Source organism: Cuculus canorus, chromosome 1 (genome assembly GCF_017976375.1).
Source record: "Cuculus canorus isolate bCucCan1 chromosome 1, bCucCan1.pri, whole genome shotgun sequence".
In the NCBI taxonomy this organism is placed as follows: domain Eukaryota; kingdom Metazoa; phylum Chordata; class Aves; order Cuculiformes; family Cuculidae; genus Cuculus; species Cuculus canorus.
The window spans coordinates 114,242,302-114,530,659 of NC_071401.1; the positions used below are offsets into that span (position 1 = coordinate 114,242,302).

The 288,358-nt window shown below is 38.3% G+C and overlaps 1 protein-coding gene across 7 annotated transcripts; it reads right to left on the reverse strand.

Annotated features, from left to right (window-relative positions):
• Positions 1-2,185: 2,185 nt before the first annotated feature.
• On the reverse strand, positions 2,186-139,727 carry NECTIN3 (nectin cell adhesion molecule 3). 7 transcript variants are annotated; one of them, XR_008448867.1, is made up of 11 exons: positions 139,318-139,726; positions 111,933-112,271; positions 105,346-105,642; positions 103,422-103,539; positions 100,477-100,628; positions 87,162-87,300; positions 85,763-85,844; positions 7,558-7,636; positions 6,055-6,155; positions 5,710-5,908; positions 2,186-3,010 (listed from the first exon to the last, which is right to left on the reverse strand). XR_008448867.1 is itself a non-coding variant. In XM_054060653.1 (11 exons), exons 1-11 carry the CDS (start codon positions 139,490-139,492, stop codon positions 73,385-73,387), a joined length of 1,725 nt encoding a protein of 574 aa, XP_053916628.1. In that variant the 5' UTR covers positions 139,493-139,726; the 3' UTR covers positions 73,018-73,384. The 7 variants fall into 7 exon arrangements, 4 of the variants coding, with proteins under 4 accessions (XP_053916657.1, XP_053916662.1, XP_053916628.1 ...); XR_008448864.1 differs by having other exon boundaries at positions 2,187-3,010; positions 6,092-6,155; positions 139,318-139,727; XR_008448865.1 differs by lacking the exon at positions 2,186-3,010 and adding an exon at positions 3,053-3,512 and having other exon boundaries at positions 6,092-6,155; positions 139,318-139,727.
• Positions 139,728-288,358: the final 148,631 nt, after the last annotated feature.

Genomic DNA, 288,358 nt, shown 5'->3' on the forward strand with positions numbered 1-288,358 from the left:
GCATCTTGTACTGAGGTAAGCAGTCAGTTTGGAAAGACTGCATGATGAGATTCATCAAATAAATTAATAGCACTAAGGGGAGGTGAAATCTGTAAAAGTAAGTAAATAAAAAAATCTGCATAGCAATTACATATATATCTCAGATTTTGAGTTTATTTCTTGCCTTGACATTGATATAGGTAACTAAAGACAAATGCCCTCACCTTGGTCTGATATACTGTGGAGACAAAGAATTTAAATTTGCATCAGAATATCAGTAAGGACAGGGTAAGCATGGATTTCTGGATAGGGCTGAAGATTTGAAAAACTCTAGGGGGCTGCCACTTTCTACCAGGAAATTTGAGTCTAGCATTGATGCACCTGCAAGCAGTGCACTGGAAAAATAGTTCTAGTCCTAATAAAATAAGTAATTCAATTAAATGTTGTCAGTTCCCCACTTTCTTCTAAGGCTAGAACTCAAGTGCTGTGTAATGTGATTTACGTTATAGAGACCTCAGTGGTGAAGCAGACCAATAGGGACAGTTTGGATCCATGAAAAAAAAAACTTTGCATTTTTAAGCATTTATTTTTTAGAAGAACTTATTATTAAGCATTATAATGGAGGAGTTTTCCTCCATGATCAACCACATGAAGTGAGAATAGAAGAGTCCTTCTCATTGTGCTTGTTTTGCATGACACATCCATTTTAAGTCATAGGGCAGGAGTGTAAAGAACTCAGAGTGCTTCTAATGAAGCTACAATCAATTAACTATGAGGCAGCAAAACCCTGGATTATTATCAATTCTGGCTTTAATCTACAGACTGTAAAATGGAAGGATATGCTTTTACAAAGATGAGGCTCATTACAGCAGAAAAATAAGCAAGAAGATCAGCAGCATCTCGTGTGTACATGCAAAAGCTGCAAACTCTCTAAGGCCTACATGGGTTAGATTTTAGAGCATACTTCATTTCAATGTTGTATTAAGACCAGTAATTTATTTCATCCAGGTCAACAAGCCCTTCTGCCTTTGCCTGAAGGGCAGGGGTCGTGTAGAAGGCTTCTTTTTGCAGGCAGAGAAAAGACACTGCACAGATGGGGGATTTAAATACATCAGAGATTGATTCCTAAGACCTCCATCTTTGTTTTTTCTGCAATCAAAATTCGTCACACACCTCTGAGCTGATATTCTATTTAAAATCTTGAGATTGCAAATACCCAAAGCTCTTTTCCTACAAGTCTTCATATGAATTTGTCCTGTTTCCAAACATCATCACGTTTTAGCAAAGTATCGTTGCTTAAGCAAGTTTTTTTGACATATTTTTGTGAGGGGTTGTATCAGCCACAAGGACAGGTTTATAAGAAGTGTGATTTTAATTTTCTCAGTCCCAGCATGCTTGAAGAAGGAAAAAAAACCAGAAAAAGCTCTGTGAGTGATCAGCCCCACCACTCTTCATACGGGTTCTTGTAAGGAAACTGGACAATAAAACAGTTTCAGAGACACACTGCCCATACAATACATCTTGACATTGGTGTGGAGAGAGGAAAGGAGATCGACATGATCCAAAAAAAAAAGACAGAGATACTCAGCCATTTCAGAAATGGGGATGTAAATTTCAGCTTTCGGAAAGAAAAAAAGAGAAGAGAAACAAACTAATGCATGGAGGTCTGATAATTAGGGAAAGTATACAACTCTGTTGGCAGTTGAGGAACTATGGCACCTCCAATAAAAATATGGAGTGAATGTATCCAAAGATTAGAAAATAATCTTGCTCTGTTAGTACATTTTAGACAAATTTAGCCCTCATACCTCAGTGTCATCAGGCCTTGAACTGATCTTAACAGACCAGCTCAAAAATAAATGTCTGTTTTCCACTCAGGACAATATTTGAAGGAAGAAACTCAAGAGAGGAAAAAAATATAAAAAAAAAAAGAAAAGAAACTAAAAAAAATTTCAAGATCTTAAATTCCTTGAGTCAGGCCAGAATTCATAACTTGTGCATAGAATCCCTATATACATGTAAAGTAAAGAACCTACCATGGTCATTTTTCTGCCCTTATTTTCAGGCTGACACAGGTCAGATATGTCACCTATTATCATCCATAACTGGGATACGTCCCCAGAACATTGCTCGAGGACCAGCTGGGACATTTTGTTTCTTGACATCTCCATGACTCCACTTACAAACACCCTCCCTTAAAAAGACAAAAAAACCTTTTCAGGTATAATTTTTATTTTCCTCTTTATCACATATATTTATTTAGGTCACTAGGTAGCAGATGTTGCAGGCAGGTAAAATACACTATTTAGCTTTACAGTGTCACATTTATCCAAGCTGAATTATTTCATTGCTATGATCTTCACGGGGCAAAGAGGATTCAATAACAGAAAGATGTAGTTGCTTATAGGATTATAACGATGATTAGTGTAGGCTAATTCAAAAGCCAAAGAGTACACTGTACTCCCAATACTTTAAAACCATCTCCAAAGATGCTTGCTAGCTTTGTGTAAAAATATCTTCTGTGTATGCACTTTGGACAGCAGCAGAAGTAAAAGTCTTACATCTTTCTGTGCTAGGGTTAAGCAATACTGGGTTCAAGAATATTGTTTGTTTTCTAAAAGAAAGTTATTATATCACTTCTTTAGTTCAACTTTCCCAGTGGAAGTGATGGAGACTACCTACACCACAAACAGACCCTTACAACTTAACTCAAACCATAGCTGTTTAAACATCTTTTTTTTAAAACAAAGACAGCACCATCTGATCTATTTATAAGCCTTTTTTTGCATCATGTATTGCAACTTGATGCCAGTTTGAGGATGGCCAGAAAGGCATTGGGTCCCAAAGGGACAGAAAACAAGCGAATGCATGTTAATCCTCCACATTTCTTAAGGATTCAAATCTAACAGGAAGCACAAACTCCAGACACTCTTGAGCACCCATGGCTCTGCTGTGACTCTGTGGCTTTGAACAGTGTTTTGCTGCGTGCGGAGATGAGCATGGAGATGAACCATCATCCATTCCATAATCCCTGCAACAGAACAACAGTGTGGAAAGTGAGACTAACCAAGACACTGAGAAAGGAGCAACTTTCAAATAGCCTTGTTATGCCCAGCAAGCCACAGTGGCCTCTTGCAAGCGTCTGCACAGTCAAAGAGAAGAAAAGTTTACTCACAACTTCTATCAAGAGAATAGAAGGGTGTTTTGTGTTTGGCTTGGTTTTTCTAGTTCAAGACACCTTACACATCTTGCATGATAAAGGTGGCTATTGGAGGATAAATTTAATGAGAAGAAAACGATGTCATTTTAACCAAGCCCATTGCCAACAACAGCAGCATAATGTGAAATGAGGATGATGCTAAGTTTAAGCCCTCAATACACAATTTACAGCTCATCAGTAGTCTGTTGGCAGTCTACAAGTGGACTTGCTTGTGCTGAGATTTGGTAACAGAAGTGAAAAAACAATAGCTTTAAAATAGTTACCTCTGTTTGAGAGAGCTGCTGTCAAAAGCTGTTTCTGACAAAAGGTATTTCTGTCAAAACAGAGACTACACAGTTACATAGGCATTTGGACAAGGTTTTATTATTATTTCTTTTTGATAAAGCTTTATTTCATGTTTGTGTTCTTGGAACTGAAATCTTTCCAGTTTTCTTAGAAAAATAAAATTAATTGTTCTTAAACAAATGAGAGCTTTAAACTTGAAAAAGCAAGCTGTAGTATTGGGAAGTCTCCAGTGGGCTCCCCCAGCTCCCGTTTTCCTGAATTTCATAGTATCCTGCCAGATAGGTGTGTGGCATGAATACATAAAGTTGGTCTTATCCACTGCGCATAGAGAATAACAGCACACACAGCCAGCACAGCAGTGCAGATCTGTCACTGTATTCATAGCAGGAAAAGAGAAAAGCAAGACACTGAATAAAGGTATCAGCTGAGCCACTTCCACAATACGGACCTCCCAGTATGTTACCATTTTTATCTCTAGAATAGAAACAAAATCAGAATACAAAACCACAAAGTTCAACCCATTCATATTTTTGAAGCTTTTTTCAGTTACCAGAAGAAAGGCTCTACATGAAAACAAATTTCGCTTTCATTAGATACATTACTGGCAGGAAAAGGGTTCTGCAGGGTGCCAGTCTTCCACCAGCTTCAGGCAATCTTTGAGAATAAACTTGCAGCCACTCGCCTGCCCCATCCCCTTGGCCCTTGCTGGAGAGGCAAGGCTAGCATCCAAAAATCACATCACTAGTTCCTCTTCCCCTCTCCATGCCCTGCATTAATGCCCACCTCTTGCCACCAGCCTGCTCTGAAGGATCGCTGCTGGGACTGCTGCTGACACAGAAAAGCAGGAAACAGATTCAAATCTCAAAGAAAGTACATCAGGAGGGAAAAAGGACTTTACTCAACCACAGCTCACATGAGGAGGGCCTGAAGAGCTAAAGAAAACCAATTGCACCTGAATGCTGCCATCTATTTGGTGGCTACACAGGGACGTGAATTTCCACCCTGTGTCAAAATGCTCTTGGGCTGTCATCAGTCTACTGGCAGCAGGAACCTGCACATGCGTTGTGCTCCATGTGGTTGAAGGTTCTCCCACTCCACCAAAAGAAAGTCCCTGTTTCTCTGGTCTTAGAGCCATGGCCTGCCTCCCTGGCTCCAAGAGCTTTCCTGGTTCTGCTGTATGTAATTCAGAGTTTCTTCACTGTTTCGTACCATGGATGATATTTAAAAGAGCAAGCCGTCCTCTTCTTTTGTCAGCTTATGGTGTATTTCATCTCCCACTATCTCATAAAGTGACAGTTTGATTATAACGTAATTACTTTTTTTAGGGAACCTAGCGCATAATTTATTTCCAGATGGGTTTATGTTCCTTACATTTAAGCTCATTATGAACAAGAAGGCTTCACAGGAAAAATACAAAGTAAGCTGCTATTTTTTTTTTTCTTTAAAAGGTGAGCATTTTGAAAGGCCTATATAGTGAGGGAAAAGACAGTAATATCACACGGTAGAAAAGATGAAATTCAAACATGAGAGCTTGAGAACCCTTTTAGGCATTTACATAGTAATTGAAAAAATAAATGTTTAATTTTCATTGCTTGGAATTCGGTAAAAGCTAACAGGCTGAATAGGTTCGATATCTAAGAATCAAAAGCCTGAGAAGCAGGGATGGGAGAGCGACCACAGATGACCATGGTAGGGAGAGCATTAGTTCACAAATTGGTGAAATTAAAGTCTTTTTTATTCAGTCAAGTCTCCAAACCTCCCATGGCTGGGTACTTGCCAAGAAGCTTGTTTGCAAGTCAAGTATTATTTGTTGATGCTAAGAAGCACAAGCTGATACATTTTGCCAAAACATGTGACAAGAAAATCCATGTAAATCAACAGTGCTTTGCAGCAGAAATTGTGGTTCCTTTCTGAAAACTGTCTTAGTAAAATGGCACCCTGGGGTTTCCTGCTCATTGCATTCCAGTGACTTCCAAATCAAACACGATCAGCTCAGAAGCAAACAATAATGATTTTTTTTAACTGCTGCTTCTATGAAAATCGAAATATAATCGTGCAATAGAGATGTGTTTTCTGGCTCTTGCATTAAAAGTGTAGAGCCTACAAGTATTTAGTGAATAATCCTATTTATGACTCACAATTCAGTTTCTTTTCTGTCACCCAGTTTGCAGTTCATTGGCATTTAAAGGGAAGAAAAAAAATCGAGAAGAAAACATGTAACTTACCTTAAAACTGAAATCAGATCCCCACTGGGGTCCATTTATTTGGCAGTGCTTTTTAATCTGCTTGAGCATTTGCTGATGCAACTCTTCTGTCGAAACTGGAGGTGCAGGGCTGTGTACTATGTCGACTACATGTGTTTGCTTTCTCTGAAGTCAGAAATTACTTAAATAAGAGGGAAACATTTTACAGTATGGCTTGTGCCTAAAACAGAAGTGAGAGATATCATGAGTATATGCATTGCTCATTGCCATTTTGCCACTCATGACACTGCAGTTGTGGCTGAGTAACGGTGACATTTGAAATCTGTGCCTTGTACAACATATCAGCATCACCAGCCAGCCTACAACCTGGGATCAAAGGACCCCCTGCGGAAAACTCCCATACTTTGCTCCTTGCAGCACGTCAGGACTCTTCATCTTTGACACAAGGTTGCTTCCATACATATTTCCTGAAAATAAACACAATTTTGGCTTAGAAAGATAAACTTAACATTCCTATTTTCAAACAGTTCTGAGCTCATTTTCCCATATTTCCTGGTTTTATGCTGATAAGCAATCTAATCTGCTCTAATGAGAGTATTGTTCGTTTTCCGCACAATATCTGTCCAGCAGCTCTCCTGGGACACTTTAAACTAGCATGTAAGATTTTGATAGTCGAGGCACGTATTCTACCTTATTCTAGTGCCTTACTGCAGACCTCAGTACACCAACTTAATTGTTCATTTGTCTGGGCCTGTCAATTCCTCCATTTCCACACTCCCACCTCAGTATGAGCCTTCCGTTAGGTGGTGGGAAAACTCAGAGATTATCAAAAACCACAACATTATTTATTTACTCTGCCAAACAGGAACTATTGATTGATTAAGCTTGTTCAGTAGCAAAGCTACAACATAATTTTAGCAAGAAATAGCTTAGTTTTATGTAAGAATTGGACACTAGAAATTCAGATAAATTATTTGAAATATCATTGCTTTGCTGTTACCTTTTCAAGTGAAAAAATTAATGCTATAGCAACAAAACCTAGACGTCAAGAGAAGAGAAACAAGGAAACCATGTGAGAGAAAAATCGGAGATAAAGATAAAATCACCTTTTATTAAAGCTTAACAGTCCCTGGGGGTATCATGAAGGCATCTGAATGGATGAAGTATTTCTACTAATTGCAATGAACCAAGCAAATATGGTCAGCTCCAGGTTTGCTGCAAAGTATCTTTTAAAAAACCACAAATCTGTTTTAAAATTCTTATTTTGACTGAAATCAAGTTGTTGTCTCAATTAAGTGATTAGGATCTGCCTACCACAAAAGCTTGTTGTATGAGATTTTCAACAATTAAAAACATAAACCCAAATAGATTTTTTTTTTTTTTAACAGCAAGAAACCTATTCCCTTCCTCCGCAATCAACTCAGATGAGCAGTTTTTTTGTAGATGAGCTACAGAGCATCGGAAAACCAACTATCATCTTTAAAGGCAAATCCACGGGAGGAGGTCAGACAGTTCAAAAACTCATTATTCTTGGTCACGCTGAAATTCCCCTCAAAGGTCTAGTATCCTTGCACAGATCTCCAGACTACACTTGACTTTTGTTTCTCCTTTGCCACGCATTTTGGCAATTAATAGATTCTAAGGCATTGGACTACTTTGCGCTGTTCTGATAGAGGTCACTGAACAACCCAGGGACACACAGGTCTGCAGAAGTATGTGGCTGTAGAGGTCTCTAATCCTCAGAACAATAATTTTGCAGAGTGAAGTCCTAGATGGGACCAGAGAAGGCAGTAATTAAGTTGGGACCCTCCTCCTTATCCAGCAACACAAAGAAGTTCTTGACTTTTACTTGCCTGACTCCTCACCTACCTTCCATAAGATGAGTCATAGCTGAAGGTGTCTTCTTCTCAAAGTACTTAATCTCTTCTTTGTTTAGTCTTGTTCTGGTCTGAAAAAGAACTGAATTAATAATTATAAATCATAGCAAAAAGGTCAATTAAAAGCAATACCTATGAAAATTCCTATTTCAAAACCACAAAGGATGCATCTTGAATTAAGGCCACAGCACCAGTCCTGAAGATTCAAAGTTGCCTTCGGCTTCTTCCTATCAGTGTAATATGACACTCTTGTTCATAAGTGGCACAGGACTAGTTAATTTTGCAGTCACATTTTCCTCAAAGGAGGAAGTGGCCTAAAGTTCAAAGCTTTATCTGATGGAGAAGCCATCAATCTGGTGACAGCTTTACAAAACTAAATGCTGCAGTTTCTATTAAAAACCAATTCCATCAAAGGCGAAAAAAAGAAATTATGTCACGAGTCTTATTATATGACTCCATTAAGAAGATTTTTTAATCAATACCTGGTATGAAGTCCACATAATTCAATTTAAGAAAATTTTAACTAGATTATATCTTGGCGAGAAGATCTTATAGGTCACTTTAAACTCAGTTTTTATCTGTCCAAATAATGAACTATAGAAGGTTAAGAGATTAGCACTTCGGAGTATATTTTAGTGCAATTAAATCTTTCCTGAGAGAAGATTATTGTACTGAATTGTCAGAATCTTGTCTGGATTATCATATAAACAAGAAAAAAACCCCAAGATTTAATATCTGCCAGTTTTCTCTGCCAAGATAAAATAAGGCACAGACAAGGTGCTAAAGAAATGTAGGCAATCACTTCCATTAATGAAAAGGCTTACCTCAAAATGGCTGAAAAATGCTCGAACAAAATAGTAACCAATTGCCCACTGCACAACTATAAAGTAAATATGATATAAATCTGTAGGATGCTATTTAACATATAATAAATATCTTCTTTTCCACAGGTAATTCTTGACTCTTCATTCTTTTCGGTCATAATTGATTACTACTTTCCTTCAGATTTCATTCTTTCCTGCTTACGTCAACACTATGACTCAACTTCTACTCTGTGTGTCTGATTTCAGCTTTTGGGTAGAGTAATACACGCAAACACCAGCATTTCTATTTCTTCTGGCTTGCACTTCCATGCACAGGAAGCAAGTAGGGGAAGAGAACTAAGAGGCAGCCTGACCCACTACTCTGCCACAGGGGAGGTCTTTATTATATCCATATCGCTTTTGACAGACTTCCATCTCACATACTCTTTGGTAACCACCAGCAGCTGAAATGCCACCAGGTCCCCCGGGGATCTGTTCCTGAGCTTCATCAACTTTTAGCTCTGAGAAGTTTTTTCTCAGTTCTAAAAAAGAGAAACCTATTATGTTTTGTCCACTCCTTCAAGTCTTTGGAGAACTGAGCATCTTCTCCCCACTGCAGTCCTTTACCTATAGACAGGCTATGATGTCCCCAATTTCAGTAACCTCTGCTGAACCATTCCCTTATTCCAGCCCTTCCCAATGCTCTCCAGTCCCTGATCACCTCACGCATACAGAAAAAGCTCACTTGCAAAGTGCTGCCCCACCCATACCTCGTCCACAGAGGTGGCCCAGGGACACATGCAGAAGCCAGGCTGTTGGCTCCAGGAGGCACTTTAGGTGAGGAGAAGCCGCTATTGCAGGGCCACCAACACCTAGTCCTGGTGGGAGATACGATATCTGGCTTTGTGCTCCATGTGAGCTCCGCAGCGCTGCGGCTCACGGCTCCAGCTCCAGAAGAGACTGCTGTCCATCAATGCTGCAAAATGTCATGAGTCGGTAGTCTTACCCACCAGTGATGACCAAAGGCTGACGGACACACCAGCTGCTAGGGAAGAGCCTTGTGGGACTCTTTGTGACTGAAAACTGAGATCCAACAACATTTTACAGAGACAAAATACTGCCCATAAACTGCCTGGCTTCATCTGGCATTTGAGAAAGGCAAGCTGCTCCAGAGATGGAATGCTGAATAAGGAAATGTCTACAGGAGCGGCAGATGGATGGCTGTATGACTGCAGGGACCTTGAAAGAAAACCCTCACAATAACATTATGAAGAAGACGTAGTGGCATAATCCCTCTGTGTGATGGAAACCACTACAGCCTGCATTTACTGAGAATGCTGGGTCAGGTTGAAATAAGGCTCTTTTGCTAGTGCCAACATATGAAGTTCTGCCTATGTGTCATCTTTGGCCATTGATTCATCACTGTTTCTGGAGAGTCCATTTTCCTACTGAATTATATAGTTCCATGTGACCATTTTCTATACGATGAATGAGTAATATTTTTATCCAGAAAAGGGTAATTAAAAATAACATGAGACCAAGCAGACAGAGATAAGTGAATATTACAGCCTCTGACCAAGCCAGGTGCTTGAAGATATCACTGAAAAGGTCTTCAAGTAGAAAAAAAAAATTACCACCTTGACAGATTATTAAACGTTTAAAGCTTCTGGCAATGAGAGCTGCTAATAAAGAAACAGTGTAAACCAGAAGAAAACAGCAGCAACAGTAATTATGCAGCAGAATGATTAAAAAGCATGCAGACATAATGACTGTAAGCTGTTTTATGATAGGAAGTCAGAGATTCAGCATTCTAAAAAAATCAATTAGGGAGCAAGGCAGATGAAAAAAAAATATTTAAACTGAATTCCTACAACCGAGTGATACATCAGTCATGAGTAATTGTAGGAATCACTGTAGCTTACCGTGTTTTGATAATATTGGCTACTCCCCCAGAGACTGAAGAACTGTTCAGTTTCTCAGCATCCAAAGGGACTGCGGAGTAATCCATGAGAAAAGGTTGTGCCTGACAAACTGTGCTGCTTGTCTGGAGGAATATCCAGCATGACCAAAATTAAGAATCTTGCTTCAGAGACCTTTTCTTACTTTCATAGCAACAGAGCTAATTTCAGTTCACTTGCACCTATCAGGTTCCTTTAACTTGTAACCACTTCTAGATACTTTATTTTGTTTCCTCTTCCTGCTCTTCCTTTGCCTTTTTCCTTTCCCAGCTAAGCTGTATGCAGCTATCAGTTTCCCACAATGATGCTAGCCAAGAAAAGGTCATTTCTGGACGTCTTCCACATCACTCCTCCTTTGTAGAAGTTAGGAAGTTAAAGGGAAGAATAGGGGGAAGAGGTGTGGGAAAATCTGAGGCAATTCCCAGCCCCCCCTCTCACAAATACCCACTCCTTACAATGGGACATGCACACTTGAACATTCTGTTTCACATGCTTTCTCATGTTCATGCCTGGGCAGGATCACACCCCTCATCACCTCCTCTCTCCTTAGCTACTGAACTTTGGCAGCTTCTTTATGGGTGGTTCCCTCTGGGGGGGCTCTCACATACCCCTGAGAGGTCCCAGAGGTAAAAAGCTGTCTCTTCCCAAGCTACTTCTTTCTGCTCTTAAAAAGTCATACTCACTGTTAGATAAGGGCTGAATTTCAGGTCATGCACCTCTGGATTTAGCACGGAGCAGTCACTGGGTGACACATGCCCAGGCTCCCCCTGCCCTTGTCTTTGCCAGCCCGCACCCTTCCAGTTCCCTTGCACCGCAGCAGCCCTGCACCCCCATATCGGCACTGGCATTCATGGTCACCTGCTGCTCTGAAAAGCTGGTATCAGAAAAAACGTTGTCTTCACTGCACTCTTGTCTGATTCTAGACCTACTGGCTGGAAAGCCATGGGAAAGAGAGACAAGAACTGGTATTGGCAACAGCCTATATTTAGGTCAGGTTTAGTGTGAGAGTCAAAAAAAAGTTGTATTGAAAATTTTCTGCACGAGATTACACAATCCTGTGTTATTCCAAAGGTAATAATATGTTAATATGGTTCCTTATTTGTCTCTTCCTTGCTCATTCTGGTGAGATTATTTACATATCAAGGCCTTTCTGAATCTTTTGTGTTTACTTTTGTACCTCTTTCCTCTACTCTCCCATTTGCAAAAATTTTTTTGAAACACAGAAAACAAAGACGTTGATGCTAACAGATATATAACTTGCAAATCTCAGAGGAAAGAAATACAGCAGCTCCCATCCCACAAATATCACTATGGTTATATGAAAGAGAACTTTTACAAGGGCTCTTTTCAGCCTGGTGGTGTTGGAGACTTCAACTGATGCACCTTGTTTGCTACCTCCAGCTTCAAAGTCCATGTGTACCAGGATGAGGTCTTTGCCCTTCCACCTTATTCAGAAGATGATGAAATGCTCTGAGAGCAGATTGGATTGGACTAGGCACAGCAGATACAAGGACATGAATGATAAAGAGCAAGAATTTGCATCAGGATATAAGAAAAAACTTTCTGTGTGTTGAGATACACTTGCTGCTTTTCTATATAAATGCTTTTTTATGTTTAATACAATACATTAAAAGATTCTTTTTTATATATCATGATGGTGTACCTCTGCTTTCTGTAGAGTAAGTGTTATACCCTCAACTATCAAATATTTTAAAAGTCAGTTTTCAGGAGAAGGTGGAAGATAAAGAATCTGCAGTAAGCACTTAGCTGTGCCAAAGTTGTTTTGTTTCTCAGCATTCCCCTGGAAAAATAAGCATTGATCATTATCACTATATAATCCCTCCTAATTTGCTTATTGTTAAAACTTCAGAGTGGGATGTAATTAATTGATAAGGATTTACATGTGTTATATATTTATACTTAGACTTGACAACCACTTGACATTAATTATTTGTGTTATTGACATCTTCGTACTATTGAAAGCTCTCTGCAGAAGAGCTTGGGAATGTGCCAGAGGCAGAGAGGAGCCATTGCCAAAAGCAAGTAGGGAAATGTTGCCGTTACACCTGTGCAGCCTGAGAAAGCAAGTATTGCAATACATCAGACTCAGGGTGCTTTAGATACTGCTGTTGTTTTCATCAGTGAGGCTCAAAAGGGAAGAAAGACAGCCCTGGTTGTTTTAAATCCTTGCTTTAACATATTTCTGCACAGTGTGATCCTACCTAGCTTTGCGATGTGACTATGGCACGAAAGATAGAGACTTCCATCCATCACACACACGTGTGCGAAAAAGCAGTTTAGCCCACCTCAGCTGGGCGCTCATGGGCAGGTGTGTTGAAAGTTAAACAAGTCCCTGAGGTTTTCAGTAGAGACACACACACAGAATTAGCAAGTAATAAGCAGAATATTAAACTTCATAGACAGCACCAGAGAGATGAGGCTCAAATTGTAGAGGCACTGAATGAAGACCTGGAAAACAGAGAAATCCAAGCACTACGACCACAGGCAGTAGGCAGAGCAGCATGGCCGCAGTGACAAAAATAGGGCTTATACCAGTCTGAGGGCAGGCATGGGGGATCCACAGAGCACCCAAGTGGTGCTGCCTGGACAACAGCAGCTAGGAGGAGAGCATCTCCAGCATAACCCAGTGGTCAGTGTAAGGCCCACAGCTGTCTAAGAGGGCATCCTGCCTGGGATGGCACTGGGAGGAAATCCAATGATGAGGATTATAAGGAGGAATTTCTTCACCATCAAAGTGGAGAGGCACTGGCACAGTTTGTGCAGGGAATATGTGGCTGCCCCATCCCTGGAGGTATTCAAGATCAGGTTGGATGGGGCCTTGGGCAGTCTGATCTAGTGGAAGGCGTCTCTGCCCATCACAGGAGGGTTGGAACGAGATGATCTTTAAGGTCTCTTCCAACCCAAATTATTCTATGATTCTATGAAGCTTCCTTAAGCTGATTGTTAGCTGGATTAAACAGCAAGCAAAGAACTACCAGGAGACTTTGTGAGCAGGAGTGAGCTTGAAAAGAAGTTAAAAGGTACAAAAATCTATGATTGTGGAGAGAAACATTGGAGTGAGGGAGTGGTAGCAGAACAGCAGCCAAAACTCAGAAATCCAGGAAGTCATAGGCATTTGTTAATGTTTTGTTAATGTCTAGTGTTGTGGTTTACATTGTTAATGTCAATCCTGAACATGTATTTCACTGATTATTCTTTAATTCCTTTTCATTTTTTAAAAAGGTAAATCAAGTTTCTTTGATTCTGATTTGATTTAACCACATAAATTATATAACTTTTTTCCTAAGAGAGTAGACAGAATAAATGACACATATTACATAGTGAGGAATGAAGGTGTCAGAGAAACTAATTGCTCAAAGGAAATACTACTTGCTCACCTACAAATATTGAAGTTGGGGAGAGCACTCACCCAATGCTCACATTCTGCTGAGTTGCTAAGCTGAAGGAAGGTAGGAAGACCAAAGTTTTTTCCCTTTTTCTAGCCCAGGCAATAGGCTAAAGAGAGGAATTAAATAAGAGAGGATTAAAACATTTCCACTCAGAGAAAGTTCTCTCCTTATATACGGAAGCAATAATAAGGAATTTATCTTTTTTTTCTACACTTGCTTCATATTGTGTAGGACTTTTTAGGGAGGTGGAAACAATACTAACATGTCTGCTTCCCAGACAACAGCACATCCTCAGAGTTCACCAGCCAACACTGCACGTACCACTGCTCTCGAGGTCAAAGGAAGACAAACCCATATTTGCGGTACTGATGGCTTCTTCTGTGAGTTTACATCAGAAACCAGGAAGCAAATGCAGCTCAAATACCTATTTAAAGATAAAGTAACTTATTAATTGTCACCAGAACAGATTTAAAACACTGAAGTTTTAACAGCTGTCCTTAATCATTTATCAATTACTGCCCAAGATACAGCAGCAAAACCTTTTTCTCTTTCCTACCAGACGACTCTAGCATTGTTAGGGTTTTTCCTTATCAATTGGATCACAGCTCCCTCCTCCTCCTCTCATTTTGCTTTAAATGCATGATACAGCTCCCAAGGTCTGCTGTTATCCTATATACCCCAAAGCTGACCTCAAAATCTCCCTCTAAGATTGAAACCCACATTTGTCTCTGGTGGCCTCGCTCAATTTTGCAGCGTGCTTCAATTGCCAGAGCAGCCAACTGGGGCAGTAAGTCAGAGCAAGACGTTGTTCCCATAGTAACCATTTCCTCTACCCACTCATTAGATTAACACATTTCAGATCAAAGGTAGACATGAAAATATGTAAGAAGTCATAGTCTAAGGCATTACTTAAATATAGACTAAACCTACCACCCTGTCTCTAAAAAGCACTGCTTAATACCCGAGTATACATCTATAGCTGCAATGTGCATTACAGTGGCCTGTCTGGAAGTTATCAAAAGCATCTTGGATAGCTCATTTCATTGCTAGGTCACAGACAAGTGTTTAAGTATTGAAACAAATATGAACTCCCCACTATCAGATCAGAGCTGCAACAAAGCAGAGATGTTCATCATCTCTGATCAGCGCATTCAGTGCACTCAACATTCAGGTAACATTTGCAGCTTCACTGCAGAGAAGATTTGATTCACAGTCCCAGTAGCACCAAACCTGTTACCAGTTTCATCTTCCTCAGATTCAGTTTTGTTACATTTTTGGTACTCCAGAGTGTGTTAACTTAATGGAAGTTCAGTTCCAAAGAACAAATTCATGTGTCAAGACCATGTGTCCAGTCAATACAAACAGCCTTTGGGCTGTTCCAGCTCCATCATCATATAGGAACTGTGCCATGCACAGGAAAGCAAAAGAGAAGCACTGAAAATTGCATGGATTCTTTGACACTGAAGTTTTCCAATAACAACTTCTGGTAAAATATGCAGGATACAGGGGCATGGGACAAGAAACCTTTCCCAGCTTTTGTCACGCTTCCCCTGAAGCTTTAGATAAGTGTTTCATTTTTCTCAAATGCAACTCCCCAGATGGAAAATGAGTCATTTATTTTTATTGCCTTTCTCACTGTTCATCTCTCCAAATTGATTTTGTGGTTCTCAGAGGGCCTTAGCAAATATATATATGCGTATATTTATACATACACAATACCTTTGATGTATACTGCTTGTGAAAACTGCAGATGGTATAATGGGTCTTGAAGATGCCTCTAAATGCTACTGTAACAGTGAGCTTGCTAAAATTTCTACTCCCAACCATTTGCCAGGACCCGATGAAGCCTATTTACACCTAGCAACATAATTCAGAAGCTGACTCTTGCTGGCATTTTCATGTCAGTGTCCCCTGTCCCTTTGCATCTGAGAAACAGGATTTTCCTGATGACAGCCTGCAATTTCACCAGTCTGTTAGAATCATCAGGAATTGAACCTCAGTCTTTTCATTTTTTTTCTCTACACCTCTCCTTGTCAGAAATCTTATTTGTCAGCCACATGGCCTCGGTGCATGAGCTTGCCCAACCAACATCTCACCTATCATTTCCTCAGTACAGCTCCTCACAAAAGTGCAATTTGTAGGTGGTGAAAAATAATTCTTACCTCAGAAAATTGCCTTAGAGTTCTAGCAAAAATTCATACAAAACGTGTGAGGTATATTAAAATCTTAGAAAAGAGGATGCTGTTCATAGTTTCCGATGGTAAAGACAGCGTAACCCTTTGTCTAGTGATGTGGGGGGAAACATTATGTATGTCCCAATAAGTTCTCCCACATTAGATATAGTAACACTCTCTTCTAGTAGTTTCACAGTATTGAGTCATTTTAATTCTTCCCTTTTTTTAGTTTTCTTTTGTCTCATTGGCTCTCTGACTGCCCTCCCCTTATCTGTTTTGCTCCTGCAAAAACGATATCACTTGGTTCTTTCAAAATAACTCACGTTGACTCTACAGTGCCGGATGGCACATGACTGGGTCTTTGCTTTTGTACTGGAGACTCTCTGCTGTTTTCTGTCACCTGGGGAGACAGAAATTTGGTCCTAGTTTCCAAGTAAACTGCAGATGAAAGAGACTTTGCCTGCTTTGTTGTGCTATAACCTTAGGCAAGAGCTTTAAAATATATATGATTCTGGTCATTAGAAAAACTGTAGATTTTTTTTCCTGTCATTTGTGTTCTCTATACTTCGTGCTTCATTAGAAACATGAGAGGAATACAGGTACTCTAACATGATGGAAATGCCAGCCAGCAGCCAGCACATTTTCAGTATTAAAATGCACACTGAAAAATGGTAACTGAATGTAAAGAACAAACAGTTTTTCTCTTAGCTTCTATTATTTTCTGCATTTGAAAGATAGTAGTCAGAACAAAATCACAGACTTTTAAATTGATGAAAGGATGCTGAATGGTAAAGTTGGCCATGCATTTTGTAAACTACTACTACTGTAGTAGCTGTAGCCCACTGTGGTTCTTCACAAGAAAATGCATGTCAGCCACATCACTACCCAGGGAATAATCATTCTCCAGGATTCATCTCCTTGCTTCTTTTTATTGGCAGAGGATAACTGGTTAAGCTGCCCCGTTTCTACTGGGAAAAGTTAAATTGCCTGCTCTCCAAAGGCAGGCAGACCCTAGTCTGCATGGCCACACTGGGAGCGAAGGCACATTTCCAGCTCTGAAGTTAGTACTATTCACTCGGGAAACAGTTGCTGACCTTCTTAGGGCACAGCAGAGGCGGGGCACACCTTTCATCATCTGATACCACGGTAACATTGACCGGTTTTCCTTTCTCTCAACTTCAAGATGTTGCTGTCCTCATTTTAAGCATCCAAAGGCAAGAGAAGAAAGACATTTTATTCCCTAGAAGAGAAGTCCTTAAGCATGCATGCTTGTGTGAACTGCTTCAATTCCCTCTTTTCACAAAAGAAGACATCCAGCAATTAAGGAGGCACTCAGTGCTTTGGGAATAATTTTGCATTTCTCTCTTTTTTGGCATTTCAGAAGCTGCTGCTTAGTTAAATTCCCACAAAAAGCAGGCAAACGTCCTTTCAAGTGTACCTCTGGACCAGAATGGGCATCACTCGTGCCTGTGAATAAGTGGTGCTTTCTACTTTGCAGGTAGAAAGTAATCTACTATGCAGACTTTCAAGGTTAACTGAGCTCTTCCGGGACCCCAAGATTTTACCACAGGAAGGTTAAAATCCTCAGCTACATGGCATGTTACAGGCTCAGGAGGAGAATAACCTTCCCCAGTGTTTCCGGAGTGACCATTTTTCAACCCTTGTGATGTTTGCAGGGCAACCTGGCACATCAACCCCATAACTACGTCATTGCAAATACAGAGAAAACTCCGGTCACCTCCTCCTTTTAAATCTCTCTTGCCCTTTGCCACCCGTGTCTCCTGCAGCATGACCACCTTTCTATCCTGTGAGCCAAGTGATTTGACAGCTGGCAGGAGTGGTATTCCAGGTGGGAGTGGTGCTGCATTGAGCAGGCTGCACTGCTTAGTGATGGTACATGCACCTGTGTTTGCAAAAATCTTACTTCAGCATCTAACTTATATCACTGCTTTACACTTAATAGAGTTTTACCTGGAAGTGCTCTCAGTTCTGTCACAAGTTACCCATTTGTATCCTACATTTAACTACATATAGTTCCTAAGCAATAACCAGCACACGGGGAGGTGGGGGGATGCAATTTTCTTTTTCTTAAGTAGACATTACCCTGGCTGGTTCCAATAGTTAAACCTTTCTCTGATTAAAATGTCATGCTCTCTTACATGATGTTCGTGTTCACCCTCTGGGATCCATCTACGAAGCCAATCAATACACTGTGCAGAGCACAGATTACAAGAGGTGCCACCCAGCTACCTTTGTGCACACAGTTACACTCTCTCTCAGTGGCAGCTTTCCCAGCAGCACTGCAGATGGCAGATGCATCACAATGGAGAGCAAAAGCAGTTTATTGGCAGAGATGAGCACTGTCACGCAGATTGCAGACAGTTGCCCTAACACATCCTGACGAGGAAGTTCTGATTGGGCTTGACATCTACATGATATACAACTCTCCAACTTGCATAAAGGTCCTAAGGGAGGCCATTGGAGACCTGTTCCCCAGGAGAGACACGGGTTAACATGCCAGGAGTTAGCCAGCACCGCTGCTCCCTTGTTAATATAAACAGCAGCAACTTGCCTTAAAAAGGAACCCACAAAGTGACCTTCACTGCCTGGCAGTCAGCAGTCTTAAATCCAGTAACTAGCACAACACAATAGCTTACAAGTGTCAGAACTTTTTTTTTTTTTTAGAAGAGCTGGAATATAATAGCTGCCTCCCTCGCAATATCTGAATTCCTCCCCCACAATATCTGAATTCAGTCTGTGACTTCAGCTACTAAGTGTTTTCTCGCTAAACCTTCTGCAGCAATTGCTCCAGCTATTTAATGCCCAAGGGTTGTGTCAACTGCACAGCCAGGGCCCCGGAGACACGTACGTGGTATGAAGTAACACCACACAATAGGGCGCACAGCAGCGCCCCTTAAATGTATGTGTCTGCTACCTAGATAAATATATTCACTTCCCTGATGTTGCCAAGTGCTACTTAGTCAAACAGCTCAGCAAAACAGCACTCTCCTAAGAGACCAGACAAGTTCAACACCAGGGAGCTAACCAGATCAAGTAGAAAGATGATGATTACTTCAGTGAGGCAAGGACTGCAACAGAGCAGGTGGCACTTGTAAGAGTAAATGCCTGGCTGATATGGCCTGCCTGCGTGTTGAGCTGCTCACCAAACATCTTCACAAAAGGGTGAAGCAGTCCTGGAAGAATACATTCGCAGTGAACTTTCAGAGAGTGATTCTCTTCTTTGAGAGAGGAAGTGCTTGAATTTTAGTTACTTGCTTATTAAGAGCATTTTAATCAGGAGTGACTGATTGCAGGCGGTTTCAGGTGACTGCAGGACCTAGAGTTGTTCTGAACCTTGGCATTGCTTCCTCTTCTCATCTGACAGCCATCATTTCCTCCTTAAAGATTGCTTCTAACCTGACAGCTGTTTTTCATCTTTGGCTCCTAGCACTCATGATGTAAGGAAACATATTTACAGGCTATGACATTTCTTCTCCAAACAACCAACAGCTGACCCATTCCTGCTCCTCCACAATTTTTCTTGATGAGACTGGGCTTCTCAGAGTGACAGAGCTCAGTTTTATCAGCTGATATCAGCCTGTTCTTCAAGCAATAGATTAAGATTTGTTTAAGCTGTAAATTAACAGTGCACAATGTGTGACAGTGCCAGATACTGTCATATTGTAATAATTCCCCAAACTGCTCACCCATCTTGGAGACTGTTTCCAAGTTGGCTGATGACAGATGTCACATTACAGACCTTGACGGCTGCAGTGGGCTGCAAAGCTCTGCTCTGGCCACATCTCCTCAGAGGAGCCTGGCCCCAGTCCACCACAGAAAAACACAGCATCCTCACCCCATGACCCAGCTGACAGAACAGCTTCCTGTAGTGAGAGACTTTAATCATGCTTCTCAAGTTTAGCTTAAAAGCTCATAACACACGAAGGCACATTTTGTAATCCACTTAGCACCATAAAAAAACTGGATTTTGATACAGACAACACGTACGAATGGCATAAGCCATCAGCTGGACAGCATTTTTATTCCAAATCACTCAACACACAGCACCCTAAAAAAAGTTTCTGGCTTAGTTCTAAATCCTTATACAGAAAAGTGATTTAAGCTAAGTATCTGATTGGGTTTTTGTTTAGTTTAACTTTGGTTTTTGAATGAATGGAGGGAAAAGCGGATACACAGGCAAGTGTAAAAAGAGCATAAGGAAACTCTCTGCTTCCCTTTACTACCATTCATGAGGTTCTGGAACACAAGGTAAAATCTTACGCTGAAGAGTAATATAACAAACCAAGATCTGCTGTACAATATAAGCTGGTTTTGCTCTTTTGCTTCTTCTCAAGTGATAGTCACTTAATAAAGAAAATGCCTGGGAGTGATTTGAATAAGTGCACTGAACATACAATTATGTTTCATTTTAGTTCCAGTCCTATCACATCCATGCCATTGTTCTCAAGGCTTCTCATCACAATGGGACCAAGCATCTTCAGGTATGTGCTAATATGTTATCACTGACTCCTTGCTAAATAAATCACGTGTATGAAGACTGCTTTTGATTCAGTTTCCATATTAACTGTTGTTCATCTTCAGAAAAGGAAATGCCATTACCTAAAACATTTCAAGGTAAAGTTCAGATTGAAAAAATACAAATTATTTTGATGTTCACTTGGCCAAGTCCGTGGCACATTTTTAAATAAAAGGCAGGGGACCTCTCAATCTTCACAATTTTCTTGTTTATCAATCAAAAGAAAGTATAAATATGTGATCCAAGAAGCACTTATTCAGCCTGAACCCTGTAGATTGCTGTAATTAAGCTTTTGTAAACTGTTGTGAAGAAAAAACATGGGGAATTTTGGAATGCCTACTTTGAAAGAAGGAGCTCCCTGTAGTCTTCTTACATGTTTTAAAAACCCATTTTCAATTGAGTACATTTAAATAGGATTTCACTCAGCTGAAAAAGTACATTTATATTGGCTATTGAAGACTTACTTAGACTGGTTTCATGACTCTTCCAGACCAGTATACATTTGCAAGCTGTAGCAGTCAAGGTTTCAAAACCACAAACACAAACATCACACATCCCCCTGCCCCCTAACAAAGGAGAAACAGGAACAAAAACCCTGACTGCTTTTGTCCTTTTGGAAATGGAGAAAAGCTCAGTTATGTTCCACACCGGGAGCTGCCTCTTGACTGCCTTGCTGGCTAAACTCTTTAAAGAGCCTGAGGTACTCACTGGGGAAAGGGCTGCTATATAATATGAAACATAAAACGCCCTGATCCAACACAAACTGCCTTTTCGGGGCCGACATGCCACACTCAAGAAGCTCAGCTGCCAGCTACCACTGCTTGAGTGTGGTGCTAAGCTTGTACTTTTCACCTGCGCCTGGAGTTGCCTTCTGCTAGGCAGTACCAGGAGATGCTGCAATCTCAGGCTCATGCTGAAAGGTTACGGAATTGTCATTGCTCCAAATCAACTCTTGCCCCACCTGCTTCCCTAGCATCTGTTCCCGTAGCAGTTCCTGACTCCCCCCAGTGAAGGAAATGGATCTGCTGCATGCTGTCAGTGCTGATGGGATGGGAAAAGAAGAAAAACTGGCATTGTACAAAACACGTAAGTATTGTGTAGGCCCTGTTGAACAAATCTGTTCTGCACAGGGTACAAATCACTGGCAACGATGAAATGTTTGCCTGCCTCCAAGATCCCTGTGGAAGTTCCAAACATGATTCTCATTTCTCCAATTCCTGAACAGGGTAGCGTTAACACATGACTAAGTTAATACATGACTAAGTTAAGAGGAACAGTTGTCTGCTCTCACTTGAGAATAGAATTATATACGACTTACTAGAGATCTTGAGATATTTTGATAAGGTCTAATACCCTAACTACCTTAACAGAGTCCATAAATGTATTTGTTAGGAAAAAGAGTGGAAATGTAGGGATGTATATGAACAGCAATAAAAGGCAGGGTGAGAAATGTAGGAAGAAGCAACTAATTCATTAGGATTGGAAATGAAGGAAAGAGGGAAGAATTTGAAACATAAAATTAAGCAACTCAATTGTAGTAAGGAACCAGATCATGTTTTTTCAAAGGTTAGTGAACTTACATGTTCAGACATGATTTAATAATATCAAGATTGCACAATGAGAATGACAAGAAAGCACAGAACAAAACCAAACTACCACACTTCCATTTTGCTCACCAGAGAAACATAATATCCTGACACTCACTAGGAAACTCTGATGAATGGACTCCTGCCATTGTCCTGGTAAAGCCAGAGGAACAACTGAGATAGTCAGAGAAGTAGGCGGCAGCAGATAGATTTGAAACCTCTGAACAAATCCCTCTTTCTTACAAGTCTGATGAAGATCAGGACCTGTAATTCCCCATATTGTAATTAAATAATTTAGTCTTCCCTTTCAGTCCTGAACCAGGAGTCCAGGCACAACATTTAATTAATGTCTCAATTATCATTTAAATGTTTGCTCATCAAGTTCAATAAAGATCAAGTGGCTGAATTTTGAAACAAGTGGCTCTGCTTTCAATGGTCTCCCAAGGGGTGACTCATTTGAAGGTTAGCAATTCAAGCAGAAGATTCTAAAAGAGTAGTTAATAAGGTGAAATACTTTTGGCTGCAGGTTCTACCCTTGTAAGCAAGTACCAAATTCATTTGATCTTAATGGACTAGGATATACTTCATGCACCACAGCAACAGACTGGTCCTAAGCTGCTGTTGCCCGCTTCAGAGAGGTCATATCCCTCTAAACAATATTTTCTATCAAGCAAGTCACAGTTGTACTGTAGAAAATCAGCAGGCTGTTTACTAAAATAACCTAACTACAGCAGCTGCTGAAAGGAGGCAGTAGAAAAGTGTGCAGTTGCGACTTCAAATAAATGTTCTATTGGCTAAAATTCTGCTTTTCAAAACAAACAGACTTTGATTTGCCTGATCAATCAGCCGTCTGTAATCATCCTATCTCATGAAACATTTTTTTTCTTTATGTTGGAAGGGAAGGAGAGAAGAGAACAAAGAAAATAATCTTCGAACTTATCACATCTTTTTAAACAAAGCTGCATCATCTCTGATTCTATCTCTTGTCCACCTAGAAAGTCTCCCGATTACAGAAAATGTAAGAATTTCCCTTCAGGTTAGGCATTTGCAGGGACTTTGGAGATGAAGAGAGCAGACTTCTGATCTTAGATGTCACAAGCAAATTACATAAGGAATTCTTCCCACTAAGCAGACACATTATGTGTAAACCAAGCACATGTTGGAAAAATAATGCCAAAATATTCCAGAAAGTTGTGCAGAAGTGAAATCTGTAACTGTTACCGATCCTTTTTATCCTCCAAGAGACACCTATGCTATAATGACACTTGATGAGAAGACATAGGTAAGCTTTCCAAGAACTTTTTTCCAAGCAAGAAGAGGAAGAGGACCAAAATAATAACTCAATCCATAAGACTGAATTGTTGGAGTTCAGAGGCAAAGACAGGATGTGGTACAGGACCAACAATGGCAGAAAGCAGAGTAGATCAGCCATGCCCATCTATCCCAGTGCAGGATTCATACCACATTGCAAAAGAAATCAATAACCCCAAAGATCACTGTCAGGACATCCTAGCCCTTCCGAGCCCTAGTCTCTCAGTCTGATGCACAGTCCCTGAGCTGCACTTCATTCTGTATGCAGCTGCAGAACTGAAGGCAAGGGGTGCCCTGCCATTTGAAGCCACTATTTTTCTCCACAGCACCCCACATCCAGCCACAGCTAATTCATAGTGTTTCAGAGAAAGATCTGCACTGGGGAATTAGCTCGTGAAGATAAGCATTTGAAACCCTGAGCCTAAGTGATCTGACCCTTACCTTAATAAAGTGATCCAATAGCTAAAAACAATACATAAAATCCTGCTGCTCCACTTGCAGCCATGAAGTGAAGGGACCTTCGGCCACTGGATTTTGTTGCACTCTGCTTCCAAAAATGGCACTGAACAACTTGTCAAGTCTCATTTGGAGGCATGTTATGCCACCCTAAATTACCTAGGACTCTGTTGGGCTTTCCTATACAACCAAAACGCTGAAGCGCATGCTGGGTAGCTGGGTGAAAAGTCTTCATGATTGTTTTAGAAGGCACTGCCGTCTTCCTTGGTGCTTCTCTTTCTTCATATAAATTCTGATGGCCTCTAGTTGCCACAGACATTCCTTGAGAGCTCCAGCTAGGACAGAACTTTCCAAGCTCCGTCTATCTTCCAGCCAACAGATTTCTAAGGCAGTTAAGCTTTTAAGCAAACCCTTGCTTTCAGTTCTCACATGTACATATCACCTAGCTTCTGCCTAATCAAGAGACACATCACTAGAGTACAGGTATACAAGTAGACAATCTTGATTAATGCCTCAGTAACCTTATCTTTAACGTTTGCTACCTGGTCCATTTTATATGAGTTATGTATTGACTCACATTTCAAATAAATACTGAAAATGTCAGAAACATTCCGAAACAGTGAATCAGGAAAATGTCCATTATTAAGAAATGTCCCCACTTTGACAAGTATGTTGAGATATGCCAGTAAATAGGTCAGTTCTGAGTTTATCTGTTATCTGGTAACATATGACCTAAGTAGGTTATTTTTGTTTTGAAGGCTTTTTTTGAAGACAAAACCGAGATGTTAAATGGCATTTGTGGCCAAATGTCTTGGAGAAACCCAGACAAACTATATCAGTTCAATTTCTTTTGTTCATCAGACATGCAATCCTACAAAGAAACAAAATTAATTTCACCAAGACCATCAATGCATGCACATTTACTATGACAGCTTTAGTTCAGGCTTTTGTAGACAGAGTTCTAAATTAGCTGTTTAATTAAATTGTTCAGCTTCTGAGTGAGCCAATCTACAGTTTCCACTCACCATTTTAAACTTGTTAACCATCACAAGCTTTACCTGTTGCAAGAGGCGATTTGTTTAGCTCTCTGCAACCAATATTAAATTATTGCAAACTTCTGTCATAATCTTTTTCCTCAGAGTTTTGCCAATTAGAAAAGAGGCTTAAAAATCAGCAATGAAACTCAAGACTAACGTGGCTAAGGATTACACTGTCCTCTAATGAAATTGAACTGAAATAGCTTGGCACCAACTGTACCAGTGATATGAAATAGGGTTACAAAAATAATTGATTTCTCAGCTTTGTTACTAACTTAAGGGAAAAGGCTGTTAGTCCTTAAAAAAAAAAAAAAAAAAAAAGGAAGACAAGAAGACAAACGATTTAGTTTTGTTTGCACTGAAATAAAATGTTCTGTTTCCACGCTGATGATTTTAATCCATAGAATGCATTTAAAATGCCATGACCTTTATTTACTAAAGAAAGGAAACGGAAATAACTGATGTCTGATGCCCTTTCTCTCCTCTTCAGCTGGGTTTCAGAGGACTCGGTGGGAAAACCCTTTTTTAGCATGCTGAAAAGGATATGACTTGAAACATAGGGAACCATAGCTAGGACTGTCACTCAAACCCTGCAGATGATTACAGCATCTTGATTCATCAGCATTGCTTCCTTCTCCCTCAAGGCTCTGAGCTGGGAGGGGACCATTTTGCTACCTTGGTGCATTGTTCCATTGTCTGCTCAAATTATTAGGACATAGAAATATAAAACCATAGAATCATTAAGTTGGAAGGGATCCACTGGTTCATTGAGTCCAACCATTCCTAACACTCCCTAAGCCGTACCCCTCAGCACATCGTCCACCCGTCCCTTAAACACCTCCAGGGAAGGTGACTCAACCACCCCCCTGGGCAGCCTCTGCCAGTGCCCAATGACCCTTTCCATGAAAAATTTTTTCCTGATGTCCAGCCTGAACCTCCCCTGGTGGAGCTTGAGGCCATTCCCCCTTGTCCTGTCCCCTGTCACTTGGGAGAAGAGGCCAGCTCCCTCCTCTCCACAACCTCCTTTCAGGTAGCTGTAGAGAGCAATAAGGTCTCCCCTCAGCCTCCTCTTCTCAAAGCCAAACAACCCCAGCTCTCTCAGCCGCTCCTCATAAGACTTGTTCTCCAGCCCCCTCACCAGCTTCGTTGCTCTTCTCTGGACACGCTCCAGAGCCTCAACATCCTTCTTGTGGTGAGGGGCCCAGAACTGAACACAGGATTCGAGGTGCAGTCTCACCAGTGACGAGTACAGAGGGAGAATAACCTCCCTGGACCTGCTGGTCACACCGTTTCTGATACAAGCCAAGATGCCATCGGCCTTCTCAGCCACCTGGGCACACTGCTGGCTCATGTTCAGTCGGCTGTCAACCAACACCCCCAGGTCCTTCTCCTCCAGGCAGCTTTCTAGCCAGACTTCTCCTAGTCTGTAGCATTGCATAGGGCTGTTGTGCCCCAAGTGCAGGACCTGGCATTTGGCCTTGTTGAACCTCATGCCATTGGTCTCAGCCCAGCGGTTCAGCCTGTTCAGATCCCTTTGCAGAGCCTCCCTACCCTCCAGCAGATCGACACTTCCTCCCAGCTTGGTGTCATCTGCAAACTTGCTGAGGGTGCACTCAATGCCTTCATCCAGGTCATTGATAAAGACATTGAACAGGGCTGGACCCAGTACTGAGCCCTGAGGAACCCCACTTGTGACTGGCCTCCAGCTGGAGTTAACTCCATTGACCACCACTCTCTGGGCCCGGCCATCCAACCAGTTTTCAACCCAGGAGAGTGTGCGCCTGTCCAGGCCAGAGGCTGACAGTTTCTGAAGCAGAATGCTGTGAGAAACTGTGTCAAAGGCTTTACTGAAGTCCAAGAAGACTACATCCACAGCCTTTCCCCCATCCAGTAGTCGAGTCACTTTGTCATAGAAGGTGATCAGGTTAGTTTGGCAAGACCTGCCTTTCATAAACCTGTGTTGACTGGGCCTGATCACCCGGTTCTCTTGCATGTGCTTCATGATAGCACTCAAGATCACCTGTTCCATGACTTTCCCCGGCACTGAGGTCAGACTGACAGGCCTGTAGTTCCCTGGATCCTCCCTAAAGCCCTTCTTGTATACAGTCACAACATTAGCCAGCTTCCAGTCCAGTGGAACTTCCCCTGTCAGCCAGGACCGCTGGAAAATGATGGAAAAGGGTTTGGAAAGGACATCCGCCAGCTCCCTCAATACTCTTGGGTGGATCCCATCTGGCCTCATAGACTTGTGGGTGTCTAGCTGGGCAAGCAAGTCTCTCCCACCTCCTCTTGGATCATGGGAGCCTCATTCTGTTCCTCTAACTCCTGGGTTTGTACACAGGGGGAACAACTTCCCTTACTATTAAAGACTGAGGCAAAGAAGGCATTAATTACCTCAGCCTTATCTTCATTCCTTGTCACTGTTGTTCCTTCTGCATCCAACCGGGGCTGAATACTCTCCCTAGTCCTCCTTTTCTTGTTAATGTATTTGTTGAAAGATTTTTTTATCTTTCACAGACTTAGCCAGTTTGATTTCTAGTTGGGCCTTAGCCCTCCTGATTTTTTCCCTGCACAATCTCAGTTCCTCTCTGTAGTCCACCCAATACACCTGTCCCTTCTTCCAAAGCTCATAGACATTCCTCTTCTTTTTGATATCTCTCAAGATCTCCCTACTCAACCAAGTTTGTTTTTTTCCCCACCGTCTCCTTTTCCAGAACATGAGGATGGCTTGCTCCTGAGGTGCTAGGATTTCATTTTTGAAGAGCACTCAGAACTCGTGGCCTCCCTTGCCCTTAAGGACTGTCTCCCATGGGACTTTGCCAACCAGCCTTCTGAACAGTCCAAAGTCTGCCCTCTGGAAGTTTAATGTGACTGTTTCGCTAATCTCCTTCTTCATCTCACCTAGAACGGAAAACCCTATCATCTCATGATCTCAGGTGTCCTCCAACCATCACAGCCCCCACAAGGCCTTCTCTGTTCACAAACAGCAGGTCCAGGAGGGCACCCTCCCTCGTCGGCTCACTCACCAGTTGTGTGAGGAAGTTGTCTTCCACATACTCCAGGAACCTCCTAGACTGCTTCCTTTCTGCTGTATTGTACTTCCAGCAGATATCAGGAAGATTGAAGTCTCCCATGAGGACAAGAGGTAGCGATCTAGAGACTATCCCCAGCTGTTTATAGAAGAGCTCATCAGCTTCTTCTTCTTGAGTGAGTGGTCTGTAGCAGACTCCCACCACAATATCTGCCTTCTAGTGGGCTCCTCTGATTTTAACCCACAGGCACTCAGTCCCTTCCCCACTGTAATTGAGCTCAAGGGTATCAAAGCACTCTCTAACATAGAGGGCTACATCACCTCCTCTCCTACCCTTCCTGTCCTGCCTGAAGAGTTTATACCCCCTGCCATGGCCGCACTCCAGTTATACAAGTTGTCCCACCACATTTCCGTGATGGCAACGACATCGTAGTCACCTTGCCCTCCAATAGCTTCCAAAGCTGTTGCAACATTCAGTTAGGGATCAACAACCTCCGACCTGGGTGAAGGACTGTGAGATGTATCTCCAGCTCAGACAATTGTTACCAGCTGGTGTAGGTGTATAAGGGGGTGGGGAGAGGAAGTTTTTCCAAGGTGAAAAGCAGCACATCAAGGATTTCAACAAATTCTCACAGAGCAGCCTGGATCACTAACTCTTTTTTTTCTGTTGTTGTTGTTGTTTGTCCAGTGATTTAACAGTCACAGATCCATGAGTCAGTTCTCAAACATTTCAGGTCAGGGTTATCATTGAATCATAGCCACTGTGAAATTCCTTTCTTCACTATTCATGTAGCATTTTCCTTTCCTGTTTGTATTGTTGCCCGAGTGTTGCAAGCAAGCTTTACAATACAAGAACCATTTAACTTTCCCACCCCTCAGTGCACAGAAGTAATTGTGCCACTCTCACTCCCATGCTTAGTGCATTAACGTAGAGCTCATTCAAGTCTGACAGCTTCCCCTTTTTAGATAGGCAGTACTGCAGAGGTGGTGGAAATGTTCAGTGCTGTAGGTAGGAGGCAAGGAATATATATAGTACAAGCTAACCCATGCTAGACAAATAACCTGGCATCACAATTCTTAACATTGTCTTAGTTGGCATTTGAAAACAAAAGAACGTAATTGTGGGAAGAAATAGGGATGAAACATTCTTCCCATCTTCTTCATCCTGCCTTGTACCCCTCAGCCTATCCCTTGAAAAATGCCCTTACCTGAGGACAAGTGTCACAAAAACACCTCCAGAAGCTAAAATCAATCTGCAGTCTGTGGCAGAGCAGAAACAGGGTGCTGTGTTTGGCTGCAGTTTGGCTTTTGTGCCTTATCAAAAGGTCTACGTGAAGGTTTCTCTCATGGCTTCTGTTTTGCATCTGGGTAATTAAGCCCGCTATCCTCAGATAAATGTATAGATAAACTATCCAACACCTCTTTAGCAAGAGAACAAGCTTATCTCTGCTGTATTTTCTCGAAGGGCAAGTAAGAGAGTTTCAGCAGTATCTACAAGCTATTTCTATCTCATCTCAGCATCAACTATAAGGCATTTTTATCAGTACAGTTCAGGGTTCAATCATTTGAAACATTTTTTTTCTTAGGAAGAAAAATGAGAACCAGTGCAACATCTACATCTGCAACTCTGTAATTCAGCTGTATGAATATATGTGTTTGGGAGCTGAATCCAGCATCAGGGAGACTTAACTCCTATGAAGACCTTTAGCACAAGGTATTCATGTTTGTGATAACAGACACTAAGCTCCCAAAGGTAAAGGCAAGGTGCAGATATGCCAACCTGTCTGATCTTTCGAAACTGCTTCTGAACAGAGGACAGACAGCCACAAAAATCTCATTCTAAATCAAGAAGAAAATAATTTTCTTCATTATACATTGACATATATTAGGTGGCCATAATAGTCTCTGGCTTAATGGATCCTCCCTGCCATTATTGTTCTCTACTACTGAAATTACTTGTGTTCTCTATCTTTTACATGTGCACATATTACCAATGAATAGCTCTGACATCAGACATTTCTTTCAGTAGACCTCAACAGATTTGATTAAATTAGATCGGTTTCAATACTCTAATTATACATATAAGGAAACAGAGGCAGAAGGAAGGGATTGCCTTGAGATCTCTCAGCAAATCAGCAGCAAACTTGGAAGAGGTCTCCAAGTCACTCAGCTTTACCTCAGCACTAACTGGGAGGTCAACTGCCTCAGCCCCAGGGCTGGATGGAGACATCTCTGCCCACCCCGAATCATCTGCTGACAGATATCACTCCATGGCCACAGTGGAATCTTTTCTTAGGCTCCCATTAACTTCATCTAACAGCAACACACCACAGCTGAAAAAGCCAAATATTAGACTTTAGAAGCAATATGTTTAAAGTGTAGAGAGAACAGATGTCCATCTGTTACAGTTCTAATATAAAAATCAAGCCCATTGCTTCTGTTGCCAGGTGTTTGGATTGTGAGTTCAGTTTTGCCACAAATGGAGCACGTAAGGAAAGCACAGATGGGGAAATATGAGTTAAATCACAGAAAAAGTTTGCTTGTTTATTTTGTTTTTCTTTGCTGCATAAAGAAATAGCTTTTCTAAAAAATACAAATCTAGATCCAAGGTGACTGATGAGTATTTTTTTTTTCAATTCAGAGTGGTGGATCAAATTTGTAGTTAGAATTGTAAACAATGCAAAGTCAAGGCAGCAACCTTCCAGGTTTCTGCAAGGATTTGTTTTTCAGATTAGTATGTACTTTTCCATTAAATATGAAGTAATTCCTAGAATAAGGCTTGAACCTGTTCTCACATTTCTAGAAATATTAAGCATATTGCAGGGTTACTCTGACAAAATCTAAAAATCTAAATAAGAAAATATTTTTACCAGAAGAAGACAACTCTTTCCCAAAAGCTCTTGAGAGGAAAACTAGGATTTTTCCAGGTACTTTTTGAAAACTGGATTTATTTTTTTCCCATGAGAATAAATTCCCTGCAATGTTCAACCTTCAAAAGTTGCATTGTTAGAAGTATTCTCAAAATATATATAGTCACATATAAAAAATTTAAAGGTGCACCCGAAAGTATTAGTGAGAATGCAAATCTCCCATAGCCTAAAAAAAAAAAAAATGGATGGTCATATGAAACGGTCAATCCATAAGAAACATAGAGGGAGAAACACTAAAGAAAAAAGAAAAAAACATGAGCCAAGAAGCACCACAGTAGTAAAGAAGAAGCTTTATTGAGTTTAACTGAGAATGCTATTTCCTACATGCTACCAACTCATTTGTAGCCCTCAGGCCTTCAGATTCTGCTGCTTGTACATGGAAAGAGTAAGTTTTACAGTTTCAGATACCCTGTGGCCTTTACCTCACAGGGTAAGAAATTTCAGCAAAACAAAGAAAATTTATAGTTGCAAGACTACAGATTCATAGAACAACTGGAACCAGCATGCCCAGCAAACAAATAAAACATTAGTAGTGAAAAAAAAAGTCTGTTTTTAAAACAAGTAGGACTTCATAAAAAACATTGAAGATTAGCCTCAGCAGTTGCTTCAGAACACGTAAGAATTTTTCCAAGATTTGTCACGAAGAGGTCATAAGTGCAAACTGAAATACAGGAAATTACATTTGAACAGAAGAAATAAAGTTGATTTACCATGAGGGTGGTCAAACACTGAAGCATATTCCCCAGAGAAACAGTGGAGTGTCCATCCTTGGAGTCCCTGCCATGCACAACCTGCTGTAGCTGACCCTGCTTGAGCAGAGGAGTGGACTAAGGGGTCTCCAGCAGACCCTTCCAAGCTCAAGCTTTCTCTGTGTGATTTTGTGTAAAGGGCAAAATAATATCCCTGTGGCAGCACTGTTGCAGGCTTCCTGCTTTAGTCCGGGGACTCTGGTCCAAACAATGAAAATCTACAGCTTTCAAAACTCATTTGAACTGCAGCGACTCCCTCCTTATCCCTTGAAAAAGTAGCAAAAAAAAAGTAAGCTTCTTCCCTCAGATTGTTTAGTAAGGTCCTAGACTGACAGTGTGACTCCGCATTTCTTAATTTCTTCTCAGAGAGGGATCAAAGATTTGTAGCACTAGCCCTTCCAAAGTCTGGAGTAATAAGCTGTCAAGTCATCAACAGGATAATTTACTTCGCTAATCACTAAAACATCTTTATCTACTCTGTGACATTGCTCAGGAGCCGATTTACTATCACAAAACATGACTGTGTTAAAGACTTTTCACATCACTCCTTAAAAACTTAGCTGGGGCTAAAACAGATGATGGGACTCAAGCAGTAGTTACTGTCTTTTTTTTCTGCTGGTTTGGGCTAGTTTTGGATCACTGACCAACTTGTCATATTTTCCTTTCATAAGAACTAAAAAAAAAAATAGAGTGAAAAGAATTAACTCTAAAGGTGAAGATAGATCCTGTAAACTATGCTTATCTGAATGTCAAAGATCAGCCACTAACAGCACATTTTATATATAGATTTCCTTTAAAAACTGTCCTCTCTCTGAACACGTCCCTGGTAAGCTAGCAAAATCCACTGATAAGAATAACTGTCTCAATAGGGAAAAAAAAAGAATGAAAAGAAACCAAAAGTGTACCTTACGATTAAATATCAAAGCCTGAAAAGATATGCCAAGTATCTTTTGTCAGATGTCCAGGAGGGAAAATTTTTGTTCCTTTAAAATCTTGCTTCTTTATCTGAACAATGGTTTGATGATTGTGATTTCAAAATATGTATTAATGCTCTATTGCAAGTTTATTTCTAAATGTATGAATCACCAAAAGAACAGTAGCTCAGGAAGTTTTAAGGATAGGAACTGAAGCAACAGAGGCAATGACAGCCCATTGTGTACTTGTGAATAGGAGCAGCAGAAATCAAAGCCTTTGCTTTCTGCTTCGTGACTTGATTGACTTGGCAATTACACGGGCCATTGCTTTGATCCGCTGAAAAATTTCTTCCATAGCATAAAGTCTTATTCTTTAAGGAGTTACATTCCTGATCAGATTTTTGTTTCAATAAGTACTTCTTTTCATCAAGGGATGCTTGACATGCAGTAGAGTGGGGCAGAAGTAAAGAAAAAGAAATTATATAGAAGCAAATTACACATGTACAAGAGCAAACTGGTAGTATTTGTTCAGGCAGAAGAAAATCATACTAAACTCTTACTATGTTCCAGAACATCAAGAAGCAATGCATTACTGTGTTTTATCAAGGCCTGATATAATTTTTGAATCAAAACTATTGACTTCCCATCATTCACAAACTCAACAGCCGAATAAAGGCATTAGTGCCTAGTATGGATTGAAAAGCAAGTGACTTTTCTTCTAATTTTCTCTGTACATAGTCCAGTCTCCCTGTTCCCTTGGATCTCTATAGCTCCTTTTAAGCTACAACCTATTCACAGATCTTGGAGGTCACATGTTCAAATGAGTGTGCTGCAAGTAAAAAAAAAAGATATGCAGAGGCTTCAACAGCCCAGGTATTGAGAAGAAATGTAAAAATACATTTTTATTCCACTCATCAGTAAGAAAAAAACATTTCTAAGATTCTCCAATGAGAATTTGCTACAAAAATACTCCAAAAATCTGCAACTGTCTATAAAGAAACACATATTTGTTAATCAAATCTACTCCTTCACAGCCAAAATGAGCGACAAATGAAACAATGGCAGCACCAGGAATAGATAACTTTCATCTTCCTTGTGGCCTAAGTTGAAGCAAGTAGACATCAATACTTTCAAATAGTACCTACAATCCCTATATACTGCTGTTGCATGCTTTGATGGGTTAGGAAAGGAAGAGTTGAGTTTTCCCTCACTGAGTGAGTAAAGAAGGTTTTAATTTCTATGGATGATATGCAAACTCTTGTTTTAAAGAATAGAATAGAATTTAAATTCTATTCTGAGTGGCTGAGGGAACTGAGGTTGTTTAGAGAAAAGGGGGCTGAAGGGAGACCTTATCACTATCTACAAATATTGAAAGGAGGTTGTAGAGAGGTGGTTGTTGGTGTCTTCTCCCAAGTGAAAGAATCATACAGTCACCAGGTTGGAAAAGACCTCTTGGATTATGGAGCCCAATCATTCCTATCCGCCACTAAACCACGTCCCTGAGCACCTCATCTACCTGTCTTTTAGATACCTCCAGGGATGGTGACTCAACCAGCTCCCTGGGCAGCATCTGCCAGTGCCCAATGACCCTTTCCATGAAAATTTTTTTCCTGATATCCAGTCTGAACCTACCCTGGCACAGCTTGAGGCCATTCCCCCTTGCCCTATCACTTGTTACTTGGGACAGAGGCCAGCTCCCTCCTCTCTACAACTCCCTTTCAGGTTGTTGTAGTGAACATTAGTCTCCCCTCAGCCTCCTCTTCTCCAGGCTAAACAAACCCAGCTCTCTCAGCTGCTCCTCATAAGACTTATTCTCCAGCTCCTTCACTAGCTTTGTTGCTCTTCTCTAGACACACTCCAGAGCCTCAACATCCTTCCTGTGGTGAGGGGCCCAGAACTGAACACAGGATTCGAGGTGCAGTCTCACTGGTGCCAAGTACAGGGGCAGAATAACCTCCCTGGACCTGCTGGCCACACCGTTTCTGATACAAGCCAAGATGCCATTGGCCTTCTTGGCCACCTGAGCACACTGCTGGCTCATGTTCAGTTGGCTGTCAACCAACACCCCCAGGTCCTTCTCCTCCAGGCAGATTTAGATGATAAGACGAGGGGGAATGGTTTCAAGTAGCACCAGGGGAGGTTCAGACTGGACACTAAGAAAAATTTCTTCACTGAAAGGGTTGTCAGGCACTGGCACAGGCTGCCTAGGGGGGTGGTTGGGTCCCCATCCCTGGAGGTATTTTAAATGACAGGTAGATTAAGTGCTAAGGGTTATGATTTAGTAGTGGACAGGTGTGGTTGGGCTTGATGGTCTCAAAGGTGTTTTCCAACCTAGCGATTCTATGATTCTCTGTTTTAACGAAGAGACGGGAGTTACTTGGAGCACCGACTCACCGTCTGGCACCGGAGTGGTTGTGTCCAGACCCACCGGCGGCTCTCTTGGCATGGTCACCCGGGAGGGGCCGCAGCAGGCGCTGTCCGAGGTGCTGCCACTAGGGTTATGCTCACCCTGCAATGCCAGTCTGCCAGGACTGCACTCTTCCACCTCTCACACAACACATAGCAATGGTATCGTAACAACCAGTGAATGGGTTCTTGATAGGATGAGGTGGAATGGCTCAGAGGGGGGAAGGTTTAGATTAGACATTAGGAAGAAATTCTTCATGATGAGAGTGGTGGGACACTGGAACATGTTGCCCAGGGAAGCTGTGGCTGCCCCATCCTTGAAAGTGTTCAAGGCCAGGTTGGATGGGGCCTTGGGCAGCCTGATCTAGTGGGATGTCCCTGGCCATGGCAGGGGGGATGGAACTGCATGATCTTTAAGGTCCCTTCCAACCCAAACCATTTTACGACTCTATGAAATCGGTGTGTGTAAATGGACCCTTATGCCCCTGTTCTCTGTATTCACTCTGCTTTGCTAACCATCACACAAGATAAGCAAGTAGGGCAGGAGGGGAAAACAATCTTGATCCTTCTTTTAAACAAAACTATGTAAGTGTCCCGAGCCAGAAACAGCATCTGCTGACTCAAAGGCCATAACAGTCAAACCATGCCCAAGAGGGCTGAAGACTGGCAGAGAAACAAGTACGAGTTAGGAAATCCTGAGAGCTCAATGGCCCGGTGACTTGCTGACCTTACATCCCCAGTCTCTATTGCTCAGTTACATTCACATCCAGCTGCGGCGTAGGCAGCCATGCTGCAGCAGCAGTTGTCTGGCACGGTAGCATCTGTCTTTGGCACACACGCTCTCCCTGTACTTTTCTCTTCATAACCACATCCTGGAGTTGGCTTCTCAAAATCATTTGCAATTTAGGCAGCATCAAGGGAAAAGCCGAGGAAGAGCTAGCCTCAGAAAAAAAGGAAGACAACATACTAGGCAGTTGTGGGTCACATTTACTGCTAAAATTCTCACCCTCTTTTAAGTCTTTCTAGCACAAGGTAGGGTTGATCTTGTCAAGTCCCAGAGGCATTGACAAGCATTATTTTCTGTGATCTGCCTTTCCTCCTTACACTGGCTCCCCTCCTCCTTCCAGCCCCCTGCACTTTTCAGGTCCAGGGACAAATTTTTGGCTTAGCCAGGCCCCCAGGTCTGCCCCACGCAGTGCCATGTGGATGCCAGTGGCTTCCCCAGTGCCCTGCTGCCCTGACCAGGCTCCCTGGGCATTGCCCTGGGGCTGTTAAAGGACTTCATGACTGCCTCCAGCTCAGGGCCTCAGTCGCACTGGGGCAGTTCTGCTCCTGCTGCACCCTCAGAGCACGGGCACTGCCACTGTCTGTGCCTTCCACCGGGCCACTGCATCAGGAGCAGACTATCAGTGGAAAGGGAGACAGCTGCTGTCAGACTTACTGCTTCAGGAAGCCCATTTCGTTGTCTGAAGCATCACGCCTTAAAGGAGATAACTTAATCACCTAGCTGGATTGGCCAGCCTACCCATAGAAAAGTATTTTTTGCTCTGCTGTCACATGAACCACACTCGATATCACTTTCAGCACACGGTTTTGTTCTGCTTCCAAAACATTCTCAACTGTCTGTCATTTCACACTCTTCTGCCCTTATCTTCCTCATCCTCCCTATTATTTCTTTTGCACCTGATACTGTGTTTTCTTCCTCTATAAAGAACTACAGTTAAATTGCATAAGCCTTCTGCATAAATCCCAACCGCAAACACTCCAAGAGGCCTGTCATGGTCTCTTGTTTCTGCTATTCCTCTTCCTTATCACCTTCCCATCCACCCCCAATCTGACGTTCTCTAGATTTCCAAGTCTTCAGACAAGAGTAATCCTTACTATCATTTTCACCCTGATGTAATGCCAAAGGACAACTATCTTGCTGGGCTATTAATGGCAATAATTACAATAACAAGAAGAATTATTTTGCAACTAAATTTATCTAAAGTAATAGCAAGCACAAGTGATGAATGTCTAAGAGCTGTCAAATCTCTACAATTACTATCCTACTCAAAGCTAAAGGAAAAGCCTTCAAAGCAGCACAGAATTCTAGATTTCTTTTTTTTGGTTATTATTATTTTTCATTGCAGAATTGGAGAGAGGAAATATTACACAAGAGTGACTGACCCCAAGACTTCTGTGTGTATTCAGTACTCAAATCTGAAACTTCAAAAAAACTTCTGGCAGATTTACTGACTATATTAGAAAATAGACAGTTTTCATTGGTCAATTTCTGGGAAAAATCAAAGCAATAAAACCACACAGCTCTGCTGCAATCAAATATACTTTATTTTTCCCATCTTCTGTTCCCTTCACCACGTTTAAAGCAATAACAAAAGGCTTTCAGCCAAGGCTTCAGCATGCATGCCCAACCATGAAAGACAAATATTTCTTTCATCAGCAATATATTGATGAGAATACAAAACCACTATAGTCGTCTTGCTAAGATGAACTTAAACCACTGTTTTCATCACAACTGCATACAACCTCTAGATTGGTAAGGAAGTGGCATCAAAAGAAGAAGCAGACAGGACCCTCAATCTTACGACAAGTAGCTAATCCCCAATGACAAAACATTTGTTCAAAACCACATATTTTCTCCTTTCATGGAGGTCTGACTTAATAAAAATGTGTTTCAGAGTTTAGTCTTTGCTGAAAGTGCAGCAAGACAAGTAAACTGAGTTAACAAGAATGCTTCATGGGCAAGGTTATCTCTACTCGTCAGTCTTTACTCCCTTGTTTCACAGTTAAGACTGTGGAGCTGCACCAGATGGGATGGAAATATCCCCCCTGGGATTAGAGACATTTGTTCATCAGATGTTTGTGCCAGCACAGAGGAAACTGTGCCAAAGGAAGACACCATGAGCATTTGATTCTAGCTGGAGTCTTTATCTCAAGTACAGGCTGCATTTTTTTTTAGTTTCCTCTAAGTGCTATTTCGGCAGCACTGTAAGGGCTCGCAAATTAGGCAAATACCTCCTGTTAAAGGTTGTCTTAACTTTCATCCCTATCTCTCTGACCTGGAATCTCAAACAGTGAAAGAGCATATAAGAGGAGGAGCTGGGAGCCCAGCTTTTAAGTGTCATCCTTGTTGATCTTTCTGTGTAGAAGATAGTATTATAGAATATCTCAGGTTGGAAGGGACCCAGTAAGGATCACTGAGTCCAACTACATTTGATATCTCCATTTAATAGATTCAAATCAAACAACATATGCAGTGGTATACAAAGAATTAAAGCACATAGTAAAATAAACTACCTAAATGATTTTCAGTTTCCAGGGAACTCCTCTGGCTAGAGTTGGGAAATCCACATGCCAGGAAGAAACCAAACAAGTGTATTTAAGTAAGAGCAGTTCTAAACGTATAGCTTTTATAATTAAGGTGTTATAAGGGAAATCCAAATCCTTAGGGATATCAGAAATACTTAAAACTCCAGCAATGCTTGTCTGTGGATCAACTCTCAGTAAAAGATTTTCCTGTCAGCCAGGTTTAAAGGCTTGGACCCCAGACAAATTGATTGCTTATAAAAAGAATACCAGTTACATCGGAACTTTTTACTGTATGCTGAGTTTTGACAAGCTAGAGAATGTTGTCTCCCACAGAGCCAAACCACGTGTCAGCACAAAGCCCATATGGCCGAGTTGCATTTTTTGTCTTTCTCACACGCTACAAGCAAAACCTCCTTTCTCTCATCTCTCTCAACAGATAATTTATGAGCTCAAATTTGCAAAGATACTTAAGCTATAATCCATCACTAAACAGAAAGAAACCCTGCAAAACCTGCCATCTCCAGCTTTTGCAGAAGTTCCTTCCACTCATAAACAGCAAATTGATACCTGGACTATAAAGACATCTTTCAGGTCATGTCTTTTTAAGGAAAATGTGGCTTTCTGCAAAAAATAATTATGCTTCACCTCATGCTTCCCATCGGGTTATTATTCAGGCTGTAGATTTGTTAGCATGATTTCCTACAGGCTTTTATAGCCTGCTAAAACTCCCAGCCTCCAGTGTGGCCTTCACCTATTAGATCTGCATAATACTATTACTAACAGAACATGGAAGGGTAATTTACTGACAAATTACTGTGGTCGAACACACGCAATTTACTAACAATGTTGTAAGAGAAAAATACATTATATGGAACACTGAAACATCATATCAAATTTTAAGAAGGCATCGAAGGTAGCAAGGCAGAGTGAATAACACCTATTAATCATAGCTATTCCAGACAAACTCCTTCCTGGCTTGTTTTTGAACTGTCATTAACATAGACTCCAAAGCTGTGCCACTGCATGTCACTTTCACTGAGGCTTCACTGTCTTTATCACTAACAAGCTTTAATCAAATCCATTCCGAATGTCCTTTGTTGCAGTATGTTTCCACTTATGCACCAAGGACACAAACAAAAAAAAAATTATATATTCCTTTATATAGCAATATCCTTTTACATATTTGAAGATTACTACTACCTTCTCTCTCAGTCAGTCCTTTGAAGTGTTTGTGGGTGACCACAAGTTTTCCAGACCTTGTGCTCTCATTTTCGTCTTGAAGGGTCCCTCCAATTGATCCTTATCTTCTGTAAGCAGATAGATGAGCTAGCATAAAAGACCTTTACGGATAATAATTCTGGTTATATTACTGAGTATTGCACTTTTGTTGTAATTAGTACTAGAGAAGACACAATGGAACTGTATAACCTGAAATAGATCTCTCACTGCAAAGGGATAGATTAAAAAGCTCTTATCCTCACACTTTAAAAGGATTCTCAGTATTTCAATAAGCCGATTCATTATGCTATCTCTTTGTGTTGGAGAGAGATGACTTCCAACAGTGAAGACTGCCCAGATTTTGTTCCCACTGTCTGTCATACTGTTGGGATGGAGTTTTAAGATGTACATCTGATTTTTTTAATACTGTGTTCAGCAACTATTTTGAAAGGAAATCCATGTCTTCAAGCATATCCCTGATTTAACACATTCCCAGAGGCCTCCAAGCATCACAACCCTTGTTTATTTGGCATCTTTATCTTCAGAAAATGAGGTGGGAAAGAGGAGTAGCCGCAGAGCTGCTAAGGAAGTCAGATTTGCTTACAGCAACACAACAGTATTAGCAGGAGATGCAGCAATTGAACTGCAGATAGCCAAACTACCCACGTATCACAGACCAGAAGGAATGAATCATGAAAAAAAACAAAACCAAAGAGCAGAACAGATACCTCACGTGAGGCATCATAGCTCACATGATCCAACTTCTCAGAAAAAAGACCAGGAGCTTTAAAAATACCAAAAGCGCTTCTATGGGAACAACGAAAGCAATTCTGTTAATCTATTCCCACCTACCCCTTAGTTACAGCCTCCTCTGTCCTCTTGCAGAATCTGCTACCCAACTCAAATAGATGACACAGCTTTCACAGTGATTACACTGGCACAGTATGCCAGTTTCCCTCTGTCCCCTCACTGATGTGCCCAGTAACTGTCATCTGCTAGAATTTAAAGCCAAGGGTCATCCCCATAGTGGAATGCACTTCATTTCATGTCTTCCAAAACATCATTAGAACATAATCAGCCGTCATTTCTAAATAAATCGATGATATCTCTAAGGCTGAAGACTTAATGCTATACTTCATGCCTAACTACCCTGCTTCTCTCCAAGAAACTGCCTGCAGAAGGAATAGATATCTATGTTAAGCCAGCCTCCAAATAGTACTGAGTTAATGTATTTCTGTTAAATTTTCCTTTATATATTTCATAAGTGTTTCTCCACCATGTTAAAACCTTTCCCCTTGCTCAAATTCAATAGACAAATTACCATGACTCAAAACTTTAAGATATAAACCCTAAAATCATTATGAATATGTACTTTATGACTTTTCATTTTGCAGAAGAGTGATGTTTTTTCGTTTCTTGTTTTTTATGTTTGTTTCAATCATTCATCTCATCTGGGTGTAGAAGAATTGTTCAATGTCTACCTATAAATTCTAAAACATCTATGAATAATTCATGCAGTGGAGGAGGCCAAATTACCACCTACCTTTAACTGTGGATGCTGAGGGATTAATAATCATTTATAAACTCCCTTTTCTCTTAAACTGCATTCCTGTGGCACCAAATAATGCACTTGATCAGCCTGGCTGTCAACTTTGGAAAGTGAAACAGATGCATCACTAGCAGGGAAAAGTTCTTTTCTAGATTAAAGAAAATTCATGAGAAGGCCACTTTGTAGATCATCTTACCCCAGACTTTGAGGTTGGCATCTCATTTCATAGGTGAAGAGCAGCACACACACACTTTAGTTCACATTTTCAACCTGAGAGTTTCTCTCTAAATTAGGGGAAAAAACAAACAAAGGAAAAAAATGCAACCCTCTATGTCATGGAGCTCAGCGTACGATAAACTGAAATCTATGTTTTCTGTTTTGTTACCAGTCAGCGAAGCAGGTCTGTCTGCCCCCGTTCCACACACACTAAACAAAGATTTTTTGTTGTGCAGCACAAGAAGGTACCAGCTCCTGCTACTAGATCAGATATACTACTTCATGCTTCAGGTAAATACCTGCTTTGTAGGCAAAGAGGAAAGTTTTATATCCTAAGAGCCTTTCTGTTCCAAAAACAGAACCTGAAGTGTTGTCTCCATTGAGTCTGTGGAGTTCAGGTCATTCCAGCATGCAAGGGTGCTGGATGCTGCATGACGCAGAGCTATGTCACGGCACAAGGGAATTTGCTAGGTTTTTGTACTAATCACTATTATTACAGTAGAGCGTATACCATATTTTATTCAAAATGCAAATGTTATAGTTGATTCAAGGTTGCTCCCTATTGCAGACTCAGCATACAGAAGCACGCTGGCATCCCTCATTCTGAGGGAAGCAATGCTCCTAGGGTCTCCTTGTCCTGCCCCAAGCTCAGGGGCTGCTGCTGCAGTCAGGAGGGGCTCTTGGCCCTGCTCCCACCAGCTTGCCAAAGAGACAGGCCCAGTACTTGGAGTACTTCAGTACTTGGAGCTGCTACACTAGTACCTCTTCCCACATCTCATCCTCCCCCTATGCTAAAGGCTCCTGGGTCAAGATCATACTGTCGGAAAGGCCCCAGGACACTGCTCTGCAGCATCTCCCACCTCAGCCCGACACTCAAGCCGCTGCCCACCATAGGACAGCTGAGCAGTGCTCTCCAAGAGGCACAGGTTGCTTGTCCAAGAGTAGCAGTTGGGTACTTTACACCTTGCCTGGCGCATTGCTCAAGAAGTGACTGCTGACATTCCAAGCACAAGTCTCCAGGGCCAGCACCAAGGTAAGGGCTGAAGCAATGCTCATGATGCACATTTGCTTCCTCCACACTGGCATGCTGTGGAAGAGCCATGGGAGTTTTCTGTACTATTTCCAGCCTCATTTCTCTTCTTGCTTAGCAGCTAGGTCACAGCTTGTTGTTATGCCTCTAGTGTTGCTAACCTTTACTGAGAGCTTGAAGCTGTGAACACAACTGCACTGCTGTGTGGTTTCCATCACCAGTAACATAGAAAATATTTTCTTGGAGGTGAACATTGAAAAAGAAGTCTTGACCATATAAAATAATTTAGCATTTCCCCCCCACCTTCCCCCCCCAAATCTCTTTCAAAAGAAATGGAAATTATTACACACACAAAAAAGTTTTCTTCCTCCATGTTAACATGAGGAAGAAGAAAACCCCCTTAATTTTAGCTAAAAACTTTAACTAAAAAAAATACCAAGATCTTTAGAGAGACAACATGAAATATATTTGGTTTAACTACAAGCAGCAAGAAAGTGTTTAAGCATTTATGCAACTTACAATTCCAAATTTACCTTTTTCACTTACCAGCAAATACATTCTTATCAGTCTTCAATTGTTTACTTTGGCCCTGTTTGTTTGTTTGTTTATTTAAAATGCATACCCTATAGACAAAACACTCCCCAAATTCAAGAACAGATACTGAGAACATAAGAAACAATTCATTTCTAAACATCTGCAAGGTAATCAAGCAACCCTTTGCTCCCTGAGGCCTTAAGTAACAACCTTCAGTTTCCATTAAGTGCCTCAGTAAAAGCTAGTGAAGATTTAAAGCAAAAACTAGCTTTTCTGAGAAGCTTAAGGCATTATATTACGTCCAAGTAACACAACAGGCTTTGATTGCTGCTTAGCAGTCATCACAATACGTAGCTATAAATTGACATAATTGTTTACACTGAATTTCAGGTGCCAGCATCAGGTAAAGAAGGATGTGTATGACTTAAATTGCCCTAAAGTACCGCAGCTACTGCAAGCTGTTTACAACAATGCTTTCATGAGAAAGAATCATGGGCTGGAGATCGAGTACTGGTCAAGGTCAGAAAATATGGATTGTGCTGGATTGAGTCTCTTTGCATCTTCTTACTGTCTTATTACAGTGTTGTACCTAAACCTGTCAGATGATTTTCATAAAATTTGTAGCTGGCTCTTGGTGCCAACTTCATAGCAATTTCCCAACTCCACCAAATTGCTCAAATTACCTGGCTGGAAAAAAACTTACCAAGAATATACTGGGAACATTAAAGAATCAGACCTTTAGTGCTTCCCCTCCTTGAGAATGGTATGACACAAATCAGCTGTGAACTAAACTAACAGCAGAAATTGGCACAAATTATTCAAGGTATCTCAACTGAACATTTTTTTCTCCTCCTCATATCCCTGCTCTACCTAACACAGGAAAATATTTCAGTCAGCTGTTATTTTTTTTGGCTTCTTTCATACATCACCAGGAACACCTCCCACTGGGTTTCTCAGGAGACTGCTAAAATAACATAAGTAATACGGTGCAAGTATTCGATCATTAGTCATTAGGATAAGGATCATTCTGATTTTGTCTACTTCGCTCTGTGATTTATTTCAGTTTATCAGCACAGTCCTTTGTTTGTTCTCTGTGAACACACTCATCATTCTTCAATTATTGTAGTACCTACATGACAAGTTACTACAATCAAAGCCTTATTATGGGCAAAAGGGGAAACGCTTCATTTGGGAAGCCAAGAATTTATTGTTAAACTAATTAAAATCTTAACAGCCTAAGTGAAATACAATAAACTGTTATTACAGTGCAGTTACAATGATACTAACCTTCGTAGTCCAAATTATCTAAACAATACAATGCACACTTCAGTAATACAGTCAAAGGTTACTATGGAAAAGCATCCCCTGGTGTTAAGCTCTCCCTTACCCTGCCTCTCAGGCTCTCAAGTATGACGGTAACTCACCCTTAAGAATCAGTTTGGGTGGGGGAAGGACAGGGGTTGCAGCAACTAACTAGTATCCCCAATCCTTTGCTAGAAGAACATGTTCATAGCGGGGTTTCTTCCTCTGCTTTGCTGAGGAGTATGCTCCCTCCGAGACACATATTTCAAGCACAAGTCTCACAACTGCACACATAAATCTTTCTTCACTCCCGTGCAACTTCAGATTTGCTGTAGGTAAGAATCTGTCTCTCAGATACCTGTTTTTTTTTCTCTTTGTTACTGCTTTGTTTTGTTCAGCTCTGCGGTTCTTTAACTGAGCATGGTTGAGTTGTTGATAGTCCTATTATCGTTTGCTCCTTCCATTATCATACCATGCTTCTACTCCTCTACACCTGATCCTGTGACTTCTTTGTGGCCTCTACTGCCTCACTACACCTACAGTACTTCACACTATGGCCCTAAATGTTTCATTCTAACAATCACTTTTTACAACTGCCTATATAAAATTATGGTAATTCTACATGCTTGTACAAAATGAAGCAAGAGCAAAACAAATCAGGCAATAGCTTCCTCATCATGAAAAACCAATAAACTGGTATTACAACTAAACAAACAAAAAGCTCTAGGCTGGCTAAGACAGAATCAGGCAAAGCCTAATAAGAATCAGGCAAAGTCTAATAAGAGTCAATCCCTGAGCCTTACAAAGGGATTAAGCTTACAAAGTAAGCAGGTTACAGGGCTATAATGACCAAGAGATCTCCAGTCTTCGCAAAGCATCAAAACGCAAGTTTCAGTGTCCTCAAGCTTTGTGCACAGTTGCAGCCACTGAAAAGTACTGTGCAGTTCTCTATGTTGCTTCCAGTCCTATAAGGCAAATTATATCTCTTCACAGGCAAATCAAATGTTTGGAAGGTAATTAAAAGATAATTTAGGACAAAACCCCCAGCCACCTCACATACAGCTATAAATGGATGTGAATGTGCCATGTTCCTTAATGAATGACCTTTGCTTCAAAGAATCTTTGTGTTTGGTTTTATTTCTACAAACATAGATCAGATTGAAAGTGATGGAGATTGTGAGTTTAGCAGCTGGAAATGGGGAAATTGTGCAACTTCTCAAAAGTAGTTGTTCTAGAAACACCAAGTACAAATCAGTCAGTTGTATGCTATTCTTGACTGTGCACCTATTACACTTGTTAGTTAGCCAATTACGCATTCTTTTTTCCTGCTGATGGCTGGATTCAAGATCTTAAAAGTTTATCTATGCATTTATCATTTGTGCTCATTATGACAAGGTTCATCTACATAAGTCTTGTCACCTTGTTGCATTCCCACTTGACACAATTTGCAGCCAAATAATCAAAATTGTCATAGATTCTGCTTAAATACAACATGAAAAACTGTCTGCAGCTTTAGCAGAGAATAAAACAAGCCTACACTTCTTCTTGAGCAGCCTATCAATGTCCACCTTCAAGTATGAGTAGGAGGTGAAGCTGTTGGTCCATTTTCCTCTCCTGAATACAGTAAGTCTGCAACGCACTTGCAGATTTTTCTCTCTTTTGACTAGACTAACTGGCTTTCACAGAGATTGAATATAGCGGATCTTAATCTACTAGGCTGTGAAAAGGTCAGTCAGGTCCTGACAGTATAAATGAGATTAAATAGGCTTTATTTCCACGAATAATGTAGTTCAGAGAAGCAGATGTTAACCACCTTCTGGCAGAGAAAGAAGCCACATTGAAAACATTGCTACATATTGAAAAGTCTGCACAGTGGAATATTTGTTGCAATCCAGAAAAGTCCAGTTTGTGAAAGGAAGCCATAGCCTACAGCTATCTTTTGAGACCTCCAAGGAAAGAAGAAAGCCATTGAAGAACACAGCCTTCTGTGTCTAGCAGTGTCAATGGGCAACAGGCACAAATCAGAGCACAGGAAGTTCCACCTCAACAAGAGGAAAAGTCTCTTTACTGTGAGGGTGACAGAGCACTGGAACAGGCTGCCCAGGGAGGCTGTGGAGTCTCCTTCTCTGAAGAAATTCAAAACCCATCTGGATGTGTTCCTTTACAACCTCCTGTAGGTGAACCTGCTTTGGTAGAGGGGTTGACTAGATGATCTCCAGAAGTCCCTTCCAACTCCTACCATTCTGTTATTCTGTCTATAGTGCAGTGCTATATCCTCATTATGCTGAGCATCACCCAGAGTGCAGCTTGTAGGAAACTGAACATTGTAAGGAGATCCTCTACTGTTATATATATTCACAAAACCAGAACAGTTTTGAGCTCTGTTTTGATTCAAACCTATTCAGCTTAATCCAAATTCTACTTGAATGAAGTTGCCCTCATTCAGGCCTCCACATCAGACACAAGCCAACTCTGTTTTCACAGAACTGTTGAGGTGGGAAGGAGACACTGCAGATTATCTAGTCCAACTCCTGCTCAAGCAGGGACAGCAACAGCAGGTTACAAAGGATTGCATCTAGTCAGGCTTTTAATATCTCCAAGAATGGTGACTTCACAACCTCTCTGGGCCACCTCAGGCAGTATTCAGTCATCAACACAGTAGAAGAGTGTTTTCTTAAGGAGTTGGATGGAATTTTCTTTGTTTCAGTTCGGGCCCATTGCTTCTTGTTCTGCCAGAAGGCACCACCAAGAAGAGTTTGGCTCTGTTGTCTCTACTCTGCTCATCATATATTTACATGCATCGATGAGTTAAAGCTTTTGTTGTATGAAAAATGCTCTGGACCCTTAGTCATCTCTGTGGCCTTTTTCTGGACTCTCTCCAATACGTTCATGTCTTCCTTCCAATGGAAAGCCCAGCACTGGACACAGTCCAGATGCAGCCTTGTCAGTGCTGAGTAGAAGGGAAGGATCACCTTCCTCAGCCTTCTGGCAACACTCCTCTTAATGCAACCCAGAATGCCATTGTCTGCTTTTGCCATGATGGTGCATTGTTGGCTCATGGTCTTCTTGCCGTCCACCAGGACTTCCAGGTCCTTGCCTGCAAAGCCGCTTTCCAACATGCTCAGTGGTTTCAGCCTATGAACGCACAGTAGCACAGGAAAGTGAATCCTCATTTCTGTGGACTTGTAGTCATCAACTATGTACAGAAGATGTGCAAATGTCATATTGGGCCAATGGCATAAGATAGCTGGATTACCAAGTGTACTACAATTGACATTCACTGATTGTCCTTGAGATGTTTACTATAATTTACTTTCCTCCAAAGAATTCAGGGAGTAGTTGGAAAGCTCTTCAACACAACTAGTTGGCTAAGCCTGCCTTATAGCTGACATACTATTCCCATAGTCTTCCGTACAAACCACTGTTTTCAGTGAGTCTGAGAACACCTGGTGGTCTGCATGCCTGGTTTACATGCAATAGTGTAATCTCTTGATCCAGAAGCCAAAAAAAAAAAGAAGCATGTCTTGAAATTTCCAACAGCAACAGAAACCACCTTGAACCTCAACCTGGGAATCCCCAGGGGCCCATATTTCAGCCAATATCTCCCCTGGCTGGTATGGCCCTATGCCTACACTATGACTTTTTCCCATGTTTCAGGCTCAGATGCAGCACCAGGCTGACAATGTTCACTGCTGAAAAGCAGTGATTACTCACATTTGAACATGCACTTCCATTCCTTCTTCAACAGTAAGAGCCTGTAAGTACCTGCCATATTAATTATTTTTTCATTTTTATACAAGTGTTTGCTGATTCATAGAGGTGGAGGAGGAAAGTAATGGGGGAAACAAACACATGTTGCAGTACTAAAGAAGAGATCTTAGTGTAAACAGCCCAGCTGGAAAAAGCAAACAGCAGAAACCTTATGAGACAGTTTGATCTTTAGTTTCCAGTTAGATTGTGTAGACACTCCCTTCCCCACCCAGACAATATTCACCCTCCAGGACTGCAATCAAGCTGCAATCCACTACGTGCCATGAGGTCCTGAGTCCATGCCGCATGACCCACATGCCTGAAACCCAACAACAGTCCTAGCTTTTTTTCAGTTTATCTGAGAGAATAATCCATGCTTTCTCCTCATACTGGTTGTGCTGAGCCAGAGACAAGCAAGGCAGAGCATTTTAGAGTGGCTCCCTGCTGTTGAGTTAACATTTCCAACGTGGGCTCAGGCAGATGCAGCTATAAAAGTACTGTAATTCCAATTCATTGGCCCCTAGTGGAAATGAAGCAATGAATAAGACAGCTGCTTAACAGTGATCCAAGAAAGAAAATTATGATTAACATTTGTTTTATTGCCTTAACATCTTCCTTTCTTTCTTTATACAAGGTGATATGTGCACTGAATGTAACATTTAAATAAAGTGGTTCAGCACTAATTTTTCTTCCTTCTATCTAAGAAACGACATATAACTTATATCAAACCAATAGGCTTCTGATCTACTAAGGCATGGGGCTATCCCAAGAGCATGTTTTCTCTGCCTTCAGTGGAGCTCTGATGTTGAAATTCTCGCACTTCCCTCCAACCATAAGTCCTTTGAACCTTTAGCTTCGTGTGACATCCAGAGTAATTGAGTAATTCCTCCATGGTCTAAGACAATCCGGTAAAAGTTGTCATCATTCCTCATCTCTCTCATACAACAGAGTGGCTTGTATAACATGCTATGAAATAGCTACAATAAACCATTGATTCACCTAGGATGTAATCAGTGGCTTTAGCAAGGAAACCTCCCATTGCTTTAGTGCCTAGGGGTCTGCTTCATTTGCTGTATTAAAAAATTGCTACATTTTATTGTAAACATCAGTCATCATCTATACTGGGGCCACGCGTTCTTTAGAGAATCTGCTCTGTCTTTCAGAAGTGACAGGCTCTGAGCACCGGAGCCAGCTAATTGTACTCCATTATATCTTCCAGAGCATCCACAGACAAGTCACTGAGTCAAGCTCCTATGTAGCAGTCAGTGCACAGAGATAAATTCTTTCTGGAAATGGGCTCACACTTCAGGCTTCTGATTCATCTGGAATCCTGCCCAAATTATTCAGCTGCTATAGCCGAGGAAAGAAATGCATGGCAATACCACTCTGTAGCAGGGAAAACGGAGGCTCAAGTTCAGGTAAGTCTCATTTTCTAGATGAAGCTTATAACGACTAAGCTCTTTTTTCTAGAGCTGTAAGAATCATTGTTCTTTCAAACTTAATTCGGCATATTTTCTTCAAGAGGAGCGCCTTCTTTAAGCCCTTTCTGAGAAGAGTGCACAAACCCTGGGCCCATGCTAGATAGATAACCTGAGCTAGCACATGCTCACAGAAAATTTTTTCCATGAAACCAAGAAGCTACTGTTTGGTAACATTTTTACTTGTTGAGACAGTTTCAGATATTTCAAACTTTTTTCAGACTTTTCAAATGAATATTATTATATTTTGCAGAGTCCTAAATATTTTCTCTCCTGCACTTCTCATTCACTTTGTAAAGCTCTAAATTCACATGGAATCTAACTTGTGTTACTTTATTGTCCTTTACAAAACTGTTAGACACAGGCAACCCCTTCTAGAATATGAAATGGAAGAAATTACATGGCTCTGTGCCTTGTGAAATTCACTACAGCTGCAGGGCACACAGCTTATACCTGGTGCTTCTCCCCCTCCCACGTTTAACACACAACTATCAGCAGAGTAGCTTGCACAAGGAATAAAGGAGGGGAAATTGAAAGCTGAAGGCATGACTTGAGAACAGCGCTGTAAACCACATGATATCTTTTGTTGACAAGGATCTAAAGGGGACCCCTAAAGCATCAGAACAATGAGATTGGAAAACTTGTTGAAGGTGCCAACTCGGGTGAGTCCAATAAAAATACCTTATTTCAGCAGCTGTGATTTTTTAAATTATTATTTTTAAAAAGCAGGGTACAATAAGCCTCAAAAAACATACGCACACTTTCATGGTCGGTGAATGATCAACAAATCGAAGTAGATCTTCTCTTGAAAAGAAACAGGAATTCCTGAAAATGACATTACTCTTCAGTATTCATATACCACCGAGAATGTTGTCCGTATTGCAGTGATGCTCAGGGTTGACAGACAGTAACAACCCAAAGGAATTACGCAATTCACTTCAAGGGCCATTCAGTCACTCCAGGTTTCAAGAAAATGTTTCCATATGAAGTCCTTGGGTTTTTTGTAAAACATAAAAACACTGACACCAAGTCATCATCTAGATCAACACAACCTCCTCAACTAAAAATAACAGTAGATAAAGCAAAGTGAATAGATATAGCACTTTTACATAGTCTACGTATTGCATACGATTCCCCTAATGTTTAGTCAGGTTGACAAATAGTCTTTTTGTTAGAGGAAGCTGTGCATTTCCGTGTCCGAGCCTCTTGCACCCACAAATACACCACTAATACCAGTTACAGTCATTCCAGGCCCCACCCTCCCCTCTATATCTACCAAGTGGCCTAGAACTTCAGGTCCTCCTCTTCTCTTAACCAATTTACATTTGGATTTAGTTTCTTTCAGGCTTCTTGCTTGAATTTTTGCAGCTGGCACTTCTTTTTCTCCTTTATAGCTAGAGGCTTTCAGGTGGTACACAAATAACCAGAAAAGGGGAAGATGTCAACCGATTTTTAAGAATCCAATCTCACCTTCCACAGCAAAAATAAAACTTCACGTGCAATAAGCACCCTGGTGGTAGTATGCATTGTACAGGTAAAAAGCACGCTTCACTAAGAAGTTTCCAAGTTATATGTCAGATCAGTCACTGCAAGTGGTAACAACAGTTTTTTACTTACATTTTCATACTGAAAGTAATTTTTATTATATTCCTAAATGTATTCCAACAGCTGTGCTAGCAATGCCCTTGGTAATAGGCTTCAGATTTTCCATTTTTTTTACATTTAGATTTGTTGTTCAAACCTCTTGATCTGGCTATTGGCATGACTCATCCATTGTCGGCAGCATATTATTATAGCTAATCAGCATTTTACAAGTAGAGACAATGGATTCTGACTAAAAGTAGCTGACTAGAATCCTTTTTGAGCCAGTCAGCAGTAGCCATTAGAGAAAAAGCTTTGCCATTTCTAATTTTGTGTTATTGATCCAAAAATGCTAGAGACAAAACACTGCTGGAAAACTTACTGGAGATTATGTCAATACAAGCTGAGTATTAATACAATCACTTTAAGAAACGAAACACAATGATTCATCCCTTTTAATACATACCTAGACTTCAGAATTACCTGTTATGATTTCTGCATAATTATTTACACTAACTGAGAAGATCACCTTTCTCCCAAAAATTAATTTGAAGGTTTATGAGGAAAATTCATTCCAGCCTGAGCAACAATTCTGAGTAGTTTGTTTAAGCATCCATTTGACTTTGCAACCAGAGCCAATACCGCGTATGAGGTCTGAGACCTGCGTTTTTGGCAAGCTCATCTACATTGCAATTTGTTACTGATAAATCTTCACAACAGACGTGACTCAAATCGATCTCTGGACTTTGCTGCCTCTGGTGTGTCTGCCCAAGTCTTCTGTGAGAAGACTGGAGTGATGCCCTACAGCAGCAGAAGCAGTGGCATTTAGGGAGAAGCAACAGCCTCCAGCTTTGGGCATGCTCTGAACTTGGGATAGCCAGGAGTCCTGCCTTCTTTTAGAGGCAATGCTCTGCTCATCGGCAGCTGAGTGGCATATTGCCTCTGAAAGGCAATGTTCCAGCTTCCAGTGTTGTTTGTAGGCAAGCTTCACATCATAACCATTTGCCTTGCCAAATTTCCGCTGGCACACCAAAAAGGTTGCTGACTCCAGGTATAAGATGGTTTTACATCAATATAATTTTTCTTCATTTCCATTTCTACCAGGGAATAATTTTTAGCTCAATGAAAAGAAAAATATATCACCCTACTGTCTTTCCAGAATAAGATTATTCAAATGGGAATGAAAACAGTATCTTTACCAAGAAATCTTTGTTCGCAAGCCCAGCGTACCAAGCAGAATCTTCAGAGTGCCAGTGAAGTTTAATTGATGGCATCACCTTTCCCAACAGGGCAGGAGACTTTCAAAAAAAGCTGTAGGGAATCTGAAATAACTCATCTTTCAACAGTTCACATTTGACAGTGTTGATTATTAATGCCCTCCTTTTGACTCCTACTCACGTCGCAGAAATTGCTGTTCACCAGCTCACATGGTATTAACTTCATCTACAAGTGTCCCTGGCACCCTCCAACACCATGACACCACTGGGATATCTACAGCCTCCACATCAAGGCGGGTTGTCAGTCTGCAGATCACCCTTCCTAGACCACTGCCCTGAGCCCACATGAGTTCTGAATGCCTGCAATGACCAGTCACGCTCAAGTGACAGCACAGAAGTAACAGAAACATGGAGCCTGTTGTGGGTTTGTTTGTTTTTTTTTTACTCTGCCCTTCAAACTGTCATTCATGTTCTTTTTTCACTCCAGTCTTTGATGATACTATAGAACTTAGCAGCAGGGAAACAAAAAAAGGTACAGCTCAATCCAGGACTTACCTCACTGCAAAACATGGGAGTACAGAGTATGCCACACTGCTTCTTAGATCATCAGGACATCTTCTTAAGGGTCAGACACTGCAAGGTCACTCTTGTAAGAGGCTGATCATCTTCTTAGGACTGTAATCTAGGATATAATTACACACTATGGAAAATACGTCCGTCCTTCCCACATGCTGATTTAGAGAAATGAACAGAATGGACATGGTTGACGTGCAGGGAAAATACATCACATTAGTCTTGACAAATGGCAAATTCTGGAACAGGCCTTTGGGCTGTTTAGATAGTGTTTAAATGAACAGAGAAAAGTACAGCCAGAATGTCAGCAAAGGGACCTTTATCAAGTCATAAAGCAGAAAACTAGAAAGCAGGTTCAGGCTATAGTCCAAAAATTGCTGGGACAACCTCAGAGTAGTACAGCACTGGACAGCAGGGTTGAGGACAGTAGCATCAATTTTATCCTGAAAGGCTTTTTTGTTACTCATCTACCATAAGTGTCAGACATATCCCACCACCATAATCACTTCACAAAAATACTGATGCACACGGATTTACCAGTGCCTCAGCCTTTTGCAGGATCCAACACTTGTGCAGTTGCTATTTCCATTCTGAGTCCAAGTCCATCATATTTCCGCACCATACTTTCCTCTTGCTTTACCTATCGGTTCCAAATCTAAGAGGCCAAAGGGGGTCGGAGGGAGAAAGACCACCTCTTCTAAAACACCCTCTTTCCAAGGAAAAGCATGCTGCTTTTCTGAGCAGTTGCTTGGACTTCCCTGATGAGCACAAGACAGCACAGGATTTCAGATTAGCAAGTTAAGTGCTGGAAGTGAATAAATAATTCAATAGGAGACATGGTAAGTGTGCTGTTCAACTAAGATTTATTTTATTATGAAAGAAAAAGGCTCACTGGAGATTAAAGGAAAACTTTCTGGAGGACAGCTATGCTAGCAGCCAATGATTTGTGCAAGGATTGCATTGGTTACCTTGCGTTTCAGTACTGTTGACAAAAAGTAGCTCTTTACATGCAGGGCTGCATGTTCACCTTTCTAAAATACTGCACCATTGCCACAAGTACCACCCATGGGGTCCCTTGTGTTCTGTACAACTGCAATCACATACTGGGTTCCCCTGAGTTTGGAGGAGATCATTCTGCTAAGCTTTGGAAGAGATAATAGCTGTTACAGATCCAAGACTAAACAAATCAAGTTAATATATTTGTTTCCTTGGTAGGGAAAGAGATTTTAAATCAAAATAACACAGGTAGCAGACTTATGTTCAAACACAACATCTATGCAGTAGAATACATCATCTGGTGTCACTACTATCCTCTAAAGAGCTTTTCTGTAATTTCGAGCAAACTATTCACGGGGAATAAATCTCAGTCACCAACACGTACTTAACTTTTCTGTCACTGCCCTCATGTGAAGAAATGAACCCAAATATCTGAAAGGGTTCAGAAGTGCCCACAGAAATTTCCTCTTTCTCCCCATTTCATTGTATTGCTTCCACCTGTGTGTGCATTGTGTACATTCTGAGTGCACTTAGTACAAGGCCTTGCATTTTCTGGCCAGGTTCTCCTCTGGGGTACAGCAACACAAATTCAAACAAATTATTATATTGATGAAGTTTGTTCATTTTGAGAGGCGGATCCACTTTTAGCCCTCCAAAGGTCTACCAAAGGATAGACTACTTTCAAATTCTAGCAGAGAGAAATACATTTTGAAAAGCTTCACTAGATTAACCAATTAGATTAACTTTCTTACTCAAACCCATACCCTGTTCCTCTCTCAGTAATTACTGGTCTCCCTAGAAGAAAGATATGAGGTCTAGACAAACCAATGAGGGATAATTTGTGGATGGTCTTTGTCAGGTAGCAGCAACAAAGTTTCTGCATCTATCCTACTAAAAAGACTTTACTAAGTATATCAATTAATTTTCAAGTGATGACAAGGTTTTAAGTTTCAATAGAGATTTCAGACTGAATATGTCTAAACCAGCCAAACAGGAAGCAACTGCCAAGGACGTGGTCTGGCTCCCCTGCTACACCCATTCCTACCTAAATAGTCCCACTGTTTCCCATTGACTGGATTGAAGCAGTCATGGTAGTTGCAGCGCAAACCTTTGATCCCCTCAAAAAACATAACACTTCCACCCTCCAAACTACCTACGGTTAGATTGGAATTGACTCATCTCTCAGTTTCCTGACGGCAAGATAAGATGAAGAGCTGGATTTGACGAACAGTGGAAGCAAGCAGCTGGGAGACTGGTACAGTCTCTTTCGAAAACCAGCCATTATGCAGTCAAGTTAAACTTATGGTTTCATATTGTGCTGTCACCAAACAGAGAGGAAGGGAAAGAGGTTTACAGCCTGTTGTGGCAAGGGATTGAGGTCCGGTAGTGGGATTGGCAGGGTTATAACCTGATTAAGGTTGCTTGTTTTTTTGCTCGGACAGGGAAAGTGGTAGGAAAGCGTTAGAGCAGGAGGGTGAAATAATCTACAATGAGCTGGTTAGTTACAGGGATAGATAAACCTGTTAGCTTTAACTTTGGTCTAAGCTGTTTATGTGAAGTAAAAACATTGGAGAATAAAGTTAAGTTCTGAGAATTCCCATGGAGTTGATCACAATTGCACTTGATGTAAGAAATTCCATATTAGAAAAAAGAGCATCTTTTAAAATGAAAACTTCTGTACTTCTGTATCTCACAATCAAATGAGATGAGGGTGTCTTATCATAAATACGCAGAGTTTAGAAACAGGATAGATGCAAAAAACATCTTTACCTTAATATCTTTGATTCCACCTGTTCCTGTGAAGAATTGCTTTCTGCTAATACAAACTAGCCCAGGACTCTTTCCAGGTTTTCCTGCCTCCTTGTGCAAATCCAATCTGTGCAGAGAATAAACGTTGAAGAGCAATATATGATGCAAAATCAGATCTAAAGAGCACTAGAGGGCTTCCAATCCCTGTGGAAGATTTCTGTGACCCTGCTAGCTGTCTGGACTGCTTCGAGACATGGTGTGACACAGAACAAGAAAGGGAAGGTCTCCAGAAGGTCTCTCTAGTGTGCAGTGAGGTGGTGATGAACTTGCTTTAATCTCAGGAAGTTGCAGTTGTACAAACCTCTCAGTCTTGTCAGGCCAGACAACATCAGTGACTGAAGCCCACTCCCTTGGTTACTGTATTACCATGTGGCACTGTATGACTTCCGTGTTCAGCATTTCTACTGCTATTCTCTACGTAGAGCTCACCAACTAGGTTTGAATCCAACAGAGGTATTCTCGCAGTGCAAAGGCTGTATTAGCCTCTTGGTACACGTTTTCCAACACCACCTTAGTTGGAACTCAGATTTATTTGTTTCATGGTCAATAGAAACACTCGACCCTACCAATTCACTGCTTAGCACAGGTGCAACTTTAGTTTCATCCTTTCCTTCTAATTATTAATTTTCATTTCTATGCTAATTTGGCTTTTTTCTTTTCTTTAACCACAAGCAGCAGCCTCTTACAGATTTCCTATTCTGTTTACTCATCTGCATTCAAATGTTGTCTGTGACCAAAATACCCACAAAGTGTTTCAATGACTCCAACAGTTTTTCACTCATTTCCAAGCATCAGTCTTCCCCGTGTTGTACAAGGAACGGATACTCTGATACCTAAGCTTATTACTACAGAAGACAAGGGACAGGAATCCCATGCAAATAATTCCCATTGGCAGTGTTCCTTTTGGCACTGCTACAAGTGGACAAAAAAAGCAGACAACTACGAGAAAGAGTAATCTGCTGTTTGTTTTTTTTTTTTTTTCAATCTCAAAGCAATTTATTAGAAGTAAGATGAAATAGGAAGGTCTACTGCTCTGCATATGCCAGCTCTCCTCACGTGACCCCTTAGTTCTACTTCACTACAAATCACAGAATCACAGAATCACCAGGTTGGAAAGGACCCATTGGATCATCGAGTCCAACCATTCCTAACACTCCCTAAACCATGTCCTTAAGCACTTCATCCACCCTTTCCTTAAACACCTCCAGGGAAGGCGACTCGACCACCTCCCTGGGCAGCCTGTTCCAGTACCCAATGACTCTTACTGTGAACAATTTTTTTCTGATATCCAACCTGAACCTCCCCTGGTGGAGCTTCAGGCCATTCCCCCTTGTCCTGTCCTCAGTCACTTGGGAGAAGAGCCCAGCTCCCTCCTCTCCACAACCTCCTTTCAGGTAGTTGTAGAGAGTAATAAGGTCTCCCCTCAGCCTCCTCTTCTCCAGGCTAAACAACCCCAGCTCTCTCAGCCGCTCCTCATAAGACTTGTTCTCCAGCCCCTTCACCAGCTTCGTTGCTCTTCTCTGGACACGCTCCAGAGCCTCAACATCCTTCTTGTGGTGAGGGGTCCAGAACTGAACAATCCGCTAGTTTTTCAAGAACTGGTATGACAGAGTCTTGACAAAGCAGCACTTGCCTTACTAGTTCAAACTGCTGGTTAATCCAGCCCAGTAACTTCACTGCAACAACAATCAAGTCTTCTGTGTTGCAGAAGGCACAGTGTGTTTGCAATCTAAAGTGAGTCAGTCTGTGTGCACTCAGTCCTGGGCTCACAATTGCAGCCTAACAATGTCAACACATAGCAGACTTGCCCTTTCTGTTGAATATACTTCCTCCAAACCAATCGTCTAATCAAGTTACCTTCTGCAGATGTTCATCAAGCCGACATCCCATACCAAGGTCTGCCCACAGCATGCTTTGCTGTATGCTTATAGCAAATACCACCCCAGAGCAGCCAGCTTCCCTTCCAGCCCCCTCCTAGCACACAGCCCCTTTATTAGCGCACTGCTTTTCTTCTTACAGCTTCCAGAAAGCTGAGACAGGTCAGCACTGTTTGTAATGGTACACGTAGCTGAAGATCAGACATATCTCATTAGGTATCTACAAATCCACCTTTGGAATTGAAAATGAAGCTCGCACTCTTAAGTAGCAAATGCATCTGGTTAAATACTCAGTTTACCCTAGGCTTGTAAGAGCTTTACAAGTGTCCCGCTCAACATGATGTGGCATTGTGAAGGCTCACAGGTCTTCTGATTAGTTGAAATTTTATTATGCAGTAATTGGTCTAGATGCTTGTTTTCCAGATTCTTCCACGCTGCCAATTCAGGCTCCACTGTAACTACAGATTGACATCTCTTACTGAGGTGCAGTAATAAAAACGCAGGGGATATAACCAGGCCTGGTCAAGCACAACATGTGCCACTTTAGATTTATATCCGGAAAGGAGATATCCTTCCATACTTCTAAAGAAGCCCAGGTCTTCCCTTCAAAGGCATTTTGAACATCAGGTAAAGAAATGCTCTCTGCTCTTTTCTGCACTGACTGAATAAGCTTACAAGTTCTGAGCTGCACAGAGTACATGCAAAGGGTGTCCCAGCTGCCTTCTGACATATTAGCCCATATGCTGTTTGTGGCATCTCCCCTTTTGCTCTTCCTTCTGTCATTGTAGACTAAGGCAGGCTGTTTCTCATGCCTAACTGCTTTCCTTAACAATGAAAGATTCCTTTTCAAATTGCAAGTAAATTGACCTTTTACTTCTTTCTCCCGCCCTCTGAGATTTTTGATGTGCCTTTGATATGAGACTGATTACTCCCTTCATGCTAGCAAAATTTAAAATCCTTAGAACTCACGCTTCACATCCAGTTCCCAAACAAATAGAATTTCTTTATGCATTTTGTGAACTATCTATTTTTCAGCACTACTAGTAAAGTAACACTTCTATTTAAATGTGTTACACCGTGGTCCATAATAACATTCTTCAGCAAGCAGCTTAGGACAGGAAGACAGGACTAGAGATTTTCCTAGGCAAAACCAAATAGGTTAAAACAAGAATAAGAAAGCAAGAGAACAGTAACGTAGAAATCCTATGGTAATCAGCAAGTTCCTTTCATCAGCGTATCATGCTTAGACCAATAATAAAATAGCAAACAACAAACCCAAGTTTTTACTCATCTTCGGTTGTCAAGTGTGAGTATGTTTCTAGGTATGACAGGACCTTTTATCCTTTCCTAAGAAAGTAGAAATTGGATATGTGTGTTCACTCAAAAGTATCTGAGCACCCACATCCTTGGTTATGCATCCACCACTTCCTAAACCTTCACGTGTCATAGTTGATCAGCCAGCACTGCATTCAGCTGAATGAAACACTGCTTCCCTGAAAATGGCTATTAGATTTTAATGGTAACTGTTTTATATCCCAGGGGTATTAACACTACTACAGTCGGATTTCTACGATTAATTAGTTCATCGTTTGCCCTTGATGATTATGTGGGACTTCTCCATGGCAACACTGATTAGTGGAGTTTAGTTTCAGAAAGAGAAGAAACCTACAGACCCCCACATTTCAGCATAGCTGGCAACGCCAGCAGCAAGAGCGCTCAGGCTGCAAATACTATGAGACAGTAGCTGTTTGTTTAACTTCTGCTGTGCTTCAATGACTGGAAGTTTTTGCATTGCCCAGTGCTTAGCTGGCTCTCTGCTGTGGGGCTTACAGCTGACTAGTCATGTGTTGACTCATTATTTCAGATGTAATAGAAAACCACCCAAAAGAAATGGTGTGGGCTTTATAAAATTCCAGGTTCCACCCTCATATAAATGGAGCTGGGCTACCGAGGAGGTGCCATTTATTTCTTGCCATGTTACAGCAGGGCTCATTTCATATTTTCACCATTGCCTGGCTCAATCACACCTCTGGCACCTTTGGAGTAATAATAAGAAATAACACCTAGGCTTTGGACTGATTTCTATGTTGGAGGATCCTAAGGCAGTCTGTACATTCGGTGAAGCACATTCAGGACATCTAATAACTTGCCCAGCAGTGAAATACTGACGCTTTGGAGTTGCAGAGCAATACAGTCTTTGCAGCAGACATCAAAGCAAAATCAGACAGCATTACCATAACTATATCTGGGCTGGAAAGAGTTATTAGCGTTGAAAAACTTGTGAATTGCCAGTATTCATTTTTCAATGAGTCAGGAACCTATCACTCTTTTGTAAGGACACAAAAAATCTCAGGAGAATTAGTAACAAAAATGAGAATATTTACTGTGGAATCAAAAAAAGGCAATCCCAAACCCTTTAATTTCAAGCAACTTTAGCTTGCATTGTATGGGGGTGTTTCAACATGGGGATTAGTAATGACTACTCAGTCTGTTCTAGTTTGGGTCTCAACATACCCTACTGAATTTTTTCTGCTTTTAAAAATTAACTAGATTAGGGATAGAAACCTTGCTTTCTGCCCACGAGATAGTTTCATGAGGGCGATTCTCTTTACAGTCTAGTAAAAGCCTCTTTATTTTTATAAAACAACATCTCTCCAGAGGAAAGCTTCCTATTTCATACTGGTCCTTAGCCTTGTGGCTCCTCGCTCGCCCTGGCAGGAACCCTACAGACCCTTGCAGGGCAGGTTAACTCCTGGCTCTTCACTGATGCACTTCTGCTTCACAAAATGCTAGGAGGGGGAGCTCATTTAGTCGCTCCATGCACTGTTAACAGTGGAGCTGTCTAAACAAATTACAGTAAAACAGTAGGGTTTCAGCTTCTGCTGCATGCTGTTTAAGTAAAGTCTTGTCCAAAGATGTCATTGCTGTTACAACTGCCAGCTTTCCATCCCTGTTGTTGGTGAACATAAAGTATGTTTCAGATGCAAAAATCATCAGTCTTTAAAAGAAACACAACTCATTAACTAACCCCTAGAGAGCAGGTCCCTTGTGTAGGCCACAGAAGAATGCTGAGTGGGAGCAAAGAGGCAATTGTAGTTCCAGCAATGCCTGACTTCAAGGTGCTCTCTTCAACTAACAGATTACCAGCCAATGACATCAGCAGCACTCAAAGAGTTTATGGTACTAATTGGTAGGATTTCAAGTGCACTAGAGGTCTACTCTGCAGGACTTCCTGATCATTCTGATGGAATTAATTTCATCCTAATGCCTCACTGTTCATATTATGTACCCTCCTCCTACAAAAAATAGCATTTCTAATAATTAAAGACATATTAATTACTCTGCCAGCCACTGGGAACACTTACAATGCCACCACATGTGGCAAAGGAACCACATGCAGCTAAGGAACCCCATGCTGTTTCCCATGTTTTTGAATAGAAAAAAAAAACCCGCTTTCTTCTACAATTTAGTAAATAAATAACTAAAACATGGATGTTATATGTGAGGTTTGATGGAGTATTTCATATGACATTTGAAAGCCTAAGTAGCAAGCGTTCACAACAAAGCCAGACAGAGAAAGGCTCAGAAACTATTTGTCTCTTATGTGGTTACATCCAACAGTTAGGTAGTGCCAACAGGGAGCTCAATTTTTTTAATCCAGCCCAGTTAAGGGCAAGGGAGGAATATAGCTGGTGTGTACAGATGCCCTAAGAGACAATAACCATGACACCAGAAAGGAAAAACTGAAGACAATTCATCTCAAGAGTAAACAGTATGGATTTACCACTAAGCTGGGAATCAGGAGGTCCCTAGCCAGCAGAGCTATTAGGTGTTTAACAAACAGCAGCTTTACATAAGAAGCAATGCCAGTCTGTGAAACTGAATGTAAGAGCAACTAGATGTGACAGAGAGAATCTGACTCTCAGAGCCTGGCATACACTATTATCCTTACATCTAAGTTCTTAAGCACTCCATCTGTCCTAGGAGATTTCACTGGCACATTTTTCACATACCCACCTCCCTCAGCCACCCAACACCTTAAGAGTTCAAGCATTTGTCAAAACAGAGAAATGGTTCACCTTCCAGGCTTTCAATCTACTGGCTGTCTAAAACAAAGATGAAAACATTTCGGCTCTATGGGAAGCATACATACATTTTTCACAGAAAAAGTATCTAGTATGAAAAAAACCTCAAAGTTGCAACAAGCAAGACTTGAGAGGTACCTAGTATAAGATCTGTTAAACCAAAAGCAACATACAGCCTATGTTATCTATGATTCCGTTTATAGCTTGGGTAATTCAGCAGACATGCTTTAATTTGCTGCCATGAATTCAGACAACGTTTTCCCCCCAAGTTCATAAATGGTATGTGAGTTTCCAACAGAAGTCTGCTTGGATATTAGGATGTTTACCTAGAAATATAAAACTAATCCTCATCACTCTTTCACTGCTCATCACATCATTTACAAGCTGGTCTGCACTGTTAGTTTTAGGCAGCCTTAGTAAAGTCTGGGGACAGCCAACTTCCACTGCTAGCAGTACAAATGGGGTGGAAGCGTCTACTTCAGACTGAGCCACTAATGCTTTAGAACTTTATCTTTCCTTGCTGGTCAAGATAGCAGGAGATGAAATCCTCTGTTTTCAGAACCTGTAGAGCAGAGCAACAGCTGAGAAAAGAATGAAATGCAGTTTAAAATTATGTAGTTCTGAAGTGTATCATGGCTCCCTCTTGACAATTATTTCTGAAATCATATAATTTACTGTTACCCAACCCCCCCATGCTGCCACCTGGGGTTATTTTCAGGGAGTAGGTTATATGGGTGTGTGTGTGGATAGCACATTGCTGTGTTTGTTTTTTTTTTCCTAAGTAGACTTGGCACATACAAAGACGTACATCAGTCTTTATTCTGACAAACAGCAAGCAATGTCACATTCCACTCATAACCCTTGACTCTCAACATGACTTCCTTTTCCAATAAACCTTGAATCCGGGTGCGTCAGTGACTGTGAGAGCAAAATTCACTGATGTCTGAAACTAAACCAGACTACATTCAAGTTCTGCCAACAGGGAAGGATGCTTGCAGGATAGCAGAGAGAGTCCACTGTGTCAGGCTGCTTTGCCTTTCAAATACCTCCCCCTTCCAGATGTGAACACAAATATTTTCAAGCAAATCGCACTACAGCAGTGTGAAAGATCATTTGATTGTACGAGGTGTTTTATATGCCTACCAAGTTAAGGACAGCTTCCTGAAAAATAGGAAAAGTCACATAAGTCTTAGTTACAAATTAATTACCCAAATAAAGCCTGTGATGAAGGCAAAAGACCAGTTAGATTCATAAATCAATCACCTTTACTAGACATCATCCTGTTATGAACATACACATTACAACGAGCCATGCTATGTGATGATTCACTAAAATGATTGTCATTACACCAAAATTTATGAAGAAACTGGAATAATAAAATATGACAGCATCATTGCTCCTTTTTCTACCTACAAATAGCTAGTTGTCTGCATTATTGTCTTTTAATAAAAGGTTTTAGCTGGAGCTGATCTCTGGAGACGTGTAAGTAATATTAGAGGTACTATTAAGAGAATGAGCTCATCTTAAGGTGCACCTACCACAACTGTCCAGTTTGCAGATAATCTTTGATTCATCACCAGGGCAGCAAAGAGTGAACCATGCCCCTACAGTATAACAACAAATAAACCACAAACCCACAGTGTGACCAAAACTTCGAAGCAAATTTTCACCTTATAAGAGACTCAACATCAAAGTTTAGTGATCATTACCCATCGTAACTGTACGTACAGTTGTTCCTGGTTCAGCTAATGTTTATAAGAAGCTGGGATGGGATGCAGCCAGGGTAGTGACCCAAATTGGCCAACGGGATGTTTGATACCATGACATCATGCTCACTATATAAGAGGGGTAGTTAGCAGGGGAGGAGTAGGGTCGGCAGCACACGTAGCACCTGGTTTTTGGTTGTGATGTGGTTCATGGCACAGGATTCTGCATCAGGAGCACACATGGCACCCGTTTCCCAGGTGGTCTGTGGTTTGCACTGTGTATAATTCAGTTTGCATGTCTTTTTATTGTTAATGTACTTACCGTTCTTTCCTACTCATTTGCTGTCTCGTGAAACTGTTTTCCTCTCAGCCCAAGAGTTTTACATCCTTTACATCCTTCCGACTTCCATCCCACTGAGAGGGGGGAAGGAATGAGTGGGCAGCCTCATGTTTTGTTTTCAGCTTGGGCTAAATGACAGCAGTCCTTTTTGGCACTCAACATAGGGCAGAAAAGGTTGGGATGACAGATCTAACCAGAACATGTTAAAACAAATTTGGTTTAAGCATTCATTACATTAGTTAAACGGCCTCTGGTCACAATGTTGTTTTGTTTGTTCATGTGGTTGTGATTCCTTGTATGCAGTATATAATCCTTGCAACGCTGTTTATCACCTCTAAGAAATGCATCAAGATTATCACGTTGCTACCTTTTGTAATATCAACTTACGATACGATAACATCACTAGCAACAAAGTTAGGCTGCTATTTGTATGTGGCATTGTTGTCATCACTGTATCTCAGGTACTATCTCTCAGAATTTGATAATAATAATCTCACACAATCTATGGGGAAGACACTGTGGGATGTTTTTCCCCACTCTATTTCTTCCTCAGGCTGGTTACAACAGCTTTTGAGAATTTTGAACATTCTTGCAATGCTCAGGCCAGGATGGCTCTTCCTGCTACACCTCTTGAGTGTGCCTCTGGTTTTGTTCAGGGTTACAAAAATTTTTTTAAGAATATCACCCAGAAATCTACCCCAAGGCTGGATACTATGGGTGGCGTGGCACGTGGGAGAAGTGACTTTGGGTACAGCTGGGGGATAGGATGCACTACTTGGGATTCCAGATCAGAAGCACATGGCACATTTGTTTTCTGAGTGGTAAGCAGTTTGTGCTGTGTATCATTCAGTTAGTATACCCTTTCACTGTTACTGTAGTTGTTTTTCTTCCCTCTTGCTGTCCTGTAAACTGTTTTTATTCCAACCCAAGCGTTTTACCTCCTGTTTCCAATTCTCCACCCCATCTTACCGGGCAGGGTGTGGGTAAAGGTGTGTGTGAGAGCAAATGGCCACATGGTTCTTTGTTGCCAGAAGGGGCTAAACCATAGCAACAGTACACATCTATAAAATCAAGTATATATCAGGATTCAATTCCTCAGTTGGAGAAGCTTAATTTGATCCATATGTTAAAAAACCAGAGGATCTAAAAAAGAAGAGAGCAAGTGTTGGCCTCCGCATGAAAGTATCTGAGGGCCCCGGTGAATAACAACTTGGACATGAGACAGCAGCATACCCTTGCAGCAATGAAGGCCAACTGCCGACTGGGCCATATGAGTAAGAGCATAGTCAGCAGGTGAAGGGAAATGATAACTTTCCTCTCTTTCCATTTGCAAAGCCCCATGCGGAATACTCTGTCTAGCCTTGGGTCTTCCAGTGCAAGACAGTGGTTGCCAAGTCTCTTGCAGTAACTAGAGCTGACAAAATATTCCAGACTACCAAAATGAAAAAAGCAAACAGTCAAAACTGAAGCAGTACAACTTCCTCCCGCCCCCCCCGCCCAAACCTCCCCATGAGTCTATCAGTTCAGTCTCCAGAACCTATTCTGGCACCTAATGCAATTCTGAGAAAAGCATCCTGTCAGTTTTTCCTATGTACACCAATATGATCTTCATTATTTTTGAAGGAATTCCTGAAATATTCAGGGCATTTTTAGTCAGTTGGGACAGCAGGCAACTGCAAAAGAAGTAGCTCTTTAATTGCATTCACACCCCACATGATTAGTTCCAAAAGCACTGGAGTAGATTCAGGACTGACAGATAGCCCATCTCTGTGTTCAGCAGAGACTTGTGGGATGAACAATATGCATTCATTACAGCACATGCCAGTGACATACTAACCAAAATCACCTGCTATCCTACAGCTTCATACAGAGAAACTTACAGGGCTGCCTCACAACTACTATACCTGTCACAGACAACAATACACAGATGAGCATGTCTCAATGCACAAGGAGTCATTAACAATACTATTTTCAGCTGCTGAATGTGTAACATCCTGATGAAAAAGGGTTGTCTCCTTCCCTTAATTCACCCTTGCAGATGCATTCACAAAAATAAAATGGAGAGAAGCAGCATTATCAACAGATGTACAACTAAAAGACCTGTTCTCTGGCTAGGTTATTACTTTCATTTATCAGCCAAAAATCCACTGACACAAACATAGGGATATTTCTGACTTATTAGGAAATGTCAGAGCTCAACACATTTCTCAAACACAGTTATTGAAGTCAATAACACGAGTGAGGGAGGATAGTAAGGAAAAGTACAAACTTGAAGCAGTACAGAAATAAAACTAAAGCTTGTATCCCTTACAGGACTTTTTTTCCCCTGTGATATGATATGCAGAAATTGGACAAGACCCCAAGATGGAATGATGCTTCACAGTAAGTTCACCATGCACCTTCAGACTTCAAAGGCTAAAAGGAAGCCTAAGTTCTCTTGAAGAAGTTCAAGATCAGCTCAAATTAGAATTTCAGCTGTGTTTGTTTTTTCCAAAGGTTTACAATTTGGGAAATAAAGGAGTTTCAGTTTGGTCTAAACAACTTCACAGTACATGCAGCGTACTCTCAAGTAGGAAAAAGCTGGGAAAAACTATGTTCGAAGAGACAAAATTCGCCTGAAAGGGTGTAGTAGCATTGCATCATGATGGTCATATTTCGTATACCTATATATCTTACAACTGACCACACAAATGAAAACTATGCAGTAGTTATACCAGGCAATTACAGACCTAATGATGGTAGTAGTATTGGCCACATACCTGGTGTTAACTGTCAGCTGTCTTTTATACCTACCTGTACATGCCTGCTGGGAAAGATAACATAACTTTATTCTGATATTCGTAGTTCTAACTGGAGATAAATAAACCATATTATGCAGTTATAGCAATTAGCCCCGTATGTTCACTCAACATATTTTGCGAACAAAAAGCATTTCAATAACATCAAAGTGATTCAAGAGGAAAATACACAAAAATCTACTTTCGATACTTTGACTAAATAAAAGACTTCAGTTTTGGGACTATGTATGGTAAATCCAAACAGCAAACAAGCTCACCTGTACTAATGCATCAACTACTCAGAGTTACATACATTGTAACTCATGTCGAATTCCATGTTTTACCCCTTCACCAGCTGACTTCAAATGATGGTTTTCTGGAATTCCAGCTTTACAGAAAAGCTAGCTTTGCTGGCCCATGAGTCCATAAAAAAGATCTGGAACTTTTCAATCTTCCATATTTACAAAACAAGTGTGTTCTTATGCTGGTATTAGAGTCCATCATGCTTAAAAAAAAAAATCTGAGAGGAATATTATCCTGTTACTTTATTTATGGAAACATTCAGTATTGAAGACAGTTATTTTTAATTTTCAGTGGATTCGGGAACATCTCTAAGAGAGCCAGATTGTATTTTAATTATTTCCTGATATTAATCATGTTGAGATGCAAGCACTTTAAAATAGAGCTAAAGCTATATTGAGAGAGTTAGTGCTATTCCGAAGTGCCTTAGTCCTCAGCCACTATTTGTTTTAGCCTCACTTGTTCAGTGCAAGGGGAAGGGGCACAGGGACGGTCAGAGAAAAGTCCAGAATTAAATTCAGTACCAACTACAATTGCTGATGTCAAAGGAATCTGAATTTTATAAGTCGTTCTGCTAAAGTTACTAGGCTGCCTAGCAGAGAAACAGACAGTTCAGTGAGAGAGATGAAAATCAAAAGTGCAGTGAGCATCTTCAGCATCCATTCATCTCCATCTGTGTCACCACTCCCAAAAAAGGCTTTGTCTTCAGACACAAAAGGCTGATGACTTTTTCAAACAAAAGCTCAGCAAAAGATCGTTTATATTCTTGCAAGGGGAAGACTTTTATCTGAAACCTGAAGCTTCCACCACAAGAGAAGCCAATGTCACTACTTGCTATGATTATTCAGTCCTAATTTGTGTTCTACCTTAAGCTGCCACTTTGTGTTCTGAGATATTGATAGCAGTTTCTTTCACTCCCTTCAGTCATTTTAAAGAGAACTGATTTTCTTACTTAATTCAAAATTGAGTTACTTCCCAACTCAGTAACGCAACTACTTACTGTATAATGAACACTTTCAGATACAAGTATCTGCTAGGCATTTTATTTCACACAGAAATCCGTGGGGTCAATTACACCTGCTGTGCAAATCATGTACTCAAGCCTGATCAGTGACACTAGAAATTCAATTATCTTCAGTTTCTAGACAAATCTTTTGATGGACTAGGGGAGTTACACAGCTATTTAATCTGCATTCAGATCCAATCTCGAACAGATGGTGAAACTTGGATGTGATTTCATAGTAACACATTTGAAAGTGACAATTCTCAATCTCTCACTTTGCCTCAAAACTGTGGCTTTGGTATAGCCTACTATACCCTACAACATTCAGCTAAGTACCATCAACATCAAAACTAACTGGATTCCTCCTGCTATTAGGAGACATCGGAAACAGATGAGCTTTCTTGACAATTATCACCTTTGGTTTATTTAAAATGGTTTCAGAAAACTAAAAAGTTAGTCACTGCTTTGGCAGAGAATACTGTTTTTTTTTCATGTTGATTAGTAACACTACTTGATTATGCTAGAGGCATAGAGCTTGTTTCTACTCTCAGCAGGTCAAGATATTTTGTCATGAAATCCCACTACTGAGCATAATACCTCACTAGCTACTCTGCCTTTAGAAAGCGGTAGTCTAAATGATACTGCCTTCTTACATAAACAGAGAATTTGTTCTTGTTTCCTCCAAGCTATTATTGTCCAGTCAATGTTTGCCTTTTTTTTTCCCCCCAGCTTATTATGTGATCTATCACCTTAAAGTAAGGTGATTTAGCCATTTGCAAAGCTCTATCTTTTTCATTCAGCTATAAGGACAGCTTATATTATTGACAAGTTTCACATTTCCCACTTTGAAAATTTCTCACGTATAATACACAAATATCACATCCCTCATGGCATTACCGAACATGAAAGAGGAGAAAAAAAAATATGCACCACCGAATCTCAACCATTTCCACAGTGTTAGAAATCAATTAACACTGTCCTAAGAAGCCAAAGCAGAAGGGTAAGAGACAAAAATTGTATAAGGCAAAACCTACTCTCCATTTAAAAAATGCATTAGATATTCTCTCCTTAATAATAGGTGATACGAGAAGAGGGAATGGCCTTGAGCTGCACTAGGGGAAGTTTAGATTGGACATTAGGAAAAACTGCTTCACAGAAAGGGTTATCAAGCACTGGAACAGGCAGCCCAGGGAGGTTGTTGAGTCACCATCCCTGGAGATGTTTAAAAGGTGGGTAGATGAAGTGCTTGGGGATATGTTAGTAGTGGACAGGTAGGGTTGGAGTTCATGATCTCAAAGGTCTTTTCCAACCTAATGATTCTACGAATAAAGCCCTAATTAGGTATATTACTGGAAAATACTCGGCCACAAATATAAAACAGAAAGGAGAGGCCATTACCTCACCCTGGAGGGGAAAATAAAAAAAAAGAGATAGATGACGACTGGCAAGGAAGAACACTATAGATGAAGAAAAAGCAAAGGTGCAGGGAAGGGATGAAGTCAGACAAGCTGTACAAATAAAAGAAAGTGGGGGGGGTTAAGTTGTCTGAGACCTTTTCAGTCTAAATTACCTAATCTACAAATGATGCCATCCAGTTGTCCTGGTTCCAGCAGATATAGAATTAGTTTTCTTCCTAGTAGCTGGCATAGTGCTATGTTTCAGATTTAATATGAAAATAATGTTGATAGCACACCAATGTTTTTAGTTGTCACTAAGCACCAAGTCAAGGACTTTTCCGCTTCCCACGCTCTAACGGCCAGTAGGTGCTCAAGTAGCTAGGAGGGAGCACAGTCAGAACAGCTGAGCCAAGCTGACCAAAGGGATATTCCATACCATATGACATCATGCTCAGTATATAAACTGGAGGAAAGAAAGCTGGCTGAAGAGGTGGAGTGGGGCGATAGCTGCTCAAGGACAGGCTGGACGTCAGTCACTGGTGATGAGCAATTGTATTGTGTAAATTTTGTTCTGTATATTCTATTATTATTCTCTCCCTTTTTCTGTCCTATTAAACTGTTTTTATCTCAACTCACAAGGTTTTACTTTTTTTTTTTCACTGACCTTCCCTTCCTACTGTGGGTGACGGGGTTTGTGTGGGAGGGGAGTGAGTAGCTGTGTGGTACTTAGTTGGCTAGGGTTAACCACAACATAAGTTAATCTGTATTTTAAAGCTACCTGGATGAACACAAAGGCATTTTATTTGCTCACAGGAAGTTTTTCCTTCTTCTCAATTCATGTCAAATTAGTAAAGAATTTTATCAGCTTTAGAATTAAACTCAAACAGCTTCAATTTTTATGCATAATAAGAGCAGTCACATCAATACATGAAGTCTGGTCTTTGAAGAGCCAACCTAGCCAAAGAGAAGACAAGAAATCCAATTGTTCCGTTTTCATCTAACATACTTGACAAGGAATTTAGCTTCTGTCAGAAATACCATCGAAAAGTAATTACTCCAAAATTACTACAGTAGTTCAGAAAAGTTCTGTAGATATGTGGACTCTTTCTTACGAATACAATATAGTGTGGTGACAGGCCAGAGCATACGTAACCTTTTAACAGGTGTTCGCGTTTCCCCTGACCAGCCAGTAGGCCACCGGTACGGCTGAAGCACTTTTTATTGGTACGCTGCTGCACTGCACATAATCTAATACAGTATTAAGCCATAAATCAGCAAAAAAACCTTCAGTTTCTGACGTTTATGAGCTGAATGGTGTAAACACACAAATACCCTTCCAAAATATTTTGCTGTCAATGAAGGAGCTGTTCAAGCAGAAAAAAATCTCAAGTCATACAGAGAACTATAAGAAACTTCTTAATACAACAGACAAGATGAAGTGTCAGGAAGATTGAAACTGCAAATACACCATCCCTAGAGACGGGATCTAATGCAGCAAGACCACTAGGAGCAAGATTTCAGAGATCCAAGACAGTAATAAACAAATAAAATAGAACATCAGAAAAGAACAACTGAAAAGGACAGTTGAATAGCATCTCTTTTAACACTTTGCTTACAACCCATAAGTGATACAGCCAGATTATTATTGTTTTTATATAGATGCAAAAATGAATTTACTTCTGAGCATTTAGACATAGCACCAGATTGAAAAGTGGCAGGCAAGGATTTAGGAAAATTATATGTAAAATGTTGTTACATTAAGAGCATTAAGAGTATCTGATACACTGCCACAAGCACCATGAAAACTTGGAGCAAAAGGAAAGTCGTGTTAGAACAGGAACCAATTTGAATGTGGATCAACAGCAAATATTTAAACTTCTTCCTCTAGCAATCAGCATTAAAAAAGTTATTTCCTGTAAATCATTGTTAAGACTATAATTTATCCCAGTTGGGAAAGTACATTTCAAGTTGGAATATAATAAACCTATGGTTAAACTCCTTCAAATTAAAATGACCTTTTAATATATTTAACATACTCTATGCATTCTGTGGGTAGCCCTGCACAGTAAATTCTAATTCATCCAAGCCAGTCAGCAAGCTGGAGTCTAATTTGTCTCCAACCCAGTCTCAAAAGAGTGAGCTTAATTGCAATCGTACAGTCTTGATTATTAGCCACACAGAATGTAGAAGAATCGCAGCTTGCGTAGGCTCTTAATTATTTTTTTCTACTGGCAATTGAAGGATCTACATTTAGACACCACATAAAATGAACTTAAGTAATATCACAAAACAAGACTAGGAAGAGCTGCACTGAAGGGTTGTCAGTGCAGATCAAAATGCCTAGCACATCTCTTCTTAGGTTCCACGTTGTCTGATAACTATTAGTAAGATTCACAATCTATTTTTTGTGCATTTACATTCAGTATCATTCAGCTAAAGGTATTAGGCTAACAATCAAGAACAATGATATACTTTTCAATAAATACAGAAACATGAAATCTTTACTTCCTGTCAGAAAGGAACACTGACGTTTATCAGAATTTCACTCCAATATTTTGGCACATATGCGCCTTTAAGTTTTTGATTAAAGATCAAATCATAGGTCTCTACTTTTCAAAGCAGACAGTGATACTGGAAGCAGCATAGTGAACAGCATACACTAAAAGTTGCCTAAACTAGAAAAGCTGAAGTTCTTCAACAAAGCACTCTGCAATTAGATCCTTTCTTACCAAAGTCACCCCTACCTAGTAATTTTTGGAATAAATAAAGATTTATTAAGTGTTATCCTGCTGAGAGTCAATCACTCTTCAGTTTTTGCTTTTTTACCAGTAGCCATCACCTTAGTAGTTTCCCATAGCTTTTACATAACCTTTCAGCATTTCATTAGAACAGCTATCTTTAACCATGTTCACAAAAGCTCGCCAGGTCATACATGTCTTCCCATACCAAGGAAGTGGTTCTGTTTCCCCAGTATTCTAAGGATCTACACCACTAATTGCATAAACCCAGGTAATATAGCTTTGAAACACCATTAAAAATGCAGGCTAGCTTGATTAATCTCAAACAATGTTTTGATTACATTGGTAATATGTATTATAATGTTTAAGCCAGCAATGAAGCACTAGCTTTGCTACTGGCATGAAACATTTCCAAAAGCCAAATTTCGTTTTCCAACACTCTAGACAAGTATCACAACTGGATTAAAAAACTCTAGGCCATCTCTTACCAGGCAAGTGAGCATTTAGTAACTAAGGTCATTATGGTTTGGGTTTTTTTTGCCTGGAACTTTGGCTGTCCCAGTAATCTCTGAAGTGACCTAAGCTGTCAAAACAATTTCACCTGCTCCATTACTACCTGCTACTACAGCACTCACACGCAAAGCCTTCAAATAACACAGTGGTTCAGACTGAAAGATTAACTTTAGGTCTGTGGCATCAAAGAAGTTAATATATTATTTAAGCACTTATCCATACAACATTGCAACATTCTGCATTCAGATTCGTATCACTCAGAGAACGAAATAGCAGTAACAGTGCCAGAAAGCAGCTGAAATTAAGAACTTTGAAGATGAAAACCTTCCCTCCACTCTCCATGAATTATTACACTTTATTCGACTTTCCTTGAGCTGGATACCCAATACGTCAGATAATTTCATGACCTAACAGTAGTACTTCAATAACCTCTTAACTGTTTCCCTTTTAGTTACTACATTTTATAGTTTACTTTTGTATTACATCCACAAACATTTTGGATGTAATAAAAACATCCATATTTTCTATAGATTAAGCTGTAGAATTTAAACATACTTGAGTAGAGGGCAATTTATATTTATCAAAGTTAGAGACACGAATTACTACTCTTCTCCTCCACTCCGGCCTGAATAAATGTTGAAAGGACATCTCATTCTAGCATCCAACACCACTCATCTTGGTTCAAAAAAATTTCATTCAAACTCCTGCTGTTAGGAAAAAAACACATGCCCTGCACATACAGCCAGAGAGGAGGAAACATGTCATCAATAAAGTGGACGCATTTTCCACTGCTTGTGCAATAATAAATCTAAAGAACATATAAAGTTTCTACTTTGATTGTTTTTATTCAAATCAATATACACATACAAACATTTCAAGATGTACAAAAATAAAAAGCCATTTTCTACATCTTAAAAAAGCAAACTTACTTCTATACCTGCACTCATTTCTGTGGGAAATCCTAATCAGCAGACGTTTTCCTGTTCTCTTTAGAGGACTCTGTGCCAAAACCCTTCCCCCAAAGTCCAGCCATGCTTATATTACAAGTAACATGTAAAAAACCTAACACTGTAAATGTCCCTGAACAGATTACAAAAAAATCCATTTCTCACAGTTAATAACCACGATAACATAGTTCCCTAATGATTCCAGGGCAAACTAAGTGCTGATGGATCGCTCGCAATTCAAGCTTTCCATAGTTGGACTACATTTTTCTTTAAGCTATTTTTACAAATTCAAAAAAAGCAATTATAGCTTCGTTGATTGCATTCTTCCTTCCTCCCTCCTTCCCCCAAAGCTTCAATTCTTCAAACAAAAACATATCTGCAAATAAGAAGTAGAAGAGGTTTGAACCCCAAATAATTGTTTTTATATCATCTGCCAACATACCAGGAACTGAAATTATCACCTGCTCAATATCATCTTGTCCTAATTAATGTAGTGGAAGCACTAATTCAAAATAACACTGTTTTGAACCACTCTATAATGTATAACCAAATAATTTTTTGTATGAAATTTTGCTCGGTGATATCAATCAAATTATCCTAAGCACTCTGTCATTCTCCTTGCTTTAACATTTGGCCAAGACATTTTCTTTTCATGTTCTACCAGCAAACGTTTTTTGGACCTGCAGTAATGTAATGATACGTAAGGCAACACTTGTGGAAAGAGGTAGCTGCTTAAGCTGATATTATCAGAAAACATTTTTGGGGCATACGAGTCCTTTTTTAGGTCTCAAATACAGCAAGAAGCTTTAAAATTGAAAGCAGCATTGCTCAGTTTACATGAATGTGCTCAGTCCCTAAAAGAAATGCAAACAGAGTAGTTCAAAGAAGCTCCTGAGAAATAGGCTCTCTCCAACCTTTCTCTTTGCCATTCCTTCAGTTGTCAACTTCATCCACATCGTATAATAAAGTTGCTCAGCAAAAGAACAGTTAATGTCTGCTTGTACAGTGTCCAGAACCCAAGCACCTAGGCCACAGTCTTCTAGCTGCTACCTGTAACAAACTAGAAATATTTACCTAGCCCTATTATAGATAGGGATCTCATTTACTCTGATAGAGATGAGAGTAGGTGTTATAATAGCAACCTACCTGCAGTAGCTGTAACTATACTAGCTTTCAATTCCAGTGCTTCTACAGGTACGACTCTTCTCTGTCTAAAAAATCCACATATCTGCAAAGAAAAACACTAATACTGCAGAAGTAACGTTTAATTCTGCATGATTAGTTTAGTATGACAAAGCCATTCCTCTCAATATTTTGTTTTAAGGTCATCTGACTGAAAAAACACTATTCTGTACTTACGTGTAGAGAACACAAGTTATATTCCTCCAGCAAATTTTAGTCAGTGTTTTATTTCCTGCTGTCTTAAAACATTTTAAGATTGTCCTGTGAGCTCATTTCACCACTGATACATTATATACATTTTTTTTTTTTACTTGCTAGACATTTTTTTAATCCAGGAAAAACACTTACTCTTCTAAAAAGATCCAGAGTATGCATTTCAACCACTACCCCACACATCAAACTTCATGTGGAATATTGTGAGCGCTGGTAAAAATCAGGACATTTTCCAGTTAAGATCAGAGGACAATAGTAATTAAGACTAAAGGACAGCTCTGTAAAATACTATTTGAAGTCTACTGAGGCTTTCCTTTTCTTGCTAAAGCTTAAGGAAACACCATAGGCAGTTTTACTGGAAGCTCGGAAGAAACCAAAGAACTTCAAATTTATTTATTACTAAGCAAGACAAACGATATAATACTTAACATGGGAACCATACTTGGAAAAGTAGCTAAATAGCAATCTGTAGGAAAGATGCCGCTACACAGACACTTCCAGGAAGTTTTGTCTCTTTAGTCATCTACTTTCTGCAGCTAAGTTCCATATAGACCTACTGTGAAACAGTCAGCTGGTAGCCAGAACAAATATAAACCAAAAAGTTTCTGATGTAAGGAAATTGCTTCACTTGTTACAAGGTGGGAAGACACACAACAGATTTTATAAAAACAGCAAGTTTGAGAGGTAGCCTAGTTGCTCATTTGACTGGGAGAGGTAGAGCTAGTTGAAAAATCAATAGCCAAGGCCAGTCAAAATGATAATTATCCCAAATCTTCTAAGATGCAAAATAACTTCTCTCAGCCCAGGACTGCTTATGTTACCAGGGATTCGGCTGTCTTGCTCATATTTGCTCACTTTTACATAGTTAAGTCTACTGTAAAATATCCATTCAGGAAGAGAATACTCCCAGAAATAACCAGGGAAATAGCTTAATTACATTTTGGCATGTGTCAACCAATTCATCTTTTTTATATATCTCACTTCTGTGAAGGTTAATAAAGTTAAAATGGCTCTCCTCTCTTGGCAGGTTGATATAACTACAAAACCAAATACATACCAAAAGCTAGAATTAAGTTAAGCCTTATATGCCATGGGGTTTACCTATATAAAATTCTCCATGCAATTACCTCCCACAGGAAAAAAAGACTCAATATTTTAGAGATGAGAGCCAACAAGACATATTGGTCATACAGTCAACAGATATTAAAATGCTCATATCTTAAAAGTTAAAGGCATCTGGGTACAGAATCATACATAATGTTCCCTTGGATTGATGTAGACTGTTCCAGGTCCTGAGTTTTGTGGGTATCTGCTGCTCCAATTTTTGTAGTATGTTCGCTGATAAACAGGATACATATGCTGAAGACCATCTTGCTCCTGTGGCTCTTCAGCTTCACAAGAAAGATGCCTTCCATTCACAGCTTGCTAAACACACACAAGAAATAATCAGTTCCGTAGTACCTGTACAGAACCTGCAATTCCTATTCCTGTTAAAGCTTAAAGCAAACTAAAACGTGAATCATTTCCATAGTCCTGTGAATCAAGAAACACAAACTTAAAAAAATCCAATCACTAACAGACATGACAGAAGTATTAGTAACTACTCAAATTCAAACTTTAGTTTCAAAGAAGTTAGATCTTAAGGCTCAAGGAATCTAGAAGGCAAATCATCTACTATGAAAACGTCTGTCAGCACTCCTGTGCTTCTGTTCAACTAAAACTTCAAAGCTCTAGTGTTTATGTATGCATGTTAGTCAGCAAAACTAAGAAATATAGGATATTAAAATGATACTGACACTTTCTACTCCATGGATACCAAAGCCACAGATCCAGCAGTTATTGACTAGGATGGGTAAAATCTTTTCTCCCTCATGAAAAATATCCTTATCTTATTTTAAAGAACAAGATGAAATCAAAGATTCATTCAATCAGCAATTCAAGAAGTCTCATTATTTACCATGTGCGGTAGGATTCCAACATCTTTCTCTCTGTACTGGCTTTGTAAAGCGAAATGTTCTTTCTGAAAGAATAAACGTTACAGTGGAAACAAGTCAAAATTCAACACTGCAAAACAGGTTTGGCTTATACTAAAACACTAGCTATCATGAAACACTGCCTTGTGAAGTGTTTTAACTGACTGCCATTTAGAATACTTCTTATGAGCTAATCTTTGGCAGGAAAAAGATGCTATTGTCAACTTATGAAGTGTTATTTACACAATCAATTTTGACTTCTTTAATCTAAGCATATGCATGCTTATGATCAAAAAGCTTTATTTTAACATTACATGGATTCTAGATAAGCCACTGGTTAAAACGGAAGTAAAATCCAAAATCAGTTATGAGGTATAAAGTCTTCACAAGCATCTTATGAATAAATCAGATTTTGTACAGAAACATTTAACTGATAAAGAATGTACTTGTGCACTACTGAGAGTGGGAGTACGTTTGTTTCTTAATTTGATATAATTAAGCAAAGTACTTCTGACTGAAAAATGAAAAGCTTCTAATGACATTACACAAAACAAATACAAGAAAATCCTTCTAAGTGCGGTTAAACTGATTTTATTTTTCCCTTATGAATTAGAGCAGCATAGATATACTTACAACTTCCCTCCAAATTTTTTTGCTAACTGATTTTCCAACTGACAGTCCACACTGGCTAGATGTTTCATCACTAACTTATTCTGAGAGGCCTAAAACCTGTTCCTCCAAGTATATGTCTCCAAAACACTATTTCAGAAGTCTAGCAGGACCTGACAAATGAGCATAAGGAACTAATTAGCATCCTATGTACAGGACAGAACAAGAGCTAAGAACAAAGTCCTCCCAAACATGCATCACATGAACACTATACTTCAATGTCAACTCAAGGTCTGCTCTTACTGTTCAGCATGGCTGGCTATTAAAAACAGCCATGTACAGCAATAAGTTCTTCTGCAAATCAAATAGGAGTCCACTGCTTGATTCATTAAGCCAATCAGTCCTTTGGAACATTTGCTATGCTTCAATAGGAATAATACTCAACTTACCATCCAGCTGGGTCCTACTACCCAACTCCCTCTCCTGCTTACAAAAGCAGCCTTAGAAAATTACTTCATTCTGCAGTTATTTACTCTTTGTTGGTTCCTAAAGAAAAACCCCACTACCAAGACCAATAGTTTTACGGTCTGCTTAACACTAAGCTTCAAAACTCATTACTGCCACATAGCCATTACAGTACAAAAAAAAGTCTTAAAGATGACAGTGATCTAGTGTGTTGGAGAGGTGTTTCTATCCCATAACTCTTCAGTAAAGTCTCAAAGAGACTCCATAATAAAACCAGAGTCTCAGGGAGCAAATGGTCATTGCCCTACCTATACATCTTAAATTTTGTAAGAAAACTGTTCCCATATGTACTAGAGTTCTGTGATGGCTTTATGAGCTAGTGCATTGAGCTTGAACACGCATAGCAAACACCGACACCCCCAACCGCATGACCACGACTATGCTTTGACCTGGCAGAAGTGCTTGTTTTAGCTCTCCATTTGAAAAGGCAAATGTAATAAAATTACAAGTACATAAAAGATGTACACAATACGGATGCCAATCCTGTCCATTAGAATATATACACGTTAAAGAATGAAGACAAAACTTCTAGATAGAAAATAGTATCATAGAAATCTTCTCTTTCTTGTAACTATATAACTTCTGGAACAGATGGCCATTATTAGTACTCCTAATATTGAGAACATAGGTGTGGCTTATTTAGTATAAGCCTTATATATTAATGGCAACCAAATCCATAATCAACCCACAAATGCTTCATAAAATTCTTCAGCATAAAAGACTTCAGCTTTGCTGGTTAAGAAATAATACCAGACGGCAACCTCGTTCATTCCACACACTTAAGAAAAGTGAGCTATGTGCAGCTTATCTATACTTAATGTGTAGTTAGCATGCATGAACAGAGGAAGTAACATTTATTGACAAATGTTGTTACAAAGCCAGCACTATTGCCATGTAAATAAGCATACTTACTGTGCTTTTGAAAGCTAGAAAAATACAGCAAAAAAATGAACTTCTACCAGAGTTTACAGATGTTTGGTTGAAGTAGAATCATCCATGCTTACACCTTGCCTAACGCCATTTGGAAATACTACTCAAAAGTAGATTTATATTCTTAAAAATGGTCCTTTATTTGGTAGGAAGAGCATCACGTCCTCAAATATTTCTTTCAGAATGGCAAATTGTTTCCTTTGGTCATTACTCATATACCAATCATGATAAACAATGTCCTGCATACCTCTGATATTTTCAGTGTTTAAGAGTACATTCGGTCCAATCTCAGAAGGCACCAGTGGTGCTAAATTCAGCCGCTGCTTGACAACAGGCATAGATGTTTATCTGAGCAATACACCATGCTGATTCAATGGGAGGAAAGAAGCATCTAGATTTTGCTAAGGTCTCTCCCTAGCAGGATCCTCAAACTTTTGCTGCTTGACTCATGATTCACTAGCAGCATTTCTCAATTAAAAACTTGTTTCCCTCTCAACTTAAAGCTTACCCTATAAATAACAAGAACTCCAAAAAATTCCCCTCCCTCAGTCATCTTTCTAAAGGAAGAATGAATCCTCTACTAAACTCCGGGATTGGTTTGGAGAAGATAGCAAGACTTCTGGAAAGCAAGTAATTCCTGTCTATGTTATGTAAAGAAGATAACTAAAAGGAGTTTTCTTCATAATAACATACAACTAAATATATCTGGGTTGGGTACAGGGAGCCTTCAATGAGTAGTTATCAGATCTACTTGGAAAACAGAAAACTCTGCAGCTTAATACTGCTTGTTTTAACTATAGTCTTGTCATTAGCCAACTTCACAGCTTTACCTTTGCTTTGCCATTAGCAACCTCAAGGTGACCAAGCAGACAACAAACCACCATAACATCCCAGCAGCTGGAGAGGACAGCCTCAGAGTATAGCCTCAAGGAACAAACCTGTACCTTGAGATTATATAGTCACTAGTCTAAGAGATATCAAAGTGCCAACTTGAAAGGTGAAACGTGGATGAGCAGAATACAGTCTTAACAGCTGTTAAGATCATATGACAAAATGGAAAACAGAGTGGATGAACATATGGTGCCTATAATTGTCTCAAAAAAAGACAGGGCAATTGCACTGCATTAAGAGCAACAGCATGAAACAAAATCATTGATGGACGCTAGCAAAGAACATCACATTTCAAAAAGTTCATTTCTGTAACAGGGCTCATATCAGAACAGAACACAAACAAGCTATGTCACTACTCAATTCAAAAAGCTCATTATGTTCAACACCTGACTGCATACATGAAGCTTCCAAATACTTCCAAGTAATTAATAGTTACAGCACTGATCTTATATACACATCTTAAACATGCAAAATGTGTTAGAATTTGGACTAAGCAAAAGGGCCCAGCCCTGGAACTGCCTCTCTGATTTTTCTCTGAATAGCCAATCAAAGCACACAACAAGCCCAGAGCACTGTATTCCTCAAGAGGACAATACAAGAACCATCCAAACAGACCAAACAGCTAAACTAAAATTCCATCAGCTCATTTACAAAGCCATTAAAACAAAACTTATAACTTTGTGTATGCTGATAAACACAATAAAGAAATATTTTCCTTGCCCTTTTCCTGGGCTCTATCTACTGATTACACAGCATATGTTAAAAAGCAGACTTGCACACGTTATTTACAAGAGCAAGGAACTCAGTTATTTGTTAGGCACCTATGGTTTTAAACCATGTGAAGTGGTGGAGAGTATCTAAATATTGCACATTTTTTTTTTTTTGCCTTTTAACTTTAGTTTAAAAAAAGAAAAAAATATACTGCTATGAAGTATGTGTTAAGAAATCAACTATCTGCCCGATTTCACCAGTCTGCTCTTATCCCTTCATATTTCAAGTGGCTTTGAGAGCTACAGAACCATACTGGTGATACATGACATTCCATTTCAGAAGTATTAGTTGAAGTTTTGAACAAATTTTTGACTTCCAACAGCAATTCTTACTTAAGCATTAGTTTACTTTAAAAAAACTTACCAACACCACAATTTTTAAATTAGAGCTATAAAATATATTGACCACAGCTTGAGTTACTTAACACAGTAGATTCAAAACCTCCTTCTTTTCAAAAATTTATTTTGTTATCATTACGATGGAATAAATGTTACTGAAGTGAGCTAGTTTCAAAAGATGCAGTTAATCACCAACTACTTCAGTCAAAGAACAGCCATTTTAAATCATATCAAGCAATGCTACCTGAGAAATACAATTTAGGATGCAGCTTACACTACAGTGTCATCACTCCTAATCAAGGTCTTCCCTTTGCACCGCACTTGGCTAATAACATAGGGGCAAAATAGGCTAAAGCAACAGCTTTTGTACAACTCCGTATTTGTTTTGTAATTCCTGCTTTTCACAACAGCCTCAGAGTGGTAGCAACACAAAAAGTTGCTGGTCTCACAGTAAAAACACCCCCATCACCCAGCAAGTACTCAAGGCAGGAAACATTTGCAGTGGTCATACATCTGTTCTTACCTTCAGTGATGCTCCTCCTTTCCCTTAACTTTTGACTTTTCTATTTGTATTATTTAGTGCACGCTCTGAAGCAATTTCGAGTTATTTAATAATTTTTAACATGGTCTGCAAATGTGTTGTGAAGCAAGCTAAAAAAAGATCTTTTCTGCTTTCTCCACTCCTCCAACGTTTTTTCCACCATCTTCACAGGCCTATTCTTCCAACTTTGCTTTGTCATATTTTCTGTCTTGTAATGCCATTTACAAGTGTTCCCCTCGACTCTCACCCTTAAAGTCATATTGCTTTGGCTTCTTAAGTCCTAGAACACAAACCGCAGACCATCTTTGTGAACGTGCAATTTACCACATTGCTCTTTCATACCTGAGCTAAGAGCATGAATCCACCATACAACATGGCAACATGCACATGGGGAACAAGAACCCCAATATCACCGCCAAAGGCTGGTGTTCTGTGGGCAAAATATTCCAGTGGGTCATTTATTCAATTAAAACCAGAGACAAAGGAAATCATCTCATATAGCATGAAAACACTACACCTTTTCTAGAGAAAGGAGTTGAACCTTTTACTACCACGTGCCAAGTGACAGAACCAAAATCATCAGGTTCTATCAAAGAAAACTGGTGCTAAGCTACAGCGTTTCTATGCAGGACACAGCAGATCTAGGGGTTAGTACTTTGATACTTACAATAGCTTGCATTGTCTTACCTTTACATTTTGCAGAGTTTCACAAAAGCATCAAGTTTTACTCTAAATATGTTCCTTCTCAAACAGTCCTTTAAAATCTGGTTAATGTGTTTTTCTTCCCCAGTTGTAAGATCTTTTATCAATATAGATGAGTTTACCACTCTACATTTTGCGCTTCCTTCCATTCAATCTTGTCTTGTCAATCTTTGCCTAAACACTTCCTTAATCTGAGGCAAGTTATAACAATAATGCTTTCTTTTTCACCATGGAAGAAATGTTCCCATCTGTATGGGAACCATTAGGAAAAGAACAAGAATGCAAGAGAGCCATAACCTATAAATGAATCAATATTGTGCTAGGTTTAACAGTACTGTGGATGATCTTTCCAAATTTGATCCAGAAATATCATCATTCAGTAAATGGTGTAATATGTTTTTAACTGTGCTAATACAATTTCACTGTCTTCTTTCCTGTGTCAAATTCAAATACCAATATTACCATTCGAGCTTTAACATTTGACAAGGTTGTTTAGTTAAATATGTGAAGTATTCTTAAAAACTGCAAGTCTTAAGTCAGTATTCTCGCAGTTAGAATTACCTACTAAGCCGTATTTTCCTTCTCTGCTTTTATTCCTCCTGCTACAGAAAAGCCCTATTAATTTCTGAAGAACTCTGAACATTCATGCATTGAATTATACAAAACATTGTTCTCCGCTTTCCTTCAGAAGAATCTGTCAAGCTAGATGTAACTTCAAATTTTTCATGATGTCAAAGACTGTCCATCTTGGTGTTTCTAGGCAAGTGAAGTAGTTTTGCTTCTTAAAGATACGTTTTGAAATATAGTGAAAATAGTGACTCCAAGGATTGCCCCAATTAGTGCCCCCTCTCCCACCCTTTTCATAAATATTATGGAACAGAGTAATGGTTCCATTGCACAACTTCCTCTTGATCCACCTCAAAACTCAGATGCCAAGCAGAGATCCCTCTCTCCCCAAGGACATCACTTTCAGGTTGCTCACTGCTCTGACACTACATGCAAAAAACAGTCTCAAGTAACAATAGCATTTCCATGACAAACGATTATTAAAGAAATTACCCAGAGAGAAGCATTAGCTTTGTTGCTGAAAAAGCTGATAAACCCACAGTCTTTACAGTAAATAAAGCTGTTTACACTGTCATTTATTCTCCGTTCCACTTCCTATTCCTATGTTTTGGACTTCTCCCTACTCTTTTAAAGCCATAAGTGAACTGCTTCAATTCTTTAGTGATTCACACACAAATTGGTATCTGCAAACAGCAGTACAGAAAAATTATTATAAATACTCAATTACATAGCACTTTTACATATATGTAACTTATTATTAAACATGAGCATGTAAATGCTAATAAATACTTAAAATATAATTAAAGCTTCCAAGTCTGAAGGAGTAACTATGAAAGACATAGGCTATCCAGTATTATCAAATGGCTACAACATCCTCCATTGTAAATACCAACAACCATCTAACTCAGATATGCGTAAAGTCTAGTTAAACATTGACTACTGGGACACAAACACAAGATTTTCAGCTTGTTCAGTTGTATCTGGAAGACTGCAAGACCCCAAAAAGGCTACTGTGCATGATTTGAACTATAACTGTACAAACAATTGAAAAACCTGCATGTAACATAAGTTAGCAGAATCAGAGTATAGGGAAATCAATTTACCTTCACTCCTCAGTTACTGTGAGTATGCAGAACATACCTTTAGGATCATTCTCCTTTAACTTTACTTTGCACCTTCACGCAGTCTTATCACTTCCACTCCGATGGAATTTGATCACCTATCACTGCTTAAAATTCAGTCACACTTCACCTGCAGCTCTTTCCAGTGAAACCAGAAGCTCATGTCTGAACTATCTAGCATGCTTCTCACAACTAGACAATGCAGTTCAAAAGCTTTTGGAATATAAATTAAATTGCTAGTACAGACTTTCAGTCAAACAGGATAAGACAGCGATAAACTGCTAACTTGCTTCTTTTACCTCTTTACAGCTATTCAAGTGTTGACTTATTACACCAAAACAATGCAACCAACCATGTCTTGGCTACAGTTAGTATTTTGACACTTATTTCTATCAGATAAAGCAGAAGCTTTTGCCTCAGGCATAACCGAGTACACATTGATTATAGGTAGTATCAGCTAAAGGAAAACAGCCTCCAGCTTCAATTCTTTTCAGTTTAGGAGTTCCACAAAAAAGAACAGGTATACTGAGTGTTACGCCAACATCCATCATTTTTACATAGGGCACAGTTAACATCTAGCCTGAAAAAGAACTATATTTCTCTCCTCTGTTTCCCAGAGTAACTTAAACTGCATTTATCCAGCTTGAGGGAAATGAGTATTTGATTTCATCTTCTTAAGGTCTATATTTACAAAACATTTCAATAAAACATTTTGTTATGTTTGAAGCCTACAGTCAACTTCAGCTTTTCTTAGTTATGAAATAGTCACTCTCAGAAGCCACAGCAAGCAAAACCAGAAAGAAATCAAAGACAGCAGAGTTCAGAGGAAACCAGTAAGTTATACACTTTATGTATACTTTATTTATCCTATGAAAGGATAAATAATTGCATTTCCTTTTCTTGTCATTTTGCCATCTAGCAGCACAGACGCATAAATAACAACAGTCCAGATCTTCTGATTCTCTAAGAGTCTTTTACCATAACACATCAAGCATAGGAATGTATTAGCAGAAGCATGATTCATCAATATTGCACTTGTTGAGTATTGTAATGACAAAGCGTTACCACACTGTTAGCCCAGAAAAGCATTGTTTCTTTTGTGTCATCGAAGGTGTTATACCACCTTCAAGATCAGAAGAGAAAAACATATCAAACACTAAAGTTGGCAAAAAGTGCAGTATCTTCATACTGTTATAATCATCAAGTTTCTCACTTCATTCAGCAACAATACTAGCGTAGTATATTAGCAAATATTACTCAGAGTAATACTTTTAATATGCAATATTATTTCCATGTATTGCTCCCATGATAAAAAGGAAAGCTTTTATCAGAAGCATATTTGGAGAGCTTCAGTAACCAGCAATCACATGAAGAAAACCTAGAAGCGTAGTTTCAAAGTTACTTCATCAGAATTGTCTTTGAAGATGAGTGAATATTTTTTCCTAGGGCATCCCTCTATCAGAAAAAAAAAAAAAAAAAAGGATTTTATAGGTCCTTAGAACTGCGAAAGTACACCAGAGTACAGGAAAAACAGTATTTGTTACAAACGATTGCCTAAGTTACCCAACTTATAATTCAGCACATCAGAGATCAGAATCTCAGTATTTATACAAAGTACTGAAGATGCAACAACAACAACAAAAAAGCCTTAAGAACAATTACCATCTAACTCTCACTAATACTGACAGGTACCCTTCAGTGTAAGCCAAAATCTAAAGATGAGGCTGAATGACTTAGTATATATACAAAAACCATCACGCTTTAGGGGCTACAGTCAGGATCTATAATGTTCATGAACAGGCTGGTTTATTACATGAAGTGTAATCACAGCCGTTAACCGAAGCTGTCTCCTATAAGCAGGTCGCCTCTGTGCTGCCTCGTACAAAAGCGGCTTTCTGAACTCACCTGGAGTTTCATGAGCAGCCCAATCTAGTGCAAAGCCATGCTGTAGCCAAGAACGGCAGTTAAGATTGTTTTATAAAGCTATGTATATACTTCTAATCACCATGGAATTTTAACTATCCTTTTATATTTCAAGAGCACTAGAGTCTGTCAAACACTGCTAGAGAAGTAAGAAGGATCTACCTACCAGTTTCCTGATCTTTAAGGATGACTTAACACCAAGGACAAACATTTCAGATACTACAAACATAGGAAAAAGTCTCGGTTGTGAATCAACAACTGAAAAACTCCATATATTATCATGAAAGCAAACTCAGACCAAATTAACATAAGCAAGGAAAGTTAGCACTTTTCCTACCTTAATTAATATATAAACACTTACATGAAGCATAGCTTCTTTCTGTGGTACAGACAATGCTCTCTCGTCACATGAGGCTGGTTTGTGAGTGGGTGGAAGATCAATCCTGTAGTAAAGAGAAATGAAATAAAACATGCCACATTCGTGAAGTCCAATTGAACGGTCAGTTAGATATTATTTATTTTTACTGTCAAGTCATTCAACGCTCAAACTTGGACACTCGCTTTTACATTACAATATTCCATGTATGCATCAGCAAACTCACTGCTGGCAAGAATTCAGCCACAGACTTTTTGTAGAAAAGCAATGCCTATCCTATAAGGTGTTAGTAGACAAAACTTGCTCCTCACTCCATACACCACCTCCATCTACATAGGATTGGGGGCTACTAGTACTCATTAACATTTCTAGGTAATGAACAACAGCTTGAATAACATTTACTACCACAGCCTGCCTGTGAAAAAGCCTTACAATCTATTATTAAATGCAAGATTTCTCTACTGTAACTTTCTCAGTGAAAGCAAATGCGTATAAGGGAATTAAAATATTTAAGACTATTCATATGACTACACTTCAGCTACAGAATTTGAGAAAAAAAACCAAGAAAACAGTATTTCTAATCATGTTAGAAATTATTCAGTTGTAAGAAAACACTTGACTCATACTGCTAGCTCAAGACATTCAAACGCTGAAACTTATTTTATGCTAAAAGTTCTAGGTTCCCATTCTACTCCTCATTAAGTTTATGCAGACATGACAGACATTTTCATCTCTCATTCAGTTTAAGAGTAAACTGTACATGGCATATGTGAAAAAGACTTATATTTACAGATATTCAAAGCCATCATCACTTCTTATGTGTTCCAAACAGGGTCTAGATATCATCCACCTCAACTGACAAAATCTTTTCAGGCGCTTGTTTGCTTGTTTTTGTTTGACCATATTGGATGCTTAAAAAAGTAAATAGCATATCTTTGCCAGAGACTTGAAGAAACAGTCAACATACCAGAAAGCACTTCAAGTCAGTCACTGCTAAGCTCACATCTTGGGGTAAATCTTAGGGGACTTTCACTTCTACAGAGCATGGTCAATTTGCTCACGTCAGACCTACAGTTATGATGAACTAGTCGTCTGTGGCATCAGTTAAGATGGACCTCCCCACCTACGAGGTCAAGTGATGACCAGTTTTCTTTCAAAAAAAACTTTTGAAGAGACATAATTATACTACTTGTGAAGTCGTTCTTGGCTTCCTCGTTTCTTTTGCAGAAATGCAAGTGATTTTACATTTGTCTACTCTGAAAATACAGCTCTGAAATTATGATAGCTGAACAGCTGCTAAGGAAACTCAGACATTTGAATTCTTGTATAGAATAAATGCTTTCTGCACATTGCTTTCAATTAAAAAAATCCAATACATACTCACACTTTGTCAAGATAGGATGGCCTTTTTTTCCTCGGGGTCAGCAGCACTGTCACAAAGATGGTAATGATAAAAAGAGCAAGGACTGCTCCAATTACAGCCCCTGCTACAGCAACAGATGATGTCTGCTTAAATGGCATATCTGCAATTGATAGTATAGATTACAAGTTTAAGCAGCTCACATCCTTTCAATACTCAGACAAGCTATGTCAGCATTGCTCTGAGGAATGTTTTTCCTTCCATGACCAAACTGAAAGCCTTGTCCTGCACTAGCACTCTTGCAGTCCTGACTCTGGTCATCCAATTAAAAAACTGTCTGAATTAAGAAAGCTCATGAATGATTCATAATTTCAAAAATTTCATTCACTACTTTTAATAAATACTAGCTGCAGGCTTTTATTTTCTATTTCAACACAAGATGAAGTTACAGAACATGCTTTGCACTTAGATGAGCAAACGAAGTATTAATTCAAAGAAGTAGACAACTGTGGCTTTAAAGGAAATCTTCCTCTAAAGCCACTGAAGTCTGCAGAATGGAAGAAAGGAAACTTAAAAGCAGGGGAAAAAAGATATACTACTAGAAGGAACAAAAAAACTCACTAATACTCTGTTTACACTCATCAAAAAAAACCCTAAGACCATCTATTATTTCTAGGATTTCATGCTTCAGCTACATGGAACAGCCATTTTTATAAACGTAGTTTTTAACAAGAGGGGAGAAAAGCTGTTCTTTTTTTTTTTAAAAAAAAGCAAAACACAATTTTCTTTTGACTTCAGCATCGCCAAATCTGACATTTAACAACTCTTACTGAATTAATACGCTTGTCAGTCTTTTAAAATCAGCAATTTCACAATGCTAGGATTTCCAAAAGTTTTATATCTCAAAGCTGTGAAACCTGTTAGCATACTTTAATTCAACATCAATCTAATATCAATCAGCAAAAAAGGCTTATAAGTCATGCAACTGGAGTAATTCATATTAGCTTCATTAAAAGTTTTAGCTGTAAACACTGGTAGAATACAGAAATAATGCTCTGACTTACACTGATACACACACAAACATGTTCTATTTTATCTCTTACCAAGGAAATTTTAGGAGCCTCTCCAGCAACATATTCTAGGTCAAAAGGCTAAAATAACTATCAAATCTGTTTTATCAATTACTTACAATTCTGATGCTCTTCTGCCTGTATGCTGAAAAGCTGGACAAAGACATTTATTTCTCAGTCTCATTTTGGTACTGCCCCAAACACCTTATTTCCAACCTAATAAGGGGATCTCTGTCCTTTCACAGCATATCAAAGACCTAGCAGCAATACCTCCCTGGGATCACTCATGTAGGTACATCTGAGGTAGACCGAGCAAAACTGAAATAAGCAATTTTTATGACTTCCTTAATTCATAAAGTCATGGATTAACAACTTGCAACAAGCTAATTCACTTCAGGAGATCAGTGTAACATACTACACCTTCAGTGATTATTGTTCCGTTTCACAAAACATCTGTCTTGCCATAAGCTCCATTTATCTGTCAGTACCAGTCTATATACCAAAGAACCATAATTCTCATTTTTTCGTGAAGATTGGACACGTGAATCAGTGAAAGTCTCATTTAACCACTGCATATTAATCCGCTTGTTTATGCTGCACACCCTATTTCAGTGAAAAAGTTGCAGGTAAATAAAATATACCATTAGGTCCAGAATTTATGAAGATGCTTTGGCCCTGTGATTACAATTTCATCATAAGAATTTGACTGTTTCATACTGTAGTACCTTTACAGTGCCCTGTTTTTCTGGTAAATTCTGCCATAATATTGAAACATCATGAAGTACTGTGCTTTCATTGAAAGTTTAGCCCCCGAACCCCATTCTGGGTAAGATGACAAGAGCCACACATTTACCTCTGAACACCAAGTGGGGGAAGAAAAAAGAATATCCTGGCAATTGCAGTAACATACAGGAACCGAAGCACAATTACCACAGGATTCACTTAATTTGCTTTTTTGATTGCTTGGCAAAAGCAGCCGCACCAAAATTCTATCAATCTAATCCGAGTAATGATCAGAAGCCCAGACTACCATACCAAGTTGAAGAAGCAAGAGAGCATCTAAGGTATAAGCTGCCAGCTACACAGAATTCGAACCACCAGTTGGTCAGAAATAGATGGGAATTGATTCACTCCAAGAAATACGGATGAAGCAGAGCTCTCGCAATTGAAAAAAAAAATCACTTTTTTTTAAATGAAAATTGTAGACAATGTATCAGCTGTGCTTAAGTTGACAGTGTTTGGAAAGAAACTGTTCATATTTATCACTCTCAAGTTATAAAGTGGAGACCTGTTTCATAAGCTTAGTGTCTCCAAGAGGAAATGTTAAGAAGACCATCTTAAACAGCTTAAATACTTCAGTTCCTTCTACTTAGCCTCTGTTTTTATCATGCTTTTTCATCTTCAGTTTTAAGAATATAACTGTCAAGCATTTTTGAACACTACCTATGTTCCAGAATGTAACAAAAATTTTATTCACACAACAGCCATTTGTACTTACAATCAATTCTTTTTACAGCAGACATATTGTACAAAAACATTGCAACACGCATAAACCCTATCCCTATTATCAACTTCAACTCCAAAACATTTCAACTTCTTAACTTCATAGGAATTAAATATATATATATATATCTTTTTAAAAAAAACCAAACAAAAAAATCCACAGAGACAAAAGCAAGATATCCCATGTGGAAAACAGGCTTATGGTTGTTTATTTCCAAGTAACACCATCTTTTAAAGATGATATATCAAGTATTTATTTGAAGAGAGGTATGATCTCTTTATTCCAGAAATAATTTGGATCAGAACCTTCTACTAGAAATTTAACTCCTTCCCTTGTATTTGCACTCTAACTAGAGACGCACTATCATTTGCTATTGTTTGAGACTTTGGTTAAAAAACATTTTTCAATACTCCATTAATCCAAACATGAACTTAAGTTTTTTAGGGATGCTTTTCCATTTGAATTTCAAATAAAACTGTTGTCTTAATCTTTTTAAAAAGACATGCAGTCATATGCAATCACAGTGTATTGTCTACAACGCTCAATACAACTATTCGTGAAGCTCTAAATGCTGTAAGCTACCAAAGATCATGAAGATAGAAAAGAACTTCCAGAATGAATGCTCAAGAACCAGCTGTAATTATACAGCCTATTTAATTTTAAAGGTAGCACATTTTTCCCTTTTCAGGTTTCAAATACCAATAGCCTTATCAGCTTCATTTTCAAGCTAAATACTTAAAAATGGCACTTCAAATGACCTACTACTCTAATTATGAATTTATCATTGTTCTACAACTCAAAGTTATTTCATTCCTCCCTACGTAGTCAGGAGAATCAGTTTGGTGAACGTGCCCAAAACAAAGTAGAACTTCAGATGTCCAACAAGATGTCCTACATATAATGCATACAATGTCATTTTAAAGAACAAGAACATATTGCAAAATCAGTACATGTTATTTGCAGGGAAAATAAATCCACTGCAGTGCAGAGACTGCACAATTCAGCCTTTCCATAGATTCTGTAGTTGCACTAATCAGAGAGTGTTTTCTCGATGTGAAATAGCAATGAAAGCGTCCACTTTAATAATCTGAAATTCTAGTTACCCTCTTCAAAGCAAGCATTGTAACTGATTCAGAAGCAACGTAAAACCGCTGTTTTAACTTCTGCTCATAAGAATTCTAGCAAATGCTTTGATATCTTAGTATGCTTAGTGTTTATAGGTACCTGGGAAAAAAAGCAAATTTATGTCAGTCTCCAGCTCTAATTCTCCAGCTTTCAAATTCTACGGCAAGATTCCCCAAAAGCCTCAGAAACAGGTCTGTAAAATTGTACCCTGTGTACCTGCAAGGAGTCTTGTATTCCTTAATGAGTTTTGACATCCTGCTAATCACAGGCCTAACAAATTATCTTACTGTATATATACACCCACTAGCATAAGCTTTAGAAATCAGCGACTATAAAAAATAACTTTTCATCTTATTCAAAGACAAGCCTCTGACCTGTTTAGTTACTCCTCAAAGTTTTGTTCATAAGTTAGTTTCAGTGCAATGACTTCTTTTAAGTACATAGTTACAAGAAGGCTCATTCAAATGCTAAGAGGTATTCATTTTTGTGCAGAAAAAAAGTAAAAATAAAGCTTTGATTCTGCTGTAACTAATTTTAAATGGTAAAGTGGTTGCTATACAGAAGCATTAAGTTTACCATCAATGGAATAATTCACTTTAATCTGTGAATTATATGTCCTGAAAGATTATATATGATCACTGCCTTAGGTAAACTTATTTTTAAATTAGAGCCAAGATAGCCACTTTTTATTGTTAAACACTTTTGAATGGCAACTTTAATTTCGCCTTTTTTACCTCCAACACAGACCAATAAGCACTCTGCATTAAACCTCAAATCTAAAACAGTAGTACAGCATTGGGGAAAAAAGCAGCTCAAATATATTTTCCCCAGATTCAATATTTCTGTTTGTCAAGTCACAATATAAAAACCTTCAAAAAAAATCAGTTTCAAAAAGTTTATTCCTCCTCTTAAGTATAAACAATCTGAAAGTGATCAGCCAATGAAATGAACTGTAGATACACATTTAGTTTTCAGTGGTTACTACACATACCACTCCCTCCGAGATATTACTGAACCATCTATGTGAGAAACAAAGTCTTCTTCATTGTCATCATAACATTCACCACCCATATACTTCATTCCCAATGTTCCACTTTCATAGTAATCCATTGGTCTTTCATAACGTTCCTGGTACCTGTTAATATTGTCTATATTGTTCCACTCTGCTTTTTCAGGGTCTTCTAAATAATCTTTAGATATTAGGATGTCCATTGGATGCTTTATTTCTTTTTTTAGACTGTCAGGATAAGAATCCACATCATCTGACTGAAGAACATCTATTTGAGATTCTTTTTGCATATCTGATGGTGGAATGTAGTTCTTAGCAAAGTAGTCACCACGGAACGTCCGTCTTCTCCTATAGCAAATAATTCCAACAAGAACACTGACAAGTATGAGGAGGAGAGCCCCACCCACCGCACTACCGATGATGGTACCCCAAGTGTCTTGCTGCATTGCTGGCAATGTTGATGTTGCGAAATCTATTACTCTAGGTTCTGTTGCTAAACCTGTGATGCCATCAGTCGAAGGATGCCAGGGAACCGTGGGCAGTCGAGTGGTAGTAGTAGGAGGATCTAATGGAAAGAGCAAAGAAGTAGACAAGACACAGAAAAGGCACAGAATGTCAATGCAAGCTAAATCAGTTAAGGGTTTATAAGAAAGCAAAGTTGATGGGTATGTTCTACAAGAAGAGTTTTTCATTCTCAAGCTCATGGCACCACAATAAGTCTTGCACTTTCCACAGGCTTTGAACTAGCTTCATTACATTCAGGTTTGAGCTATGCAGCAGCAGGATATGACACGTGGGGAGAAAATAAAAATCATTTTTACATAGACATCTTGCCCTCCTTAAAGTAAGGAGATGCAACTTTTCTGCTCAGATGTTCATTGTTCATATCTCATTATTTACCTCCCTCATGGAACAACACTGTCTATGAGGAAAAACCCAATATGTCTTCCATCTTCCCAGACAGCAGTTAGGAATACTGGATCAAATTAATTAATTTGATTATGCCACAGAGTTAATTATTACACATTAAATTCCCACTTCAGAAATGGTTCACAGCACTGAGTATAAGAATGAAAAACTGAATTGTGTGCTCAGTCAGCAGCACATGAACTATCGATTTTTCAACTATTCTCTCCAAAAACATTTATTGCATTAATACAATTTAGCTTCACCTTGAGATTAGTGAAAGAAGCATAGTTAAAAACGGCATGTATTAATTTCAAAGTAACACTTACGTTGAACAAGAAGCTTTCAGAATTTTAAAGTAAAAAAAACAGGAACAGTCGAAGTAAAAATGATTTCTATGCATTCCTCCTAAAAGCAATTTGATCCTTCATGCACAAAAAAATTTCCATATTCATTCCTCAATACAAAATATCAACTGATTGCATGTCAGGTTATGCAAGCAACAAGAGATTGACAGATACCAAGCTTCTCCAGCACTCAGCTTTCTCCTTTGTTCTTTACGTCTACTGGAGATATGTGCATCTGTATTGAAGACAAGGTCACAAGTGATGGGCTGATGACGCTGAGAAGGCCTCCTGAGATTCTCTCAGTCAACTGCAATGCTACATGTAACTCCAGTTTCTATTTGAGGTGTACTGAAGAAAATTTTGCCTTGCCCAATGCAAGGTTATTTTAAAATCAGTAAAGCAAAAAACCTAAACATGTTAATGCAGCTTGAATCTTTTAGAGAGAATATTACATAGACAGCTAAGTATCTCATTATGTCATGTTATTTAGCTAAATGCCCATAAGCATGATTCATGAAACTACTAACGTATTACAGAGGTGCACTGCAAAAGGTAAAATAGATAGAACTGGAGATTCATCAAGCTTCCAGTTATTTGACAAATCCTAACTTGAAAGACTCATAAATACGATTTTTTATCTTACTGCTCAGCGATAGCCATACAATTCTCTTTACTCCAGATAGAATTGCCACATTTGTCATGATCACTACAAACCATAATTGACATTGCACCTCACTGCTGAATGCAACATTTAAAGCTTGGCATAAGTAAAATTTTTAACAGATTTTTCAAAGTACATAATTATATTACTTGATGATGTATAAGTGGTGATTTGTTAGGGAGCTATATATAAATGAAATTAATGACAGAAGACAGGAAACCAAACAAGGAAGATGCACTACCAAAATGAAAAAGAGGAATTCAGAGTATGATTTTAGTAAAAACTGATTTAAAGTGAGTTTTAATTATTTAACAAAGAAGTAGAGATTAAGGAATCCAAGTTTACCAGGGTTCCCATGTCCCACAAATCCATAGGTAGAGAAGCTAAACCTCTCTCCCTTGAAGATTTGCTTTAGATACGAGATTTGTTAGTGTTTCAGAAAACACCAGCAATATAATAAACGTTGGGTCTTTTTTAAACTGGCTCTGTAATTGTTCATTTCCCTCTGATATTGACATCTTGTGTCTCATCCTCCACATCCACAATACAAAATACACATTCACAAGTATGTAGTACTTGCATCCTTGCAAGTTTAACACTCTATTGTCAATGTATTAAAGGACCAATATTTTACAGAGAGCTTTTCCTTCAAAACTTGTGTCATCCAACAGTTTCCAGGCAGTCCAGCTCCATTAATATGTTAATTGGTGCTTGTAGATAATCTTAAATTCATCACAAACGTAGTATCAACTCAGTGTTCGTTTATATGTATTCCTAGAATATGTAACCATGAATGCTTCTATTGTCAGTTTTTGTCAGCACCTTTTATTTTTGAACTACGACAAAATTAAATTTGTCCCTCCTTGCTTATAAGGCAAGTGACAGTAACACATGAAGTAAATCTGTGACATCACCCAGAGCGTTCTGAATGTAATACTAGATTCAGTTTTTTCAGTTCCAGCACCAAGCAAGTTTCCCAAACAGAAAATAGCATTAAGACCAGGAATGCCAGAGTTCCTTAAATCTACTCCAAAACATTTTGCTTGCAAATCACATCTCAAGTGCTACCTTCAAATTAAGACAATGTCTCGTTTGTTGGTATGAAAGTCTGCATTCTTTTATATCAACAAGCTGTTCAATTTTAACATTTCACTTCACCACTGACACTTGTTGCTTTGAGTTCTCAATGCCTTCCACAAAACGCTACATGTGTCATTTTAAGATAATTGTTCCAAATTGCACTTTATTCAACAGCATCCACTTCCTACTGATTTTCTTTAATGTTTTACTTATAACCTAACGTTGAACAGCTCTCATCTCTTTCACTGATGTAGGTCAGTGTTGCACAAACTACAATGTATCAAGTACCCATGCTGGCCAGGGAACTCAAAGTGGCAGAAATGCTGAAAAATATTTAAGTTAAATGCAACTCGATTTCCATTTCAGTCTCTTATTAAGTTCTGTGCCCTGTTCAAATCCTTATTACATACATTCTGCAGTAATTATGAGGACAAGTGAAAACACACGATGTGTCCCATGTCCCCAAACACTATCTTTCCTCTCATTTCCCCTGCAGAATACGTCCGAGGCCAGGACCCATCTTTGCTTTGCAGAAATTACAAAAAACTCTCTTTGCAGTTCTCATTTTACAGAGTGTAAAGTGTCTGCCCATATATGTATTAGATATACATTCATGCAGAGACATCTGCCTCTGCTTCTTCACCTGCTCTCATCATTGAATTTCATTAAGATGTTAAGTAACTAAAAGTGAAGTAATTGATAGCTGCGCAGCTGGGCATTACAGTAACAGCCCCCTTTCTTTCAGCTGCTGAAAAGTTTATGCTGCCAATACCTCATATCATCAGTGAAAGTCTTTCCAAGATAAAAGATTTTACGAATGTCTGATGTTAAATTACTTCTTGGTTAACCATTGTTTCTCCAGGCACTCCCACTCTAAGTTAAGTACTGGGTTAAGGACACTGCAGAACCCTCTCCCCATAAAGTATCTTGTGTACACTGAAGTTCAACATTTTTCTTAGAATTATCTTCAGTTTTTGTTTCCCCCCAATTTTGGCACCATGATAGATATAACGATTGAGATCGTCCTGATGCTACTACTATTTCTTTCATTAAAGTCAATCATCCATTTTCAAAGCTTAGCATACTTTTGCCATTTCTGACTGGAATTTCGCCATTCCACATATTAAGTGGAACATTTTGGCATTTCTTTGGGACACAAGAGAGTAACTGTTAGCATTACCATAACCTTAAACTTGCAAGGAATATTCACTAACAACGTTGAAAGTTCAAAGCTTGTTATATAAGGCAGCATACAAGTTAGGATATCCTGGAACCTGCTTTTCTATACAGCAGAAAAAAAAACCCAACTGATAACTTTTCTACTATAAACTTCAGAAAATACAAGAGTGCCTGTATTCACAGTGCTCTCCCAAAAGACAGGTCGATGTATCAAAAAAAACCAAAACCAATCATCAGTCTATGCTATGTTAGCAATAACGATATCCACTCTTCAACAAGGTGACTATGCTTACAAGTCACATCTTCCTAGAACTGCTAGGATTGCTAACTGACAAAGGCTGGCCTTTACTTCTAACAAAAAGTAGTCTCTTCCAAAGGCAGTCATTTGAACAGATTACAATGGAAGTATATTGCTGTCTTAATGACAGTCTCACAGGTCACCCCTCTTGCAAATGGAGTAAAAAAAAAAGGTGGAGCCTCAGTAAACAGTATGAACGTGAAGGAATACTGAATCAAGTAAATAAAGTTCAATTCCTTGTGTAAAAAAACAAGTAAATCTGTATTACAAGATGGAGTGCTTTACGTATCAAGCTGACAGCTTGTTTTGCAAAACCTGTTGTTGTACAACTAAGTCAGGAACTTCAACAACACGATCATCTCTGAACACTATGAGAACAAGATTTGCGTTAGATGGACAACTACACAAACCACATCTAACTTTACATCACTGAAGAACTAACAAATAGTGAAAATACCAGTGCCTTAAAAGCAATATTAAAGTATTCAGCTTCAAACCTGTTTTAGTATTTCCCTATCCATATAAGATGTATCATGTCTTCTACCTAAAAGCTAGTGAACCTAGCACTTAATCCCCGTCAACTACTTCTCTTATATTTCTCTATTCCACTTCAAAAGTATTCACATGAACGTTATGAACACTGCAGAATTTATTAAAAATACAGCTTTATTTTTTTAACAGTGCATATTAGAACCAAGAGCATTTTTTCATCAGCTTACATTCTAATCCTGCAACACATTTAAATTTACATTTTTTTTTCCAGTACTTAAAAAACCTTAAAACTACCAGCATTATGACTGTTCAGAAACACTAACTTCACAAATCCTCTTTGGCAGCTTCATAATTGAAATCTGAACAACTATGTGATCATACAGCTTTGTTTATAAGCCTCCAAGTTTCACCTTGTTTTTGCCAAGTTCTGTACAGTGTAAAATAGTTAAGATAGAAAAATAAACCAATTAAATGATCGGTCTATGCTACTCCATGTTCACCATTCTTAGATATTATCCACTCTGTTAAGTCAAACATTAAGGTTGTAAGCAGTTTCACTTCAAGTTTACTGCTGCAGCCTTGTTTTCTGTACTCCTGACATGAATACCTATGCTCCTTCTGTGGAGTAAGCTGGAGGAATATTATGCGAGATGAACATTTTTGCTATTTCACAGACACTTACATACCCTGCATCATTTCAAGGGCACTTCATTTATTTAAACAGTCAGTCACACTGAAGTTATTCTTAGAGGTACAATAAAAGTGCTCAATGTCAGTTTCTGAAAACAATACAAGTGTTATACTTCATGATTGCCTCATCTCTCATTTTAATTAAATTTCCTATATACCAAAAGTCAATACACAGTGCTTTTAATCAGTTTGCAATAATCTTCTCTAATGTATCTAAAGCAGAGTGCTGGATACTTGTCTTGGCATTAAAGTGATGTGTACGACTTGCTTGAGCATTACTTGTTGTGACACAGCATTGGATTTATTCTAAGTCTGCTAAAAATCACCTGCATTTGCTTAGATGATGGTCATACTACAGATAAGATTAACATGAAGTTTCTTATAAATTCATTTTATATTAGCTACAGCACTTGTTTTTAATGGTGCACACAACATGTGGAGCCGTCGTTCTGTATGATCTCTGGCTAGCCGAGGTTCAGTCTTGGCACTCCCTAAAAAATAGCTAAGTTTTGCTAGTTGCAATAGAGTTACTGCAGCAAAACAAAGTTGCTGAGCAAAGCTGAATATTAGCACACGTTAGTATCCATCAGTCCACACCAAAAACCAATTACATACATATAGATTCACAGAACCGAAAACCTGAAAACTGGTGGACTTGGAAAAAAAACCTTTTCCTCACCTCACAGTTAGCCCTGTTCTCAGCCCTATTCTACACTAAAAAAACAGCAATACAGTTAAAAGTATATTTGCATGCTACATTCCAGAAGACTGTTTCATCCTATTTAATGATAATATTCTATTTTTTTACTTGACACTTCTTACAATGTGACAGACTAAATGTTTTCAGACTGTTAGACAGTCAGGACTTCTCCATGAAGGAAGCATTAGGACCAAGCATCCAAAAGTAACTTCTCAGACATGACTTCCATGATAATTCACTGCATTAAGTTTATCAATAGCTAAAACTTTATGTAATTTAAGTTGTTTACAAATAATTCCACCATCTCAAACTATTTATAAGTTTCCAGTTCACTAGCCCATTACCCAGTCAGTTAGGACTTCTAGTTTTCCACCATTGCCTATGCAGTTATGGCCAGTGCAGTTATGTCAGTCTGACTGAAGCAACGTCCTTTGTTCCAAAGATGCAGACAACTATTAAATGTGATTTGTGACGGATGTTACTTCAAACATCCTGATCCTCAGTTTTAGTCTTAAGTTTTCATTTTCATCTCAGTCCTAAAGCGTTCATATTTAGTTTTAAGACCTTATTTATAAGTCACCTATGTTTGTATCCTGTAACTGGGCAACACACACTCTGACATTTAATTCACATCGTGGAATTACTAATATCAAGAACTTACTTGAAGTTCTGAAGACCAGCAATGCCATACAACAAAATGAAGTATTAATTTTCATGTCTGTACTGTCTTCCTTTAAAACTAATGTTATCACTTGCTGATCAAGCTAAGTATTAGCTAATGTAGCTAATTATGGGAATTAAGAGAACTTTTCCCACACTTGTATTCAAATCTGTCCTAAGTCATGCGCTCTGTCAGAAAGAAAGTGTCAAAGTAAAACATTAACTACATGTTTAAGAGACACAAGGATGCTTTGACAACAATGGTTCTAAAAAGGCAAATAAGTTTGCCATATTATACTGAGCAGATCAACAAGAGTTCTGCATGAGATATTTAACTATATGATTACAGGTTATCTGTATCCTGAGAAAAGGAGATAAGTAGTAACAGGAGTACAACACACATGTTCAGAACGTAACTAACTTCCTTAGAGCAGAACATCTTTGACTTTTCTAAAGGCAGTTGTTTCCTGCCCCCAACATCTTTTTTTTTCAATTTATGACAGACAAAGCACTGTTTATTGCAAACCCTATGAAGTATGGACTCGCGTAACTTCATGTAACCTCATGTTCAACAAGGCCAAGTGCAAAGTCTCGCACCCGAGTCAGGGCAATCCCAAGCACAAATACAGGTTGAGTGGAGAATGGACAGAGAGCAGCCCTGAGAAAGAGTTGGAAGTACTGGTGGATGAGAAACTCAACATGAGCTGGTAATATGTACTTGCAGCCCAGTTAACCAACCGTACCCTTGGCTGCATCAAATAAAATGCTACCAGCAAGTCAAGGGAGGTGATTATCTCCCTCTACCCTGTTCTCACGAGACCTCACCTGGAGTACTACATTCAGTTCTGGAGTTCTCAGCACAGGAAGGACATGGATCTGTTGGAGTGAGTCTAGCAGAGGGCCACAAAAATAAGAGGGCTGGAAAACCTCCCATACAAGGACAGGCTGAGAGAGTTGGTCTTGTCTAGCCCAGAGAAGAGATGCCTTCAGGAAGACCTTATAGCAGCCTTCCAGTACTTAAAGGAGACCTACAGAAAAGCTGGGGAGGAACTCTTTATCCAGGAGTATAGTGATAGGATGAGGGGTTTTAAGCTGAAAGAGAGGAGACTTAGATGAGACAGTAGGAAGAAATTTTTTCCTGCGAGGGTGGCGATACACAGATGGTCCAGGGAAGTCGTGGATGCCCCAGCCCTGGAGCTGTTCAAAGCCAGGTTGGATGAGGCTTTGAGCAACCTGATCTGGTGGAAGGTGTCCCTGCCCACGGCAGGGGAGCTGGAACTGGAAGATCTTTAAGGTCCTTCCCAACCCAAACCATTCTTTGATTCTCTATGTCTTGCCAAACACTGGAAAAAAGAGTTCATCTACCAAAAGAGGGAAATAACCTCAGAAGCACTCTGGGAACTACATCATCCTTAAGAATTTCCACGGCATGTCGCTGTTATTAAAGAGTCAGTTTAATCTCAAGTTTTACTGTAGCTCTCAAATACAAACTTTCGAGAGCTTTCCACACAATTAAAAGGCATAAATATTTTGTTGCAACTGGCTCTTTGTAATTTCAAATACTGACAAAAAAAAAATCCACACTAATATACTGCCTTTGCTGAGAAATAAGACTTACCCAAGATGTAGATAGTCTTCTGATCACTTCTCTGACCAAGCGAATTAGTCACCTTACAGATGTAAGTCCCAGTGTAGTTGTAAGTCAATGGACTACTGAACTGCAGAGTATTGTTAATAGATAGCAATCCTTCAGGCCATTGTCCATCCAACCTACAACAAAACAACTCATTATATTTTAATTGTGAAACTTTATGAATGAAGTCTAAATACAACTAGTTTATATTTACAATAACAAGAGTTAACATTTCACTGTGCTCTGGCAGAGTGGGCTTTCACTGGATATTCTCTGTCCACCTGAACATTTAGTATTTAATTTCTGTGCCAGGTCCTTTAGATGCCAAATCTGCTGGCACTAGCAAGCTGTCTACCAATGAAGTTACAACTATAACATTAATTCAAAAATCACTTGCAGGAACAATCTAAAACAACCTCTACAAACTAGCAGTCAAACTAAACTGCACTTACACTGTTGTCAGGATTATCTGCCTGTTCTCTTGCATCCAATTGAGATAGTTTCTGAGTAAGAGCTCAAACAGAATTTGCCCCCCTCAGCCTGCCTTTTCTCATACCTCATCACTTTTCCATCTAAATTACAGCACTGAAATTGAATTCAGCACTTGGCAACACATTTGGGGAAACAACTAGTTAAAAAATTAGTTTCCAACCAACTGGCTTTTAAAAACATCTTGCACTTCCCTGTAGCATTCTGCATTCACGTGATTACAGTTAACTGTGTCAGCACAACAGAGAGGAAAGGGCAGAGGCACTAGAACTACTTTAAAAAAGCTGATGACTACCCATTAAACACCTGTGTAACCTCAATCCACTGCATCCCATTTCGCTTTTATTGAAGTATCCAGTAACAGCTAAGCAGGACTAAACAATATTCAAACAGGTCTCAGTATTCCGGTAGCATAAAGCATGTATGATTAGCATGGAAAAAAAAAAAACCCGAACCTGACATTTTAAAACAGGTACTCAGTTCACAGTAAACACTGTCTCCAACAAATTTATATTCCAGACAACACTCCCATCACTTTGCTGGCAATGATTATTGCCTAGAATTCCTTCAGTCATATAAAGCTTGTAAGTGGTTAAGCATATACTTCATAACATGTAGTACCAGCAGTATTTAAAAAAAAAAATTTAAAGTAGTCACATGGTTTGAAAGCTCTATTTAATAAAATTCTCATGCATGCAATATTTAATATCATTGACCATGAAAATATTACTAACCTAGCAAATACCATGTCATCGTAGGGATGAAGAATTTTTGGTGTGATAGTTATAGAAACTATTATATTTTGAAACTATTACATTTTGAAACCAGTAAGATACTACAAGTATCAATACAGCACGTTTCTACTTCCTTAAAGACTCAAGCTATCCTTTTGCACAGTCTTCCTCCCTCACCTTGAAGTTCCTCATTCAGTACTACAGCTTCTTGGATGGGTTGTTTTGTTGCTCAAATAAAAAAGGTGCGTTAGCTTTATTCCATAAAATTAAACTTGTCCTGTTAAATTTGGTTCAGTTTTAACCTCAAGAAATTCAGAAGCGATCTCTGAACCTTGAAATGCCTTAATGTTTTAATATGTGTATTTATTCCGGAAACTGAAACATAGGTTGTATTGATTGGTTCTTACATACATCTCAAATTCAAACCGAAAAACTGAGAACCTGATTCATCTGAATAAACAAGCACTACTGCTGTTGAGAGTCTGACATACTTTTTTAAACACAGGAATTTGTGTGTGGAAATATATCATCACACAGAATTTGATCTAAGCCTGGAATGAGGATGGCAGGATACTGTAGCACATAAGGAAAGAATACATTTTACTAAATCTACTTAAGTGTAGCTGTGCCATTCTAACTAGAGTTAGCTGCAACACTGACCTAAGATTTCAAGGCTGCTTTTGTAGGATTGAGTCAGTTACAGTAACACTTTGTTTCCCTCTGAAATTGCCATCAAGCAAAATTAAACTTATCAACACAACATTTTCAAACCAATTATGGCTATGGTTCCTATATAGTAAATGATACCTACCTTTGAGAAGGTAGGGAAATGGATTACAGCTTCACAACAGTAAATATTTCTGTGATTTTAGAAACAGAAGCACTGCAACACAGCCACATAGAAATTTATTCTCCTTTGGAAAGTTATTTCATTTGTTTCTACAAGCAACAAATCAATTTTAAATAGCTGGGTTTTATTTATTTGTTCTTTTACTGGTTTTTTGTCTTTTCTTTTTGGTTTTTTTTTAATTCACAGGACAGATTTTGAACTATGCTTTTGTTGTCTTCTGTGTCCTCTCTGGAGTATACCCATGGCTCCAAAGGCAAAGCAGTAAATTTGACTATGGCCCACCCAATCCATAAATTTATGAAATATGGCTGTTGTGCAATTTTTTTTTTTATCTTACTAAAGGCAAGCTCAAGACCTAGTTTCCACCACTATGCAAAACACCACATTTGTCTGTCTTGGCAACTACTTGAACACTTTTGAAAAACATGACAAATTCTGTAATTCAGTAAGCAATCATTTCAATTGTAATTTCCAGATTTTAAAATTCAAATAGAGAAAAGTCTGTTCAAGTGTTTAAGACCTACTTCAAGAAATAATACCAAACTACTGAAATAATAGTTGGATCCCTAATAGATTTATTGGGCTTTGCTTTATATACTGCAACATAAACAGTTTTGCCTACTTTATTATGTAACTACAAAGTTATCCCAAGAGTAATGACAAACTATTCAGGCTCGTAAATTCACAAAATAACTGCTTATCTATATTCATACATACAAACATCTTGTATCCTGTAAAAGGCAGGATAATACCATTACAACCCAATACAAGTGATATGCTCCTTATTATCAAGAAAGGTAAACTAAGAGATTATACCACTTCAATCATGTGTCAAGCCCCTTTTTATTAATTTTTACCTGGTCCACATAAATTCCATAGGTAAGGGATTTGCATCAGCATTACATCTGAGCTGAACGTTCTCTCTTCCGATGAACCAGTTTCCGTCATAGCCAGTTACTGAAACTTCTGGGGCATCTGACAAAAAAAAATTAACTTAACAACATTCTCTATAAATAAGAACTGTGTGTAATAGTTGGCTCAGTGGAGCAGGATTTTTTTTGTTTATTGTTTTTATTTATTTCAGTTTTTAATTAAAAACAACAAAACACAAGGCGAAGACCAATACCATACCAAGCTACACGATAATATGCAGCAGTGGGTTAGATCAAGAACAGCAAGTTACTTTTAACTGCGCAGCTGTCTCACTGTGTGCTTTAGGCAAACATACAGCACTTTGGGGAAGTAAAAGGACTTCAGAAGAAAAGAATGAGTTCAATGTTTTTTTGGAAGTGAGGAACAGTAATTTAGAGCTACTTCTCATTAACAAGATACAGTGAAGGATCAGAAGCAGCTGTCTGAGGAGCCAAGTAACCAGGAAATCATCAAAAAGTTCAGATGACAGCTAAAAAGTTTGTTATCCACTGGCACATGATGTAGATATCTATTGTCATGGCTTTAAAAAAATCAAGGACATCGCTTCAGATAAGCCAGAGACACCTTAGCTGAAACATTCAGAACCTAGAGAACAGAAGAACAACTATGATTTGGTCTAAGCTCCTACAGCAGAGATGGAGGAGTAGCTGCAAAAGCTAAAAGCATAAGGGAAGACTGAAGGAAGACTAGACAACATGAAGTCTCTGCTTCTCACTTGCTGCTGTGTTGCTTCCTATATAGTTATTTTACAAGTTCTGAAACACGCCTTAGCACTACATTCAGAAAAAAATAAGTTTAAAAACAACTTGTTCTTTCATTTCACTTCATTCTCTTATTCACTCCTTGAGACAATGGGAACAAATAAACTTTACTATCATTCTTGTACCAAAGGCATTTTACTCTAGATAACTGCTTGTATCAAAGGCACTTAGTTGGAATCACCACCCAAGTAAGTGATCCTTTAGCTAATGGAACAACAGCAAAACCAGAAGAAATTCTAGTCAAACCAAAACAGCAAAGTTAACTTTTTCCAGCCACTACATTTCTTCTAATTGAATTGACAGATTTCCATAATTTAAGAGCTTTAAAGCAGCACACAGCTGAAACAGGAAACTAAAGGAGCAACTTGAAAATAACTTGTTTTGGTCACTTATGCATTGTCTAGTCAAAAAAAAAAATCCATCACAAGCCTAAAGCTAATTTGACTTAACTTGTTTTAGCTAAGCAGCATTGTAAACCATTTCGCTTCATATTCATGTGTTTTAAAGCCATAAATAAGCAAGCCCAATACAGGCTTGAATTTGATTAGCAATCTGAAGTTGAATAACAAATGTTAGGTATGTATATATCATGTTCTTATTACCTTAAGCAAATTAGAGTGGAAAAAGCTTAGTAAGTAATTTGAAAACAAACTTACTGACCACCTACTTTCAACTTGCAATCTCAAACATGAATCTTCATTACAATTCTTTAATGCTTCTGAAATTGTAAGGTACTAAACAGTTTATGCATGAACAGAGTTGGTTATTGTGTCTGTAATCTTTCCAATATTTAATATAAAAATGAATAATATTTACCTGTGAGGCAACAGCCAACTGAGATGGTAGAAACAATGGTTTTTTAAGCTTTGTGACTAGATTTTATTTCATTCTGTTTTCAAACACTGAGAACTTGGGTTCCTGCTCCTGCCTGACCTGCCTCTTATTGCAGGCTTTTCTATATAGTTTCAGCTTCCCTTTTTTTCCTAAAGCAGTAGGTGCTCGCTTCCTTCCTATGGAAAGTATACACCAATAATGAGGGTAGTTTTAAGATATATACCTAGTATCAACTACCTTACAGAATACTCACACTGTATGTCCAGCACATGAGTGTATCTTATCTCCTTTTCCAAAGCAGGATGTCTCACAATACAAGTTATACGTCTTCCTCTTGCAAATCGTGTAGGGACAATCATATACTGACTTACAACTGTCACCGTTTCATTTGGAAACAAAGTAGAGCTGGATTCCATTTCACCAAGACCTCCTTCCCAGTCAATCTCCGCAGCAGGTTTTCCAGTGGCTGCTGTACAAGTGGCTGCTATAGTCCTATTTGCACCATCTATTAGAGGGTTTGGTCCTTTCATTAAGCTCACAACAGGTTCAACTATGGAGGCAAAAAAAAGAGGTATATTTAAACAAGACAGTCTCCACATCTTCAAAACAGCTGCCATATAAAAGTTACACAAGAATCAATTCATTTGCAGAAGCTCATACTAATCAGATATCCTAGAAATGGGATCACTCACTTATCAGAGACAATAGCTGTAACAAAGCTCTGTCTGCCTGATACTGTTTATCTCTGTCAACTTATTAATGTTGCTCGTTCACAATATTTATTACCCTGACAGGTAATTCCAACATGGTTTGTTTCAAAACACCAACTACAGTGCTCCAGTTGCAATGTCTGGCAACAGGCAATTTAAGATACTGGGTTGAAACTATACCGTGATAAAAAAAAAGCTTAGGTTCTGCAGCACTTTCAAGCATTGTACTAAAAAGTATTAATCCACACTGTCACTTTGTGTCATTTCAAAACTACTTAATTCAGTGTTTTAACACTCAACATAAGGAGTTTAAGTTTCTGTTCATCAGTACAACAACAGAAATTTATTTCATGCTGAAAAAGCCTCTGAAAAAGTATATTTATTATGCATGCACATACATTAGATATGAAAATCTAATACGTACAAATATACATAATACACACTTCGTATATAAAAATTTTTATATCCTTTTGATATACAAATAAATCAAACTCAATACTATGTCCACAACTCAAGAAACTTGCAATTATAAGGATAAGACCTTCATGTAAACCCACTGCTTGCCCCAAAATTTTAGAGGCTTACAGAACACACTCTCTTCTAAAAGAAAGTCAAGTTCTGGATGTACAACTGTACTCTTGATAGCCATAGACTGAAAAGCTTTTAGGGAAATTTCCTTTTTATTCAAGAGATCTGTTTCAGCCCTGTACAAGCCATCCACTAGCTGTAGCCTAAGTCAGAAATACCACCTGATGCTCCAGATAGAAATCAAGGGTTTGCTCTCTAGGATAGCACATTTCCATCTTCAAGACTACAAGATACATGTTTCTTAGTAGCATACTAGCCTATTACATAATGCTTGTCTTTTGACCTAATGAGGCTACCAAAAGTCCTCTGAAGTCATCACTACATACCATAACACTTCAGAATCTACCTCAGTAAGCCAGACCTCAACTAATTACAAAGCAGAGACAACGCTTACAACTTATGTGCCTTTTAGTATCCTGTAGGGAGAAGTTCAGTTCACAGATTTTCTTTCCGAGAACTTGAAGCTGACCCACATTATCTTGAAACAAAATACAGGAGGGTTCAATATACCTGGAAAGATGCTTCTCCATCTACCTATACTTTGATGAGATAACTAGCTAACAAATATTTTCAGCCTGAATGAATTCAGTATAAGAATCAGCTTTTGATTGTCTTCTGCTCATTCTAACACTGCTCAGGTCTAAAGAGGGTCATTTATTATTTGCTCGGTTACACCAAAAGGAAAAGCAGCTACTAAATGGATAACCTTATATAAATATGTGGTTTCTGGTCTATGCTTAGAAGTGCTTAAAGAAGGTATATTCACCAAAACAAAAGATGTTTGTTTGGGCAGACACGAGGAGCAGATCGTTTTCTACTTTGTTTCCTTAAATACCTACCCTCCCTGATATGTTAGTGACCCTACTGTAAACATATCAACAGCAGGGTTTTTCTGCCAAGCCTCACATTCACTCTTCTAGATCTTGAAGCATCTCTTAACAGAGCTTCTTTTAAAATTTGACTCCCTGCTCTCCAGCACCAGCAGCAAAGTAAAGCTTTCTGCAATAATGTTTGAACTGATGTACATATGAAGCAGTCTATAATCTGAAAAAAAAATGCCTTTAAAACCTAGTATGAGAACTTGACATCATATAGTTTTATTTGACCCACAATTTGGTTTCCCTCATTTAAAAACATTACCACCTTATTCTCCTAAATCACTAGCAGTAACCTTTTCAATAGCTTCTATAGTATTACTGAAACTCAGAAGTAAACGTCCAAGTTAATCATTAGTGTCTTACAAGATAAAGACATTCTATTTTGCTGCATGTTCCCCCACTAGATCTTCATCACACAAAACCCAAATCAGCAGCTCCTCATTAACCTCATTAGCTTTTCACATCAGAACTCACAGACCCCCAAAAAAACTTCCAGAAATAGGTTTCCTGTATTTTATTTCTTTGAATTTAAAGAAAAAAAGCATACTACCAGTATGCTACTTCACTTACTGTGCTTTTAGAAAAAAATGTCTTCAAGTATTAAGTGATAGCAGCCATAAAGCAGGATATACACTAATTTAAAAAGCCTAGTTTCTCCTAAGATTATAATTAATTAACAGCCTAGATACACTGACTAGGAAGAGCTGATTGAAAGGTCAGCACAAACAGATTATCGCATTAATATATCTTAGGAGTAGAATAGTGATACAAAGTCAATGCAATATTATGGCATGAATTATATTTGAGGCATGAGATGTGGTGGCTTAAGTATAGAAGTTGGGAATGCAGCTGTTTAGGAAGTCTAAACTAATGTGCACAGTTGTGCTAACCATTTTACTGATTAATGACCACTAATTTAACCTTAATTTAGGCTTCATCTTACATTAACATGGATACATCAGAGATCTTTTGTTACTCACATCCTAACACTTCTTTACAGAAAAATCACCTAATAAAGCATCCAGAAAAAAATCCTATTGCATTGACTTTCCAGGTCTCAAAGTTTCTTCTTGGTTTTAAGTACTTCACAGGCCTTTTTTTCAACTGCTTCCATTAGTTTTAAAACTAGTTTTCTCCTGCCACTGTGCACAGGAGGTCTGGATGAAACTGACATGATTACAAAACAAACAGTATTATTTCCACTTATTAAATTCATTGATTCCTTGGCAACAGCATGACACTGGGAATTTCCACCCCCTTCATCACAATTGACCTTTACTTGAATAACTTCTCTCCAAAACAGTATCTCTACTTTTTGTTTTCTCTCCCCTCAAAACCAGCAGCCTCGTATTTCTGTGTAACTTATCCTGCACATTAATTAATCCTTTATTATTGATTTTATTTTTTTTTTAAGACCAGTGAGTTCACTAATTTATCTGCTTAATGCCTTCTCTCAGGCCAGAATATTGGGTGGTGCAAGAAAAATGTGCACTCTTGAAACACCACGACTTTATTTGATCTGTCTGATGGTATGTACTTTCCATAATGTCTGACACGCATCTTTCTTCAATTCTTTATTGTAAGAATTTCTACACTAGTGTATCTGGGACCTATTCACAGTGACCAACTTCTGTCTGCCTTTACCATTCTGATCTGTGCAGCTTGTTCTTCACTTGCAGCATTGGTAAGAATGAAGCCTGAAGAAGAACAAGATCTACTTTATCAGTATCTATGCTGAGAAATCCAGCTTAGCAAAACAGAAGTCAAACCGAACCAGTCAAAATAGTCACATACAGCATTCAAGATAGTAACATTAAGTTATGTTAGCTCTGCAAGCTACCCTGCCACACCATCTCTTCTGCCTTCAAACTCCATTTTGGCCAGTTTAGTCAGCATCTTGAGAAACAAAACAGCTTGACATGCAATTCTTACATTTCTTTTGCTGTCACTTAACAATGCAAGTTTAAAGAACCAAAGTTTTAGCCAAGATCAATACAACTTTGACCCCAAAAGAACTTTCCTATTCTCACTGTCTTAATCTCTTCTTTTACAGTGCATTTCCTTAAAACAATACAAAGCACTAAACAAAGCAAACTGGGAGTGAGCTAAGTCAAACATCCTAAATCTGTTAAACTTACATAGCATAAGACAGAGGTTCTAAGAAAACAAAGCGATCAATGGACTGTGGCAAAAATAGAGGACATTTTATAGTTATCTTTCTTATTATGTAATTATCTTTTATTCCATTTGTCTTCAGTACCACTGCCTTACAGCATTCAAACATTTACTACATAGTATCATAGTATAGTTAGGGTTGGAAGGGACCTTAAAGATCATTTAGTTTCAACCCCCCTGCCATGAGCAGGGACACCTCCCACTAGATCAGGCTGCCCAAGGCCCCATCTAACCTGGCCTTGAACACCTTCCAGGGATGGGGCAGCCACAGCTTCCCTGGGCAACCTGTGCCAGTGCCTCACCACTCATGGTGAAGAAATTCTTCCTAATGTCTAGTCTAAATCTTCCCCTCTTCAGTTTATATCTGTTCCCCCTGGTTCTATCCCCACAAGCCTTTACGAATAGCCCCTCTACAGCTTTCCTGTAGGCCTCCTTCAGGTACTGGAAGGTTGCTATAAGATCTCCTCTGAGCCATGATGTACATGATTTAGTGAAGTATGTCTACTACACATAGGAACAAACCTAAATCTTTCTTCAATAGGAACTGATGGGGACTAGGAAAAAGACAATACTGCTTAACTGGAAACAGTTTCAGTCCCAGAGCATGAACTTTACTCCCTTCACTTCAGGGAGAGTTTTTAGAACTATAGGAGAATACAGTGAGAATAAAGCTCATCTTAAGTTACATCACATTTTAAGTTTGGATTGGAGGTATTCCATTCCTTAAGACTCTGAAGCTCAAAAGTTATTCAGTTACATGCATATTCTGAAAACCATTACTTCTCCAGTATTTTCATTGTGTAAGTCTAGATGTTAGAGTACCCAAGTTTTCAGAAGGACAAAAAAATGCTTTGCTGAAGCCACAGAACAATGCAGGGTTGGCTACCCAGCTGTACATGTAAGCCAAGCCTCTGCTAACTAGGACAAAAAGCCATCATTGCAAGTAGTTGGGTTTCGCAATGCAGAGGTTGATACCAAGTCACTGAGGTCTACAACCATCAGCAACCATCTACATAATGATGAAAAAAAACTCATCAGGACCACCGTATAACTGACAAATAGTTGTTGATCTATTCCAATCACAATTTTTGATAATACATATCTTACCAAGCAAGTTGTGGTCCTACTTTTTCAAATGTAGAATAACAAACACATAGACCATACATTTGCTTTTGAAGTTCCTCCTCATGCTCTCCATAAACACATAAATTTGACAGGCAAAATGGACAAAACTCCATATCTGGTCTGAAAAAGATATCTTGGAAATAGGGACTGACTAGAAGAGATAAGGGAAAGCAATAAAAATGTCCCACTCTATCTTGGTGAAGCACAACAGCTGAAACCTAAAACAAAAAAAACCCCAAACTCTAAACAAAAACAGATTTCTACAACAGCACCTTGTAGTACAGAGAAAGAGTGGAAAATGGCCATATACATGCTTTGTATATCATGTACAACTTCAAGCCACTTGTTTCAAATTGGATTAAGCCACTTGTTTTGATCCATTTATTTTGCTCCACCTTGTGGTGAAAAACAGTTTACATCCAGTGGTGCAGGCATCTGATTAATCCCACATTATACTACTACTGTGGAAATCCAAGGTCAAAGACCAAGATCCTAAAAAGGACATTTGTTTACAAAAGCAGACTCATCAAGGCTCATCTCAGCTGCAGAAGATATTACTTGACTACTTGCAGGGGATAAAGGTAACTCACTATTTTAAGAAGGCATAATGCTGTAAGGAGAAGATAAGTCAATACTTTTTCCAATTTTCAAGACAATAATTTTAACTCATACTGCCCTACCACTTCAAGTCTACCTGTGCTTCAGTACTAGTCCTTTATAACAGCAATACTGAACACTCAACAAGATAGACAAAAATAGTTTGTGGAAAACTGAGTTTATAGAGTTTTATATAAGCTTCACAGTATAATTATCTACAATCACCTAAGGGTTTAAATTGCCTTTCTTCCCACAACTCCCCGTACAGCCTAGGCAGTTTTGTTTTCAACTTGTGAACAGTGCACAGAACAGTTCACATCACCAGCCCCAAGCAGCTACATTAACTTACCATACTAACAACAAATTTATGAGGGAATTTAGGCAAGGTGGCAGCTAAAGCTATGTTTGGCAGCTTCTCAGTGTGCATATACACTCATACACAGAGAGGTGCCTAGTATCACCATTGCCAGGTCTAAAGTCCTAAAACGCTGTCCAAATATTTAGATTAGCCCAGTATCTAAATCAGATCTGCTTATTTGTTTTTGATACCTGGACAATCAAAGAGCAAGTTCTAAAGAAGCAAGAACCACAATGAGTCTCCTCAACGACATTAGCAAGACCACCAATATTAAACACTGGCAAACAATTTTTGGTATCATCCTTGGGTTAAAAGGTAAAATATAACATACTAATGAAGTCTGCAGAATTTCACTAACAAGTCTGACATGTTATAAATTCAGTCTCCTTTCAGAAAGAACTTGACTTACCTAGTACTGTTACAGTTGTTGATGACTGTGTATTTCCAAGTGGGAATGTAACTGCCTTGCAAATATATTCTCCTGCATCAGAAAAGCTTACATTTTTTAAGATGATTGTTGCATCAGTAAGTGAGTAGTTTTTAAATGACACTCTTTCTTGGTATTCTCCTTGAACGGATATTCCATATTCAGGATGATGAACAGCAATAGTCTTCGAATTTTTACCATGTACCTTCTCCCAAGAAACTTGTGTAATTGTTTCATTTACATCAATTATGCATTTCAGTGCAACCTTCTTCCCCCAAACTGCTGTCACATGTGGATCAACAACTGGTCCAGCTAAGGCACCTAAAAACAAAGCAATGATTAGCTGGTACACAAGAAGGTTGTGCCTCTAAGTCTTTGCATTAAGCCCTCTTCAGTAATTAGCTTGCCTTTTTCAAAGAGAATTCCTATTGTCTTCTGAATAACCATGTTCTGGCCTGCTCATAGAAGTGCAGAAACATTACAAATGCATGTTTTAACCAGAAACAAAGCTAGCTGCTGATCAATGATTTTTCACAGAATACTAATACACAACTTTCTATAAAATGACCTGGTAATTATACAACTGGTGTATCAATCTTCTGGGAACTTAAATATGAGTTGTGTATATTCAGATTTACTGGAAAAAAACCAACCAATAATCAGATATGGTATTTCAGCAGTCCAATTACTGATCCAGATCATCAGGTAAAAAAAGCAAGCCGAATTACTGCACTTATTTGTATTTTCAAATGATAAGACTTCTTATAAAGATAACTTAAGGAGAAAGGCATAAGTGAAACTTCTATCACTTACTATGCCAGCAACTACTCCGAAAGCAAAGCAACAATTAAAAAAAAAAAAAAACAAAACGCCGTAATACCCCAGAAAAACCTCCACACCTCAGAAACTACTGCATATTAACAGCGTCAGTCAATCTAAGAATTTAATTTCAGCTTTAGTATCCTTGTTTCCAATACAGATGTGTACCATCATACATATGCAATCTTTCTGCCATGCTGTAGTGTGGTGCCTCCACATTAGACTTTCCCTCTGCATTAATAAAGTAAATATGCAAGAGTAGGTATAGTCAGTGTCTGCTTAAGATGTATTTCCATTTAACATCTAAAACAGTTTTCACCACAGCAACTGCATTCTGAGCCCAGTATTTTACACCACCTCTTCAAGAAATGAAATCCATCAAGACAAAGCAGTTCATTAAACCACAAGTTCACAATTTCTTTTGCCTGCTCCAGGAACTTCAATTATTGATTCACTTGGAGTATACAGGATGAAAAAGAATCAAAGTCTTAGTCCACACTACTTCTCTCTACTGCCATTCCATCAGAGCCATTTCAATCACTCTGATTCTCTTCACTTATCAGATGAGTACTCAAGCTGTTAGTAAGAAAGTTCACCCATGGATCAAGATTCATGACTAAATTTTAGGAGGGCCATTTTCACAAATAAGTCATTCAAGTGGTGGCATTAACTGCCCTTTCAATCAACAAGGTTCAACAAAAGAAAAAACGTGTTCAGGAAAAAATTCTCAATATGCCTTTATGTACAAGTCCATAGGTGAAAGCTTTCCACTTCCCATCAATTGATTTCTCAGTATTCAAACCATAACTAAGTCAATGAAGTCATCTAAACAAGTGTTTTAAAGATTCAGCTATGATTTCTTCAGTATAAAACTAGTGACTAGTGCCAATATGTACAAAAACAAAGTTGCATAAATTAAGCTAAGCCAGAACTTTACACCTATACTGTTGATATGCCAGTCACTAAGAAGGGCTGGTAAGGCAGAATAATAGCCAGAAAACTCAAAAACCTGAATAACTGAGTTTCATGTAGAGAATATGTTCCATAATTAATTCATGACTAATGAAAGAACATCTTGTCTAGTCTTCTCATGCCTCAGACCAATACGTATTGTTGAGACGGACATTGAAAAGAATGTAACTATTCGAAGACTAACCAAAATGTCAGGAATTCTGCCCAGACTTTGTCTCTAACTTGCCATTGCTACATTCAAGCATATGGTAGTGTTCCCTAAAAAAACATTAAACCATTGCTTTCTACTTTACATCCAAATAAAGTTAATTTCTGCAATATATTACTTCAGAATGTAATACAGAGTATACCTACCCGTTTTGTAATATCACTTAAGAAAACCACATTTTTGTTCAGAAATGAGGAATTTGCAGTATTTCAATCCACTGAATCTAAACCTGTACTGAGTCTTAACTTAATGATCAGCTGTATGTAACTCCAAATAAAATTGGTACAGAAAAGCCCTCTAAGTCAACTTACACAAAAGCTGTTCAGACTCCCAGTACTATAAACTGATTTGGAAAGTCATCCTACAGAACCTGGTTTATTTCCTGGGGTTTTTTAGGGTGTTTTTTTTGCTTTTTTTGACAATTTTACTTCCAATAATCAGAGCCTTTAGCTACCTGAAGATGACCAGAGTACATTTAGGAAGTCAGTATTCAGTTAACAGCTCTCTCTTTTTTGAATATCTGAAAATAAAACATTTTTTCCCCACAAAGAATACTTCTGATTATTTCTGCCAAGAGAAAAAAAACGCCCTCTCACATGACTTGCACTATCTTCACAAGTCAAACTTGTTGTCACTTTCAAGACTTAAAAGATTGAACTGATGAGGCCTCATTTGTATACAGACACCTACTTACAGCTACAGAACACTAATCAGTTCCATCTGATGGTTCATACACCTTCTTGAGTAAAGGAAGTAGAGCTAATAGATCATTACACTGAATTTTACATGCTTATAGAATCATAAAATGGTTTAGCACATGTTCAGACACCAAAAAAAATCAATTCATATATGCCTACTCTTTAATTGAACTTACATATAGTCTATATAGGAGTAGACATACTCCAAAGTGTTCCAAGTTTTGAAAATAGTTTAAAGCTCAAGTGAAAACCATCACATCTTTAATTTGCATTAACATGCCTGTTATAAATCTTCAGCCAGTTATTACTTAACTTATTTTGATTGATTAGCAATCAAGCTAACAGTCAAAACTAGCAAGTTAATTACTATGCCTATATTAAGGGCTCTCCAAGATTCACAACTCTAAGATAGGTATTTCCTTTGACACAGATACTTCCACTCAAGAGTTGGAATTTTGTTTAAAGACTGTATACTACTTGAACAATGAGTAACAGCTGTGCCTCTACGTCAAAATAAAGCTTTAGAAGCCTACAATGCACAAGATTCGGAAGAACGAATTCATCCTCTTAAGTGATCCAAGGTAGTAGCGTATAGGACATATTTAGTGTTTTAATAAAACCTAGCTCCTCTCCTCTTGCAATCTAATAATGAAATCTGATCTTCTTTCTTTGCATTTTCAAAATAACAGAGACCTTGCTTATCACCATTCTCAACACCCCTTAAGGAAACAACTGGTATTCACTTACTAATGAAGACCTTATTTTGTAACTTCAAAGCACAAACAGCATCATGTAGTTATCCCACAATTTTTTTTAGATTTGACATAGCTTTTGTGGATCTTTTTTCCCTTGTCATTTTGTTCTCTTGGCAGACAGAAAGATAGCTTATGTCTTCCCTCTTATTTCCTCAATCACGTGTGCTCTGACAGGTCATATATGCCAGCACGACTGCCAAACATGGAATGAGATTCTCACATAAACCGCTTAATTGAAGACACTGTCAGATAACTTTTACTGGCAGATTACAATAATTAATTGACTATCATATTGTGATATGGCACCCAATCTCATTCATTTCAAAGCTTTGTACCTAATCGTATCATTTGGTCTATATAAACATTTTAGAAGTACTTGTCTGTACCAGTCAGACAGACTTCCTCCTTGAATGAAACAGTTCATACTACTGATCAGATCGCAGTTACCTCGTTTTGATCATCAAGAGATTACGAGTGCAGTTTCATATGCAGCCTGGTATTGCCACACCCAGTACCTCTCGATGCTTCAATTTTAGCTAAGTCCTTATACACTGATTTTTCTGATCACACAATGGTTCAATCCATGCCAGTAATACTCCACATCCAAGACTATCAGAAAGCTACCTTGTTCTAAAGCTAAAAAGTTAAGCAAGTAGATACTCCTTCTAGTTGATCTACAGGAAACACCTATTTGTCATTCTAATTCCTAACATGCTAATAAGACTCTTAATCTATTGCATAAATAACACTTAGTGGCATGCAGACACTGACAGTTCACACCTCAGCTTCTCAAACTGCAACAGTTCCTCTCCATCTCCAATTTTAACAACTAAGAGGACTTTTTAAAAGTAGTCATGTAGTATTCATGGCTCCACACTTACTACTACCATTAAATTGCCCTAACTTAAAGTCTTAAGATAAAATTAATAGATTGTACAGTTTTGAAATCTCATTTTAGAGTGCAAGAAGACAAGGCAGAAGCTTCTTGTTCTAGTAATTTTGGCAAAACACCTTCCAGAGGAACCCAGGTTCAGCCCTTTGGGGTCTAACACCTCCCTGCTTGCTCCCCAAAATGAACTGCAGGATCTCTTCATTTTCCCCACCCATCAGATCAGATTTCAAGGCCCAGTACTGCAAATCTCAGTCCAAATTGTAAAAGCTACCATTTTATTTCAGATAAACACTACTTTCATCATCTTTTTCAAATGAAGGTTTTATCAAGTTTAAATTGTGTACACTAGCTCTTCAGTTTCAGATCATTTCAAGAACCTTATTCAAAACAGCAAGGGACTTACTATTCTCCCTTGACTCGTCAAAAAGCAGTTTGAAGAGTAAACAAACTTCATTTCTAGCATTAAAACTCACAGAACTAGCAACTAGCACATATTAACCACAATAACAGAAGTCGCTCACTAGCAATTCTTAATCAAGCTTCTCACTAACTTAAAGATAGAGGAAATAGAGGGTCTTGAAAATACAATGCACTTCTTAATACAAGTACTCACACTACAATATAAGTAGCCTTCACACCTTCACCTTTGTTTTTTGTTGTAATAAACAACAGATTTAGAGATTTTCTATACGGAACAGCTATTTACAAGCCTCATTACAGAAGCAATCTATTTTGTTACCTGCTACAGAACCACCACCTGCTTAACAGGAGGACAGAGACCACACAGACACTTTCTAGTCACTTATTTTGCACAAGCTGTCAAATGTTTCTACAGGACAATAAAACCAAACTGAAAAGCAGTGCAAAACCTGAAGACTTTTCCTGAAATCAGCAAGTTAATCTGATCATGGGTGTATCTGGCCATAGCACACAAATGCAAGGAACTAAGAAGATTCTAAGTGAGAGCAGAGGAGAACAAGAACATCCCATTTTGGTGACAACAAATTGCTTTGGCAGCAGAACTTCCCACAAACTACTCTAAAGATTAGGCTAAGCATTACTGTTAGGTCAGCTGAATTTTAGCCAACATTGGAAAGCTTAGGCTCATTCTTCCAGTCCTCCCTCTCCTGAACCAGGATTCATCAAGTGCCTAAAAGAGACAAACCTACAAAAACTCACTTGTTTTCTTCCTGATATAGTCTTCTGAATTGGCTCATTTGCTGCCCAGTACCACGAGCAGCAATCTACCAGAAGCAACAAGAGCAAAGCTGCACAGCTTAGTGTCATTTAAAGATTAGTTTAGCTAAAGCATCCAATCATTTAAGGACACTGCATAAAACAAGCCTGAAACCTCAACTTGAGGCCTTATAAAAATGTATGCTTAAATTACTGCAAAGAAGTGACTGTGTGTCTTTTAAGTACCAGAGCATGATCAAATTACTGTGTCAAAAAAAAAGATCAGAAGCAAGGAATAGAAGAGATTCAAGATTAAGCAGTACAAAATGCTTCAACATTAGCTTCCAATTAGAATTGTTAAGCAAGTACTTGGGACAACACTACAGTTACATCAAAGAGATAGTGTTTTCTCACCTGAAGATCTGCTTTATCAAAATCCTCACTTAAAGTGGAGTGCTAGTTTGTCAATGAAGCTTTTGAGGGAAGTGGGCTGGGAGCAGAAACAGGGCATGACATTGGCTTTTATAACCATTGCATTTACTAGACTCAGCTCAAGTTTCTTTTTTTTTTTTTTTTTTTTTTTTACACAGCACTTGCTTTTTTCTTCAAGAAAAAAAAAAAAAGCAAACCAGAGGTATAGAATTGCCTTCTCGAAAGAGCAATTCTTTAAACTTTGTTCAGTGGTTGTCTCAACAGTGAAACAGCCATACAAAAGCCTACCAGAAGGTAAAACACGTTGGTTAAGTGAGGCATAGCAATTGATAGGCTAAAGTAGACTACTGAAATCCTCTTTGCCTTTCTCTTCATTTGCTGGCTATCTCAGCCTGCTTTTTCATTTTGCTAATGCTCATGGGACTCAATCTTTTAGGTCACCCTTACCTGATAACAAAAGTAAACTAGGAACATTATGACAACAAATGTTTTATAAACGACATATTCCTAGATATCTCCCATTGCACTGACATACCACCACTGCAGCTCAAGCACACACCCTCGGAAAACTATTACCTTCTGAATGCTAGCTTTCTATACCTACAAATGCACCAAAACTAGGTTCCAGTCTTAACTTCATTAACAAACAGGCAGCTCTCCTTCAGGTGAGCCTGTAAGCTTATAAAAGAAACTATATTAGGGGGAGCATGATTTCTAGCTGAGAATTGTAAATAAAAAAAAAGTTGCACCGAAGTAAAATTTTCAATCAACCTAGAAACTGAAGACACTGGCCACAAGAACTGGTTGAGTTTTAGAATGGATGAAAAGCTCAGTCTCTTAATTTCAGTACTATCTCCATTAAAAGTTAACTGTTGCTGAAGCAGAGGTTTTAATCAAAACATCAAGCTCAAGGCAGGCAAGATCTTACTTAAGTTTTATCATAGGACGTTCTGTAGAGTTCTAAAGTACTTTGAACCTCCACCTGCTGTTCACAGGAGTAGAGCTGACAACATGCCATACATTCGTACCAAGAGGCTTACGTTACTCAATTCCATTCCCCACAGCTGACGGAAGGGACAGTCAATTATCATCCTTTAGTTGTTATATAGACATACCAAGAATACTGATATTCATGGTGAGGGCTACAGCTACCATTGACAAGACAGCATCAGGAGAGCCTAGACAGAGGAGATTCATACTGGTTGTTGTAAGGCCAGATAACACATTACCAGACAAAATACCTAATACAAATAAGTATAGATGAAGTACACAAACCTGTGTGACAATAAACGCTTATCAGCAAGATTGATGTCTTCATCAAAAATAAAAGCAAGGAAACAGATTACAAGGAGGTAATTTACTCTAGTGCAACACAAAAAAAAAAAGGAGTTAACTCAAATTTATGAGTACAGTCATGAGTTAGAACTTTAAAAAAGCTCTGCATCTCTGCACTTGAAGCTAGCTGTGGTTGTGACTCACTATTCTTACTTCATAACACCATTTTGTTCACATGTTAACTGGTGATTCTGTTGTAAAACTACCTCCACATGTGGCAGAGACAGTGCCCCTGCACAGTCTCCTTCTCTACCATGATGCACAGACCTTTAGTATCAAGCAGCAGGAAACTAAATACAACCTAAACCACTAGAAGAAAGTTCAAAAAAGCTCAAGATTCAAACTGACTTGTGACACTTTGAAATCCAACGTTATAAAATTTTAAATTTAACTACACAAAAATGTTTATGAAGTCCCATGAACTTCAAAATTTCAACTGAAATTTCAACTTACATCATATTAGCATCGGTGTTTTACATGCTCTTATGTTACAATCTTCTATGTGTGTGAACACATAGCAAATTAAGGCAGTTGTGTTTATCCTGATACTGAGTATTCAGATGTTTATGAGACATGTTGAATTAATAAGTGAGGCAAGCTATGAGGCAGCTGGAAGTTCTTCCGCAATGAACATTCCAAACTCTGTTTAACCAGGCAAACATCCCAATCCCACCCTCTTTAAAAGGAAACAAACAAGAAGGCTAGTTGCTCTTTTTCCAACAAAGGGGTCAGACTCAAAAGCAGGACTGGAGGAGAATATCTTATCACTAGTCCCACTCTCTCAAAAAACAGTAGTAAGAGTAAACAAGTAGTTCAAAAGTTACCCAGAGAAATATACACCACTTCCTCTACCTAAACAACACAAAATGCTTCACATTCCCATTTAAATAAATTTTCATCCCGAAGTCCCAGAGCAGGAGGTGTAAGTACACAAAAAGAAAAAGCAAAAGGGGTCCAAAGAAAGCAGTTATTCATGTAACTCAAACCTTTAAATGGAAAGTGTATTAAAAAGCCCAGATGATCTTAAAAATCTTTTGAAACACAGAAGATGAGCCAATAGTTCTGAAAAATCAACCTGGATAAAAAGGCTGAAGTCTTATGTGGCATCCAGTTTAAACACATAACCAAAACACATAACAGAAATAGCGGGAGGTCAAAAGGGGCATTGCACTTACACTCTGTCTTGGAGGGGTTGCCAACTAACTGCATTAGATAGAGAAAGGCAAGTAAATTATACATCACAAATCTTCCCCAGTCTGCCTAAAAAAAGCTTCAAGTTCTAATGGGTCCAAATTACAACAGTAGTCAGAGGAACTAGTATAAAGGAACAGACAAAATGTTAAATAACTGGTTACAGAGCAACAATTGTTTTGAAAATTACAGCAAGCCTAAGTATATGGTGATCACATTTCAAGAATTCACAAGTGCCACTCTAGAATATGCTACTATAGAAATACACTGCTCTACCGAACATTCGTGAGGGGCTGTCTACAGTTGTTCAGCTTGAGCATCATACTTCAGCAGGTATTAGCCACCTAGAGAGTTGGAGAGCAAACAAGTGTGCTCATGGCCTAGAAAGCAGGACCTACAAGCAAAGACTGGAAGGACTTCATGGTTCTCAAAGAGGGCAACCCAATGACAGTCCTAAAGTACACAAACTGCAAAAAGAGAACACCTACACTGCTGCATATGTCTGTGGAGGTAAGGAAAGAGATAAACTGAAGAAACAAAACCGCCCCACTACAGAACCAAGCAACAAAACTCACTGAAACTAAGAAAACCTTTAACACTACTCTAATTAACACCTTGGCCAAAATGATAAGCCTCCACAACCTTTAGAAAAGTCTGATGCTTAGTCATACAAAAAACCCTCCAAACACATGAACTAACCTAAGCTAATACTGCACTAGGGTAGAGACATGATCTGTCATTCAAGGATTTTGCCAGTCTAATTACTATGATATTTTTAACAAACATTTTTAGAGAAGTAATAATTTTGCCTTCTTTCAAATTCTTGTTAGCCAATATGATATACACACTGATGGAGTCAGTTACAAACTCTTCTTTTAGGAACTTATTTGCAACAATCTATTTCATACACTTACACCTCCTGCTCTTTCATGAGGAATTGCTTTACCTAGACCTCATTACCCTTGGGAAGATTTCAGCCTACACAGATTTTAGAAGTACTCTCATTCTTGGTCCTCTTACTAGCAACCTGCTGAATTACACTTTCTCCATCTGTCTTTCAAGACTATCCTCACTTGCTTTACAAATCAAGGAACTAAAACAGTTATATACATGAAGAAATTAACAAAACGAGAAAGAAGAAATTAACTCAGAAAACAACTAGGATAGCAAGCTCTTTTAATTTTTAATGTCAGTGGCACTTCAAAAAAATAATTATGAACCCAAAAGTTGTGTTCAAGAGCACTAGCGCTTTCAGCTAGCACATATTCACTTAAGACAGAGAACTTTCATCTACTTTTTTCATCCTCAGGCTTTAACTTGAATGTTATATTTAAGCTGCTCAATTAGGTAGCTGTTATCTCACGTTTTCCCATTTGCTTCTATGTGCATTCTTTCCAGAAACTCTTCAGTAAAGGTTTTCCTCTTCATCAGAGGGACAGCCAGCAAACAGCAGATTATCAGTCTTCTCTATTATCTATTTCTTGTATCCACAAGACGATATTTAACTTTTGTCATCCATTTTCTAAAAGCTTTTAACTCTTCAAAGTTCTATATGCTAATCCAAACAAAATCTCTATTGGCAACAGTTTGCCCTCAACTGAGTCATGATGACATACCCAAACCACTCCTTAGAGACTTCAGTTTTCTCATTCTCAGCCAGAAGTAAGACTTGGTGAAACAACAGCCAGCCTTCAGTTTTGAGCAAAGTAATTCATTCCAAGTATGTTCATTAATAATTTATGTTATAACCTGATAACACAGACATAATGATAGACATAAGTTTAGTGTTGCTTGATTAAAATTTGTTTTAAAAGCTCTATTTCTCCATTTACTTGCAGGGCTGTGAATTTGAGGTGACGAAAGAAATTCCACTCAGGAGATATACAGCAACACAATCACTTAGCTCTAGTCAGCTAATGCTTCCCCTTTTCCACCTTCCATAAATCAAGTACACAAAACTTAATTTGGCTTTAAGTCAGCCACAGCACTACTACCAAGTGCCTTCCATGGTACAAAGAGACAGTTACACACATTGCACAAAATCTACCACTTCCTGGACATCAATTAATTCTTAAAATTTCCCAGTTTCAGTATTCTCTTCAGAGCCAAGTCTACGAGTTCCGGAAGTGTACTCTGTGATAGTTAATCTCTATACACAGCGATGCCGCTCATGATTTCAAAGGTCCCACCATACTCCTCCCTCTCTTCTTCCAAGAAACTCCCTCTACCTAATTGAGGAGTTTTATCTGACTTCAGTAAACCCTCTTTCATACCTTTGATCCTTGCTGCCCTCTTCTCAATCTACTTCTACCTTAAGGCATTTCTTAGTTTTTTGGTTTTTTTTGTTTGCTTTTAAAATCAAGGGACCAAAACTGAACAGAGTATTTAAGGAACACACAAGCAAACTATTTACATGTTAGCACAGTATGTTCTGTTTTGCTCTCTTACCCTAATGCTTGATTTGCCCACCATACCATTTTAAAGATGCTAACACAGGAAATAATTAATGGAACTAATCATCACATACCCAAGGACTTGCTTCCACGTATGTAGTCAGTCAGCTCAGAGGCGATCATGCATATATATAGTTTAGTCATCCTCTCCACAAAGGGGGCCTCACATGTCTCACTGAACATTTATTTCCACTTCAGCTTGTTTCGTTATTTTTGTCCTTGCTGTTTGCCGTCTTACATTATAAGGTAGAAAACCAGTATTCTGCTCCACAACAATAGATACAGACACTGCAATATTCATTACAAGGGTGATTGCAATGTGTATCTTGCTAGATTAACAAGAAAGCTCATGTCTATCCCAAAGTATAAGTTATAAACAGCAAGACATTCTTCACTTAATCATTCTGACTTAATCTGTCAGGCATTCAGAATGCTTAGGTCCCAGAAATCACATTTATGAGTATCAGCTCATAAACCAAATGCATCCACAGAAAGCCTGTGATGTGTCCAAAGTGTTCAACAAGCCACCTCCACACAGGTATAAACTATATTTATCAATTCCAACCAAGACACCTACCTATTACCACAAACAAAAGTGAACTCCTAGTTACAGCTTTCTTCATAATGCATTTCTCATTGGCAAAGGCAAACATGCTCCAATATTGATTTAGACAACAATGATTTCAGGTAGGCAAGACACCTCTAAAGGCCACCTAGGCCTGCTCAAAGTAGGTCCAGCTATATCATACTGCATGGAGCTTCATCCAATCAAGTTCTGAATACTGCCACAGAATGAGATTGGTTCCTCAAAAACTTTGGAGATCTTCTCCAGTGTCTGATCTACCTCACAGAGGAGTATTTTTTCCTTTAAGTTGACTTTGAATTTCCCACACTCTGGCCTGTTCCTATTCCCTTTGTGCCGAACCTCCCAAGGAAGTGTCCCTCTACCTACTTGCCAGGCTCCCATCAGGTAGTGATAAAGGCTCCTTCCCCTCAGCCTTCTCTCATCCAGGTTGATCTTGCAGCCTTTTCTCTCACACCCTGCGCTGCAGTCCTCAGGCATCACAGTGGACCACCACTGGGCTCACTCTAGTAATTCAATGTCTTTCTGGCACTGTGGAGCTCCAAACTGGACAGTGTTCCAATGCTAAACAGACGTCAAGGATCCCTTTCCTCAACTTGCTGTGATGCTTAACACATCCCAGGATGATGTCACCTTTTTTTTGCTGCAATGGCAAACTGCTTGGTACAGGCTCAATCTGTTGTACACCAGAACCCCGTATCTGTGCCTGCCAAACTGCTTTCCAGCCCACTGGACCACAATCCTCACTACTCCATAGGATTACTCCAGTCCATATGCGCAACTTGATGCTTGCCACTGTTGAACTCCACGATGTTCCAGCCAGCCTGTTTCTCCAGCATGCCGAGTTCTCTCCAAGGAGCACACCTGCTTCCCAGTTTATCAACTGTACCCATTTGGTATAATGCACAAGGTTACTGAGTGCGCTCTATTCTGCCTTCAAAGACAAGAAACTATATTTGCCTCAGTATCAATCGACAATTAGCCATCAGCTGGCCTCTGTAAAACTGAATCCCACTCTTCAAGCTATTCCCAAATACCTACTTTTGCCCTTCAGGTGCCTGGAGAAACTGCAGAGGATGATTTGCTCTATTATCTAAGGACTGAGGCGAACTTGACCAGGCTGTTTCCTGGATCCTCCTTTCTTGAAGATGGGCTTGATATCTGTCTTCTTCCACTCATCAGGAACCTCCTCCCGTCATGATGGCTTTTCAAAGGTGGCAGAACATGGCATCAGCCAACACTGTATTATCAGAAGCATCATTTTTGGTCCATGGTCTTGAATATGTCCAATGGCTTAAGTACTCTCAACTGCATCTTTCTCTTCTGCAGGTTATGCTACATTGCAGATTCTGCTAGTAGACTCAAGGATCTAGGAACCACAGAGCAGACCTTACCAGCAAAAGTCAAAGCAAACACAGGATACTGTATGCCTCATCTTCTTTCGTACCCTTCTTCACTAGGTCCCCTTCCCACTGAGCAATGGACACATAATTTCTTTAGTAGTTCTTTTGCTGACATTGTGGCACATCAGCAGCCTTCCCTGCCATACTTAACCTCCTTTACCTGTTCCAGCTGCAAAGCTTGAGCTTTCCCAGTTCTTCATCCACACTCTCAGATACTCTCTCCATGTTCCTCCTGCTTCAATCTTCCACGAGCTTCCTATCTATATTTAATGCTTCATGACCAATTCCCCATTCTTCCATGCTGACCTTCCACCAGAACCGTTCTACTTTCCACACATTGCAGGGGACATGTACTGCAGTTTAAGAGGTTTCTCTTCAAGATCATTCAGTTTTCCTCAGCTCATTTGCCCACCAGAACAGTTCCCCCATGAAAACATTACTAGCATATCCCTGAATAACATGACATTTTTCTTCCATGGTCTGAGATTGATTGTATTATTCAGTCGTGACCACTTCTCTCAGTATTTCGAACTCCAATCTCAGCTACTTCATCCAACAGTGCCGTTGATTGTTACATCTTCAACCAGTTTTACCTTGTTAATGCATAAGAGATCAACTAGAGAATCCCTAGTCAGCCCATGACCACCTGCATCAACAAATTGTCTTGAACATACCCCAGATATCTCTCTTGAATGTTCTTTCAGCTGATGCTAGGGCAGCTGAAATCTGCTACAAACACCACAGCCTGCAAACTTGAGGCTTCTTCCAGGAGCCTAAAGGCTTCACCTACTTTTTTTTCCTCATCAGGCAGGCAGTAGCTGAAGCTTAATGGTGTCACTTGTTTTGGTTTGTCCCCTTAACACTACCCATAAGCTTTTAACAGGCTTATCACCTGCGCAGTGGAGAGCACTACCTTTCTCACTTTCCCAGTCTGCCTACCCTGAAAGCCATGAATCCAGTAAACTCCACTACTCCAGTCATACAGGCTATTGCACCACACTGCCAGACTCCCGTTGAGGTGATAAGCCTGTAGTTGTGCACAGTTCTCATTTGTGCTGCCTTTACAATGGGAGGGGAAAAAAGCCTCTCGCACCATGTCCCGCTTGGACATTTCTTTATTGTTCCTCACATCATCTCTTCAGGAAAGAGAACAATACGACAGCATCCCAACATATCTAGTTTAAAGTCCTCCTCGCAAGTTAACGCTAGATTGGAAAAGAAACTCATCTTTGCCAGACAGACCCCGACTCTGGCTCAGAAGTTCCTGTTCCTCAAAAGACAGTTCAGTGGTCAGAGAAGTCAAAGGCCTACCTTCAACAGCAACCAAATGCATTCACTCCTATGCCAGTCTTTCTCCCGCACTGGGACAGGCACCCAAGTTGTGAGCTTGCATTCATGTCCTTCACCTTTGCCCTCAAGAGTTCTTTAGTCACTCTTCATAACGTTCACAGTTACCCTTGGCAGAATCATTAGTGACCATATGGATATATGCAGAACATAGCAGTCAAACAAAAGGAAAATACTTACGTCTCTCTATAACATACTGGATCCTCTGGCACTGAAAGGTGGAAAAATTTCAAGACATCATATCAGGTCAGTAGACAGGGTGGCCTCAAACCCTCACTAGAAACTCTCTGATAACCATCACTCTCCCCTTCTTTCCATCAATACTAGTCTCCTGTTTTGTGTGAAGAACCTATGATGCACAGAACTGGATTCAAATATATAATGAATGACCAAGCAATATTGATGCCCTCCATCTGATAAACAAAAGTGCTAAACCTACAATTTCAGTTACTCCTCCAGCAGTACAAATACCAGCTAGAAACCAATAAGCTAATAAGATTTCTTAAATAGAAAAAGTACTGCCATAGTTGACACCTTTCTTAAAGACAGTCAACGTACCGCTATGCTGATAGGCCCAGTAGACACTGCTGAATGTGTGACATACGGAATTAGCAAAACAAAACTGGTCGTGCATGTTACCAAAAGCAATAGCTGACTGAAGCATCTTCATAAGCAAGTATTTCTGCCAGTAGCTCAATTGGAATATTACATAAAGGTCCAGAAATAAAAAAAAAAATGGGTCTCAGTTTCAAGTAGCACATTTCAGTGCCTAACAAAGTTATAACCCTACAATGCAACTAAGGAAATCCTACAAATATCTTCAATTCAAGAACATTGTGTTAAAGTAGTTCGGCTGGGCTGTTAACTGCTGACGTCTTAGTGACCATAAAATAATACCTGCTCCTTCAGGCATTTCCTCGTATTTACACCAGCCAGCAGAAGCAAGCTGCCTGCAATGGTCAGCCAGGACCCACATATTTAACTATAAAATTGCATGGGACACTTGTTGGAATGACAGTCAACTCAGCTGGCTATAAGAAGCAATAAAGCTACAAATCAAGAATTAGCATATCTCTATGTCTATATTTATAGGCACGTGCAGTACTACAGCAGCACTTAATGATCTTGTTATACAGTAACTTATTTTTTCTACACCTATGCGTGGAATGTTGCGCCACACTTCTCAGAATCTACTTCTCCTTACATTAATAACAATAGGTTAAGTTTGCCTTAATCTATCAACTCCAAGAAAGAATTAACCATCTGGATTTCATAATTACTTAACAAAGAGTGATCATGTTTACATTAAGTTTCCCAGAACTAAGCCATATTTTACTTACTCAATAGTAGGGGTAGGAGAGAAAAGGATTTCTGACCTGTTCAGTCAATAATGGCCAGTGAAATCAGAGTGAGGAGTATACAGACTGCTCTTCTTTGTCTTAGGCAAGTAAGTTCATTCAGTATAAACACAAGACAGTTTAACAAATGAATAAAAAAAACCAAACAACCTTTAACAGATACTAGCAGAAGTGCTGGATTGTATGGACAAGCTGAAATGATTGCCATTTAAAGGTCTGTCATACTTAAAAGCAGTGTCCATGAAATTCTTATTAAAGAATAAAGTTTTAGGCACAAGTAACATCTCCTGACTTAGTGCAACTTAAAAAAACGCAAACAAACCGCATAGGGCATTTCAGCCATTTTTTGAGGGGAGGACAACCAACGTAAATAATCTGTTATATTAACATGTTAAACTGTCTTAAATAGGATACCACTTCTACACAGGAAGATGAAAGCAAAAACTTAAGTCAACCAAAAATGGACATTGCTCCAACTTTAAATGGAAAAAAGGTACATGGGACATGCAGAGACTCGTTGGTTGCTGTGTTTGGTGTTATAAGTGCACACAGTCCTTACAGAAAGCTCAAAGATAGGATAGCAAAAAACTCTACACAAGTGAAAAACCTGAATTTCTTAAAATAAGCAACCTGCATTGCGATTTTGGGGATTTGTTTTCGAGGGTTTATTTTTTGTGAAACTAAAGTCAAGAAAAGTCCTGAAATTCTGTTAAGCATACAGCAACAGCTGTAAGCATTCATCACTCCCTGCCCCCACAACTGTTAACTCCTACACTGAAATTAGAAAAGCATTAGTAACTGGTTAGGAACAGACAAATGTGATGTCCTAGACAAAAGAACAAGGCCTTCACTGCCTAGGAAGGCCCCAACTCCTTTAAACAGGCCACTATTCCACTTCTTATATGTTGTGTCTCCTCACGCCACCTACTCTAGGAAGTAATGAGGTCTGTGTGAGGAGAAGGGAGGTTGTACTCTGCACTACATGAAGTAGCAAAGTCTCATAAGTTGAGGAAGGCAATTAAACATTAACTTCACATTTTCAATTACTTGTAAAATTTGAATGTTATCTGCCAGTATTTAACAAGTGCAGTCATATTATAAAAAATAAACTGAATACATTCTGTCAGGAGCAGCAAATCATAATAAAATACAATGCCTAAATCTCAGCTGTCCATGACAAGATCTGATGAGTGACCCGTTACAGTATGGATGCCTGCTGTCCCCTGCAATGCTGACACTGCTGGCTTTTTTTTTAGCTCTTAAGTCCACCCTCTACTGCAAGCTATTCCAGGAAGTTAACCCTTTTTGTCCAGGAACTGCGTCAGGGCAGTAAGTCTAGATAACCGATAGCCAAGCACATTAATACTGTATAATAGCCACACTATCTACCACCAAACTATATTTTCAGTATTTGCTGAGCTGCCACTCAGCTCTATGCTCTAAGTGATGGGGTTTACTTGCTATTTATTGAAGTAAAGAAAGACTTGCCTGCATATCTTCTGTTAAGGGATTCTCTAAAAGTTATTTACCGCAGGAGATCAAATTTTCAAGTAAGCTCTTAGCAGTCAGATTCCTCTATAGGAAAATCATTTCAGACTTTCCTTGGGTATTTCAATCTTAATATAAAAAGACTTCCAACCACTTCTACTTTTCTACGAGGGATAGCTACTATAGTATACTAGTTCCTGCCTACCTACACATAAAAAACAGTTCAGTTAGACTGAAAGGGACTTATGGAGGTTATCCAATCTGATCCCCAACTGAAAGCAAGGCCAACTTTGAAGTTGGATTGGGTTGCTCAGGGTCATACCACAGTCAGATTCTGAACAGTTTCAAGGACAGAGATTCTACAGCCTGTTTCAGCGCTTCATTCTCTGTGTGTAAAAATGTATTGCTAACACATTATTAAACTTCCCCTTGCTGTAAGACATGCTTCTCTTTCCTCTTATACTTTCCCTGCAGTTATCTAAGGAGAGACTGTCTTAATTTTCTCTCTCATCTCCCACTAAACAGGTACAGCCAGCAAATAGGATCCTCTGCTTTAGACTTTCTTTTCTGAAAGCTGAACCAATTTACTTCTCCGCCCCTCTTCCACACATTTTGTGCTGCTGACTTCATATCTTAGTGGCCTTCCACAGACAGCTTAGCATCTGCCTTGTATTTGAGAGCTCAAAACTGGGCACAGTACTTGAGGTGCAGTCTCACAAGGTCCCAGTAGTAGAGAATAATTGCCTCCTTCAACTCACTGAATACGTCCAGTATGCTCTTCACCTTTTACACCACAAAAGCACATACTGCCCACAAGGACACAATGTTCTTTCCTGTGAAGCTACTTTTTACCAGTTAGCACCACATCTATTCTACGTATGGCATTCAAAAAGATCTGGCATTTGCTTTTATTGATGTCATGAGGATTCTGCCAGCTATTTCTCAAGTCTCAGATGCCTCATTTGACTAGCCCTGGTCTTCAGCATAACAATTGCCCTTCACGAACTAGTAGCATCCACAAACTTGCTACAAGTGCATTACTGAATTGGAAGAGGGGTTGAAATGCAGATAAAATGCCTCCACACTGTTCCCTAAGGTATGCCACCAGCAATAATCCTCCAGGTGGACTTTGCACAGTGGAGCAGAACCTTCCAAGTCTAGCAGTACACACAATTTCTCCACCCACTTAATAATCCACTTACCTAAACCCTATCTCACCAATTTGGGTACAAAGACATTTTAGGAAACCTCATTAAAAGCCTCTCAAGTTTAATAACACTCCCTGTTCCTCCTTTGTCCATTGTCTTGCCCTGTGAACTCACAGAAATCAGTTCAGGACCTCTTTTCAGAGTAGTCTGAAACCGAGGAGATACCACAACTCTGTTTCCTCGCTTACTTGAGTTTTCACCTTATTTGCAGCCACATAAGTGTATCACATCTGAGCCATGCCTCTAGAGGCTTTGAAAAGGCAGCTACAGAGTAACTCTAAAAAAACTACATCAACAAGGGAACTTTCACTAACAGTTCCATTGAGTCCCCTAGTCCTCACCTCTTGCTGTAAGGCAGAAGACTCTCTGCAGAGCCTTTACAAGATCTTGCATGAAGCTCAGACAAGACATATCACATTATGATTTGCTAGAAAGTAACATTAATCATTAAATGTTCATGTGAAAATACCTATGCATCAACTGTGACAATTAACCTTGTTAGAGTCAAAAGCCTTACCACCTTACAGCCACCGACCTTAGCAGTTGTCTTACTCAAAGACTCATAGAATGGTTCAGGTTAGAAGGGACCTTAAAGACAGTCCAGTTCCAGCCTCCTGCCATATAAGCTACATGCAGAAACTCGAACTACCTCTGATACAATAAATTGCTGAAATGCAGCTAAGAACAACTTAGTTCAGGAGAAGTCATAATTCTTTCTATATGGAATATCCTAGATAAATGGGTATATATTGCACTTGCTAGTTAACCCTGGTAGACTACTTTATGTTACCTCAGCTACAAGACATTGAAACTTACAACAGGATGCATTTACATCTCTGAAGTGATTACCTGTATGATTATAACCACCAAGTTCTCATGGTTCATTTCTCTGGATCAATAGTGCCTCTTTAAATGTTAAAGTACCTTAATGAAGTCATAACCACATTACTTCTGCTTCAAGGAAGTTTACCTTTTGAAGTCAAAAGTGCATCAAAGTGCTGAAAGCACATAAGTAGCATCACTGGTAAAGAGCCAAGCAGTTGATTTTTATTATGTAAACACTAACAATCTTTACGCATACGTCAAAAAGTGGAATTAAGCTTCACAGCTTTTCACCTTTGCTTATCTGACCTCAAATAACCTTTTGCAGAGCTGACTAAGTATATTTTCATTGTGGCATGGACAATGGACGATGTAGGAGAAATTAAAGAAGGAAATTGAGGGAAAAAATTACTCCAAGTCAATAAAGTCAAAAGTTTTGCCCTCTCAATCTGTTATTATGAAGTTTCTTGCATTTGATCTAATTTAACTTACGCTTGACTAAACCGACTACTGTTCTACCAGATTATGTACACAGCAAAGAAATTAAGTAAAGCTAGTTATCCAATTTGAACATAACCTTAATTTTTTCCACATTCTCTCTCCAGCATCCGTTCATCCAAAAGGCTGTTCTTAAGTGAGCCTGCCCCAGCAACAATTAGTTTTCAGCTTAGCCATATGCAGCATAGGTGGTATTGCAAGTAAAAAGGATGTAATGTAAGTGGCTGAAGAATGCCAACACAAAATAAAATTAAAAAAAAACTTTGAGAGAAAATTACAAACTAGCATTTCAAACTCGAGGGCTAGCGAAAACAACAGATCCAAAAGCTAACACAGCCTGTTCCTTCCACTTATCTGTACGCACATCAGCTATGGAGACTTGTTTGACTAGCCTTTACTCACTTTTCAGCAGGTATATTTTTTTGAGCAGAAGACTGCCATTTCAGTGATTTAAAATTCTCCACGTGCCACAGCATTACTGTGATAGGACTAGCACCTTCTAAGTATTTAAAACAGTCACTTAAGGAAAACATTCTGTTCTGCTCAAACTAATCCCAGTAAGATACAAAGGACAAGTTTAAAAATACCATGTTATACCAGCCTTGACTAACAGAAAAGGAGAAAGCAATGTCCTATAAAGGTATCTTAAATGCCAGATAATGAAAATCTGGTGGAGAAGTGGGTAGCAGGAGAAATCATCAACAAGAGCCATCTACTGCTGCAGGTAATCCCAGTGCATGAGTCAATTCAAGACAAGCTACACTTGACTAGCCTTGATGCTGAGAATGTGAAAAGACCCTACTATAAGGTTATTAAAAAATTAAAATTGCTTTTACTCCTGTGAACTTGTAAAGCAATTGAAAAGAAACAAAAATATTCTACAGAAGAATGCAGAAGTGATTTAAGAGGATAGTCTAGAAGCTGGTTACTTTTCAGTACCTGAACTAATAGCGACATTCTTGATTACATACAGATGTTAAACTTTACCTGCTCAGTTCCCGACACTTGGGAAAACACAAAAGGACAGAGACTTAAGTTTCAAGACGTAAAGGTTTTTGTTCTTACTGCTTGCTTTATTCTATTGGTAACTCATGGACACGAAGACTAATTTTTGAGTTCGCATTTGAAACAGTCCCAAGTTGAAATCACTCTTTTCTAGGCAATACATTGCCTTCTAGCCAGCAATAGTGTCAATGACCCCTCAACTTCTAACAAGAAAGCTTGATCAACTATCTCATGCTTAATCCAATAATTATCATCATTTCCATCCTATCAAAAATACATTACTACATTTCAAATAGTTATAGTCTCTGAGGCATTTAATACACCTATCTTTCAAATAGGTACTTTAAAAAAAATCTTGTTTCAGAAAGACTAACCCTACCAAGAAAACCCATACAAAACCCCACACAGATCCATAGAACAATGTAGGTTAGAAGGCACCTTTAAAGATCATACACCTCTCCTCTCCAAACAACACATGGCTTGACAAAATGATAGCAGTTAAATAACTGCACCTATGGCTAATTTTCACATAACTAAGAAAATCTATCCATTCAGTTTATTAACAGGTCCCCAAGATAATTCCTCACAGGAACTTCTACACTATTTACATACCAGTCAATATAGTGGTCACCAGAATAACAAAAAAAAAAAATGCTCAAATAATCTGGATTCAATGCAACACACTCTGGAGTTGGAAACCAGCAATCCAAGTACAAACAAACAGTGCTAGAACAATGTCATCACACAGCTCATCTATAAGAGGCAATGTACCAGGACTCCAGAGTGATACACGCAATCTCAGTGCTCTCACTTCTTTGCAGACTTAAGTAATTCATACTCCTACATTCTCATAAAGATCTTTGTTTGGACAAAACTGCATTCAACCACAGGACAGCAGGGCAAGCAACAATCTGGTGTAACACAGGATAGAAAGCAATCCTCTTCAAGTTTATTGCTCTTCAACAGGTAACTGAATCAATATTAAAAAAAGGATGACATTTACTAACAGCTCCACAGGTAGCTGTCACTTAGCAAGATTACCTCCTACCAGTTTATATATCAGGTTTTCTATTTCTATTACCCTACTGCCATCCACTATTGGTTTGGGGTTTTTTTTTCCTCTAAAAACTGAGATTTACTCTTTCAATTCTAGACCTTCTAACTCAATTTTTCTTTTGAGATCCACAAGTGCTACTCACTACACTTATACACACATACACCTCCGCTTACTGAAATAACTTGCCCCCAATTCATCCTCCCCTTACCCAGCAGATTAATTTACAATTGTGATTTTGCATACCTCAAAAGCTCTACCACCATCACCTGAAGGGTAATCGGCTGGTACAGATGCTCTGTAAAGGCAACACATCTTTGCTTTCCCTGCTACTGAACAGCCTTAGGTTTCCCAATATCATCCTGACAGCAATACTACATAAAGCAGGCAGCAAAGAAAACAACATAGATCTGACCATATTTCTAAACAGGATATTTAATTCTGTAATCTTAGAAGAAATAAATCCTCCTAGAGGCTTCTTTTGTTCAATATCAAGCTATCTTCATATTCCATTGAATAAGATTAAGTAATTTAAGGCAGCAAGAGAAACAAATTGTTTAAATCAAAAGACCATTAAACCTTTAGGTAGCATAAGTGGCTAAACCTTCACAATTCTTTTATAATACTCAAAGCACTCAGATCTTAACAACTTAAATAACGTTACAGTTCGCTCCCACATATATAGGAATTCTTGTACACCAGAAGCCAAAATGTTAGTTGGCATCCTCGCTTTTCATTCATACTAACATTTATGATTACTTTAACCTGCTTTCAGCCTGTCCAAGTAAATTGTATAACTACTTCTTTCAGAGCAGCTCCAATTTGTACTATTTCCATGCAACACTACAGATAAACCTTATAAAATTTAAACAGCAGTCAAGAATTACAGGTCTATAAAATTTATTTTATTAAAGTGCTAACAACTACATTTTTTCTTGTGTTTATTTCACATGAGCACCTCAGTATAACACTGATCTTGAATATGACAGACCTACCACAATGAAACAGAGCTAAGAACTGTTATGAAACAGCACACTGCACATTACATTTGAGTTATGCTGAAATATGGGCTTAAATTTGTGACCCGATTTTTTTTTCTAAATATAAAACAATTCAAGTTTAACTTCCCCTCTATATGAAGCTACTCTGTTATTACTTCTACCAGCACAGCTGCTGTTCCTTCACACAGCAGTTTCACACACTGCCTGACCTACTACATAGTTTACCAACATTTCATTCTCTCCAACTTTTCAAATATCTTCTACAGTATTGCTATTCCTTCTCTTACTATTGGCTTACCTCACGTCTCTTTTAGAAGTGCATTTCTCTCCATACCATTTTCAAAAAATAAAAACGTTTCTATACTATTATCATTGCCTTTTACATATGAGGAAAAATACATTCTGTTGTCTTTTTGAACACACTACTACACTTTCCCATTTCCAGGGTAGTAAAGTTGGTTGCTTGACTTCATACTTTCGTCATGACTTAACCTGAAAATCCAAAACTGTTTCTAGTAAAATTGATTGTTCTAGTCAACAGTTACTTGGAAATTTCCCTCTTGTTTTATTTGCAACTCCATTTTTGTACATAGTAAACTGCATACTTGTATTTATTCAAATCTTTACAACACAACCCTTCCAGCTTCACTACAGACTTGAATTCTGTACTCCAGGCTGCTTCAAGAAAACAACAATGGGAATTTAAAAACATGTGCCTCACAAACACTACTTTTTCTAGCCTTACTGTACAGCTTAACAAAACCAACAACTCAAATTGAACAAAAAAAAAAAAGTATCTCCTTAACAAAGTCCCTGAAAAAACACATCTTGCACATTTTTCCTTTCTATCCACCTTACTTTCCAATTTTGCTTATTTTTAATTCATTCTTACAACCCAAAACACTTTGCAAAAAAACTTATCACTGGGTGCAAACTAACGTTGTGCTCAAATTACAGGAATTCATTATTTAGTAGAATATAAGTCCTCATACCCAGCACAACTGAAAAATATTTGCCACAACTTATATACTAAGTTAATTTATAGATTGAAGGTTTTGATGATGTTTCTTTCAGTTCTAGTTCAAAGCTACACTAAATTCTAACATGTAAATTTAGTACATACTTCATTACATCACACAGTTGAACTGACAAGTAGGAGAATCACTTATACATGTAAGCTGAATTCGATAGTCTCGTTTTCCTAAAAGAAGCACTATTTATTAAAGCAGGTTTATTTTTACTCAAAAAACCCAAAAAATTTTGGTTTTTTTTTAATTCTTCCTTTCACTAGCATTATCAAGACTGACTGACCAGTAGGAAGAACAGCAACCAGAAGCAGTCGTCAGTTTCAGGTTCTATCAATATCTAATCACGTTCAAAATGTATTTACAAGCACTCTTAAAAGCTACTCTCAACTGTGACAGTTACAGAGAAAAGGAAAACAAATGTAGGAAATTTTGGGGGGGGCAAAAAAAATGTAATCTAAAAGATACTGATGAAAAAACACCTCTCCCTACTTCTTACCTCACAATCCAAAAAGCCACTCGTATTTCCCCTTCTATCTATAGATATGCTTCAAAACTTTGTGTTTGAAAAAAGAACTTTATTTCAACACAACACTCCCACTTTTGGCAGACCTTCTTAAGTATTATCACTCAAGTTCACATATGACAAAAGGAATCTGGGAAGACTGACATAAAACCTGCACTCATCAAGACTAAAATAGTAAGCCATTTCATGACAGGATGTGGAGACTCTCTTAACTTCATTGTTACTATTATCTTCACATTTACATGTAAAAATAGTTTGGCAAGGTTATGTCAAGTCTGAACTTCACCTTTTTTAATTGCAAACAGGGGAAATCACCCTAAACAAAGGAAGGGGCAAAAACCTGTTTGTGCAAGAAGTTTGCCAGCCCTATGAAAGTTAAGTCTCCAAGACTTAAGGTTTTGAAACACAGCACCTTCTTAATATCAAAGAAGTAATTTTTCCACAAATAAAGCCAAATACTGAATAAGTGTTATCAACGAAAAGCTCCAAGGTTTTATGCATGGAAAATTAAACTGTTGGATGTATTTTTAAGAGAAAGACGAACAGGTCTTTAGCACTTTTTAAAACATTCAGCCCAGCAGATCTGTCAATTTACTTAATCCTGTAAACAGAACATACCCTAAGAAACTCAGAAAAATTTCTGCATAAGTGATTTCAACTTTTACACCACTTTGATAACATATAGTTCACCGTCTTTAAAGAAGCATCCCAGTAATCTCTGGCTAAGGAGAGGGTCACCTAGTCCCACAAAACTCTTACACTGGAACAAGTACTGTAGTTACTATTCAACTTGACAAGGACCAAATACATCCTCTCAACAAAATTTCTGTGAGCACATAAGCTCTCAGTAAAGTGAAATAGTAACAGGTTCATCATCTGAACAAGCGATGATGGGGAACTACTCTTCCTCCTTCGAAGTAAATCTAAGATAAATGAAGACCCATTCTTCTTTCTCACAGCTGCCTTTCTTTATGGACAAACAGAACATTTAGCAGGGTTCTCCTTCAGCAAATGCATGTGTTTAACCTTAAATTAGTAATAATCATCTTTTCTGAAAGCTACCTTATTGCCAGAGGGGGGAGACTATTACATGCAAGAGCACATTCTTACAGCAGCACTGCCTCAACTCCCTCCCTGAAAAAGCATTTCTCAGATACTATCCAAGTGCTTTATGATGGCACAGCTTCCAAGTTCCTTGGTATTTTTACCACATGAACCCCTAGAGACTACATCCTCTAACTTGTTCCTCCTTCTTTCAAGAAGGAAAGGACATGGTTTAGCCCATAATAAAATATTCTTGCCAACTACTCATTACTGCATTGGGAATAGAACAGTAGGATGACAGCTTTTGATGCGCTCTTGCCTAGGTTCACTTCCCCCCCCCATCTTCCACTGCTGTAAAAACGACACTAAACGCATTACACTGTGTACAATTAAAACATCAAAAAAAAAAAAATCCTGCGCTGTTTTAGTTTCCAAATGCTTCGTGTCTCGTTTGTTTTCCACAGGAAAAAACGAAGGGGGGGGTTGGAGGTGCTGGTATTTCCCTAGGAGCGGTCACGCGAAGCCCCACAGGGGCCCCGCACCGCAATGCTGCTCAGAATGAGAAGGGGGATGAGAGTACACGAATCTACTCCCGCATGAAGAGGCAAGCGAGCCAAACTCATAACCCTACAGCAACCAGCCCTGATTTCACTGTAACTGAGAAGAAACAACGATGCAAGCCATCAGCACCAGAAGCTAAGCCCGTACTCTTCCTCCCCCCGGAGAGCATCAAGACCCACCCTTCTGTCCTTCCCAATGGCTACGGGCGGGAAGCGGCCGTGGATTTCCGCAAACAACCGAAAGCCTGTTGTTCAGGAATTGCAGCGGATAACTCGCTTCCCGCCACGCCGGGAACCGCAACCCCGCTACGGGCGGACAAAGTTACCCCGCCGAAGCGGCAGGGGCAGGGCGGGGAGCGGCGGGGCGCGTGTAGCGGTCTCTGCAACCGGCCCCGGGGTGGGGGGAGGGTGTGCTTGTCCCGGTGGGGGCGGCCACCAAGGGGGGACAATGCGCGTGTCCCGGCGGCTGCGGATGGGGGGTGGGGGGGAGGAAGCACGACATGCGTGTCCCGGTGTTAGCGGCCGCGAAGGGAAATGGGGGGGGGGGGGGAGACGGCGTGTCCCAGTGGCGGCGGCTGCGGGTGGAGGCGGGGAAGAATGAGCGTGTGCCGGTGGAGGCGGCTGCGTGGGGTGCGGGGGGGCGACGACACGCGTGTCCCGGTGGAGGCGACTGCGAGAGGGAATGAGTGAGGGGGACACACACGACCCGGGTGTTCCGGTGGAAGCGACCCTGAACGGGAATGGGGACGAGATACAGATGTCCCGGTGGAGACAGCGGCATAGGACAATGAAGGAATTGGGGGGGGGGGGAACGGACGGACACGACACACGGAGACGCATGTCCCAGTGGAGACGGCCACGACACGGAGAATCAGGAGGAAGACACGCGCGTCCCGGTAGAAGCGACTGCGAGGGGGAATGGCGGGGGAACGCACTTGTATCCCGGTGGAGGCGGCTGCAGGGGAAAACGGAGGGAACGACGACAGGAGACACGCATGTCCCAGTGGAGACGGCCGCGATGGAGAATAGGGGTGGGGGGGTGGGACACGCGCGTCCCCGTGTCCTGGTGGAGGCGGCCACCAACGGGGAATGAAGGGGTACAGGACTGGACATGCATGTCCCAGTGGAGGCGGCCGCGAGGGGGAATAGGGGAGGGAAGACACGACACGCGTGTCCCGGTGGAGGCAGCGGCACGGGGAAATGGGGGGAGGGGGAGAAGATGGGGACGCGTGTCCCGGCGGCGGCGCTGCTAACCCGGGGTGGGTTACGTGTCCCTTGGAGCAAGCCCCCCCCCCCCCCAGCGCAGTGCACGCTCCGGTCCCCCCCGCCCCTCTCCCTTCGCTCCCAGAACCGCAGCCGCGTCTCGCTCGGCCGCCCCCCCGCCTCCACTACACACAAAAGTTTCCCCCAACTCGGTCGAGTCCCCCCTGCGCTCGGGGTTCCCTCCTCCTTCTCCACCCGCCAACAGAGAGAAAAATAAAATAAAGTAACAATAATAAAAGAGTTGGACTTACTGCAGCAGAAGCGGGAGAAAACCAGCCCCAGCAGCCCCAGCCCCGGGGACACCGCCGGGCGGACCCGCCGCCGCCGCTGCAGGGAGGCACCACCGCCACCGCCTCCCGCTGCGGAAAGTTCCCGGCGGGCGGGAAGAGGCGGCGAAGGGAGGGATTCGTCGGCAGCCCCGGCCATGGTGCGGCTCCTCCGGCCGTTAACCGGTCCCCGCGCACGGCCGGACCCGCCGCCTCCTCCCCGCGCCGGGCGCGTGTGTCACTGAGCAGGGAGGCGCCGCGCGACGCTCCCCGCCCTCCGCGGAGCGGGCCGCACCACCCCGCCGCGGGGAGTGGGGGGGGGGAAGAAAGGGAGCGCACGCCTTCACTACGCCCCTCGCCTTCTTTTCTTTCTACCCGCCCCGGGACGAGTCGCGTCGTCGGCCCCCCTTTCGCCGCCTCTCTCCTTTCTGTGGGCGCGCCCACGCCTTCGGGGAGGAGGGGGGTGTCCCCTTGGCAACGCGGGAGGTGCGGAGAGCTGGTGGGAGGGGGTGGCACGTTGTCCTCCCCCGGGGGGAGGGGGGCTGTTGGTACGTCCCGCCCCGCCCTGAGCGTGGTCGGGGGCGCCGAGCATAGCTGGGGGCGTCCCGGTGCCTCCTGCTTTACGCGGCTTCCTCCGCCTCTCCCGGCCACGGGCACCGCTGGAGGGGCGGCCAGAGCCGCTGCCGAGCTCCTCCATCCCCCGCGGGATGGGCCGGTTCCTGTTCCGGCGGCTCCCGGGCCGGGCTGAGCTGAGCTGTGGCCCCTGTGGATTTGCCGGCAGCAAACTTTGCCGCCGCGACGCCCTCGCGAGAGGCACCCGAACTGCCCGCGGCCAGCACGGGGGCGAAAAGCCTCGGACTCTGGGTAAAGCCCGCGAGAGGTGTCTGCATCCGACAGCGAAGGGGTCTTGAACCACCTGGGAGCAGAGAGGTCCCTGCCCAGACCCCGCAGACCCTCAGCAGTCCGCGCAGAGGGTCGGGGGTGGCAGGGAGGGGTTCTGTCATACCCGCAGGGATTCCTGACCATGGCACAGCACGTCTGTGCCGTGGGTGAGGCTGTCGATGCCCCAACCAAAGGCAGAGCCCGATGCTGTGAGCGAGGTGGCCCCTCTCGAGGTGAAGAGGTGATTGGTGCCTTTGCCCAAGGTCTCGAGAGTCCAGTGAAGGGCTGGCTCACAATTAGAGACGGCTGTAATCAGGTCACCAAATTAAAGGTGACTTTTCCAAGAAATATGGTTTCTTTAGTGTCTCAGTACTGATCCGAACGTGAGTGTTGTAGGCACAATGTCAATGAATGTATCCCTGAATCAGGTTTTAAATAGCAAAACACCAGAGCTTGAAAGAATTGGGTTGACAGTCTTGCTTCTTTACAATCTAGGTGTGCTTTTTCATATCAGATGCGCTATCCTTACAAAACTCGAAGGAAAATATTGAATAGCTCTGTATGCTATACCTGCTGCTGAAAAGGTCTGCTGGGATCAAGTTCTAGATAAGTCCCCTATTTTCTGCAATACAGTGTAACATTTGATTGTTTCCTTCAATAGTAGGGCATAAGCAGTGATTTCTCTCAAAGCTACGCATGGTTAAGTTTATCAGATGCTCACAATAGTATGTTCATCCACTCTACAGCTACACTGAGTGTTTGCCAATTAACTGGCCTCATTAATTTGTAACTGCGAAACAGAACAGAATTCAGGCAAAGAGTTACTAGAGGCAAACTGCTAACTGTGGTGGACATTCAACATTCATCAGCGGTCTGGTATGCAAACCAACATAATGGGAAGACTCTTTAAAGTTTTGTGAAATCAATTTAATACCGTAAATCTAATCCTCAGCTAGGAAAAAACTCTTCTCATGTGCGTTTGCTCTGGGATTGTTATTTGGGATTGCCTAGGTGGTATGCATCAGCTTGACCGAAAGTGCGTAAACAAATTTGGCCAACAGTTTGTTTAAAAGAAAAAAAGAGTAGTTAGTGGGGTGGGTTTCACAAAGTCTGATCCTTTGCTCTGTTGTTAGACTCTTTGCTGTTTTGATTCTGTGGAAACCAATGCAGTCCACCATGCCAATAAACCTGGGTGTATAATACTGAATTAATCATTAGAGCCCAATTTTTATTTATGCTAAGAGCCTTTTCTTAAATGGGAAAATTGATGAGCATAATTGTAGCAGAATAATTTATGCTGATATGGCTTTGCTGATGTAACATTCCAGGTAGAAGTTTTAGCTGGCTGTAATTATTCCATTTCCCTGTATAGACAAATCTTCTATAGATAAATCCCCTTTTGTACTTAACAGTCGAAGCAAATTACATCTCATAATTACATTTACAGCAAGTTTAAGGCACTCTTAGGATGGACAAGAAACATAATGGGGCCATAGTGTAATTGAGAATGCAACCCTTAAAATCCTATTTGTGACAACTATAATCACATTGTCATCTGCTGTAATATTTTCATTTCTTCTCATTCCAAAACAACAAATGGCATTAAGTCAGTTTGAAATAAAATGTTTTGAAGGTCTAGCACCAAACCATGTACATTGAATCATGCATGCTAAGGAAGCAAATTACAGTTTGTCATATTTAAGCAGAACTGTGCCCAGTCTGTAGGTAACAGTGCCAGATACAGCACTGTTGTAATCAAGCATCCTGGGGAGTTTGTGATACAAAAGGAAATTTGACTTCATGCTATCAAGGCTAAATTTGTCTCCCCGATGCTTAGAACACTCCTGAAGGCATGGTGCTCCAAACAATTAATCTTGCATAATATTGAATAAATGCGTATAAGACACACTGTCTCAGTTCTTGTAAATCCGTTGTTACTGGCATAATTTTTTCCACAAAAAGATGGTTTTCTATAGTTGGCAGCAATCCTATTCAAAATCATCTTTGAGCTGTAGAAATAGAAAAGACTGTACTTTATTTCCAGTCCATATTTCCCCCTCTCTTTGGTCATCGTCCACCCACCCACTCCCCCTCCCCCCACCCCCAAAAAAAGAAAAAGCTCCTTACTCTTAATTTTGGACCAGGGTGCTTGGCAAAGCGTTTACTTCTCTGTTCTTAACCCTTTTGGTCATTTGAAAACAAAGTCCTGAAGCAGTGTGAAATTAACTTGTATGCATAACATTTGAAGTGACGGCACAAATTCCCCCTGGAATTAAGGGCTATTCACTTCAGTGGGAATCGGCAAATAGATTTGTAGCAGAACAATGTGCTTTTCTGAAAACTCTCGCTTCCATTCGAATGGATGGAAGGAGGCCTCCTTGGTGATGCTTACCCACTGCCACCCATTATGACCCTTTAAAATAAACCCACAACAAACCAAACCCAAACAAAACCTGTCTTTTTTTCCATGCACTTCCAGCTGGGTGAGATATTTAGCCTGGTATTACACAGAGTTTCTGCTATTTGCTAAGAGGTGGTTGCATTTCTGCATCATTCTTCCAGCCAAAGTCAGAATAGTTGTGTCCCTGGGTGTGCCTCAACAAAACTGCAGCCAGAGTTACTATTTTCTGTGCTGTGTGAAGAAAGCTGGCTGTCCAACTACTTGTCTAGAAAGCCATGGAAAAGCATCTCTGTAAGCTGTGCAGCAGGCATAATTGACAACAGTTCCAGCAGGACTGAAGAACATGGGCTGCATATTTATATGTATGCATCTCCTCACCCAGCAGTGAACTAGGTGCTCTCATCATTGTGCATATATTTGGGAAGGACTCAGACAGCATCCTACAATGCACAGAGTTTGTCTTGTCACTGGTAAATTATGGGTTTAGTAGTGTTGGAAACATTTAGGTATTTTTAGGGAAAGCATCCTCTATAACCATGACTGTTATTAAGAAATTAGTGAGATTAAGAATATATTGAAAAGTTCCAGCTCTTTGCATACAGTATAATGCAAATTGACCTGGATTATCATGTCATAGAAAAATCTATCATAATATTTTGATTAAAATCATAAACAGGCTTAGCCAAGAATAACATATATGCAGTCATATGATATATGGTATTTTTAAATTCCATTTGCCCAGTACTTTTGTTATTGAATGAGACACACTTAAGACTTGTTTCAATCAAAGACTATCCCTTTAAAGAGAAATCTGAGTGACTGACTCCCTCTTCATTGCAAAGTACAATTCGAAAACTGATTCTGTTGCACAGAGTGGCCTTGCTCTCACACATTGTGCAAGAACTTGTATGTGTCTCAGAAAAGCTCCAGAGCTCTTCTTTTTTTTCTTTTTTTTTTTTCAAAAAAGAGTCATGCCATTACAACATTTTGTTCCATATCCATGGTCAGGAGTACATATTCAGTCTACAAAGCAACTGAGATTCCTGTTGTCTCAGCCAAGAGATTTGAGACTTCCAGCCACCTGAGTAAATTCCCCATGCATTTCTGACAAAATAATAGGTGAGGAAATGGTACACTTTCCAGTTAGATCTCTCTGGCTGCCACTTACATCGTTGAGAAAAAGAACAGGAAACTTAAGGATCACTCTCACAAGAATATTTGCAAAACAATGCTTCCTCTGTTTTCTTTCTGCTCTGCTTCTTTTTACTGTCATTCCTAGCTCTCCTGCATGCCTGTTTTCTTGCCTTTCTCTCTTTCTCTTTAACTATTTCTGTATACTTATATTGAATTGTGACATTTTTTACTAATTAATACAAAACACTCTTGATTTGTATGTGTCTGTATGGACAAATGCACAGTTTGCTTGTTTTGTACTTTTTTTAGTAAAACTACCAAGTTTCATCCTAGGTACAAGCGTTAGATACTTAAGATGAACAGAAAGAGAGCCCAGGAAGGTGAGAGACTGAAAGTGAAGGAAACAAGTGGAGAAGTGAGGAAAGAGAGACAATAAGCGAGGGCTTTTACAATGACATTCAGAAGCTGGAGTATAGTAGTACAACCAGAAAGAGAGGAAGAAACCCGAAGGACTGTACCTGGATCTATAGCTGGGGACTAGATGGCGTAGCAGAGGGAGGATGCTAAACCTCTCTTTTTGCATCACTTCCCCTTGGGCTGCTCCTTAGCCAAAACTATAAGCCAGAAGCCGAAGGTGTTGCCACTCTGGGTGCCAGTTGGACATCCCTTTTCAGCACTCCTACTTACCCTGCCCTAGGCAATGATCTCTCTAGTGGCCAAAAAGTCACCCCCAGGCACACCTCCACAGTGTGGCTGATTTCCCTGCCCTAGAAAGAGAGATGCTGACCTGCCACTTCATCCAGCCTCTGTGTGGTATAGTGATGGAGCAGGGATAATGCCCCAAGACACTCTCTGTTTACCCCTATAAGAGGATTCTTACTGTCTTGGTAGTTGTTTCTCTCATGACTAGACCAAACGGAAATGAATCCACTTTTCTGCAGGATCAAAAAGGAGAAAGATGACTTCTGGAAAAAAAAATGCATATACCAATGAGGTCACAATGTTATAGTGTATACCTATGTTTCACAATGATATTTTCATTTTCCCTATTCACTGAGATGATCACAGCCCCAGCAAGAGGTTAGTTCTCAATTCAAGGAGAAGGGAGTTTAACATTCATTTTAATGGGAACCTTTATTCATTTTTAGTATCAGCACTGCTCCACCAGATTCACTTAATTATGTGAGAAGAAACAGGTTTAGAATTCCCCAGAGGAACTGGCTGTTTTTTCTTCTCAGACTTAACTCTCTTCATCTTCTCAACTGCTCCTCCCTTCATCTTCTTGTTTTCCTTGAAAGTGCTTATTCCTGTCCTTAGAAATGAGCACATCTCAGCGAGATTTTAAATAAATAAATAAAATAAATGGTGTAATCTTATTACTTTGCTTTTCTTCTTTTCCACTGTCTTTTTGTCTGCAGATTGTATGTTAAATGCAGCAGGTTTTCCACAGTATGATGAGCAGAGCACACAAACCCAAAGATCATGCCTGCCTGTGTCCTAGGGATACTGCTTGGATATGCAATAAATGAAAGATGCATCAAGGTAAAGACACAAGGTAACTGCAGTGACATGCTCTATACCTGCTGCTTACGTCACCATTTGTACTTGAAACCATATTAACTTATGTAAATTAAAAATTAAGAGCATAAGGATGAAACATGCCATGGTACACTAAGAAAAAGTCTCCTTGTTATCCCTGTAGGTTTGTGCCTTAAGTTTCTGCTACATTGCAGTTTCTATTATTGAATTTTTTAATATCTTCAAAAATTCGTGTCAGCCTGAAACTAAATGAAGGTTTCAGTCTCTGAAACATTTTAAGTCACTTATAAATCAAGGCTTTTAAAACTTCGAGTGGCAAAGAAGAATGTGTGTTAATTTTAGACCACTATATTTATACTTTTGCATGTATAATTGAATTCAGAATTTGCCCTTCTACCTTCCACCTGAAAAGAGTGGAAAGAAAAGAATGCACCTACATGCTTTTGATCTTCTGAAAAAAATTTGTAAACTGCAGGAAATTTATTAAACTTTAAAAACAAATCTCTGTGCACAAAGAGTGCTTCGTTTCTATACAGCTTTTTAATAGTGCTGTTAGAAGCATACAGAAAACCTCTAAAGCTCTGCCTTAACCTGACCATTCATTGCCCTGTGCCAAGATGTGTCTTTACACGAAGAGAAATACACTGATGTACGTGGAGAGCATTACTGAGGTTCAAGTCTTCACCTACATAAATATCTTTCACTGCTTCAACTATTCTCATGTACAAGAGAAAGCTGCATTTATAAAGAAATGAATACCTTTATTCCTGTAAGGGAAAAGAGTGCTTTTATTGATAATAACTATACTGAAATTGCAATTATGTAACTGCTTTAGGTAGAAATAACCTCATGACCAAAATTGTTACATAACAAGGAAAAAATCTGTGTAGATTAAGGGCACCTGAATAGTGGATTTTATTTTACTTTATTCTTCTGGCCAAAATATGGGAAAAATGTAATTTGATTTGTGCCAAAAAAAATATTGCTTAGTTTTTTGGCTTATATAAATATTTCTGACTCCTTCAAATTAGGTCAGTTTTTAAACAAAAGCATCATTTAAATGTGAAGTATCAATGTTTCATTTTGGAAATATTTACTGTTTCATTGTTTCAGTCCTCCAGAATGAGACACTCTACCATTTGCTGGAAACTGTCCCAAATTCACAAATGTTTTCAGATTCTGCAGAAATGAGGCTTGGAGTAATATTGTTTTTATTGCAGTGGCGGGGATCAAGGGTACACCTACACCTTATTTAAGAGTTCACAGGGGCTGAGATTTTTTTTCCCTTAATTTACAGTAATCCCCTCAGAAAGGATTAAGTAATCCAAAACAGGCCACCCTGCAATGGAAATACAAAAGTCCTCTTTTCAGCTTAGACAAAACGAATCAATTTAAAGGAATATCCTGTGTGATATATACGATACTGAAACACCTGTCACTCTTCTAATGTCATCCTTTAGCAGACACAGTCAAGGAAGAATAGAAGCTTAACTGATTAATCACACACGTGTAACTTTAAGTATGAGAAGAACCAATTAAAAGAAAGAGAACTTGCTCTGTGTTGTGTGTACATGTAAGTGCCTTGAGAAGCAAAGGCTGTAAAACATACTTCTCCTACCCACAAACTGACACTTGCTAATGCCTGGTAAAATTACTTGCATCCTCAATACTATACTTAAACAGCAAGCTCTAGGGTCTAATTATATATTTAATTATCTATTTTTTGTCAGCTCATTTACATCCAAGTGCATTCAACAGCACATCATCTGGGATCAATTCTTCAAAAGAGATTTTATAATAGTTTCTATATAAAGTACTTTGGTATATCCACCCCGTTCCCACCCCTGAGCGTATGGTGTCTCTTTTTTTAATACATCTGAATTAGAGAAAAGTACCAGCATTAAATAGGGACCTCTTGGCTTTTGACTGTTGCCAATCTTAGAGCTGTTTGCAAATGTTTTTTATATCAATTTTACTTCTGTACCACAAGTGTTTTGTTAACATCTGCCCTGCAGCAGATGATAATTTTTATTTGCTGATTTATTCATATATCTATATCTTGGTGTGAAAACATAGTTGTAACTCTTGGGCTTTCATCTGCGGAAGGAATAGAGCAGAATGAAACACATTCAGTCACGCTTTGCACTTGAAAGGAACAATGCCATTATTTCTTTGTTTTCTGTGGTAATCCTAGGTCTAATAGGTAGAATGGCAAAAATAAATTGAGGTCTTTGTTGCAATTCTCCCTCCCTCAACCAAAGAGCCATGCTTTCTCTCACGTACATCATCTATCAAATGTTGTTTAGGGATCTTTATGCACCAGCTGCTATCCTGTTTCACTTTTTGCTTCAGCTAAGCTCTCTAAACAATTTGATGAGTGTAAGGAACGATTCCAACCTGACAAATCCTGTTTTTCGGATTTTTCTCCTAGAGTTGCCCAGTCATGAAGCATCACAACGGTGGCTGTATTCACTTTTGGGGCATTGAAAGCTGTCAGGCCCATTATCACATGGTTCAGCAGGTCTATAAGCAAGTTTGTAGAACTGCATGATTTTTCTTCTAGTCTTTTCATTTGTTACCTGTTTATAGCTATATGAACACAAAAAGTTGTTAATATTTACAATTTGATTGTGTAAATGACTTCACATGGTCCAGGAATGGCCACATCCAGTTCATGAACTGCATTTTCAGAGAATACTCCACATTTCTGCTGTTAGCCTTGATTAGGCTGGAGATTTAAAAGAATCATTTCAAGCTAAAAATGGCCATTTTGTGTTAGTTTTACAGATTCTTTAATTTTATCAGTTATATTCTTCCTCTGCTTGCAATCCGTTGAATGAAACTCACAAAAAAAAAAATAGGAAATACAGAGAAATAACAGATAGCCCTGATCATCCTTAACCCCTGTCAGCCCACATCTGACTTTTTTGAGCATTTCAGAAATTGATGGTTTTCCACAAATTGAATAATGGTACAATTTAGAAAGATTTTGCTAGCACAGAGTTTAACTAAACTGCATAAATAGTTATGGTTATATAAGGAGAGTAGTTATTCTAACAGATTTTGTTGAGGAGAGGGAGTGTTTAAGAATAAATGCCAACATAAAAATTAGCCCCCCAAACTATGTACAATTTCAGTAAGAAAGCATGAACATTTTCACCAGGACAGAAAATAGTCACACTTCAGTAGCACAAAATGTATCCCAATTATAGTCAAATTTTCCAAGGATCCTTGGCTGAGACTGATCTAAAATACTCAGTCCAAAGTCTGACAGCCATTTTTAGCTGCATCGTTTGTTGGTAATATCACTTCAATTTCCGAGGAGAAGCTTTCATCAAGATCATAAGTGCCTGGAAAGACAGATGAATAAAAAAGCTTCTCCAAAATCAGAATTACTTATAATCTTATCAATAATATTAACAATCTTATGAATGAGGAAGGAAACCAACTTACGTGAGACAATAATAAAAAATTTCCCTTGTTAAGATATGAATGCCATGTAAGAACTGGGGTCTTGGCGTTCTGGCATGTTGTATGAGAAGAAAAGGTGATTTTGGTGATGTCAGTGCCTCTTGGATCAACAAAGAGAAGACATTGCATTCTCTCTCATATGTGTGGAAAACAGTATAGATTAAGTACTGTGCAGCTCCTTTCCAGGAGGAGAAAAGCTATGGTCCTTAATTTCAATGTATTATAAACAGCGATTTATGTCATTAAATATTTATATGTCCCTGACCAGTAATACATAAGTATGTATTTTAAGAGTTAAGGACACAGAGGCAGAAGACGTACAATAATTTATGTTTTTTTCAACATTTGTTGTTTTATAAGCAAACTAAGATTATTCTTGTAATCCAGTCATCACTCTAATTTGTAGCATATATCCACCGATCTATGGATATATTTATCTAAATACGTGTATTAGATGCAACTTATCTTCTGAGTGACCTGATTCTTCAAAGACTTACACATATGCTTTATTTTATATGGCTGGTGCCATATAAATCTAAGCTCATGCAAGAGAGGAACCTCAACTCGGGAGATGAAGAAATGTTTTACGTGAGGTGCTAGAAGGCCTCATTTTAGATATATCTATAGACCACTTACAACTATTAAGCGTAGATGGCTTGGAAAATGCCTACTGGATTATTTTCATGAAACAGAAATACTGTTTCTTATCCAGCTGTTATGACTGTGTCTATTGTTCCTGCTCCATTTTACAGTGAATAATTTTACATCCTTTATTGTTATAACAGCAAGGATTTTTTTTTTCAATTACTGCAAAGGTTGCTGAAAGTATGAGTCTAAATTGACCAAAATTGTTCACACCAATGAGTATAATTTGGCAAATAATTACGACTGGAAAAATATGGAAGCAGTATAAAAAGACCTGAAGTGTTTCATTTCAGAAACACCAACAACTTATTTTGACATTTTTTTAATGAATCATTTTGGCTTTTCTTTTCAAGCAACATTTTTCATTGGCGAGTGGTCTGTGTTTTTTAAAGATGAAATAATTAGAGGTACCTAATCTGAGAACAAAATGCAACATTTTAATGAAAAATACACAGAAGTCCATTTAGATTCCAGTGTAGCAGAAGATTCTTTCACCTTACTTTTTGTGGTAATTATTTAACTAAAATGAATCATAATTTACTTTGCTGTATTAGTAATGACTATTGATATCAATAACCCAGTGTATGCACATCAATCTAGATCTGGTTACATTTTGGAAGGAAACCCCCCACATAACTGTGTGGCAATGAGATGAATAACAGGTTTTTGTGTTCTCAGGTAACACAATGAAGTGAAGGTGGCTACAGCACTTGTAAATGCATGATTAACTTAACTGGGTTCTGAGAGCTGAAGTATATTAGAGCAAGAAATAAGGCCTGGGCTGGCTTAATTCTCTCCATCCTTCTAAAGATGTACAGTGTATTATGGGGCAGCTTTGAGGGAAAAATCTGTCATGGTAAAGACCTCATCAAGAGCCCACAGAGCTCATTGAAAGACTGGCTTAAGCCCCTCGTGTATAGACAGATACAAGGGAAGGAGTGGGCTTCCTTTATTTCCACAAGTCTTAGAAGTCTTCTGAAGAAGCAGAATAGGACAACTGCAGGAGCAGAAAGCTCATTGCACTCAGAAGTCGATATCTGGAAGACATATTTGAAACACACCAGAGCTCCACTTCAGAGCTTTGGCATGGAAGTGTAACACGCAAACCTCATAAATTGGGCAAAGAAGAGTTAAGATGCATGGCACAATTCCAGAGTGTACAAGTGTTAACTATTAAAGAAGCTGTGCTGATGCAAAAGAAAAAAACACCAGGATTTGGACCATGTTCTTTCATTTATTTTTTTCTGAACTGATGTAAAGCTGATCCACCAAAACCCCACCAAGCATCTGTTGGCTCCTGCTCGCAGCACAGAAATCTTCAGTACAAAATTCTCCCCATGGAATGATGAGGTTCAGGCCTTTGTACAGAAGACCTCTGTTCCAACATAAAAGCCACCATGCTGCAAAATTTAAACCTTTTCTCCTATATTACAGCAAAAATATAATGATTTTGTAACTGCTTATCCAAGCACCTCTGTAAGTTGAAATGGCTTTATATCCCCTTGGGTTATCACTAGTGAATTAAAGTTTGCATGTGCCAACTTTTTTACATTTGTGTGAAAGGAAAACGGAGGGGAAAACTGAGGGGATTAGTCTTAATACCTTAGAGCTAAATAAATATTTACTAAGTTTGATTCTGCCATCGTTTCATGGCCAATGCTAAACACAAGGTGACTGCAGGACTGCTGAAAACACACAAACAACATTAATCTGCTGTTTTTTTCCCCCATTTTGAAATGTATCATAGAATCCAATTTCATGGCCCCTTTGATTTTATATGTATCCCTTCCCAGGTGAAATAGCCATTTTTTGTCACTTGTGACACTTTCATTTCTCATATGTGTTTCTAAAATATAGTGCTTAGTTTCCCTGTTTAGATATGCCTTTATGCAAAAGTATGGCAGAGATTTACTGCTGCAGAAGCTACTTTTTTACTCTATCAGGCAGCCAGCTATTTTCTACAAAATCCTTCCTGTTACAGGATTCCAGACTACCCATAGATCACTTCAAACAAGAATGTGAACATTCAAAACTAGCTCTCCTGATAGCAAAAAGAACTTCTTTGCTGTTCTTTGTGTAAAATTCAGCTGGCAGTTAACCAGATTCATTCAGAGTAGATAACTGCTGATATTAAAACACACATGTAGGTGGAAATGTGTAACTTTCTGATATTTTATACGAGTAAAATTCACTGGACTAATTTAAAAAAAAATATAGAACAATGATTTTTGCACTGTTCACCTCCATGTAGGGTTACTGTAATTCATAGAATTTGCAGCTGTAGTTGAAGTGATAAATTCATATGTTCTAAAGTGTAGCACCTTCTATGGACCAGCTTCAAATTTTTGCAAATGAAATACATTCATGCCTCTCTCCTTTTGGCTCCAGACCATTTCCACAGTCAGCTGAAGGCCTTAGACATTATCCTTGGAGTAATTAATGGATGGAGCCCCAGCAAGACAACAGATCCAGTTTCAGCTTTTGAATGGCTTAGACAGCTTCCTCCTCCTGGGGCAAAGCAGAGCACAGAGCCAGAAAAACTGTGCTTGCCCACCTATTGACTTCATCGCTGTGGCATATCCAACTGCCAGTAAGAATCCTTGCAAAGGTGCTTAGCAATGCAGATCCAGCTTAATGGCTGGGCTCCTTTTGAAATATTATTACAGCCTCCCTTGAAAGTAGATTATATGGCTTCATTCAAGTCATGGAACAGGTGATAACTTATTAAAAACTTTAGTAATTTAGCAAGGTGTGTCTCCTCCAACATAACCTGCCAGGAAAAAAAAAAATTACAATAGGATAAGAAAAACCCTACTAAAGCTGCTAAATTGTCGCATGGATTGTACATAAAGACTCCAAGGCTCAGGGTGACACCATGGACACCTGGAAGAAGTGTCTTGTACTAAGTATTCTTCAATCTAGAAAGCATAGGAGAATTAATCTGATGAAAACTCAATTTATTATTGCCAGTCTGGATGTCTTTCGTAGACTGCAGGGAGTCAAAGGTGTTTCTGTGATGCAGTTCATCTCATCCTGAAATGGAGTAGATGAACATGCCCTTAAAAATATCTGCTTCTTACTGTGAACAGTTAGAAAGCCTGAGCTAACTGGCTTGGGTGTAGGCATTTGCATTATAGGCATATAAATGAGGGAAAGAGAAGTCCAGAACTTATGCATATATTTTTGAGTAGGACTCATCATAATTTATGCAAGTCATATGAAGTTTATACCTTTTTCTAATGAACAAAGTATGCACTTGAGCAGCCTTTATGTGACTGGAGAAAAGCTTGGTACCCTCCACACAGATGTAGAAAGGATATTGAAAATCATGTGAGCACACTTCAACAGAAAACCAGCAAAATGGCTTGTAAGTCAAAGGGGAGAGATACTGCACACTCTTTGACTAACTGCGTTACAATCCTCTTTGGTCACTACTAGGTACATGCATTGTTGACTGTGCTGTAATGCCCATTGTAGACCCCATGCATGTAAGCAACCCAGACTCAGAACAGCTGCAGAAGAGAAAGTGCAGGATTTCACTGCATCTGTTTCCTAGCTCTAAATCTTTGACCAGCTCCGTAGTGAGTACCAACTCGACTGATTGCCAGAAGTGACTTCTGTTTTCTGAGATGCATGTGCAATGCAGTAGCCCTACGTTTTCGAAGCTCTGGATTTTCTTACTTATTTCCACTTAACTGAAGTTAGATTCCTGTCAATTTTTTCTCTTATTTTGCCCTCCCTCTAGACCATAAATGACGGTAGTGTCCGGGGAGGCTATTAAGACCAACAGTTTCATGAGTTTCATGGACTACACAAGAGCTGACTGTTGAATCCTAGTGTTGAAACCTTGGAGGCTCTAATAACTATCAGTCTTCTTTCCATGCTGAAGTTTTCTCTGACATGAATCCCAAACATAACTATGTATATACAGCTTTTGTATATGCAGCTTTTAAAATGACACAACTTCAAGGGCATCAAGGTCACTGTACTTCTTTGGATGTTGGTATAATGGTGTGTGATGTTGCTATTCTCTCCATGTGCATGAGGACATATTCATACACATGTGCAAATTCATGTCTATAATCACACTTCCTTGAAATTTGCCCTTAACTAATTATAAAAATGGTGCTACAAACCCATTTTTCACTCTAAGCCTTCTCCCTTCAGAGGCATCCATCTCAAATGTGAAATCTGGATGGTGTTTTCTCTGTTTTCTGGCACCTCACTAGGGAAATATTTTACAAAACATACCCCTATATTTTAATCTATGTGACAAACCATTTAGTTCCGCTGGAGGATGAATTTCATGAGAGATTAGCATTTTGGAGACCTATGCACATTAACATACAACTGCAGTAACTTTTTATTGACCTCCTACTGATTTCTGTGCTAGTATCAGACATAAAAACTTCTGGCATGACACTGAATTACAGTTCCTGAACCTGAGTCATGTAACACTTGTCAGGATATTATAAAAATTTTGTATCCATACCAAACAGTAGTGATTCAGTATTGAATGACTTTACTGACTGTTTTAACATCTTTTCTGGATTTGCTGAAAAAGAACATTTTCCCCATTTTACCAAAATTAAGATTTATATTGAGATGAATAATGGTATGTCTTGGCGTTTTGATAGACTACAGCCATCTTCTGTTGAAGATGAACTAACTTTGAAAGAGAATAACAAAAAGCAAAATAATAGTTTAAAATATTGTGTTTTTTAAAAAAATAGTGATGTTTCACAGGTGCCTAGTTCCTCAGCAGTCATCTTCTAAGTTATGAGATCAACTTAGCAGAGTTAGAACTATGGTGTTGGAAAGAGTGTCATGGTTGAGAAATTTTAAAAGAGGTAGTGAAAACTAAAAACCCACTGGAAAATCTGAGAAGACTTAATGGAAACAATTATTTTTCTAAAATAGTATTTGACCAGAATATTGAGATTTGTGCTTATAATTAATTTATTAGGTACTTATATGTTCACTGGTGACTGGAAGCTTGGGTTTTTTGGATAAGTTTGTCTGCAGAGCATGGCAGCTTAAGCAGAAAAGATCTCCTGTTACCATGTTAATTAAATCCTGGCTTAGAACAACATCTTAGTTGAATTTTTATAGCTACTTTTTTTTGTCCTATTACTATTTATGGTCACTGCTTACTCTGAAACCGAAAAGGTAGACCCAGGAAAAAAACAGAGAGGAATACTGATGTTTAAATAGTTGCCATATTCCCCCTAGAATTCATGCTATCATGATGAGGTATTTAGAATCATTCTTTTATATGCATCACCTGAGATGCTTATTTTCATTATTACAATTTGGGTCATTACTTCTCATGCATGGCAGCTAAAATATTTATCATTTCAGTGATATTCATTAAAAAACGGATTTTTAAAAATTATTTCTTATTGTTCAAAGTACTAATTGTACAGGATTGCAAAGTTCTACACAGTGATGGTAGATGAAAAAAAGAAAGTGTTTTAATCCCAAGTATTATGGAGAATACCTGTGTCAAAACTGTGAGTGAAATTTATGTTGCTTATGGTAACATAGTATGTGGCCATTTACAAAACTACCACTTTGAAAATGAAATTCAGTGTCTAGTATGGATTAATGCTGATATGTGTGAGATACTGAATTGCAGTTCAATAATTATGTTCATTTTGCAATCTGCTAAAAAGCCAGACCTATAAAGCCATTTCAGACATTAGACACAGCATTAGAGTTAGTCTTGATATTTATCACACCTCTGAAACCACATTGATATGGTTTTGAAGCCATGTCAGTAATAAACTATAATAATTTTTTTGCAAATAAAAAAAATAATCATCTCTGTCTTGGATATTTTAAGTTCTATCCAGACTGTAATTTACATTGCTATCACTATCACTATCACTATCACTATCACTATCACTATCACTATCACTATCACTTATATCACAGTTCTGCCCAGAACTTCAGAATAAGTTTAAGAAATATAAGCCCACACTCAAGCACTCCATAGAAAAACCACCTTATTATCTTCCCATTTACTGAGATCCAGGAGATGTACAAAGCAACTCATGTGTGCAGCAGCAGTAATATTTTCGGTATTTCTCGTGGCATGGAAGCATGGGAGTTTGTGGCAGGTTGCCTTATCCAGTGATGCTGGCAAGGAGGATGGGATGCCCAACACCCAAGGGCCAGAACAGAGACAAAGCTTAAGATTCCATTCTTTAAAACTTTCCTATGAGCCATGAATTTGGGAACCAAGCGAAGTGGGGAGATCTAAGACTTTAGCCCCACAATAAACCATATTTTTAAAGCATTCCTTCAACTTAATATAGTCACAGAGAAAACAGTATCACACAAACACACACCACAGATTACCTTTTGAAATATGTTGCAGAACTAGTACCTATGGAAAGTATACCTCTTAGGCAAATTCCTTGCTAGATGAATATCACTTCTGTTCACCATTCAGTTTAATGTCACCGGATTTTTTTTATGGAACTTCCTTTTCCACCTTTCTGTGAGAATTTAGGGGGAGCACAGAGTGACCCAGTATAAGGAGTAGTATAAGTCAAAGGGTATAAGAAAAAAGGAATTAAGTTTAAGCTTTTCTGTGCTAAAAGTCAGCGAGAGGGAGGTTGCACATACGCACATACTTACATTTATTTCTGCAGATAATATTGACATAATTTTAGATTTCAGTTTTGCCTAGTAACATTTGTATATAATTCTCAAATTTTCAGTATCCATGTATTTGTATAATAATACCATGCTGGTTCGTACTTGGGCTTTGTATTATGTGTCACTTCATTACATCTTACTCAAAAACGACTGACCAATGTTTGCATTCCCATGACTGAAATAGCTGTGGAATCTGCATGTAGGCTTCTCATTGTCTTTGCTTGTTTTTGTCTTCTCATACTCCTAGTAAAGGAGACTTTTATAAACTTCTCATTGTTTCCTCCGTGCCTGTACAGCACTGTACAATATTACTTGAGAATTACAGACATTTTAGTGAATGCATATGTACAGACCTGTAGGAATTTCTGATCTTTGTCTTCTGTTGCAATTTGAGCTTGTACAAGTTTGACATGTGAACTGTGCAAAATCTTTTCTGAGCTTTTTTTAAGCTCTAGTTTTGTCCATGGGAATGCATGGCATTTTATTACTTCAGATGTGAAGATGTTTGTTATAACAAGGACAGTAAAGCAGAAACTAGAAGCTTGGTGAAAGAATGTTTGTTAAGACAACTAACTAGCTAAGACTGATCTCCTTCACTTCTACCAATCTTGACCATAAGACAGAAGTAAGAAAAAGTTTATGAATAGAATACAAACACTAAATTAGTAAAAAGTGTCTTTTTGGATACACAGTAAGGTCTGCTGTGTTTTACTGATACTGTTTTGTCATTCCCATAAACTTCATCTTGTTACTCAAAGTGATTTAATAAATTGCTGAATGTAATTTACTCATTGCTGGACAAGTGCTTTCTTCTTGTATGACTGTGTTGCTGATGGTTAAGGTGAAATAAGCATCATAGTATTTTTTTTTCACTAAGTTCATAGATACCATCATATGATGTTATCAATAAGTGAAAACAAGAAGCTTATGTCATGAGCTGGGAAATTGCATGTAACACTGTACACAGGCCATCACGCTGCACAGAAGGTGGTGGCTGCAGGAAGAAGGAATGAAGTGGAGTTATTCCCCAAGAACTGTATCAGGAATCTTTTCATCCAGTGCCATGGCATTCTTCTCACTGAAGTGCTTTCCCCTAAGGAAATAGTCTTGCTTTTATTTTGAGTTCAGCAGTTTGGTTTGGTTTGGTTTTTTTTTTTTTTAATAACTTACTGTTAACCAAAGGTAAAATATCACTAATCTTCAAGGAAAGCTATTGGACATTCTGATTAACATTCATGTAAAAAGACAAAGCTGTCTGAATGCCTATGGTTAAGACTTTGAAAGTAAACATTTTATGTTGTTTTGATAAAAAGCAATCATATTGTTTGGAAATACGGAATGTTATTTGGCTGCATCTTTATTACTTGAGCCACTTTAACATTAAAACAAGATATTAGAATCTGTAAACTGCAGATGATTTCCACCAGGGAACCAAGTATTGTACATTCCTATGTCAGTCGGTCAGTATTGAAGTTGTTTAAGGGTTTGCAGAATCTGGTTCCAAGGGAAGAGGTTCACATTATTTTCCCACTCACTACATGTTTCCTCTCATGTTAGAAGATGGCTATCACAAAGAACATTTAGTGGAATAGCTACAGATGAGTTATAACATTGTTGATAGCATTTGGTGAACGATGCTGTTGTGTAGTAGAAATCCTTTAAAGCTAGGATAAAAGGTTTGAAGATAAGGAAGATTACCATGGAAATGTCATTTGGAGAGAAAAAAGCAAATGCACTACCATAAAAACCTTTAATGTTTTTTTTACATACACGCACTTAAGAAGAGAAAGTACCAGGATCGATCAGTGGGTGCTCTACTTTTTGGTTTTTTAGGTACTGTCAGGGATTTAGGTGCTGATTTAGTCAAGTCAGTTTAGATTCTCTTTCAGTATCAAACTGTGTAGTTTTGCTCTTATAAGTGATACTACATTGAAATCTATAGAAAAAATCTTTTGCCCTCCCTTTCCCTCCTTTCGTTTTCCCTCCTCTCCCCTTCCTTCTCTCCCTCTCCTCCCTTACCCTTCTCTCTCTCTCTCATTCTCTCTTCTCCCTCTCCCTCTCCCTCTCCCTCTTCCTCTCCCTCTCCTCCTCTCTCCAGACTATTTTCTGGATTGCTTTTTTTAAAAATGTACCCATTATGAAATATGAGTATCAAGAGTAAGAGATTTTATAGGATACTGTAATTCTCAAATATGAAGAGGTTAACTTTATCCTAATAAATTGTATTTCCAGTAAAAAAAATTATCAGACTGGATTTGAGTTTTCTTTCGGCCTTGCTAAGAATTGAAAGAGTCAATATGTTTTTAATTACAGCGTAATGGAAGTCCAGATTATGCTCTCAATTCCTTCTTTGCTCAAACTAGAGGAAATAACATGTACGTGAGAACTGTGGCCTGCTGGATTATAATAACTGACCAAAACAGAGGTTTGAGGGATCTTTCCTGATCCAGCTAAAGATGTCATTGCAAGCATGTGTGCAAGAGACACCCCCATTGCCACTGCATAGCAACCGATTATCCTGCTTGGAAGATTTGATTCACCATGCAAGCCTAAGCCTACGTCAAGATCTCAGTACATAACTTTTCCTTTTAATAAGCACATTGTCCAATGCTCTTTCTCTGCATTAGTCATTGTCTGGAAAAAAGGAGAAAAGAGCCGGTTTCCTAAAGTCTTCTGGATAGTGATGACTGATCAATCTGAACTAAGCATGACTTCCACTTGCTGCTCTAGTGTTTCCCTCCTGGCTGGGCTGGTTCCCTTCCCACTGCTGTGTGCTGTTTCCAGAGGCAGTGGAGTATGAAAAGAAACCTGTTCTGCAGGTCCTCGAATGCACCTGCCAATGTGATTTTCGAACCAACTGTAAGAGACCTTATTTGATTATGCAGCATCCGCCAACTAGTAAATCTATGACTTTGATCACTAAACAGCTTCCCCAACTTAATATTTTCTTAGCCACTTTCAGCTTTGTAGGCTTGGGATCCCTTTTCCTTAAGGAACTAGGTTGTCCAGAAATGTATGTCTATTTGTAACAGGTTTCATTTTCAGACTTCAAATTGAAAACACAAATACATTATTTAATGCAACATAAAGCAGAATTGATTTTTATTTAAAGGAAAGAAAGAAAAAAAAAATGAAAAAGGGCAAAAAAAAAAAAAAAAAAAGAGAAGCCTAGGAAGTGAGTGCAAAAGTGGTCAGAGGCCATAGGCACTATTAAACGACTTCCATCTTTTGGCAATCAACACTCAGGCTGGAGTTGCTGCATCTGTGGTTTGTCTTACCTCTCTCAGGAGCTTTGCCGCTGGGATTGCAGGCATTTGCAAAGAAACGTGGTGTGTGAGTTTTCACAGCTGAGGACAGAGTAGGCCCCCCTGTAGACAGTGATTACAGGTTATGCATAACTGCATTTGTCTAGTACTTGAGGCCTTAGTGAAGTGCTTTAAACTTCTATTTCTGGGTTGCACTTTCCTTTCAGAGCAGTATCTAAAACACAATAATATCAAATAGCCAAAATCAATAACAGGAATTGTTCTTTCAAAAAAAACTGCAGCTTCACAGAGATTAGCTCAGTTTGACCTCTTTTTTTGGGTGGATCATAATGCTGTGGTATATTACAGTGCTGACAAGGTGACTGAAATTGAGAAGATTAATATGGTAACAACTAGACTGAATCCTAAGAAATACCGAGCATCTAAATGCCTCAATTTCTCCCTCTAGAGCAGCAAATATCTGTAACGCATGTGGGGTGCCCCAGTGTATTGGGTTACTTTTGAGGAGATGAATAGAAGGAGAGCTGCAAGGTTTGCTTTCTACTCTGTTGGAAGCTATGGGCATGCTAATGTTGAAGACATAGGAGTTTTGGCACTTGTTTTAAGAGAAATCATGAAGAATGTCTACCTAAGTCACAGGAGGGGTTCAAAGGGGACACCGAAAGACATGAAGTCAAAGCAGTAGTGCTTTCTCTCCACCAGCTTTAGACACTGACACCATCTGTACTGGGGGCACAATAAAGCAATTGCCATGATATTCCAGAGATTATTTAAAGAAAAAAGAATCAAGGAACAAAATGGAAATAGATTTAAAACCATATCAGCTGGGCTGGAGGGAAAAAATTACAGAGGATTTGATTTCCAGTTATGTATGTACTCCACCCCTTAAGAGCATAAAACATCCTGTGAATAAACGGAGGTTCCGTGTGAACAGTGTACAAATCATGGCTCACCTATCTTATTTGAGAGCTGGTCTTGCAGTCTTCTCTGGCCAATTTAATAAACAGTGAAGTGCAGAATGCTTGGCATAAAAAGTAGCACCATCTGTTCCCAAAGCATGGATCCTTGTCTGAGGCAAGGGAGTTGCTGTTGTTTTTCATGAGAAGGTAGGTAGTTTCCTCACTAGAGGTGAGGCTAACCTGGAGTTCTCAGAGTATCAAGTACAGTAATAGTTTTATTCTCTACACGGTTCCTTGTCTGATAAGCCCCAGAAGCTATTTACAGTTCAAATCACTCCAAGGTCACTGGCTATTACATTAGAAGACATTGTGAGGCAATGTAGATTGCAGAGCGTAACTGCAAGTTGCTACAAGTAAATAGAAATTTCTCCGGTTTACTGTCCTGTGTGAGTCAAATTCATTAAAGCAAAGTCCGGACCAAAACTCCTATGGGGCGAGGGGTCATGAACTGAGTTCAATAGTGTTGTAAATGAAGTAGTCAGCTTTCTTGCAGGGCAACTGCATTTATTCTGTCTCATGCCTGGTGAAAAAAATCCTTTCCTGCCACTACTGCTTATCCAGTTTAATCACATTTTGTATAAGCAGTCCTTGACTGCATTCACTCCCAACTAATTCCTCATTTGCCTGTTTGATCTCTTTTATTTCTTCCTCTAACATCTTTTCTGACAGTTTGTGATGCGGCAAAGACAGAAACTTTGGCTCATAAAGATCACCTGAGCCTCAGAGACCTGTAAGATTCCCCTTAGCCATGTGGGTGGATACAAACCTCTCTATATGGGCCATCACACATTTCCTCCTCTCCCCTCACTCACACTGGGTCTAGCTCCAGCACTTTCTATTCCTCACCCCATCAGGGTCATTTTCCTGGAACATATTTCATCTACAACACTAGGATAAAATAGGCCACTTAATTTTTAGCTCTGTTTCCTATGGAAACAGGATAATATAATCCCACTGCATTTTTCCCTCCATTGAGTACATTTAAACTAGTCAGCCAATTTCAATAATCTTTGACAGAGAGACATAGGCTTAAAAGATAGTTCAATTCCTACAAATGTAAAGAAAATAAGTGGTCACAGAAGTGACAGTTTGTGCCTTTCTATGGTAAATGCTACTATTTAAACTTCTATGCACACCGTGGAGAGAGTGAAACATCTCTGTCCAAGGCAGAAATTTCACATTGAGTTCAGAATGAAAAAGCCAGAGACAGTCAACCATGAGACAACACTTCACAGAAAATGAGGCTTCATCAGTCTGGTGCTTATAGAACCTCACATGTGATGGATTTCTCACTGGGGACCCTCTTCTACCACTGTGAATTTCACCTGATTTACCCACTCCATGGGTAAACAACCATGAATAAATGGGAAGACTGTGAGACAGCCAGCTATATGTAAATGCTGGTAACAAAGAAAAATAACTAATGCTAAAATTTATCAGTTTTCAAGTTTTTTTTTTAAAAAAAACCTTAGCAGCCAAGTTATAAAGCATCAATGCTGCAGTCAATATCTACACAGCATAAGTGAGTGGGACTTGTTTTGCTACCTAGAGTACCAGAGGGGCTGTGCACAGTATTTTTTAAAGTATTCAGAAATGTACCAGTTACTATGGTATCAAATGCGCTAGAAGATTATCAAGAATCTTCTATCCTCAAGTTTTTAGCAAATTAATTAAAAGATCTGAACCCTCATGAGTGCAAAAATTCTTTATTGTTTAATACCATAATCTTCTTGTTATAAAGAAGGGATCCAGTCATACAAAATAATTCAAAGCCTTTCGCAATGCATAATCCAGTGAAAAGACTCTGGTTGTGGTTCAAAGTTGCCTAAGCTATTTGTGGCAGGTATGGACAATAGCAGGATTTTAAAGCAGTTAACTATTGAAAGATCCTCTGATAGAAATTTGTAAGAGAGAGAGTAGAATATCAGTATCTAGGGAAGACTTTGTAAAAAGAAAGTAATTCACACTTGTGCATTTTAAAAGAAGCATCTCTGGAATGAGGGTTTTATAGGCTGCTTGTCAGGAACAGCAACACGGTGTCCAATTTGCACCTCTATTTACATAAATTTAAATACAAATAAAATCTGAAATCATCATAACAGCAGCAGGTGGGAATGAAGCACAGATAAGACAGGGAAGGGTGGACAACTGTCATTGATATTCATTGTTGCCAAATCACTGCTTTTAAAATAAGGGTGGGAAGTAAACTGAAGTTGTTAAATTGGGCAAATAACTTCACTGCTTCCTTATGCTTCCTTATGCTACTGAAAGGAAATTCAAAGGATTTCCAGACATTAATCTTTTAATTAATCCAAAGGAAATCCTTGGATGATGAGAGACGGTTACAAAGTGGACCTCAGGGATTGCCTCGTGTAAATGGCAGGACTAATCCGGGGATTCCTGGCTAATCGTCTGTTCAACTGGTACTTAAATTCATCCTACAGCTGGTTACACTGAAGGATATTCAGCGTGGCTTTTAATGCACTTTTGTGTACAATGACTCTATCAAAAGCCTCTATCAGTAATTTACAGGACAATTATATCTGTTCTTCAGATTTCTGTGTTCTCTTTTTCTGCTGCTCTTCACTTTCTCCAGCCCAAGGAATGTTAAAATGATGATATATTAGAGAAATATGTTAATCTGGACCTTTAAAGGATCACAGAAGATGTGCCCAAATGCTGCAAAACCAGTGTATTCCATAGCTTTGAAGGCTGCCAGCATTTCATTGATCAAATGCATCATGCTCAATAAAGCGGCTTTGCAGCTGGCTTCATAACTCCCATGAGGTTCTTTTCGGTGTTGCTAGGATCCTATAAGTAAGGTACAATCCCATAATTTGCCAGAGAATAACGGTGTGTCTATAGGTCCTTGTCTACCATGGATCAAATTCTTTTTTTTTTGTCTTTCACCTCTCAGCACACCTACTGTTGACTTTAACATGATGAATGTTCTTGGATGATTTTTGGACTGAATAGTATTACAAAGTGATGAACTGGGCACTACTTTCAGACAGAACGTAGAAACACCTATAAAAACCATCACAAACCTTTTTGCAACTTGGGATTTGTGCCAATAACATGAAAAAGTCATGAGTCAACAAGGGGTGATAACATAAATCTTCTTACAAATAGATACATCCTTCATTTTTAACACACCAGAGTTTAATGGGATAAGATAAATTAAGGGCAGTTGTCTCAGAAGAATTAGATGATACATCCTTCATTCTCTTGGGCTTTTAAAAATATTTTCACTTAATTTGTCAATGACTCAATAGTGTAAAATATTTTTGCCTTCTGCTTAGAGGGGATGCCTACAGGAACTTTTATTCTCCAGAGAACAGTGCAAATAAAATGAATTTCAGGGAACAAAATAACCATTTAATTTTCTTTCTGAGCTGTTTGTACCTCACCTATGTACAGAAAAACAAAAGATTTTTTAAGGGGTATATAAAAAAGAAGCTATGTAAGCAACCCTACGATTTGTCACACATTGTGTTCCCAGGGGCACAAACTTCAAACAGGTAAAAACTTTACAAGTCCCTTTGTTTCACCCTCTCCCTTCTCCTGCACCCTAACAGGTCTGCCTATGCTAGACACCAAGCAAAGCAAGGGTGGTGATTAAGTCATTTTGACCATCTCTCAGTGAAGAGGGCACATTGCATCTTATGGACAAGTATATCTCTTCCCTGCTGACACACCTCAACAGGCTTTACACGAGGAGAGGGAAAGGAGAACTGTGTGAGAAGCAGGCTGGGTTGAGAATGGAGTGCTGTACTGGGAAACACTGGGTCAAGGCTTGTCTTCTCCACCTGCCATGAAGTGGTCTTCATCGCCTCCTCCACACTGGGACTTGCTGGTGGAGTTTAACCACAGCATGGTAGTGACTAGTTTTTCTCAGAAACAGATGCATCCTAGGTTTTTAACAAGTCAAAGTTTTAAGGTGACTTGGTGGGGGGTAAGAGCAGACCCAGCTGTTCAGAGGGACTGTGAACAATCAGAGCTTTGCTACACACCCACGCACTGATACAGTGGCATAATATATGCACAAAATAACCATCTAAGGCAGCCCTATTAGTTCAACAACAAACAAAAAGTTGTTGTATTGTGTTTTTCTCCAGAGCTTTGATCTAAACTCTTAAGGCACACTGCCACACAGACTCCAACAGTATTTTGTGGCCAGAATTTTTGGACTTGGCTGCCTGCAACTGGGCTCCTAAATCTGTATTTTGGTGGCTAGCTGGGAGCTGACAAAGCACCAATAAACCTTACTGAAGTCATTGCCTTCGAAAACCAGGCCTCCTTCTTTTCTCTGCTGAAAATGGACTTTAAAGCCTTCATTTAAGTATCTATTAAAAATATTGTCTGAAGGTTTTACATTAACCATAGATTAAACAGAACTCTGAGCCAGCAACAAAATAAATGAAAGTGATTCCCTTCCCTGACTAGTGTTGTTTTTTTTTCACTTAAGAAAGATCACATTGTTTTGCATCTGCCCCACTGAGCAGTGCATATTTTTTCAGAGCCCAAGCTTGTTTTACCCCTGCATTTTCACGGCTGCAACGGACCTGTGCTGTCAAGGGGTCAGTTAGGGCTTACATATTCAGTGGCGAGGACAGGCAAGTAGAATACAACAAATTTTTTGTAATCCTCCTGTCTTGTCATCAGTGTAGCAGCTTTTTCAGATCCTCAATTTTCTGCATTCCTGCGGAAGGCATACCACAATAAGAAACCACTGTCTTTCTTTCTTTATCTCAGTCCAAACACACTCAGTCTAGCTACTCATTTTCTCTTTCTTCAACCAATATTGAACTTATGTACATCGCTGCCATTTCAAATCTTTGTTTCTCTTATAATTTCGTTTGTATTATACCCCAGAAATGTGAACTTCTAATCTACATCTTGCTTTAATTCTCTTACACTTATTTCTTAACACGTGTGATCCTAATTCACTACCTTTATTTTTGGAACTTTCTAACTTTCCCATGCAACTCATTTAGAAGTCATTCATCATTTTCTGTTTCATTTTTATTTCCCTCCATCTATCCTCCTTTTCCTATTAGAAGGAAAATACAAGGCTAAAAAACAGACAACAATTTCAGTCAAAAAAAGACATTTATTTTCTAGTAGGTCTTCGTGTGAGGCAGTCAATAGAAAAATATCTGCTGTAAGTGACGGAAGCATAATACAGCATTCATGCGAGTGAATTGACATGTTTCCTTGCAGTTGTCTGATTTTAACCTTTTCTTCAGTCTGCAAGCATAAAAAAAAAAAAAGCTGTATGTGAAAATGAGACTAAAAAGCACCTTGTATTTTAAAGTCTTTTACTGGAATGAATGTTAAATGCCATTTCCCATCTCCTGAAAGCAAGTTTCTAGCAGGCAGCCAGACATTTCAGAGAGCTGCATGCTTTGTAGCAGCAGCAGCAAAACTAGGAAAGTTCCCTGCAGCTCAAAACAAAATGACAAAACCTCTATGTGTATAAGTTAATGTTAAAGTGATGTTGAGAACAACCCGCACCACCTTTAGCTTGCAGGGTAACACACCTTTTCCAGTCACCACAGAAAACAATACAAAGAATGAGGTGGCAATACCAGACTGCAAACAAAAAGACCCAGGAAAGTATGGGGAAGTGACTGGCTGAAATTTTCAGAAGTGCCCAAGGACTATTTCAGCAGAGAAACACACGCTTAGCACAGTGACACGTGAAAGAACTGACTAAAGATGAAGCTGGCTCCCTTCTCCTCTGCTTTCTCTTGGGACATGCAGAAAGCAAACATCATCCTTGTGGCAGAAATGCTTATCCTAAAGGTGGCAATAAATTAGGCCTCCCATGCAGTGACTGCTACCGGGCACCCCCAAGGTAAAGAATTGCTGCAAAGTGGTGGAAATCTGAACATTTCCCTTACTGCTAAGAATTACCCCTGTCCCTCTGACCACCCCAGCCCTGTGTCACAGCCCACTGTGATGCCATGGCAGGAGTCTCGTGCTGCTTGGCACGGGCAGCTCCAGCAGCGAGGGAGTTGGGGCAAGCAGCTTCTTGGAAACAGCTGCCTGGGAAATCATTTCCAAAGTGAGCAGTGTGATGAAACAGAACCATGCTTCCTCGTTCACATTTATTTTTTCCAGTCCTGCAGATTCATCAGCTTCGTTTTGGAAAGCCTCTTGGTACTCACTGGAGGTGGCACTGTGCTGATGTGCCTCCACGCCAAATATGCTGAGAGTTCCTGCTGTGAAAAGAATGAGCTAAGGAGAGGACAAAGGAGCACACATATGTATTCCTAATAAAAATATAAACCTCACAACTCTGTGGGCTGATATGTTTGAATGGTATTGATTTGACAAGATCTTTCTGACAGTAAGAATGAAAGACAAGTTGGTGAAGTGGCACGTGCCTGTGCTTACAAACCATTTTTTTAACCACGTCAGATAGCCTCAGGCTTCTCTTCTAAAGATGACTAAATTTTACTCCAAAATATGTCCAAAAATTTTGGTGGAGAGAATCAACTTAATAGTTTCATAACTTGCATCTGTGCTTAATAACTGCCAATATATTCAGCAATTTCACTCATGGACAGGAGATGCTAATACTTCTTTCTTGGTAGTTCACTTGGCTTGTGAAGACCTGCAGCTGCTGCCCTGGGAGAGGGCTGTTTCTAGGATTCATTTAGGTGTTTTCTCTCATACCTGTTTTACCCTGTTGAACTGAAACTTGTTAACTCAATTTCTTAACAACATTTACAGTCTTGATCCAAAGCTCAGCTATTTAGTTCATTACCAAACTGTTTACCTGGCTGATGCAAAATTATTTTACTCTACAGCTACTGAAGACTAAATTTAGAAAAACATGTCTGTTTCATGATCAGTTTAAACTGCCATAAATGAGCCCCATAGCTGATAGAAGGAATCCCAGTTTTCTCCCAACCATGGTGATATTTCTGGCACACAGAGCCAGCATTCATAGTTCTGCTGTTTTGGGGTAAGGATTCAGAATCTGAAGTGTATTCAGGATGTTGCCTTGGGTTCAATGATGCTGACATCTACTTTTTGACATCACAAAATTTCAGACGTGAAAGCAGGCATGGGGGAGGACAAGATGAAACCTTCTCTCAGATTTGGATTCAGTTCAGAAACCGCTTCGGATTGCAACTGATACAGAACTTCATTTGTAACTCCAGACTTGGATCTCCATGCAACTAGGCTGCATGGCAACATTCCTTTGTGTATTTGTCTCCATTTCCCCTTCTGAAAGATTTGTTTATATTGACCACTGATGTAATTCATGTTCAAAACCCTTTGTTATGACATACATCACTACTGACACAGCCAAACTTAATTTCCCATACTTGGGTTCAAATCACAGGAATAAATCACTTCTCCAACTTCAGAAGCAAGACATACAGTTAAGAAAAAAATAGAAAATCCTGTCATGGATAGTTTTGTTAATTTTCATCTAAGCATCTCAAGGAAACCATTAGCCACATGCATAGAAATATTTCTCTAGCCTAAGTGAAAGGAAGTGCCATCCTTCTGATGACTTTGAAAAAACTTCACTAGTGGGTCAAGTGGAGGCTACATCAATACCACCGGTTTAACAGATGCTCAACATTTTGTGGGTGTTCGGCTTTTGTTAGGCTGGATTTTAGATCTCTCTTGAGTTTAGTATAGGAGACCTAGCAAGCTCAACAACTTGCATAGCAAGTGTTAAGCAGCTAAACATTATTTGCTCTGATGAACAATCTTTCTATAGTGAACTCTTTGGTAATGTATACACTCGCCAGAACTCGTGGAACAGGATGTGCTTTTGTATGCCAAAGGCAAGTCACTGGAAATGACAAGTAGGCATTAATTACTCTTGTTATCATACTAAGCATGTCTACTACCTTTTATGACATAAACAACAGAAAAATGAGAAATGAAGTAACACTAGATGAAACCTGATAATATATCTGTATGATTTTTTTTTCTGAGAAACTGGTTGCATTAAAGATTTGTGAGTCAGATACAGCTTTACAATCCTCTACTTGAGACTCCCCTGTGTGGCATGTCTATCCCCTTAGAACATCGCCCTCCATTCCTGGCTTTCTAGGTAATCCAAAGCTACCACCCTGCTTCTAAGTTGTTTTTCTGTCACTAGCCCAGTAGGAACATCTTAAGTTAGCAAAATGTTACCAGATTCACTCCTTTCAGTTGCTGATGTTAGCAACGCTGAGGCTATTCTGAGGCACTAGGTTCAAAATCAGCGTCTGGATGGGGCAGGTCACAAACTAAGTTCAAATCTACTTCAAGCAGGTTGAGACTATTTTCTCCTTCCTACTGTCTTTAGCGGTTTGATGTGTTCTGTGTTAAATTTCTCAAGCCTCTGTCCCAATTCTAGTAAGTATAGCTCATTTTCACTGTTGGTAGTATTACTGTTCATCATGTTAGAGGATGCTGAATAGTAAATGAAAATATGTATGTGTAGTCAACATGCAACTACTTGGAATGCACAGTCCATAAGTGTTTCTGGACTGGCCTTGGAAACAGCTGCCCTGAAAACAGGACCTTATCTGACAGTGCTTGCTAACTGGTGAATCAGTTAGCAGATGCTGTTACATCAAAGTGGATAAAGGAGGAACAAATCTAAGGTTTGCCAATGGAATGGAGATGAGAGAGCAATAAAATTTGGATAGACCAAGACAGAATGGCTATCAACCTTTGAAACACTGAGCGAAAATCTGGCTAGGCACACTGTATAAGAGTTGGCAGGCTGGTTAGTTTTACAACCAGAAGGTGTAGAAACCCTGTTTTTTCCGAGTGGATTAACATAAGATAAAGTAGTCAAGATAAGACCTTGCAACGTTTGGTGTTTCTCTAAAAGAATATGAGTATGTGATTTTGCTTTGCAGCTAATAAGGGTTATGAGCCCTACGTCTGTTACTGATAAAATACCATGGCAGAAAATTAAGTCTGTCTATGCATCTGTGGGTTCCTGATATTACTTTATTATTGTGTAAAAGCCACCTCCAAAAGCACGCTGCTTCCTAATGCCAAACTAAGGTCTTAATTAAATACTGACTCAGGGAAATGTGACACCTGCTGAAGCAAAAGGACTATATCATATGCATTCATAAAGATCTACCAGCCAAGCTTGAAACATGCCCTAAGCTGCCAGAATTTGAGATCATAGCCCACTTACCATGGGGCACAGACAAAGCTATTGCAAAGCCTAATGATGCTGCATAAAGCAAATGAATCACACATTCTGGTCATTTGAGTGGGCTGAATAGGTTTGATACATCAAGATATGGATCTCATTCTTCTGAACAAAGCAAAACATTTAATGAAAAACTGATATTTTCGCAATATAAATGAGTAAGCACAGTAATTTCAACTTATATAACTCCTTTCATCTCTTCCAGAGCTCAGATCTTAACATAAAAAAGGTGATTTTTTTCTTTACTTCTATTTTAAAGGAAAACTTGGAGCACTTGTACACAAAGTTGAGTCAGAACTCAGGACAGTCTCCTGCTGTTGTTGCCATACATTCCTGCATCCTCCTCACTACCAATTTAATAGTTTATCATTTGGTTTTTGTGGTTTGCATACAGAAGATTTGTTTATGGCAGTTGCAGAATGATTTGTTACTTCATTATAGAGCTTTATCCTGCAGGCTTTGGAATGTAAAAATAGTTTCTGTACTATCCGGTATAGTTAATTTATAAATACTTAGGGCCAGCTTCATCGGAACTAGTAGAGGATGAACAAAGAAAGTGGTAGCACATATTTTTCTTTTGGCATCAACACTAGCTTAAGTAGCTTTCACCTCATTCCCTTGTATAATTTTTTCATGGCACTCCATTTTTCAATCTGGTTCACTACACAAACAGTTCTTGATACACAATGGAGAGAGCAGGATGTAGGGAGGAAGTGGCAACATGTAATGAGAACTGGCTGGCCAGCTTTGCTACTGAAAACAAATCCATGATTCTGTCAACAAATTTGCTGTGTCCTGGACAAACCGAATATAAAACAAGTATGTTTTAAATGTTGAACTTGGATATCGCAAATAAAAGCATACAAAGTCTTTATATTTAGGTCACTAGTTCAAATCACAAAGAAAAAACCTGAGGTCCATTTCTTAGCAGAAGATTGCTAATAGCACTGATTTTCACTCTTCTGGTGTTCTTATTGAAGAGGCAACAGCAGAGGGAATGCATTGCCCACTCTGCCCTAGAGGCAGGTCAAGGCTAAACACATTGGGAGGTCTATGTGTAGGATGCTCTTGCTTGCTCTTTATCCCTGTTGAATACCTAGGAAATTAATCCCTTGAGTAGTGAAACTGACACCTTCCAACACCGCAAATTCACACAGGAAAATGGAGGGAAAGAATGCAAAGTCTCTATAGATTCATACTATGTAAATCAAAAGCCACTCAGAAGTAATTTGTATTAGACAAGCATAAAACTGATGCAACCCAGAGTCATGCTAGCTCCTAAATGATCGATAAGAATATTCACTAAAGCCATTGCAAATGTCCAGTTTTTAATTGGTGCATAAAGTTTTATGAAACCTGATCATCACATAAGCAGTAATAGCATGTAAAAAATGCAACAAACACACCAACAACAGCTTAATAGTAATTCTGACAGAACATATTTCATAAGAACCAATTTACCACTGATATCCTTCATGAACTTATATTGGAAATAAAGGCTATTAAATTGCAGTCAACCCGTGAAATTATTACTATAAACATTCATTATTTTATGAGGCAGCCTATTGACATTCCTTAGCCTGCAGAAAGAATTATGAACTCTCGTTACACTAATACACCGTAGTTTGGCTTTAGACTATAAATTCATCACTGTGTTCATAAGCTCTCACCACCGTTTGATTGCTTATGTGTAAAATATATACACATTCACCAATCTTGCTAGAATCACAACTAGAGAGAAATGATCATGTTAAAATGCTAGGGCTTGGCATTTGTTCACGTGGAGAAAACAAAACTGCAGTTCTGCTAAGATGTATTACAGGACTGCATAAAACAAAGCATACTTTTTTCACTGTGTTAACAAATAAAGTGAATTTAGTGCACAAATAACTGTACCATGCTGGCAAAGTCAATCTACATTCTTGTGAGTTTTATTCATGGGTCAGCATTACTACCTGTGGTCTCAGCTACTCTGAAGAGCCTGCTACTGAAGCCTTGTGTACAGACTCATGTAGCTCTGTTGACAGATCCTCTCATATAGACCAAACTCAGACAGATAAGAGGTGCTTACTGTTGGTCAAATTTCTCTACCAGCTGCCTGAATTATACAATGATCTTTTCTTCCGGAACAACTGCCCACAGTGATGGTTTTACTGGCATCATGACGTCTGCTGGATATCTGGTTCCCACATTGATTGGAGGGTATCAGCAGAACTTTCTGAACGTAGACCTAAGGTGACCTAAATTGCTGCAGGAGATAAGCATGCACTGTATGAATAAAATCACAGAATGGATTTCATTCACTCATGTTATCTTTGGCTTGCTTTTAAGTTTTCCTAGTCAGTGGAGTCTCCATTGTTTCCCTTTGCTATTTATTTCACAACTGCACTTGGCTGAAGGACCAAGAATTTGGGGTTTTTTGCTAACTTTTTACTTTCTATTATTTGAAGATTTTCTTTACATCCTTTAGCAGTTCTTTGGTATACTTGAAATTTCGGGGTGTGCATACTTGATGAGTTCTCAAGCTGGTGGCTTTCCATAGTTCTCACAGTCTTCAGTAAGTAAAGTGGCTCTAAATATTCAGAAGTGGGAACACAGAAAAAGTCCAAAAGCTCGTAAAGATTCACACTGACTCTGAGGATCACCTTGAGGATATCTGAAGAAGAAAGCAAACAGTAATAGAGGTTCTGCCAGCATGGACATTTTGTTTTCATGTTCTCCAGGAAAAAAAATCCTTCTTCCTAGTGCTTGTGAGTACCATATTTACTCCTGCAGATAATAAAAGACAACACAGTCTTCCAAGACTGCTGGAGGCTTCTCTGATGTGAACTGATAAATCAGTTCTGATAAAAGCAAACAGATCTGCAGTTCAAATGGTGATATTCAATTACATGAGATTTTCACTTGTCAGTGTATTCTGACAGACCCATTTAATATGTCAATATATTTTCAAAATGGAACTGGACGCATAAATGGCATTAAAACTGTTTTCTGATCTATGTTGTTTACTTGGTCTATATAGATCTTGTGAATCTGGGGAACTCTGCTTCTGCTAATTTGGGAAGGATATTTGTGTAACAATTACTTTCCACATTGTTAATCTGGGAAAATAAAACATGGTTGTTAATCTGCCTGGGAGATTTCTAGGTGGTGTGTATTCAGGCAAAGAACATTAGATGGTCTGTGCATAGATGAAAACTTGCAGCTAGTGTGGGGTGGGGATGAGTAATATTCCTCCTCATTCAGACCAGTTTCAGCAGAAATTTGAGAAGGGTGTCTGTAAATTCTCAGCATTCACTCTTGACCCCTACATAGTGCAAGAAAATGAGTGGGAAAATTTCACTAGTGTGACGGGGGAAACAGGCCAGCAGCACTGACTGCGGTGGCTGCAAAAGTCAGCCGTGCCAAAACCTGTTATTTCCAGAGATCCTCCATTCCAGCTCGACCCTGCAGCAGGATGACATCTTGGCCAAACCTTCAACAGGGATCTTCCTCATCCTTCTCCTTCTAGTACAGTGGAAGACCCAGAGCAACTTTTGTACTCAGATGAGAGTGTAAATGAGAAAACTGGACTTCATTTAAAAAACAGAGAAACCTCAAAATGAGTAGGAAAGGTAGCAGGGAAATAAAAAAAAAAAGAGACAGACATCTTGTGCCCACTACATTACTAAAGAGTGAGTCTGCCTGCCCAGGCTTTCTCTTTATCTGGCTACTGCTGAGAAATTTCCAGGGCTGCACCCCGAGAAAAGCCTCCTTCTCCATCACCTCCTGCCCTGTCTGCTATATCTGTCACAAGAGCAGCCACTCAGCTTCAGTCTGAAGCCAGGGTACCCTTTCCCTCTCTGCCCACCACCTCCAGTGGCATGCAGCTCTTCCTTCCCAAGGACAGCTTCATACCCCCAAAGGAACATTGCTCCGCACAAACACATGCAATTTTGGATCAAATGGGTGAAAAATAGTGTAAACAAAGGAAAACTGTTTCTGCTTTGGTAAAGAAATTTTTTTTTTTTTGCTGTGTTGAATAATTTCACTGTAGTGTGAAAGGCTTTCCACAGACATAACACAGGGGATTTTGGTACACACGTCTCTAAATACATGTACAAGTATTCTCTGAGCATTTCCACATGGAATTATGTCTACAGAGGCAACGTTCTTCTGCTCATAATCTGGACATCCAGGCATGATCTCTGTCCTAGTCTCTCCAGTGGTTAGAGCTATGCCCTACTGAAAGGTACCATATGACTGGGTTCAGCATTGCAATGTCACCTGGCCACATGGGAAGGCAAATTTGCATGCATTTTGCACGAGGGCAGGACAATATCCTTTCTGCCAGAAAAATGAAACACTGCTATGCTCAAAGGTATTAAAAAGGGAACCAGAAGACCTTTCTTGCTTACAAATAAAGTCCCATATAAAAGGTCAATTTTTAGATACTAAGGTTTTGCCCATTGTTCTCGATTTTGTTATAAACTACCCTTTCATCTCATTCTCCAAGAAAGTTATAATTTTTATTTGGAGAAGGTATCCTCTTCCCATTCTATATTATTTTAAGATTTAATAGTCCTCTTTCAATTTCTTAATTTTGTTTCTTTTTTCCTTCAGTCCAGTCAATGAGTATAGTGTGTACACTGTTTAAAACAATCTGTGTTTCTCTTCTATGACAGGACACATTAGCTTTTATACCTATGCTTACAAGTTTTTCACCTCTAGTTGGCTGTGTTTAAATCCAGCAAAATTAAAGGGATAGCAAATTTGACAGGTAATCTACTTTACTAGTGAATATGCTAGCTTTCAATAGGTAATTGTGTATGATTCTTTATTCCATGGGTGAAGATCACTGGCATAGTGCTGCTGGTTTACTATGGGAACACAGAATTCCCTGTTGGTTTTGTTCTAAAATTTTCCCACCAGTAACTAGGGATAAAGCAGTTTATCTTCTCCCTGGAATTGCTTTGAGCTATTTGTAAAAAAAAAAAAGAAGTGCATCATTAATATTTTGGTTTATAAAAAATTTAAATAAACATATATTTTATTTACTAAAAATACCTTTATAATGCATTTCAGATAAAGTCTAAGCCACTATTTCATTTTTACAAGGAAACAGAAAATTCCGTTATCAGAATTGCAAAGTACACTTTCTCGTGTACCATTCAAACCCCTGGAGTTTGGGCCAAAATGACTAGCTAACAGTGCAGGCAGAAATGACAAGCATACGCTGCCGTGGCTGAGGTGGGCTGCCTGCCATTGCCACTGGCACCCCGTGCTGGGATGCTCTCTGAGGTGCGGCAGCACAGCACTCTGCACAGGGTATTCAGCCAGCCTGAGAACAACACAAATGACTGACACGTCTGAGGTGACTGATGGAGACAGCAGACATGAAATCCCTGCTTTCCCTAGAAAACCAGATCAGCCAAAATGCAAATGACTGGCAGAGAATCCAGTGATGCTATATTTTCAGCATTATTTTCAATTGCCTCATTAATCTGGAATGCAACCCTGTTTTCCAGCTTCACCTCTTAGTCACAGTCATGTAATGTAAACTGGAGGTGAATTAGTTGCATTCATAGTTTGGCTTCCAAGATGTAAATATTTTGAAATTTTGTGGTGAGAACCTATGTTCACAGTCCTAGTTTGTTTGGAAGGTATGTGCTAGTTTGGGAAATATATCCTTCAAACAGACAGTAACGTTACCAGAATCAGAAACACATGGAGGTTTTGGCCCCAAGTAAAGCAAGTGTTTGGGGGTGTGTGTGTATATTTCAAAGACTGCACAAAGAAATGATATTTCATTTCCTTCTAACATGTTTGAAACATTTTCTTATGCTCTGTAAATTTTCCTATAAGAACAACAAAACTTCTGGTGAGATAGCTGTTTGCAGAAATGTAGAAGTTAGCAAAAGAAAAAAAAAAGAAGTGTTATCCTCCACTGGAATCAAATCAAAAGCGTATGTGCATACTTCATTTTGAAGATACTGACTCATTCTCATCAGAAGTCAGCTGACATTAGTGTCAACAGTGTATCCCAGGATATGGTCTGGGAAGCTGTATCTGTATCACTAAAACTCAGACACAAAAGAACATCTCTTTTACAGCGAGGACAAGTGCAAAAAGATTGTTTAGATATAGTAGGGCAGAAATACATTGATGACTTCTTGTCCTTTTCCTTAAAATTAATAAAAATAATTTGTCCTTGTTTCCCTAGAAGTTTCAAATCCTCAGTGTTGAAACTAAAGCTGTGGTGAAGAGATTTGGGATATTTTTTTATTTCTGACAGAGTTTGCATCTTTTTCTTTCCTTCTTCCCGCCCCCTCCCCCAGGGATTAAGATTTAAGACTGCTCATTTACTTTTCTTATCATTTTTTCTTCAGAAAAATGAGATGCACTAGGTTTGGCAGCCTGGTCACCAAAATCTTGATTTTTCACTCTTGTAAATTCTACAAAGCTAAACCATCGTGGCAGGCCTCTTTGATGTTGATTTGTTTTCCCTCTTATGGCAAATGCTTTCCCTCAATGTTCACTTTTTCTGGGGTGGTGCACAAGCCAAAGCTTCTTATTCATATATCAACATGATAGTGCAAAGAATGAAGTGAAAAAAAATTCTATTAGAAAAAGAAGAAATAGTTTATCTGTTAATTTTTGTTGGTTGCGTGTAAGCAAATGGTAACGAAATATAAAACCGTACAGGTGTTCTTTCGGAATGAGAGATTAGGTACTTAATGTAAATCTGATGTGTAGACTCTTCTCAGAACTCTCCTGAGATAACAGAAAGAACATTGCAGCTCCAGCCCTATCAGCTGCCTAAAGTCTTCAAGCAGTTCCTCACGAATGAGCTTACAGCTTGAGTTCATCAGATAACTCACACACACTGACATTGGCTGTACACATACTTTGCTATTAATACAGCTTCATTTGGCTAAAGGGAAAATGGTGACCATTGTCACTGTAAAATGCAACTGTATGTATTATACTTCAACAGCTGGCATCATATTTCACCACCCCATTAAAAGGCTAAAGAGGTACTAAGCCAGACCTACAGAGTTAGATATATATTTTGCGCAGAGGTGAGGGGATAAGAACAAAAAGTGGATTTCCAGGAGAAATAGGAAGAAAAAGGAAGGCAGGCATGTATTTTGTGTGTTTGGGTTTTTTCTGGGCTTGACAGGGAGTTATCTATTGCCATTTAATTGCTAATTGTTTTAAAAATGCCGATATGATACCTCAGACTTCAATACTTTTTCTAAAAATGGCCAGAAATAGATATTACAATACTATTCTTGATAAAATGCTCATTTTATTTGAAAGTTGACTAACTTACTTAGTACAATGGATGACATTTAACTGAGCACTAGAGATTTTTACTTGAAACTCCTTGGCTTTCTTATGTCTCCTACAAATAAAACATACTATAGATTTATGACAATATATAAATATTCAGTAATATATATTGTTTCATTGAGTATTGATGAGAAGTGACAAGACTTGTGTGAATTTCCAGGTTAAAAAATCCTAAATAATAAAAGTTCTTAGTAACAGTTACGCCAATTTGCACTGCTTACGTGGAAGACTGTTGAAGCCGTGTCCATAGTAGTGGATACATCCTTTTGCTTCACCCATGGGATAACAGAGGACAGCACTGCAGATAAACTGACAAAAATTGACAAAAAGACTCTGCAGATAGAAGGTAACTTCAGCCTGCCAAACCTTTTCTGAAACACCATGGGTAACCAGGTAATTTCTATCCTGCTGCAGTCTTAGCAAGATGTCAGAAGGACAAAACAACAATTTATGTCTATTTAAGAAGGATGAGGAACCCTGGTAAATTTGTTTTGATGGTTGAAGAGAGGCTTATGGTCAGTGGCTGCAAGATTAACTTACCAATCACTGTGTTTCTGCTGAGCTGTAGTATGACACAAACTGGGGAATAAATACACTTCGTAACAATCTTGGAGCCCACTACAAAACCAATTTCACTATTAATAAGCACCTCTTCCTAAAAAGCTCCTTGAAGTCCCTGTTTCTTCTTTCAAAGCAGGTGAGAAGCTTGTTTTTCAATGGTAGAAGCTGAACTATCATTACTTGCATTCTTTTCACAAGACTGGTGATATGCTATAACCATCAACTACCCCAATGATATTTGATAAAAAGATAATTACATTAGTGGTGATATCTTTAATGGTCACTTTCAGTTCACATTGTTGATCTGGAGCATACATAATGTTGATGGCTAGTTTTGATTAAAGCATGGTTAGCAGAAACACCTGGATGTTAGTCAAGAGTGGTAAAGATGAGGCCAAGCTGAATGGAAAACGAGAGCTGAATCTGTAGGATTGTTCACAGTGCTACTCTTCTTACGAAGAGAACAAGCCTTAATAAAAGATGGTGTCCTTTGCCTGCTAATTTAAGAAATCTTGAACTTCAACACATAAGTTTACTTCTGTGAGAACAAATAGAGTTACATCATCAAAAGGGGCTTTAGAATTTCATTTAGTGGAGGTAGGGGAAGGTGTTATAGAGCATAACAGTTAAGATTATACTTTGATTACACCCAGTTAGTCCTGGTAATATGAAGTGGATTCCTGTGGTCTCACTGGTGCTGACTGACTCTTGCTGTGACTCACTAATAGGTATGAAGTTTATCTAATTCAGTTTTTTCCTTACTTTCTTTATGGGCAGAAGATTTGATCCCATAAAGTAAAACCAGGTGTTAATTTTCCAAGCAGTTGATCAAAATAAAATGTATACTTAACTTGTTTGACCTCTTGCTGTTGAGATTTCTTAGAGACCTGGCTTGGTGATCATCAAATGAAGGTCAGCATCATAATGTCTACACACAAGAAAACATAAGTTCATACCACTGTAAGCCACAGGGCTAGGAGTATGATCAGCGAACAACATAAGTGAATTTTCATTTGTAAGTTCATAATATGCCTCAGAAATCTCCCCCAAAATCATTCTGTCTCATATCTCAGCAGTCAGGCATCATACACACCAATATAGCTGTTTGAGTTTAAAAAAGAAACAACTTTGCACAGGCCTACAATGGACTAGAGTAAAACAAAAATAAAATGCCCCTTTTCAGGTTTGTCACAGTACGTGTATGTAGACATTTTTAAATGCAGTTGACCATTGACCTCACTGTCTGAAATTCACCGACAACTCTCAAAACATAGCTTAGTTCAAGGTTAGTCCATAAATATCTACTTTAAATATTTTGGGATAGTCTACCAGTGACCTGAAGGGGAAGGGCTCATTTGCAAAAATCCAAATCATTTTCCAGCCAGGAAGTTTAAGAAGAATTTGCTTTTCATTTTTTTTTTTATTTTAAGATTTTACCCACTCTGAGCTAAACCTTAGTTAAATCAATGCCTGTATTTATATCTTCTTCAAGAAAACCCTTAATGGTCTCCCTAAACAGAATACAGAGGAACTGTGGAGATATATATATTTGGCTATACCAGCTCTACTATAATTTCACCGTGAAGTGCAGGCACCAGAGCGTGTTCCCAAAGCAGGTTCCCAGGATCCTCAGTGACTTATCAGCCTGAAATAAGACATGTTCCAGTGCTGCATAAGATGTACCTAAATTTCCTGGAATCAGATTTTGTTTGATTTTGCTGTGTAGACCTAAATTCCATTTAGGCAGGAAAGCCTGTGGCAGGGAACAAAGTGACTCTTTCTTCCTCCCAGGATGGAGAAGATTTTTTTTCTCCACGGTTGAGAACTGTGGCTCATTTGTTTGAAAGACATTGAAAGCAGTTGATTTCTTATCATGCTTCTCAAATGTGAGAGTAAGCAGTAATGAGAAAAAATTTAAAATTTATACAACTTTAAGTAAAATTTTTCTGTCTTTGTTGTTAATTAGTAGTAGCACACATCTGGAAAATAGAGATCTGCCTCCCAGTGGCCAAAGAACTTTAGAAGACAGTATTCATCTTTCTTTGTGCAGAAAGGGCATCCTGAAGCTACTGATGGAAATGAATCAAGAGACAGGTGACTATCAAATAAAAAGGAAGGATTGTTGGTTCAGGTTAGGCTGTATTTTAGAAGTGTAATGTACCTGTTACAAGCTGGCCATGGTTAACAGCCTAATAACCTGACACTGGCTGTTCTAGAACTAGCAGGGCAATAGAGTCTTCACTTGCTTTTTAAATTCTATCCTTGCTAAGGAATGGTCTGCAAGATAGATTAGTTTTATTAATAGAGGAATGTAATTATTTGCCAAAAGGCTAGATTCAGAAAAAAGAGTATTATAAATTTAAGCTAGCTTCAACAGTAGACAAAAGCATGGTGATATGATGATACATCTTAAGTATAAACACAACGAAATATTCTGTGCAGATGAGGTTTTAATATAGGTAGTAAAGAAATGTACTTCACAGTGTGGTCTTGGTACTTTTGCAACCATTCAAACGTATTACTAGGTAGAATGTAATTTCATGTTAAGTTCTTTTTATCTAAGGCTTTCTATGTCTGGCCAAGGTCACTGTGATTAAGAAGAAACAGGATGATGGATAAATTCCATGGAAACCACGTAAAATTTAGTGGTTGTTACTTACAACTCTGCTCAACTCTAGTTCAGATTTACTTATAGTTCAACACCCACAGTGTGGCCTTAATGTAGAGAGACAAGGCTAACCTTGCTCATTTCAGGTCTGAAGACAGGGAGATAAGGAAATCTCCCTTGCTTTCTGGTACTAGGGTTACTCTAGAGCTCCCGCCAGTGCAACTCAGAGATGGGAAAAGGAGAGTGTTCAACATAAATGAAGCCAGAGTTGATGAAAGTATTTAAGCTATAGTATAAATAAGGTAATCTTTAAAAGACAGCACAGCCTTTAAACAGTAAGGAAGAACTGAAAAGCAACTCTGCATAATCACTATTCAGTTAAATGATGATTTCACAGATGGAAGAACAGATGAAATTCAGCCAAACGATTTTAGGGGCAAATGAATAGGCAATAATGTACTTAGGAAGCATTAGCCTCTCTTCATTCTCAGAGACAGTGACCCATTGTTCACAATTAATAAACCCTGAGGCACGAAGGGGGCAGAGATAGTGGCTGTCTAAGATCTGTTCTAATCCACACAATAACACAAGCATAGAAAACTGTACATTTCACTGCATCTTAACGTAAAACAGAGCTTCAAATTAGTTTCACATATTCCGATTAAAATTCAAACTCTGCCAAATGATGAAGAGTCACAACTCTCCTCCTGGATGTAGTGGAAGTCACTTTTGCTATAAGTTAAAGGATCGTTGGTTAGGTAGCAGTTTATCTTTCCTTTGCTCACAGGCCTTTCCAGGACTGGCACAAAGAAGCGTGCAAAGGAGTCACCAGCCTTTAAATGCCAGCTTGTCCTTGAGAGCTGACAACTCAGAAATAGCACACTATTATCTGTTAGTAGTAAAGCAAGTTAAAAATCAGGAATGTGTTGCATGGCAAGCACCTGAGCCAGTAAAAATCTGAATCAATGGCTTCAAGAGATGAATGGCTCTTTTCATTTCGATAATGAAATGAGTTACCATCTCAGCAACTTCAAAAAAAGGAATAATTTCTGACTACAAATAGTTAATACCTCTGTGAGGAAAAGCAAATGCTAGTAAGTCCAGTAGTTCATCATCATAAATGAGTTTAGCGACGATTGTTACAACTGTTTTCCTCTGGGAAGCCCAAAAGAAATTGTCTTCTGTGCGTGTGTGTGAGACCCGGTAGCGTAACTATTACCTTTGCATTATTTGCATTACTATTACATGCTCTTTCTTACCCTCTAGTATGTGTCAAAAGCTAGTTTTCACACTAAAGCTATCGGGTTAGTGGTCTAGAACCTGCAGTACAAGAAAAGGACAAATAAATCTCTGCAGTAGCTGTACGGTGGACAACTTTGATTTTGTAAGTGACTACCGTTTGAAATATTTTACATTTCTGTGCTAAATTTGATGCTGCAGGACACAATCAATGTAACTTTAGAACTACTATAATATTCTAACGTTTAGCCTTGACAAGCAGGGTTTCTTCCTCTGCAGGAAGGAATCAGTTGTCTCTGTCCCATCTCTATAGAAGTTCTGACCTGTAAAATTACAGATACAATTGAGAAAAAGAATAGGGACTTGATGCTTATTTATTTTTTAAATACCAGAATCACAGATCATCTAATTAAATCATCAGGCAGTGTGTTTAAAAAGTAACCTGAAGGAAGTATTTTGTGGCACAGTACAACTGATATATGTAAGTAATTTGCACAGGATGCTGTAAACAAACCAAATATATCTAACTGAGCTCAGAAGGATAGCCAAAGTCATGGAAGGTAACTCTGCTGGACACAGAGCCAGGCCTTGAGATGAACATCTTGCACAACTGAGCACTGGGGGTTTGATATTGTGGGTCATTATGTGGGTACCAAAGATGTAGCAGTACTGAATGCCAAGATACTTAATGCATGTTTTGCTGGTTTTGAATTGTTTTCATTTTTTTAAAAAAAGGAAAAGTTGTGTTGTGAGGGGAGGCTGTTGATATTTTTGGCTTACAGACAAAGAAGTGTGATTTTTGTAGGACTTATTCTTTGAGTAGCAGCAGTATGGACATGTAAGTAAAGGAGAAAAGAAACCTTTGAAATGAACATGACATATTAGGCACATTGTGGTCTAGTTAGCACAGCATTGCATTAATGATTAACCAACTGTGTTCTTATCTGTTCAAATTTTATTAAAAATTCTGATGCATTGTTGAATGGATGATCAGTACCCAAACAGCATACCTCACATTTTGTTAACATCTCAAATCAGAGCATGTCTGAACAAACTTAAAAATGAAATTATTGTGTTCGTTTTGATTTGTTTGAATTGAAGATTTTTGCAACTTAATATTTCCAGTACAGTTTGAGACAATATTCCAATTGCAAATCACAATTTCACCACAAAATAAATATCAGAAAAAAATACTCTTTCTCTCTCACAAATGACAAGAAAATCTAGATTTTTTTTTTGTATTCTTGCATCTTTAGAAGTAATGGAAGAACCATATGATTTGGCTTTTCTGCTTCTTAAGAAGAGAAAAAAATGACTGCTGCCACTGCAGTGAGGGGAAAAATTATATACTTTCATGCCCAATAAAATGTCACAAAAAAAATGTGACATGGTATTGCAAAAGATTTTAAACTGAAAGATTAACATACACTACCCTCCCATTTCATGGAGCTCTGAAACTTAAATGGGACTTTTTGTACAAGCAAATTCTGGGAAAGGTTAAAAATGAAGCTTTGTGGTTGTAACTAACACAAAGCTAAACAAACTGACCATATTTTAAAGGGCAGGATAGAGCAGGAGAGGACAAACATTTTAGACTTCAGGTAACAAAAGAGGAATTTTTGTCAAGGTTCAATTGCCAAATTTTAACTCTTGAAAATGACATACCTGGAGCAAGGCAGACTTAAAAGCTGCAACTTCTGACCGACCTAAAAGCTCTGAAGGGAAAAAAAAAAATGTTTCTAGCTTTTATGCCATTAAGCAAAACTAAAACTAAATCCTTCAGTAAAACTTGGTTGCATATGAAGAACATCTCCTTTAACATGGTTAGGAGAGTGATAAAAAATCTGTAAGGAAAATTAATGAAGGTTAACTGCTTATGGGCGTAGGTAGCTGACCGTCTTTGGGAACCTTAATGTCTAAAAGCGGTGGAACGTAAGAGATAAGGGAATTTAAATTGTGTGTCCTCCTTTGTTAGTGCTAACCCAGTCTTCTGGGAAGACATGACGGCAAGGATCCAGAAGCAAAGGAGGTCAGAGAGCTTGCCACATCTCTTCATGTTTTTAGAATGATAGGAACACCTTGCTGCAGTGCAGGCATCCAAAGTTCATCTGCAGACTTCCTTGTCACTTGTTAGCTGCTCAGGCAGAACCTCTGTGCTATAGTGTGGATCGAAGTCCATCCCATTCTGTCCCCCTTGGCTTGAATAGCAACACGATCTGGCTAGAAATCTTAGTAAAAAAGGTAAAGTAAGTAATGAGGGTGCCTGTGGAAAGACTCTGTATCATTCAGGTTGCCAGAATATACCAATATGACATGCAAGCTGTGGGGCAGTGCAAAAGAGAAAATGAGACAAGTTCTAAGATGATACATTAAGATCTTCAGTAAAAACTACAGATGTGTGTTCTGCAAGGAGATTCCAATTTGAGTACTAAGTTCATTGTTCTAGAAAAGAGAACAGGATTGTAAGGAGCTTGATGCAAAAAGAAGTCATTGTCAGGTGTCAGACCATCAAACAAAGCATATTCCACCATTTTTCTCCAGTTCATTCAAGTGTAATCAATCCTATTACAAAGTTTAATGAGCAAGAAGACAGCAAAGTGTTGCCAGAAAGCAGGCTTGATCCTGGCTTAGTAACAAAAAAGTTAATCAGTTGAAGAAACTGAAAAACTAGCTGAACGGGTTTTCCAGGTTGCATTGTAAACCAAGAAAAGTAGAAATTAATAGAAGGGCAGTCCTAGGAGTGAGAAGGACAAAAGAACTGGATATGCAAGACTTCAATGTTTTATCACACACAGAGACTGCATGGTATGCAGTAAGCTATTTAATCCATCAACTAAAATATTTGTAGACAAAGCGTGTAGATGAATATAGCATACAGGGCAGAGGGGAGGAACCTGGCAAAGGGCATCAGTGGTGTTTTCTAGTCACGGCAGCTGGGGTTAAGAGAAGGGGACTCCACTTGCAAAGTATGCCAGAGGAGTGAGAAAGTGTGCCTTTTACTGCTGGGTCATCATAGATTGCACAAGGAGGTGGTGTCAGAGCCCCAGTTCTTGTGGTCTGGAAAAGTGAAGAGTTTACATATCCTGCAGGATCTTGAGCCTGCTATCATCCTTAGATGAAGGAATTGAAGTCTAGAGAAAAGGTGCCAGCACTGTTGAGTGAAGACCACTCAGTCAGTTCTGCCATATAATATTTGGAAATCCAGTAAAAATTGAAAAAGGGTTATCAAAATGAACTCCAGAGGTCCCTTCCAACCCTTACCACTCTGTGATTCTGTAACAGGGGGAAAATACTTATTTTGTTTCATACTTTCTGTTGGAAATGTGTGGCTCCACATTTGTCCTTCATAAGGGATGCTGAATATATAATCCTGATAGATTCACTTCTGTTGAATGAGTTCAAATTCAGATGCAGCAGAGTTCCTGTCAAGAACAGGGAACTTTTTGCTCGAAGGTAGGCTATTTTCCATTAACCTTGGAATGATTAGAAAGGGACAGGTAGGGAAATTCTGAAAAGGAGGTTGCAAACCACAGTGTGAGCTTCTAAAATGGTATCCAAATTTACAGAGTCCTGATAAACTTTTATGGGACTCCTTTTTCCCTTTATTTTAGGGAAAACATGACCATTCTCATTCAATGGGAATCACTCATTTGATTTCTATGCGACATTTCAATAGTTAACTTGTTCAGAATACAGTTTTGCTTTACAGGTGTCTACATCCTGTGGGTGAGGTCTGTTTGGATGAGGGATACCTAGAACTGATGTTATAATAAACACCAAATGTACACAAAACTTTACTTCAGTTAGCGGAAACAGGCAAGGTAACTCATGCTGTAGGTTGGGATTAAACAGGAAACTCAAATAAGAAAAGAAGTTTGATAATAGCCAACTGTTTGACACCAGAAAAGCAACTGATGTCAGTCTTTCAAGAAAATCAGAATTTGAAACTATACGCTTCATATGTACATACGTACATATACACTTACACACTTTTATTGATGAAGCATCACTTGTTTTTGACAAGATATAAAGTGTAATGGATTGAAACTATGAATAGTTCTTTAAAAAGCAGCAACTTCATGATTTAAACTGGTTTTGTAGCTTAAAATCCGTATTTGTATGCTAGTGCTTAACTAAAGATATGAACTAAGGATATCCAGCCAGGTTCAAGACCAGGCTGGATAAGGCTATGAGCAACCTGGTCTAACAGAAAGTGTCTCTGCTTATGGTGAGGGAGTTGGAACTGGATGATCTTTAAGTTCCCTTCCAACATTCTATGATCCGATGACTCTATGAAGGTGGCAGTAATCTTCATATAGCCTTGGATTATGGAAATCATTAAAGTGCCAGGCAATAGGACATGCAATGACATCCCAGAGGAATCTAAAGTAAGTTTTTCCTCTGGATGCTTTTTTTTAAAGACTGAAATAGCGATCCACATCAGAAGTTTTAAATTGACCTATCAAGTTCCTATTAACTCTCTAAACAGGACACAAACCAGTTTCTTGGACTGTTTGAAAAGGAAACATTGGATGTTTGTTCTTTCTCTCAGGAAACATGTAGCTTACTTAGAGAAATTGCTTTTTTACAGCACCTTGATGGTGCTGAGTTACATGAAGGTTTTTCTTCACAAGTATCAAAGACCATTAAGGAAGCACTTTTTTTGTGAAGCCTTGTATGAAAGAAATACACAAATCTTTTTTTTAGAAAATGCTTCTATGATAAATTTGAGTGGTGTTGTCAGGACTGAAGTCTGCAATTCTTTCTAAAGAAAAAGTAAAGGTTAAAAACTCTGAATATTTCCAAATAACCCATTGTCTTTCCAAGCTGGGTAAAAAATCAGTGATGAAACTGGACACTTGACAGGAATTTTTTTTTTGAGCTGTTTTTGTGCTGCAGTAATAAAGGAATGAATACAGGTTTTTGTTAGCACAGGGAAGTTGTTGCTGTGCAAAAAAGGCAAATAAATGAAATAAAAAAAGATGCAGGGCAGGCAAAGATAGAAATTAGTAGAAGACGAGAAAAAAATAGTGCTAAAAATGTCAGAGGGAGTTAACTAAGTGTGTTTTGCAAAGATCAGTCATGGGATGTTTAGTAATTATGTATATTTAATACATTTGGCAAGATCACTAGGTGATGAAATGCACTAAGACAAAGCTTGGAGGCATCTTTAATAGAGAAGAGAAGTGGAATATTCGCACAACACTGATATAATAAAAATGCAATAAAATTTACAGTAGGAAAAGTATGGCTTTGTACTTTCATGATAGGCAATGTTGTAAGCTGGCAGTTTCAGTCCATTATAACATAAAAGGAGAAAAGCTTAACTGTAGCAGAGGTTATTGTAGACAATTCTCGAATTTGCCAAAGATGTTCCTTGTAGAGAATGAAGCAGTAATGCCATTGTATATTGCAGTTAGGAGACCTCAACCTCATTTATAGAAGCTTATGCACTGTTGCTTCAGAAGGTTGCTCATTTACACAAGGATAGGGATGACCAGCATAATACCTGAGAGTTCTATTTCATATACTAATGAAACCTTGCAGAAATAATAGGATTATATCTCTCTAATGCGCAGGTACATTTAAAAATAAATCCCAAGAGAGAATAGAGATGAGAATGAGAATAGGAACATTTTCTGTCCTATGTATGTGATAGCATAAGCTGAATTTAAAGCCCTTTTTTTTTTTTGTTTTATTTTCTGACGAACATGCCATAGAGCACATTTCTTTCTCGTGGTTTACAAGAAACAGGTTGAAAATAATGAGGGCACAGAAAACATATTGGTAATGATAGATCACCTAGTAGCCTGGCTGCCATTCCCAATCAGTAAACATACGTTGGTATTGCTTATTCCTTAGTTAATTGCAAAGCAGAAAAAAAACCCCAAAGCAAACATAGTCAGTATTAAAATTTTGTTGTTCTTTAACAATGGAAATTTAGAGGACTTTTACCCTTTAGTAAAGTCACTCCTTTTCAGGGCATGGGGACAGATCTAGGTAACTGAAGCCTTCAGCCCCTTACAACAGTCAACTTTAGTTTGTTTTGTTGCAAATGCAGAGACACACTTTCAAAAGCCATAGGCATGGACACGGCATTCAATAACAATGAAGCAAAAGTCTGTGGGTTCAAATTTAGTTTCAATTAGTATGTGGTTAGGGCTAAAATATACAGAATAGATTGAACCAGCGTCCCATTTTTCAGACTACTGTTAGTTCTTTAGCATCCACACTGCGTACTTCAAACAATACAAAGTGTAAGTTGATTGACTGAAGTGTTCATTTGGTAAAATACAATAGAAAATGAAATTACAGGCATCAGAAGTCATTTAGGCACCTTTAACCATTAAGTGAGAACTAACACAAGATAAAAATAGGAGAGCCATGAACAGGACAAGAGTAACTAGTAATTGTTGAGAGGAAATAATACCTCGAATTGGGTAGCCAGAGCAGATATGCGTTGAGGTGTGCCATAATGGCTAGAATGGACGTATGAAATAATAAGCAAGAAAACAATTACTCTTAAGGCGGCTTGAAAGGGGCATGAAAGGGTCCTACAAGAAAGCTAGAGAGGGACTATTCATAAAGGCTTGTGGTGATAGGATGAGGGGGAACGAGTATAAACTGGAGAGGGACAGGTTTAGGCTTGATATAAGGAAGAATTTCTTTACCATGAGTGGTGAGGCACTGGCACAGGTTGCCAAGGGAAGTTGTGGCTGCCCCATCCCTGGAGGTGTTCAAGGACAGGCTGGATGGGGCTTGGGCAGCCTTATCTAGTGGGACGTGTCCCTGCAATGGTAGGGGGGTTGGAACAGGATGATCTTTATGGTCCTTTCCAACCAAAACTATTCTATGATTCTATGATTCTATTGTTAGATACCTGGAGCTATTTAAATATTCAGCGTCCTCCTGAATTGCGACTTTTCTTCTGAGGATTGCCAAACTGGGAATGAAGCATAATGAATTTAGGTAAAAGGAAGATAAGTTCCTGGAGGGGAAGTGATGATTAGAATGATAAAAATACTCCTCAGACAAATCTGTTATCCTGACATGGCTCTATAGTGTAAGGTTCAATTGTTCTGATTACTATGTTCTTGCAGACCCCTGTGGTGGAAGGAGCTATGTGAATGCAGCAGCTTAATGGACAGGGAGAGGAAGGAGATAGATATCAAGGCAAGCACTGCTGGTGCGTTGAGAAACTAATTACATCTGAGGGGCCTGTAATCCAGAATTGTAAAACTCTAAACTAGAGAATGCTATGCAGTCATGAAAGATGTGCTTCGTACTGGGATTTATAGGAAAGGAACCCAAACCATCAAGATGTGGGGAAGGGGTATAGCGATATCCGAGACATGAAAACTAGGTATTGCTGTTGTCAGAAATGAGACCATACAGTGTTTAAGAGACAGCTGAATAGACAAAAGAGAAAGTTACATGAAATACAGCCCATTAAAAGCTAAAGACTTCATGGTTAGTTAAATTACCCTAAATTACTGAAAGATTAAGAACGATGCTTAAGCTGAATATTTGTCTTTTGCACAACTACATTAACTATAGCCAATTAAATTTGCCTAATCAAGCTTAAAAATGCTACATGCTGTTTCTCATTAGAAAGTCACTATTTAAAAAAAATTGACTACTTGAAATGTAATGGTAAAGACATTCTATATGGATCTCCAAGGGTGCAGCCATCTGACTCTCTGGTTGAGGTCACTGTTTAGCATTTGTTCCAAGCAAAAGAAATTTTTGTTGTTGTTATTTTCTTTCTGCAACTGAAAAGCAGGAGGAAAATAATATCTGCTTTTTTTTTAAATCTGTGAACATGATGAAAGTATCTCAGGTAATACTACAGTACTTCTTCTTATGTTCAGTAGAACCAGGGCTGCGACTCCAACCTTCTTACGGCAGTTATTACCTAAGCCTCAAATTAAAACTCAGCTTGAAACATGAGGGCTGGACAAATACTGCAAAACCTAGTGGGAAATCTAGAAAAGGACTAACCAGAATAAGGATTTCTGAGCTGAAATCAACCCAACTTAAGATGGTATAGAAGTCACAGCTCTTTTTAAAGGCATAAGAATTAGCATAGTCTTTATTTCAAAGTGCCTCACTGCAAACACTTATGGATTAAACCTGCAGCATGATGCCGATGGCATCAAGCATGACTCTGCTTCCCAAGCCCATGCTGAGTTGAAGAAAGATGGATGCTTACTGCTGAAATACAAGTTTTCAAGCAGGCAAGTAGCTTCTCAGATATTCTTTAGGACTTTTACTGTAAATATATAATAGTAATTGATGAAGTTGGCAAAACTGATGTTACTTACTGCCTCCATGTCAGGGGTGCATCCATGTTACTTCTCAACTCCACTGCATGAAATTTCTGCAAGGATCAACTCCATGGCGCCTGTGAAGCAGGCTGATGAAAGGCAGGGGCAGACATGTGAAGAGCACTCCACTGCTCTTTGTTTGTGTTCTGCCTATTCAAAACAGGGAGAAGGAAGGACATCTTTGAATTTCATGACATCAGAAGCTGGCTGAAGACTTCCTGACATAAGTGATCAAACTCATAACCAGTTTTTGATTTGGTAGTATAGACAAGGAGGCATTTTAGGGACCTGAGAAGGTGAACTGCTCTCTGTGCATCTCCAGGGATCCCTTTATATGGTGCATGGCCACAGGGAATGATGGAGAAAGAGACAGGCTGAGAGAACAAAGCAAACCTGTTGACAGGTGTATGCGTGGCATCTACCTGGGATCCCATTGGGAAGGTGATCCCAATGACAGACTGGATATCTAGTTTCCATAATTTGATGTTGGGAGAATACACAAGGAGGACTTTCATAGCCAAGTGTATGAACCTAAACTAGCATAAACTAGCACAGCATAGCACCTCAGCTACCTAGAATCGTAAACAGCAGTCAGTCCTGACTAGTCAGCCCTAATGGCAGTCCTGATTGCTCAACTTTCCTTGAGCATTAAGTGCTTTTTTCTGTTAAAAAAAACCCTCAAAACCAACCTCTAAACCCTGTCCTTCATGTCCACTGAGCACAGTCTCAGATGTATCTTAGGTTGAACTCTATGAAGGAAATAAATGTGTGGCCCAGAAGGCTAATAACTGGAAAATACTTCCTCACTGACTCACTGGTTTCAAGCTGCTGTTATGACAGAAGTTACTAGAGCTGATAAACTAACCCAAGCTAAAATATACTTGGAGTAGGAGGGCTTATTAGTGTAGAGCTGAAAGGAGTTATGCTACCAGAAATACCTTCTGACACTATAAGGTGGAGCCACCAATCAAGCCATCCATAAATACAGTGCAGTTCATAAGAACACTTCCCCCACCCTCAACACATCTGTTCCTCTGCTCCCACATTTTGGAAGAAAATTCTTCCTGCATCTATGCTAACAGTTCACAGTTACAATTTCTCTTCTGCTCATTCAATGGAAATCTCAAACTTTTAATGAAGAAACAACTGAACAGAAAGATCAGGGGTCACATGACTGTCTGGAAAGATCTGAAAGGTGAAATATAAATCCTAAAATACAGCCTTCCTGAATGGGTTTTAAGCACTGGGCTACATCTGATAAGGTGCACAAATATGGTCCTAATATCTTAGAGGGGGACAATTGTGTTTTTAGCCATGCTCCTGGTTACATAGCAAGCATATTTGGTGCAAACATTAATGGACAGTCCTTTAGGTGGTACCTAAATGACACACAAAATTTCAAAGTTAATGTTTTAGCAGTTACTGTTTTAATAATTTTCTAAAAGATAACAAAAGAGCAGGATATGTTTCTTCTGAAGGAACAGTAGTACTCACTATTTGAGATTTTGTCCAAGTGACGAGTAGTTGAGCTGGAGATCAAAATTATTCATGAACCTTTATTTCAAAATGTTTCTTGTCCCTTTCTGGAGAGACAGACCAACCTTTGAAAGCCTCTAATTTTTTTAAGTTGCCAGCCCTTGAGGATCTGCATTTTCCAGTGTTGGGAAAACAGAGAAAACTTATTGCCTGTCGGTTTTATTTTAGTCTGTTTTATGCATTTACAGAAGCTTACTGTGAAAAAACCTCACATTTTATACTAGCAAAGAGAAAGGATTATATTCTTGATTACACAGATTAGAAAATATTGTCTTTCTGTTATTGTGAGTAAAATCATCACCTGAGGCTCACCCTTGGGTCTGGTGAGCAAATGAATCATTTTCTGACCTTTTCCCTGCTTGCTGGTCTGATGGACACTGGCATTTTTCCATGGCTATTTTTCTGTAATATAAAATTTACACAAAACTTTTGACTGAGATTGAATTTCAGTGATGTCATCAGGTTCTCTGGTAGCCTTCTGCGATAAATCTAAAGACGACCTTCTTACTGCCTGTGGATGTGAAGTCCCCTCCTCAACCTGTTCAGGTCTTCAGATCTTAACAACCCTATAACCCTTCTGGATAATTATCCTGGTGCAAGTATTAAGGAGTCTTGCTTGTAAAATCGCTAAGTTATTTCTCTGGAGTCACTGTATCAAAAATGACCCTGTTGACAGCAGTTCTGAATCAGCAGTAAGCTCACGTGAAACTTGGAAGTAAAGGAAAGACTGCTAGAGTGGCAAAATGTCAAATGAGCCAAGAGCTGTTTATTGGCAATTAAAAGCTTAAAATAAATAGGTAACTTTTTTGTTAAATAAAGAAGCTTTAAATTGATCTTGTTATACACAGCAAGCCAACTAAACTGGATTTGGAAAAGCTGAACAGCCTTCATATAAGAAAGCCAAAGGCAGGATCAAGTTCGCTTGTGGTAGTAGTAAAGATAGAAGTTAATGTCAGAAACATATGACAGTAAAAAAACCATTCATATAGGAGAGAGCAGAAGAAACTAACACAGAATTTCCTATTGATCCTGCCCACCTTCAAAAGTCTGTGGAAATGTGAACTGCCCTCATACTGTGCTCATAGGATAAAAAGAGAGTGTTAGACATTAGACGTTTTGATAGTGTTCATTTAAAAGCCCAAGACCATTAAATGTACCAATAAAAATGCTAAAGTACTGGAAGCAAGCAAATAAAGTACATGTAAAGAACTAAAAAAGACGCTTCAGTTTGTGAATTATAACATATAAATAACTCTAGACCAAGCCGGCAGGCACAATATTGAAACTTAGAAAAAGTTGACGACAGAGCTGTTTATCGTTTTATAGGACTATTAGCAGGCTTGACTTAACTTAAATTTTTAATGAAAATCTTAAATTCAATTTCTATTTACGCTTGCCAATGTCTACTGGTAGTTATAATTTTTGTTAACTTCAATTTCTCTTTTCCTCCAGTCCCTTCGAACTGCAGTGTTTGCCCGTGGGGGTAAAGAAAAATGTAGGCAGAGTAACTTGGATAAAAGCTACTTCCATATCATCTAACAGTTCTTCATTTATATGTTCTAATTGTCTTAATAATAAGAAATATAATAAGAAATCCCATAAATATGATACTACCACGTGGTTTTGAATCATTTATTTTAGAAATGGAATCTACTTTCAAAACCCTGCATATGGGAAAGTCCGTGTCCTTTATACACCTTTTAATGATGAATTGTTTTAAAAATGAGCTGCATTGCTATCATTTTTTTGTGATAGTGGTGGTAAAACTAAAGGTCACTTATTGTTTGAAGTATTCTTCTCCTTAATAAAGCTATGATAATCTGGCCTGCTCAGAATGAAAACTAAGTATGACTGTTTTCATCATTGTTAGAATAAGCAATAGGGAGAGTAAAAGAGCTAGAAACATTTATAGAATATAAATGCATCAAAAAATATCTTGGATCAAAATAGTTCCCATGACCCTCCCTATTAGTTTATAATTTAGAAAAAAGCTGAAGTAATGAAAGGAAACAAATTAAAAGTATAGACAACCACAATATAGAGCTATGTGGAAACGCACTTTCGAACTTTTGACTTCTCTGGTGCCTTTTGTTTGCTAATCCATGTGTCAGAACAGTGTCCAGGATTTCTGTCTGAGCAGGGTTCTGGGATTTAGACACACCTGACTGACTTTCGGTCGCTATGGCCGTATGCATTGCATGCATGACAAGTCAGTACCTCGACTGTTTTATTTAGCACTCTATTTCACTGTGTGCAACGGTCTTTGGAGAAGTAGACAGCTAATTTGGTGTTGGCTAACTTACGCATTCCTGGCAATCCTTGTATAATGATTCACAGTGCATTGCAGCAAACTTGCACTGATTGATTTACGCACCTTTATACTTGTACTGTACTTGGATCCTTTTTGTGATGTGCCTGGTTTTAATGGTAGGTGGCTACTAATAATATCCATTGGGTATAAGCAAGTAATGGATGGATAATCTCAGTAACCAAGGGCATGACATCTGGCTGTTTTCCAGAGCTCCCTGTGATGTGCTCACGAAGGTACTTTTCCATAGAGAAACTGAAAAGTAGTCACTCACACAAGTCATTGGCCTCTGGCATGAAAGGAGGAGATTCTCCTTTTAAGGTCTCTTTTTAAAATGTCCCTCTTCATTTACTCTTAATATTCAAAAGATTGCAACAGGATCTTTTGTAATACTCTTAATACCAATGAATGCTACAAAATGCTAGAGATCTATTAATTTTCACATAAGTTGCAAAAAAAAAAAAAAACCAAAACAGCACAAAGAGATGCTTGTTCTTCTCTACAGTGGTTATTCTGCATATACAGTTGTTCTACTGACAGTACCTGCAGTGCTTCAATCCCACAAGCCAGAAGTGAAGACAATTATGTGCTGCAGTGCAGTACTGCTAATAGCAGCCTTGCTATGGCTTATTTGGTATTGTCAGGAGCCTGCGTATAGTCAAGAGCCTCTTCCCACCTGCCACCTCCTGTATGATGTACACAGCACGGGTACAAAACCTTTAAGCCATACACCTTTATTTGTAATCCTGATTCATTTATAGCTCATCCTGAACAGCGTGAGAGGTCTTCTCCTTTCTTCTGCTGACACAATACAAGAGATTCTCATTAAAAATGGCACCAACAGTGAAAACTGAAAGATTCTAAAAGCACACAACTTGACACTTATCAACTGTCTGATGTGGTTTTTACCACACACGCAGCAGCTCAGGAGACAATCTCACCAGCCGGGTGCAGTCTTTCCTTGACTGGCTCACTACCTTTCATGTCCAGAACTCTTTCATATTATGTTGTCTTCGTTTTTTTTTTTTTTGTACCTGCTTTTATGAAACCAGGGAAGAAATGGAAAGAGAGAGATACACAATAACTTGACACTACTTCCTTTCAGCTGCTTGAGCAGTCTCTCTTAACCTCAGGAGCTTTTGTACAGCTCCACAATTCTAGATCATATTTATTAAACTGTTTTGAGATACATTTTCTAGGTAAACTCTGGAACAAGCCAGCTTACCCTGACTTATCTATATTTTGTTGCATTGTTACTGTGAAACTAACTACTAGGAGGTATTTCTGACAACATATTGCATTCCTTCACCTCCAGGTACTTACCCTGTCTTTAATACACTGTGGTTGTATGCGCAGTGGCACATCAAATAATAGCTTGCCCGATTCTCAGACAGCCTTAGAGCAACATTTTCATATTCTAATTTTATTCTATAATTGATATACCATTAGGAATAAACAGATAAGTAGATATTCCAGGTCTTTGCTTTTTTGATGGATTGGGAATAACAATCCAGAATTTACTGGTGCAATTCATTCTTGGGTTTCATACTTAGGAGTTTTAATTTAAGGAGATAGCTAACCTATTAGCTCCTTAGTCCTGTGAAGATATTTAATAAGAATACTGTTGTAAGCCTATTTCAGTGACAGCTATAATCTCTTTAATTTTCCAAGTAAACATATTTCCTCTGCTGGGGCCCCCCTGATCAGGTATCTGATCTGCAGTATCAGTGTTATTTGAAATAACATCACGTGGGCTTCTTTTTCCCCGAGTTGTAAATAACAAAGAGAGAAATAGAACTGAACAGTTATGTGAGCCATGACTCAGCTCTGTTGCCCAAATTAGAAGTGTGTTAGTTCCATTAAACAAACAACCAATTTGGCCGGTTTTCCTGAGCCCTCCCTATAGCTGAAAGCATGTGTAAGAGAAAAAGGGTGAGGAGATACTTTGCTTGCTAAGCCTATATGAATAACTTGAAGGTATATGAAAGACATTTTAAGTGTTGAAATGGCAGAAAAATACTCCCATTCTTTCTAAACTGTAAATAATCTGTCAATCTGTCAATCAATTCAGAGAACAGTGGTCAACGTCCAGATGGAGATCCATGATGAGTGGTGTCCCTCAGGGGTCTATACTGGGACCAGTGCTGTTTAATATCTTCATCAATGATCTAAACAGCAAAATTGAATGCATGCTCAGGAAGTTTGCCGATGACACCAAGCTGAGTGGTGTAGTTGTCACACTGGAAGGATGGGATGTCATCCAGAGGGACCTGGACAGGCCAGAGAAGTGGGCCTGTGAGAATCTCATGAGGTTCAACAAGGCCAAGTGCAAGGTCCTGCGCCTGGGTTGGGGTAATCCCCAATTTCAATACAAGATGGGGGGTGACGTTATTGTGAGCAGTACCACTGAGAAGGATTTAGGGGTGCTCATTCATGAGAAGCTTGACATGAGCCGACAATGGGCGCTCACAGTCCAGAAGGCCAACCGTATCCTGGGCTGCACCAAAAGAAGCGTGGCCAGAAGGGCGAGGGAAGTGATTTTGCCCCTCTATTCAGCTCTTGTGAGACCTCACCTGGAGTATTGTGTCCAGTTCTGGAATCCTCAGCATAAGAAGGATATGTAACTTTTGGAATGGGTCCAGAGCAGAGCTACAAAGATGATCAGAAGGCTGAAATACCTCTGCTGTGAATAGAGGCTGAGAGAGTTGGGGTTGTTCAGCCCGGAGAAGAAAAGGCTCAGAGGAAACCTTTTAGTGACCTTCCAGTACCTGAAGTGGGCCTTCAAGAAAGCTGAGGAGGGACTTTTTACAAGGACGTGTAGTGGTAGGATGAGGGTGAATGTCTATAAATTGAAGGGGGAAGATTTAGACTAGATATTGGGAAGAAATTCTTCTTGATGACTGTAGTGTCACACTGGCACAGGTTGCCCAGGGAAGCTGTGGGTGTCCCCTAACTGAAGGTGTTCAAGTCCAGGCCAGATGTGGCCTTGAGCAGCCTGATCTAGTGGGAGGTGTCCCTGCCCATGGCAGGGGGTGGACCTGGATGATCTTTAAAGTCCCTTCCAACTCAAACCATTCTATGGTTCTATGAACTTGAACTTTGCTAGGGAAAGGCTGAGAACTCCTCCCATGCTCAGTTAAAAGAACTATTTTTCCATTAGAGGGAAGATTTAAATTGGAAGGTCAAGTTAAAGTAATTTTGTCCCAGAATTTCTACTGTTTGTTTGGTTTCGTGGGGTTTTTTGGGTTTTTTTTTTTTGTTTTTTTTTTTTTTTTTTTTTTTTTAAATTCTTAATCAGCACATTCCCTGCAAAAGCCCATCTATATCACCTTTAGGGAAGGGTTTGTGTGACTTCAATGTGCTGGCAGATTTCGCAGACCTAGAACACTGTAATTATTTTTAAGGCGTTCTCATTTTCCTGCGTACAAAAACTTTATACTAAAAGCATCTAACTTTATTCAAATAGTTTCCAAGAAAGTCTGTGCTCCTGTGTAATCCCAAAATCATTGACATACTCTCATTTATATATTAGATTTTCCCTATATGTTGCAATTTTTTTCCTAAAAGTAAAATTTATTGCAGATTTTCCATTCCAGAACAATTTAAAATTGCATAGTTCTAAAAAATGATCACTTTATGTTTTATGATAGCAGAACCAAACAGGTTTGACTAAGAATTCCAAGATGTGAGAGGAAGAAGTGCCTTGTATCTCTAGTTATAATTGCTTGCAAATCAGGAACCTGATACACAACTTTAGCTGCTACTCTAACTTGTTTTTTCATTAATACACAAACATAGTCATTTGAATTGAATAAAGAGTTCTTTCGTTCATCCTTCATCATGCTTTTCTCACACTTATCATAATCTGTTGCTTAGACACTGGAAAAAAGAGTACACTGTCCCAGTTCTGAAAATCTAATGGATTCTGTAAGCATTTATTTACCTTCCCTGCTAAGAAGTCTACTTCTTTGCTACTCAATCTCAAAAAACATTATCACTGCCTTTTTCACAGGCTCAGAAGTTAGTTACACGGCTCAGAAATACACAGAAGAAAATGGAGGCCACTACTATTTTTTTGATTTAGAGGACAGATGCCAAATGGAAGCTCTGGAATAAATTTAATAATGCAGCAGAAAGGACATCTTAAAAAACTGAAAGAAAAATCCTATTTCTGATTCTCTATCTCTCCTTTAGTTGCAATCACTAGTCAAGATCCTAATCAATGCACATGAATTGTCACAAGACTACAAGGGCTGAATTTTTGAATTTGCAGTTTAGGCGTTACATGGGTTTTGTAAAGAAGTAATGCTTATGGTTATTCAAGTTTTTTTTCTGAGCTTTTCCATTAACATTCTACATCGAGGCCACCCAATGAATTCAGCTTAGTCAAATATTGAAACATTAAACTGATAAAATCAGACACCCTGTGTGTGTTAGGAATCTTGTGTTGCTTTTGTGAATCCTTCCCTAAGAACCTTTAGTTGAACTAATTGACCCTATCTGTAGGTTTCACACTTATGTCGGGTCTCCTTTCCTTTTCAATAAGCAAATATTTGTCATCTGCCAGTCCAGACTTTAAAGCACAGTTACCTTATTCCATTCCCTTTCCAATTGCCTTTAAATTTTGTCTCAATTTCAGAATAAAAACTGTTTACCTAGCTTTACTCAAGCGGATGTCCCTTCAGGTTTACTCAACTTGCCAAATCTTTACCCAATTAACTTCTCTTTTCCAACTTGAGTTTTCAGCGCTATGCATGTATAAATACTTATTTTATTGCCAACATTTATCAGTAGATGTATGATTCCTTCACAATCTGAAGACAAAAATATTTTGGGTTTGCTGCCATATTACTCCCACTTTGAAGAAATGGCTCTCATCTCCGGAGACCTAGAGTTTCAGTGGGTTATTCTTTTTTCACCTTTCCTTCCGAATACATTACCAGATTGTTATTACATCAATTTTCATTGTGTTCTGCATAGTCCTGCATTCTCTCAGGAAAGCAGAAATCATAGGCATAATTTCAACATAAACAAGTAGCTCTTTCTAAATATATTTTATCTTCTTCGCATTACAGTAAGTTCATTACCTCATCTGGGAGCATTTAATGAGTGAGGACTGTAAAGTCCATTTCAATTTCATATTTGTACTTCCTCCCGAACTAGGTTAATTATACTAACATCTGAAAGCAGTGCCTGCTTACAAAAGTTAGTTAATGAAATACTGATATTCAGGCTCCTAGAGAATAAGCAATAGAAAATTCCTCTCAGCTCAGGAGAGCAAAATTATAGTTAAGAATCTTCATATCAGTCCATTCCTGAATAAAAGCTTTCCTTTCATTCAGTGACTCTAGTGTAACCAGACTTCTTTAAAAGACCATTCTGTACTTTTCCCTCTACAGTATTACCTTTATATTATAGCCTTTATGTTCTGTACTTTTCATGCTTGAGAGCACCATGGAATGACTTTAAAGAAGGTGACCCTTTAGAAAGCTTGTAAACTTTCAGAAAAGCCTTGTTGTACTATGTTAACTTTGGCCTATAGTGAAGGATTATAATGGTGTATTAGCACCAAGGAGGTGCAAGGTTATAGAAAAAAACCTCTTTGTTTTCCTACTGTCGCTTCTAATATTAATTTTGCTTCTTTATGATATTGACTCCTGCATATTCCTTCCCACAACCCAAACAAACGTTCATATGCTTTATCTGCTAGTTGTTCAAGATTTTATTTAAAAAGCTGTAGGTTGTACGATGAAGGACAGATGGTTAGAAAGAATCAACCACTGCTTGTCAATAGCCATTAACTACCTTCCTTAGGAGCAATACACTTCCTGAACCAGCTAGACTTGCATGAGGCACCTAGTCTTCATTTCATTAAATGCTGATGGTGTAACGTGCCAGATGTACTGTTTTGCACTTACAAAAGTCCTTCATCTTGTAGAACAGTAGTGCTCTTGATACGTGAATATCTGTCAAGGGCTGAAGCATTAAAAAGCCTTGAAGGTCTAAGTTCTAATAATAATATCTATTGATATTGAAGGTCTTGTTCTAATAATATCTATTATTAATTCCTGTGTATTCATTAATGGGGTACACCCATAGTACTTAATGAGACTAGACAGAGTGAAAACAAGCTGCTTATAGCTGATATGTAGTATGTACGCTATCTCTTGCTATAGCTATCCATTTATTTGTTTAAGATTGGCACATCAGCCTGGAGAACTGAATATCTGAAAAGATTACTGCTGAATAAATACACCCTTTCGTAACTGAGGAATGCAAGAAAAGCAGGCAGTGAAAATAGGCTCTACTAGCCTGTCCAGAAAGGAAAACTATTTGAGGAACCACCTCAAGCTTTCAGACAGTTAGAACCATATGCAAGTTAATGTCTTTTATAAACTGGGCCGAACTTCCAACCTTTAATAATGTGAAGTAATACTGAAAGACTTTGATATTAATTCAAATGACTTAAAAACTCTTTGGCTGTTTCTTCTGTATGTCTTGCAAACTGCTATTTTTCAGTCAAATAAAATAAATAAACTTTTGCTTTCTAGCTGAAAAATGTAACTAACTCATCTGCTTTTTGCTAAATATTACAGAAGTACCAGGATTTTCAATGCCATTTATTAATCTATTAAACGCACCTAAAATAGAGTACCTAAAAACCAGAACACTATAAAAGATATAATCAACTGCAAGAAGAGTGAAGCAATCCAAATCATGCCATTAATAGATCATGACTTCAATTTTCTTGCAAAAAATTAACTTAACAGTATTAGTTAAAATATCTAAACAGAATTCAAGGAGGTTTAACATAATTCAGTTGCCCATAAAAAGGGAGGTTTTCAATCAAAACCACCTTTTAGATATGGTTACAACCATTTATAACCAGAATGGAGCTGAAAATGTTCAAGGTAGTTCAGGCTAATCTGTGGACATGAGAGAAGCAGTTGCAAAACAAGTTAAGCCTTGTGTACCTTTGGCCCCTGCTATCTCAGGTGCAGGCTAATTGAATAGCAACTTCCCTGAGCTCTGAGCCTTTCTCTCAGCTGGATGAGAAATGAATTAAGGGGACAAGGTTCCAGAGAGGTAATAAGTTATTATGTTTTAGGCAACTGACACTGAGAAGTAAATAAGAAAAATTACTAAGGCTATAAGAACGGTTGAGAAGTGGAATTTTAAGAGAAACGGAGAGTATCCAAGGCAGAAAAGGAAATGCAAAAAAAGGATGAGTCTCTGATGCAATAATCTTTAAAGTGAAATCGTACTTATTACACTGGTATGTTTGGTTTACTTGAAAATCTGTAGACAGAAGAACTGAATCTGCTGTACAATGAGAAATGTACCGTGCAACTTGCAGGTCGTTAATTATAACAGCAATGTTGTGTCACAATGTTTTAGTATCAGCTGCCTTCCTAAAAGAGGGTAAATGTGGGAAGAAGTAGCAGGATGCCAAGCATCCCTCTGTATACAAAAGGGGAATCAGTCTCTGACAAACTTTTAAGAGTATTTCGTTTGCATGCAAACAAATGCCAAGCAGCATTTAAAATTTGTTTGCTTTTATAGAAATGGAAACCATTGCCCCAGATAAATGTGAGCTATAAAACTGGAGATGGGATCCCATTCTAAAAGTAGCCCTCTGAAGAAAGACTCCGATTGACTTGGTCATTTGTTTCAATGACTATGGGAGATGTCTCAAATGAAAATGATAGTTGGAGTGAGAGATCAACTATATATTTAGGATTCCTGTAAGTGAAAAAGTGATTTGAGGCACTTTTGTACTGTTTCCAAGTTGTGATCAAGAGCTCAATCTCTTGTTTCCTAGAATAAACGTAGCCTTAAACTTGCCTGGTGTCAAATTACCTGGCATAATCTGACAAGAAAAAAACATATCATTTACATGAGCTTTTTCTGGAGAAACATTAGAAAACTGCTTTGGCTGCTTGTTATTATAGAAAATAAGAGCATGACAGAGCAGAGGAGTTTTCTCACCAAACTGTGAGAGTGGGTGCACCAAATGCCAGGATATAGAAAAATATTTTTCCAGGTAAACATTGTCTTTTGCCTTCTGATAAAAGCAATGAATCAAGAGGTCTCCAGGAGCCAAGGAAATCTCACCTTATTCTATGATGACTTGTAAATTTTATGACTTTAAAAGTTCAACTAGCAGTGGCCCATGAATAAAAGACAATGGTTTAGCTAACTCTTGATTATTTCTTGGAGTAATTAAGTAGAAAAAAACACTATCAGCAACTGACATTAAAGTAGTATACTAGCAGGACAATGAAAATTAAGAAACTAGCCAAATTCTGGGGGTTGTCTTGATTTCCAAAAAGTACTGTCCATCTGAAGCATTTAAAATAATTGCCTTTGCCAATTAATAAGCTTGGTTGCACAGTTGTCAGTATATCTTACAACTAATTTAGTAACTGTTCTTCTGTTTTCTAGAGCTGAATGTTCAGTGTCATATGCTAGATCTTTGTCTTGATTTAGTCTAGCAATTTTAATAGCAATTTAGAACTTAATATATCATGTGCATTGATGAGAATATAATGCTGGCTTACAGAAAAGCAGGTCCCAAGAAGGTTGCTAAAGACAGAAGAAAAATACCAATTAAAATCTTAACATTTTTGTCTTATTAGAACACTGTGCTTGTAGTGTATTTGTTTAATGAGGTGTTGGTTGAGAGAATATTCCAATTTTAAAATGAAACTTGTTTCTAACTGACAAATGCAAAGTTCTTTTTATTAGCAAAAGATACCACATTACAACTGCAGGAAAGAACAATTTTTGGATTAAAGAAACAGGAAATCATTCAAACTAACAGAAAAAAGGTATAGCTAGAACTGCCTAAGGAAAAACTCGTGCACATTCACCTCTATTTCAGACAGCTCAAGTTGATTGCTTTCAAGTCACCCTTAGCTGTCGGTTATCACAAACTCTTTTGTAATATAGCAGCTATTCTTTTTCCTCTGCACAGCCTTGGGTAAGCATGGTTTCAAAACTCAATATAACATTCAAGTGTTTTGTTTGTTTGTCTGTTTGTTTGTTTAATTATGTCTACGAGTGAGAGCAGACTAGATTTCTAAAGAAGTCTTGAGACTATTGCAACTAGTGTCTTCAAACTGCAATGGCACTACAACTGGACAAAACACTTTAAATTATACCTTGTATTGCTCTAACAAAGATTACTTATAGAACAAACTAATGAACATAAAACCACAACGTCATGAACAGGCATCAGACTAAAAGGTTAAGATAAAACATATTGTGTAGAATGCCTATCTGGCATATGTACTATGCTATTCTTTATTTATTCTCCTATGCAAGAGCACAGAGGAAAACAAAATTAGAGGTCAGACATCAAACTTTTTCATCAAAGAGTCATTTTCCAATGATAATAACAAATCTTTGGCATTTGCAGCATAATATATTAAAGTTTGAACTGGAGTTCTAGAAAGAGATTTTTTTAAAAAAACTACTTTTATCACAAACACTTTGAAAATGAATCTCATCAATGGAGGGAAAATCGAACCTGAAAAATGTTTTTATTACAGGCTCAGAATTGCTACGCTTTGTATATACTTGTTGAGTAAGAAAAATTTGTGGTATTCAGGTAAAATGAGATGTTACATCCAGGCTGAAAGAGTGAAAAGCAAATAAAAATGGAGTATTAAAAGGTAGGTGCAGATATTGCTGCCCTAAGCCTGAAATGAGTAAAGGATGTCTCATTAGAATTACGTCTGCTCAACAAAGAAATATGAAGAAAGAATTTGTTTGATGAAGATATCACACCAGGTGGAAGCCAAATATTCACGTCTTGTAGCAAATCACATGTTTTAGAGGCCTTATGTCCCAAACCTTCCAGTGATATGAGTTCAGCAGATAAAAATGCATAATGCATATATTTAGTATCTTTAGTAACTTTGGGCTACTTAGAAGTTACAGTAATATCCACAGCAAGGAATTACTAAAGTATTTTCCTTCCAGTTGTTGCTTATTGATAAGCAAAGTAAATTAAATATGAAATAGTTATGATCCTTGTTCTCGTTCTTTTGTTGTTCTTGCTTTGTATTTTTGTTGCTTTAGTTTCCACATACAACCACTGTTACAGTAGATGCTAGCCGAAATGGATCCTTATTCCGAATTACTAGAATCCAGACTGCATTTTTATGCTCTATTGACTCACGCTCAGCTCTAGTGGAGGCTGTAGATCACCAGGCACAGACTAACATCCACAGTTAGGCTTATGAAAATTACGTGTTGGGTTAAAGATGATGCTGTCAATGTTTTAAATTGAAGTGCATACATATTATCTATCTAGAGATTCCCAAGTCTCCTTTTGTCCTGAATTGTGTCCTAGAGTAGAACTGTTTAGATTCGGATTTCTGTAATCTCTTGATTCCTGTCAGGAGAAGTATATGTATTGAAGAGACTTTATTTATTAGTCATGGAAGCCACAGTAAGTTTCCTGTAGTACGTCATTTTTCTCAGGTACACTTCTAATAGTTTGACCTCTCTGTGATTCAGCTGTATGTGAAATCTGTGAGTTAGTTCCCTGTGTAAGTATAGCTTTGGATTTGGTTTATTCCTACAATGACTGTGGTACAAGCTGGAGGTGCTTTAAGAGGAGGAATTTCTGAATTGGTAGGCAAACAGATAGCTCTAAGATATTGTCACTATGCAAACGAAAGGGGACCAGGCTTGTTTTATTTTTATCTTGAAGAAGCTTGCAGGAAGCAACCCTATATCCATGCAATAGACTGAGAGAGCAAAATGACATTGTGTCTGACTGGGCATGAATAACACTCTGAAACAAAAATGTCATTTGCTTGTATGTGTCTTTCTGAAGAAAGCCTGAGTTAAGAGTTCATTCTTCTTTTCAGCAGCAAGAAATTACTGAACAAAGAAGTTTGTACAAATACCAGGGTTTTCAAAAGTAGATTTCAAATTTGAGGTGTTGTAAGCCCAGAGTGAAGCTAGAAGGGTAGTGAAATTTCTCATCTCAGTTAGGTAACTATGAAACTAGTGGCAACCCTAACTAAATTAACTGAAATCTCTGAATGGCTCTTCTTGATAATGCTGGAGATGAGCAAGGATAGGAGCTCTCTCAGGGCCTCGCAAGTGATAATGGAATTACATTCTTGGCCTAAGCCCTACTCTGTTATATACTGCAGAGATCACTTCTCATGTTTGGCACTAGAAAGGTTATTCTTTAGAGCAGCAGTGGTAGTGATACCACAGTCCTGCAGCCTGCGAGAGTTCACTGCAGTTTCTACTGTGGGGAAAGCCCACCTTTGCTACCCATGGGTGCAACAGGTTTACTTGAGAATGGGATCTTATGAACATTAATCAAAAAGACATCGTATCGTCAGGACTGTTGGAGCTCCTGGAGCTAACATGCGCACAGCTGATCCAGTCGCCCAGCCCTCATGCTGCTCTGAGCATAATTTCAGCCTGAGGTATGGCAGGATACCATACTCCTTGGGCAGCTGCCAGGGATAAGGGGTATGTTCTCTGCGAGATGGGTTTTTGCAGGGTTGCAGATCCCCTGGCCAAAGGCCAGCTGTGAGAACAAGGCACCTCATGCCTCTTTGCTGTGGTGGAGGGGTATCCCAGAACAGCTTGCTAATGCACGGGCTCTACTGGATGGTTTCAGCAATTTTACTGAAACACTGTTTCACACTCCTGGTGTCCCCCTGAAAACTGCTGCCACTGGACTGATGTTTTGAGCTTGTTCTTGGAAATATTACTTTAGTTACACAGCTAGTTTTTCTCCCTTTCTCTTCCTTTCTGTGTACCTGTACAGGGCCAGGGTTTACATTACTTATCTCCAGAAATATTTCCGTATGAATTCTCTCCACTGGCTGGGTCTGTCAAGAAACATAGACACAGAGAAAGATTTTTTTTCTTTGCAAACTTACTGTTAAGTTCCTGGAGCACAATCAAGAAACACAGGTGGAACCTAATAAGTGAGAATCTGAGCTATGAATTATTCTCATGCCATATATTGTTTGCTGAAGCTTGAAAAAGTGCGTCTTTTACGTCATGCATTGCATTTTCTTCTGAGCAATAGAATGAGCAGCAAAAAATAATCAATCAGTTCTGCTTCCACATGAGGTAAGTCTTTTGATGAGAGGTGTTCTTAGCTGACTGCTGAGACATGTTCCCAAATGATAAGAGCACAGATCAAAAATATTACACAGAAAATGAACTAGAAAGCCCTTAGGAGCTGAGTAAATACTATCTCACTAGAAAATGAATTCTGATAGGCTCCTATCAACTTCAATTACTTTAAGACTATTATCCATGTAAGAAGTTCCTTTGGTATTTCTAAAGAACAGGTATATTTCATAAATGAGAAAATTAGTAAAAAAAATTCCCCAATTACATGCATTAGAAAATTTAAGTTACAAGAAAACCAATGAAGCTTCTGCTGTATCTCACCATGACAGCAGTTAATAAACAGTTATCTTAAGTCTGAATTAGCAAGCACCCTTTTCTTTCTTGTCTAAATGAAGGAAAATGTCTTATATGTATTCTGATTAACCACACGCTAGTCCTCAGTCTGCAATTTGAAAACCACATTGCCATTAATTAATGATTCAGTAAGTGTCAGAATAATAACAGATATGGAAAGGAACATACTGAAATTGTCCATGTACCAAAAGAACTGCAAAAGACAAGTTACAGAAATGTTCGCTTAGATTAATTGCTTTTTTAAGAAACTTCACAAATTAAATAGTGAACAAAGCTTCTTGCTGTCACAAAACTTACTACATTGAAAGCTCTGTAGTAAAAATGAAGCATTTTGTCTGCATTTTCGCTTTTCTTATGCACTGTCTTTCTGGCCTGACTTTTGTCAATGCAACTGTAATGTCTAGCAAAGATGACACAATGAAGAAATATTTCTATTGTATGTCAAAGGATTCAAAAAGAATTTCTTTAATGTTTCTGATATTTATTTCTTTATCAATTTACAATTAAATTTTCTGTCTCTTCCCTTTCAGAAAAGGGCAAGACCCCATATTGTCTCTTACTCTAACCCAAAGCTTAAATCAGACAGGATTTAATGTTAACGTGTTTGAAATATTGTGACTAGGTAGCAAAAAAATGATTCCTGAAGAGGTGTTAGTTATGCTTAGCAAAAAACTCAACTAATTAGACACTTTATGTAGTAAATCTAAAGTTAAATACTTGATCTGATCAAAAGGACCTTTAGTAAAGTCTTGAGACAATCTGATACTAAGTATCATTTGTACCAAATACGTATGTTTTGTTTCAAACCTAAAACTAAATAACCTCTCACCTCTCAGTTTGATAACCTTTCTCCTTTTTAACAAGAAATGATTTAACATTGCTGCTTCTCCTCCAGTTTGATCCTTTTTGGAAGCAATACAGGCTTCAACTCTCCTTTTGGAAGGTTATCTAAGATTCGTGCAAGAAAGGAATGAAAAGGTCATCCTAACCTTTTCATCCCTCTGCATTGCCCTAAACGGAGTGATATTTTGTCACTGGGCTATATAATTAGGACCTCCTTCTCTTCATTAGCTCTCAGGCACCCTGTTGGGTTAGTAACAAACTGGACCATGTTTCCAAGGAAAGCTTTCTCTCCTGTTTGTAATGTCTTAATTAAAAAATGAAGTCATTCTGAATCTTAAAATTTCGACAGGTTTAATTTTGACCACAAAGAAGGATGAAAAAAAAAATCTTCCTTCAATAGGAAAAACCCAAAAGCTACTGGAGAAGTGAATTAATCTACCTCACTGGAGAAATGCTTTTGAGTACTGAAAGAGAAAGCTCTATTCTGATTAAGAACTATGGTACAACTTCCATAGCTTTCATGGCAATTAGGAAAAATCAAGAAAAGTTGTGCCTTGCATCCACAACTGCATTCTTTGAAACTGCTAATTATGAAATACTAAAAAGTGAAAGGAACAGTCACCTTTAATCAAGATACTTTTGGTCAGATATAGTTATTCCTGGTTAAATATCAGAGACAGATTTTGCAAGAGAAACTGAAATGACAGAATTGCTTCTTTAGCAAAACACAAGTGAGAGTAAAGAAACTGTTAATTAATACTATTGCTCATCAGTACTGGAAGGAACTCATTTTTGTCAACTTACATTGATGCTAACATTGTGGCTTCCATTCCTTCTTTCAACCTCCACCACCCATACTGAAAGTCAGGATATGTTTATGCTGTTATTAATAAGAAAAGAAGACAAAATAATTGCAACTAGAGACTTCTAGATTCTTACCCTTAGATTTTAGGACTTTTGATTTAGTGAAATCTGAGTTCTGTGGATGGAAAACAACTTAATATTCAGCAGAACAATATAATGTAAGTAGAAAAAAGACTTTTAAGGGGATACTTTGTAAAAATCACTGTACTTGAATCTCTGAGAGGGCTGGAGTGGTATACACAAGAAGTGAAGTAAAGACTGATACGCTAGGTTTCATAATCTCTATCTGCTACATGATAGAACACTGTAATCTACACCAAAGAGCTGTGCAAAATAGCCCTGATAAAACATAGTGTTACATAACAAGCCTATGCTAAACAACATACAGATATTCTCAATCTAGATCCTAGTGTGATCTTAAATAAAGTTTGATTTGGAAAGATCTTCTGACACTATTATTTTCAGTTGTAGATTATGGAGATTTACAGTTTGTGTCCTTCACACATGTGCACAGGTTTTGTGCTCTTCATGTGCCACACATGTAATGCAGGAGGCATTGGTTCACTCTTTTTGGTCCTATCCATACCTGAAAATCTGCAAGGGTGAGCTCAAAGGTGGTAATGCATCGTGTGGGAGGGCAGAGGGAAGAGTTACTATCTCAGGTATATTAAATTAATTGTGGCAAGATCAGAAGTTATAGTAAAAGAATAGTTATGGATTGAAGAAAAGGTCGTGGAAATACTGAAATGGAAACTGTGTATTCAATTACAAAACGCAAATATAGTTTTTCAGCTGTAGAACTGCAGTGCCTGCAGGACTAGAATTTGTACAGATTTAACCTAAATGTGATTCATTTTTGGTTGGACAAGATTGTTTTTTTACTAACAAACAGGTCATCGTCCTACAGCAGTCATGTTCTAGAAATTATAGTCTCAGGATTTGCTTCAATAGTATTGTATTATTTTTTAAGGCAATGCACTGTTTCTGAAGGGGTAGGAGAAGTTAAAGGAGATAAGTGTATATCAGCTGCAGGTGTCTGAATAAACTTGTACTTCCTGAAATGGGTTTAATTCTGCCGATGTGATACAACTTGCTTTCTTTATGCACACAAAAGGGTTGAAAATTTAAATTTTTGGAAGTTTCTAAAACTTAAAATATTTTCTACAATTTAGGTCAAAATACTTCGAAGTCAATGGTTTCGTAAGATTTACCACATGCTTTTATGATCAGGAGCTTTTAAGGACTAGTACTGATGAGCTCTCTGATTATGACAAGGATCAAAACGTTTTTCACTTTTGTTTTCCCAGTGCCAATGAGTAAACTATACAAAAGTATGTGCCATATATAAAAAAATGATTGCAACTCACCAAAATATGTATAAGTATTTTGCTGCCAATATAACAGAAGCTGTTGAGATCTATTAGGCAGTGGGTCTGTACATACTGAGAAAGACTGGAACTCAGTGAGATCCCAAGGAGCATAATATTTGCAGCTGGGCATCTAAAAGCTTGGTTTTCGGTCAACATCCCTAGTTTGTTTATCTTTGTGTTTAATGTGTCCCGGCTAAACACAGGAAGATGGAAGGTAAAAGAAATGAATGAGTAAAACTTAAGAAAGTTTGGAAATGGGGGAATTAGGAAAGGCAGATTACAAAACAAACTTCTTCAGGTCTATTTTGCTGTGCAAATGCAGGCTGCTCCTAGATCTCATGAAGTTCAAGTAAGCAGATAAGATCAGAGATTGCAGTGATTATAAGGAAAGTGTCTAAATATACCTAACTGCAGTTAATATCTCTGTTTAAACAGAGCTTGAGTTTCTCTTTAGGTCTCCATGAAAGCTTTAAAATAAGTTAGCTAGGTTGCCATGACACTAGATAGCAGTCACATTGACGGCTGAGTCATTCATATTGGTGTTCTTCATTTAACTCGTTATAAGTGGCCATTTTTCTGTTTGACAGGCATAAATATATTAGATGAAACAAGCACCCATGGACTCTTAGTAAGATGGAGGGCTGGAAGACATGACCGCTGACAAGCTTGTGAGGTCTCTAGCTGGGGGACGGAAAGGTCATAAAATCAGAGTGACCTAAAAGAGGAAAAACAAGTTACAACCTGGTAAATGTCACCTCTGCTGTACGACTGGCTTACCTGAAAATGTAGTGTGCTGAAGTGAAGCATAAACGAATAGAGTAAATCTCCAGCTGACAAGGGGTGCTAGTACTTCTGCTTTCTCGGGTAAGTTTTAAATGACTCAAGCAGTTGGCCTCACTGCTGAGGTTGAAAGGCTGTGAACCTGACTGCATGTATATTTTCTGAGAGGATACTGGAGGAGCAAAGCAAAGCCCTGAGTCACAACAGTGAAGCCGAGTGACAGGTGCTCGTTCCCCCAAATCATTCCTGAGCTGAATGCCTGCTGGAGTTTCTCACTGATGGGATTTTCAGAAGGGCTGCTAGGAGTGCACAGCAGAGACTTGGCACTAAGATTACAAAAGATAGTCAGTCAGTTGTACTGAAACTGTTGCAAATACTCAACAGAAAAATAAAATTTGTTTAAATATTGGTATAAAAGCCATTGATATGAAACATACTTGTCCCTAGGCTTTCAAAAGTCTTTTGGATTCAGTAAAAGAAAAACTCACACTGCCTCCAGAATTTGACTTCCCGCTGAAGATTTTGTAATGCTCACAGCAGCTGCAGCTTCAGTGCTTAAAAGGGGGGTCCCCCGTAAACCCACTGAACAACCTATTGCACAGGCAACAAAACCCTACAATTCTATGCCTTTTATTTATACATTCTAGGGGACGTGCTGCGTTTGCTTGACCAATAAGTGATAAATAGCTGCAGAAATTAGATCTATGTGTAGGGACTTGTGAAAATATATTCCAGTTGGGAATGTTGTTACAGCTACGATAAAGATGTGTTACTTAACTACTTTTGAGCATCTGGCTCTTGCCATAGCATACTTTGTTTCAGAATATGATCTTTACAAACGGCTTCTTATTTCATGGCTGAAGAGCAGTAACTGAACACATTCAGACAAATTTACCATGGAAGTATTGTATTCCTTTTATCTTTGGACAGAGGAAATTCTTCAAGCAATGTTTCTTTTGATCAGTAAATACCAACCCAGCAGGCTGCTACTGGGTTAAATCTGTAAGTATCTGTCTTTTCTGTCTTGACAGTATGGCCTAAACCAGAAATGTATGAAATTCATTCTCCAAATGCCTTGACAATGCCAGCCAGGCATGATGACAGTGGAACTAATTATGGCAATGGTGCCACCCTAGACCTAGGGAAAAGTGGGAGGCCTGCTCATAGCATACAGTCTGTGGGACAGTACAAGAACTCCAGCAGGAATCCAGCTAACAAGGAAAAATTCTTATTATCAGGGGGTACAACTTATTTTTATCAGTTCCCTGAAACTTGGCCTGCAGAGCAGCAGCACTTCTGCCACCCAGCTAGGATTGATGCTGCCAGAATAAAAGTAGCATAAATCGCAGGCAAAGGTCTAAATAGCAACAGTTCACTTCTCTGGATGTGCCTGTATAAAGAATTTGGGATTAATCATCTCTGTTGTTCAGGGAAACATGGATCTTTTTCTCAAAGCTCTGCTGAAGGCATCAGTCTATTTATGGCAAGCACTGTGTTTTAGGTATGATTATTTAAATGTAACGACTCCACCTAGCTATACATGGTTTTTATTTTTCCAGTCTTACTCTTTCTTAAAGACAGGTATTCACTTGATGCGTTACTCTACAGCTGCATAGAGAAAAGTATTATACTAACCTATTTGAGTAACTGATAAGCGCAAATAGACTGGTTGTCATTCTTTCTGGCACGAAAGCATTGCCAATACTGCTAAGCAATCTTGTTGAGAAGCTTACCCCTCTCAAAGGCTTCAAAACCAAAACATTTTGAAGCATTCCCTGTAAACTCAAAATGCTTAAAACCAGAAGGAAGGGGAGAAGAGCTAAATAAATATGTGCTACACACTCTTAAATTATTTACCCTGTATAATAAGGTTTAGAGAGTATATGCTGTTAGTTAAATATTTGACAAGTCATTTCTAGTGTAGAGTGAAAATCATGATCTTCTGAACATCTTTTTGGGAAGATAAAATAAAGCAGTGCAGGAGAATCTTCTAGATGCTATTTTCTAGCAGGAATGATAGGCCTGGTGATACTGCTAACTCATAGAAGCTGCAGAGATCTACTGGTTGAACTCGGTGGAAATTTCTTTTCTTGAAGCCAGTCATTTGCTGTTGATCTGCTTCTTCTGGAGTCATAAACCTGCATCTCCTGACCGTGGCCATAGGTAAAGCTGAAAGGAACTATCAAAAGCTTAGCGATAACAAATTACAAGAATCAGCTGTACAACATGCAAAAAAAATATTTTACAGACAAAAATCTCAGTTCTGAATAGATGGTGTTAAGTCCTGTCTGTAATCAGTACTCACATTGATTTTCAGAAATGTATCAAAATCTGGTACCCCCCAAGAACCAAAAGAAATGATGGGCATACTGTTACCCAGCCACTAAATGATGGCATGTATAGTAATTGTACTACAGCAAAAGCAGATCACTAACTAGTAAAAAGATGCTAGTTCATTTCTGGATGAACTGTAGGACCACCTCAAACATATCTTAACTCAGAACTATATGTGAAATCCTTCTGTCATGGAGCTTGTAAAAATAGGCTTTGTTATACATGACAGAAAGGACACGGTGACTTTGACTGGTGCACTCAAAATTCACAGGAGAATTGAGTACTGCACAAAATGTAGTCCTTGACCATTCCCCAGTATCTTACTTTAGCTGGTTTTAAGAGATGACATGCCACAATAGTGTGGTAAATGCTTGTAATTTAGTACTCAGAATCCTTGATATCCCTAGGTGAAAAAGAAGAGCAGCTGTGAATACAATTAAGAGTATTAAAATAATATTTGAACTGAATTTCTAGGCCAAATATTCCATTCTCTATTGTTATTTCTGTATCATGTCAGACTGATAACTCTTTTAATCAATGGAGCAGCGTATTCAAGTTATTTCAGGATTTAAAAACCTACCGAAGTTAGGAACTCTTGCTCAGATAACAGAAACATCACAGTTCAGACACCTTTGCAGAACTGGAAGAAGTTGCTTCTTGTGGTGAAAGTCCTGTGTGCTATGAATACAAAAGCTGAAAAGCTGTGAATTTATACTGACTGTGAAAAAAGACAGAGTGATAAAGAGCTTTATATTAATCTGGATTTCCCTTTCAAATGTTTGTTAGAGCCAACATGGCCTATTTTCAAGGACCTTGGCGAGACCTACTTATCTGTGGCTGAGGTATCTCTGGCTGTAGACAAATATTGCTCGGCAATTTCAATTGTCATTATATTTCCGTTTCTAAACTACATAGATAGTACTTGGTCACTCTTTTTGCATTTCTGTCATGTACTTGACAGCCTGAAATGATGCTTAAATTTAAACACTAGACATTACACTCTCTTCTTGCCATATGAGAATGCCCTATATACCCATATCTGCCTATAAAAGACCTTCCCTTACCTCAACTATCTGAATATATTGTCAACTTTAACAGTAGAAAAGTGAGGGTAAGACATCCTGCGTTCACTAGATGGCTTTTGAATATTGATGATGAAAATATGGGTGGGAACTAAAGTTACATCAAGCCATTGTAGACGTAAGACAGATAGGATTTTTCATAGGAAGCTTAACTCATCCTTGCAAGGAGTTTTTGAGATTTGCAAATGATTCACTGGTATTTAGTAACTCCCAGTGGTTAGGAGTGCAAAGTTGGAGAGATGCACATTGGTTTCCAGATTTCTGAAGGGGAGTTGCAGTTCAAGACTAAAATAGAAGATGGCATTGACTGACAGGGTGACCCCTTGTTGATATAAACATTAGTCTGCAGCAGAACTACAGACTTTGCATTTTGTGATACTGAATATTACCATTCAAGGCTATATGGAAGGACCACTGACATAGAGATCCAAGTAATAATTTAGGTTTGGGAGTTTCCAATGGCATTACAAAGCTCAGTCCAGGGCTTAATCTGGGGCACAGACCAGGCTCAAAGTTGTTGAATTAGACACATCACTTATATACCGCTTAGAGTAAATGTGTTTGTACAAGCTTATGGTAGATGGACAGAATAAGACAGTGCACTCTGTTTTCTTGCCATATATATTTGTCGGAAGCTAATGTCGCCACTTCTGGTGATTAACCACAATCAGTTAAAATTATAATTGGTTTAACAGTTTAATTATGGATATATAATTTCTGTAAGAATAATGAAAAAATCACCCCTTAAATGCTGCCTTGGAGGCTGAGAGGCAGAACTTTAAAGTAAACACTTAGAATTTTGTAGTGACATGTATGTTACCTTAATGAAAATACCTTTATTCCACACGTATTCTTTCCAAGGTGTAGAAAAAAGTTTTCACATTTAGGAAATCTCAGTATAGATTTGAGACTTGAGGAACCACTGCACCTTGAAATAGGGAGGAGAACTGGTTAATCTAACTGAAACGGAGGGGGAAAGTGGACACAGATTTTAAATTTATTGGAGTACAGAGGAAGTTAAAAAGAATTTTTAAAAGAGGTATTTCAGAAAGATAGGCTTTCTCATTGAATGTTCATTTACAAACCTGATGAAGTAAAATGCAAGTTTCAAGTAAGAGAGAAGAGGAGGTGACCGCTGTGGCTTCATCTGCACCTTCTGTGCTAACATGCCAGGATTTGTCATTGTCTGGACTGTGATAACCTGCAAGTGATTTTTGTTGTAAGCATGTTGTGACACAAAAGGCTTGACTGTTACAGAATAAAAATTTCTTCTGGCATTGCCAAAGACAGGACACAGAAGGGAAAGAATACACTAACTGGAGTGCAGGTGGGATGGGCTAAATGGGTATGGAGCTGTGCAGGGTGTCAGTGGCAGGAAGAACGCACCATGATTATAACATTAGCTTAAGGCTAATCCCACATATTGAGCTGTCAAGTCTGAGAGAAAAGACACATAGGAACTCATATATTCTATTTGATGGGCCATGATGGGATAGAGAAATAAAAATGAAGGTAATGCAGTAGGTAATTACGTTAGAGGTAACTCAGTAAAAACTGGGAGGCTCCTAGCAGCCTTTAGGAAAGAGGTGGGGGTACAATGACACAGGCTATCATTTGTGTTTTAGTTACAGTGTCTCCATTTGTATAATTCTACCTTTTTCTCTGACATGCTCATTCCTCTGTTACTTTAACATACTAACTCTCTCTGTGGCTGGTGAGAGCGTTTGTAAACATAACAGAATGAAAATAATAAAGTAACCAGTAAAGCAAGAGAACAAGGACAACTAGTTTTTGAGAAGTCAGGAAAATGGGGTAAATTTATGTTAAATTTTGGAAACTTATAATGCTTTTCACTGACATGTAATGGAAAATTGATATATCAACTTCAATAAGTAATTTCAAATAAGTGCTTTGAATGTGTGCTTAATGAAGTCCTTATCTGTTTGAGGTTTTTTTGTAAGTCATTAGAAAACAGTAAGCCTTGCAGTGGTTGATAAATTCTTAGCCATATAATGATTTTGACCATTTTTTATTTATGCAAATTCTGGAATGCTACAAAAAAATAATTGAAGTCCTGAAGCTTAAGATATATTGAAAAATGAACCTGATCTATTTTAGAAAAAACAGTGATATATGAGATGTCTTACTTGACAAGAATTAGATAAAATAACCAGATCTCCTTTCCTGACTTACTCAAAAATCTTTCCTTTTAAACTGAGAAAATACTCTTATAAGTGATCAGTCATACTTACACCCTGCACAGGCTTTTCCCCATTTGTTAATGGAACAGAATGAATAGAATCATGGATGGAATATTGACTTGAAGAGATGCTCCTAAGCTTATCTATGTATGAGAAGTAAACTTTACAGTTTGCTTTATTTAGATAAACTAATCATAGGAACGAGAACTGTGGATTTCTGGTGAAAGTAAAGAGTTAGATGCCACTATGCTCCCATTGTTCTGACACTTATTAGTTTTATTACAGCTAGTCTTTGGAAAATTTCCTGTAAGTGAAAAAGTAAGTAACTTCCTTGATGACTTTAATTAAGATTATGTCTTCACCGTTGCCTTAATCTATACGAAGTAAATATCATTTGACTGTGTTTACATTATTTGCACTGAAGTTGATTTTCCCTAATTCAGACCAGAACTTCTTTTACCATGGATGTGGCAGTGAGAAAAAAAAAAAAACAACTTTCATTTATGTAGGTGAATTAATGTATTATTGAAGTATGTTATTTTGCATCTTTTCTATAGCTTTGTGCTTGTTCTGAGTAGGTTAAATAACACCTGCTGTAAACTGTGTTTATGACTTGGAAAGTATAATACAGTAATATAGGGTATGTTTTCAATAGATCAGCTCAGCTGCTTGCTGTTCAAGGCTGGGAAATTAGAAGTGGTAATCTGCTTTTCTGCATTTATTCTCTACTTTGTCAGTAAAAGTTGCATCTGAAGGACCCAACAAATTGCAACCATCTTGTCAGGTAGTGTTCCAAAATACGTGCCGTGCTGGTATGCACCTTTCCTCAGTCCCTCGTGGTTTCAGTGACAACTTTAGGCTTGAGCTATTTCAGTAAATGCCCTATTTAAATGACTGCACAGCTGAGAGTGGAAAATGAAGGTGCGAACTGCCAGTGTTAACCCTAAGTGCGTTCATTTGAATATTGTTTTCTGAAGTTTATCAGACTCCACAGTTTACCTCCTACTCCAGGATGTTTTTTTCATATATGTTAGACTTTCTGATTGCTTTTCACCAACTTTAAAAAACAATTGACAAGCTATAACTAAGCTTTGACAAGGGAAGTAAATGCTTTGAATTTGAAACCTGAATAAAGAGAGACTGAGCTGATAGGGGAAAGCAGACATAAGTTTACTTCATTGTGGACAACAAAACGCTCAGCCAGATGTATTAATTAAAACTTGTACAGAACCACAAACCCTGAGCAGAAACTTTGTTCTTGCTTTTCTCTCAGTGAGGGGAACACGCATTATGTGTGAGTTGTGCCCATTCCCTAGCTGGCAAATATACTGCCTGTCTATTCAACGCTGCTTGTTTCTGCTTTACTCCTGCTCTTGGAGGGCAGATTAGGAATTAAAACAGGATTCCTCTCAGTCCTACTGTCAGCTGAAACAGAGCTTTGTGGGGAAATGTCTGGTAGTACTAGCATTGTTTAGCATAGCTTTACTATTTTCACAGCAGAGGCTGAAGATATTCAGGCACTCTCTTTCATACTTGCCTAGGTATAATGCTACCCTTGATTAAAAGGTTCCAAATTCACTGACATATTCAATTTATTATGGAAACTAGTAGCTCAGCTCTCAATAGGCAACTGAATAGTATTTACAAAACAATGGAACCCAAAGTAGTAAAAACCTTCTTGTATTCAAAATAATAATTCTTTTGGCTACTACAATGTTAAAATAAGTTAATTTTTCATTTTAGAGGCACTGGACCCAGCATTTTTTTGCAAATGTTTTTTGCAAGGTATTTTAAGATTCAACCAGGCAAGAGTACCATTGGTATCAGCATGTGACTTACTGCCCCTCTATGCCATATAATGAGACTACCAAAGTCTGTAATACTACTCCATGCAGTGCTGCATCTATCAAGCACAATTTATTACAGTTATGCAATTACTATTTCCTTGCTGTCACAGTCCACTCATAAGCAGATGCGTGATGGTTCTTTTCAACTATGATATTGGAGTGCAAAAAGAAAGCAATAATTCAACAAGTCAAAGGAGTTAAATTTCAATCCAAACAGGAACTTTATTAATTGTGCCTGTAAAGCAGCTTGCAATAGAAGGAGAGAGAGAGTAAGGAAAAGAATGAGGAGGAAAGAGAAGGAAAAAGGGGTTTATAGCTACCATCACGGGTCCACAAACGTCCGGCTTCTGAGGGTTCCGGTCCAGAACGCGTTCCTCTGCCTCTGTCTTCGATTGATGTGGTCTCACAATGGGGAAGATCTTCAAAATTCAGCTGCTCCAGAGCTGTCTATTATGCTAGTCAATACACCTGGTTCCTCCTTGCGACCCGCCTTTAATCCAGCTCAATCCTGTGGAGATATGCATTTGTCCTGTACCAGCTTTGGCCGTTACCATAAGGCCTTCATGTGTAGTTTAGCACCTGATGCGAAATGTTGAGACAGAAATCAATCCTTTGACCGACCCTTACACTTGCACAGTATCATTCTTGCAGCTGGTAATAGTCATAGCTAACAGATTTGGAGCTTTGCCTTTTTTTTTTTTTTTTTTTAAGTGAAACAATGGGGATTGACAGTGCTGTCATATGTGTTTACTTAGTCCTACCTAGAATGACTATATTCTGTCACTCTTAAGAAAATATGCTATTGGCAGCCCCAAACCCTTTTCTCCCTGCACGATTACTGAAAGGGGTTTGAATACCAACTTACTATGTAAGAATAGGAACAGATAAAAAACGGAGCAGCAAAAAATATCAGTTTTTGATGGGAAGCATTGCTCACTCTTCATTTTTTTTTTTTTTTTTTTTTTTTTACAGTAGGCTGCATTTAAATGAAGAAGTGAAAAGCTGTACTAAGTAATTTTTAAGATCTCAGTTATTAGTATTATAGATAGCTCCTCTAGATGTAGTGAAATTCAAATCAAAGCTCAGTTACTTTGAAGACTGGAGTAATTGTAGAGCACTACTTAATGCAACCTACAAAAGCACTTGCTCCTCAGTTACTTTTCTTTTGTAGCTTTTGAGCTCTGATTCAGTTACAGTTGGTTTGCAATGGGAAAAAAACAAAGTCAGCTCATTTTTTCAGTTGTACAAAGACTTATTCAAAGCTGGCACACTCCTAGATGAAAATGGATTTAGGAGAAGTGGGAAGATGTACATCTTCTCCAATGTGTGTCACAGTAGTGCAGCCTTCTCCCTCGCTGCTGCAAAAAGAGCTTTGTTTTTAATGATGATGTCTGTAAACCACCACTCCCAGTCTTCCATGCTGGAATGGGCTATGCGGATGCAAACTACTTAAGAGCGTTTCCTAATTTATATTTATCTATAGTCTGGCCAGTTTAAGTTGCTTTAGGGATGGGCTGTGTGTAGAGAATGAAGGTGACTGTGACATTTTCCGTTTCCTCCCAGGCAGCATTGGCTGAGGAAGCCCTGACTGCCTGTACAGGGATGAGCAAACTTATCTAGCTGGAAAACAACAACAGGGGATGAGTGGCTCATTTTCGAAATTGCTGTGGACCATGAGGAAAGAGCAAGTTGCCACAGTCCCTATGAAACAAAGTATATCCCAAACTGAGAGTCTCAGTCTGTTGCCCAAGCCAGCCAAAGTCTTGTTGCCAAGTCCTCCCTCTCATATCTCTGGTCAGCTTTGGAAAAGCAGGATGTTCAGTTACTTCAAGGTCATTGACCCTCAGTTGTGGCTGGGAAAGTATTGATGGTCCTTTGGCCTAGGACTGTTCAAGCACAGTGAGATTGAGATGGCTTCTGTGTGTGCAAGTTCAACACTCAGGCAGGAAAATGTAGGTATTCCACAGTAATACAATTGTTAATATATGTGAATTTCCATTCTTACGGGATAGTAACAAAACCAACCAACCACACAAAGAAAGACAGGCTAGGGCAGAAAAGGAAATTATCTTGCTTTGGCTTCCTGTGACTTTTAATTTTCTCAGGTAAAGTCAGTAACTTTGGAAGGAAGAAGGGAAACAAACTTAAGTTGCTGATGACTTTTCAAAACTGTCAGTAAAGTATCTAAGCTGTTCTTTAACAATTCTCTAAGTAGCAAGTAATTTCCATTTGTAATATCTCCGCTTACTGAGTTTAAGACATGCAGTGATCTCAGTTTTTGTGTTGCAAAATGCTTTAACCACTACCTTGCAGACACTTGAATTGAAACTAATATATAAAATCACTTAAAGGCATCACAGTTAAGGGGGCTGTCCTGAAAAACAGCAGCTGTGGCCTTTTTTATAGTGAGTAACATCTACTTATTCAACATATACCTGCTTTCACCTCACTAAGATGTTAAATTTAACACTTTTTAAGCCTTTAACCCTCTTTTGGAAAATTTTAGTCTGATGGGCATCAACTGCAAACGCTATGTCCACTATGCAATCACTATGACTACAATAAACATATTGCAATCAAAAGGTAACTGAATATTTCCTAACATAACGTTTTCTACAAGCCCAGGTGTCATAAATTTCCATAGCAGATAAGTGTTTAATGACTGACATACTGCAGGAATGTTGCTAGAGTGTTGAGAGGCTAGTACAAGTGAAAGGGATTAAGGCCATTGGTCTTGGACTTCTCTAATGGGGTGCTGCTCGTAGTTTTGATTGATCTGCTGTACTTGAAAAGATACATACAGCCTTCCTAATTTGCAAGTAATAAATTGTGCTTCCACTCCTCCCCTCATCCAAGCAAAATGTACTGCAAATTTGTCAATATTACATCTCTTTTCGCATTTTAATTGACGTAGATGTCATGAATTTCTCTATGCCTCAGGGCTATCCAAATTTGTGATATGATGAGCATGTTATACTGTTGTGTTTAGAGAAAGTTCATCACACATAATGACAGACAGCTTGACCATGCTGTCTCATGCACAGACATGTGGAAATACCAACATAATTGTGTTTAGTAACTGGCTTAAAAAAAAACCCCGACGACTTATGTACTTATTTTTAATGCAAGGGAAGGAGAATGTTGAGCTCTTTTATGTCAGTTTATTAACCTTCTGCCCTTCTGCAGATCAACACATATCAAACAATATGCATGTGAAAATTAATAGGCATAAGAAAAGTTACTTATTAAATGAACAACTTGTGGGTTTAAATAGAAGTTTTAGACTGTAGAATATTAAACATTGTTTGACCCATGCCTTTACATGACATGTTCAAACTACAATGAAGAAATGACTCATTTTACAGTTCAGCTTAACTGAAATCTGTTAGCTGTTTTGTTTTCAAAGATTTCTGCTTAAAGATATCGATATTAAAGATACCTTATTACTCTCTACAACTACCTGAAAGGAGGTTGTGGAGAGGAGGGAGCTGGCCTCTTCTCCCAAGTGACAGGGGACAGGACAAGAGGGAATGGCCTGAAGCTCCGTCAGGGGAGGTTCAGGTTGGATATCAGAAAAAAATTCTTCACAGTAAGAGTCATTGGGTACTGGAACAGGCTGCCCAGGGAGGTGGTTTAGTCGCCTTCCCTGGAGGTGTTTAAGGAACGGGTTGATGAAGTGCTGAGGGACATGGTTTAGGGAGTGTTAGGAATGGTTGGACTCCATGATCCAATGGGTCCTTTCCAAACTTGTGATTCTGTGATTCTGTGATATTTTAATTTGGTAGGATATCAAGGATTTGATGATTCTTGGATAATCTGCTCTGCTTGACAACACGATTGAGGAGTGAATGTCTAGGTAAATTTATATTCTCAAAGAACATTCAGGGGAGAAAAACAGTAATTTCATTGGAAAGAAAGAAAGAAAAAAGAAAAAAATCAGGTATAGCTTCAACAATAATTTTCAAACTAATCTGTATGAAATTCTGTTTAGTTATTGCACATAAATAACTAGGTAGATTCCACGTGCCTAACAAAATTTATCCTTTGGACTAAGACAATTTCTTACCTTGTTTCTATTAGGGAGATTCTGAAAGCTATTAATTAAAAAGGCAGCACACTACAGATACTAGCTATCAAGGAGTTACGAAGGAACAGTTCAAACTTCCTTGCTCTCTGAAAATCTTCTTACATTGCTACTTACAGCTGTACATAGCTGTACTTACAGCTATACACAGATAGTGGTGCAAACTGTCCTACTCTCGGCATCTGATAGCTCATATCGCAGTAAGTAGACTAACGGCTTAGAAAACATTCATAAGTTGTGACCTAAAAACTTTCAAAAATCCTACATAAAATTCCCCTCTATGTTTTGTCATCCTGCCTCCACAGCCATGGAGAGTTACATACATTTTAAAGAGACAGAAGGAATGGGAGAGGGACAAGTGTGGGACCAAGCAAAAAGCAGTCCACAGATGAGGTGTGAAAGGCATTTATTTTCAGTTGCCACTGTGGGGTGAGGTTTTAGCAGATTGTGTACTTAATGAAATAGAAAGCAGTTAAATTGCAGCACAGCACCAATCTGCTGTGCAATGCAGTTGCTGGTACAAAACCACTTCATGAGATTCTGTTGGCCTTGATGGATTTTGTATGCATGAAGCCACCAGTGTCTACATGCGTAGCATTCTGATAAAGCTCCTAGTAAACAATTACCATCTGCAAGACCGTGAATAAAATGAAATGTCACTAAAGACCACAGGTGCAAGGCTAGCCTACCATAAAAGGAGAGAAAGGATCCTTAAAGCCTTGTTTCTTATAGATACTTTCGGAGTTCAGGGATGCTTCTGCAGAAGATAGCCAATCTCTCCCATCTTGAAGGCAGTGTGGATTTTAGCTACACAGACTGAAGTTCATAGAACAGGAGCAGCATGCCCGCTTTGGGGACTGTTGTGTGTTGTTCTGCCTGAGGTAACCACACATACCACAGACTCACAGACTGCAGAGCTATCCAGCCCTGCTCTGACCCCTTTGCGTTTCTACCATGTAGAGTTAGGGTGTTGAGCACAAGCCCAGCTTGAACCCGCTGCTCCCCTTCACTAAGCTGTGGGATCTCATTTCTCTTCTGGTAGCTGACAGGCACCAGCTCTGGTAGGGAGTAGCTTCCCTTTCCTTAGAGAAAATTCTTCTTTCCTTAGAGACCAATGGTTTGCTAATTCCTTTAATATTGTTTCAGCTGTAAACACTTGAGTGATAATTGCGTTATGGCCCTGAGTGCACTAATAGGTCTTAGTTGTCCTGATTAACCTCACCTGTGACCCACAGCCGTATCCTGCCCAGTAGTCATATTTGAGCTGTGGCTCAGAAAGCAGCTTGTTTATTAAGTGGTGATTGTGCCTGGATCTGTTCCTAACGAGTTCTTTCATTTTTGTGGGTTGGTTTCAAATCTGACTGCCTGTATCTGCTTGTCACTGGGTTGCTGGTGGGATCTACTGTTATCTGTATCGTTCTGCTTGCCCAGCTCAGACCTACTGGGGTTGCGCCACGTTGATCATAGTAGCTTTTGTTCAGGTGTCACCCGTATCTCTTAGTTCTTCTGTGCTTATGGGCTGCCATGCTGCTGTACTTCTGTGATAGATTGTCAGCAAACACCCAAAACGTGAGTTCTATGTGGTTTTTTTCTGAGTATGATGTGTATATTTTGGTTTTGGTGCATGTTGAAATGCATGTAGTCTATGTCCCTCCGTAACCTAAAATAATTCCAGGTGACTTTAAGGCTTTACCCACAAGAAATATGGTTTATTTGGGAGTGCTACAATCTCTTGTGTGTAAGCAGCTGCTTTGCTGCCTCAGACCCTTGAGGCTAAGGGCATTAAGCATATGTTTCCGATAATAGCAACAGGAGAAGCAACTCAAAGCTCAAAGCAAACATAAGGTCAGGGCTGAAGATCAATGAAGAATGACTAGAGTGGAGGGGTAGGCAGTTCTTCGGCTTGGCTGGCTGCATACAAGTAGAAGCTACTCCTCGCTTGTAGAGGAAGTATCTGTACTGCTGTTTGCATGTGACTGTGCAGTTGCTTAATTTACCTGGTGAGTTCATGGTTGCATTCTCTGTTGTACACTAGTAACAGTATCTGACTGGTACCTTGTGGGTGAGAACGTGTCACATTAAAATATAATCTCTCTTGAAACAAAGTGGGTCTTTGACTATTTGGTCTCCGTGAATTGCGGGCTTGCCTTGTAGCCAAGAGTAGACACCCTATGTGGTAGTCTTCTCTTGGTGTGTGGTTTTTGTGTGTGTTGGCCCTGATGGAAAGGGCTGTCTGGAATATCCTTGCAAGGCAGATATGAAGATATGTTTATTTTCAACTTGGTCTCGCCACAGGAGAACTGTGTCGTAACAAATTCGAATGCAGTGCTCGTCCTCACATGGGGAAAGGGCTACTTTCCAAGAGACCTTTCCTTGGAAGGAGACTTGTAGGAAAAATCTGCTGTTGGAAAAAACCACAGTGAAGTCCTGTCCCTTTTGTGGACTTTAAAGAGGTTCTTTCATCCTGTTCCTGTTGTCTAATCCATGTTACTAAACAATGGCAGATACCTGCAGGGAGGTTTTCGGATGACTTTTCATTGGACAGTTAACAGATTCCCCAGAAAAGAAGAAAATGAAACAAGTAGTCAGTGACTAATTTCAGTTTATACAGAGACTTGTATGCCAGTTAGGCACATAAATTCAGAAAAAAATGAGAAGGGGGTGGATTTGTTACCTGTTATCGGTAATGTGTGTGTTGTGGCTGGTTATTTTACAGCTGCGTAGTGCTGTGTTTTACATTCTGCTTTTAGTGCTTCCTTAACTTTGGTAAGAGCATTAAACATGAAGTATAGTCAAGGCAAGCTGCACCATGTCCATAATGCCAAGATGCTGTCAAAAAGCTCATCAGTAATCCAAAACAACCCATATAACAAGTTTCATGTACGTATAAGACTTTTATACCCTAAAAGGAAAATATTTAAGACATTTTGGACACGTATTTCATAATTTTCTCACAAAATTTTATTTTCCCAAAGTTTTTAAGAAGTAATGTGGAATAACTTGGTTTTTAAAGTGTAGACTCTGGAATGTCTGGTTGAGGAAACAAAATGCCCTCAGCAAAATATTTTGGCACCTTCACAGGAGCTCACTGTAGAGGAATGAGTGCTTGTGTCCTGGTTGTTCATTGTTTTATGGTCCTTCTAAGTTCTATTTTTTCCTTTTTGGGAGAATTTCTTGAAGGAGTCTGTTCCTTTGTTTCTCTACTAGAAACCTTATGTAGTCCTTTACTATAAATTCTGAGAGCCCATCTTTTGTTTGCTTTTATTTTTCTAAAACACTGTTCTGAAGCTGGGTTACAAATATATAAACATAAGGTTTGGGAGGACAACATATTTTAACATATGAAGCTCAAGCATGAAATCAGTTTCACGGTGTTTTTCAGGTATGTGATTTTTCTTAAGACCCCAACAGAAGTTTGGTTGATTTGAGAGCTGCAGGGAGCTTTTGTGAACATACGGCTTCTTCAGACTGAATATACTGCTTAATCACGTGTTGCCTAACAGCACAGATCTGTAAAGATATGATCTGAGCTTTCTCTTACTTGTGTCATGAATTAAAAAATGTTAGGTTTTCACCATAAAAGGCTGTCTAGAGTAATTGCAGAAGGTCCCTTACAACACAGGATGGCTCATCAACACTCTAGTGCATAAAATCAACCCAGAATCTTATTTATATGAATGTAAAGGGCTCAAATGAACTGCAATATGAAGAACAGGTAGTGAAGGTCAAGATAAAAGTCCTCTCCTCTTCCTTGGTCTTACACAAACACAATTTTTTTGCATCTCAAGTTGTTGTTTGCCTTTGGAGTTGCATAATTATTCCATAATTATTGTGTTAAAAAGGCCTGTATCTTGAGGGAGTAGTTTAAGACGTGCACAAAAAGCCTACATGTTTATTTGTGTCTCTGACTTAGAAATATTTTTCCCTTTTTAAAGCCTGTCAAATCTTCAAACACACCATAAATTGAATTTTAAAGCAAGTTGAGGTATTTCTGTGCTATGGGAGAAAATGCAAGGAGAATAATCTTTAGGAAAAGAAGAAAAAGTACAATTGCGATTTCCTATTTAAATCAAATAAGCTACATGTGATTTTAATTAATTAGTTTGAATATCCGACATAAAGGACTAAAAAGTATATTCATCAATCTTCAGATTTCATAAGCTTTAAGTACATATGGAATTGTGTGGAGCTGCTGAAAATTCTGTTCTACCTTGAGTATTGTATACACACAGAAGAGTTAAAGGTTAAAAGTAGCTGCTTGGAATCTGTGGAGAAGTATATGTTGTTGAAGAAATATCAATAGAAGTTGACTGCATGAAAAAATAACTTCGTAATCTTGTGTGCACTTTGAATATTGTGGTTAATCTTGGGGGCTTTTAGTAGTTTCATACTTAAAAAAATAACTTGTCTGATAGCATAATTCTGAATTTCCCTGGAAGAAAATGTTTTCTTTGCTGGTGTAAAGGCATTAAGTATTGATTCCAGGTAGCATCTTCATACTTCAGTTTTTGTTTCTTATACTGCAACAAAATTCAGTAGATACAATGGTGTTCTTACTGACTCGTGCCTTTCCCTTTACTGGCTTTAATTTAGATCTGTCATGACTCTTGGTCTATACTTTCGATCTTAAATATAAAATAGTTACAAGGTAATATCCAATTATAGCAGTTTTTCAGTTTTGTCTACAAGAATTGCCCAGATCCAAGTATGTTCCAAGCCCTAAATCTGATAACAGTTTCTGATGTCTTAATACATATAAATTGCCAAATCAAATGAAAAAAGAAAATCCAAGATTTGTACATGGATTATGAAATCATATATATCTTCTTCATGTAGATGAAAGTAACTATGTCCTGGGGGAATACTTTATTACAGTTCCCTGTACAGTTCCCCATTTCTGGAGCGTCGTAAGTCAAAAACACTCCATTACTGCAGTAAGATGTACTTATTACCCAGTAGCTTTTCTCAGAAGCACAATACCTGGTAACTTCAGCTATATATATATAGATCTATATGTGTCTACCTAGGCTGTGCGTTAGTGAGTACGTAATGCAGTTTTAATTCAGCCTGTTCTACAATTGTTTCTATCAGTCAATAAATCATTCAAAATAAGTTTCTCTTCCTGAAATCTTTTCTTTCTCTTTTCCACCTGGGTCTATGTGCACTAATTATCTTCCTGTCTATAATAAGAATATTTCTAAAACCTCAGTAAAACTAGTATTATTAGGTATTTTAACTTTAAAGATCTAAGGTTCTGTGTAAGGAGTGAGAGTGAAGAAAAAAATTGTTAGTGTGCTACAAGCTGCACAGTTGTTAATAATTACAGGTTTTTAAAAGTACCTGCAAAATTATATGCCTGCAAATTCCTTAAATGCTCTTTATAAATATTATCAGATCGCTGTATTTTCTAAATCTTAATTTGCTCAATTATACCGAGATAACAGGTGTAATGATAGTTTTTGAAAATGCATGTTAATTGAAAAATAAGGATGTAGTTTAATTTTTTTTGCTAGTATATATTGCTGACCTGTGAGACATATGGTAGGGTGTGATGGATAAGGAACAGATTAGTATAAAGGTCCCTTTGAAATTGAAGAGGTGTCTATCTTGGCTTCAAGTGAATCTGTTTCCCTATACTAATTTGCTTCTTAGACCTTCAGTTTTGACCTGGGGTTTTGGAGCCTCTATGTCAATTTCAAAACTAGTTACCTCTAAAACTTTCCTGTTTGTAACCACCTAGTCTCAAGGGATACAATAAGGATAATTACGCAGCAAAAATCTAAGTTTTTAGGGTTGAGTCAGTTAGACACGAAGGCTGCTCTAAGAACATTAGCCCTTTTTTCTCCCACTTGGCACTGACACCCAGCATGGTGTCTGAGGTTGTCAACACGTTTGGTTTAATGGATTTAGTGGTCTGTTCTCCCACCTGCTACTGGGGGCTGAAGCAGCTTGAGTTGTTTGTGGTGCTGTACCAGAGAATCACTTATGTATTAGCAGTGCGCAGTACGCAATAGTTTAGGGGTTTTTTTGGTGAATAACAGTAAAAATTCTCAAAACTGAAACAACAATGTGGCTTTTGGAGGTGCTGTCAGAGCTTGCAGATGAACTTTTTATTTGCGTTGAGGTCCTAAGAGGCTGACAAATTAATGAGACAGAGTGAAAGAAGATGCCCAAAGAAGACTGAATTCTACAACAGGTTCACTGCACAGGTAGAGGAGCTGGGCAGGAAGTCTGAACAAAGCAGACCTTTCCTGATGTGTAATTTTTTCACTTGACTTGAGTGGCATTGATAATCACTCAGTTTTTGAGACTGCTTCCTCTTGTCCAGTTCACATGTGAAACAGATCTAATAGTAGTTCTTAATATCACAGAAGAAAATAAATGTCTGGGTTTTGTGCTTTCAGTGTTTGGAAATATTCTACACTTCCCCTGGTATCTTAATTCAAAACTCCAGCAAGATCTTAACTTTAGTAAATAAAAATTGACATAATGACATCAACATATTGCATAGGCAGTTTACCTCATATGTAACCACTAGCACAGATTTATATGGTGGTTAACCTTTCAGTAGGTCCACTTCCTACAAGAGTGTATCTTAACACAGTTCAAAAATTGAGTAGTATGAGATATAGCAAATTCAATTTCGATGGCAGGTACCTAGATGACAATGTTGGGTTCTTTAGTTCTGCAGCTTCCTTTTCTGCATGTTAAATATTTAACTAGAAGTGCAAATTTTCCTATAGTTGTCATCTATAGTTTTAACATCTATTTTTTAGTCTATTACTTTGCCCACACCCTAAGCACATACTTGAAGTTCAAAATATATTACCATCATGCAAACTTGAACACACTGTGAAGGGTACTTGGACACTTCCCAGTTTGCATGTACTCTATTAGAAAGGACAGACCACGTGACATGAGTAAAATGAATTTGGGCTTTCAGACTAGAGGTGCTTAAATTGTTAACATGAAGTTTTGCTCTTTTAGGTATGCTTTCAAGCCCTCTGTCCTTTCAGGTGAGCTTCTAAAGGTATTAACTTTCTGTATTTGTCCTGCACAGCATTGCTTAAACCTGTGTGAGGTTCTAGAAATAAAGCTGGAAAGCAGCGTAACTGCTGCGTCAGATATATATGAGAGTGGTGGTGCTGCTGGGCAGGCTGGAGTGAACACTTTAGTGCCTCCAGAAAGACCTTCCGGAGGCTGGGTGAGTTGCTAAAGAGCAGTGTGAGGAAGCAGATTGAATGCCTCCGTGATAGCCAGGTAAATAGCACAGCCTTCTGAAATCCTGTCCTTGGCAAAATGTTTGAACTGAACTATGTGCTGTGTCACAGAATTATTTTAATAAGGAGAAATTTATTCTGCTTGAAAGGCTGTATCAGGCCCCCTATCAAGAGCTAAGACTGTGGTCGCTGTATCCTTAGATGTTTTATGGGAATACAAAATCTTATGAATTCAGTAAATGTTTTGTAAATAGATTTGGTCTAATAGCTTTTGACATTTCTTATGTGAGAAAGGAAACAATTAAAATAATTGTACACTTGTTCATTTGATTTTTGTCAAGGAGTTGATAATAGGATTAGTGTTCGCTGCTGCTGGCTTTTAGAGAATTGGCATAATTTTCTTCAGTTCAGCATAGCCTGTTACTTACCCTCCTTGCAGCTGATTAGAGCAGTAAATGCATCCTGTTTCCAGTGTTTGGGAAGAAACTCGAACATCTGTCATGAGCAGGCCATTGCTATGAGAAATCTATGATTGTTGTGCAGTGCTGAAATACAGTCTTATACTGGACCTTGTGCCAGTTGCTGTTACACTATTTGATGTGAATGGGTCTTTTGCATATTTTCTGAGTACTTGAAATAAAATTAACTTATTTTGATATAATTTATTGCGGACAGAAAAATCTGGAGCAATTTATTGTCTGGTATTAACAACTGGAGAGCAAGAGACTGAAATGTAATATGAAGATATGAAATTGTGCCTTATATAACTTAATGCATGAGCAATTTTTATTCCAGAAAAGTAGGAGGCTGTGGATGGAAAGATCAAGACAACTGCAAAACTGAGGCTGATCTGCCATGTGAGACTTAGTAGTAGAAATCAAGGAGTAGAATTTTTAGACATGACCATATCAAATGGAGAGAAGTTTTGTAAAGGAAGTTGATCTTCAGAGAGTTACTGGCCATTTTATGAGGTAACTCATAGTACTGATTATCTTACTATGATAAATCAAATATGATTGTAGGGTTCAATATATGCTAAGTGGGATGTTAAGAAGGAGAAAAAGGAGATGGGCCAAAGGAAGCAACTGGAATTAAATATGAAGGACTTGATGCCTTTTACTTTGGAAGTCTTGTGTGTTTCTGTGGATTCCCTAGAAATCTTGATGAAGTGTCAATAAGAAAACAAATGGAGTATTAGAATGAAAAGGAAAGGGATAAAGATATCTTCTGTTTAGTTTCCTATGCTTCTTATTCCATACCCTGCTCTTGAATATTGTGTAGGTTTGGCCCCCCATTGGATCTGTCTTACCAAATAAGAGAAGAACTTAAAAAGGTACAAAAAAAGGCACTCTTTATCATAGAACCAAGTGAAAGTCAAACATAAAAAAAAAAATTTAGAACAGCATTGAACACATTCACGGAGTTTAGGTGTATAGATGTTCCTGTTTTGTACAGAGCTTTACTCAGGTTACTACTAGGTAACTATTTGTTTGGAAGGAAAGGTTGGCATCAATCTGTGTACATATACTCTGTGTATACATGGTCCACTGACAATATTTACTTTAAAATTTGTTGATGGTTGCTGTTGGAGAGAAGCTCAATTTGTCTCAATACAAGAGTTACTATGGGCTCACAGTGAACATGTGAGCTGTAAATCATTTACTTGATTTAGTTGACTAAACAGTGCTAGAAATTTCACAAAAGAGATTTTTATACTTTGTGCCAGCTGTCTGATAGCAATGTGGAAACTCTTCAAATACTAAGTTCTTGTTAATCTGAGCTTGACTAATGAGTAAAAATCGGAGCAGTGTTCAGATTGCTCTAATTTGAATGACTCATTATAGCAGATTCATTTGGTGTAGCCTATGCACAACAGTCCTGTATTGGAAATGCAGACATTGATGTCAAACTTGTTTTGCTCTTCAATACTTTTCCTTTCAGACAATACTGAATCTTCGTTAATCTGACAGTTAAATTACTGCTTTTTCTTCCTCCCATGTCTTTGTGGCAGTAAAACGTGTACTTAATTAGGTCTATTATAAATTGTGGAATACTAAATTATATCAGGATCTCTGATATTAGATCAAGATCTTAAAAGCATCATTTGTAGATACTCCTTTAGGTGGTTGGAACCAGTAATTGGTTTTGCTTTTACAGAATGTCAAACTTTGGTATGTAGCAATAAATCTATTTGACAGCATACTGGTTCATAGAAAGCTGGAGTTTAAGATATTCTCTGCGCATGGTAGCCAATATAATTGATACAGGGCATAAACAAATCTGTGCTGTAGTCCACTATCAGAATTTATTCAGTGAGCAAATTGCAAGGATTGCGTTTGAAAGGGTTTTTGGTGAGTAAAAACAAAATAGAAATTGTGGATGTTATGGTGAATTTTCTGGTTTGCTGTAGGTGATTACAGTGAATTGGGAGTTACTGCAGCCTTCCAGTCATATATGTTCCTACATGTCTTCTAAAACACAGAATAATCCCATACACTAGGGGCCTGAACAGAATGATTCTTGCGGCCTATTAATGCACAGGCTGGTATTTGCCTTGTAATGTTGTCATGTTTTGTTGCTATGTGAAAGAAAGCAGCAACTTGCTAATTTAAGTCTAATATTCAGATACCATTCTTCTTTTGTTCTTAACATAGGTCCTTGACTAATCAGGCACAGTCAGATCATTTGACTTGGCTGAACATTCCTGCAGTTTACTAGCTTCTTATTATAGTGCTGTAAGCCTACATATTACTTATAAATACGTAGTCTATTATATTTCATAATTATTATATTTGATTAAAAGATGATAAGTCTTTTAATTGAAGCTTTCCTTGAGGGCAAATTGAAAAGAAAAACAGTGTGGGGTGGGGGGGAAGCTGTTACTGAAGGATTTTGTGTAGTTCTAGCTGGTGGGATTAGGTAGCACTCGTTAAAGTTTTTAGATTAAAATAAATCAGTGATGTCTAAGCCAAATCTTTGAAAGTGGCTTTCTAATAATAACATGCCCACTTCTATATTCCAAAAGTCTTTGCTTCATGATAAGGGTTTGAGAGCTCAGTTGTTTGTACATTGCTAATCAAGTTGAGCTGTGGAACAGCATGTGATTAGAATGCTTATGTTCACCTCTGGTCTTGGTTACTGTCTGCAGCTTCACGATAGAAGAGGAAATTGACTGTTGGGATCAAATAGTTGGTGGTCAGGGAATTTTTTTGGAAGACCGCAGACCCCAGCAGACCTATGGTTAAGTTACTCCAAGTTTTCCTTTTAAACTAAACCTTATATGTTAAGTTAAACACCTTCTAATTATTCTGTTAAAAGGAGCACACAGCCGCAGTGATTCAGATGGCTGTTAGAATGAAGCAATTGAAATGCATTATGCTGATTTCTGTTCTGGGTCAGTCTCTGAAGTCTTCTATGTATCATGAGACTAGCATGATCAAGTGAAGCACTGTTAGACACTTTTTCTGTTGGTAGTCACAAAAACACCCAACATACAAGCAAATTAAATTGTACGTGTTTATCTGCTCGTTCCCCTAAGGCAATTCAAACAGATAAGGTTGCTAAAAGCCTTATCCAACCTGACCTTGAACGCTTCCAATGAAGGGGCATCTACAACTTCTGTGGGTAACCTGCCCCTTTTTAGGTTTAAAACCATTGTCCCTTGTCCTGTTATTACAGGTAAAAAGTCTCTCCATCTTTATTATAAGTTCCCTTTATATACCAAGAGGCTGTAATAGTGTTTATCTGGAGCTGCCTCTTCTCCAAGCTAAACAACCCCAACTTTCCCCTTCTTCATAAAAGAGGAGTTACAGCCCTCTGATCATTTTTGTGGTCCTCCTCTGGACCCGCTCTAACAGGTCCCTGTCTGTCTTATACTGGGGATCCCAGAAATGGACATACTAATCTAGGTGGGATCTCACAAGAGTGGAGAACAGGGGAAGGAGTTTGGTGCTGTTGCAGGTAGCTAAGAGCCAGGCTACAAAACACGAGAATAATTCTGAATACATGTGGCAAACACTACAGTATGCCCTCTTACTATTAAGATATACAGGTTTTCTCTTGAGACATGAACAGCGGAATTAAATGAAGTGAAGCAATGATAATGAACAGGTAGGGTTGGACTCTGTCTCAAAGGTCTTTTCCAACCAAGTGATTCTATGATTCTGTGAATACTGCTAGGCTTCAAGTGCTTTCCTTTTTCTTTTTTTCTGGTATTTCCCCCATCCATCGGCCTTTAACTAACTTATTTGTTAAAAATTCAGTAGGTATTCAAGGATTAAAAGCTAGTACGTCCTTAATCATAGTCAGTAATCATAATTCTATTCACTTTGCAAATGGGAGAATAACACAACTGCAATTTAAATGGGTAGAAAGAGTCTTTCCCCCTCTTCTCCCATGCCAGCCACTAATCCTCAGCCTATTGCTCTTTTCTTTCTTTCATCAGGAAGATTCCCTACATGGTAAATGGAGAAATAATCAGGATCCATCCTACACGTTCAAGTCAAAGTTTGTGAGGAGTGTTCTGTTTAACATGGACTACTTTCTCACTATGATTTATTTCAGTGCTCCACAGCTGACTGCACTAATGCAGGGGAAGAAACAGTGGAGGAGTGAGGATGTGACAAGTATAGGGCAAAGCCTCTTCTCGGGTATCTGTTGTTTTGCCTTGACCATAAATGCTTGCATTGCCCATGCAGTGCTTATTCTGATATCATGTCCTGTCAGTTTACCACTGCCTTGCAGTTTTTCCACTATTAAGCGGTGGTAGCTGGGGATAAATTTTCCTTTTGTTTCTGCTCACTCCTCCTATCACTTGTATCTAGCTCAGCTCTGAAGGTTGTCACTTGTGGGAATATTAAATATGACTGAATCTTACAACCCATCCTGAGATGCTTTTAGTAGGACAAGCAGGGGTTTCCTTGTTTTTCAGTGAAAATAGCTTTCATTAATATATCTCATACTTCAAGAAATTAAGGAAGTGTTGGCTATGCCGCATGATTTTTGTGATGGTACAGCCTACTAGAAGTAAGATGGTGTTCTGAAGTGCACGTTTTCTTCCAGGAGATGGCAGGTATGTGGTTTTAAAACAACCTGATTCTTTTGAACCTGCTGTATGCTATCAATTTACACTGAGCTGAAGTTCTTATTCTCTCCACCTCTTAAGATACTGATGTTTTCCATGCTAATTAGACTAATGAAGCATTTTGGTAGATCATGATGTAAAGTCATAGCCATCTGCTTGAAAAGGTGTAAATGACATTTTGATGCATTTAGGGGATCTGTTGTACAGTGAGGGGAGCTGTAACTTCAATAGAAGTCCTTTCTACAGGGGTATAGAAGAAATGGCTGACAGGATATTTTGGCTGTGTTCTGCAAAATAGGCTTTAGCCATTCTTTATATAATCTGGGCTGCACAGTAAAAGGGTAACAGTGAAAGCACAGGTCTTCATTTAGTGAAGAGGTGAATTTAGAGAACCCCTTTGCAGCCTCCCTGAGAACAAATAAGCTTACTGGGAAAAATAGAGATGTCTACATTTTGACATAAAGCTACAGCTGGAGGAAGGCTTGAGTCTCCCAGAATGTGGCTGGGACAACCATTTACTGATTTCTGAAGAAGTATCAAATATACACAAAGCTGGAAATGCAAAATGAGAACTTAAGGATCTCTGGAGGTCTTCTAGTCCAGAGTCTTTTTCAAGTCAAGGTTGATTTCAAATTTATTTTCTGCTTTCCTATCGCTCTCTCTGTAAGCAATTGGAAGACCAAGTATAACTTTACATTGAAACCCTGCCTTTAGATATGGGTGGCTCTTTCAGAAAAAACAACTTTCCTGGAAGTGTTCCGCCTGAATGATTGAACTTTCCATCCTTATACCAATCACAAGAATTTGGAAAGAAATTATTCTATATTTTATGATCAGATGTTTTAATGTAGCTAACGGTTACATCTCTTCCTGCAGATGCAGCAGATAGTACACAAAAGTGTGTGCTTTGCATGGATGTCAACCGATGGCTGTCATTGCAGTGAATGCAAGTTCTAGTGGAAGAAGTTACAATGAAATATGTGAATACAAATTTTTAAGTGACAGCACATGCGTGCAATGAAGTCTATGATAGCTTGTGTATGCTGTGTGTTAAGCAAGTATCTTACAATAGACAAATAGGTGTTTTAATGACAGAAATGGAGCAAAGCATCTTGAAACCAGATAGGGAGTCTGCAACAGCTGTTAAGCTATTTCTTAAAATGCACACTTACTGCTATGGAAGAAATGCAAGACACATGGTGGGACTGCAGCCACTATTTATACACATTCCCACAGTCCCAGGAGAAATTTCTCTCATTTATGAGTACTGAAGCTTTAAAAAAGAAAGCCAACATATTTTATGTATTACATCTCTGTATCCACAGTCATGAATGCACACTGTCATTGTGTGGTAGATGTTAATCCTAGGTTTTAAAACATTTTCTCCCAGAGTGGAAACACGCTATTCACATCTGGAGCTCTCTAGAAAGGGGCATTGGGAATAGTTTGGCACTTTACATGAGTAATTATTTCAGTACTGGAAGCATGTTCTTCTTGCTTCTACAGGAGTCTCAGTAAAAGGGCACACCACCTCATGCTTCATGGAGATAGAGGCAATCTGGATGAGATGAAATATCTTTTACTTCTTACATTGAGTGTAGTTGACCTAGTTATTAACTATGTAAAGTATTAGAAGTGTTCAAATCTAAAATTGTTTATACAGTGCTGGAGAAAAACTAAACTTTTACATTTCCCAAACTTAGACCAAGCAGAGTGACAATACTCGTAAAGATCTTCTGAAAACAGACCGGTTTAGGTATACTTGTCAACATGACTTATCTTCAGAAGATACAGGTATTTCAGACACAGCAAAGATGTTCAGAATCTTGATAGAAAGACCTGTATGGATTTTCTTAAGAGTATTCTGGAAAGACTTGACTATATTTAAGACTGTCAAAAAGCACAAGATTAGCATGCATTTCGGACACATGTTCTTTTCCAGACCTAATCTGCTGATTTCTATTGTGAAACTGCTTGGAACCATCTTTTGAAGTATATATTTTGTTCTAGACTACTGCTTCAAATACACTTAAATGAACAACTCTTCTGGGTTTTTCACTCTGATCCTTTTTCCTCTGCCAGTTGTCCAGTTGGTTCAACTAGATGTTTTTAAAATGTAAACTCAGTGTTACACTTACATAAATTGTCCTTTATATTTTCTTCATTAGCTTTTCAGGTCTAATTTCTAAAACCAGGTCTCCTTGGTAACAAATGCTGCAGACAAATTGAGAGTTTTGCATTCCACTTGCAAATAAGAGGAGAGTTTCCAAGAAGTATATTTGGTGCTTTAAACAAGATATTCCCCAAATAATTGAAAGGATCTAAATGCTCTTCAGATTTTTGACTGTGGTGTGTAGGAAGTATTTTTTCCATTAATCTCTCCTGGATATCAAGAGAAGATAAAAAAAAAAGTAAACTGAGTATGCATTCAGAAAGTAGGCATGTGTCTGTTAGTTATTCAAAGTCTTATTTAAAACTTCAAGGAACCTCGAAGTAGATCTTAAAGCTTTGTCAAGCTTCTGTGCTTGTTGTGTCCACTGTGGTCCCTGAAGAGAGAAGGCTACAGGGTCACACCTGTTCCTTGAAATGAAACATATGATTTATGCTTGAGTGGCTTTGGGGTCACAATAGAGATAAAAAAATCCCCAAAGGACAAAATAGATTCTTTCATCTGCAGGATCTAAACAGGTGTTTCCACCGTATTATACCAGCTGCCAAATGTTGGCAGAAACCAGTGTTAATGAATAGAAGAAAAAATAAGGCAACAGTACCTTCTCTTGAAACTTGAGATTCAGTGCTTGATTTCCATTCCACTTCTGACTTGCATAATTGCATAAATAGGAAGGAGCTGCTGTTCTGTTCACAATATACAGTTCTGACACTTGGATGTACCAAGTGTTTGGTCTGAGGTAGCTGATACATCTTGACACAATTCTGAAGGATGGGGGGTTGAAAAATATTGTGTACTTTTTTGAGTGCGACACTTTGAAAATTAGAACTGGAAAATATGTAATTCCACACAGATTTGAGGGAAAAAGCTCTACCTACCTTTTTTTTTGGTTGTTTTAAAGATTTAAATGCATTTAAAAGCAAGAGTCTGGCACAGAAATTAAAAGGAATTATTTGTTAGGGTTACTGGAGGAACATGGATTAAAAAAACATTTCCTATCATGTGCATTTTTGAGCAATTGCAGATAGTTATTTTTGATCATCACAACAACACTGACAGTTCAAATGCTGAAGAGTAAGCAAAAGTAGTATTAGAAAAAAATTAGGTCTTGTTCAGTTTATGTATATTTTTTCCTCTTTTAAGAATTTAATAACTCTGTAGGTGTTGTAAACTGAAAAGAGATTTTTTTTTTAAATCTTAATCGTATAGTAAAATTTTCAAGAGAGCTTTTGAAAATTATTATGAAAAATCTTAAATACAGGTTAATAGAAAAAGTGGGTAGAGTTTTTATTACTACTGCTGACATTATCTAAAGAGCAAAAAATTTGTTTGTTATATAAACCTTGTTTCTTTTTATTAAGAAAAAAAATTTAAAGACTTATCAGTAACTGAGATAGGTTTGTAACATCCATTGCTGCTCTAAGATGGATGTTGAGGAACACTAATTCCTCATGTGGATTAGCTGAGACAAAATGACAGCTGCAGCTAAGCCCTTAAAAAGGATGGATAGAAAACATGCTTTTCTAGGCCAGAATAGATTGGCCAAGATGAGTATGTCAGTACCAATGTACTCTGAGAATGGGCTAAATGTCAGGTTATTGATCGCTGGGAAAAGAAGTGACTGTCTAGGTATGTGATAGGAATGACATGCAACAAGAGTCTCGGTGCTCCTTCTGGGCTTGTGATTATGACTGTCCTCTCCTTTCTAATGTGAGTTAGGAAAACAGTGATCCCGATAAGGCACAAGATTAAATTAATGACTGATTCAGTAAATTTCAGATAGTTCCAGTGTGTATGATGAGGATGCACCTATATTTTAGCCCATTAGTGACACAATGAGGATGTTGAACTGGCATGAAGTGAAGGAAAAGAAATTAATCTGCCCTTAAGTGAATATGTTCCCTTAGAAACAAGTATCTTAATCACAGTTAGGAAATTAATATTGACACCTATTTTTCTGTGAAATTTAGTGTATATCTTGAAGCTCATTGAGTGTTAACACATCCTGCAAGCTGAGATCATGGGGAAACCTGTCCTGCATGACATTGTAAACAAGACTGTGGATTTCCAAGCACAAAAGTTTCTACTTCTGTGTAATATTACTTTTGTAACTGAGCAGAATAATTAGTTATAGGCCCACACTTGAAAGGAATAATCAAAACTTTTGATACAGGCTCTAAACTTCAACTAGTTGCATTAATCATAGAATTACAGCATCGCTTGGTTGGACCATACCTTTGAGATCATACGTTCCGACCATACCTGTCAACTACTAAACCATATCCCTGAGCACTTCATCTACCTGTCTTTTAAATACCTCCAGGTGTGGTGACTCAACCACCTCCCTGGGCAGCCTCTGCCAGTGCCTGGTAACCCTTTTGGTGAAGAAATTTTTTCTAATGTCCGATCTTAACCTCCCCTGGTGCTAATTTAGGCCATTCGCTTTTGTCCTATCACTTGTCACTTGGAAGAAGAATAATGAAATACCATGGCAACATCCACAGAGGTGTTTAAATTTATATCCACAATTCATGGGTTGCGCTCTTCTGCTTCCCAGGTACTCCTTTTCTTGTAGATTTCATTCTAAGGAATGTAAATTTAATATGAAACTTGCTCTGCCGTAGTTCTCATTTAAACTTTTCCATTATAAACCAACAAAACAGCCTCTGAAACACAAGAGTGGTACAAGCCTAAAACCCTGAGTGTCATATGTAGCCACCTCCATTTGTTAGTCTATGTTGCCACTTGAGATATGATCACGAAAGACAGAAGAATAATCTAATTTGTAGTTACTATTGTTGGTTGTGAAATTGATTAGGAAATCATTGACAAATTATGTCTCTTTGAAAAACATTTGCTCTTTTTGGTTTTGGTAAAGATGATTACTTCTATTTATTTATGTCAAATATTCATGCTACCATGGTTTCCTCAAGAGCTGTTTCAGAATGATAGACTTAAATTTTATCCAGCTGATTTAGGTGAAGCTATCACATTATATTGAGATGCTTCAAAGGTTTAGGTTAAGTATGAGGCATCAACCCAAGCTACACTTGCAGTGCTTGGGAAGGATACAGTGATCTTCATGGTACATGAATGGAAATAGGGTTATATACTGGAAGTATATCTTTTTTGTGTGGAGACAACTGGCTTGGTGCTGATCTGGGGAAGATGAAAAGCTTTGATCAGACTGAAAACTCCCCTTTTGAGAGGAAATAACTAATATGAGTCTTTGAACGCACAAAATTTGGGCATGATGGAAACTGCTGTATGGTTGCTTCCCAGACTTGTACTCTTCAGATATTAACCATTTGAAGGCTTTACACTAGAAAAAAAGCTTTAAGTGTTGTGTAATTGTCTTTGTATACAGAGTTCACCATATTAATAATTCATTTAAAAAACTGTCATTTCAATTGTCAAACACTTTCTCTGGGTGAGGGTTTGAGGTGGGAATATATGACTCTGAATTTGCAAAGTTTCTTCATGCATAATTGCTTCAAGAACTGTATGAAATCATATAAGGGATTACTTCAGCAAGATTTTGTGATAATAAATAGTCTATCATAATGCTGAATGGACATGGTTTTCTTTTTCCCTTTCTGTTTATCAAAATGGTGTGACATAACCACTAGGTGTAAGGTTCTGTTGTTGGGTGGGTTTTTTTAGTGTAGAGATGTAACCTGAAAGAACTCAGTTGCTCTGGTAACTTTGTCACAAAATATAGCTAAGAGTTGCACAGTTAATGAGTGACCTTACATTCAGACTTTCAGCCTTGTGTGTCTTACAGCCTGACTACTCAGTCACAGACACATTTTCAAGAATAGAAGAAACAAATCAGCAACTGTTTGAATCGATGTCTAACCCTACCCCACAGTGATGATCACTTAGCAGGCTTTAAACAAAACCAAAAGAAGAAAACGTTACAACATATAAAATCATATATATAATAATACATATTATATGTTAAAAAAATAAAATAAGAAACCTCTTTGGCTCAGTATAATTGCGTGCTTTTCCTGCTGCCAGTGTCTCCAGGAAATCCCACAGGATCATGGTCGTTGAGTTTGGCAAGAATTCAGATTTTAAGTGCATTGTCTTTAAACTTAGAAATTAATTGGATTCACATTTTTTTTTCTCCAGTTCCTTCCATCTCTTCAACTTTTAGTAACAATTCAATCCTTCTGAGTGTTTTAACCAAAAAAGTATTCAAAGTGTATTTACTGTGAATTAAATAGTTTGTGTGGAGGTATTGACTAAATACTAAAACATTTTTGTGCATTTCTAAAAATTCTTTTTCCTTTTGGTAGACTGTCATCAGAATTAAAACTGAACAGTGGGGTTTTTTTTTATTCTTCCCCCCCCCCCCAAAAAAAAAAAAAATCTTTATTGCCTCGTTTAAAGAGTTCTATATAGAGATTGGAGTGAAAATGATGTAAGGTGGTCTGGGCATCCTGCTTTGAACATTGCTACATCTCTAGCTGTGTATAGACATGTTTAGGTAGGATAGAAATAAAAATTGAGTGGAAATCTGAGGAAAACACCTCTGGGGACTACAAAATAACAGCAAAAAATTAGGAGCTAGTGTATTACATTGCAGACTTGCTATAGTGGAATCATTAGATAACTTTTTTCCAGTATGTGTTGTCAATTTCCATAAAACAATAATTCACAGACACAGAGAAGCTTTGGACATAGGCATATTGAAACCTATGATTCAACCACATTCTGGGTATAGGTATAAACAGTTCCTCTATGTTTTGCACTAGGTCAAATATTTTTGAAGCCTTGCATCTTTGTATATTCTAGATTTTTGTTCAAATCAAATTTTTAGTTTGCACTACACAATCTTCAGTGCTTCATGGAACTAGGTGTGAACAATTTTTTTAGAGGAAGCTGGGCAATGAGGTGGAGGCTTTGAACTGTATTGCCTCATTTGGTGTTTTAGGCATGAACACTAGGATTTAAATTTTCAGCAAATCTGAAGAGAAACCCTTAGTAAGCGAGTTTATATGAAACAAAATATAAATCATTAATCAACTTCTAATATAGAGTAATTCATCTATACAAATTTAGGCAGCCTATGTTTAAACTAATACCTTGTCTAAGAGGATCTGCTAATACAAATTGTTGAATTTTATTCTGTTCATGATGTTTTAAGTGCCCTTAGCTGTATGATTGGCAAGAATATATATGTGTTGTCATTTTGGATTTGCCATCAGATTAAAAATATTACCGTTTAGGCAGAAGTCATCATACCATTTTTTTTTTGGTGCTTGAGAAGGTTTAGCAAAACACAAAGTCGTATTTTGCTGTGGAAAACAATACAGGACATGTTTTTCTGCTTATCCAAGGCACTGCTGTGGAGTTGAAGAAATGGCCATCTGCTTCAATGATAAGAACACATAGCTACTGCTCTATGCAGCCTCCCAACAACCTGGAGAGCTATGAACAAGTGCTAGTTGTGGGCCTTTTATCAGCCATAGTACATAGGCAATTGTGCTAGTAAGGAGAGGGTTTTGAACAGAAAAGTGATGGAAAGTTGTATTAAAAGAAAGTATAGCACTATAGAACCAGATTCAGAGGTCTCTTGTGTGGCTACTTTGCCATAATATATCAGATAAAGCATAAGCTGTTAGGGACAAAAACCTCACTAAACATGCGAGATTGTTTTTTGTAATGTCCACACTGGTATTACCTATGTAATTGTCAAAACCAAGCTGTTTTGAGGCCGGGATCACCGCCAGACAAACGGCAGGATCCACATAGTTTCCTTAGGGTTGACAATTCAACTGGTGTATATCTCGCTTAGGAAGCTCAATTAGAAAGGCAGAGAACCACCCTATGGATTTAAGGGGGTATAATGCTTTATACGTAGTGTTGCAGTCATTGTTACCTGCTCTCCTTCACTGGTCTCTGTCAGACGTGGATGACCAATGACTCCTACAGTCCATGAGGTATCTCTGCTGAGGATAAGGCTGCAGCACTGAGGCTGCACTGTGTTTGAGTTCCGTGATGACTGTCTCATGTCATGTCATGGTAGAAGAAATGAGAGGAAGACTTGACTTTTTTTTTTTTATTTTCTCCTGTTAACTCTCTTTCATTAAGATTATACCCACCACCATATTTCTACAGTACAGGTAAGGTGAGAGAGTAGTCTCAGCTGCAGGCAGACTAGTTCTTAATGCTTTCTTACCGTCAGGGAGACTGAGACCAAGAATAAGACAAGAAAATCACCATATAAACTGGCTGCTGTGCTATGGTTCAAAAGGTCAGGGTGAGAACCATTAGGCAGGGGATCAATGTGATTGGAAATGCTGTGCGATGTGCTCAGAAAACCTGGAATTCAAATTGATGCATTGTCTCCAAGAAGCTGGTTAGATAAAGAAGCAGTCTGTGGGGAACACTCATCAGCTTGTAGAACTGCATTAGTTGCTTTGGCATGAGCCTGAGACAGTCCTTGCTGAACTATGTACCTAGCCACCTTTCCTCTAGTAGCCCTGACCCCACCATTCCAGGCTGCCTACACGTAGGCTTATGATGGTGTTTGAGTCCTCCTGGTCCTCCGTTGTCTGTAGATCTGTGTACCATTCATTATCCAGCCTGCTGTCTTCCTCTGCTTCGCTGCTTCTTGCAAGTGCATTAAACAAAGTTCAAGAGCCAGAGTCTGTGCTGGGTAACAACTCGCCTTTTCCTGTCTGAAAAGGAAGCGAATCATAGTATTGAGTTGTTTGGCCTTTTAGTTCACATTTTTGAACCAGAAATGTCTTGGTCAATCTTTGTTTAGAAACGATGAGCATTTAAGCATTGTTCTACCTGCTTTGAAATAGGTAGATCGTGCCTTTAAGAGCTCATACTAGTGCACTTTATATTGATATAGGGTTTTCTTGGAGGGTTGAAGTTATTTCCAATTATTAGGAAACTTAAAATGAGGAAAAATGGACCATGTTCTTGATATAGTGTTATGACATGCAGTAAATCAAGTAAACGTACTTCATATAACATTATTTTGCTTGGAAGTGCATTTCATCTGACCAAATTTCCTTTTTTTTGAGCAAAATGTGGATGCGCAAGATCATACAGAAGTCCCATCCAAATTTAGCAATTAAAAAGAAAACTTCTTTTTCTATCACTTCTTGAAACCTGAAATTCCAGATAGCAATTTAAAAATAAGAAGTCTTTCTTCTGTTGCTAGGGATGTAGTTGAACTTCTTAACTAAGTTTAATTTATGTATCAAGTTGAATTTCATGAAATTGTGCTAAGTATTATAGAATATAGCTTTACTACCTTGCCTTCCTGCTTGCTGTCTTAATGAACCCCAACATTTTAGCATTTGCTGAATACTAATGACGTTTCATTTTGGATTACTTGGAGAGTGTGCTATCTGCCCTTCATTGATGTTGTCTTCTTACTGTGTTGCCTTTAGTGATTATACCAGTAAAGCGGCTTTCTGTGCGAGTATCAACAGATGCAGGAAACACTCAAGCATGCTATTCAATTTGCGTCCTACTGTAAGTTAAGTTGTAACTTAACTGATGTTGTCATTGCTCGTATGTGAACTTTTTCAGCAGTTATCATCATTATATTCTTAAGAGTTCAACATAACAAAGTTCCATGAAGAAAGAGTAAGTCTGATGGGGATAGTGATATTCTGCATTTTTGTGTAATGTAAGGAGTGCAAAACCACTGTTTTGGGAAGAGCCAGCATGGTTACGTTGGGGACAGCAAATTACTCATAAAAGATAATTAATCAGTCACGTTGCAGTTTTTTTGAACAAAAAAAGATATACAAGTTTTGCCATACAGGTACCTGGATATCTGTGTACTTTCAGTCTTTGAAAGCACATAGATTATCTTTTTAAGCCTTTCTTGGACAAGAAGCTCTCGTTGACTTTGGTCTTCAATCTGTTTCATACAGCAGTGGAAAGAATTCACAATAACAAGCAACTGGAAGACCTAATGGTAAGTTTTTCTTCTTTGGAAATCTCTTAAGTAATGTAAATTATCACATGTGTAGGAATAACTGCTAGATTTTATCCTGTAAGTGACAAATGATGAAGCAACTGATGGTTTGCTATTTTGAAACGGGCAGATGGTGTGTTATAATATTTAACTGTAATTGGGGAGTGGGAGATTTTTTTGTTTGGGGTTATTTTCCCAATTAGAAACTAATACTTTTTCCACAGTTTTCTGAAGGGGAATAGAAAGGATTGGTGTTAGATTTCTCCTTTATACGCTTTTACAGCCACAGCTTATATGCTTTTGCTTATATAGCTGTTACGTCTTGTTTTAACTGATAATGAAGCTGATGGTATTGCAAGGGCAGTATGTTGAAAACAACCCTATGCAGGATTTTTTTAGTTAGAATTCATTGTTAGCTTCTTTGCTTTAGAAATATGACTAGAGACTGAGATTTAGACAGTTTTTCCAAGGCCACGAAATGGTATGATTAAATTGTAAAGCCTTACATTAGCTAGCTTTTAAGAGTGCCCTTCTGCTTTCAGGAGGCCCTGTGATAGTAAGTAAGTATGTGTTGGGAACTCTCATAAGTAGAAGAAATTAGTTGATTAGTTTGATATATGATTTTTATTTTTTTTTTGTTTTGCTGGAACCCTACAAAAAGAGTGAAGCCTTTTAGTCATGGCAAGGGGTAAAATGATTTGTCAACTGCTCCTTAGTTATTTTGGAAGTGAATGAACAAGTATAGATAGTAGAGTTTAATGTAAATGTTTGCTGAAATGTATTATTGAAAATTTGAAATAGACCTGTAGACTAAAGACTCCAAAATTGATTGGAGGATATCTTCAGCACTAATATCATAAGCGTGTACGGGTTATGATTTTTAAGATGGCAGTTTTCACTGGTAACAGGAGGTTTACTGTTGCTGTAAAATGAGTGAATAACACAATCAGCAGTCCAACTTGAAGATACCCCAGCTCCAAATTATTCAACTGAATGAAGCTCAAGGACTATGACTTATTTCTATAACACGTCGTTGATGGAGACATTTTTTGGCATCAGTATGCATTATTGATCTATTCCATAAATAATATGCAGGACTGTAGGCTACACCACAAGGTATCGTTCATTTTGATGACTTCTTTTCTCAACTTCCTACTCAACATATTTGGTCCTTGTTTTAGGAGAGGATGTAAATATTAAATTTTCATTTACTTCAGTTGTAAACTTCTAGAGCTGTCAGATGAAGAATTCAATAGCAGTTAGCTTAGCTGTTTTCCTAAGCTTGTGAAGTCACTTTTCCTCATGGATCTTGTGCAGTCTGTGCCGGTGCAGGGAAACAGTTTTAATGAGAAGGTGGTGGTGGGGGGAAATACTAGCCAGCATCATTGCTGATCTGTGCTGGTGTTATAAGAAAAACAAAATCTCCTAGGTTTTTAATTTCTGATTGGGCAACGCTCTGTGTTTATATTTTCAACAGTGTAGTCTGTGGGGAAATATCCAGTACTGCTTCCTACTACTATGTCTCAGGTAACAACACACACTGTTCAATCTGCCCTGTCTAGTGTGGACCTATTCATATTTGGGGGAAGTTAACTTCCTACTTAAATAAACCAAGTTCTGTACCTCTGATTGTCATTAAAATATAATTCGTATAAAAGTAATGTTAATTTTCACATGATGAATTGCTGACCAAGGAATAGCACAAAATACGGAGAGACTCCTACACAAGGAAAACCCTTTCTCTATGTAGGAAGAAGATGATAGAGAGGAGGTACAGTAAAATCCTAGATGAAACATACAGGATGGATGTGGTTTTTCTCACACAAGAAATACAGGTGCCATCAAATAAAACTTGTTGAAAATTGGTCCAAAATCTCAAGAGAAGATTTAAAGGCTACAGAAGATTGTGGCATATTAGTCTTGGTGAAATGGGAAAGCAGTAAAAATGGAGTGAGAAGGAATTGCTACTCATGTCTGAACAGGTGTTATCAGTCTTCAAAGGCTGACCTCAACTTCTTTAGAAACAAACACTACCATGAAAACTCATTGCTATCCAAGAGGATCAAATTTCTGTATGCACCCCCTTCTTAATTAAATATCACCCATCATCCTATCATCCAGTTTTTGGGGTTTTTTTTCCCCTTTTACAGAGTCCCTGCCAAGCTTTTGCTACAGAATGCAAAAATCTGCCTACTTTCATGCTAAATATCTGAGATCGATTAATTAGTATGAAATACCTAGTTACTAGATCATAATATATTATTGTGAATACTTCAGTTTTAAGTTTTAAGCTACATAAAATCTCAGTCTTTCTGCTACCACTCTTCTCATGTGCCTTACTTTTTTTTAGTCCCTCCAGAATGGTATTTTTCTCTTCTTTATGACTTAAGATAACATGGCTTGCCTCCATCTTCATTTGTTTGAAAATGTCAATGATTGTGTTGGATGTCAGTCCTGCGCTTTTATTTCTTTCCAGTGTAGACTGTTAGTCCTTGTCTTCGTTGTGTGATGCACTTACAGTAAGAAATTTGTGAACTAACTGAAATGGAAATAAGGCAACAGGCACAATTGTGGTGCCCAAACAGGAAGTGAGTTTAAGAACTCAGAAATACCTGAAGCAATAAAGAGCACACAAAAATCTGGCTTTTCAAAACCTAGTGGTGTTACCCCTGACTGACACTTCCAGGCAAAAGTAACAAAGCAGAATTGATTTGCTATTAAGCTGTGGAAACTACCTTGATTCTATGGCTAGTATATACTCTAAAGTGACAGAACAAATAACAAAACCCTATAATTCTAGCTTGCTTGGCCTTCAAAATTAATTTAATGATTCAGCTTACAGGAAAGGATTTCTAAGTTTGGTACTCAATGTTGAAACTGAAGGTGTGAGTTCAAAAGCCAAATTCATTGGAAAGAATGGCTTGGAGGCAAAATCATGCATCTAGAATTTGGAATCCAACAGAAAAACTAGTTGTAAGATTAAATTGATTTCAAAGTACTTGTCTTCTGTAACACATTGCTAAAAATTTGTTGATGTCTGCATGTCTACTGTTTCTTTTTCATTGAGTTTATGCCTCATAAAAATGCAAGATCTTAGTGAGAAGGAGATTTCCTCATAACCGAGGTATGTGAATAGGTTCCTGTAAGTTCTTGTCAGATCCAGTAACCCAACAGCAAGAAACTCATCTACATGTCACATCTTTATATAATCTCATCTATACTAGGTGGACCAAGAAAACAGCCATCGGTACTAGTAAATTATATGACAGGAGCATTGAAGATAAATTGCTAGAACTTTCTCATGCTTATATTTTCTTGATTGTTTTTTCAAAACTGCTACTTGTTCTGGGGGGAAAATACGTTGGGTGAAAATCTTCACTGTTGCTGGTTTGCTTTCCTATTCAGTGTTTTTCAATTGTTTCCCAAAGCTTAATCCAAGTAGAAAAGCAGTAGCAAGTCCAACTATAGTAGTCAAATGTTGGAGAAAAACCCAACTGTTTTGCAGCAAACACAAGGGTATTTTGAATGCTAGTTGTAGTATATGTGAGATGCACAGACCTCAAATCTTTTCCTCCATTTGGAGAACATGAGAGTAAAAGATGGAACATCTTGGTAGAAGAGTGGGGGATCTGCAATAAAGAAGGTAACACAGAGTCACTCGAACTCACATATATTGACGTTTGTGCAAGTAATTTACCATAAAGATGTTTGACAACCTTCAAAATTGATGAGTGTAGACATGACTCTTGATTTGTCAAGAGTAATAAAAGCCAGACTTAACTGCCTCTTCTTCAGTCAAGAAATAAAGTTAGCATGTAGTGATAACTGCTATTTTTGCTTTGTGAGTCACCTTATGTTGTTCGCTGGTTGTGCCTCATCCTCAACCCAGTGTTATAAAGGAAGCGTCTAATCAAAAGTATTTTGTTTTAATGTTTCTCCTTAATCTCATTCCCCGATAGCCAAATCTTTGCTGATAGAATAAAGAAATGTTTTAAGGCTGCTGTCTGCTCACCTAATTAGGAAAATGATTTGGTCCCTGGAGGGACAGATTTCCCTAGGTGAGACAAATGAAAGAATTGCTTTCTTGCTGGAGAAAATCCAATCTGAAATTAAGGTTCTGAGAGTGTCTCTAAGATCAAAGTATACTAATTTTCCTCTGTGCCTCAGCAGAGTTAAACCAAAGAACTGCATTGCCTGATATGCATATTTATATTGAAGGAATTGAACAATTATGAGAAGCCAGATATAGGGGAGGGAGTGGAAGGTAGCATTGTATAAAATATTAATATTTCCTGTCCCTGATGAGCAAAAGATAATCTCTGGTCATTTGCCTCTCAGATATGTTGCAGTATTCACCTGATACTATCTGGTTTGTTGTTGGCTACTTTTTCAGAAAGAGCTAATAATCTAACATAACTTCATCTAGTAAAAACCTATATGTTGAAAACTTGGCCCAAAATTTAAAGCAGGCAAATAGGTGAAAACTTAAATAGTAATTTAATGGAAATTTCCAAAACTCTTAGGTTCTCGCTGTGTTTGTTTGAAGTTCAGGATGTACAGGCATTAGAAAAGTAAAAGTTATAATATCCTGATGCATCTTACCTAGCTTCAAACAATCCTGTGCTCTGCTCCCTGCCCTGCAAAAAAATCCCGACGAAACCCAAACCAACAGCTACTAACAAAAAACCCACTGCAAACTTGATGCTTGAAAGTAATTACTTTCTCTCTTCATCCAAGAGCAGGACAGCAACAAACCGTGTTTATGTCTGTTGTGGTAATAATATAAGGGGAAAAAGAGCAGAAATTTGTCACTGTAGTTATTTGGAATATAGAGTTGAAGAGGGTGGGAATGACTAGTAAGAAGATTAAAATATAAATATTGAGATTTCACAGTCTGCTATTACAAGAAAAGGGTCTATAAAACAAAAACTCTCCAAACTTCTTAATTGTATCTGTTCAACACTCAGAGGTATAAAATAGCTATGGCATATGGCTTACAGCATGATTAATCTCATTACTTGAAATGCTTTAAAAATAATCAGCAAGATCTGTGTTCCATCTATACTATCCATCTGGATAGTAAAATTAAGAAGAAAGTCAGTCAAACTATCAAAGGACTGAGACTTTTAGCAATAAAAAACACAGCTAAGGAGTAGTAGGGATAATCACTATTCAATTGTTAATAGCCAGCCAGTGCAATTGAAGACTGCATGTTTTGAATAAGCTTAAAAAATCTTACCGTGTTCCAAACAAAATTGCCTTCAGTTTGTGTCATTATAAGCAAAGATCATGTAATCAGCTGCCAGAAATTTGTTGGAAAGCTATTGGCCTGCTCAGTGCTGCAACCATGCTTATATGCAAAAAACCTGGTTAGCTTTGCTTTTCGGCAAACTTTGGTTTGACTGTAATTCAGATGACTGGAATTGCTGGGTCATACAGAAAATTGCAGCTTTCTAAGAAAGCAAAATTATGCAATGACTGGGAACGTGCTCATTTGAGAGAGTGTACAACAAAACGCTTTTGGGTCTACTTAAGCAGATGTGATCTAAATAAATGTGCACCTTCAATTTTTGTGAAAACTCAGTTGTTGCTCAGAATTAACAAAAATCATAGGGCTACCAGATCATCCTACCGCTGTTGCTAGCATTTCAATTTACTCAATTATCTATATTTGAGGAATCATCAAACAACACAAAAATAAATTGATTTACTAAATTAAACCTCTAGTGAAAATAAGCTCTTTCAGAAACATGCATTTCTGACATGTTAGGAATAAAGAAATTGTATTTTAATTTTTTTTTGTTTTGCAGGTCAAACTTGTTGTGATTAATGTTCTGCGATATAAAGGCAATCCTAGTCTTAAAGGAAAACTTAAGGATGTTAGAACAATTAATGAACAAATATACTGGCAACAGGTTCCTACATAGAGTTTTAAGATATTTTAGCTTTAGAAAGTGTATTTAAATGTAATTTGGGGAGAAGAAGAAAAACTCCAGTCATGAAAACTTGCTGTTTTTCTTTTGTTGTATTTTTAAAACAAGGTACAGAAAAACAAAGACAATCCCATGAAAAACTAAAGAGACAGATGGGAATCGATAGAGGAAAATATTGTTCAGAGTAAATAATTCCACAAACTGATCATTGGTAAATTTCTCACCGACATAGAAAATGGCTTAGTATCTTCTATGGTACGTATTTTTTTCCTAACATTTTAATTAAAATCTGCCTTGTTATAGTATTCTCTGCCAAGCAGGTTAATGGAGCTAAAAGTAATTTGCTCTCTTCAAGAAACAGTAACCCATAAGTAATACCAGTTTAAGTAAAAACTTAATGAAACATTATAAAAAAGTTTGAATTTCCTGGTTTTGCCGTGTCTTCTCTTAAACAATACAGGTGTTAAAATTGGGGTTGAATGATAGCAGGAAATATGTGATCTTGAATAAAAGTCTGATAGAGATTTATCAACAAAGGTGAATTTGAGCAGGAGTTGAATGTGATTAGAAGGCAATTTGTGATGTTATCATTCACTTTAGTCATAAAACAAGATTGTTGATATTGGCAAGTGGTGTTCTTAAGGCATTTTGCTGCTTTTTTTTTCCCCTTATGCGCTACATTATGTGCTGTTTTAGATCATTTACTTTGTTAAATTACAGAGGAGACATTTCTTTAGAAAAATAGCATTGTGAAAAGTATTGGAACAGGAAAAAGAATTGCATACAATAGCTAGGTGAAACTAGGTAATTTGGACACATTATTATATATTTAGAGGATTATAGAAATGACAAACATCTGCAAAGTGTTGGGTCCAAAAGGAAAAAGCAATCAAATTCAGCCAGTTAATTTTTTTTTTTTTTAGTATACAACAGATTATTATCCATGAAATGTCTTTCACATCTCAGGAGTTGCATTCTCACTAATAAAAAGCATAAACAGTCCAACACAGCTAGATTTTTATATTTCATCGTGAATTTTTTTGGGTGATTTCATTATTTCAAAATTTATCTGCTTTCAACTGCTTTTCAGACTATAATCTGAGCTTAATTAAATGCTGCAAAATTCCTAAAAATCTTACTCCCCTACAAAAAACCCCAGATTTTAATACCCCATTACCTTGCTTGTTGTTTGGAGTTGTCAGCTGTGGAATTACAGATTGTAATATCTTCTCCCTCAGTAGCACTTCTTAAGATATGAGACCTGAAACCAGATCTGGACTAATTCTCTAAGTATTTCTATTTCTTTGCTCAAAGTATGTACTACTAAAGGTTGAAAGCATGTGATATCCAGTGGGTTGTATATGAACTTGAGAAAGTATTGGTGGTTGAACTAAGGCCTGTGTTTAAGAATGTAAATGCATTAATTCTGATGAGTGTGGATCAAACTTACATAGTTTTCTTGTATTATTGAGATGGATACAAGACAAAATGGCAAGTATGAAAATAGTACACAAGCGGATCCAAGAACACAAAATGCTAGACTTTTATCTCTGTGAAGAATTTATTGCTTTCCTAAGTTCAATTGCATGCTACTTCTGGCAGTTAGTAATTTGGTAAAAAAGTAAACAAGTAGCAGAGAAATAGCGGAAGTAACAGCAGAGCCTAAAATAGTCATGTCTAAGGTGGGAAGAAAAAAGGGAAGAAGTAGGAAGATAAGCAAATGTATTAGCTAAGTCCAAAATGTTTTAATTCTGGCCTAAACTACTGTAGATACTGAATACTCTAAATATCCAAATACAACGTTAATTGAAATTTTAAAAGCAATAAATAAAGCTGCTGTGCAAAGGCACACCTCTGAGAGAACAGCAGATGACATGGTATTCCTGAACAAACATACCTGCACCTTAAACTTCAGTAAACTTGCAAATGTGAAGAAGTTTTTCTTCTTGCAGAAAATGGGTTTTTTTGTTTTTATTTTTTTATTAGTGGCTATATGGGCTTCTGGGCATCATCACATGTAGTATCCAAAGAGCTACTGGCTCAGGTGTGTGTTAGCCATTGAGCTCACTGCTTCATTTTGACTGGATCTCCAATTTGGACTTTCTGGTCAGCAGAAGTTAGTCTTTCAACACCTGAAAATATTTGTCATGGATTAAGAATTTACTTCAGGGAAAGTGTTAAATAAGGATTTATTATCTCGTTTACCCAGAATTTAAATTGAAGTGCAGTAAAATTGTGTGGAAGAAAGACAATGATTTAGTAATATTTTTATTTTTTTACCCTTGCTTTATTTGCCTAGCAGAAGTTAAAGATACAACCTGTCTGTCACCTTTTGCTGAAAGCAGGAGTGCCACTAGTAAACCACTTGCAGTGTAGGATAACAAGAAGAAATTCAGTTGGAATCTTTGCTCTGAAATATGAATATATTGTACTTGGCATTCCTGGGAGGTTTGCACCTGCATAGTCAGACCTACAGATAGACTTGTTTACTCTTACCTAAGAATTCTTTGATAAAGATTAACTAGATTGAAAGAGGAAACAATGACCTGACTGTTAAAGTAGAAAGAGAATCAGTCCTCCTGCTTCTACCATGTAAAACTTCAGATGAGCTGCATTAGTGAAAGGTGTTTGCAGCACAAGTTGCTGATAGCAGATGTGAAAATCTGTAATGAATAGAAAAAGACTGTGCTGAAAAGAAAAGATACACTTTCTTGCCAATAACATAGCATTTTTGTGACATCTAGAAATTATTTGAAACAATTGATGTTCCTAGATACAAGAAAAGCTGTGAGATAATGATCAATTGCCACCTAAGAATGTTTTCTTTTACTAACAAAAATGTTTAAGGAGGTGTTTATGTTCTAGTTCTTACCTAACACAATTTCCATTTTTTTTTTTTCCTAAAAAACAGAGGACAATATCTTTAAGCTTAAGTCTGAGAAGACAGGATACCTCTGACGTGAAATGGGATCTAAACCAGAGATGTATCTCTGATACAGTTTGAAGTTGCTATGTCTTTTAGTAAGCTTTTTGTTTACCCGGCACATAATACCTAAATTTTATGCTGAAATGCACAGAATCCTTCTGATAAATGCTTGTAGTGTTAAAAAAGGGAAAGGGGGAGGAAGCAATCTAGTCAGTTAAATCTTCCAGGAAAAAGATAGATTCTGCAAGAAATTAAAAGTGAAGGCTACTCTAAGGTGTAAAAAGGAATCCGAGCTTTTCAAATTTATCAGAAGGGAAAAAGAGTAAGACTAAGTATCCCATCTATCACATGAATAATTTTAGGATGACTGAGAGACTTAGCTCTTATTTCAAGCCTAATGAAGAAAGTTTGTACAGTTAAGTAGTAATGAAGATCTTGCAAAGGTGTATTACATATTGATGAATACTAAACGAAGATAAAATGGAAGAGCTTGAAGATATGCAAATGACTTTCAGCTTATGGTAGTAAAATTACATTATGGACTCATTAAGTTCACCTTGCATTTACTCTCTAGCAGCAAAATTAAAAATAAAGAAGTGGTACTAAGAAAACTACAGCCATATACGGTACTGTAAACATCAGCAATTTAAAAGGAACAGCTTTAAATAGCCTTGTAAATGTCTCAGACTATATTGGGATTTATAGCCTGGGTGACTTACACTTGTAACAAAGAACAACTGACCTTGCTATTTCTCCACTTTAGGTTCTAGAATACATGTAGGAACTGTGACAAGTTAAAGCTCTTTAATGCAGTTAACTTGTTTTCCTGGCTTTAGCTTTGGACATTTAATAGAGAAGTAACTACACGTCTTAAAAAATAAAGAAATCTCCTGCAGTGCTGGCAGCTGCAAAAAGAAAGTGGAGAATTATGAAGAAATGGAAACTCTTTTGAATGACTTTTTTATTTGTGATTTTTAATCGCCTGCTAAAAGAATATTTATCTTCATTAGATTTCTAGGCTTAAATTGAATTAACTTGAAAAGTTCAGCTACTTTTGGAAAGCTAGAGTACCCAATTCTCTCTGTAATACTATTTGGTGTGTAATAGTCATGCATTAACTATTCATTTACTTCTGAGGAAAAATATACAGAGGAAGAACAGACGTCACATTCTTACAAGTAAAACAGTTTCTCATCTTAAGTGGACAATGAATTCAAGGTGGAGAATTTCTATCTAGAAACAGTAAGAATGAGATATGCATGTTTTTGATGTAATCTTAGATAAATTGTCGTGGTGCAGAGGAGGCATACTTCATGCAAAACTTCTTTGTTAGCTACCTGACACTCTTGCCGATGTGTCTTTACATCACTGTAAAAGTTTCAGCTTGAAAGATGTGTTTCCTGTCAGGGGGTATCAGCAGGTTGGAATATCAGTCTCAAATTCAGCACAGATTCAACAGGCACTCAGCTGCAAGCATTGTACTAGAGGTAAAGCTGGAAGGTGAGGATATGATTATCTTTGGCTTGGTTGGACAGCCTCTCAGATATCGGTAGCAAGGTCTCAAAACATCACAGGGGCAGTAAAAAAAAAAAAAAAAGGTAAGGGATGGTTTAATATATTGCGTTGTTCACTGGAATGCCATAGGCTATTAACATTTGCACAGCTTTAACCTTCATATCTGCAGAAAGAAGTTAAATGCTGTATTTCAGGCTGCAGGAGCCTAACAAAATGGTAATGCTGTGTTGATATTCAGGTAGTTAAAAAATGTCTAACAAAGAATTCATAAGAAATATAGCAAGAGTCTAATCAGTATCTCTACTTCTAGTGAGCAGGAAGGTTTGGAAAGAAAAAAAGCTAAAAGGGAAAGTAAAAGCTAATCATGATTTATCTATTTTAACAATATGACTTGAAGTTGCTAGCTCCAGTGAAGATCCGTATAATCAAGAAAATAAAGACATAACTTCAAGACGAATATTCTGTTGTATGTTTTCTGTCGACCAAGACTATGTACGTAGCACCTGGTTTTATATTATGCAGTGACACTGTCATGTTGTATCTTGAGACATAGGAAAAACTGGAATTACTTGGTTGTAGAGGCCATTACATATTAACCTCCTTTGTACACCGATGGTTTTAAGATGTAGGGTGCATATTCTGTCATTAAAGTAATTTTGTAACATGTGGTGAGTCAAAAGGATGCCTGTGGAGACTTAGGCTAACAGTCTGATGTAAGGTGTGCTGAAATATTTATTTTTGCATACTGCATTAAAGAGCAGTGAAAAAGTAAGAGCACAGGTTAATTGTGCCCAGTCATATCGATATTTTTCGAATGGTGTACAAGTATCATGTAGCAGCTGTATGTAAGCATGCCCAATTGCTTACTGTAACTTGTATTTGCAACAGTTTTTTGGGGAGAAATGGGAGATGAAGTAAGAACCTAAATGAAATTAGACTAGAAACATTGATGAGTGTACATCTCTGTATTTATAAATCTAATGGATAAATTTGTGAAAGAAACCAAGTAATAAGTGCTGTGGAAAACTTAGGTATTGTTGAAATGTCTAGTCTTTTTTAAAACTTACCATCTCAAAGATATGCAAGAACTGCAGCTCTGCTGAACACTTTATAAATATTCTTTAAAGAATCAAGTGTTGAGGCACACATTTGTCCTCTTTAAAATTTCTAACTAAAAGATTTCTTTGCTTCTCTCATAGTGTCAGAGAAACTACTGGAAGTAATCAACTAAATTAACAAGGCTGTAAGCAGTTTAGGTATGTAGTCATTACATAAATAACATGAACGAAAAAATTGCTGCAGGCTTGTGTCCCTTCTGACCCTACAAAGCTCTTGGACATCTTTAAACAAGTGCCACCTGACCTGCTGTGAAAGCATTCAAAAACTATCTTGTATGCCATTGTTTCTTGGCAGTTTGGACATGAAGGATGGTGAGAAGACAACGTAAAAAAAAATCATATTGTAGGAAAAGATTTGCATTACTATGACTGTGTGTATAACAGTCCCGATGAATCACAGAATCACTAGGTTGGAAACGACCTCCAGGATCGTTGAGTCCAGCCATTCCTATCAACCACTAAACCATGCCCCTGACCATCTCATCCACCAGTCTTTTAAACATCTCCAGGGAAGGTGACTCCACCCCCTCCCTGGGCAGCCTCTGCCAGTGCCCAGTGACCCTTTCTGAATTTTTTTTTCTGATGTCCAGCGTGAACCTCCCCTGGCGGAGCTTGAGGCTATTCCTGCTTGTCCTGTCCCCTGTCACTTGGGAGAAAAGGCCAGCTCCCTCCTCTCCACAACCTCCTTTCAGGTAGTTGTAGAGAGCAATGAGATCTCCCCTCAGCCTCCTCTTCTCAAGGCTAAACAACCCCAATTCCCTCAGCTGTTCCTCATAAAGCTTGTTCTCCAGCTACCTGGGATCCTCTGTGTGTGAAGGAGTAAGAGGATGGTGAGTGGTTGGCAAGTGAATAATACTAAATATTTATTAAAAATAAAGAGGAAAATAACTGCCTGAATATTGTGACAGTGTTCCCACCTGTTCTAGCCAACAGTGGGTATTACTTCAAAACATAGATTCTTATCACTTAAAGAAATGTTCATTTAAGTTACTGGTGATTCATGAAAATGGAACCAACCTCTGCTTGGTTACAACGCATCATTGTCCAGGAGCACTTCAAGCAGAAAAAAACCAATAACCCTGCTCTGTGCATGCAGTAGGTTTTACAAGGGGCTGAATGCTGCAACTCTGCATAAAGCTATCGATCTTTCTTCCCAGAAGACATACTGACATGATGATGGAGTTTGTTTGGCATACTTTTCAAGCAAAAGCTATGACATCCAGGTGAAAACGTACAGATTGGAATATAAGCATTACAATATTAACTGTTCTTCTTATTCCTGGAAGTAGTACAGGTGGTATTTTTTGGTGACACTTTAACATCTTTGCTCAGTTAGCAAAGATTAGATTCAGTTAAAAAAAGGTCTGCAGTACAACAGCTCAGTAGGGAGAGACCTACTGGGTAAAACAGCAGTAGTAGGTGGATTTTGCAATATAGATTTAATTGTTTGTGCTTAATACAACCAATGAGCAGGAAGGAGCTAATGTCTCAAGGGAGCACCAAGATTTTTCTTAATGACATTTGGCAGAAGGGTAAAACTAAAAAGGTTGGTTGGTCAATAAATGACTAATACCTTTTGTAGCAGAATTTATCTATTATTGTTGAGGGCTGAATTCTGTTTATTTCCATATCCCTGTTGCTGTTTTAAATTTAGGTTATGCTGAAGTAGGAAGATGCCAAATTCCTTGAAATTTCTCACTCTCAATATTTGAAGGTACCTAGCTGTCTGCCTTGAACTTCTTGATAACTTAGATGAACAATTGTCAGTCTTCTGTATTATTTTTGCACAGCTTGAAAATATATAAAATTTGATATGAGAAATATTTCTAATATTTAAGAATTCGGAGTACTGCACCACTGTTTTTTTAATTGATATGTAATGGGAGAAAATACTGGGTTTGATCAGAGTGGATAGAATTGAAGGAAATCCAGTGAGGAAAGTGAGGATAATGATACCATGTAAGGAAAAGCGAAGTTCAAATTGTCTCTTTGCTCTTTCAAGGCATATTGTGTTCTTTCCAAATACACCTGCAATATAAGTACATTGTTACTTACCGCAGAGCCAATGGAAAGATGAGAAATAAATTGCTCCCAATTACACTTCATTCTGGCAGTCTGACCTCTTCATGAAACCTGATGGATAAATGACTTCTGCCTTGTCTAGAATTCCTCTCATCACCAAAATCTTGTCCTAGATACTTTCCTCTTTCGCTTTGTACTAAAAATTCTTCTTAACTTACTTGTCTCTACTGCTTAATATTATATTATGAAGAAAACTACAGGTTTTTTTCCCCCAACAGGTTTGTGGCATGAACAGCTGTAGTAAAAATCTTAATAAGAAGATTGAGGAAGGGCAGGAGAGGAATTGTTCTCCTCGGCTGAAAACAAAGTGTCTACTGATGGCAATACAAATAATTTTTTGCCATTTGTTATATGCAGATTGTGTGTTTAAAAATATACACTGACATGATACTACTGTGATTCAGTTTTCCTTAGAATGAGAAAAAAAACTGTGCTATTTGAAAATAGCTAAGTTTTGGTATAGCAATTATACTCTTGGATACATGCATCTGACTTTCTCCATAGTTTATCTAAAGTTAAAAATGAGTTACATGGTGCTTTTCAAATCTCACCATGAATTCTGAGTATTGCCTCACTCGTCTATGATGGATGAGGAATAAATTGTTTTTCGTATTGTACCTATATGTTTGGCTACAATATATGTAACAGGAATTTAATTTTGAGTTTAAGAAAGAAAAAATATTCTCTCTCATTTAGCAACTGTAAATTCTCTCTTTTTCTGTGATAAATGTGACAAAGTGTCAGGAAAATTATAGTCTACTGGAATCATAGAATTGCATTTATCCATAAATAAAATTGAATTAAACGCCGATACTATCAATTGCTGTTCCCGCTAGGCTTTTTCACTATATTAATCTTTTCAGTTCTATCTTACCTTATGGGCTGTTGCTTTCAGTCAAGTAGGAGCTGGGGGCAGTTTTTCTCTGAGATAGTTGAAAAGGATTCTGTGGTTTCTGAAGTGCTATGATCTTCATATGTACCTACAGAAAAAATATAGCTTAACGCTTTTAAAACAGAAAAAACCAAACTGTTGTGTGATACTAAAAACGTCTTATTCATTTTAGTTATCCTTTAATTGCCTTTGAAAAATCAGGTGTATACAGATGTAAAATAACTGGATTTAAAACCAAAACAACTAATGCTGCTATTTGACCAAACCATTGTATGCTGAAGGTAAATTTTTTTATTAAATTGTTCATATTTGAAAAATAATGGCTACAATGAAATGTCAATACAGCAGTAACTGTAGGAATTGAAGTGAAGAAGAGTGTAAAATGTTCCATTTAGCTATTTACCTACACTATCTCATTTACCTAACACCATTAACTATCCTGTTAATTGTAAAAAAGTCAACTTTTGAACAGTCATGCTGCGGGTGGCTGAACGGACAAGATTCCTTGTATCACGGTGCACTAAAGACAGTAGCTAGAAGTGAAATAGCTGTTGCTAGAGGTGTGGGCAGTTTAACAAGGACTCTTTTTGCTAGATGCTAGTATTTCTTGCAAGACTTCTGGCATTAAACTTCACTCATTATGCATGCCTCTAAGTTAGTAGTGAAACACTGGGTGAGACGCCTTCATGTAATTTCATGGTATTAGAAGTGATTTGCTAGAAGGAAGCATTTATCATGTACTATTCTGGGGTTTTTTTTGCATGACAAAAATTTTGATTGAATCCAGCACTATCTTTACTGTGTTGGATGTGAAGGGCTCCAGACAGGGGTCTCAAAGCTGCGTTCTCAAACAACAAGATTTCTGGCTGTATCTGGTATCTCAGTCAACTGTCCATCGAAACAAAATTGTGGACAAGAGTAAACCCTTGCCTCAGAGAAATATGCACTAATTGAGTAGCATATGAGAGGTATGTCTGGAAGGAACTCTGTGTGGATGTTTTGAAGATCATGGTATACTTCTTCAAGCTTATTAAACAGTGCTTCATTTCCTTACGGATATTGAGTAAGGGTGCACAGGTTCAATAAAGGATGAGGTGCTTGAATTTAAGCAGACTGGATTGCAAGCACATGACCATGATATTGAGACTAAGTGCCTCTAATTCTAACTACAGGCCTTTCTGGCATGGCTTACCAGTTCAACAACTTGCTTTTGTATAGAATAGTGGCTGTTGAGGCAAATGTATTCCTGGAGAACGGACTCCACGTCACTGAGGTAGCTGTCTATGATCTCTTTATATTCATTGGTAGGAAAAACAACTGAGAAATGGGATTTGTCTGATCCTTACAGGCACGCTTACCTTAGAATAAAATAATCAATTCCTTAGAAACACTTATCTTTTTTCCTTTGGCTATTAAAGGAATTTAAATGACCATCCAAAATTACCACTTATTACATCTATATTGTAGTTATAAAGAAGTTAGAGATGAATTGTAGATGTAGTGCTTGCCTGGAATGCCTGTCTGTTTAAACCACTTTAAGAAAATTGTTACTGATAAACTAAGTGCATTGATAGATCTTGAATGCTTACTCTATGACTCCTTTATTACCACATTAATTTTCCAGGTAAATTGCTTCTAGATACAAACTCATTAGTGTGTAACTGGTAATTGCTGCCTACCAGTATGCTGCAAGGGGAAAAAAAAAAAAAAAAAGACACTAGCAATTGAAAAGTTATATTTCTGCCTTTTTCTCTGTCAATGTGAGGTTCCTTGTGCTGGTCCAGTTTTTCACATATACTTACAATCCTATAATGAAAACTGTTTTAAGGAACATAGAAAAATCTCTGTGCTTCTCTTTGAAGAGATGATTACATGTTTGAACCCCCCCATAAATATTATAAAGTAAGCAAGGAATAATTTGACACTATTAGTAGTTTCTAGATAAAATGTAATATACAATTAAAGCACCTATTTTATTAAAATCCAGTGTTCAGATCTTGCAATAGAGTTCTTCTGCACTCTGTACATCTCTAAAAGCATGTTGTATTTGATTCCCTCCCTCCTTCCTCCTCCCATAGGACTTCAAGTATGAGGGATAAGTCTGTACAATGTTTACATAGTCTTCATAGTGTCTTTTCTTAAGAATGGTTCTCTGAGTAGGTCACAGGTAGTGAGATTTCTTAACTTTTACGTTATTTTTTTTTTGTAGGAATCAAGGAAGTATGATGTTAGGTTGCACTTTTTATCATGGCTTCCGCATTTCCACTGACAGAGGAAAAAATGCCCTTGACATGATTTATGATAAAAGAATGCACGCTAGTGTCTTCAGATAACAGATGAATTCCTGTTATAGCCATTGTATATATCGTATATAGCCATATACTAGCCATTGTGTTAACATGGAATTCAAGTTTTACAATTAAATATAAAGCCTGAATTGGAAGGTTTTCTTTCTTATTGTGGTAACATTATTGCTCCTTGACCTGACCTGTAAATTATGACATGCGTAATGAAGCACACACTCTAAGCTAAATGGTTGTAGTTCCTAAGTGTTCATTAAATGATTAATAGGTGCCCCTGGCACAGTCAGACTTATAGTATTGTTTGAAAACAGTTATTTTTTGATGCAACCTTTCAAGAATTGGTTAAGGTAATTCTTGTAGTTGACTATGTTAACTTGTTTGATATATTGCCTTTTTATATTTTCTTTTCCATCTTAATTGGAAAGGGTTTAACTATATCAACATTATGGCTTTGAGTAATGGGGAGGAAGACATGCCAGCTGTAAAGTTGTCTTCTATGGCTTGCAGCTTAAGTCTGAGAAACATATGGTAGTAATCATCACAAAATGCTTTGCGCCGGTTGGGATTCTCTCCTTACTTTAGACAACTTAATATCAAGGAGATTGAAGGAAGGGCTAGAACTTATGGTGCCTATTGACTCTATCTTTAGAAAACAGGAATGACTGGTCTGTTTCTTTTGGGCTATGTATTTTGTTAACCTAGGAAAGTCCATTTGAGTTTGTTTACTTTCCAAGCCTGCTAGTTGAAGAAGATACTCAAACCCCAGTTGCTACTTAATATGGAAGACACATTCAGTTAGTGAGCAGATTTGTAGTTTCTCTTATTACATATGTGTTTAACTCTAGAAAAAAAATTAAATAAAAAGATTAAATCAAATTTTTAAATACTACTGCTACCAAGAAATCTCAATTTCTTTTGAGAGTGTTTTCTTTTTTTTCAGTCTTAAACTAAGTAACAGACATCTGCTGCTGTGGCAGCTGGAGAAGGACAAAGTGACAATAAGAAGCTGATATATGTATAGAGCTGATAAAGGATAGATTGGTCTCTGAAAATAAAATAATCCCAACTGATAAGTGCTAGTAGCAGTCCAAGATTAAAAAAGTAGTCACCCTTTGTACCAAAAGAAACCCAGTGGGTTTACCAGTGGGGTATGGGTAATATACCACCTTAACCAAATGATAGCTGTGTCTCTGCAGCAGATAGAGGTGTGCTGCAAGAAAAACATACAATTCCTTCCAAACTTGTTACAGTGTAGTAACTGACAGAACATTAAGTATTTTGAAGAAGAGATGTAACCGAAGAAGGGCAATTTATATTCATTACAGAAGTATTCCTAGTGTTCTTCAGTTGGAGTTTTTGTTTTTAGCCATTTTTCGTTGAATAAGTATGTTCCTAAATATGTTGCAAGGACAAATGTTATGTACTCTAAAAGAAGGGAAAGAAAAAAAAAAGACACCTAGTAGTTTAGATGGCACAAGAAACACTACCTGGAAAACAACACTACAAAGACTTGCAGTTCTTCTGTGGTACTGTCTCCTGGGTGTTAAGTCTAAATAGTTCTTCAAGTATTTTGTAAACTGATATTGATAATCTAAAGATAAAAACCTTTGTGCTGATCAAAGTAAGGCATTTTAAAGAATGAAGGGTGTTTGGAAGATATTTGTAACTATAAAACAAACCTTGGATAGAGGAAAAACATTTCAAATACAAAAATTGGAATGTGTTTGGTTTTTTTTTTTTGGTATCTTATTCTTAATTGTCTCTTTAATGTTGACACAGAAACCATTCCTTTCACTTACTTCTAAAGTTCTTGCTGAGAGAAATTGAGACTCAAGACCTGCAGTCATATTCAGCCTGAACCACATGACTGCTGGGCTTGTTGCCTGAAAGTCAGGGTAAGTTTGTGGTACAGTGAGCTACGCTTGCAGGGTCACATTGACTTAAGGCGAAGACAACAGTCTATATTAACATTGATGCAGAAAAGGTCTAATGCCACAAATCATCCTGGAAATTGGGCTATAAAGGCAAAAAAACAGACTGTCAGTTTTGAATTGTTGTTAGTTCTCCTGTAAAAGAGAAATAGCGTCAGAAGAGCTCTTGTGTAAGGTTTGCATTGTATTGTTAAAATCCATCAGTACCAAGTTAAGAGTGATTACAGACAAGCTTGGTTGAAAACCGAAAAGAGCAACTGCTCAAATTGTTCACCTTCTTTCTCTAAACAATATCTGTGAGGATGCTCATTAAAGTATATGAAGCTTTTACAATCTGAACAATTTTATGCTTCAACTTTTTCCAACATTCCCACATAGGTAATTGTATTAGTGTTTTTTTTTGTGCAGTTGTTACACTGGAATATAAGAGTAGGTTCCTTAAATTCCCAGCGCAGGCAGCCAGCTCATTACTGAATGAGAGATTTCTTAATCTCCCAATTTTACTTTGTATGATTTGAGTAAGGTCCAAGTTGTCTGTGCAGAAAGACAGGAAGCATCAGTTTCCAAAACTTAAAATTTGTATTTAACCTCTGTAGGCAATTGTATGACCAGTAATGAATGAGGAATATAAGGGAAACGGGTTTCCAGACTGCTGTGAATGAATGTAAATTATAAGGGAAGAATTTATTAATGATAAGGTAATCTGACCAGCAAGGAAAAAGCGTGAGCTTTGTGGAGAAGTTACCTGAAGAAGCTTGCCTTCTGCTCAAAAATGCCAAAGGACTTGTACCTATTTTACTGATCTTTATTATACTTCTATAACTATGGAAGAGAAAATGTTCATCCACAGAGTAATGGCAGGAAAGGACAATTAAACAGAAGCCTCCCAAGAGGACAAAATTTAGGGCTTCTCTTCGAGTTGGATGACCAAGTTCCCTTCTCATCTCCAGTGCAAGGGCTGTTAACTGAAAAATGGGCAAATACAGTACACAGTACAAGATACGAACAGAAGAGACCAATCATATAGTTCTGCTAAGTGAAATAAATAGTTGCAAAGGTTTTCATTGAGCAGCCTGGAATGAGGGCTTTTTCTAATGAGCCAGGCTTTTAAACATGAAAGAAATAATTGTTTGTGGATGTACAGCCTTCAGCCCTAATTCCAATCAGCAGTACAAGGCAGGTGGTCCTGCTAACAGGCCCTGCTTCACTCATTAAATGGAGTAGGCTGATGAAGCTGGCCGGCTTTACAGGCACGAACATACTGTGTGGTCTTGGCAAGGTGTTTGTTTATGACAGAGCATTCTGAATTTTTTTGGTTTGTTTTTTTTTTTTTTTTTTTTTTTAACAGGTGTTTGAGAATAAATACACAGACTGTGGTATTCACTTAGAAACTTTCAAGTTCCTTTTCTAAAATATCAGTGGTCTTAATTGATTAGAAAGAGAAAATGAGTAGAAAAATTATGCCTTGGGTGTTTACTAAAAACATTCTTGGTAAAGAAGAGGAATGCCTTGCAATTAAGCACGTATTGATATGGCAGGACAGATCTGGGCAACGTGTTCAGAAACCTACTGAGTGTTGTCTGTTCTTTAGGCTGATGTGGCACTTCTTTAGGATAGCCACAGATGAAGAGGGAGAAGATACTGTTGTTTTGGAATGCAAGATGAAAACTGGCAACAGGGAAGGAAAGAGGAGGTCAATACTGAGGGGTATTTTTTCTGATTGAGTCATTCTGACGCTTTTCACAATAGCGTCTGTGATGTATCTATTGGAACAACGCTTCTCTGTGAGTTAGGAATAATTTAGCCAAGAAGGACATAGTTCTACAGAAGATTTGGTATTGCTCAGTCGTCCTCTGCAGGTTCCATTGAAGAGCAGAACAAATCAAGTAAAAAAAAAACCTCAAATATTAACAATTACTTCACAAGTGTTTTCGATTTTGTTTTTTTGTTTTAGAGGGTGAATATTGATGAGCATCTCAGAGTTGCTTGCTAGTATAAATTAAGATCACACAAGGTCTAAAAAAATTCCTCAGAAAATGTGGTAGTCAGTAAGCTAGTGGAAGGTTGATCTGAGCAGTAAAGTGTTGTACAGTGAAGAGACCTTCAAAAGCTTCAAGTGAAACCAGAAGCAGGCTATTCATGATAGTTTAGATTCTGTGAGGAACATTATGCTTTATTAGCAAGTCTTCAGTTTGTGATGTTGACCAGCTACTCTCTTTTATCTATTGCAAGTTTTCTGTGTAGCTGTAATAGTGTCCATGAGCAGTACGCTGAAATTACTACTTGAGAATTTTGTTGCAGTCTTCCCATCTGGGAAGAGACGGTCAGATATCTGAATTTTATTGCAAAGGTTTCTGAATGTGAAACAGCAGTAATTGCCATGCAGATTGGTCCAAAATCACAAACTACACAAGTACTCAATATCTTGCTATTTCATCAAAAGAAAATGTTTTGCTGTTATGTTTAAAAATGGACATTCTTGAATAAAATACCATCAGCATGCATTTTACCAGACACTTGTAAGATCTTAGTTTCACCACCAATTCTGATTACCCTACTTTGAGGGAAGTGAGCCAGTTACAGCCCAGCTGGCAGCAAAGAGACAGATTGAAGGTCAGGAAAATACAGGCTATGAGGAAATACTGAAAAAGCTAGATTTTGTTGACTAAGAAAAAGACTGGGAGAAAGTGTGGGCCTTCAAATAAGTGTAAAATGTTGCTGGGAGAGATGAATGTAATGACCTATTCTTGCCCTACATGTTTGGGTAAAGAAGACGTGCCAGAACTGCAGCAAAGGATGTCTAGTCTAAGATTAAGCTAAAGATTCCAAGGATTAGGCTAAGTAGGGAATCCAGTTTTCTACAGAGCTACAGCTTCTAGTAAAATCAGTGGGAAAATCATAGAATCATAGAATAGTTAGGGTTGGAAGGGACCTTAAAGATCATCTAGTTCCAACCCCTCTGCCACGGGCAGGGACATCCCACTAAAGCAGGCTGCCCAAACTACACTGTGTTTAAACTGTTCAAGGAAAAGACTGGGCTTTGGTTTCTTTGACTCAGTTTGCTGAGTGTGGTTGTTCCATGTTGTACATGTTTCCTTAAATGCTAGCCATGTGCGTTACAATTTCATATATAGGTTTGGTTTGACAATGTGTGTCAGTCAAAATTTTAGTAACATAGCAATGTTGCTTTTAGTAGTATCAAAGACAAGATCACCACTGTCAGCGTCTCCAAGGGAATTATGCTAAAACACGTGCTTCTAATTGTGTTTGCTTGGAACAAGTGAGACCATTTGATATGATTAAGTCTCGTGAGGCTGTGCAGGAGGGCAAAGAAATATATGGATGGATTATGTTGATACTAAAATGTAGTGCAGAATGCTTCTTGGAGTAGGTACAGGACTTTAGTGCCCATAAGGCAGACTGCATTATACTTATGTTGAGTGAGTACATGGATGTCGTCTACCAAGGTCCTCTGCTACATCACTGGCAGCTAGAATAAAAGAAAGATGAGGTTTATCTGTTGCTTCTTCTATGAAACCACTTAAAGACCTATTAAATAATTAAATATGTGAAATTTTATATCATAGTTTGGCCTATACCATAGATAGAGACTGTTTCTTTACAGTTTTTCCACTAGAGCAAAAGGACAAGCATGTCTAAAAGAAAACAAAGAGGACTGTTCTGGTCACAGAGGGGAGGAAAAAAGGAACACATTGCTTTCTTGTCACTGACGAACATTATTTCATTACGTCCTGTCAAATTTTACCTTGATTTAATACAGTAGGTTGTAGAGGCTACTGATGATTTTTAAGTGGAAAAGCATATTTATGGATGCATGGGTGCAATCTAAGTGACTACTAAGAAAATCTATACTTTTTATATTTGTTCTGTGTAATGGAATAGAAAGGTGAAAAAATAAAGAGAAAAAGAGCTCTTCTGTGACTTGAGACTGTTATAATCAAAACTGTTCAAATGAAATGTTTAACTCAATTATTGATATATTTGGAAAATATATTAATAAAAAATACAGATTTGATAAGCTTAGAGTTTCCATGTACAGCAGAAAAAATAATGCATAATTTTTACCTATGATCAGATTAAGATATATAGAATCACTTCATGCATGTAAATGGATATTTCCTTAGATAGGATGACTGAAAAATGATATTCAGTTAATTCTTCCAAACATGTAAAGATAGCTACCCCTAGTATAACAAATCTGATAAACCCATGGTGATGGTGATAAGGCTTTTCTGCAAAACGGCAGTGGAAATCAACACAAATGTAGTATCTGAATACTTTGTACAATGGCTTCTCAATTTAGTACTTTCCATTACAGTAAGAGCTACTAAACAAGTGAAATTAAGATAATTACTATATTTTCAGGCATATGTTTAATATTTTTTCGTGCTGATTAAGGTCCTCTTTGTTTAGCTACTCATCTAAGCTGCTATGACTACATCAAACAAATCTAATATCGATAATGATTGAAGGAATACTATAAACATTTCCTACAGAGTCCAGTGGGACAAAACAGGGATATTCATCATTATAATTTACCCTGTTTAAAGATCGGTGTACTCACTTACATTTAACTCTTAAAGGTATTTTTACTAACCATTAGGAAGTTACTGGTTACCTTGAAACTAGAAGATTTAATATGAAGTTAAAACTTTCATATGTATTTATTCCTTAAAATCTTTTTTTTTTTTTTGCAAAATAATGGATGACACCTGTTTTGTTTTCTTTTAGCTGTTTCTTTGATTGGCTTACCCTGTGCTGGACTTCCTCAACAGACATTCTGCTTTTTTGGGTCTACACAGGCGATTAGTTTAACAGAACAGAAAAAAAGAGTTGATGGCTTCCCGCAGCACATAGTTCCGTCAGAGGATGAGTAAAATGTTGGGTTTATAATAGAATGATTCTCTCTATGGCAATAATGGGTAGGGTATCTTGAAATAACATGTAATAAAAGATTCAAGTAAATCATGAGGGGTGGAAACTAGATTAGATGTTTGGAAACCATTAAAGCTTCAGAGCAGAAAGTAGGTCAAAATGACTGCAGAAACTGAACTTCATTTTTCTTCATCAGAGGCTTGCAGTAGAACCCTAATAAGAAATGAAACATGGAAATAAGTTATTTCTGTATAAATGAATTTGTTAGTAAGAACAAACATGCGGCTTTAAATGCTAGCCAGAGCCACTTTGAGAGTTTGTGCCTTTTTTTTTTTTTTTTTTTTTTAACCTGATTCTGTCCCCAAGTGTGGTTTCATCCTGGCATGGTTTAAGATTTCTTTTTACATGCTGCTGTGGTGTTTTTCTAGTTGCTTGCCAGTAAGGGAATATATTTTTTTTATGAATTTCATACAAATATATGTATTTTTAAGGTTAAGTTTCACCCAATATAATCTAGTGGTTTGGCAGTTCTCTCACTCTTTAACTGGAAGTGTGCCTACAAAATGTTAGCTAAAATCAACATTTAGATTGTGCTTTGCTTATTTGAAACCTACTGTTTTTTTTGTGTATGTGTATAATTTACTTAATTATTCTTCTGTTATTCTTGGTTATTGAGCATAGTGACAAAAACCTTTTCCCTAAATAAATCAAAGAATTTAATTAAAATTTATATTATAAAATATGTGGGCATATTAAAAAGGAGTAAGCAGAACAAAATAATTTTCAAAATTACCACTTACATAGACTTAGAAGATATGTTTAATGTTCTAACAGGAGCTAACAAAAAATCAGAATCAAAAGATCATTGTAAAATCCATACTTGTTCCTATGTTCTCCTCATTTATTACCTATCTCAAACTTGTGTTCCAAATAAGGAACACTGGAAAATAACAAAGTGTTATATTTTCCAGAAGACGAATAGTAAGGGTAACTCATCCAGTTAATACTGGTGGAAGAAAGAGTATCTGAAACATGTGGTGGCAAGTCTCTGAAAGCAGCCGCTAATATGTAGAAGTAGTAGAGAAAATACTTAAAAATGAAAAAAAAATAAAAGAAAATAATTTCTTTCTTTCTCACGTTCCTCTAATGATGACTGTCCTATGAGAATAACACATGTTGTTTTGGTCAGTGAGCTACTACAAAGACAGAAAAAATACATTGAATAGAACACAGTTTCTTATCTGACATAAGTCAAATTGTGTCTTTGTTCTTAACGCTTTGCACTGTTCTCATAAATCACAAAAATGTGCCTTGTTCTGTTTGAACCAAGTGTCTTCTGTGTCAAACATTTCTCAGATTTCTTAATTTCATATGTAATCTAAATTCAGACCAATATTTGCAAATTATTATATTTTTCTTACAAGAAAAAAATCTGTGGGTTTTGTTATTTCAATATACTTTTGAACATCTGGGACCGTATTTTCAATATTGCCAATCTCTTGTATCATAGGAATACAATTTCTTATAGTTACAGAAGAATAAAACTTCAGCAAATATTTCCCTTTTGACAGTCTAGCAGGTAATAGTAATCCTAGTTTAAGGATTTTTCATAAATCCATGGAATTCTGGTTTCTAAGAAGGTTTCTTAGTTGAATTCCATCTTGTAAATCCCATATAATATCCATTAGAAATAAATTAATAAAAGCAACACTATAGGACTAATTAAGAAAGAAACATTGATAAGCACACAGCTAAGTCTTAAAATAGGTCACAGATGGACTTAATCCATGAAGTACAAATAGCCGTTATTAATAGGAGTTTATCTTGATTAACACTTGTCTTTCTGAGGACAAAATCTAACCAACAGAGGGCTTAATTTTAAATTTCTGTGATATAATCGTTTTGGCTTTCTGGAGCCAGATATGTCAATAATGTTCATGACAAGCTGCTGTCTGCTCAGAATTTCTTTAAATTTGGTTATTTATACTTATTTATTTATACTTTGAAATGACGGACATCAAGTTTGGGACTATATGAGATCTGCCCTGGAAAATCTAAAACCTCAGTTACCTGCAATCTTTTAAACGACAAATGAGATATGTGTAATTCAAAGCTTTTTCTCCCGATGTCCTGACAACGGTAGTTTCCTGCTCTCCTCTTTCTCTGTCAAACAGGTACTGCTTCTGGAGATTATAAAGCTCTTTCAAGGGCATTTAAAATTTACTAAGCCGCTTTTATTTCAGAATTCTGGATTTGTCAGCATGTTCTGTTTTGTTGGATCTCAGTTACCTTAGGAAGGGAGGGAACTGGATGCATATCACCCTCACCTGAGCATGGTGACAATAGGTGTTATCTCAAGGGTACTGATCAGCCCTCCTCTGCTCACAGCAGAAGCAGCTATCTTTGGAGTTATTCTAATTGAGTGCTATGGAAAGATAATGATAGCTGAACGAGCTACACGAATATTCTCATGTTTGATTCAGTGATGCTTCAAGATGCTGTTGATCTCTTGGTCTCTCCTGAGAAGAGCAGAGAAAAGAGCAAGAGCCTGCTGTCCATGATATTACTATCTTGTATAAATATCCATCTGATTTAATTGATATTATTACATTTGAGCTCTGGATGCAACTTAAAGCAATTTTGCTCCTGACCACGTGCATCTTCTTGAGACATTCAAGCCAATCACTTTTGAAGGGCCTGGTGTAATGTGAAAGACAGCTGGTTTCATCAAACACAAGCCTCTAGCGCAAATTACTGGTAGATGTTCTGGAAAGGTAACAAAGAACATATGGACATTTTGATGAGGTACTGGACAGATCTACCCCAAGCTTTAGTCCACATTAGGTTTATAACTTCTGGTTTGAAGCATTGATGTAATATGTAACCCTTTCCAATATCCTAATTAATAAGTATTATCAGTTCCAGTAAAAACTCTTCTCAAAACCATTGTATCATACTGCAGAAAAAAGGCAATATAAGTGCTTGCTTGCATTTATAGCAACAATGGTTGCTATAGTCACATCTTAACTCACTGCTTTGGGATACTGTATGCACCACGATTGAAACATAACATTCAGCATTAATTTTACATTTCTGCTATGAAATTCTGTTTGCCAGTTTAATCTTATAACTGTTCATTATTCTTTTTCTGTTGTTGCAGTTTTGGTATGCTCTTTGCCTGACTTTTTAATATATTCCTTAAGCTGCTAGAATGTAGTTGCTGTTTATCTCAGAATAGTCTTTTTTATATTTTAGTTCAAAGAATCATGTCTGTTACTAATGACCAGAGATACAACATTACTTAAATGTCTTCAAGTAGCCTCTTAAAATGAAAGTGTTACATATTTTCAGTCCAAGTGGATTTCTATGATAATGTGGGCATACATAGTTTAACATGACAATGAGAGAGGCTTGTACTATAAATAAGGGCATCTCAAATTTCTCAAACTAGTTGGGAGAAAAAGCATCAAGTCGGGTGTATAGAAACTCAGCTCAGATTTTAAAGCATGAAAGCAACAAATTGCAGTGCTTTTGGAAGTATCTCCCCTGGTTAGCCTTAACTGAAACAATATTAAAACAACCCCCATGATGCTATGCACAGAAGGCTGCCTATGTTCAGGCTTGCTAGGACAAATCTGTTAAGTTGAACCTTTACTAAGCTGTGAGTGGATGCCCTTCAAGAAAGGTTGCTTTTGGATACTGCAGTTTTAATTGTAGAAGTTGAAGTAGAAATCTTTGGATGTTTGAGGACGTTTCAGTGTTTGTATGTGCTTTAACTGAGAACATGTAGTGTTCTTAAGTAAGCAGATGGATGACAGTGCTTAAATCCAGGATATTTCACTGCGTTCAATAATTTCTCTATTTTTAATAGAATTTAACACTCTCCATTTACTTTCCCCTTTATGTATTTCTTAGTTCCTTAATATTAGAAGGATGTTAGTTGACATTAGGTAGGCTGAAAATTTCAACAAACTGGGTATAACTGGAAGAACTCAGTAAAAGTGATCCTGAAGAGTAACTTGAGCTTGTTTTATTTAACCCTTAAGGTTTATAAAAGCTCTTTTCGTTTTGGGTAACATTAGCCATTACCACACCTCATGCTGAAGACTGCAATTGATCTAACAGCACTGCTTTCATTTTTCTTATGAGACTCAAGCTAAGCATCTACTATTTCTTACCAGAAGAGAACATGTAGGCATTCTAATTTTTTTTTTTTTTTTGACTGTTAGTGCATGTTGAGGTTGGAACAATGATTTAAGATCTCAGATGCACTAAGCATTGAGATTCATGCCATTAGCTAAGTCGATGATATGGTAAAGTGTGTCTGCAGTTGGGTTCAGAGCTTAGTGCCTGGGCTATTATGTCAGTAATGAGTTTCTGAAGTAACATGACATAAAGATTTGAAATAGTGTTGCTTTGTAAGTCAGAAGTCAGGAGGCAGGTTTTTTTTTTTTTTTTTTTTTAGTCCTGGAGTACTGTCAATCTTTCCTAAATTTAAGAAAGTATCTAATGCTAAACAACATAATCACAAGTAACATTCACCTAAATAATATCTTGCATGTTGATGGGACTTTTGTGCCACATGTACAGGCAGGGAGCTAGAAGATTAAGTTATATAAGTTTCCATTTCAAGGTCTGACTGGTTTGTTTGTGTGTTATTCTCAAGAATTATGAGTAATGCATCTCTTAAGCCAGAGCAATTGGAAAGAGATTCAGAAGCTTAAATCCTGTAAATTGCAGCTGAATAAAATGCAGTATCAAGCTGAAGTGCCTCATCAGAGAAGAGCTGTGAATAGCAAGAGCAGAGCAAAGCCTCCAAGTCAGAGAGGTAAGCAAAACAACTGATGAGTATAGGTGATGAGTGTAACAGCATGAAAAAAAATTGGGAAAAAAAATTGTACTTAACAAATAGTTGTCTACTTCCTGATCAGGGAGCAGTAACTTATTCTCTTGTAACATTTTGCAGGATTTATTTACAGACAAAACGGCTAATAACAATTTTACGGTTAACATGCAACTTGAAACAAAACCAACCTGCCTTCCTTAATTTGACTTAAATACAGTAGGAAGAGGTTCTTGAGCCACTGTTATTATGATGGCAAAAAGATGAAAGTAGCAAGGAAAGAACTAACAAAGAACAGTGTAAGGTTTGGGAGATTGAATGATGTTGAAAGAGTGGAAAGATGTTTTTAGTAGCTCTTCCTCAGAGCAAACTGGGAACAATGAGGCCAGGGAAGAATTTACAGTAACAAGCAAGACATGTCTGTGACAAGAACAAAAGATCTGCCCATGAGAACCAGGATAGGTCTGGCTCTTAATGTTTCCCATCCATATGTGGTACAGTTTCTAGGAAACAAGATGACATTAGAGTTAGGAGCTAGCCAGAGACGCCAAAGGAATGACCACATGCTATTTTGAGAGTTGTCATTTCAATAAAGACAATTTCATTCAGGATCTTTCTCAAGTTCAAGCTGTTACAGAGTTCAGTCCAGTATGGCATTCTTCACTGAGACAGACCCTTGATAACTGCAAGTCCTTAAAAAAATCTAAACTCTTTCAGTTGCGTTAGAAACCATGAAGGTATCATTTTGATGTATAAACATCCTTAACTTCTGGGTGCTATTGAATTCTTCTGGGTGCCTAAAATATCTCAAAGGAAGAAAGGAAATATAGCGTGTTTGATATGTCCAAGAAAATGCTGCATTTGAATGGCAGGCCCTTTCAAAGGGTTGGTCTGAATTAAGAAATCTTGCCTTACCTCAGTTCCTACACTGTATTATAACGGTAGTACTTAATTTCATGTACTTATTTTTTCTAAGCTGTATAAGTAGTTGGATCAAAAATGTTTAATCAATATACTCATGAAATATCTAGAGCAAAGTAGTCCCATCTCCTCAGGATTGTTTCAATACTAACTAGGGATAATTACGAAAGTCTTTACTGGATAATGCTTATCTGCAATGTTCTAAGTTATATCAAGCATCTGCATTTCAGTATTGAAAAGTATATTTTTAAGCTTTTTGGGGATAAAGTAATATGATTCATGTTTTGAAACATTATACAACAGACAGTAAGCAGACATCTAAGATGCATCCTGTAAAGAGCTGCAGTGTCACCTTTTGTTTTCTACTGCATCGGTACTTTTGCTTGGTAAAAGCACATATGCTTCTGAAAGTGAACCCTTCCTCCTAGTTCTTTTTGATATTTTTAGATATATCATGCAAGTAATCCTTTTACATTCAATATTTAATTAATACCCTTTTATTTTTCCCTTTTCCTGATGGCTGTGTGCTCCTCATCATTGAACAGATCCATGTGACTCCTGTTCTTTATTTCTTAATAAGGATTTTAAAGTCTTCTAAGCCTTCCATGTGTTAGAATGAGGAAATTACCATATAGTATTGGATTTCACGTAATAAAAAATGGTAATAGCAAATAGACTAAAGTGTTAGCTACCTGACAAAGCAATTGCATAAAGTTTTATAAAAATTAAAGTATTCGATTTGTTCTATGGTTCTTTCTCTAAATAAAGTCCTTGCAAGTTTCGGATGCAGTATTCTGCAAGTCATGGTGTTCAAAGCCCTGAAAATAATTTACAATGCCTCATGACGGCCCAGGGAAAGACTTAATAGTGTATTTGGGTTTTGCCTAATGACAGCTGGAAGAGAGAAGTAGTACACTCTCCATTCCTCACTGTTCAGTCTGACTAATGCATGAAGTAAAATATAATCATTCATGTAAACAGACTACTTAAACTGCTTTTATGGCTTGTTGAGCCTCATGGAACACTGGTGTTGTCTAAACTTTCCAGTCTTACAACACCTTTCAGAGAAGTCAAGTCACCTATTGGTGAGGTGAAGGATTGCAAAGATGAGTAATGTGATTTATTTATTTAATATTTATTTATTAATACTTCCTAAGTAAAGCATTTATCCTCAGTAATAATCTGGAGGGATGTTAAAATAATTTTTGTTTAAGTTAGCCTGGGTCAGACTTACATGCACCAAGAAATGGAGCAAGGACATCTTTGAAGTTTGTGTTTAGCATACTTTTCAATTCCAGCGGAAATTTCTGTGAAGTGAAGAAAAAAAGTTGCATTTCTAAAAATTTAGAAGGGCATTGTATAGAAAGTGATGTACAAAAAAAAATCTATGAATAACTTTTTCAAGAAATATAATTATTCTAGCAAGCATACTTCACAGACAGTAAATGTTGTTAATCAGATCATTGTTATGTAGTAGTAAGTGCTCCTAAGACATGACTTAGCTCATCCGACTTTCGAATAAAAGTTTGGATATGCTGTTGAAATAGTCCAAGCTAAGCAATTAAAGATATTTGCATTATGGAATGCATAAGTGATTTTTAAGTATGGAATCATCCCATACGTGGTTTTATAGCAGGTCCTGTGGTCATGGGGTCTTGAATGCTTCTGCTGAATGTGTTTACTCTTGGATTATTTCATGTTTGAAAAGCTTGTGAACACTAGGCAAAACTGGGAAAAAAAATAAATAAGTGTAGACCTGTTTGTTGGACCTATCCAGAGAAGTTGCTGCAGGACATCCCATGTGAACATGGTTTTAATTTCTGATAGCAGCTCCACTTGTAATTAAAATTGGAAACAGTGCCACCCAAGCCTGCACCAGTCATCTCAGTCTTCATAAGGACTAGCTCCCTGTTTTGTGCCACTGCTGAAAGGAAAAAGTGCAACTCTCAATTTCATAGTCCTGGGAATATGAAACGGTCAGTTAGGTTATCTGTATAGGCATGGCAATATCAGGAGCCTGAAAAAAAAAAAAAAATAAAGACAAAAACAACCTGCGACACGTTAAAAAAAAAAAAAAAAGGTAAAATCGTGGGATGCCTTTTACTGAGGCTAAAATCTATTGTTTGAAAAGATTAAAAGATGACCTTGTTCTAATATAAATATTTTTGAGAGGAAGAGTCTTCTGACTGACTGCTTTTTTAATGTAGCAGAAAGTGATAAGAGTCTGCTGTTGAAAGGTGAACAGAGATAAATTGAGTCTGGAAGTCAGAAACATATTTAACAGTGAAGGTAGCTAACCATTGAAATGACTTAGCTTTGGATATGCTCACTTTAACCTCATCTGACCTTTGAAAAATTGTTTATCTTGAACATCTCTTTGAGTTGCAGGGTTGATTCAGGCAGAAGTATTGAACTCGCTTGGTTTGCTGTACCCAAGAGGTTTTGCAATGTTATGGCTTTTAGAATATAGGATGCTGAGTTACAACATATGGTTAGACAGCTTGACCCAGCTTACAGCCTGAATGCATCCCAATTATTTTTTCTATACTCATCATTCAGATGAGAAAACTTGACTTGGGTTGCTGCTCACCTCTGCCAATGTGTTAGGTTTCTTTCCAGTCAAATGTTCGAGGCTTTTGAAGTTGTTATAGTTCAGATAACTGCAAAGGATGTTAAGTTATTCAAATGAAAGTGCTTAAAAAAGTGTTGCAATTAGTACAATTATGCAATAAAATATACGGTATGTTAAATAGGTCTGCTAAATGTTTGTTTAAAGCTGTTTGTTTAGGTAAAACAAAGTTCTGTTACGACTAAAGGTACTTCATACCATTGTATTTAAATAACTATTCAGAAAGTTACACTGGAGACTGGCAGCTTTCATATTGTCATGCGTCTTTGATGTATTACATGAATAAAAATGGTGGTTTGAGGAAGGCATGTGAAAAATGTTACTGATACAAGGTCAAAATAGAATTAAACCTATTTAAGTCTGCTTATGGCCTCTCATGCAGTACCTTGTCAGCAACATTGCTAACCTACGGCAATCTGGTATGCCCATACATTTTGCAAAACTTTCATACATGTTGGCTTGTATTTTCCATAAAAACCTTTACAGGAAATTGAATGCTCAAGATGGATCCAGTTTATTTTTGCTACTGTAATTAGACTAACACTGATATGAAAGACTGATCCTTATCTGCAACTTGGAACTAACCATTAAAAGTAAGTGAAATAACTGATAGAAAACAACCTATGAAAACTAGGTATGCAGATAATTTAAATTTTCATCATTTGTTTCCTTCCTTTGAAGTATTTTTTTAATCAGACAATAGTTGCTCTTTGAGTGTGGAAAAAGTCCATAATAATAATCAAACTAGTATAACTCCAGCTTTGATAATAACCTAACAACGTGCATATCCAGCAGGCTGACTTAAAATCAGCTTAATAATTTTCAGCATAGGTAAGGAAGCTGTACATCTCAAGGCAAAATTACTGAATGGCCCTCCGTCAGAAGACCCAACATGAGACACAATGAAAAAAACTTAATGTTAGATGAAATGGGATATTTAAGACAGAGTGCACATGGTTATTTCTTCATAAATTGGGTGTAGTCTGATCAGCTGTTTATCTGCAGGTGAACAATTCAGTGTTGACAGAACCAGTCTATGAAAAAAATTTTTTTTTCTTTTTCTTTTTTTTTTTTTTCCCTAAAAATAAAGTGTGCATGGCTTGGTCAACCAAGTCTGAGTTTTAAACTCGCTCAACGTCTTAGAACATGTAATGCAGAAGTCCCTGTCTAAGACCTGTAACTACACAAGATAGAGCTTGTATCCTACTTGCAGCCTTAGAAGCGTTATAAGGTGGAAAGTTCATCACTACTGAACAGTCCTCAGGAGATCTGGAGAGAAGGGTTTTGAAGAAGGTAAAAAAAACAAACCTCAGAACAAACCACCCAAACCCACAAGTATTCCGAGTCAGGTTCCAGATGCTCATTCCTTAAATATTCTCAAATTTTGATCTGTTTCTTGAAGTTTGCTAGTTTGTAAGCTTTGAAGAAATGACAAGGGTATTGATTGATCTTCATCTCATATGCTTCAGTTATATAGATGTTTTCTGATGGCATTTTCTTTCTTAGTAAACTCAGCTTAGTTCCTCACTGAAAATACAGAACCTGACTTCAGTTAAATAACCAAAGCAGTTTGGTAAAGAAAGAATTATGAGCTTTTTGACTGGTGATTAATGCAGTTGGCTCTGGTTCAGTAAAGATTTACAATGAACAAGTTTAATTTTTTAGGTCAACTATCATTTGATCTAAATTATGCATACATTATGTAATTGCCATTATAAAATTGTTCCAGAGAAGGCGGAAAATGATAGTGGTAGAAATGCAAATCTTAATGGAAAGCTCTTAGAAGGGAAGCTGACGTATCTAATAAGAAGCTTAAAGACAAGGGCTTTCCATAATATAGTGCCTTTCTGTCAGTAATGAGTGTATTCAGTTGAATTACTGGTTTCTATAATGCATTGCCTTGATATCCTGACAATTATTAATGAATAATGACAACATGTAAGTGCAAACAATGTAAATGGGATCCTGTGTTTTTATGTAACCTAAAAATTGATTTGTCATCTGAGGCCATGCTGACACTGTGCAAAGATGTCTTCTTACTACGTCTCCTCATGTTTATTATACTGAGCCACCTTCTGCTCTGTGAACCTGAAGGAAATCTCAGGAACAGAACTGTCTGTTCCAGTGAGTGGAGGACTCAAAGTTGTTTACTACAACAGATGACTAACAACTGTGTTTTTGCAGACCATGAGGAGCCACACAGACATGCTGTGATGGGAAGAAAACTACACTGCAGAGTAGCAGAGCATTATAGCTGCTTTGTAAAGTGGTGTAAATAAAATCTCTCAAAAGCTTGGCTTTTAATTATTCCCTAAAGTGTTTCTCAGTTTCTGCCTTGAAAATTGGATCTTTATAGAGAAGACTATTACCTAAACATTGAAAGACTCTGCTTGTATTAGTCTAAACAGGACCCTGGGTTTTACTTCTTACAGCATGTTCATCAACCTCTGGGCCAAAGCTAGTTCAAAATGGTTCTCATCCTCACAAATTAACTAGGTATGTCTGTTACATTTATTACAGATGAAACAAGCAAAATGCACAGTGTTTTAGCCATACCTTGCTGCACTTTTTACTTCATGAAAAGGGCTACTCTAAACACAAAGTCAGAATATAATGGCTTTTAAGAAGCAGGATTCTTTTCTTTATTTTCAGGATTCTTTTTTCTTCTTATGAGTAAAATTTAAAGATTCCAGACTTTTTTTTTGCTATGTGATTTGCTATAGTTCAGTCAAGGCATGGCTCGATTTTGATCTGTACAGTGAGCAGTACTACCTTATTAAAGAAAAAATTATTTAGTTTTTTACTTTTCCCTTTCCCTCTCACTGTCAGCTGGTAAGATATAGAGAGTGGTCTTGTTGCACTTGTGCTTCGCAGGTGTTTGTTGAAATTAGCTCTTATCTATAACTGAATCATCCACTTTCATACTATAACCACACTTTTAAACTCTTTGCAAGTAAGCTTGGGAGGAAATTGTAGTCTTATTATAGTGCAAGACAAGGTTTCCATTGTGTGGCTCTTATGAGTCTGGTCTCCAAGGTTTAAACTACTACAGTTTCTTACTTATAGCCTGGAGTGCAGCTCCTTCGTTTTGTGAAGTACTCTACTGTATTCTGTGATAGAATGAGCACTGGATTTAAGAGCAGTTTCTTTTAGGTTGTACTTGGGATGTATCATAAAATAGTAAATAACACTTTACAACCAACAATAGCACTTGCCACCCTTCTTACCCTTGCCTAGTTTCTTGTTTCTGCTGTTTCCTCAGCCTTCTCCACATGCATTTGTGAAAACATGTGAGTTCTTCCATGCTAAAACCGATCAAGTAGGATCAAAGTTCTGATCCAGGCTTACCATGCATCCACAAAAACCACAGGTCTTCCAGCATAGAAGCAATGGTACAGTGTAAGCTCAGTCTGAAATGAGCAGAAATATTTAGGCTGAGTGTGTGACTGCCTCTTTAAATAACTCTGCTGTTTTTGGAGTGTTTGTTAAAGTACAGGCAAAAGTTGTGCTAGTACTTTAGAGACATAAGTCACTCTCATTTGGTAGCTACCCAGTGACTGCTTCTTACTCAAACCACACTCAGTAGATAAATGTGAAGCACTCCTGCATGGAGGGCTGCTTCTTATATGCTGAATGACTGAGCTTCTGTCCACTGGTGCAATTTGCTAAATAAGACATAACTGAATTGCGCCTCTACATTTGTTTAATAGGGTCTGTTAAAGTAGTTTAAGAGTTGCTTAGACTTATCTGCACCTACATTAAGTACACTGCCTTGAATACTCAGGTAGGGATTATGTAGTGGTGTGAAAATGAAACTTCACTGCTAAAGCACAGGATTTTAGGCAAGCTGTCTCCCATCTCTTGCCTGGTGACGCAAGATGCTAGAAGAGATTTGTCTGTCTTGTAAGAACGTTACCTGCTGAAGTGCTGAGTTGTCTCTAGGTAATGAAGACAAGGTAGGATGAGTGCTAGGAGAGGCAGAAGGACACAGCAGAAATTCATAAACAGGTGCAACTTAGGAAACTGGGATTCAAAAGCATAGACTTCAAATTCAGAGAAAATTTCTTGGGAGATGTCAGAAATTATTGTTGACACATGTAGTCAATTACCATGGAAATTAGCATGTTTCTTCTTTCTTTAATATATTTTTGGCCTCCTCTTTTGTATGTAAAAGAACAAACTTAAACCTTAATTGAAGAACATACTGCAAGCCAAAATAATTACGCCAAGTAGCTTGTTTTTAAAATGACTGCTAAACATTCGAAAGTGCTGAAATGTAGTTTTAGAAAGTGACTTTTCTTATACAACTGTCTAACTTCTAAATAGCCTAAATAATGTGGTTGGAGCACTTTGGAATATTTCCCTGTTTAGTTTGTAGTGGCATTAAGTCAGAAGATATTATTTAGTCCCTGCCTTATAATAAAAAGTAAAAACCAGCAAACGGACAATTATGTACACAGCTAATGAATGGTATCTTCACCAGGAATACCAATAGTAATGGTCTACTACATATAAAATAGAAAGGAAATGGTGTCAAAATAGCATTATGGTATTTTTAAAGATCTAAGTTCAAATTTTTAGTTTTTCTTGAAGAAGGAAGTTTTAGTCACATTTTAGAAATTGACTGTTATTATTTTTCTTGGGCTGAGAAAAGTTATCTTTCTGGTTCAAATGTAGTTAACTCTTCCTTATGGGATGAAAACATGACCACGAAAGGGTTTTTGGCTGTTACTCAGAGGAGAAAATTGCTATCACAGCACTCTAGTCTTCTGCACGAATATGCCTATTTTTCCTGTGGTTTGTAGGATGTGACTCTTTTGTCTGTCCTGTGTGAATTTACAAGAGGCGTCTGTAAACTACCTGGAATATGGTTTTGGTATAAGTTGTTATAACCAGCCTGGAACAATTATCTTATTTTTCTTCACGTTTAGCCCCAGAAAGAACTGGATAAACTCTTCATGTTTGTCAAGTTTTCTGAAAACCTTTAAACTGCCAGAGTGCTTCAAACTGGGCATAAGCATCTGCTAGATTGCTGGAGCGATAACAGAATTTGGCCCCTGATGTTGAAGCTTTCTTAAGAAAAAACTTGGGGAAAGTTCGTTTTGGAGATTCTTAGCAAAACCCTCAGGGTTTTTTTTCAGACCATGAACGGGAACATAAAATCTCAACAGCTGCACAGGTAACATTCGATGCAAATGCTGCCATGTCTTCACAGGAGTTATTTACATCAGTGGTCATGAAATTTGGGAACCAGTGATAGCCACAGCAGCAATGACAGGAGTTTTGTTACATTTCAAGGATAGGAGTAAGCTCCAAAAAAACACTGTAGGACAGTACTGCAAAAAAAGAACTTGTGACTTGGGCTGGAGGATGTGGTTGTGTGGATCCAGGCACCTCAGAAGTGTGGCTGTCTCCCTGAGATCTAACTAGGGACTTGAAAAAAGTGTGAAACTCCTGCAGGTTTTCTTTCCTGCTCCTCACTCCAGGTGTGAAAGGGAGCAGAGGGACCATTATGAAAAATATAATATATAAAGTCTGTGTCAAACTCTAGCTTCACCTTCACCACACAGTTTATAAAGAAAATGGGTTCCTGAATTTAATATGCTGTCAAATTTTCTTCTCATAGTAATGAATGTTTTCCTCTAGATGTAAATCCAATGACAGGATGATACATGTGTACATGTGCTGTTTGGGACAAGTGAGAGCTCTGAGTGGTGAAAAGTATTTTTTCTGTTGATGGTAAAACAGCTCCTCAAGTTCTCATTAAAAGGTAGCAAGTAATCTGTGCATTTTTAATTCTTTTTTTTTTCATTTTAGGCAGAAATAGAAAAGTGTGGAAGAGGGTAGTCTAAAAAATATAAATAATAAATATTCTGGAATCCCAGAAGAAAGGAAATTGACCACAGGTTTAGTAGATTTGTACAAGATCTGTCTTCACGTTTCAAGCTGCCAGTAGTTTTCCATTGAAAGAAGAACTGTGTTGTAAATTTTTTTCAGACCCAGACCTACCAAATGCATTTACGATTTTACTTATCTCAATGTTTTTTTTCCCCTTAATTTCAGTATGGACTGTGTTGAACCACTTCAGCTGGGAGGCATGGCAATAGCCTAGTGCTTAGAAAGGGAATCAAGTAACAAAAGGGTCTCAGCTCATTATTGGCTTTTATTGGCTGTGATACAGAACAACGTGCCGTTGGTTTCAACTATGTTTGCACTCAGTCTAATATCACTACCCACAAGCCATCTGCTTGGAGATTTAATTTTGTCACACCGATGTTTCTACCAGGGGAACAAGTTGAATGTGTGTAGTTAATGATAGGACGTCTGCTGTTATGCTGTCAGAAACATCTTTTATCTAGATGTAAATATTTTACATAAGCTTAAGAAGACAAAGGCTAAACTGGTTTCTATAGTTTGTACATATATCAGTGTAACAAAGGATAACATCAGTCACGTTTCTCTGGCTGGATTGGTTAGGGATGAGATAAACTAGAATAGTTTGCTACTCAGATTGCAATTGTATTTCTACTGGCCTCCCTTAATAAGAAAGATGCAATCTCTGGAGCGGGAAAGAGATAAAAGGCCAGAGAGAGTAGAAGATAACAAAAAATGAAGAGCAACTTTGTATCTCTGACAGGTGAGTACATTATGTGCTGTAATTGATCTTGCTCACCAGATTAAAAATTCAATAAGTGTATGAAGGTGCAGGAAAATAGATACCAACTAAAGAAAAAAGTTTTCAATTGAAGAATCATTTGAAAGACACTTAATGTTAACACATTATTTGAAAAAAGAAAACAGCCAAAAATTCCAGTAGGGAACATCTATGTTCCTAAATGACCTTTTCCTTCCATTTTCTTTAAGATTTGTTGATCAGAACACTATGTCAAACTTTGTTAAGTGTATCTTTGCTTTATCTTCTATTTTCTTTTAAATTTTGGGCACTTGGGTCATTCTTGTACTCCAGAAACCTTAAAAACTAAAGTGATGGCAATAGGAAGAAAAAGCCCATAATTGAGTTAACTTCTTCATTTTCTTTCTATTTATATCAAATGATGATTTTTGCCTGTCAGTTAAGTTGTATCTGGAAAAATACAAGACTTCAGTGCCAAAATGTGCATTTCAGGGGTATTATCTGTTTGGTTTTGTCACTAGCTATTTGTCATCTTCTTTTAAGGGCATCTGGGTTGCTAAAATTCGGGTTCAAAGGCTGCGTGCTTGGACAATCCAGAATCCACAAGCTATTTTTAGGCAAGCCCTGTGTCAGCAGGCTAAAGGGAGATGGTGCACTATGTACTCCAGCAGACCCTTGGGTGCACGACAACTCTGCTAGCAGTGAACAAATCTAGGAGTAAAATCATTGTGTTCTGCAATGGAGCACGTTCTGGAAGGCACAATGAATAGGAGGTTTCAGTATCCCTTCCTCCTTCTCAGATCACCACTGCAGTGGATGCTTGTCTGTTAGCACTGACATTTTCTCCTGCTGAATGCATTTAAGACAACTTGCCTTCACAGTAAATGAACGTTTCTAAGTTTCATTTGTTGCCTTTGATGAACTGCTGAAATTTCTTTCCTTCTAAAGTAACTATTTTATCTTGAAATAGCAAGTGCTAAGGAGGGTTCAAGACACATGAAAGCTAGAATATTGAAAACTGTACGTATTCCTGCTTTTGTTTCTTTCAAGTGTGGTCATGATTAAGGATACAGCAAATGGAATTCTCACCTGTTCTCTAGATATGACCTGAAGTTATTTTCCTTACTTTCCTTTTATGAAACTGAAACTCACAGCCAAATTAAAGTTAGTTTCCCACTTCATCTTCCTTTCCAGACAAATTTAGTAATTAATATTAAATGACCTTTTTTAAACACCTGCAATCACTGTACTCCCTAAGACTCATCACTTTCTGTTATACTTTGCACAAAAACATTCATAAGGTTTTTCTTGGTATAAAATCATACCTTTGTTTTCCTTTCCTGTTAACTGAGAGAGAAATGTATGCTGTTTAGCAGAAACAACACTGGAGATGCTGAAAAAGGGACATTTATTAATAAAATCAGTCTTGTTTCTTTTGTTTTATTTCATGAATTTTTTTGGCATGTCCTTTTCATTTCTGAACATCAAAAAATGTCCCCTCTTGGCTTTGCCCCTGCCCCTTTCACTCTAATCCTAAGATACCTTCATGTCTACCTAGGACATTACATTGGTATCTAATCTTTTCAATTTTGTGCAGTACTTCCTTCCTCCTACCCCCACTCCTCACCCAAGTGGTTTCATAGGCAGAAGATGTTATGTTTGTTGTTAATTTCACACATTCTTGATAGGGAATAATAGTCATTGTAGCCTTGAATTTCAAGATTTACTTGGTTATTTATTGTGTGTTTTCGTGCAGGGTTTGGATGAGTTAGTGTTTGTACAAGTGTCATGACAGGAAGGATCACTATTTCTGTTGCTGCTCTCTGGGGAGTTCACTCAATCTGATATTTCAAGTTCAAGCCTGTGATATTTCAAGTTCAAGTATTCTTTTCTCTTATGGCAGATGCTCTGTTTCTTTATCAATTTTAAATTTTTGCTTTAGTAAATGTCTCTGTCAAGTCCTGCCAGAAAGTCCACATTGTTAGCAGTAATACCACATTTGGTAGCATCCAAATGCGTAGCAATTTGCTTGTAAAACCCAAACTGCTTCTTACCATTCTGTCGAAAGTTTAAGTTTATTCTAGCTTTACAGGAGTATAAGCACACTTTCGTAACCATTTAAGATTTTGGTTAGAACTGTGAAAAAGAGTAATATTTCTTCAGGTGACAGAAACATGTTTTCCAGCAGTTGAAGGACAAGGGTTTGTATACAATCATGTGTAATTTTTTTTTTTAAAATTTATTTTATTTTTAAGCAGTACTACTTATATTTAGTAGTGCCCTTTACTAAATTGTGCTGTGGTAATCTCTGCTACACAACATTTCAAACAAGTAAACTCCAGTTAACCCTGTTGTCTTGGTTATTTCTTCATTTTCATTTATATCCCGTGGAAAAGTGAAGTATGATAGTCTCTTACAAAACTGGTTCTGAGATTTGTTTTAATTTTTTAAAAATAAATCTACCTTCATCCCTTTATTTTTCTGCTTCCTTCTCTGTTATGTGGTAGGACGTGTTCAACTTAATTTTACTAGAAAATACAGAAATAAAAGTAAAAATTGTTTATTTGGCAGGATTTCCCACATCAAAAAACACTGTCTGGAGAAATATGAATTGTTTCTGCTAACTCATGAGTGTATATATATGTATATAGGCATGGGCAGCTAATAATCATGCACTACTTTTCTGTTACTAGTAAATCAAGAACACCCTTGACTTTGCATCTTTCTTGAAGGTGTAGATATAGTCTGTGCTTCTTGGCTTTGATATGCAGTCTTGCTAACCTTATGAAATACTTTGCTCTACTTTAAACTTATGTCTTAAGTTAAACAAACCACAGATGAATTCTACTGTTTAAAAATTTTGTAATGCTTAACTTTGAGTTGTGTTTTCTTGAGTAATGAGTATTAGGGGGCATCTGTTGTCATGGTATTAAATTGCACCCGGAGCTACCATGTTAGATGCATAAATTAAGCCATTAAAATATTCCCTTCTTAGTCAAAATCAGAAGGAAAAACAAACAAATAAACACACCCCTAAAAACACCTCGTAATTTCAAACCCCATCTTCTACCCTTGTTGACATATTGCCACTAACTATTGTGAAATTAATAATCAATTAACAACCCCATTACTGGGTAATGCTACTGTTATCTCAAATGCTGCATCATTACTTAAGCTGAGCTTTGCGCTCAGAAATTTGAACTGTTTCTTATAGTTTGTTGAGCAATTTTACATCCTCACCTTGCCTTAGGAAACCAGGGTCAGTCTGAACAATTCACTGTACGTTCTTACTTTTTGTTTGTTCTACTGAAGAATCACTGCATCAGTATTAGTATATACTACTAGTAATAGGCTGCGACATTATTCTGGTTGAAATAATGATACTTGTAAAACAAATTATAGTCCCTGGATAAATGAATTTTTCTATACTGACTTCATTTACTGATGTTGTTCTTACTTCAAGTGCCAAGGGAGGAGACAGTTTTAAGTCAGAACTAGCTTGTAATTTCAAATTTTTTCACACAATACTAAAGATGTTGATGGAAACAAGTAAATTCCTTCCTTCCAAGAGAAAAATGCAGAATATTGTTCTGTCTATAACCAGTGAAATGTGGTTGCCTTGGGAATCAATTGAAAAGTTTTAAAAAAACATTGTCCGTGACACTGCTGGTAACCTTGCTGCTTTCAATAAAGGGACACAGAAGCTAGCTCAAGGTTCTGTCTTATTTTCCATGAAAGCTGAAAGATTTTCCTACTTTACAAGCTCACTAGCAGTATTTCATAATGGTTTAGATTCCCTCACTGCAATGTGCCATTGTATGTTCTTGGTCCTAGTGTTACCTTGAAGTAGGTAGGTATGAGTACCCTGGATGTCTTTTAAGAAAAGAAGTCCCCGTGGGGAAACACTTTCTAAGACTGTGTCAGTTTCATGTAAAGTCAAAGCCTTTCTCTGTGCAGTAGTCGTTTTCATATCTACGTTATTGGGTGCCTACGCATTGGCACTAATCTTTCTCTTGAGGACCTTCCCGGGCCAAATAAAGATAAGATGTTAGGACTCAGCTGAGATGTACTTTCTGAAGCTGTTCCAGTGAAGCTGCCACCAGATAGCTGCTATTTCAGAATAGAGATGAGGAACCAAGATGCCTGAGCTGTCCCACTCTTGGTGAAAGGAGGTAGAAGATGCTGTCTTAATCCATGGGAATCACTGTTAGCTGCCACCTTTTTTATTTGGCTGTAGTTGGTAGAATTTCTCCTAAGATGTTAACTTGTAGAGGACCTCTTCCTCTCCTTGGTATTTGCAAGACTCCAGAGGTGGCCTGGAGCGATGTTGTTAGCTGCTGAATAAGGGCATGCCTCCCCTTTTGAATGAAGAGATAGAGTAGTACTTCTGAAGTAGTCCTGTAGAGCTGACCTGGCAAATCAACATGGGAAGAGATCATCTGGATTGAATAAAGTGTTCATTCTAATGGTTTTTTTTTTTTTAGAGCCTTATTGAACTACCTTCAGTTTATCTTATGCATATGAATATTTCTGCTGGGAGGTCTTACAAAAAGAACACCAATGCATCTGCTCTTGCATGCTGTAAAGGTCTTTCTGCGCTTTATCTGCAGTTCTAGTTAAATTCTTGTGGCAGCAGGCACCAGTTTTCAGTAGCAGGCGTTTGCTGCTACTGCTTGTCCTTTCTGAGGTGTGTGCTACCAGCTGAGATCTGTAATCCACTAGCAAAAATAGTAGTGGTTAGGTCAAAGATCCAGGCTAGGCCAAACACAGTGTCATCTGCAGCCTTGCTGATTCATAGAGGCGATGCAGGCTAACGCTTGAGATGTAATGTAATATAACCTGTGATGTAACTGCTACATAACAAAAAAATAGAAATATAAATGTTTGCAAGGTGATCCAAAAGGGGTGTTGTATCAGTCTGGATGTGATCTAAACAGAGACTGAGTTTGGTAACAAGTTTAGCACTTTGTATTTTGAAGCAACATACTTCTGTATGATGTTAACAGCGTGTCTTGGAGCAGAAAAATGATGCTGATGAGGGTTTAGGCATTAGATTATGTGCTATGCTGGATGGGTGTAGGACTTGTGATAACATGGAGTTAAGTTCTAATAGAGTAATAATAGAGTGTAACTGGCCACCTGGACAATTAATATTCTCAGCTTTAGCTTAGCACTCTAAGCATTCAGTTTGTTGAGCTACATGCTGAGCTCTGTAATTTGAGCATTCAGGTGATGTGATGTGATGTGATCTTTCCGATGTAGTGATGTTCTTGAAACAGAAATATTGTTGTGAAATGCAGCCGGGTTAATACTTTGGATACTCTTGGATGCAGCTGGGTGGGTTCTCCATGCCCGACACTGCCTCAGTGTTGTCTGCTGCTGAACCAGTGCCTGCAACAATGCTGTCCCCTAGGTAGTCAGCTAATTAACTTGGTCTATGTCTACTACGCTAAATTGTGATTCATTGTCTGTGCTAGAAAACTGACAGACCATTCACTGGCATGATTTTGACACTTAATAATTAGCACTGTCTTGCAAAAATTTGCTGTCACAGCTCTGAACCGAGCATGGGCAGGCCCATTCTCAACAGACATTTAGTGATATTTGGAGCCAAAGGGAGTTTCCAGCAGTATAGGCTCTTTTATGACAGTTAGCATATTTAATTTATGTCCTTGGGTATGTTTGATTTACTAATACAGGCAGAGCCTTTTCTTGTTAAATTTCTAACCCTTGCCTACTAAAAACAGAGACTTAAAGGTCAAAGTATTTTCAGACTACCTCAGACTCTGCTGAGAGATTAAACATCTTTTTGACAAGCTGGATGACGGGTAAGTAAAACTTTCCTGTTGCCTGTGAAAAAAAATATCCTAGGCTGAGGACTGCACTCTCCCTCTAGGGTTGTATTTTCTCTAGTCCTACTTCTGAGCATGTAGGGTGTGTGTTCTTCTACTACAGCAAAGTGTGGGAAATAAGTAATTCTTGAGGACACTTGAGATGGTATGACCAGAAACTGGAAAAAAA

Excerpts from the sequence above, each read along its gene's own strand:
- NECTIN3 (XM_054060653.1), bottom strand. The coding sequence starts at position 139,492 with ATGGCCGGGGCTGCCGACGAATCCCTCCCTTCGCCGCCTCTTCCCGCC. Across the intron at positions 100,629-103,421 it reads ATGGAATTTATGTGGACCAG|GTTGGATGGACAATGGCCTG; the intron begins GTAAAAATTAAT and ends GTTTTGTTGTAG. Across the intron at positions 73,492-74,261 it reads TATAGTTACAGCTACTGCAG|ATATGTTTTTGTTTGAAGAA; the intron begins GTAGGTTGCTAT and ends TCTTATTTGCAG.